The sequence below is a fragment of the Oncorhynchus mykiss genome, chromosome 16, assembly GCF_057628025.1.
Source record: "Oncorhynchus mykiss isolate SJ-2025 chromosome 16, ASM5762802v1, whole genome shotgun sequence".
In the NCBI taxonomy this organism is placed as follows: Eukaryota; Metazoa; Chordata; class Actinopteri; order Salmoniformes; family Salmonidae; genus Oncorhynchus; species Oncorhynchus mykiss.
Genome location: NC_143037.1, coordinates 44,321,308 through 44,569,724, shown reverse-complemented (window position 1 = coordinate 44,569,724; position 248,417 = coordinate 44,321,308). Strand labels below are relative to the sequence as shown.

General features: G+C 42.7%; 12 protein-coding genes across 52 annotated transcripts; 6 read left to right on the top strand and 6 right to left on the bottom strand.

Moving 5' to 3' along the window:
- Positions 1 to 4,277: 4,277 nt before the first annotated feature.
- On the top strand, positions 4,278 to 9,770 carry LOC110492013 (zinc finger and BTB domain-containing protein 39). 3 transcript variants are annotated; one of them, XM_021565962.3, is made up of 3 exons: positions 4,278 to 4,405; positions 5,306 to 7,004; positions 7,218 to 9,770. In XM_021565962.3, the coding sequence occupies exons 2-3, from the start codon at positions 5,343 to 5,345 to the stop codon at positions 8,163 to 8,165; spliced, it is 2,610 nt and encodes an 869-aa protein (XP_021421637.1). In that variant the 5' UTR covers positions 4,278 to 4,405; positions 5,306 to 5,342; the 3' UTR covers positions 8,166 to 9,770. The 3 variants fall into 3 exon arrangements, with proteins under 3 accessions (XP_021421637.1, XP_090058973.1, XP_090058974.1); XM_090202848.1 differs by having other exon boundaries at positions 4,312 to 4,405; positions 5,442 to 7,004; XM_090202847.1 differs by having other exon boundaries at positions 4,307 to 7,004.
- A 1,784-nt stretch (positions 9,771 to 11,554) lies between these two features.
- On the bottom strand, positions 11,555 to 16,102 carry ackr5 (atypical chemokine receptor 5). The gene is made up of 2 exons (XM_021565961.3): positions 15,570 to 16,102; positions 11,555 to 13,541 (listed from the first exon to the last, which is right to left on the bottom strand). Exon 2 carries the CDS (start codon positions 13,536 to 13,538, stop codon positions 12,453 to 12,455), a length of 1,086 nt encoding a protein of 361 aa, XP_021421636.1. The 5' UTR covers positions 13,539 to 13,541; positions 15,570 to 16,102; the 3' UTR covers positions 11,555 to 12,452.
- A 9,015-nt stretch (positions 16,103 to 25,117) lies between these two features.
- pip4k2ca (phosphatidylinositol-5-phosphate 4-kinase, type II, gamma a) lies at positions 25,118 to 37,764 on the bottom strand. Its single transcript, XM_021565960.3, has 10 exons — positions 37,313 to 37,764; positions 36,672 to 36,769; positions 36,329 to 36,425; positions 35,942 to 36,091; positions 31,108 to 31,254; positions 30,753 to 30,791; positions 27,771 to 27,884; positions 27,343 to 27,607; positions 27,051 to 27,154; positions 25,118 to 26,662 (listed from the first exon to the last, which is right to left on the bottom strand). The coding sequence occupies exons 1-10, from the start codon at positions 37,463 to 37,465 to the stop codon at positions 26,582 to 26,584; spliced, it is 1,248 nt and encodes a 415-aa protein (XP_021421635.1). The 5' UTR covers positions 37,466 to 37,764; the 3' UTR covers positions 25,118 to 26,581.
- A 1,580-nt stretch (positions 37,765 to 39,344) lies between these two features.
- On the bottom strand, positions 39,345 to 44,515 carry igfbp6b (insulin like growth factor binding protein 6b). The gene is made up of 4 exons (XM_021565959.3): positions 43,913 to 44,515; positions 42,793 to 42,827; positions 41,885 to 42,004; positions 39,345 to 41,394 (listed from the first exon to the last, which is right to left on the bottom strand). The coding sequence occupies exons 1-4, from the start codon at positions 44,250 to 44,252 to the stop codon at positions 41,281 to 41,283; spliced, it is 609 nt and encodes a 202-aa protein (XP_021421634.1). The 5' UTR covers positions 44,253 to 44,515; the 3' UTR covers positions 39,345 to 41,280.
- A 2,688-nt stretch (positions 44,516 to 47,203) lies between these two features.
- spryd3 (SPRY domain containing 3) lies at positions 47,204 to 134,856 on the top strand. Of its 6 annotated transcripts, none has more exons than XM_021565955.3 (11): positions 47,204 to 47,354; positions 50,785 to 51,004; positions 61,745 to 61,820; positions 77,562 to 77,686; positions 77,990 to 78,125; positions 80,841 to 81,029; positions 104,236 to 104,388; positions 123,207 to 123,264; positions 126,905 to 127,024; positions 130,428 to 130,573; positions 131,697 to 134,856. In XM_021565955.3, exons 2-11 carry the CDS (start codon positions 50,886 to 50,888, stop codon positions 131,829 to 131,831), a joined length of 1,257 nt encoding a protein of 418 aa, XP_021421630.1. In that variant the 5' UTR covers positions 47,204 to 47,354; positions 50,785 to 50,885; the 3' UTR covers positions 131,832 to 134,856. The 6 variants fall into 6 exon arrangements, with proteins under 6 accessions (XP_021421630.1, XP_021421631.1, XP_090058968.1 ...); XM_021565956.3 differs by having other exon boundaries at positions 47,234 to 47,354; positions 104,239 to 104,388; XM_090202842.1 differs by lacking the exon at positions 61,745 to 61,820 and having other exon boundaries at positions 47,234 to 47,354.
- Positions 134,857 to 136,244: 1,388 nt separating this feature from the next.
- On the bottom strand, positions 136,245 to 150,040 carry lima1a (LIM domain and actin binding 1a). 14 transcript variants are annotated; one of them, XM_090202830.1, is made up of 12 exons: positions 149,684 to 149,958; positions 148,445 to 148,535; positions 147,975 to 148,131; positions 146,950 to 146,995; positions 144,942 to 145,310; positions 139,980 to 140,049; positions 139,323 to 139,417; positions 138,749 to 138,817; positions 138,604 to 138,655; positions 138,363 to 138,433; positions 138,125 to 138,258; positions 136,245 to 137,923 (listed from the first exon to the last, which is right to left on the bottom strand). In XM_090202830.1, exons 3-12 carry the CDS (start codon positions 148,094 to 148,096, stop codon positions 136,807 to 136,809), a joined length of 2,145 nt encoding a protein of 714 aa, XP_090058956.1. In that variant the 5' UTR covers positions 148,097 to 148,131; positions 148,445 to 148,535; positions 149,684 to 149,958; the 3' UTR covers positions 136,245 to 136,806. The 14 variants fall into 14 exon arrangements, with proteins under 14 accessions (XP_090058956.1, XP_090058957.1, XP_021421628.1 ...); XM_090202831.1 differs by having other exon boundaries at positions 138,363 to 138,430; positions 149,684 to 149,948; XM_021565953.3 differs by lacking the exon at positions 148,445 to 148,535 and having other exon boundaries at positions 138,363 to 138,430; positions 149,684 to 150,040.
- Positions 150,022 to 165,164, top strand: zgc:174906 (CARD and Death domain-containing protein). 4 transcript variants are annotated; one of them, XM_021565949.3, is made up of 5 exons: positions 150,095 to 150,168; positions 160,581 to 160,666; positions 162,262 to 162,633; positions 162,759 to 162,839; positions 162,955 to 165,164. In XM_021565949.3, exons 3-5 carry the CDS (start codon positions 162,294 to 162,296, stop codon positions 163,245 to 163,247), a joined length of 714 nt encoding a protein of 237 aa, XP_021421624.3. In that variant the 5' UTR covers positions 150,095 to 150,168; positions 160,581 to 160,666; positions 162,262 to 162,293; the 3' UTR covers positions 163,248 to 165,164. The 4 variants fall into 4 exon arrangements, with proteins under 4 accessions (XP_090058971.1, XP_090058972.1, XP_021421624.3 ...); XM_036946917.2 differs by having other exon boundaries at positions 150,098 to 150,168; positions 162,262 to 162,627; XM_090202845.1 differs by lacking the exon at positions 160,581 to 160,666 and having other exon boundaries at positions 150,022 to 150,168.
- Positions 165,165 to 167,566: 2,402 nt separating this feature from the next.
- znf740b (zinc finger protein 740b) lies at positions 167,567 to 176,368 on the top strand. Of its 3 annotated transcripts, none has more exons than XM_021565947.3 (7): positions 167,567 to 167,653; positions 168,934 to 169,096; positions 169,465 to 169,686; positions 170,100 to 170,240; positions 170,388 to 170,511; positions 171,745 to 171,863; positions 173,104 to 176,368. In XM_021565947.3, the coding sequence occupies exons 2-7, from the start codon at positions 169,052 to 169,054 to the stop codon at positions 173,287 to 173,289; spliced, it is 837 nt and encodes a 278-aa protein (XP_021421622.1). In that variant the 5' UTR covers positions 167,567 to 167,653; positions 168,934 to 169,051; the 3' UTR covers positions 173,290 to 176,368. The 3 variants fall into 3 exon arrangements, with proteins under 3 accessions (XP_021421622.1, XP_021421620.1, XP_021421623.1); XM_021565945.3 differs by having other exon boundaries at positions 170,385 to 170,511; XM_021565948.3 differs by lacking the exon at positions 168,934 to 169,096 and having other exon boundaries at positions 170,385 to 170,511.
- An 11,307-nt stretch (positions 176,369 to 187,675) lies between these two features.
- LOC110492004 (coatomer subunit zeta-1) lies at positions 187,676 to 198,027 on the bottom strand. Of its 4 annotated transcripts, none has more exons than XM_036946916.2 (9): positions 197,882 to 198,027; positions 195,454 to 195,522; positions 193,774 to 193,855; positions 192,884 to 192,975; positions 192,711 to 192,766; positions 192,535 to 192,612; positions 191,231 to 191,282; positions 190,453 to 190,491; positions 187,676 to 188,244 (listed from the first exon to the last, which is right to left on the bottom strand). In XM_036946916.2, the coding sequence occupies exons 1-9, from the start codon at positions 197,897 to 197,899 to the stop codon at positions 188,197 to 188,199; spliced, it is 534 nt and encodes a 177-aa protein (XP_036802811.1). In that variant the 5' UTR covers positions 197,900 to 198,027; the 3' UTR covers positions 187,676 to 188,196. The 4 variants fall into 4 exon arrangements, with proteins under 4 accessions (XP_036802811.1, XP_090058955.1, XP_090058954.1 ...); XM_090202829.1 differs by having other exon boundaries at positions 195,435 to 195,522; positions 197,882 to 197,953; XM_090202828.1 differs by lacking the exon at positions 192,884 to 192,975 and having other exon boundaries at positions 197,882 to 197,984.
- Positions 198,028 to 206,924: 8,897 nt separating this feature from the next.
- Positions 206,925 to 213,196, top strand: nfe2 (nuclear factor, erythroid 2). Its single transcript, XM_021565933.3, has 4 exons — positions 206,925 to 207,483; positions 210,073 to 210,151; positions 210,478 to 210,621; positions 210,781 to 213,196. Exons 2-4 carry the CDS (start codon positions 210,104 to 210,106, stop codon positions 212,092 to 212,094), a joined length of 1,506 nt encoding a protein of 501 aa, XP_021421608.3. The 5' UTR covers positions 206,925 to 207,483; positions 210,073 to 210,103; the 3' UTR covers positions 212,095 to 213,196.
- A 1,104-nt stretch (positions 213,197 to 214,300) lies between these two features.
- On the bottom strand, positions 214,301 to 219,372 carry LOC110492002 (heterogeneous nuclear ribonucleoproteins A2/B1). 13 transcript variants are annotated; one of them, XR_016487278.1, is made up of 11 exons: positions 219,099 to 219,372; positions 218,486 to 218,602; positions 217,940 to 218,297; positions 217,747 to 217,842; positions 217,468 to 217,512; positions 217,258 to 217,347; positions 216,916 to 217,065; positions 216,344 to 216,541; positions 216,095 to 216,182; positions 214,499 to 214,571; positions 214,301 to 214,411 (listed from the first exon to the last, which is right to left on the bottom strand). XR_016487278.1 is itself a non-coding variant. In XM_021565937.3 (10 exons), the coding sequence occupies exons 1-9, from the start codon at positions 219,108 to 219,110 to the stop codon at positions 216,106 to 216,108; spliced, it is 1,185 nt and encodes a 394-aa protein (XP_021421612.3). In that variant the 5' UTR covers positions 219,111 to 219,274; the 3' UTR covers positions 215,540 to 215,838; positions 216,095 to 216,105. The 13 variants fall into 13 exon arrangements, 7 of the variants coding, with proteins under 7 accessions (XP_021421612.3, XP_021421615.3, XP_090058950.1 ...); XR_016487275.1 differs by having other exon boundaries at positions 216,874 to 217,065; positions 219,099 to 219,313; XR_016487274.1 differs by having other exon boundaries at positions 216,874 to 217,065; positions 217,258 to 217,323; positions 217,426 to 217,512; positions 219,099 to 219,238.
- On the top strand, positions 219,370 to 226,712 carry cbx5 (chromobox 5). Its single transcript, XM_090202825.1, has 5 exons — positions 219,370 to 219,695; positions 220,295 to 220,512; positions 222,273 to 222,495; positions 223,335 to 223,435; positions 223,738 to 226,712. Exons 2-5 carry the CDS (start codon positions 220,370 to 220,372, stop codon positions 223,877 to 223,879), a joined length of 609 nt encoding a protein of 202 aa, XP_090058951.1. The 5' UTR covers positions 219,370 to 219,695; positions 220,295 to 220,369; the 3' UTR covers positions 223,880 to 226,712.
- Positions 226,713 to 248,417: the final 21,705 nt, after the last annotated feature.

The following is a 248,417-nucleotide window of genomic DNA, read 5'->3' as shown; positions in this document are numbered from 1 at the left end:
TGATATATAGGCCTAAGGCCGAGATAATAAGAAGACAATGTGGCAGAATAAATTCAACCTCACCTTTGCTTCATCACAAAACCGGAGAGCAACCTCTGTCCGGTGGAGTCAACAAAGCATATTGCATGTAACAAACAGTTACATGACCTACAGCATGGTCAATCAAGTTAATGTTTCTGACATTTTTGGACTACTAAACATCTATTCATTTAGAACACTGGAGAGTTACCACAAGTCACAAAGAAAACAGGAGCTGCCTCCACTATTCCAGCACCTTCAACTTCAACATCATTAAATTACCCATGCTTAGTCTAATACAATGACAACTAAAAGATTCCAAATACAATTTAGTCTAATCAACGTCAGCTAAATATCATGTGGTGCTGATTCCTCTGTGTGTGTGTGTGTGTGTGTGTGTGTGTGTGTGTGTGTGAAAGTAGAAAAAACATGTTGACTCTTGTAGAGAAATTCATTTCATAGTTTTTATTTTTTGTTGTTCCAAGCTAGCCTGGCTAAAATTATTTCTTGCTGGCCTTACTTCCTTTCATGGGCAATGATTAGCCATCTAGTTAACATTATCCTACTACTACTCCTAGCTACACATTGATCTTCCATCCTTTCAGGCCAGATGCACAATGTTTGAAATTTTATTTATTTATTTTTTTTTTTCTCCCCAATTTCATGGTATCCAATTGTTGTAGTAGCTACTATCTTGTCTCATCGCTACAACTCCCGTACGGGCTCGGGAGAGAAGGTTGAATGTCATGCGTCCTCCGATACACAACCCAACCAGCCACACTGCTTCTTAACACAGCGCGCATCCAACCCGGAAGCCAGCCGCACCAATGTGTCGGCAACGCACTGCACCCGGCCCGCCACAGGAGTCGCTGGTGCGCGATGAGACAAGGACATCCCTACCGACCAAGCCCTCCCTAACCCAGACGACGCTAGGCCAATTGTGCATCGCCCCACGGACCTCCCGGTCACGGCCGGTTACAACAGAGCCTGGGCGTGAACCCAGGGACTCTGATGGCACAGCTGGCGCTGCAGTACAGCGCCCTTAACCACTGCGCCACCCGGGAGGCAATGTTTGAATTTATTGGATTGGATCAGAATTCCCATTAAATCATTGGCCAGTATGGAGAATTAAGTCCAAATCCCTATCTCGGTCCATGGCTAATTTAGAAAATTGACATTTTTAACTAACTAGCTAGCCACCAGAGGACAACAATGCAACAATTCCATTTTTTTCTGTCAATGATGTTTGGCTTGATTGGTGTGAAGCCAAATCCAAACTGGCTTCCCTTGACACTTTTTTGGTGTGAATACGTCTTATCTGTACACACCTCCACCACAACTTAATTTCTTAGAACTCCACCCAGAACCAGAACAGTGGGAAGTAGTTTGGGTTTGGGGGTGCTGTGATTTTTTATTTTTTGGGGTGGGCCAGGACCATTCACAGTTGAGCTCACTCAGTTTAGCGCAACGCTGATGGGCTATTATTGTATACATGTTATCAGATCCTCGCTGGCTTCCCTTGCAAATCCTAGCTGGTCCAAATCCTCGCTGGTTTCCCTTGCATTCATTGCTGCAGGCATTGAACAATATCATACCCTTTTTGACCAGACATCATCAGATAGATGGGCTACACATACAGAGACAGAGGGACGATGTTTCGCTCGCTCGGATGCTTTCTCCAGTGAGAAACACAAAGAGACAAAAGTTAAATAAAGTATGTTTTTTCCTTTTTTTTCTTAGTAAAGTTTTTGGGGAAGCCTTCCATTGGTATACATGCCACTGCTGCTGAAAACCCTCCCACTTGCTGGCCAATATAATTTTGTCAAATTATTTGCAGCCTGGTCTCATAGACTAGAGTAAATGTAAATGTAAATGCTAGATACTGAAATTAGTATGATATGTTATGTTGGTATGGTTACATAAGAGAGATGGTTACTCAAGGCAAAAACGAAAGTACTTTTAAGTTACTTTGCAACTACTTAGCCTGTTAGCTAACCTTTCCCCTAACCTTAACCCTTTTAGCTAACCCTTCCCCTGATTTTAACCTAACTCCTAAAGACTTAACACTAACCTTAACCCCTAGCCTAGTTAATGTTAGCCACCTAGCTAGAATTTGTAACATATCATACTTTTTGCATATTCATAACATATTTTGCAAATTTGTAACATATTGTAATGAAACAGCAGGGAGCAGGTCTCGAACCCTCGACCTTCGAGCCCGAGGTCCGGCAAGCTATCGACTGTGTCGCAAAAGCATGCTCGTGCGGCAGAGTCGATTTCCGCGCTTATAAACCCAGGGTCGTTACACTATTATACAAATTGTAATTCATAACATATCATATGAAATGGCTGATGGACTTCCACAAATTAATACATACCATACGAAGCGTAACATATCATATTAAATTAAGTGTCTCGGATTTATGCAGAGAATAATAGGAAATGCTAATAGACCAGGTTGATTTTCGGGTAAGGAAAATATGTATGAATAATAAAAACAGGTTTGGATAGCCTTTACTCTTGAAATATGTTGATGAATTAAGAATACAGTGTCACACCCTGATCTGTTTCACCTGTCCCTGTGATTGTCTCCACCCCCTCCAGGTGTCGCTTATTTTCCCCAGTATATTTACCCCTGTGTCGGTTCGTCTTGTATGTTTTCCAACAGTTTTCCCCTTTCTCCTGCTTTTTGCTTTTCTCCTTTTTGTGGCAGGGCATTTCAACCCTGCCACAAAAGGACCAGCTGACATCATGTCGGTGATTCTCTCGTTAACACAGGTGTGAATGTTGACGAGGACAAGGCTGGAGATCACTCTGTCATCATGATTGAGTTCAAATAACAGACTGGAAGCTTCAAAATGAGGGTGCTGCTTGGAATCATTGTTCTTCCTCTGTCATCCATGGTTACCGGCAAGGAAACACGTGCCGTCATCATTGCTTTGAACAAAAAGGGCTTCACAGGCAAGGATATTGCTGCCAGTAAGATTGCACCTAAATCAACCATTCATCGAATCATCAAGAACTTCAAGGAAAGCGGTTCAAACATTGTCTCCTAAAGTTGATTCAGCTGCGGGATCGGGGCACCACCAGAACAGAGCTTGCTCCGGAATGGCAGCAGGCAGGTGAGTGCATCAGTACGCACAGCGAAGCGAAGACTTTTGGAGGATGGCCTGGTGTCAAGAAGGGCAGCAAAGAAGTCACTTCTCTCCAGGAAAAACATCAGGGACAGACTGATATTCTGCAAAAGGTGCAGGGATTGGACTGCTGAGGACTGGGGTAAAGTCATTTTCTCTCTGGAAAAAAGCTTGTCCGGAGAAGACAAGGTGAGCGCTACCATCAGTCCTGTGTCATGCCAACAGTAAAGCATCCTTAGACCGTTCATGTGTGGGGTTGCTTCTCAGCCAAGGGAGTGGGCTCACTCACAATTTTGCCTAAGAACACAGCTATGAATAAAGAATGGTACCAACACATCCTTCGAGAGCAATTTCTCCCAACCATCCAGCAACAGTTTGGTGACGAACAATGTATTTTCCAGCATGATGGAGCACCTTGCCATAAGGCAAAAGTGATAACTAAGTGGCTCGGGAACAAAACATAGATATTTTGGGTCCATGGCCAGGAAACTCCCCAGACCTTAATCCCATTGAGAATTTGTGGTCAATCCCCAAGCGGCAGGTGGACAAACAAAACCCACAAATTCAGACAAACTCCAAGCATTGACTATGCAAGAATGAGCTGCCATCAGTCAGGATGTGGCCCAGAAGTTAATTGACAGCATGCCAGGGCGGCTTGCAGAGGTTTTGAAAAAAAAGGGTCAACGTTGCAAATATTGACTCTTTGCATCAACTTCATGTAATTGTCAATAAAAGCCTTCGACACTTAAGCAATGCTTGTAATTATACTTCAGTGTTCCATAGTAACATCTGACAAAAATATCTAAATACACTGAAGCAGCATACTTTGAAAATTAATATATGTAATTCTCAAAACTTTTGGCTACGACTGTACATGTACAAATTACCTTGACTAACCAATAGCACCGCACAACTCGGTACCGGTACCCCCTGTACATAGCCTTTCTACAATTTATCTTCTTAAAATGTGATTTTAAACCTAACCAAAACTTTAAACCTAATCTCAACCACACTGCTTAATTTATGCCTAAAGGCCAAAAATATCATTTTGGTTTTCATAAATTGTTAGGATATAATTTTGACTTTGTGGCTGTGCTATCTAGTGGAAACAGAGTAAAACCTCTCGTTTTATTTTTCTCGCTTGGCCTCTTCCTGTTTGGGGGCCTTCTTTTATTTACGTCATTGTTATGCGACTACTGGCTTTAAGCTAGCGAAAACGTTAGCTAAATGGTCGAAAATACTACCTTCTATTGGTAAATAATATATTATACACGTAACTTTATTTGCCATATGAGCGGCGTTATCCATCTTTGTAGAAAGGTTTTGATAGGTTTGCATTTGGTAGAAAACTGTGACGTGCAGCTAGCTACCTTGCTAGGCTATAGCTAACTTTAGCAAACTAGCATTCAGTGAAACTTAAAAGGTTAAACGTTTTCTTAGTTTTTACCAATTGGTGTTTCTGATGTATTCGATCTCTAATAATTGCATGTTAGTTAAATACGTATTAAATAGTTGGTTTACGAGCACGTGTGCGACAAAGCTGCACTCCACCTTTGCAAGTCTAACCAATCAATCACTCATTGGCTCTTATTATTGGACGTTGCAAAAAGAAAGTGTTTATTATTAGTCCTGTTACTGTTGCAGAATGAGTTAGGCAATGACCAGTGGTGGAAAAAGTATCCAATTGTCATACGTGAGTAATACGTTAACAGAAAATAACAAGTAAAAGTGAAAGTCACCCAGTAAAATACTACTAGAGTGAAAGTATCAAAAGTAAATGTAATTACTAAAATATACTTTAAGTATCAAAAGTATGAATAATTTAAAATTCCTTATATTAAGCAAACCAGGTGGCACAATTTTCTTGTTTTCAAAATTAAATTAAGTGTTTTGTGAGTCTGCCAGATCAGAGGCAGTAGGGATGACCAGGGTTGTTCTCTTGTGAATTTGACCATTTTATGTCTCGCTAAGCATTCAGAATGTAAGAAGTACTTTTGGGTGTCAGGGAAAATGTATGAAGGAAAAATTATTTTATTTTGGAATGTAGTGAAGTTAAAGTAAAAGTTGTCAAAAATGTAAATAGTGAAGTACATATTTCCCCCCCAAAACTACTTAAGGATTCCCCCCCCCCCCCCCCTTGTATCTTCTCATAGTTGGGCTCTAGGCTGTGAGTGACACTGCCAGGGAGGGATGAGGATACGGCTGCAGGGCTTAGGCCATGCCGCCGGCCTCCTCACCGAGCTCAATCACTGCCGTCTCTCCCGCCTCTTCTGTGATGTCATCCTCCAGGTGGGGAGCCGCTCCTTCACGGTGCACCGTGCGGTGCTCGCTTGCGCTGGGACACACTTCCGTAGCCTGTTCTCAGGTAGGGGGAAACAGATCGGAACCTCTGGAGCCGGAGCTACGACAACGTACTCTCTGGACTTTGTGTCCCCGGCCAACTTTGAGAAGGTGCTGACGTTCATCTACACCGGAGAGATCTTCACAGACCTGATAGATGTAGGGGTGCTGTATGAGCTGGCAGAGAGACTGGGGGTGAGAGAGCTGGTGAGAGCCTGTCACACTACCTTCCCTGACCTGCAGCAGCTGGGCTCAGGGTCTGCAGACTGTGTGGCGGATGGAGACCTGGACTCTGACATGGTTGCTGCTGCAGCTGGGTCATCAATGTGTTCGTCGTCTGCAGCATCTTGTTCCTCTCTGTCGTCATCTGCTGGTCCCTCGGCTGCTCCTACCCCGGCGTCAGCACCATCACCTCTCCCTCTCCCCCAGGGCAGCAGGGTGGCCAGGCTGGGCCGGAGTGTTGGACACACAGTCACTCTGTCCCTGCCTCTCAAAGCAGAAGATGAGCAGTCTCACCTGGGCTATGGACAGATGGCAGAAGACAAACAGATACAGCTGGCTGGAGATCAGCAGAGTTCAGTAGGTAGTCTCTCCACTGTAGCTGTTGGGGCCACCCCAGGACTTCTCCTTCCCTTGCAGCTGAAGACTGAGGAGGGCGTGGAGGTGATGATGGGAGACAGGGTTGGTAACAATGAGGAGGAACAGATGGTAGCTAGTGGGAGTAGAGCTGGTTCTCCAACTCCATGTGTGTCTGACGCCTGCTCCTTCCCTGACTCGTCAGCCCAGCTGGGAAGGGTGGTCTGTGGGGTGGAGGCTCCCTGCGCCCCCTCCTCCTTTAGAGACCTGCAGTCGGGGGTCGGGAGTCTGCAGTCGGGGGGGGTGGATGGGCTTAACTCTGGCCACACAGGGGTGACAGGGGTCATCTTCGAAGGGGAGGAGAATGAAGAAGATAATGAGGAAGAGAGAGAGCAGCTACTGGGAGATGAAGAAGGGACTGACGGAGGAGGGGACCTGTGGAGACCCCTGGCTGAAGATGTCATTGAGCTGAGCGATGATGAGAATTACATGGAGGAGGAAGAAGATGAGGAGGACGATGAAGATGAGGACTTTGTGTGTGTGGAGAATGGAGCAGTGGTTGGCAGAGAGGGAGTGGACCCTGGCCAGAAGTCGGGTATGGTGGTGTGTAAAGCCTGTGGGATGGAACTGTTAACAGAGTCTGCTGCCCTGGGGGCCCACGCGGAGACCCACCTTACTGAGACAGGGACCTGCAGGGTGTGTGGGGCATCTTTCCCTGGGGACCGCGGGGCCAGCATCACCCACGCCCTGTCCCATGTGGTTTTCTCCTGTGACATGTGTCATCTCCAGTTCTGCAGCCAGGCCAAGCTGGTACGCCACAGACGCCAGGCGGCTGCTCGGTACACCCTCCCCAGTCAGCTCCACACCGCCACCCAGGGGCACAATGGGGAGCTGCAGTGTGCCGTCTGTAACAAAACCCTCACCAAGGATTTCCAGGTCAGTGTGGTTTGATTTGCTTCATTTTTCCTGGGTGATTTGGCACGTGTTTTGGCTAATGGCAATGGTGAAATATAGAGACTGACATCGCTCAAACAAATTCACTGATCTCAAGAGTACACCTATTGCATTGTAGTGGCTAAGACACCTGAAGGTGTGTGTTATCCCTCCTTGTATTGTTGACATATCGTATTGTCTCTCTCCTGCAACCAGGTCATCAGGGATCACCTGCTGAGTCACGTGTCTATCCAGTCACTGAGCTGTGGTGTGTGCCTGTTACCCCAGCCCTCCCTGTGTGCCCTGCTGTGGCACGCCCTCACCCACCTCTCCCTGCCAGTCTACTCCTGCCCTCTCTGTGCCTGCGGCTTCCTGGATCGCCCTCTGCTGGACAGACACATGGCCCTGCATGCCGAGGAGGCAGAAACTGACAGAGAGGCCATGAGGGCTCATAAAGCAGCCGGGGCAGAGGGAGAGGAGGAGCTGCGTTGCTTCTTATGCCCACAGACCTTCCGCTCTGGCACAGCCTTCCAGTACCACCTGAGTTTTCACACCAATGAGACCCAGCCCCAGGGACAGGGCAGTCAGGGGTGGACAGGGAAACGTAAGGCTGACCAGCTGGAGTACTCCTGCTCCTCCTCCTCACCCCTGGAGGCTGGCAGCCTGGGGAAGCTTGGCAACATGGGCTTTGACCTGGGGATGGGCTCCTTCCGCCTCTCAGACAAGCTGCTTCAGGGGGCCTTGGCATCTGGCTTCTCCGCAGGCCTCCTGTCCAATGGGAACTCCTCTAGCATGGGTGGGTTGGGCATGGGCGCCGCTACTCCCCGGGGGAAATGGTACCGCTGTCGCTTCTGCGGCAAACGCTTCGCCCACTCTGGCGAGTTCACCTACCACCTGCGCATTCACACTGGGGAGAAGCCGTACCAGTGCAAGGTGTGCCTGAGGTTCTTCCGAGGCCGCTCCACCATGATCTGCCACCTGAAGACCCACGCCGGGGCGCTCATGTACCGCTGCACTGTCTGCGGCCTGTATTTCTCCACGCTCAAGCTGGTGTCCTCCCACATGGCGATCCACAAGGACCACCTGCCTCCAGACTTCAACATAGAGCAGACCTTCATGTACAATGACCACTCCAAAGAACCCCTCCCCGCCCTGGACACCTAATCAGCTACTCCTCTGGTGTCCTTCTGCCTTCATCTCGCTTTCACTTTTAGTTCCCACGTCTTTTTTTGTCTTTGAGCTGGTCTATCATGCTCCTCCTCTTCTCTCTCTCTCTTTCTCTCTCTCTCTGGTTGTGAGCCTTATATATAGACTTGTAGAATGCATTTAACTTGTTTTATGTCTGTGTTTGAGATGGTGTTTTGGATGGAAGAGACCTGTTTTGTAGCATAGCGTAAAGGACATCTTCCTTGGAAGTAGTTTAGCCACTTGATGGCAGTGTATGCACTGTTGTCTATGGAAGGACTTATTACCATTTACTGTTTGCAAGCTGTCTTCAAGTCAGTTGGCTTTTCCTAAATTGCAGTCAAACATTTTCCTAAGTGTACTCTGCTTTACAAAAAGTGTTGTTTTTCTGTCAGTTAAGCACCATGTATTAATTTATATATGAAACACATGATGGACCGTCTGTGTCTGTCTGAGTGAAACACCATATTTACCACTGTGCACCAAGCGTTAAAGGCCCAGTGCAGTCAAAAACGTGATTTCCTTGTGTTTTATATATATTTCCACATCATGTGGTTGGAATAATACTGTGAAATTGGGACAATTATGGTTGTGAAAAGACGACCTGAAATTCCAGCCTGTTTTAGTGGGATGGAGTTTTTGCCTGCCTGGTGACGTCACCAGACGGTAAATTACTTAATAGACCAATAAGAAAAAAGTTCCAAACCTCTCTGCCAATTACTGCTACTTTTCAGTGTTCCCCTCAGACAGTCCTAGCAAAGTTATTGCTTGCGAACTTGTTCTTTGCTAAGAAGCTATTTTAGTTTATTTTTTACCATTTTAATTGAAAAGAATCACAGTAAGTTACTTCATTGTTACCCAGAAATGATTTGATATTGAGATTAAAAAAAAAAACAGCTGCATTGGACCAGTAAGTGTACCTGACCAGTCATACTGTACTTTGCAACCAATGAATGTGGCCTTAATGTATCAGTTCCCTTGGAAACCATTTAGGTATGTTTTCCTCCAAGCATTTTACTTCTTTAGTGATAGACTATTTATAATGCAAACATGATACTGTGGTTCATGTAGACTGTATGTATTAGTGATCAGATGATATGAACAAAACAAACATGATACTGTGGTTCATGTAGACTGTATGTATTAGTGATCAGATGATATGAACAAAACAAACATGATACTGTGGTTCATGTAGACTGTATGTATTAGTGATCAGATGATATGAACAAAACAAACATGATACTGTGGTTCATGTAGACTGTATGTATTAGTGATCAGATGATATGAACTAAACAAACAGTGGCTTCCAGCATTTCAAAAGCACCACATTATGCTCTGTAGACTTGCATACTTTGGATTTGATGTTTAAACGTAACTCGTGTTTGTGTTCTATTTGGTGTCTTACCTCATTATGAAACGTTTTATTCGATTATTGCTGTTTTTTCATTGTAATTTGTATGTACTATTTTAGTGCAAACTATGAACGTTTTCCATTATCTATACTGAACAAAAATATAAATGCAACATGTAAAGTATTGGTCCCATGAAATAAAAGTTCCCAGAAATGTTCCATACTCTCAAAAAGCTTATTTCTCTCAGATTTTGTGCAAATTGTTGGTGAGCATTTCTCTTTTGCCAAGATCATCTGTCCAACTGACAGGTGTGGCATATCAAGAAGCTGATTAAACAGCATGATCATTACACAGCTGCACCTTGTTGCGGACAATAAAAGGCCACTCTAAAATGTGCATTTTTGTCACACAACACAATGCCACAGATGTATCAAGTTTTGAGGGAGAGTGCAATTGGCATGCTGACTGCAGGAATGTCCAGTAGAGCTGTTGCCATAGAATTTAATGTTCATTTCGCTACCATAAACTGCCTCCAACATCGTTTTAGAGAATTTGGCAGTACGTCCAATCGGCCACAGAACCGCAGACTACGTGTAACTACGCCAACCCAGAATCTCCACATCTGGCTTCTTCTCCTGCGGGATCGTCTGAGACCAGCCACCCGGACAGCTGATGGAACTGTGGGTTTGCACAACCGAAGAATTTCTGCACAAACTGTCAAACTGTCTCAGGGAAGCTCATCTGCGTGCTCGTCATCCTCACCAGGGTCTTGACCTGACTGCAGTTTGGCGTCGTAACCGACTTCAGTGGACAAATGCTCACTTTCGATGGCCACTCTGTTCACAGCGTGAACAGTTCACAGCGTGAACAGAGTGCCCCATGGTGGCGGTGGGGTTATGGTATGTGCAGGCAGGCATAAGCTACGGATAACGAACACAATTGCATTTGATCATTGGCATTTTGAATGCACAGAGATACCGTAATGAGATCCTGAGGCCCATTGTCGTGCCATTCATCCGCCTCATGTTTCAGCATGCTCATTTACATGTCACCCATTGAGCATGTTTGGGATGCTCTGGAATGATGTGTACAACAGCATGTTCCAGTTCCCACCAATATCCAGCAACTTCGCACAGCCATTGAAGAGTGGGACAACATTCCATAGGCCACAAATGACAGCCTGATCAACTCTTTTTTTTAAATTGATTTTTACAACTTTTTTTTAAAGGTATCTATGACCAACAGACGCATGTCTGTATTCCAAGTCATGTGAAATCCATAGATTAGGGCCTAATGAATTTATTTAATTTGACTGATTTCCTTATATGAACTGTAACTCGGTCAAATCTTTGACATTGTTGTATATTGCATTTATATTTGTGTTCAGTGTCGTTTCTTGTTCTGTAAAGAATAAAGTAAACAGAAAAATGTTTTGAGAATCCCGTTATCTTGTAACTTTTAGACCTAGGCTTGATTCTTCTTCATTGCATTTAATATGTTATGATGTCCACTGCCACAGAATACTACCTTCGTCATCACATTTTAATGATGCAACTGCAGTTATGCACAATTGAAAGCGTTTATCTAGTTCCTGCCTCAGGGATAGGTGACCTTTGAAACTGGAACCCTGTTCTGCTCTAGGTAGGCTGCTTCCTTCCATTGTGCCATATGCGGAGTGACACCTATGTCTTTCCTCCCTCCACTGATCTTCATGTCAACATCATTAAACCAAGGGACATTTCCCTCTGGACTTCCCAGTGAAAGCAAACACAGGCCAGTATTCAACTAAAATAATTAGGATTTTGTGTATTTATTACCACACAAAAAGTTATTACATTTGGGGGCAGTTTCCCAGACACAGATTAAGCCCAGTCCTGGACTAAAGAACAAGCTCAGTGGAGAATCTCCTTTGGGATAGTAGGATACCAACCTATGTAGTAATACTATGAGATGTTCATAGTGTTGTCCCTATTGAGAAGTCATCAAAAGGACACGCTTTTGACTTTAATAATACACAATCATTCTGTTTGAAATACTTTTATTGAATGTAACAGGTGACGTCATTCAGCATCCAACACATTTACAAATTCAGTAGCTTTAAAAATATATAGTCAAATACAATCAGAACATTTGTTAAATATGGATGTCACTGTGTGGAAATTAAGATGCGTATATATGTTTGTGTAATCAATTTTTTTTTACATTTATCCGTTACAGTTCAACATTTGTACAAAGTTTTTTTTATGCTCAGTAGTTATAAGGATCAATCTTATCTGTGTTGCACAGAAGAAAATGTTTGTTTGCGAGGAAGCATTCCTCTTCACCCTGTGACGTAATGACTGCAATTCTGTCCTCCAGAAGTTCCTAGACATTGGTGCCATAAGTTCCTGTGGGAGTTTAAAGATGGAAAGAAATCTGTAAATGTTTCCTTCCTTCCTCTGTTTACAACATTGATGGGCTGAAAAACTGGATGATGAGAAAAATGGGAGACAGATTATGAGAGGGACACTGAGTGTTTGTCAGCCTATAATTTACATGACTATTGCTTAGTGACCAAGGCTGCACATCCCTAATCTCCACACTTCTCCAAAAGTGCGCACTTGCACACTCCCTGTCTTGGATTTAACAATGATGGAAACTCCCTCCAGGCAATACTTACACTAATCAAATGCTTAAAAATCCATGACAGGGAGTGTGCAAGTGCAACCTTTGGAAGTGGGGTAGACAATCTGGACTCAAGTCATAAACAGCAAAGACTATTAGGAGGCTTCGTGTCTTGTGCCCTGTCTTTTAGACTGTGAAAGCAGCACACGCTTCAGTAACAGTTCTGAAGTGATTTTTTTCCTTTCCTACATTGTCCTTCAGTGATGATGGCTAGTTAAGTCTCAATGTGACACTGTGATGCTTCCTTTTTCTACGAGGCAGCAACGTCAGAATGGCTGGTACTCATGTTGCTAAGCTTGCGTTCCTTCTTCCCTGTGCCTGGTCCTCCTGCTTTGGGTGCAGTTTCTTGGGGATTCAACCCGCCTGGGTCCTCCCTGGGTGTATAGTGGACCACAGCATTGATCAGGTTGTTGCGGAAGCTCTTGCTGAGAAAGTTGTAGAGGACTGGGTTGGCGATGCAATGGAAGAGGGACAGGCACTGGACCACACTGAAGGAGAAGTAGAGCACCTCCACTGTGTTGCAGCTGAACACGTGAGGGTCCAGATCATCCACCATTATCAGGAACATGACCATGTGGTACGGTAGCCAGCAGAGGACAAACACAAGGGAGTACACGTGCACCAGCCACACATCCCGTCTTCCCTGCACGTCTGGAGCGGAGCGCACCGCCCGGGCGATCAGCACGTTACACGTGACGATGATGGAGACCGGGACCAGGAACTGGAAGATGAGGCAGAGGAAGGATATGGAGACGAACCACTCAATGTAGTCTGGCAGCATGTAGCAGCCGGGCTCGTCCCACTCCAGCAGGTCCACGTGGAAGTTCTCCAGCAGAGCCAGGAACAGGGAGAAGAACCACAGAGCACCACAGAGCAGCCAGCGGCGACGCCTGGCCACGGGGAAGCAGGCGGGAGACGAGGGCCTGGACAGGGACAGGTAGCGCTCCAGGGTCATGAAGGCCAGGAAGAAGGAGCTGCTGTAGAAGTTGACTGTGTAGATGAGGTGGGTGGCTTTACACAGGAAGCGGCCCCACAGCCACACCTTGTCCATGGTGACCTCCAGCATGAAGAAGGGCATCATCAGAACCACCATCAGGTCCGACAGGCTCACGTTGATGACACAGAACAAGACGCCGTTGGCCGAGTGGCGCCGGCGCCAGTTGACCCACACCACCAAGGTGTTCTCAGCCAGCCCCACCATGAACAGCAGCAGGTAGAGCAGGAACAGGGCGATCCGCCGATAGTCCTTATCCAGACTGATGGTGCACTCATAGACGAACCACGGTGTGCCATTGAAGAAATTAAACGAGGAGTTGTGGAAGTCGTGTTCGTTCATGGTCTGTTGAATGCAGAGGAAATTGTTAGCTGTGTTTGGGGTTTAGTATTGGGCTAATCAGTTAATAGTCTGACGTTACATAACGTAAGCAGTGGAGGACATGGATTGTTCAAACATGGATTTCTGGCTTGTTTATGAGTCTGCTAATGTAGCCTACAAAGATGAGATGTGAGGAGCAATTTCTCGCCATAGAATTGTCACGAATCATTTTTAAATCTACAGTGCCTTCAGAGAGTATTCATACCCCTTGACTTATTAGACATTTTGTCGTGTTACAGCCTTAATTATCACCCGTCTACAAACAATATCCCATCATGACAAAGTGAAAACATGTTTTTAGAAATGTTTGCAAATTCTTTGAAAATGAAATACAGAAATATCTCATTTACATAAGTATTTACACAGCTGTCTCAATACTTTGTAGAATGACCTTTGGCAGTGATTACAGCTGTGAGTCTTTCTGGGGATGTCTCTTTTCAAGAATCTTTTCAAAATTCCTTAAGCTCTGTCAAATTGGTTATTGATCACTGCTAGACAACCATTTCCCTGTCTTTCCATAGATTTTCAAGTAGATTCAAGTCAAATCAAATCAAATGTTATTGGTCGCACACAGATATTTAGCAGATGTAGAGAAATACTAAAACTTTAAACACTCAGGAGCACTCACTGACGTCTTGGTAAGAAACTCCAGTGTAGATTTGGACTTGTGTTTTAGGTTATTGTCCTGCTGAAAGGTGAATTCATCTCCCAGTGTCTGGTGGAAAGCAGACTGAACCAGGTTTTCCTCTAGGATTTTGTCTGCACTTAGCACCATTTTGTTTATTCTCTATCCCAGTTCTTAACAATCACAACTATTCTTGAAAATATGGAGTGTGGCACTCAGGAATACGTTGTATTGGATTTGCCCAAAACATAACACTTTGTATTCAGGACAAAAAGTTAATTGCTTTGCCACATGTTTAGCAGTATTACTTTAGTGCCTTGTTAAAAACAGGATGCATGTTTTGGAATATTTTAATTCTGTACAAGCTTCCTTCTTTTCACTCTACAGTATCAATCAGGTTAGTATTGTGGAGTAACTACAACGTTGTTGATCCATCCTCAGTTTTCTCCTACCACAGCTATGAAACTCTGCAACTGTTTTAAAGTCACCATTGGCCTCATGATGAAATCCCTGAGTGGTTTCCTTCCTCTCTGGAAACTGAGTTAGGAAGGTCGCCTGTGTCTTTGTAGTGAATTGGTGTATTGATACACCATCCAAAGTGTAATTAATAACTTCACCATGCTCAAAGGGATATTCAATGACTGCTTTTTTATTTGTTTATTTTATCTACCAATAGGTGCCCTTCTTGGAAAGGCATTGGAAAACCTCCCTGGTCTTTATGGTTAAATCTGTGTTTAAAATTCACTGCTCAACTGAGGTACCTTACAGATAATTGTATGTGTGGGGTACAGCGATGAGGTAGTCATTAAAAAAAATCATGTTAAACATTATTACTGCACACATGCACCTTGTCATGTCCATGCACCTTATTATGTGATTTGTTAAGCACGTGTATACTCCTGAATTTATTTCGGCTTGCCATCACAAAGGGGTTAAATACTTATTGACTCAAGATATATTTCAGCTTTTCATTTTAAATGTATTTGTCAAAAATTCCAAAAACATAATTCCACTTTGGCATTATGGAATCCTGTGTGTCTCAAATCTAAATATAATCCAACTAAATTTGGATAAAGTAAAGAGGTGAGAATACTTTTTGAAGGCACAGTACCTGAGAAAATATCAGACACTATGGTATGCATATACTATCTTCTGTTTTTCTCTTTAGTAATCATAATAATATAGCAACAAAATGCATGAATAAATCACTTTGTGTATAGTGTAATGAGAGAATGAAATAATAAATATGAATAAATATTAATATTCACAAATGAAATTTTTCATATATCACTCACGAGTCTCAACTCAAATCATTGCAAATTCTACTAGAGGTGAAGAACAGGAGGAAGCAATACAGTCATACATACAGTATCCTGATGTGCTGCGAAGCGGAGTGCCTGGCAATAGATGATGGGTGGTGAGGGAAGGTCCCTCAGGGCAGGCGGTTTTCTTGGTCTGCCTGCTTGGGAAGCTAGCTGTGGCTTGGAGGAGTGAGAAGACCGTACTGGCTCTGGGGTCCTGGAGAATCTGTGCTTAGTTTAGGCAGACTAGATTAAGCTTTTTCCTCCCCTCATTCATCCCCCTGTCCTGTCCCCTCAGAGCCAGAGTTGACAGGACATCCTAAGAAATGGGGTGGGGCTTGGTGGTGCAGAGCAGGGCAGGAAAGTGCTAGATGGTTGTGGGGCTGCCTATGTCCCAAATGGCACCCTTTTCCCCCATTTAGTGCAACATATTTTTTGCTCTGGTCAAAACTAGTGCACTAGATGGGGAGTAGGGTGCCACTGGGGTCAGTGTGACCGTGGCCCAGCGCTCCTACCTGCCAGGCTACCTGCCACCCCAACACGTAACATTAGCACATAACGTTCTGAGAACCATGTGTTTCTTAGAGCTTGGTGAGAGTGTGGTTGTCCTATTGCACAGGGTTTCCCGATGTCGGTCCTGGTCCACATTTTGTTTTTTGCCCTAGCACTAGACAGCTGATTCGAATAACCAACTCAAGCTTTGATTATTGTAATCGGCTGTGTGGCAAAAACCAAAATGTGCACCCAGGGTGGGTCCCAGGACCGACTCTGATTTTTGCATACAACCTTGGTGCAGGATACCCAGCGAGCACATACAGTATGTTTCTTAGGTGGGAACTTCAGTACTTCAGCATAAAGCTTCCTACAGGTTTCCTCATGGTTCGATTTACAGTCATGTTCTCAGAACATTTAGAAAACATTCCATTACCAAGTGGCGCAGCGGGCTAAGGCACTGCATCACAGTGCTTGAGCCGTCACTACAGCCCCGTGTTCTATCCCATGCTGTGTCACAGATGGCTGTGACCGGCAGACCCATAAGGTGGTGCACAAATGGCCCCGCGTCGTCCAGGTTACCGGAGGGTTTGGCCGGACAGGATTTCCTTGTCCCATCGCGTTCTATCGACTCCTTGTGGCGGGCCGGGAGCCTGCAAGCTGACTTCGGTAGCCAGTTGCACAGTGTTTCCTCCGACACATTGGTCCAGCTGGCTTCTGGGTTAAGCGAGCAGTGTGTCAAGAAGCAGAGCAGCTTGGCAGGGTTGTGTTCGGAGGACACATGGCTCTCGACCTTTGCCTCTCCCGAGTCCGTACGGAAGTTGCAGCGATGAGATAAGACTGTAACTACCAATTATATCACAAAGAACAGAGGAAGGCCCCAAAAATTGTTTAGACTCCAGTCACCCAAGTCATAGACTTTTCTCTCTGCTACCTCACAACAAACGGCACCAAAGCACCAAGTCTAGGTCACAGAGGCTCCTTAACAGCTTCTACCGCCAAGTGGGGTTTTACTATTCTTGGGTAGCGAAATTACTTTCTTTCAAGTAGGCTTAAATTGAAGATATGGCAAATAGGAAAGGCAATATTGTCCGCTATTATCCTGAGTAATTTTCCATCCAGATTGTCAGACCTCGGTTGCTGTTCAGGTGGCTGGTCTCACACGATCCCACAGGTGAAGAAGCCGGATGTGAAGGTCCTGCACTCACAGGGTTTACACATGGTCTGCGGTTGTGAGGCCGGTTGGACGTACTTCCAAACTCTGTAAAAATGACTTTGGGGACTGCTTATGGTAGAGAAAGGTAACAGCTGCGGTGGACATGCCTGCAGTCAGCATTCCATTTGCACGCTCCCTCAACACTTTAGACTGTGAAGGCTCAGGAGAAGACCCAGATGCAGACAGTTTCGAAGTAATAGAAGTTTATTACAAAAACAGGCAAAATGACAGGTCAAGGGCAGGCAGAGGTCAGTAGTCAAGAACAGAGTCCGAAAGGTACAGAACAGCAGGCAGACTCAGGGTCAGGGCAGGCAGAGGTCAGTAATCCAGGGTGGTATGGCAAGGTACAGAACGACAGGCAGGGTCAGGGCAGGCAGAATGGTCAAAACCGGAAAAGCTAATAAACAGGAACTAGAGACAGACAGGCGCATGGGAAAAAATGCTGGTAGGCGTGACGAAACAAAACAAACTGGCAACAGACAAACAGAGAACACAGGTATAAGTACACTGGGGATAATGAGGAAGATGGGTGACACCAGGAGGGGGGGTGGAGACAAGTACAAAGACAGGTGAAACAGATCATGGTGTGACAGAGACATCTGTGGCATTGTGTTGTGTGACAGTACTGCACATTTTAGAGTGCCATTTTATTGTCCCCAGCACAAGGTGCATCTGTGTAAGGATCATGCTGTTTAATCAGCTTTTTGATATACCACACCTGTCAGGTGGATGGATTATCTTGGCAAAGGAGAAATGCTCACTAACAGGGATGTTAACAAATTTGAGCACAAAATCTGAGAGAAATACGTTTTTTGTGCGTATGGAACATTTCTGGGACCTTTTATTTCAGCTCATGAAACATGGGACCAACACGTTACATGTTGCATTTATATTTTTGTTCAGTGTACACTACCGGTCAAATGTTTAAGAACACCTACTCATTCAAAGGTTTTTCTTTATTTTTTAATATTTTTTTCTACATTGTAGAATAAGACATCAAAACTATGAAATGACACATATGGAATCATGTAGTAACCGAAAAAAGTGTTAAACAAATTAAAATAGATTTGAGATTCTTCAAATAGCCACCCTTTCTTTGCCTTGATGACAGCTTTGCAGACGCTTGGCATTCTCTCAATCAGCTTCATGAGGTAGTCACCTGGAATGCATTTAATTAACAGGTGTACCTTGTTAAAAGTTAATTTGTGGAATTTCTTTCCTTCTTAATGCTTTTGAGCCAATCAGTTGTGTTGTGACAAGGTAGCCCTATATGGTAAAAGACCAAGTCGGTATTATGGCAAGAAAAGCTCAAATAATACTTTAAGACATGAAGGTCACAGTATGGAACATTTCGAGAACTTTGAAAGTTTCTTTAAGTGCAGTCACAAAAACCATCAAGCTCTTTGATGAAACTGGCTCTCATGAGGACCGCCACAGGAATGGAAGACCCAGAGTTACCTCTGATGCAGAGGGTAAGTTTATTAGAGTGACCAGCCTCAGAAATTGCAGCCCAAATAAATGCTTCACAGAGTTCAAGTAACATGTCAATATCAACTGTTCAGAGGAGACTGTGTGAATCAGGCCTTCGTGGTTGAATTGCTGCAAAGAAAACACTACTAAAAGACACCAATCAGAAGAATAGACTTGCTTTGGCCAAGAAACATGAGCAATAGACATTAGACTGGTGGAAATGTATTCTTTTGGTCTGGAGTCCAAATTGGAGATTTTTGGTTCCAACTGCCGTGTCTTTGTGAGACGTGGTGTGGGTGAACGGATGATCTCCGCATGTATATTTCCCACCGTAAAGCATGGAGAAGGAGGTGTTATGGTGTGGGGGTGACATTGTCTGTGATTTATTTAGAATTCATGGCTCACTTAACCAGCTTGGCTACTACAGCATTATGCAGCGAAACGCCATCCCATCTGGTTTGGGTTGTTGTTGTTGTTCAACAAATTGAAGCTGGTTGAGAAAATGCCAAGAGTGTGCAAAGCTGTCATCAAGTGAAAGTGATTTTTATTTTACCTGCCTCACGTCACTTCCTGTTGAACGCGGAACGAGGAAGAGCTCGGTTTTGTTTGTTTGGAAAGTTTGTTGTTTTCCAGTGTATTGCAAAGTTCTTAGTAGCTAGCTAGCTTCTTAGTTTGGATCCCGTGACGCAGTTAGCATCAGTTGCTGGGACTGCTTGTCTCTTTCCAGTGTCTAGATCCCTGCTGTTTGTTGTTTTCAATCTTCCCCGTGACCTGTCTTGTCTGGAACTGCGAGGAGTAACAGAGTAACCTACGTTGCTACCCACTATGACAAAGACCAAACCGGCATGAGTACTGTTGAGGACAGTGGTGTCTATCACATGTGAAGGATCTTTAAAAAAAACAAAGAGACCTACAAGCAGTTGTTACAACAACAAGAAAATAGCTTCAAGTGTTTTGTCAAAATACTCATGGATTATACTAATAAAATAATGGACAATCTGACCAGAGAGGTCCAGGAACTGAAGTTTGCAGTTCTCCCAGGGTCAGCTCAGTGAGTTGAAACAGGAGAACGGCAAGATGACAGCAGCCTGTAAGTCATTGAGAGAGGACATCAGTTCTGTGTGTGAATCCATGATGATCTTGAGGGACAATCAAGACAGAACAACATGGTTGTAGACGGAATTGCAGAATCTCCACGAGACCTGGATGGAGTCGGACGGCAAAGTGAGGGAAAAGATCTCTGAGAAACTAAAGATGGACCACAGGAAGATTGAGGTGGAGCACACCCACTGGACTGGAAAACCCACCACCCGCCCAGGTGATAGGCCCAGGCCAACAGTGGTCAAGTTTAGATAATTCATCTGATGATACAGCAGTAGCAATACAACGATATAACATCTATAGAAGAGACAGAAATGCTTATGGGGGAGGTGTTGCTGTATATATATATTCAGAGCCATATCCCTGTAATGCTTAGAGAAGATCTTATGTCAAGTGATATTGAAGTGCTGTGGCTGCAGGTTCACTTGGCACATCTAAAGCCTTTTCTTTTGGGGTGTTGATGTAGGACACCAAGTGCTAACAGTCAGTATCTAAATAATGTGTGAAATGCTTGATAGTGTATGTGATGTAAACAGAGAGGTCTACTTTCTTGGGGACCTGAATATTGACTGGTTTTCATCAAGCTGTCCGCTCAAGAGGAAGTTTCTCACTCTAACCAGTGCCTGTCATCTGGTTCAGGTTATTAATCAACCTACCAGGGTGTTTACAAACACTACAGGAACAAGATCATCCACATGTATCGATCACATTTTTATTAGTACTGTAGAACTTTGTTCTAAAGCTGTATCTGTCCCCATTGGATGCAGTGATCACAATATAGTGGCTATATCCAGGAAAGCCAAAGTTAAAACAGCTGGGCCTAAAATAGTATAGAAGAGATTATACAAAAGATTTTGCTGTGACTCTTATGTGACTGTCAGAACTGTTAAGGCCCCATAGATTGATGAGGAATTGAAAAACTGTATGGTTGAAAGAGATGGGGCAAAAGGAGTGGCTAATAAGTCTGGCTGCACATCTGACTGGCGGACTTACTGCAAATTGAGAAATTATGTGACTTAACTCAACAAAAATAAGAAGAAACTGTATAATGAAGCCAAGATCAATGATATAAAAACTTGAGTACTTTAAATTAAATTATAGGCAGAAAGACAAATTCAACTCCATCTTTCATCGAATCAGATGGCTTATTCATCACAAAACCATTTGATGTTGCCAATTATTTTAATGATTATTTCATTGGCAAATTTAGGCAGAAAATGCCAACAACAAACAGTAAGCAATTGTATTCATGCATAAAAAACAAATAATGAAAGAAAAGCATTGCAAGTTTGAATTGTGTAAAGTTAGTGTGGGAGAGGTGGAATAATGATTGTTGTCGATTAGTAATGACAAACCTCCTGGCATTGACAACTTAGATGGAAAGCTACTGAGGATGGTAGCTGACTCTATAGCCACTCCTATCTGTCATTGTCCTCAGGCCTGGAGGGTAGCCAAAGTAATTCCACTACCCACTACCCAAGAGTGGTAAATCGGCCTTTACTGGTTCTAACCGCAGACCTATAAGCTTGCTGCCAGCTGTTGGAAAAAAATGATGTTTGACCAAATATGGGTGGAATGGGTGGCCAGTAATAAACTGGTCCTGAACATAACTAAAAATAAGAGCATTGTATTTGGTACAAATCACTCCTTAAGTTCTTAACCTCAGCTGAATAAGGTAATGAATGGTGTGGCTGTTGAACAAGGTGAGGAGACTAAATTACTTGCCGTTACTTTAGATTGTAAACTGTCATGGTTAAAACATATAGATTCAATGGTTGTAAAGATGGGGAGAGGTCTGGCAAAAATTAAGAGATGCTCTGCTTTTTTGACACCACACTCCAAAAAGCAAGTTCTGCAGGCTCTAGTTTTGTCTAATCTTGATTTTTGTCTGCCGTGTGGTTCAGTGCTGCAAGGAAAGGCCAGGTTAAGCTGCAGCTGACCCAGAACAGAACAGAATTGTAATCAGAGGGCTGATATAAATACTATACATACCAGTCTCTCTTGGCTTAGAGTTGAGGAGAGACTGACTGCATCACTTCTTATTTTTATAAGAAACATTAGTGTGTTGAAAATTTCAAATTGCTTGCACAGTCAATTGACACAGAGCTCTGACACACACACTTATCAAACCAGACATGCCACTAAGGGTCTTTTCACAGTCCCCGAATCCAGAACAAATTCAAGAAAGCGTACAATATTATATAGAGCCCTAATTGCATGGAACTTCCTTCCATCTCATATTGCTTTAATAAACAGCAAACCTGGTGTAAAAAAACTGATAAAGCAACACCTCACGGCACAACACCTCTCCCCCTATTTGACCTAGATAGTTTGTGTGTATGCATTAATATGTAGGCTACATGTGCCTTTAAAAAGTTTTTATGTAGTTCCGTCTTTGAGATGTTCTTGTCTATTGATGTTCTGTATTATGTCATTCTGTGTTATGTTTCATGTGGACCCCAGGAAGAGCAGCTGCTGCTTTTGCAACAGCTAACGGGGATCCTAATAAAACACCAAATACCAAATGACCCAAAACACTTCCAGGCTGTGTAGGGGCTATTTTACCAAGAAGGACAGTGATGAAGTGCTGCATCAGATGACTTGGCCTCCACAATCCCCCGAACTCAGCCAAATTGAGACGTTTGGGATGAGTCGAACCGTAGAGTGAAGGAAAAGTAGCCATGTGCTCAGCATATGTGGGAACTCCTTCAAGACTGTTGGAAAAGCATTCCAGGTGAAGCTAGTTGAGAGTGTGCAAAGAATCTCAAATATAAAATACATTTAGATTTGTTTAACACTTTTTGGGGGTTACTAGTTGATTTCATATGTTATTTCATAGTTTTGATGTCTTCACTATTATTTTACAATGTAGAAAATAGTAAAAATAAAGAAAAACCCTTGAACGAGAAGGCGTTCTAAAACTTTTGACCAGTATTGTATATGCACCAAAATGAGCTGTTTCTCTGAGTTGCCTTGTGAAAGTCTAACACTAAGATTGTATTTTATAACTTAGCGAGTCATGTTGGCATAAAAACAAGCATTCAAATGATGCCCACCTAACTCCGATTGCAATTAGTAACGTACAGTTCTTGGATTGAGTAAACATCAGTAATTGTGTGATGGCGAGGATGCAGGGCTGTGTTCCAAACAAAACAACAGGTGTGCTTTCCCTAGTTCCTCAACGGCACAGTTCCTCAACGGCACCATCTAGGATGTTAAAAACATAAATATACACCTTGGTTGAAGACTCTTCATTGAGTCATAAATGTGCATTGAAATTACATAGGAACTGTGCACTTTGGAGAGGTGTGTGGCCACTTGAGCCATGTTTGAGGAGTTAGCGAGGAAACTTGGGTCAACTGAGTTCAAATCAGGAAAACCAGTAGCACGAAAATGGCTCATCTCAAATTTATATTGCAACAAATTCTTCAGAAGTAACCTGCTCCGTGCTAGGCTAACTCCGGGATAACTACATTTATCCTGAATTAAGTGTCTGAGCAGCGAGTTGAGGACCAATGAAGTCAGATTCCCTACTCTCGCAAAGATTGTCATCATTCCCTTCATTTGAGAAAGACTGATTAAATATTTGATTAACCAAATGTGTGTAATTTGTATTTATTTATGTTAACATACCTATCCAATTAAGTGATGACAGAATGCTTTTGAAACTTTACCCACGATAAAAATGTTGTATGACCTAATAATTATTATATAAAGAATAGGGGATTTTTTTTTGCATGTGCATTGATAAGCACAACAAAGCACACCAAAGACTAATGCTTTTCATATTTCTTCTGTAATAAAAACATTTAAAATGGAGCCCTATCCGTATAGGCCCATACACGAGTGTAAAGGTTACATTTCTGTACAAAAAAAACAACACAAAAACAGTTTAGTTCGTATGGAAGGGTGTGTGATACACAAAAAAAAGTCAATAGGGTAGGACAATGCCAGGAAGCCCCCTTAGCCGTAGAGGAGTGGTAAATGGAAGAGAGAGTAGGGGGACGTAGGAAGCCTGTGGTAAATCAAACCTCAGAGGAAGCAAGCCCTTTAACCCAAACCCCCTTCCAACCTATCCCCCTCTCTGATGGTTTGTCTCAACACCCACTTTGAAAGGACTGCTTCAACAGCAGCTTGGCAGCCAGCTGTAGGCAATGATTTTACTGAGATTTCAATGGGTGGTCTCATCTACCTAAGAGGGGTCATTTTCCTGAAAGCTTCCTGGCTCTAAAATCATCTTAAGGCCATTGATATGCAAATATACAATTATGATCTTGGTGCTATGAATTTGGAGGGAAATCAACCACCCCTGGTCAGTTTTCTGATTGAAACTGCTGAGTAAGATAAAGTTGTCAACACCTGTCAGGTTAGGTGAGAGGAAAATCTTGCAAAATACCTTTGACAACACATTGTCATCTTAGTTGGTATAACTTTAGTTCTCATCAGCAGCAGTTCTATTTCATTTCTAATGTCATATTTTTGTTTTTATTGATTTTATGGAACTCAGGACTCCCTGTAAAGCAATGGCTTTTGTAACCAAGTGGACTATCCTGGTTAAATATACACAAAACATGAATGAGCAGTCAGCACCATTGTTTTGTTCAAGAGCTCAGTGGCTACAGCCTTCCAGGGCTCGTTGTGACACTGAGAAGCACAGGAACAACATTTGTGTTGGCTGAGCTTCATGTTAATTGCAGATTAATGGGATGTGAATGGAACGTAGTGTTTCAACTGCCACCCCTCTCCTTTCCCTCTCTAGGTTGTCAGCATTTCTCAGCTTTTGGGTGATCTTTTCTATTGCTCTGTCCATCCTGCTTGCTTCCCTTTGTTAAGAGTAGTCAATTCCTCTCTTTTTCTAAAGCAACAGGAAGAGGTCTGTCAGCAGAATTATGGCTTCTGGAAAGAGGGGATAAACCTGTCCTTGACCTCCTCCAGTCTGTTGGGCCCTGCCTGTTATCTCTAGCCAGCATAAAAACTAAAATGACCCGAACCAAACGCACAGCCCTATCAACTGACATGCACTAGGAATGAATAACCCCGATGTACAGGTACCAACCAAACTAGCAGTTTCATCCTGACCGTAAACAGGAAGGTTGAACTTCTCCATTTCCCCGTCCCAAATGGTACCCTATTCCCACATCATACGTAATGCATGTATGGATAAATTCCCCAAGAGAGGAAATCTCTTTCCTCCATCTTGGTTAGCTGTTTTCATTGAGTCGACCTGGCCGCCTGAACTCTGATTTTATGTATCCTACACTACAGGAAAATGAGAGATTTGTCTACACAAGGTCTACATTTTCATGTAAAATATATAGAAAAATATTCCAACACATTTCAGAAAATCTTTTGTCAAATATATTTTGGTCCAAAAGCTGATTAGCAAAAATATAGGCTGTGCAATCACAATGGTCACAAGGCATCACATATTCCTACTGCACCTATTCAGCCCTAACAGTGTATTCAACTTCTATAGTTGGAATCTCGAGATCACACATTTAAGGCTATCGAATTGCATAAAGCAGCTGAAATGCAGTGCTATATTCTACGAGTAACACATAATACCAAGCTGGTTCTTCAATGGAGTATCTAATAGTAGTAGTAGTCAAATTTGACCAAGCACAGACCATCAATCTCTACTGATCTTTAATTCTAGTCTGGTCCCAGATCTGTTTGCGATCTTGCCAACTCCATTGCTGTCACTGTCAAGACAAAACATGTTTGCCATGACAATGTGTGAAAGGCAGTCGGTATGGTAGCACAGACAGACTGGCACTCAAGCTACTTTTATTCCCCATCATTCTTGAGAAGTGCTTCTTTTAAAAACGCTGTTTGATGAGCAAAAAAAAAAGTGCAGCAATCAATATTCAAAATAACACTTTCAGTCCAACAATTGGTTCTGGTCCCAAGTCCAATCATGATAGCGAAATGCTCAATGTTTCCACAATATTCATTCGGCAGCAGGGAACCACCGCTGCAACATTTATATCATTTCTGCAGAAGCACTTTTAAATAGATAAGTCATTGGCTCAATGACTAGAAGTCTATGGGAACAGCTAGAATGTCCCGTCACCCCAGCTACCCACTGCTGAAATTCTAGGGGAAACAGACTCAATATGATCCAAAGTGAGATGATGATGAGGGACGTTCATGTCAAATCCCACAAGGCTTTCCCTTTGAGACAAAGTGCTCTGATATTTACTGTAGGGTTCACTACATTGATATGTTCCCATGTCCAGTTATATTAGCATACTCACTCAGTAGATCAGACCAATCCAGGGTCGTGTTCAGTAGCACTAAAATAGCCATGATTCCTTACTGGACAAGTTCAGGTAGTTAGTATCTAGTCATTGGTAGTGTTGTACCTTCCTGTTTCAAACCTTTTCTCCTGTCTGGTGCTTAATATGGACATGACCCAGGATTTCAATTGACTGGGTTAAAGGGTCAATCAGGGATTCAAACAACAAAAAAGCAGTCAATGTATCAATCTCAGGTTGTCCCATTAAGTCTAATCAATCCTTTTCAGTGTAACATCTCTAGGACACAAGCAGCAGTATTAGCTTAAGTACCCTTGGCTCCAAAGTCAGTCCGAGTGTTTATCACATTCTTCTCATAAATATCAGTCAGCAATACATTACAATAATGGAAAGAGTCTGGTGTGAGATCAGACTAAAATAATCTGTGTGTGTACATTTTTTTGGGGCAATGTTTCATGATATAAATGTGTAGCAGAACAAAAGTTTTTAAAAAAAGATTCAAATCTAAATGGGAAGTAGCAGTGGTGGTTATAAACGTCCTGCTATGCAAAGATGTTGGAGATGAAATCCCGAAATCGCTTGGCATACTGTTCTGGGTGGACAGTGGAGATTTCAGCACCAGCCTGTAGAGAGGCATAGAGAAGGGATAACGTCAGACTGAACATCTCATATTAGGAATGAAAAGTATCAATGAAATGCTCATTTTACCGTTGAATTTGAACCACTAAGGTATCTAATACGAGATACTAATCTCAGATGTGATCAGCCCAACATTGGAAAACAAGGGTAAAGAAGACAATTGGGATTAGGTAACTTTCAATTATTTATGAACAGAGAATGATGTTAGAAAAGCAGTAATGGACACAGTATGCAATGAGAATTACATTGCATCTAATATCATAAGGTGGAATGAAAGCTAATTTCTCAATATATTCCTAGCATTCTGAATCTAAATGATATCTAATAGGACAGACCCTAACTAACCCCCCTTCCTTCTCCCTTTTCACTCACCCCATGCTTGACAGTTTTGGCTGCGTGAGCGGCTTTCTTCTTGGTGTCGTACTGTGTCAGAACGTCTATCAGACCCATGAAGTACACCTCCCTCTGAGGGGCTCCTGAGGGGGGAAACAGAGAGAGATGCAAATTAGTTACTGCTCAAAAACACAAATGACCCAAATTGCAGTGTAGCTGTAAATCAATGACAGGAGTAAAATAAGTGAATTCAATTCAGTAGGTAAATGGAGAATCCAATTGCATGAATTGACCCCAACCATGTAATTTCACAACTTTGCCTGGAACTCACCAGGGGCACTCCTCATGGCGTACACATCCACGTAGGGGTCAAATTCCCCGGGCTCCAGGGGCTTGCAGGAGGCCATGTAGCCAGCGATGCCCTCAGGAGACGTACCGTAGGAGCCCATGTTAGGGGCCTGCGCCAGGCCGTTCTCAGGCTCCCCCTCTTCCTCATTGGACGGCTCCTCTCCTTCTTCCTCCTCCCTCTCAGCCCGCCCCACGTCGTGAATACCCAACAGCAGGCTGTAGTCCATGATCTTTAGCTTGACCAGAAACTACAGGGGACACACCAAACAATTACTATGGATGGAGATGATGATATCATGGTAACAAACAATGTTTATACTACCACCTTGTGGTAGATTCTTAAAATAGAATAGGAAGGCAGGTTCTAGAACTGAAAACATCCCCTTCGAGTTCCTTGGGAGGTCACCTTACCTCCACATCTCTGTTGAGTTTCTCCATGACCTTCTCCTTCTGCTCCTCGTTCACGTACACCTTCTGCATGTTGTTTCTGAAGTCCATGTCCTTGTAAGTGGGGAGCTCTTTTACCTGAGGGACAGTTATGAAACATTGAAACAGACGCATGTGAATTTTCCAAAGAAAGTAATGACATGAATTTAGAAAATGTACTGTGGGTGCGTAATAAGACTAGTCCCTAAGAAAGGCAATTTCACATGTACACTACCGTTCAAAAGATTGGGGTCAGTGAGAAATGTCCTTGTTATTTAAAGAAAATCACATTTTCTGCCCATTAAAATAACATCAAGTTGATCAGAAATACAGTGTAGACTAGAGGTCGACCGATTAATCGGAATGGCCGATTAATTAGGGCCGATTTCAAGTTCTCATAACAATCGGAAATCTGTATATTTGGACACCGATTTGGCCGATTTTTTATTTTTTACTCCTTTAGTTAATCTTTATTTAACTAGTCAAGTCAGTTAAGAACACATTCTTATTTTCAATGACGGTCTAGGAACGGTGGGTTAACTGCCTTGTTCAGGGGCAGAACGACAGATTTTTACCTTGTCAGCTCGGGTGATTCAATCTTGCAACCTTACAGTTAAACTAGTCCAACACTAACCACCTACGTCTCGCTGCACTCCACAAGGAGACTGCCTGTTAAGCGAATGCAGTAAGCCAAGGTAAGTTGCTAGCTAGAATTAAACTTATCTTATAAAAAACAATCAATCATAATCACTAGATAAACTAGTAATATCATCAACCATGTGCAGTTATCTAGCGTGTCCTGCGTTGCATATAATCAATGTGGTGCGTATCGTTGCTCCAATGTGTACCTAACCATGATCATCAATGCCTTTCTTAAAATCAATACACAGAAGTATATATTTTTAAACCTGCATATTTAGCTAAAAGAAATCCAGGTTAGCAGGCAATATTAACCAGGTGAAATTGTGTCACTTCCTCTTGCGTTCATTGCACGCAGAGTCAGAGTATATGCAACAGTTTGGGCTGTCTAATTTGCCAGAATTGTACGTAATTATAACATAACATTGAAGGTTGTGCAATGTTACAGGAATCTTTAGACTAATGGATGCCACCCCTTAGATAAAATACAGAACTGTTCCGTATTTCACTGAAAGAATAAACGTCTTGTTTTCAAGATGATAGTTTCCAGATTCGACCATATTAATGACCTAAGGCTCGTATTTCTGTGTTATTATGTTATAAGTAAGTCTATGATTTGATAGAGCAGTCTGACTGAGCGATGGTAGGCACCAGCAGGCTTCGTAACATTCATTCAAACAGCACTTTAGTGCATTTTGCCAGCACCTCTTTGTTGTGCGTCAAGCATTGCGCTGTTTATGACTTCAAGCCTATCAACTCCCGAGATTAGGCTCGTGTAACTGATGTGAAATGGCTAGCTAGTTAGTGGGGTGCGCGCTAATAGCGTTTCAAACATCACTCGCTCTGAGACTTGGAGTGGTTGTTCCCCTTGCTCTGCATGGGTAACGCTGCTTCGAGGGTGGCTGTTGTCATTGTGTTCCTGGTTCGAGCCCAGGGAGGAGAGGGATGGATGCTATACTGTTACACTGGCAATATTAAAGTGCCTATAAGAACATCCAATAGTCAAAGGTTAATGAAATACAAATGGTATAGAGAGAAATATTCTTATAATACCTATAATAACTAACCTAAAACGTCTTACCTGGGAATATTGACGACTCATGTTAAAAGGAACCACCAGCTTTCATATGTTCTCATGTTCTGAGCAAGGAACTTAAACGTTAGCTTTCTTACATGGCACATATTGCACTTTTACTTTCTTCTCCAACACTTTGTTTTTGCATTATTTAAACCAAATTGAACATGTTTCATTATTTATTTGAGACTACATTGATTTTATTGATGTATTATATTAAGTGTTCATTCAGTATTGTTGTGATTGTCATTATTACAACCCCCCCAAAAAATTTAAAGAAAATAAAATTGTCCGATTAACCGGTATCGGCTTTTTTTGGTCCTCCAATAATCAGTATCGGTGTTGAAAGACCTCTCGTGTAGACATTGTTAATGTTGCAAATGACTATTGTAGCTGGAAATGGCTGATTTTTTATGGAATATAGGTGTACAGAGGCCCATTATCAGCAACCATCAATCCTGTGTTCCAATGGCACGTTGTGTTAGCTAATCCAAGTTTATCATTTAAAAAAAGGCTAACCAGAATAGAAAGAGTGAGAGGCCCCGGTGCACAACTGAGCAAGAAGACACGTACATTAGAGTGTCTAGTTTGAGAAACAGATGCCTCACAAGTCCCCAACTGGCAGCTTCATTAAATAGTACCCGCAAGGTTAGTGCCAGTTGCGCTGATCTGTGAAGGGAGTAGTACACAGCATTGTACCAGATCTTCAGTTTCTTGGCAATTTCTCTCATGGAATAGCCTTCATTTCTCAGAACAAGAATAGACTGACGAGTTTCAGAAGAAAGTTATTTGTTTCTGGCCATTTTGAGCCTGTAATCAAACCCACAAATGCTGATGTTCCAGGTACTCAACTAGTCTAAAAAGGCAATTTTTATTGCTTCTTTAAATCAGAACAGAACAGTTTTCAGCTGTGCTAACATAATTGCAAAAGGGTTTTCTAATGATCAATTAGCCTTTTAAAATGATAAACTTGGATTAGCTAACACAACGTGCCATTGGAACACAGGAGTGATGGTTGCTGATAAATGGGTCTATGTACACCTATGTAGATATTCCATTACAAATCAGCCGTTTCCAGCTACAACAGTCATCTACAACATTAATGTCTACACGGTATTTCTGATAAATTTGATGTTATTTTAATGCACATAAAAATGTGATTTTCTTTCAAAAACAAGGACATTTGTAAGTGACCCCAAACTTTTGAACGGTAGTGTATGTTTGGGTAAGATACACATTGTTAGTCTCCTTACCCGCTCTTTGTCACTTGCTTCACGAGACACCAGAGAGCCCTGAGTATCATAAAATAACAGGTTAATAGGCAAGATCAGGGATTATATGACCTCTGAGTGGAAATCATGAAGTGGCTAATGAAACAAGAATTTTACAACAGATGAGTCTAGGGTAACTTTACCTATATGCCCAGGTTTCCCAGAAATCCCGGTTGGAAGATTCCCGGAATAAGAAGGGAATAAGCAAAAATCATCCAATCAAGAATTCTGGAAAACCTGGAAGTTTGTGTATATCTAGGTGTGTGTGTGTGTGTCTCTCACCTTGACGTTGTACTGTGTGTGTGTGTGTTTTTTTGCGTGAGTCTCTCCCTCTCACCTTAAGGTCATACTTCCTGTGCACCACCAGTCTGTGACTAAACATGTTCCTCATGACGATCAGGTAGGTCTCCTCATTCTCCACACCCACGCGGTACATCCCCAGGAACTGGGGCAGCAGAGTGCTGCCGTGGCACTTCACTATGTGCTGCAGCCAGGGAGAAGACAGGAAAGAATGAACAGCAAATAGACTATGGTTGTGTCTGAAATGGCACCCATAGGGCCGTGGTCAAAAAACATGCACCAGTACTGTCCAAAGTACATTCACATGACTCCTTTCACCCCTGGTTGAAGATGAAATTGAAATGTTTTTCATACTGTTTTTCAACCAAACTGCTCTCTCCATCTCCCCATCTTACATCCTGTCACTCTTTCTCTGTCTCTCTATCCAGGTTACAAATGTGTCCCCACGCAGACTGATCTATTAAAAATGGGACACACTTTAAACTGACCTCATTCAGAGTTCTCCTGACTGAAACACAATGTAGCTAGCAGAATGCTAACAAAAGATATGATGCTTTGAAGAGACTACTGTACTATTTATATTCCCCGCTTCTATTCTTTGGGGTCTGCATGGAGCCAAAGTGAGCGGCAGTGGCAATGTGGATGGGATGCAAGATAAACAACGCCCCCAGGACACATAAGCCAAGTCCCAAATGGCACCCTACATAGTGCACTACTTTTGCTGACCTAACAACCTTGAAGAATGAGTATCAATTCATTGAGGCAGCAGCACCCCCCTGCTCTGCAGACCCCACAACAGCGAGCATGCCACACCCACACTGCTCAAATCATAGGCAAATGGCTTTTTTTTGGCCTAATAATGATGTTGGCAGGAGACTGGCTCAGTATAAATGGTAGGTTATAGACTTATGGGTACTTTGTAATTATTGGCGGCTCTTCAGTAGCTCACTAGAAATACATGTAAATGTACAATCAGGGCTATCCTTAGGATTTTCTGACAAGGTGGTGCAGATGTAGGCATACGGTTTGGTAAGGAGGAGGGCCTGAGGGTGTCAATCAACTTCCCCCTCAGGAAGTTGGAGCATTTAGCATTTTTGAAAAACCTGTGACTGCCATTTCATGAAACCTAGAGTCTTAAATTACACTGAACAAAAATATAAAATGCAACATGAAACAATTTCAAAGATTTTACTGAGTTACAGTTCATATGAGGAAATCAGTCACTTGAAATACATGCATTAGGCCCTAATCTATGGATTTCACATGACTGGGAATACAGATCTGCATCTGTTGGTCACAGATACTGTACCTTTAAACAAAAAAAGTAGGGGCGTGGATGAGAAAACCAGTCAGCATCTGGTGTGATCATTTGCCTCATGCAGCACGAAATCTCCTTCGCATAGAGTTGATCAGAATGTTGATTGCGGCCTGTGGAATGTTGTCCCACTCCACATCAAATGGCTGTGTGAAGTTGTTCAATATTGGCGAGAACATGCTGTCGTACACATAGATCCAGAGCATCCCAAACATGCTAAATGGGTGACTTGTCTGGTGGGTATGCAGGCCATGGAAAAACTGGGACATGTTCAGCTTCCAGGAAGTGTGTACAGATCCTTGTGACATGGGGTTGTGCATTACCATGCTAAAACATGAGGTCATGTTTAATGAATGGCGTGACAATGGGCCTCAGGATCTCGTCATGGTATCGCTGTGCATCCAAATTGCCATCAATAAAACGCTATTATGTTCGTTGACCGTAGCTCATGCCTGCGCATACCATAACCCCACCATGCACACGCTGTTCACAACGTTGACATCAGCAAACCGCTTGCCCACAAGACACCATACACATGGTCTGCAGTTGTGAGGCCAGTTGGATGTACTGCCAAATTCTCTAAAACAATGTTGGAAGGAGCTTATGGTAGAGAAATGAACATTCAATTCTCTGGCAACAGCTCTAGTGGACATTTCAGCAATCAGCATGCCAATTGCACTTTCTCAAAACTTGAGACATCTGTGGCATTGCGTTGTGTGACAAAACTACACATTTTAGAGTGGCCTTTTATTGTCCCCAGCACAAGGTGCACCTGTGCAATTTTAGTTTACCTTTATTTAACCAGGTAGGCCAGTTGAGAACAAGTTCTCATTTACAACTGCGACGTAATGATGCTGCTGTTTAATCAGCTTCTTGAAATGCCAACCTTGCCAGGTGGAAGGATTATCTTGGCAAAGGAGAAAAGGTCACTAACAAGGAATTGAGAGAAATAATATCTTTGTGCATATGGAACATTTCTGGGATCTTTTATTTCAGCTCATGAAACATTGGACCAACACTTTACATGTTGCGTTTATATATTTGTTCAGTGTATATTAAACAATGTAGCCAACACAGAAATCTTTTGTTTGATCCTAAATTAAATTGAAGCGGTCTCATTAACCACATTTCCATCCCAAGTTTTCATGCAAGTAGGGCCATACCGTATATAAAAATAAATCACGACAGCTGTGATGGAAACAAGTTGTTTTGGTACAATTTTATAGGCTGAAAGATAATTTGTTAGTTCGACACGGTGGGATCTTTTTGTGTCAGTAAGATGTGAGAAAAAGGGGTGGAAACACCTTTACGTACAAATATTGATATAACAACCATCATATCGAAGAAAACGCGATGGTATGGTGTGCGGTCCTCCCACTACGACTTGGAAAACCAAGCAGTTTATTAGGCTACAGATCAAATAAGTTACGATGAACTTCTCAGGGTGGTGAAAGTGCACAGTGATCTTGATGTTCCTTTTCTTATAAATATCGAGGGTTTTATTCTGGTGAAATGATGATCGATGCTTGACCGCCGTTTGACCCCAAAAAATATTCTCACTCTTATTCGTAATAATCTCATCAGGTAGACCACCCTACCTGCACTGTATCTGCAAGCTGTTGGCTAGAACCCACGTACCAAGACCAGAATAGGCACATTTTCTATTCAACGCAACAGTTGAAGATCCGATGGAAAACACACTGTACTTTAGATTTTAATTCGGCACATTAACATTTTCTTTATGCGGATTATAGAATATTTGCAGGAGGATCTGTTCCCAATTGAATGGAAACCTAGCTGTTGACACTCAAGATTTTCAAGGTTAAACCTTTTCCAGGTTAAATTTAGGGAATAATGATTATTCTAATTAATAGTTATCTTTATGTGGATACCAGTGAACATTTAAACTGGGTTAATTTAGTTTGGGGAGAACATTTTGAATAATTCAATTACTGGATGCAATGTAGAAGTACAGTTTACTGTAGGCTATTTAGAATATGAAACTGAACTAGGCCTATATGAGCTTGTTACAGACCTCCGTGCCTGAGCTAATCCAACAAGGCCAGAAAGTGTTCTTGCTTTGGGTGCGTTCGTAAATTCACTATGGCCATCTACTCTGATTTCAGAGCACTCTAATCTGACTGCCAGAGCGCAGAATAACTGATGAATTTATGAACGCTCAACACCCGTTGAATACGGACCGTGTCGGTAAACTTTTGCAAAAAAAGCGGCATGAAATTGTTGCCAGCAGCACAGTTGCAATCTCCAACGCTCTGGATAACATGAAAACAGCCTAACCAGCTCTGCAAGTGCGAGTAAAATGGCCAGAGTGAGGTGTGCTCTCATTTGTTTCTGGAAGTAGCCTGCAAGCTAGCCAACATTAGCCAGTTAACTTGGGTGCTTGACTGCTGTTGTGAGGTCAGAACGCTCGGATCAACCCTACTCCTTGGCCAGAGAGTCCAGTGTACGCTCCGAGAGCGAAAAGCTCTGAATTTACCAACTGACAATGCGGTAGAGATAATTTGTCCTCACCCAAATCCTCGGATTAGCTCAACTCCAACTTCAGACGGTTGAGTCAAAAAATACTAAATGTGCCAACTAAAAGACTATTTTTGCGTATTTTAGGGTTGTTTTTTGTACCAGCATACTTTGACCTTGAATTGCGTGCATGGTACGCAAAATGTGTTCAGGTTGGCAGGTCTGCTTTTGACCAGAGCCCGATGGGCCATTTGGGATCCAACAATAGAGACAAGAGCTCTGCTGCTCCGATGATAATAATTATAATAACCTGTTCATTCGGTCACAAATGACCCACGCAAGCAAATACACTCTAGCCTAACACAGCTGTTTAAATAACCAGGGCCTCAAGGTCAGAGTGCTGATGTAGGATCAGTTTTTTTTTAAAGTATAATGGATACGATTATGGACAAGGACGGCCTAATCCGAGACACAACTTTGATCACGAGCAAGGCAACTTGTTCTTCTGCTAACCAGAAATTCACATCTGGTGAATGGAATGGCGAGTCCAAGGCTTTCAAATGAAATGTGTGCCAAAATATTTTCCCTCTCTTTAGCCCGAATTGATTAATGCCAAGTTCAATTAGAATAGCTGCAAAACTGATGTGAAAAAGCATACTGACCAATGCATCTCCAAATATTGTCTCTCCTCACCTAGTCGTGCAAAACATGAGGCATGAAGAACAGTCATAATAACACCCTATTACAATAACATACTGCAGTATCACCAGAGTACAGATCATGAGACAAAGTATAAGATGCTAATTTGCAATTCTAGGAAGCCCACAATGTTGTAATGCTTTTGACGCATCCAACCAAAGTTTTTGTTTATCAAATGTACTGTTCATTTGAACAAGTAAAGCATTGCAAAACTTCACCAAGATAAAGCGCAACCTTTACCCTCACTTGGACTGTATCACAAATGTCACCCATAGGGCTCTGGTCAACAGTAGCGCACTATAACGGGAATATGATGCCATCCATAGGCTTCGAACAGAGGTTGAGTCAGCTGCCCACAGCCTGGATGTCATTACATTACCTGGTGGTATTCAGACAGGATGCCGTGCATGTCTGCCACGTCCTCACTAGAGATCTGCTTTATGACCAGCGTGCGGTCGTAGGAGGTCAGGAGGATCCCCTCCCCCTGGGTGTCCCCACCTCTTACAGGAGGGCTGCGGGTCAACGACACCTACAGGGACGAGAGAGAAAACAGGTGTGCTTGAAAATCAACTGCATGATGATAAACTTCATATTTATTGTTTTAATAGTCATTCGCCTTGTCCATCGGTGTGTCCCAATAACATCTCCTTTCTTCTGAAGTCTGCACTGGTCACTACTTCACACACACATCTAAAAGCATTGGATGGGTGAAGGTATGGGCTAGTGGGAGTTTCCAAAGTTGTGTCAAACATAGCAACACTCATACCTGGTAGTCGAGATCCTCAATTCCGAAGCGCTCCCGAAGATTGCGGAACACTTGGGGACAGTATTCTTTAAACTTAAAATGTCCAGGTAGATTCTCTCTGCAGGGGAATGTTGAACAAATTCTCAACGACTTGCAGTGTTTACTCTCCCTCTTGCCATTCCTTCCCGGTGTAACATACCAAAATAATTTCTTACTTTGCCATAGGTGAAAGATGAGAATATGTAACTCATTTAGTGACATAGGCTAATTATGTATGTATGTAATATATACACACACACACACACAGACACATACATACATACATATAAGGGAAACAGTATTGACAAGAGTGCGCAAACATTACTTGTTGAAGAGGTGATTGTTGACTTTGATCTTAGTGTTTGCTCTGAAGTCGTCAGGCAGCAGCATGACAGGAACAGGCACTTGGTTTAGGTCATTAATCTGCAGACAAACAGAAATAAGTACGGTACTCCCATTAGCTAACGTTACTAGACTTTCATAATGGGAAAATACATAATATGGGATCATCATGAGGGTTAAAGATGCAGTTAATAGATAGCAAACAAGATGGAAATTATTTTTATGACAGCCTGCCCTGTAGCCCGGTCATTAGGGACCACACTGGCTAACTTTTCTATCAGCAAAGCCCATACAACACACAGTCCATGACGCGACACACTTCAGTGTCAGCTGATAGTTAGCTAGTAGCCAGCAGCAAGTTGGTTAGTTAGCCTGCTGTTAGTGTTACTGACACAAACAACTCTAGCCAACGCGTTTAGCAATCAACCAGACATTAACCCAGTTAACGTAACGGTTTGTTTAGTTAATGTTACATTTCTAATGAATGCGCATAAATTAGTCAGTTAGCTACACTAACAGCTAGGTTTGATAACTAGCTAGCTACCTGAAGTATATAGCTACTGTAGATAGCTAGTTAGGTAAGCTAGAATAACTAACATTGAAAACATAACGTTTAATACTCACCGAATGATTTACACCCCACATAAAAACGCTCAAGACTGGGCCACTGGCACGAAAGACCTTCACCTTTTGCTGCACAAAATGTTTCTTTTTGGTTTTAGTTTTTGGAGCCAATATCACCATAGGACTGGAAACAGCGTTGCCGCTGGACGCCATCGTAGAGCTTGCCTGGCTTTGACTTGCGTGTGAACTTTATTTTTTCTTCTCCCGATTCTGATCTTTCACAAACTGACTTCCCGGTGTCACTGCGTAATGTTACCGGAGCAATCCCGTCTGAATTCAGATCAGTATTAGCCTACATTTGTGCTTGTTTTAACACTCATTTTGGATATCTTCTTCAGATATATTCCAGTCCAGCTAGTCTCAAAAAAAATATTGAGGAACTGAACTGCTGACCCCGGTTGTGTTGGTCCACCTGTGTGTTCAGGTGATGGACAGTTGTGAAAAGCCAAAGATATGTTACAATCATGTCATGTGATCTTATAGGCGGAAACTTGTCCATTTCTTTCATATAAAATGTTACTGACTAGTGACTAACCGTAATGGGATACTAGAGCTGTCCTCACAGTTCTGCTACACTGTTGCAATGCAGAGCTTTCCTATAAGGAGAATAAAGTTCGACTCTGAAAGTAAAGGAGCTAAATCCTGCATATGTGCAGTACTTGAGCTTTCCAAAGATAAATTCCATAGAAGACAAACATTACACATTTTGATGAATTGATCATAGAGGAATTTTCTCACTAGAAAAGTTGCAGCCCTCATCTACCTATCTCAGCACAGCAGTGCCTATGACTAAATTTGACTGAAACAAGCATGTTGTCCGAATGATTCACATGATACACTCTCATCTCTCTTTGCTTATTAACTGTGCAGACCTACTCAAACTGAAACATGACAAGGGATCCATATGATTAAGGTTAGTTTCCCAATGTTGCATAATTGTATTAGCGTTGTTACCCTTGCCTGGTGTTCTCCCCTTATTTTCACCATCCCTGGCCTTAGAGCAGCTCCAATGTCATGAGGTGTGTGCATCGCAGATGACACTATTCCCTATTTAGTGCACTACTTTTGAACAGGACCCCTATAGTGCACCAGGGCATGGCTTTTGACCAGGGCACCATATAGTGTACTACAGGGAATAGGGTGCCATTTGGGACACAGAACCTCCACTCTGTTATTACTTCTGACATGCCATCTCTCATATGCTTCGGGCCACTAATAACTACAGCATTGCAACAGAAATGGATTACACTCTGCATGTTTAAATGCATACATTTGGTGGAATCGACATTATTAACCCATACTGATCATCGTCACATTGGGCTTTAGTTGAATATAGCTTGTCTTTATGTCTGCATATAAACCATGCTCTTATATAGGATATACTACAAGCAATGTTATTTACATAGCATTTTGATGTCTTCCATCTGAGCACATTTAGATTGTTAATTCTGTGCACAGAGAGGGTAGCTATAGGATGTCTCGTATATTCACTTTCCTAAGAATAGCAAATGTAACCACCCTAGATACAGAAGTAGGACATGTGGTGTGATTTAACAAAGGACACTGCTTACTTTCCTGCATCATCCTCTGCGAGACCTGCATTTCAAATTCGTATGCATTGACAAATAGGATATTCTATGCTGTTTCCTTGGAAACAGGCATGTGTCCTTGTATACTGTAGATGCTGGAACAAATTGTCCTTTGCATCCCCTAGACATGGGAGAAAACCTAAGTCATACTAATGCCTATTCATTCCTACTACATACATGTTAATAACGTGTTGGTTCATCTTTAACTTGTTGGTTTATCTTAACGTGATATGGACAGAGACAGTTATTAAATCTTATTAACAGTCATTTTAAATCAGCTCAGCTGACATAAGAGAACAGTGGCTAGCAGAGTAGCTGTGCTACACCTGTGCAGTGCTTCAGATAGTGACTATGACTAAGCAGCTTTGTAAAATGAATGAGATCCGATACCACCACAGCTACTGCACTGGCGAAGCTCACAAATAAAACACACAGTAATGCTCTTTTTTTTATATTAATATATGTATTTATTGTTATTCATTTTGATATCATTTTTTACATTTTAGGCTTTGTAAATATAGGCCCCCTGTGCATGGCCCTACCATCACAGCACATACATTGGCACAACAAGATGGGTGAGAAATAGAAATGATCTAATCACACAGTTTATCACACAATTCAAAGACAAGTAAGTAACTGTAACATATTCAAACTTAATTTACCAAAATTAGCATTGTAGTAGGGTATGCCATAAGCAAGACATTATCATGATACATTCCAATATTAAATGGTCAAAGTATAAATAAAATTGAAAGAAAATGAAACAAAAATCATAACATGTACAGCAGTTGAATAGCTCAGATGTGTGTGGTGAGATTCTCCATGAGGGTGCTACCGCGTCCAAAGCACAATGCTCTCCCTAGCAAATAAATAAAATAACCTCTGTTTTTAAATTAAAAAAACTGCTGACAATATAAAAATACATGGCATTGTAGTTCATTACATAAACCAACAATTTATATATAAAATATTATATTGACGTGTATAAAAATATGCTTAACAACTTCTTGAAAAGGGTAACAGCCATAAGCTTTTTTTTGTCTGCCACTTCAGAACGCACACTGTCAACCACAAAAATCCAACATATGTACAAACAATCAACTATTAGAGCAGTCAGAACGTCATTTCAACAACAATGGACTGTTTCACGTAGCCTAACTATTTTTCTGACACGATTATAGGATAAGTGTAAAATTCAAGCAGTGCTGCATGGAAATTCATACTCCAAAATAAATTAAATAGAAAAGGAATTTTCATCACTTGAATTAAGTATCATAATGTCAGTGTATCTTTGGAGAAAGGGAGAGAGGATGGTGACGGAGACACGTTTTCAAACATTGTGTCACACCAACACCAGCATAACAGTATTTCAGCCCACTTAGATAAAGGCCCAGTGCAGTCAAAAATGGGATTTAATTGTGTTTAAAAATAAATGTTTCCACACTATGAGTTTGGAATTATACTGTAAAATTATGAAAATTATGATAATGCCCTTTTAGTGTAAGAGCTGGTTGACCAGACCGCCTGAAATTTCAGATTGTTTTGGTGGGATAGAGTTTTGGCCTGCCTGGTGGTAAATGACTTAATAGGCCAATAAGAGAGTTCCAAATAACTAATTTTCAGTTTTTCCCTCCACACTCAGACCACTCCCAGACAGTCCTAGCTAAAGTTTTGCTTGAGAAATTGCAATTGAAAACAATCACAGTAATTGTTACCCAGAAATGATTTGATATTGAGATAAAAACGGCTGCATTGGGCCTTTAATAACAAACACAGGCAGTGTGAGCTATCCTATAAAACAGAAAATCTACAACGAACATACAAACAGACGAAGCCAGGACAAGAGCCAGGGAATTCAATATTGAGAAATACAGCTTTGATATCAGTTAGTTGAGGCAGTGAGTAACAAAGCAGTAATGTGAGATAGATAAGCTACTGCACGTTGTCACACTGAATGATTCAGAGGACTGGTACTGCTGCTGCAAACTGTTGAACATTCAGCTGGATGTTGCCACTGTAGTACTGTACTGTAGGTATGTGTCTTTGTTAGGCTGTTTCTTGACTAGAGGACAGTAAACTAATTTGGGGTAATTTCCATAGGAAGTGGTTTAATCCCTGGTGTCTCCTGTCCAGGCAGTGTCTAGCACAAGCTAAAGCCACCCCCTCTCCTCCTCCTCCTCCTCCCCCCCTTACTCCTCCTCCTCCTCTTCCACCTCCTCCTCCCCTTACTCCCCTTCTTCCTCCTCTGCCTCCTCCTCCTCCCCTTCCTCCCCCTCCTCCTCATCCTCCTCCTCCTCCTCCTTCTCCTCTGCCTCCACCACCTCCTCCTCCCCTTACTCCCCCTCCTCTAGGCTCAAAATTTTAGGACAAGGACCTCTCTCACTCTCCATCGCATGGTAAAGTGCCGTCTTCGCTGGCACGTGAGGGCAAGGCAGTACCCAGCTCATCCACACACCAACAGTGGCCACGCTGCATACCCTTGGAGGAGCGACACTGTGTTGTGTGACAGGATAGAGAAAGATAATATGTCATCATACCACATAACTATTGTCTGCATGCCCACAGCCCAGAGGGCCTGGAAGCAATGTCCTTTATCCAAAGCCATTTTTGGGCTGAATTGAATAGAGAGAGAGCATGCAATTGAAAAGAGGAATAACAAAATATTGATTAACCTTTATTTAACTGGGCAAGTCAGTTAAGAACAAATTCTTATTTACAACGACGGCCTACCCCAGCCAAACCCTAACGACGCTGGGCCAATTGTGCGCCGCCCTATGGGACTCCCAATCACGGCTGGTTGTGATACAGCCTGGAATTGAACCAGGGACTGAGGTGACGCCTCTAGCGCTGAGATGCAGTGCCTTAGACCGCTGCGCCACTCGGGAGCCCAAATAGCATGCCACTCTCTTGATCTCAAAAAACACATGTACTATTCATACACAGGAAAATATTCACGTCAACAGCCGCGCTGCGCTATAACTACCTGCTTTTTCCTGTAGAAGCCCCGAGTGTCACAGTTGGGGATATAGATGTCACGATCAGACTGAAAGATAGTGAGCTCAATACCCCGCAGAACACTATTGAGCAGCTTGCGGCAGGGTGCCTAAAAAGAGGATACATTGATAAATACAGAAACTATACAGTCATAAATACAGCAACTATACATTGATAAATACAGTAACTACTGTATGCAAGGAGAGAGCCTCCATATTAAATGGCAGCAAGAGAAGCCCATGGTTGATGTTAGAAGACCCTTTCTAGCCTATTAGAGTAGCTACAACATGTGTGGATATCATAGAAGATTGAGGTCACTGATGCAGCATGAAGCCAGAAGCAAAACATATTATATGTCACATAATATCATGTCATTATATAATGATATTGTTAAACAAGGACTGTCTCTTTCCAAGTCACTTAGACAGTGGTTTGAAGCAACTGTGTGACTATGTATGCAGTATCTGTCAAATTGTAGAAATAAATTCTATGTTGGGTTTGTGTTTCATTGCAGATCCACCTCCTCTCCTCTCCTCGTAAAGTGAAAAACCCAAGGCCGCCACAGTCGAGTCTAAACTTTACTGATTCACATCATGGTCTATTAGTTCTGCCGCATAGCAGCATACACATCATGCGCCATAATGTATGGCTTTAGAGCACTATATGTGGTACTGCTGTCGCTGTATCACCCAGACAGCAGAGCAGCTTCAGTAATAACTCTCTCTACCCGACTCCTTCCATCATACAGTATCTATCTGTATGAATATGAATGCATTATGTAAGCAGCTCTACATATTTCTCAGATTTAAACAGGTGTGGGTAAATGTAAGTAGAAGTCATTATTAGCTTACTGCATCAAGTGGCTTAAAGCAGGTACCGTACTTGGATAACACTTACCTTTTCTATTTCACCACTTTGTGAAGGATGTGGACCTATGGGAGAGAGCAGCACATTACCATGAATACAGTCAACCAGGGCATTACCAAGAACCTTAAACCATCTCTGATATCAAAATATAAGTTAGAAGTGTTTTGCTTCAAGCTGTTGCAAGACACGAAGCATCAATCATATACAAGTGCAAGGCAGGAAATGTAACACCTGTATTGTATTTGAGGTTTAAAAAGGCGTCTGAAGATTGTAATTTCCCTTACAATTTTTTTTTTATTATCAAGCACTACAGAAAACGTCCATGAATTATAATCCACATATAAAATCACATTTCCTGCTGCTGCAGGAGTATTTTCCTGCTGTAGCAAACTGGCTCAAATCAAGACCCTGCATCTTTACTGGACACAGTGATTCGGCTCTGAATTGATATTTCCTGTAGTATGTCCTTCCTAAGGAATCGCAGTGGCTTAGTCTGAACAGTAGATGGAGACCCCTAGCAATGAAAAGCATCATTATCTGACTGTAGGTGACAGTATAACACTCATTCTATGCTGTCAATAAAATGCACAGATCACACCCTTGAAATGCATGCATGTACAGTACCATCACCGTACACATCCATATACATGCACACCATATACATACACATACTTGCACACACATACTTACACAAGCTCCAACGTACTGAAACACCTAAAGCGTTCCTCAAGTGTCTGTGCATCATAGTGTTGACTACATCTTTTTATTACATGACTGATGATAGGCTGTTCAATCCAACATTTGAGACTTCTAGTCCAACAGTCTCTCAAATTAGATTTTTGTCACAAGACACCATGCAGTGGCACTGCAGCATAGAAATCAAAACCATGCAGCCTTTTCAAATTCATCTTTGGTGCCTGTCATGTACCCAACACTAAATGTCATACTCTTATAATAAAACAATACTAGCATTTATTTTTGGTGCACACCAACATAGCATACAATCCTCACACTGATGATAAGAGAATGTGTTTCTTACTTATCAGTCTTACCTGATAAGCTAAGCTGTAGTATAATTGCCATAACACACACAACACAGAGCTGAATTTAATAATATTAGATGTGCCAGTGGTGTGTGTCTCAGTCTTACCTGTGGGGTGGGGCCTCTCCGTGGGACTGGTCCTGCTGTGCTTGGTGCAGAAGCCCCTGCCCTGCAGCAGCGCCTGGAGTGGGCTGTGTTCCTGAGGAGGGGGCACGCAGCGCAGCCCCTTGGCACAGCTCATGGTGTACACACCACAGGGCTCTCCCTGGGCCAACATGGATGTGCTGCCTGCTTGTCCAATATGGTCCCGGGGGGCCCGACCTGCCCCCAAAGATTCTCTACAAGAGGGACAACCCTTGTAGGGGCCCAAGCGGTTAGCCAGAATCCAAGATCCGCAGTGAGCAATCAGCAACAAGACAATAGTCGTTAAGTTAGAAAGGAGAGGCATTTTCTGTCCAGGTCTCAGGTTAAGCTCCACACACACACTCTCTCTCTCTTTCTCTCTCTGTCAGTCAACTGTGGCTGATGCTATTTCTGGATGTATATTTATCTCTTTCTCCTCTTTCTCTCTGTCCTCTCTCCGTCTCTTCAGCTTTGCTTGGTGCTTAGCCGGTTCAATCGTTAGGCAGCCAGGAGTCCCCTGCAGTGCCAGAGGAGACAAATTGAGATCGAGAGAGACACAGCAAAGCAGCAGCTTTTAAAGATCTGAAAGGCGGTGATAGAGAGGGAGAGAGAGAGCACAGTTATGACACCTTCAGGGGCTGGGACTCAGAGAGAGAGAGAGAGAGAGAGAGAGAGGGAAGGAGAGAGAGAGAGAGAGAGAGGGAGGAAGGCAGAGAGGGAGTAGAGAGAGGTGGGGGGTGGATTATTTTCCTTTTGGAAATTAGCTAAATCTCCCCCACCCCTTCTTTTTCTACTGTTTATCAGCACACCCCCATAGACTGACCCCTTTCCATAGTAATGTTAAACATTTTACATGTACAAACAGTATACATGACAAAATATACACTTTCTCCCCATTATGCATTGATGTCAGTCAGACCATTCTGATCATATTTGCCATGGTAACAATTACGGCAAAGTATAGAATTGCATTCAGCTATACTGACTGCAATGTCTAGCTTTATGGGAGTTGTTCTAATACTCTTGTCAACCCCGACCACAGAAGAATACAGAATACTGCTTGGATCTCACAAAAGAGGTACTACATGAAAAAGTAACTGATGAATCAATTAAAACTAATTAAAACTAACTAAACTAATTAAAAACCACTGATCCAATTGCAGATAATTAAATAGGTATTGAACTGTCCGTGTACAGAAGAATGGTGAAAGTTAAAATAACCAAACAAATACCTTATTTTACCTTCTAAGTACAATGTAATAATGATCTACACAGATGTGTGCCAAATGTTAATTAAGAAAGGGTTCCAGAAGTAGAAGTGTTTTAATGTAAACTGATTGCCATGAAAAACACAATGTTTCAGAAGCTGGCATATCATGTACCACTTTGTGTAATACATGTGCATAACTATAACCCATTGGAGTTTGCTGGATCTTTTCCAGATCAAACAATGTTGGATGAATTGGTATCGTTCCACTAGGGGGATTATCCCACCTCCTGCCAAACTATAGTGAACGTGAATTGAGACCAGGGATGACAGATCTTGATAATGGCAGGACTGAGTATTTAACACATTGTAACCGTTTCGTAGAACGTAGTTTAGTGAAGTTTCATAAGAGGTTGTCTTGATTTCTCAGCAGTCTTTTTACAAACTCGAGAATATGTGTGGACTAAATCATATTAAGAAGTTATTCAGTCTTGAGGGGACAGTAGATGGTAGATTCTGATTTTCTTGCCCATGCTGCCATTGTTTGTATTGGAAGAGGCATCCACTGGATAATTAAGGAGGACTTGCTTGAGCTGGAATGTACATACTGACTGTAAGAGGGAAAGGCTGTGTCAGACATGCAGCTACTAATAATGCAATCCATCTATGCGCTCAACCGTTTAAGATTTGCTTCACGGGCGCCGTCTTCAAGAGATCACTCACTCTCACCCATCCTGAGCCTCAAACCTCTTCATACCACTTACAGTTCCATTGTATGTAGTAAAAAAAGATGATCTATGTGTTTTTAGAGTTGTGATTATAGTAGGCATAGAATAACAATTGATATGAGGCTATCATGTAGATTACATTTAATTTGATAAGCCAGCCTTAGCTGGAGGATCATAGAGCAGAGATTTAGATTGACGCATTAGAATTATAATGACTCTAATGAACCAATATAATTACAATGGCTAATTCTATTTCTAAGTGTTAGAGCCCCATAGGTTAGAAATCCACTCTTATCCAGGCCACCTATCTCATAGTGTTGGGTGCTATAGTTTGTCTGAAGTCACTACCATGAAGGAGGTTCCTGTAAGGACAATAAACTGTTGTCATGAGGCAACATCAACAAAACGATATCAAAAGACAAATGAGCATTTCAGAGAGCATTAACCAGGAATTAAAAAGATGTTGCTCTAACAACATTGAAATTGTAATGCCAATGCACCACTAAAATAAGGGCACATATATACATGATTGGCTCTTGACCAACCTGCTGGACCACCTGCAGTATCTTAGGGCAAAATTCTATCTAGAACACAGCGGCAGGTCAATACTTCCCAAAGCTCCGGAACCCATAGACATTCTCAAACTAGACTACATCGCAATAGTTCCGGAACCCCACTTGGTGAAAACCTTCTTGGTCGTCAGCCGCCTGGTGTTATTATTAGGAATGATTAATCTTGGCACTAAGAACAGAAATCACCTGCCGTCTTGTGTTCCCATCAATGCTAGCTACAGGAGCTACAGCCCTAGCTAGTTTGTTTCCACATGTTCTGTCAGGAGAACGTTCCAAGAGACACACCAGACCAATGGGGGCTATTTTTTTCCACACTCCCTGGATTACTCATTTTTCCTCCCACCTTCTACCCCCACCCCTCTCAGGTGTCTGTTGAGTCAGATGTAGGCTACTCCTATTATTTCCTCCTCTCACAAAATATAGACTACAATGACTGCATGCCCTCCACACTTTTCAACCACCTAATGAATGCTGCAGTATCTGGGAAACTCCGTTTGTGTCCAAGGCCTATGGTAGCAAACAGTTTTCCCATAGGGTAAATCAAGGGCACAAGTCGTCACTAGCTCAGATAGTGACATACTGTGTCCAGGACAATTCATATTGTGGGAACAACTATTTACAATATCTCATTGGTTCCTTTTATCAGGGAGCACCACTGCCTCTTGAAACACGTCTCTGTACACAGACAAACCTATTCGATATCACAAAATATGATTTTATGATTCTGATGTGGAATTGGTTTCACAGCTTGTCAGTCTTTCTCATGGCTAGCTTTGATTGGCTCACTGAAGTTACCGGTGTCTGATGTCAGTAGGAAGCGCCATACATTTGCAACGTTTTTCTACTGTAAAGTTTTGGAGTCTTACCAAATGAACACAAGTGCCTTTGAATTAATTATTTAAACACATACTGGACAAATGGTAAGCAATGTACAAGAATAGTGGTATGCTGTGTAGCCACCGCTCTAGCAAGTGAGTTCACAAGCCAGTAACGTTAGTAGCTAGGGAATCTATTTGTCCGATGTGAGCTAGCTAGCTAGTATGCTACGTAGGTAACGTTAGCTACTGAAGCGTTGCTCAAATTGTTTTGCTAATACCGGTAACGTTAGGTGCCGCTAGCTAAATAGCTTAGGTTAATTGATATACACCTTTATGGGGTTAGTGTTCCTACACAGCCATATCTCCATGTTGCGCTTGTTTACGGAAAATATGAGGCGACCACCTCTGCTAATTAGCTATCTAGCAGGCTCCAAACACCCGTGTGCAAGTTTGACTTGGGAAGTTTAGTTTCGTTGGCTGGGGGCACCCATAGCTGTATGGACCTGTGAAAAACTACTAGAGTAAGTGCCTATTTTATTTAAAGGATTCTTTCTCGCTGATGAAAGATAAGGGCCATATGTTTCGAAAGCCATATCGCATGGGATGATTATTGACGTTCCTAAAAGTTGAACAAAGCGTCGAGATTGAAGTTCACATGAGCTTTGTCGTGGGCGACGCTAATGACTGAAAACTAGGGAGAAGGCAGAATGCTTGATAGAGTTTTCAAAAGCTAAGGGTTTCCCAAAATTCTCTATAGAGTGCACGCGCTTAGCATGAACACAAGTCATTATATTGTATTCTGATTGTCAAACAAACCATTTAAAGAAGTGCATGTTAGTCCACTCCAAAATAATTACAGCATCCAAACTGCATGTAGCCTATACTCGCGCCATTTGATGAATGGAAATAGACATCTGTTACAAAACAAAAAGTGTGCCTAATGTCATTCAGTGATTGACATTGATTAGGCCTACATTAAATGATGCGTATTGTATGACAAATGTACCTTTTTTGTAGCCTGAAAAGTCGGGACACCTGAAATGGGGCTGAAACTGTTCGAGGAAGACAGGATGGACACCCTAACACATGGTCAATTTACTAGGCTAGTAGTCTACAATATGTATTACCATGAACTTCTAACAGGCCTACCATTAGCCAGTGATGTAGTGGTAAAACAAGTGGTGGGTAAACTCTGATTGCTGGTCAAAGAAAAAAAACACTCCCAATAGTTCAATGCATTTATCAGACAAAGGTGTGTCATCATCATTTACTTGAGTTTACCCTCCACTAGGCTTAAAAAAGTATATATATTTCACCTTTAAAGAGGTAGGCTAGTTGAGAACAAGTTCTCATTTACAACTGCGACCTGGCCAAGATAAAGCAAAGCAGTGCGTCAAAAACAGCAGTTACACATGGGATAAACAAATGTACAGTCAATAACACAATAGAAAAATATGTATACAGTGTGTGCGCAAATGAAGTAAGGAGGTAAGGTAATAAATAGGCCAATAGGGGCGAAGTAATTACAATTTAGAATTTTACACTGGAGTGATATGTGCAGATGAGGATGTGCAAGTAGAAATAGTGCAAAAAATAAATAAATATGGGGATGAGGTAGGTAGTTGATTGGATGGGCTATTTACAGGTGGGCTGTGTACAGCTGCAGCGATCGGTAAGCTGCTCTGACAGCTGACGCTTAGTTAGTGAGGGAGATGTATACAGTGGGGCAAAAGTATTTAGTCAGCCACCAATTGTGCAAGTTCTCCCACTTAAAAAGATGAGAGGCCTGTAATTTTCAACATAGGTACACTTCAACTATGACAGACAAAATTAGAAGAAAAAATCCAGAAAATCACATTGTAGGATTTTTAATGAATTTATTTGCAAATTATGGTGGAAAATAAGTATTTGGTCTATAACAAAAGTTTATCTCAATACCTTGTTATATACCCTTTGTTGGCAATGACAGAGGTCAAATGTTTTCTGTAAGTCTTCACAAGGTTTTCACACACTGTTGCTGGTATTTTGGCCCATTCCCCCTTGCAGATCTCCCCTAGAGCAGTGATGTTTTGGGGCTGTTGCTGGGCAACACGGACTTTCAACTCCTTCCAAAGATTTTCTATGGGGTTGAGATCTGGAGACTGGCTAGGCCACTCCAGGCCCTTGAAATGCTTCTTACGAAGCCACTCCTTCGTTGCCTGGGTGGTGTGTTTGGGATCATTGTCATGCTGAAAGACCCAGCCACATTTCATCTTCAATGCCCTTGCTGATGGAAGGAGGTTTTCACTCAAAATCTCATGATACATGGCCCCATTCATTCTTTCCTTTACACAGATCAGTCGTCCTGGTCCCTTTGCAGAAAAACAGCCCCAAAACATGTATCTACCCCCATGCTTCACAGTAGGTATGGTGTTCTATGGATGCAACTCAGCATTCTTTGTCCTCCAAACACGACGAGTTGAGTTTTTACCCAAAATTTTGGTTTCATCTGACCATATGACATTCTCCCAATCTTCTTCTGGATCATCCAAATGCTCTCTAGCAAACTTCAGACGGGCCTGGACATGTAATGGCTTAAGCAGGGGGACACGTCTGGCACTGCAGGATTTGAGTCCCTGGCGGCGTAGTGTGTTACTGATGGTAGGCTTTGTTACTTTGGTCCCAGCTCTCTGCAGGTCATTCACTAGGTCCCCCCGTGTGGTTCTGGGATTTTTGCTCACCGTTTTTGTGATCATTTTGACCCCACGGGGTGAGATCTTGCGTGGAGCCCCAGATCGAGAGAGATTATCAGTGGTCTTGTATATCTTCCATTTCCTAATAATTGCTCCCACAGTTGATTTCTTCAAACCAAGCTGCTTACATATTGCAGATTCAGTCTTCCCAGCCTGGTGCAGGTCTACAATTTTGTTTCTGGTGTCCTTTGACAGCTCTTTGGTCTTGGCCATAGTGGAGTTTGGAGTGTGACTGTTTGAGGTTGTGGACAGGTGTCTTTATACTGATAACAAGTTCAAACAGGTGCCATTAATCCAGGTAATGAGTGGAGGACAGAGGAGCCTCTTAAAGAAGAAGTTACAGGTCTGTGAGAGCCAGAAATCTTGCTTGTTTGTAGGTGACCAAATACTTATTTTCCACCATAATTTGCAAATAAATTCATAAAAAATCCTACAATGTGATTTAATGGCATTTTTTCCCTCATTTTGTTTGTCATAGTTGAAGTGTACCTATGATGAAAATTACAGGTCTCATCGTTTTAAGTAGGAGAACTTGCACAATTGGTGGCTGACTAAATACTTTTTTGCCCCACTGTATTTACCACTACATTTTAAACAAATAGGAGAATGGTTAAATTAGCATTATTTAGAGACACCCCAAAGTTTGACTTTTGTTGCGTTTAAGGGAGCTAGAGTCTCATTCAGGGGCTCTGAGCCCCTCCTGGCTCCCCTGTAATTTGCACCTTGCTCACCTAGGTTTCTACCAATTAGCTTCCAAGTAGAGAATTTGACTCACCCTTTCACCCCTCCCTCAAATACAGGGGTAACCAACCCATCTTCTGGAAAGCTACTGAGTGTGCTGGTTTTCACACTAGCCCTACCTGAACTCACTGGATTTAGCCAATCCTGACCTCAAGTCAAGATGGATGACATCAACCTACACTACAGGTTCCTGAACTGGCGGAGGAGGATCAGAGACGTGCGTGCTGTACACTTTCAGGAGCGCTACAAAAGAATGCTGAAGAATGGAGACACACTCAGGTGAGCCTGTTATGAATGGCAAGAGGGTTCCCAGCGGATCCACAAGTTTGAAATGTCATCACAACGAGATTGCAATTAATTATGGTTGTAAACTGGTTGAAGATTACAACTCTCCCCATGCCCATGTATTAGGCTACACATTGACAGTGCCTTCAGAAAGTATTCACACACCTTGATTTCTTTGACATTTTGTTGTGTTACAGCCTGAATTTAAAATGGATTAAATTTAGATTTTTTTTCACTGGCCTACACACCAATACTCCATAATGTCAAAGTGGAATTATGTATTAATTCAAAATGAAATGTCGTAACTATTTCAACCCCTTTGTTATGGCAAGCCTAAATAAGTTTAAAATAGCTTAACAAGTCACATAAGTTGCATGGATTCATGCAACTTAGTAGTGTTTAACATGATTTTTGCATGGCTACCGCATCTCTGTACCCAACATATAAACTCAGCAAAAAAAGAAACGTCCTCTCACTGTCAACTGCGTTTATTTTCAGCAAACTTAACATGTGTAAATATTTGTATGAACATAACAAGATTCAACAACTGAGACATAAACTGAACAAGTTCCACAGACATGTGACTAACATAAATGTATTAATATGTCCCTGAACAAAGCGGGAGGGTGTCAAAATCAAAGTAGCAGTCAGTATCTGGTGTGGTCACCAGTTGCATTAAGTACTGCAGTGCATCTCCTCATGGACTGCACCAGATGTGCTAGTTCTTGCTGTGAGATGTTACCCCACTCTTCCACCAAGGCACCTGCAAGTTCCCTGACATTTCTGGGGGGAATGGCCCTAGCCCTCACCCTCCGATCCAACAGGTCCCAGACATGCTCAATGGGATTGAGATCCGGGCTCTTTGCTGGCCATGGCAGAACACTGACATTCCTGTCTTGCAGGAAATCACACACAGATCAAGCAGTATGGCTGGTGGCATTGTCATGCTGCAGGGTCATGTCAGGATGAGCCTGCAAGATAGTAAAATAGTCTGGGGAACCATTTGACTAGATGTTCAGGAGTCTTATGGTTGGGGGTAGAAGCTGTTTAGAAGCCTCTTGCACCTAGACTTGGCGCTCCGGTACCGCGTAGCAGAGAGAACAGTCTATGACTAGGGTGGCTGGAGTCTTTGTCAATTTTTTCGGGCCTCTGACACTGCCTGGTATAGAGGTCCTGGTTACTGGGCCATTCGCACTCCCCGCTGTAGTGCCTTGCGGTCGGAGGCCAAGCAGTTGCCATACCAGGCAGTGATGCAACCAGTCAGGATGCTCTCGATGGTGCAGCTGTAGAACCTTTTGAAGATCTGAGGACCCATGCCAAATCTTTTCAGTTTCCTGAGGGGAATAGGCTTTGTCGTGTCCTCTTCACGATTGTCTTAGTGTGTTTCAGGAGCGGGACAAGACACCCTCTTTTTGACTGATGACTGATATAAGGGCATATATGTGAGGCCTATCTGGCTTATATAATTATGATGATCATAGTGTATTTTCTTAGTCCAAGTGAAGTGACACAGAATGGTCATAATGCTTCATGACAGTGTCATAAAGTGTATTTAAGTTATTTAAAATATGATTAAGAAAAAAAACAAGCAAAGGGAAACTTCTTGGGAGGGAAAAAAAACTGAATTTTAATGAATGTGGTTGTTGACACTCTTATATAGGTGTCATAACCAGCCACATAAAATAATGCAATGTATGTCACAACAGGTGTAAATATTTGCAGGTGCAAGGTGCTTAACTTGAATTTGACACTCTGAAATTCAAGTACTGGAATACCTTGAAAATCTGATGTTTTGGCAAGATGGTATTTAAAAAGTACAGATAAATGATCAAATATGTTAATATGAAAAAGATTAGAAAAATGTATTGGTCTTGCAAATTCATTTCCAGGCAGACTACCGAATTTTATTTCTTCACGTGTTACGCGCTCTGGTTGCCAGGCAATCCTGCTCATTCCATCCATGCCACTCAGCCAGGCAGGTACATAACTGACTGATTAGGCGAACATCCCATCGATAGTTAAAATTCCGGGCAGATGTAAATTCCAGCCTGCCTGGTAGGATATTGATGTTTATGAATGGTTTTACCAGACCCGTCCAGGGATGTAGAGGGTAAACGCTGTTCAGGCACCTTTTTATTTGTGAAATAGCGTTTACTCACCTTTTTAAAAATTGAGTTATCGTTTACCCGCATATTATTGCGTTCCCAGCGTTGATCAATGCTCAAAGGCTTCTTGATATGAGTTCTAATTGCGCTTACATTTGCGAAAAAGTGGAATCCTGAATGATTCATGTATGCTCGTTATATCCTCCTGCTCCTCCACCTTTGCCTTGTTAGCGGCACATTCACTCTCCACTCTGCCCACGACATAGGCCGAGAGGTGAAACGAACTACCTCAGCCCAGACCTACAGTGGCAGAGAGACGCCGCTCACAGTGGGATTTTTTTTAACACCCCTTGACTCTTGCCACCAAAAAACTGTTTTTCGAAGACTTAGTGTACAACTGGTAAATAGGCGCTGATATTTCAGTCAGACAGATGTCTAGTTAACTAGCTAGGTAGCTCAAGGGCTCTGGCTGATAGCCAGGAGCTAGCTGGTTAGACGGATTAAGTTAGAATCTAACGTTGAACGGAGCCTGATCTCAACAGGAGCAGTCGACAGAAATGAAGCTAGCTATAATCAAAACATGGACTACTATAAGTTATCACAACAAAATACGTTTTCTTTACAGTGAGTAGCGAGACAGAGTGGTGAGTGAGGGCTAAATCAAATTAATCGCGAAAGAGCATTGCTTTGGGTAGGCAAAGAAGTTGACTTGCTTTCTAGTTTGAAGAACATGACGCTTTTGATGACGTTGACGCTCGCGGCACGTCTGTTTTCTGTAATTTACTACCGTGCATTCTAATTCCAGCGTGTACACGCTTGTTCGCGTTCCGTTTGGCCTTCTGGCTTCAATAAAGGAGATACACAGAAAGTTGAAACATTGAAGCAAGCAGGGAGAAAGGTTAATAGTACAGTTGTTCCCGAACTTGGGGTCTGGGACCCATGTGGGGTCCCCTAAAATGTAAATAGGGTTCCGTGAGTTAGAGAATCTTTCATTTTATCAAACACATTAATAGCTTGTTTCTCTTCAAATTGCTATAGAATACAGCAAATATTAGTGCTGGAAAAAGTACTTAAGTCCTTGAATTTGACTTGTCACTGTCGGTAAGATCCATGTATATGGGTCATAGTGTTATTACCATATTATGACAGGTTATGTCAGCTGTTATGACATGGTTATGACCGTACTGGGTGTCAAGTATAGTGTTTCCGTAGTTTCAGTGTCCCTTCTGTTCATATTCATTCATGTCATGAGGTCTGTCATGATACACAGTGATTGAAATCATTGAAAACATTTTAGGGGATACTCGGTACACCACTAACTAATTTCTAGCACATGATCTGAACATTTGACTCACCCGCCCCAAAAACAATGAACGTCCTACTGACCCAAGCATAGTAATATTGATGTAGTCATGCTCTGGTATTTGAACAAAACAAGATGACAGCAACAGAGTTAGCAAGAGCCCAAACTGAGCTGGGACCACCTGGCCCATAATGCAGTTCATCAAAGTGTTAGGCTAATGCATCATTATACTGTCTCGGCGAAAAACGGGTTCCTCCCCAAGCTGTGCGACACAAAACACTGAAAAGGGACAGTTCTGTAACTCAATATGCCAACTCAGTAAAAACAGGGTTGTCCTATGAAAAGATGGTACAGATAGGCTATACGGGGCAATTCCGACTCGAGTTCAGCGTGCGTAAATTAAATGTGATTCTCTTTCTATGCACTTTTTTCTTTTCTCGTATTCTGACCTTGAACTTAAGCATGAGAATAGCATGCTATTCACCTGCTATTCGTTTGGGGGTGAAGATAAATCAAGGTGTGGCGGTGGTGTTTCTACAGATACACCGTATTCTGACCGTGACTTAATTCCCTCATAATTCCACCCCCTTCATGCGAGAGGAAACCATAAGGTCCAAGCGGTTCCAAGTGGAAAAAGCAGCCCCTTCATTTCTTTCCAACTGTTCATCTGGGTAAGAGGGTGGGCTCTAGAACATCCTATCAGCCAATCAGGGCTGTGTATCTAAATCTCTTCAAATTAGTTTCCTACAGCCAATACGATCAGACTGAGCATTTCAAGGGCCAAAGGAGGCTCAGGGAAATAAATGATAAAACATATGTTTTGGAGTTATTTTCATTAGTCCTTTACGCTTGTAAACCGAATGTATACAGGTTGAAAATTGCAGATTTGGGCACTGATAATCAAGATGACAAATATGGGATTTCATGGCACCTTGGTAGTCTATACCTGCAAAATTATCCATAATTATTAGTTTTAAGAGTTTTTAAAAAAAAATGTAATGCACATTGTTATTATCAACATTTTAGTTTATTTGATAGCTTATCAAGTAAAGCACACTGGAATTGGTGTTTTTATCATCAATGTTATATTTGTTAACATATTTCGCTATTTCTCCAACCTTTTCAATCAACTAGCAAATAGTTTAGATTCAAATACCAGCCTAGGTAGATCTTTCTAGATCCTCATCTACTGGACCAAAATATTCAGAAATGGCAGCAGCCTTCATTCACTACACACACAAGGATTCCTCCTGAAGTTTTGCACAGATTAAAACATCACTGTGTAAGGTGTTTAAGAACAGCCTCTTTCAATACAGGCTCTTATGGGAAACATGCAGATGACTAGGGTGTAGGAGACTAATTAAGAAACAAAAGTATATTGTGCACATTCGTATTGAGAGCAATACAGCACCGGAGTTGGGTTCGTAATGGACAGCTATTTCTGCAGGCTGACCCTCAGGCAAATGACGTCACCCACTCCAAGTCTATACAGTCCATACAGAGCGCAGTTGATCAACAAACATGTAATGAAACGGTTTCCAGCGTTTTGCACTCTACTATGTCTAGTCCTTAACAAACAATTCTCTTTTGTATGAGTTCATCTTAGACAATGAATTTTACATTACCTGTTTCACTGAAGCAAGAGGAGGACTTTTACCAACTAAATGAGGCAGCTCTGCCTGGATATAAATACATTGAAAAGGCACACAAGGCCTCCATCGGACGTAATGGAGGCCATGCTGTTTTATACAGAGACTGCTTTATTTGAAACCAATTGACTGCTGCTGATTTTCAGTCTTTTGAGTGCCTTGCTTTTTAGACAAGCACCTAATTTATGTGTACGTTTTCTGAAATATTAACCTCTGCATGCCCCACCTTCTCCAGTGTGATTTTGGGTGACTTTAACATCCATATTGACTCACCAAAGTGATGTATTGCTGCTGATTTCCTCAACTTGCTGGACTGTCTAAACCTTGTGCAACATATTAATGTTACCAACCACAACCGTGGACACACATTAGACATCATTATTACTGGAGATGTCCCTGTATCTGACCACAAGGCTGTGACATTATCTCTGATGGCACCCACTCCGCTCCACCGCCCAAAGAGGACCATTAAATAAAAAAAACAACGAATCCCTCTTCCTGGAACACATTCAGCCCACCTTTGAGTCTGACTGCAGTGAGCTGGTACTCAGCGACATGGTCAACCTGTATAACAGCACTCTAAGAACTACCCTGAACATCCTTGCTCCTGAAAAAAACGCAAATTAACCGTCCAATGCTCTTCACCCTGGTTCACTGATGAACTGTGCGGAATAAAGAGTCATGGCCGTAAGCTTGAGAAGCGCTGGTGGAAGGATGGCCTCACTGTCCCATTGCTGGCCTACAAAGACCACCCAACAAGCTACTCTGCTGCCCTAAAAGCAGCAGGATCAGTCTTCTACTGCTGCCTTCTACCATGATTGACACAAACAAAACTAACCTCAGAACCCTGTTCTCAACCTGTTCTCAACCTTCTCAGAGTAAGGTTGACAACATTAGAACAAACATCATGGCTTCCAAAACAACCTGCACCCCACCTCCTGAGCCCCCAACGCAGTCTGCCCCTCCCCTCAGCAACATAAACCACTATGCAGTCAATCATCTTTAAAATGAAGGTCACCACTTGCTCCCTTGACCCTATCCCTACTCCAAACCTGCTCATCTAGCCTGCTTCAGTTTGATACCACCCTCCTCAACAAGTCCCTGCTGACCGGGGAGATACCATCACTCTTCAAAACCGCTGCAGTCACCCCCTTATTGAAGAAACTCAACCTTGACCATGACATCCTATCCAACTACAGGCCTATCGCCAACCTCCCCTGCTTATCGCCAACCTCCCCTTCCTATCAAAAGACTGGAAAAAGTAGTTGCAAACCAGCTTCAATCCCATCTGTCTGCCAATCCGCTGTACAAAGTTTTTCAGTCTCTCTTCTGGCCCTTGCACCGAAACAGCTCTGGTGAAAGTTACCAATTACCTGCTGATGGCTGCAGATTCTGGATCAGCTAGCCTTCTTCTCCTCTTAGAACTGCTCTGAATTGGTTATCTTCCTACCGCTCCAATGGGAATTAATACATTACGATTGGAGAGTCCAGATCTGAGAATTCTTCAGTCACGTGGTGTCCCACAGTGGTCTGTTTTGGGGCCTATTCTGTTCCTTATCTACATGCTCCCTCTCGGCCGAACATCAACTTCCACTGCTACGCTGATGATACCCAAGTATATATTAACACCAAACCGGACACCATCTCAGCCCTAGCAAAATGTAGCAGCTGCATAGATGACATCAGGGCATGGATATAGAGAACTTCCTTCAGCTGAACAGCAGAAATCCTGAAGCTATGCTTATTGGGACACCCAAGCAGGTCCCCAATGCTGCCCTACAGTTGATGGCCAAGACGCCCATCTGTCCTTTGTCATCTCTCCAACCTGGGAGTCAAGATTGATACTTCTGTCTTTGATGCCCATATAAAACATCTGCAAAACATAATTTTTCCATCTGAGAAACAATGCCCAGCTCAAACATTTTCCCTCCCAGCCAGATGCAGAGAAACTTGTCCACGTCTTCAACTTCTCCTGGCTTGATTACGGCAACACTCTGTTCGGGGACCCTTGTAGCCTCTGAAGCGATTTGGCTAGAACTCTGCCAGAGTACTGATCAGGACCAAGAAGTCAGCCCACATCTCCCCGTCCTTGCTGAACTCCACTGGCTACCGGTCAACAATAGGGTTGACTTTAATCTTCCTAATGTTTATAACCTCAAATGGATTGGGTCCTACCTACATCAGGGACCACATTTCTATCAATGTTAGAAGGGAGTTTCTCGAGCAACTCCCTACTTATTCAATTCCCCAAGACACATCTCCGTACTATGGGGGACCGAGCCTTCTGCTCCCTTGCGAGGGGCCTATGGAATGTTCTCCCTGATCATCTGAGAGCCGCTCCATCAATCAGAACTTTTAAGGGCCCTTAAAACACATTTCTACAGACTCTTTCCTATAGTCCTAATCTGGAAAGTCCCTTTAGGATGTATTGCTATTTCCTGCCTTGATTCTAAATGTATGATGTTTTATATTGTAATTGAATTGTTATTGTTTACTATGTTGAGAACACTACTGAATATATTATTATAAATGCCTAAATTGGAACGCAGTGCATGTACAGTAACATGCTATACATGATGTCAGAGCTCTGGCTCTGCGCTTCACAGTGCTGTATGGGCTTCGACTGAAAGCTGTTCTGAATTTGAGCACCTTGTGCGACAGACAGTAAGTCGCCCCCATCACTCCTGCTAATTGGGCAACTTTTGAAAATGTTTTGTTGTCTGAGGGAAATGCTGTACATTTAAGAGGACTATGTATTTTGAAAGATGAGACGTTGAGGATTATAGTAAATACCACTTTGATGTCGTACAAGCAAGCCTTACACCCGTGAGTCCAAATGGGAACTTCACATTTCCATATCATAGACAAGATGGCGCCGATAGACGTCGTCACCTGGTTCCTAGCTCCTAAGAAACTTTGGAGTATTTTTTAAATATTTTTTATTACTGCACAGTTGGAGCTAGGAAGACAAGCGTTTCGCTGCACCTGCAATAACATCTGCTAAATATGTGTATGCGACCAATACAATTTTAGTTGATTTCATAAAGCTCATGTCATATACAGTGTCAATGTTTATGATCACTTTGTTTGATGTACTGCATGAGGGCTTTAAAGACTTGTGATTGTTTAATTGAATGTGTTTGAGCTTTATGAAACTCTTTGCATGTAGGCCTATCTGATAGTCTTGAATTAAAATATGGTGCTTCTATTACAGGGCTGGGCAACTGGTGCCCCCCCCCCCCCCCCCCCAAATATATATTTTCACTTTTTTTGAAACTCCGTCGTGTTCTCAACTTACTGTTGAGTTAGAGTAGTAGAATACACAAGGTGACATTTTGAAATGTGTTTTTTTTCTGTTTTAGTGTCAGTCACTGAAAGTCATTCAATTAGCCCATGTCAGCAATTTCTTTTTAGATTGGGAAGTTGGTCTAGCCAGCTATCTAAACCAGGGGTATTCAACCTATTGCTCAGTGACCCCGCCCAGAGAATCCGGTGACCCAGGGACCCCCATGTTAGCAAAGTGTTAGTTTTTTTCCATATGTCCTATCCACTGAATTATAATGGCAAGGACAAGTAATCAACATTTTAAAATGAATTGATTTGGTAGATTGATTTTCATTATTTTGACCTCCCCACATAATTGGATGAAGTATAAACTCTAACAGCCAATTAGCTAGAAAGTTAACTCCAAACTAGGGCCCTGACAATAATAGAATTTGGGGTAACGATTAATTGGCATTCAAATGGGCACAGTTGTCATAATTGTCATTTTTTGTTAATGTTTTGTGCTTGTAATGCCACTTTGAAAGACATACAGTGCCTTTGGAATGTATTCAGACCCCTTGACCTTTTCCACATTTTGTTACCTTACAGCCTTATTCTAAAATGGATTAAATCATTTTTTCCCCTCATCCATCTACACACAATACCCAATAATGACAATGCAAAACAGGTTTTTAGAAATGTTTGCTAAGCTTGGCACACCTGTAATTTGGGGAGTTTCTTTCATTCTTATCTACAGATCCTCTCAAGCTCTATCAGGTTGGATGTGGAGTGGATGTGGAGTGTTGCTACACAGCTATTTTCAGGTCTCTCCAGAGATGTTCGATGGGGTTCAAGTCCGGGGTCAAGCTGGGCCACTCAAGGACATTCAGAGACTTGTCCTGAAGACACTTGTCATGGCTGTGTGCTTAGGTTTGTTGTCCTGTTGGAAGATGAACCTTCGACCCAGTCTGAGGTCCTGAGATCCTTTCATCAAAGATTTATCTGTACTTTGCTCCATTCATCTTTTGCTCGATCCTGACTAGTCTCCCAGTCCCTGCCGCTGAAAAACGTCCCCACTGCATGATGCTGTCACCACCATGCTTCACTTTAGGTATGGTGCCAGATTTCTTCCAAATGTAACGCTTGGCATTCAGGCCAAAGAGTTCAATCTTGGTTTCATCAGACCAGATGATATCATTTATCATGGTCTAAAGAGTCTTTAGGTGCCTTTTGGCAAACTCCAAGTGGCTGTCATGTATCTTTTACTGAGGAGTGACTGCCGTCTGGCCACTAACATGAAGGCTTGATTTGGTGCTGCGGAGATGGTTGTCCGTATGGAAGTTTCTCCCATCTCCACAGAGGAACTCTGGAGTTCTGTCAGAGTGACCACCGGGTTCTTGGTCACCTCCCTGTCCAAGGCCCTTCTCCCCCGATTGCTCAGTTTGCCCGGGCGGCCAGCACTAGGAAGAGTCTTGGTGGTTCCAATCTTCTTCCTTTTAAGGAGGATGGAGGCCACTGTGTTGTTGGGGACCTTCAATGCTGCAGAAATGTTTTGGTTCCCTTCCCTAGATCTGTGCCTCGACACAATCCCATCTCGGGGCTCTACGGACAATTCCTTCGACATCATGGCTTGGTTTTTGCTCTGACATGCACTGTCAATTGTGGGACCTTTATATAGACTGGGTGTGTTCCTTTCCAAATCATGTCCTTTCAATTGAATTTAGCACAGGTGGACTCCAATCAAGTTGTATAAACATCTTTACCACAGTATAAACAACATTTACCACAGGTGGACTGGAAACAGGATGCCCTTGAGCGGAATTTCGAGTCCCATAGCAAAGGGTCTGAATACTTATGTATTTTCAATACATTCGCAAACATTTCTAAGAACCTGTTTCCAGAAACAGGTTTTTAGATTTTTTTGCAATTAAAATAAATAAATAATATATATATTATTTAAAAAATATATATTTTTAGAGAAAGGCTGTAACATAACTGGAAAAGGGGAAAGGATCTGAATAGTTTCCGAAGGCACTTTACCTAATAAATACAACTACGACATACAGTACTTAATACAACACAGCTTTGGTGACACCTCTGTCTCAAAAAATAATGATTTAGATTGTTTAGAAATGTTGGAAATTAAGCTTCTCCCAACTGTGCCGTTCTGCTTGTAAAATAATGTGAAAATGGAAAAACTGCTTTTTGTTAAGTGTTTCTACTGGAATATAACATTGAATCCCCCTTCTCCTAAAACTGAATATATTAAAACTATTATGACTATTATTATACGACAACTAAATTCAGCTTATGCCCCCCCAAAAGTGCCCCTGGCTCTTATCTCAAACTAGGATCTTCACCTTCTAATTGGCAGATGTCTGAGTGGAAGTGTTTCCTTGTTATTTCTCTTCAGCTATCAAGGGAACTCTGATGAGGTTGGCTGCTATGTGGCTCCCCGTCCCTTATCAAAGGGAAACTGCTACTTTGAGGTAAGTGTTAACACCTGTTTTATTTTCACCAATGATTAGTATCCTTAGATGATGATAGCCTTATCTTTTGAAATGTGTGTGCCTTGCACGCTTCTAAGCAGTTATTATTTTCAATTATACAATGGGTGGGTCTAATGCTAATAGGGGCAGCAGGTAGCCTAGTGGTTAGAGCATTGGGCCAGGCCAGTAACCGAAAGGTTGCTAGATCGAATCCCTGAGCTGACAAGGTAAACTTGTCATTCTGCCCCTGAACAAGGCAGTTAACCCACTGTTCCTAGGCCATCATTGTAAATAAGATTTTTTTCTTAACTGTCTTGCCTAGTTAAATAAAATAAAAAAATCCTGAATGCTGATTGGTTAAAATCGGATTCCAGCCGCTGTCTATTCCACAAGTTATCAACGGCTAAAGCTATGACGTTAAAATGCCTATTTACTCTGTTCCATTTGACTGTGCAATCCACTGTTTCATCAGCCAGGCAATTTATAAACTTGATCTCCACTATAAAAAACATCTAGACATTATCCAAACCTAATTGAGATGGTTCGGGATGAGTTGGAGCACAGAGTGAAGGAAAAGTAGAGCATATGTGGGAACTCCTTCAGGTGAAGTTGGTTTAGAGAATGCCAAGCGTGTGCAAAGGTGTCATCAAGGCAAAGGGTGGCTACTTTGAAGAATATCAAATGTAAAATATATTTTGAGTTGTTTAACACCTTTTGGGTTACTACATGATTCCATATGTTATTTCATAGTTTTGGTGTCTTCACTATTATTCTACAATGTATAAATAAATAAAAACCCTGCAATGAGTAGGTGTGTCCAAACTTTTGACTGGTGCTGTATGTATGGCAATAGAACAAATGACTGTCCATAGATACAGAACAAAAAGACTCAATGACTGTCAACCGAACCGATAGAACGAACGACCAGCCGGCTTGGGTAGAAACCTTATATTTGTGTTGGGAGTATGTCTTGTGGAAGGATGAAATAGTATGAATAAATTCATCAAAATAAAATTTTTCCATGAAAATATGCATATTATTATTTGAATATGTTGGTAACCAGTTGTATAAACGTGATAATGCCCTCGAAGCCGGTGTTTGGAGGATACACTACCATTCAAAAGTTTTTTGTTTTTGAAAGAAAAACACTTTGTCAATTTAAAATAACATCAAATTGATCAGAAATACAGTGTAGACATTGTTAATGTTGTAAATTACTATTGCTGGAAACAGCTGATTAAAAAAAAAGTTAATGTTTTATGGAATATCCACATAGGCGTACAGGGGCCCATTATCAGCAACCATCACTGTGTTCCAATGGCACGTTGTGTTTGCTAATCCAAGTTTTTCATTTTAAAAGGCTAATTGATCATTAGAAAACCCTTTTGCAATTATGTTAGCACAGCTGAAAACTGTTGTTCTGATAAGAAGCAATAAAACTGACCTTCTTTAGACTAGTTGAGTATCTGGAGCATCAGCATTTGTGGGTTCGAATACAGGCTCAAAATGGCCAGAAACAAAGGACTTTCTTCTGAAACTCGTCAGTCTATTCTTGTTCTGAGAAATGAAGGCTATTCCATGTGAAAAATTGCCAAGAAACTGAAGATCGGGTACAACCTTGTGTACTACTCCCTTCACAGAACAGCAAAAACTGGCTCTAACTAGAATAGAAAGATGAGTGGGAGGGCCCGGTGCACAACTGAGCAAGAGGACAAGTATATTAGTGTCTAGTTTGAGAAAAAGACGACTCGCAAGTCCTCAACTGACAGCTTCATTAAAAAGTACCCGCAAAACATCTGAACATCAACAGTAAAGAGGCGACTTGCTTGCCTTCTAGACAGAGTTGCAAAGAAAAATCCATATCTCGGACTGGCCAATTAAAATAAATTATTAAGATGTGCAAAAGAACACAGACACTGGACAGAGGAACTCTGCCTAGAAGGCCAGCATCCAGGAGTCGCCTCTTTCACAGCTTGTCTCCACGACTCCACAGCAAGTTGATAGTGGCTCTAGTTATCCAAATTTCCCTGATTAAAAAATAATAATAAAAAATTCAAGCAAATAAGCGATCAAATCCATGAGCCTTGAGGTATAGATTAAGAATAAAGGGTTTATAAGTAGTTGATAATTGTTTAAATGCTAGGCCTACTTACTGTATAACCCCTTTACAAATCCTTTTAAGTATGTAACATGTTACCATACTAAACTTAGGTTGTAAACTTAGCCTAATATGACAATATTATAACAGTGCAGTGTAATTTTATGCAGAAAGCTTTTCTTAGTAGCGTCAGTGCTAACATGTTGTTGAAAGTGATGTTCCTCATGCTCCTGACCTACATGAGATGTGTATGTGCGCAAGCTAGAGGCCATTTTCCAAGCAAGATACCAGAGTTTCTCAGAACCGGATCCCTTTTTATCAAAGAAAAGGGTAACCAAAATCATTCTCAAATGCTAGTCACAGTTGGAGTCTGATGGCTATCTGCAAGTTAGATTAAATGAGTTTGACATTTACAGTTAGAAGTTGAGAAGTGATCTTTAAAGAACTCCACATCCATACTTTATGTGATCCGGTTCTCAATTCTCATTCGGCATGACGCACATCCTGTGAAATTCCCCCAGATATTGAAAATTTGGGGGCATTCTTTCCCATAAAGGTCATTTGCCTTTCAGAGTATGCGTCACTAGTATCCTCATGTTTCCTCATTATGCTTTCACAAGGAAATTATTTCACCTTCGTCAGACACTGCCCCTGTGCACTCAAATCTAGGCCTATCTGTCTTCTGTGAATCCAGCAGAAGAACATCTGGGATTTGTGGCATTCCACTTATTTCAACATTTTATTTGAATTCCATTTCAATCCATTCAAAGTCCATTCCAATTTCATCAGCCTATCTAAGCCCAGCTGCGTCTGTGAATCTTTCATTCAGACATTTATAAGCTTTTAAGTACCTTCTACTAATGTATTTGAACCTGTCAAGTGTCAAGTGCAGTACAGCCAGTAATGTAAAAGCCTAGAGATTGAACTGAACTGATCAAAAAGTTTCCTCGAATGAGTGCGGAGGAGAACAGGTGAGTGAGACCTGGACTTTCACTCAAAAACCCAAGGAGTTCAGTTTCAGACTGTGAATAATCATGTGGGATCCAGCCCAGAATCTGGGTTCAAATAGTGTTTTCTTTCAAAAACTTAATGTGATTGAGCTTGCTTTTAGGACTATCCCATTGGTTCCTCTGCCAAAGCAGCGGCTACTCTTCCTGGGTTCCAAGCACATTAAGGCACATCACACAAAAAATATACCAACCACAAAAAATATACATCATACAACATCATTACACCACAACATTTCTACAACACAAAGTGTATAATAACTAGAGGTCGACCGATTAATCGGAATGGCCGATTTCAAATTTTCATAACAATCGGAAATCTGTATTTTTGGGCGCCGATTTGTATTTTTTAAATTTTTTTTGTAAAATGTAATTTTCAAATTGTATATTTATTTTTTGTACTTTTTATTTAACTAGGCAAGTCAGTTAAGAACACATTCTTATTTTCAATGACGGCCTAGGAACGGTGGGTTAACTTCTTTGTTCAGGGGCAGAACGACAGATTTTCACCTTGTCAGCTCGGTGGATCCAATCTTGCAACCTTACAGTTAACTCGTCCAACGCAATAACGATCTGCCTCTCTCTCGTTGCACTCCACAAGGAGACTGCCTGTTACGCGAATGCAGTAAGCCAAGGTAAGTTGCTAGCTAGCATTAAACTTATCTTATAAAAAACAATCAATCATAATCACTAGTTAACTACACATGGTTGACAATATTACTAGATATTATCTAGCGTGTCCTGCATTGCATATAATCTGACTGAGCATACAAGTATCTAAGTATCTGACTGAGTGGTGGTAGGCAGAAGCAGGCACGTAAACATTAATTCAAACAGCACTTTCGTGCGTTTTGCCAGCAGCTCTTCGTTGTGCGTCAAGCATTGCGCTGTTTATGACTTCAAGCCTATCAACTCCCAAGATGAGGCTGGTGTAACCAAAGTGAAATGGCTAGCTAATTAGTGTGCGCTAATAGCATTTCAAACGTCACTCGCTCTGAGCCTTCTAGTAGTTGTTCCCCTTGCTCTGCATGGGTAATGCTGCTTCGATGGTGGCTGTTGTCGTTGTGTTGCTGGTTCGAGCCCAGGGAGGAGCGAGGAGAGGGACGGAAGCTATACTGTTACACTGGCAATACTAAAGTGCCTATAAGAACATCCAATAGTCAAAGGTTAATGAAATACAAATGGTATAGAGGGAAATAGTCCTATAATTCCTATAATAACTACAACCTAAAACTTCTTACCTGGGAATATTGAAGACTCATGTTAAATGGAACCACCAGCTTTCATATGTTCTCATGTTCTGAGCAAGGAACTGAAACGTTAGCTTTCTTACATAGCACATATTGCACTTTTACTTTCTTCTCCAACACTTTGTTTTTGCATTATTTAAACCAAATTTGAGGCTAAATTGATTTTATTGATGTATTATATTAAGTTAAAATAAGTGTTCATTCAGTATTGTTGTAATTGTCATTATTACAAATAAATAAATAAATAAAAATTGGCCGATTTTAATCGGTATCGTCTTTTTTTGGTCCTCCAATAATCTGTATCGGCGTTGAAAAATCATAATCGGTCGACCTCTAATAATAATGCCATAAAACAATATTAATGTGTGTGCCTGTGTCTCTTTACAGTCTGTGTTATTCCATAAGGTGTAGTTTTCTGTTCTTTAGATTTGATTTTACTGCTCGCAAGAGTTACTTGATGTGGAATATAGTTCCTTGAAGTCATGGCTCTGTGCAGTAGTGTGTGTTTCCCGGAGTCTCGTCTGGATATGGGGAGTGTCCTGGGGCAAGAGACCCCTGGTGACATGTCTTGTGGGGTATGCATGGGTCTCTGAGCTTTGTGCTAGGTCGTTTGAACAGACAGCTTGGTGCTTTCAACATGTTAAAACCCCTCACAAAGACAAGTATTGATGCAGTCAATCTCTCCTCTACTTTGAGCCAGGAGAGATTGACATGTATGTCATTGATGTTAGCTCTCTGGGTATATTTAAGAGTCAGCTGTGCTGCTCTGTTCTGGGCCAACTGTAATTTGCCTATGTCTCTCTTGGTGGCACTTGATCATTTGACTGGGGAGTAGTCCTGGTGTGAACAAAACTAGGGCCTGTAGGACTTGTTTTGCTGAGCAATGTCAAGAAAGCAGAGAAGCGCTTTATTACAAACAGACCTCTCCCCATCTTAGCTACTGTTGCATCAATATGTTTTGACCATGACGGTTTACAATCCAGGGTTACTCAAAGCAGTTTAGTCTCCTTAAATTGCTCAATTTTCACATTCATTTCAAGATTTAGTTGATGTTTTAGTGAATGGTTTGTCCCAAATAAAATGTATTTAGTTTTTGAAATATTTAGTACTGTCTTATTACTTTCCACCCATTCTAAAACGGACTGCAGTTCTTTAGGTATTGCAGTGATTTAACTTGCTGTGGTAGCTGATGTGTATACTGTTTAGTCATCAGCATACATAGACACACAGGCTTTACTCAGAAACAGTGGCAGGTCATTAGTAAAGATTGAAAAAAAGTAAGGGGCCTAGACAACTGCCCTGGGGAATGCCCGACTCTACCTGGATTATGTTGGAGAGGCTTCCATTAATGAACACCATCTGTGTTCTGTTAAATAGGGAACTCTCAATCGACAATAAAGCATTTTCCCAGCAGCCTATTATGATCAATAATGTCAAAAGCTGCACTGAAGTCTGAAAAAACAACTCCTACTAGCTTCTCATACATTTCTTTCAGCCAATCATCAGTCATTTGTGTAAGTGCTGTACATGTTGAGTGCCCCTCCCTGCTTTGCTATTCTTCTGTAGTGGAATGACTTTTGCTTCCTTCCAGGCCTGAGGGCACTTACTGTTCTGTAGGCTTAGATTAAAGAGATGGCAAATAGGAGTGGCAATATAGTCCGCTATCATCCTCGGTACATTTCCATCCAGCCCCAGGTGGCTTGTCATTGTTGATTGACAACGATCATTTTTTCAATGCTTACACACTCGCTTAATGGATTTTTTTTTTTTTTTTACAATGCTTGTCTTTCATAATTTGAGTTATGAATGGCTGTGTAGGTTCAGAGGTTGTTGTTGGCATTGCCTAAGTTTGCTAATCTTGCAAATGAAAGTAGATGGCAATATCAGTTGGTTTTGTGATGAATGAGTCATCTGATTCAATGAAGGATGGAGTGAGTTTGCTTTTTACTATCATTCTTTATTAGGGCTTGGCGATATGGCCAAAATATAATTTGACAGTATTTTATGTTTTAGATTAATGCTAATTCAATTTTGCTTTATAAGTAGTGAGTGACACTAGGGTGGCAACACATACATTCTAAGTGATTCCAATGGGTCTTTCTTCATTCTGATTTGCTTTATTCTGTTCAGTTAAACTTCAACCCAAAATTATTTTCTGCATTTTAATCAATTACTGCATTTCCTACACTCATTTGAGATTGTTTCCACACTGCCACATAGGGCTGCATGATATTGGCAAAAGATCTTTGCCTTATTTTTAACCAAATGTTGCAATTGCGATTTGACTTGCGATTTATATTTAAAAAAACTTGTCATGGAAATGGAATGATTTATAATTCTATAGTTGGAACATAATAGTAGGCACTTTGAATACAGAGTTTCACATGACAACAAATAAAAATGCCAGGGAGGAGTTATTGTAACAGGGTAGGAACCAAAGTGTTGGTCAGTGTTTTTCCTAGGGGACCCTATAATCTTTGACTACATGAAATGTTTTATTTTAGCTACTTCATGTAGCTAACATATTCATGCTTCACCAAATCCTCTTTCGTTTAGAAGATACTGTCGCACAAACAACATGCTTATTTAGGCCTACACCATCACTGGTATCAGGCTGTATAGCTATCTACATTTGCTCTGACTCAGTACATTTATTAGCTAATGATTTAGCGTTAGTGGTTAACACGATGTAGCCACAGCTTACTAAGAAAACTAGATGTTTACAGATGCAAGAGACACAAACTAATAGTGAAATTATGGAACGCTTGTGGATTTATATTAAGACGCAAAGTGGAAACGGCATCGTTGTCATCAACATTGTTGTGCTGTATTGACTGAACACAACTGTCTCATGGTGAGCAACAACAAATGCGCTCCTTGAGTGACTGGGCAGGGCTAGGATTGTGTGAAAAGAGCGAGATGACTCAAGTAGCGGAGTAAATTATAGGCACTTTAGTATTGCCAGTGTAACAGTATAGCTTCCGTCCCTCTCCTCGCCCCTACCTGGGCTCGAACCAGGAACACATCGACAACAGCCACCCTCGAAGCATCATTACCCATCGCTCCACAAGGGGAACAACTACTCCAAGTCTCAGAGCGAGTGACGTTTGAAATGCTATTAGCGTGCACCCCGCTAACTAGCTAGCCATTTCACATCGGTTACACCAGCCTAATCTCGGGAGTTGATAGGCTTGAAGTCATAAACGGCTCAATGCTTGAAGCATTGTGAAGAGCTGCTGCTGCCTACACCATCACTCAGTCAGACTGCTCTGTCAAATATCAAATCATACTTAATCATAACATAATAACACACAGAAATACGAGCCTTTGGTCATTAATATGGTCGAATCCGGAAACTATCATTTCAAAAACAAAACGTTTATTCTTTCTGTGAAATAAGGAACCGTTCCGTATTTTATCTAACGGGTGGCATCCCTAAGTCTAAATATTGCTGTTACATTGAAGGTTGTACAATGTTATGTCATAATTCCGTAAAATTCTGGCAAATTAGTTCACAACGAGCCAGGTGGCCCAAACTGTTGCATATACCCTGACTCTGCGTGCAATGAACGCAAGAGAAGTGACACAATTTAACCTGGTTAATATTGCCTGCTAACCTGGATTTATTTTGGCTAAATATGCAGGTTTAAAAATATATACTTCTGTGTATTGATTTTAAGAAAGGCATTGATGTTTATGGTTAGGTACAGTCGTGCAACGATTGTGCTTTTTTCACAAATGCGCTTTTGTTAAATTATCCCCCGTTTGGCGAAGTTGGCTGTTTTTGTTAGGAAGAAATAGTCTTCACTCAGTTCGCAACGAGCCAGGCTGCCCAAACTGCTGCATATACCCTGACTCTGTTGCAAGAGAAGTGACACAATTTCCCTATTTAAAATAAATTCATGTTAGCAGGCAATATTAACTAAATATGCAGGTTTAAAAATATATATTTGTGCATTAATTTTAAGAAAGGCATTGATGTTTATGGTTAGGTACACGTTGGAGCAACGACAGTCCTTTTTCGCGAATGCGCACCGCATTGATTATATGCAACGCATGACGCGCTAGATAAACTAGTAATATCATCAACCATGTGTAGTTAACTAATGATTATGATTGATTGTTTTTTTTATAAGATAAGTTTAATGCTAGCTAGCAATTTACCTTACTTCTTACTGCATTCGCATAACGCTCCTCGTGGAGTGCAATGTAAGGCAGGTGGTTAGAGCGTTGGACTAGTTAACCGTAAGGTTGCAAGATTGAATCCCCGAGCTGACAAGGTAAATCTTTCATTCTGCCCCTGAACAAGGCAGTTAACCCATCGTTCGTAGGCCGTCATTGAAAATAAGAATGTGTTCTTAACTGACTTGCCTAGTTAAATAAAGGTATAAAAAAAAAAAAAAGAATCTGCCAAATCGGTGTCCAAAAATACAGATTTCCGATTGTTATGAAAACCAGTTGCATAGGGAGGTGTTCAGACCCAGGGTCCCAAGCTTGGTGACGAGCCTGGAGGGGACTATTGTGTTTAACGCTGATCTGTAGTCGATTAAACAGAATTCTCACACAGGTATTCCTTTTGTTTCGTTGGGTGATGGCAGTGTGGAGGGCACTTGAGATTACTAAGTCTGGGTCTGTTGGGGCGGTATGCAAATTGGAGTGGGTCTAGCGCAGGTTTCCTCAACTGATAACAAAAAAATAGAAGACTTGTTGGTAATAAGACTGTAAAAACACAAGCAAATCAGTTCCAAGAGATTTTTTATTTTAGAAATCTTTCCCAAACTTCCCACATATAAGAGAGAAATGTAAATGTAAGCCAGGTTTGTAAATATTTGTGTAAGTCAAATATTTGTTTTTTTTGGGCACAGTGGTCACGTTAACACAGAATTCAGCATTTTCTTTATCCAGAAAAAAATAATTATAAAACGCATAAGGAATATCTTGCTGAGTTTTGTTAACATTTCTTGTAGTTTCTGCTCAGTGTCAGACTCATTTTGTGCTTAATTTGGACTTCTCAAAGGGCTTTTGATCACTGGACAGGGCTCTGACTGATGTGTAGCTGCAGTGCCTTCAGAATGTATTCATGGTCTAAGGCACTGCATCGCAGTGTGCCACCAGAGACTCTGGGTTCGAGCCCAGGCTCTGTCGCAGCCGGCCGCGACTGGGAGGTCCATGGGGCGACGCACAATAGGCCTAGCGTCGTCCGGGTTAGGGAGGGTTTGGCCGGTAGGGATATCCTTGTCTCATCGCGCACTAGCGACTCGTGTGGCGGGCCGGGCACAGTGCACGCTGACCAGGTCGCTAGGTGTACGGTGTTTCCTCCGACACATTGGTGCGGCTGGCTTCCGGGTTAAGAAGCAGTGCGGCTTGGTTGGGTTGTGTTTCGGAGGACGCATGACTCTCGACCTTCGTCTCTCCCGAGCCCGTACGGGAGTTGTAGCGATGAGACAAGATAGTAACTACTAACAATTGGATACCACGAAATTGGGGAGAAAAGGAGGTAAAATAAAAAAGAAAGTATTCATACCCCTTGACTTATTCCACATTTTGTTGTTGTGGCCTAAATTCTAAATGTATTAAAGTTTTCTCACCAATCGATAGTCAATAACTAGGCCACTTAGTTCATTCAACGTCGTCTTGGTAAGCAACTCAAGGATATATTTGGCTTCGTTTTAGGCAAATGTATCTCCCAGTGTCTGATGGAAAGCAGACAACCAGGTTTTCCTTTAGGATTTTGCCTGTACTTAGCTCTATTCTGTTTCTTTTTATCCCCCCCAAAACTCCCTAATCCTTTCCAATTACAAGCATACCCATAATATGATTCAGCCACCACAATGCTTGAAAATATGAAGTGGTACTCAGTGATGTGTTGGATTTGCCCAAAACATAATGCTTTGTATTCAGGACATAGTTAATTTCCTTGCCACATTTTTTGCAGTTTTACTTTCGTGCCTTGTTAAAAACAGGATGCATGTTTTGGAATATTTTTATTCTGTACAGGCTTCCCTCTTTTCACTAGTAGTTGATCCATCCGGTCTTCTCCTATCCATTAAACACTAACTGTTTTAAAGTTGCCATTGGCCTCATTGTGAAATCCCTGAGCAGTTTTGTTCCTCTCCGGTATCTGAGTTAAGAAGGATGCCTGTATCTTTTACATTTATTTAACCTTTATTTAACTTGGCAAGTCAAGAACAAATTCTTATTTACAACAACGGCCTACCCCGGCCAAACCCGGACAACGCTGGGCCTATTGTGTGCCGCCCTATGGGACTCCCAATCACGGCCGAATGTGATACAGCCTGTATTTGAGCCAGGGACTGTAGTGACGCCTCTTGGGCTGAGATGCGGTGCCTTAGACAGCTGCGCCACTCGGGAGCTTTGTCGTGACTGGGTGTATCGATATACCATCCAAAGTGTAATTAATAACTTCACCATGCTCAAAGGGATATTCAATGTCTGCTTTTTATTTTTTTACCCATTTACCAGTAGGTACCCTTCTATGCGAGGCATTGGAAAATCTCCCAGGTCTTTGTGGTTGAATCTGTGTTTGAAATGCACTGCTCGACTGAGGGACCTTACAGATAATTGTACATGTATGTGTGGGGTACAGAGATGAGGTAGTAATTCAGATCATTTTAAACACCATCATTGCACACAGAGTGAGTCTATGCAAATGTTTACTCCTGATGCTTGCCATATCAAAGGGGTTGAAATACTTTTTGACTTCAGCTTTTCATCTTTAAAATGTCTAAAAATAATAAGGGGTATTGTATGTAGGTCAGTAACATAACATTTCAGTTTAATCCATTTTAAATTCAGGCTCTAAGACAACAAAATGGGGTTTAAAAGGCGTGTGAATACTTTCTGTAGGCACTCTATTTTTCTCTCATACTTTTCTCGGTAATATGCCAGATTAATTTATTGCCTTCGGAAAGTATTCAGACCCCTTGACATTTTCCACATTTTGTGAAGTTACAGCCTTATTCTAAAATGGATTAAAACATTATTATTATTATTATTATATATATATATATTTTTTTAAATCTCAGCAATGCACACGATACCGTAATGAAAAAGACAAAACAGGTTTTTAGATATGTTTGCAAATGTATTAAATAAAAAATAACAGAGATACCTTGACATAAGTATTCAGACCCTTTGATATGAGACTCAAAATTGAGCTCTGCTGCATCTTGTTTCCATTGATCATCCTTGAGATGTTTATACAACTTGATTGTAGTCCACCTGTGCTAAATTCAATTGATTGGGAATGATTTGGAAAGACACACACCTGTCTATATAAGGTCCCACAGTTGACAGTGCATGTCAGAGCACAAACAAAGCCATGAGGTCGTAGTAATTGTCCGTAGAGCTCCGAGACAGGATTGTATCGAAGCACAAATCTAGGGAAGGGTAACCCAAAATATTCTGCAGCATTGAAGGTCCCCAAGAACAGATGCCTCCGTCATTCTTAAATGAAATAAGTTTGGAACCACCAAGATTCTTCCTTAGAGCTGGCTGCCTGGCCAAACTGAGCAATCAGGGGAGAAGGGCCTTGGTCAGGGAGGTGACCAAGAACCCGATGGTTACTCTGACAGAGCTCCATCTCCACAGAGGGACTCTGGGAGAAACTTCCAGAAGGACAGCCAACTATGCAGTACTCCACCAATTAGGCATTTATGGTAGTGTGGCCAGATGGGAGCCACTCCTCAGTAAAAGGCACATGACAGCCCGCTTGGAGTTTGCCAAAGGCACATAAAGGACTCTCAGACCATGAGAAACAAGATTCTCTGGTCAGATGAAACCAAGATTGAACTCTTTGGGCTGCATGCCAAATGTCACATTTGGAGGAGACCTGGCACCATCCCTACGGTGAAGCATGGTGGTGGCGGCATCATGCTGTGGGGATGTATTTTCAGCGGCAGGGAATGGGAAACTAGTCAGGATCTATGCAAAGATGAATCGAACAAAGTACAGCAAAATCCTTGATGAAAACCTGCTCCAGAGAGGTCAGGACCTCAGACTGGGGTGAAGGTTCACCTTCCAACAGGACAACAACCCTAAGCACACAGTCAAGACAATGCAGGAGTGGCTACAAGAGAAGTCCCTGAGTGGCCAGGCCAGAGCCCAGCCATGAACCCGAACATCTCTGGAGAGACCTGAAAATAACTGTGTAGCTATGCTCCCCATCCAAGTTGACATAGCTTTAGATGATCTACAGAGAAGAATGGGCCGCGCTTGTAGCGTCATACCCAAAAACACTTGAGGCTGTAATCACTGCCAAAGGTTCTTCAACAAAGTACTGAGTAAAAGGTCTGAATACTTACGTATGTGATATTTAGCAACAATAAAAAATAAAAAAGACTGTTTGTCTTTGTCATTATGGGGTATTGTGTGTAGAATAAGGCTGTAACCTAACAAAATGTGGAAAAAGTCAAAGGGTCTGATACATTCCGAAGGTACAGTATATGTACCAGTCAATGTTGCTCAGTCAATGTTGCTGGCTGCAATCCTTCTATGATAAACATTAGAAATATGATGGCAATAGATAATCTTTGCAAAAAAAGAACATGCTTTTTCACTTTTAGCTTATTTACTTGTGTGGCTGCTAGCTAAATAGCATTGCACTTCTGTTGTAATCTGATGTAATTTAAGCTATTTTCTGCTGAATGTGTTGCACTAATGCATTTTCTTTGAATGGAAACTATAGTTGCATGCCCCTGATCAGTCTGTTGAAGCAAAGAAAACTGTTCATTTTCAATATAAAACGTAGGTGAAATAGTTTAATGCGCACGTTTTTTGATGTTCTGCATGCAGATTTCTTGACTATTAACGCGGGGCTTCTTGCAGTGAATTTGAAGTCTACAAATGATTTGTAATTATGTTCCAGCTCCTTTGACGATCCGCTCAGTAACAAAATTGTCCCCTGGCTGAATCTAGTTGATGATCCCTGGTGTAGGGTGTCTGGGAGGATTTGAGTTGTGTGCTATAAACAGCCTTTCAAAGCACTTCATGATTACAGATAAGTGATACCGGGCGGTAGTCATTGTGGCAGGTAGCCTTAGAGTGCTCTGAGAACACAGCCCACGGGTGTTGACCTGATTTAAAAACCTTACTCACGCCGGCCTCGGAGAGTGAAATCCCCAGTCCCCTGGGTCGGCGGGGGCCCTCATGCATGGCCCACTGTTGTTTTTTGTCGAAGCGTAAAATGCGTTGGGGTCCTCTGGTACAGAGGCATCGTTGGGCAGATCATGGCTGGGTCTTCCTTTTTTAATCTGTAATTGACTGTAGCCCCTGCCACATATGGTGGGCGGCGGAGCCAGTGATTGAGGTGGCTAGCTCGTTGGCGCTATCGCCGTAGTCCCGGAACTTATTCTAGTCAGTGCTAGCACATCAGTCCTGTAGCATAGCCTCTGTGCATCATGGGTACTTCCTGTCTGAGCTTCTGCTAGGGGCTTCGGATACAAACGAGGGCCTTGTATGCTTGCTTGTGGGTAGAGTAACAGTTGTCTAGGTGAAGGGGACTTGTTGATGGAAGTTGGACAACACATGTCTTAATGACGCAGAATTAAAATCACCGGCAACAAGGAACGCAGCCTCCGGGTACAAGATTTCCTGCTTGTTTATAGCCTCATACAGTTTAAGTGCCAACTTGTTGTTTTTCTTGTTCTGAGGTGGATTATATACAGCAGTCACGATAACAGCTGAAATTCTCTCTCGGGAGGTAGAAGGGTCTGTATTTGAACCGGGTATCCCAAGACTGGTGAACAATGGGTCAAGACTTCCACTGAGCTAGAGAGACTTCCACTGTGTTTTCAGAGAGAGTGAGTGTTGGACAGGTTCGCAGCCAGAGGCGCAGGAGGACTACCCTCTCCTGTATGGGCTGAATCACCTTTCACCTACTTATGCTTGGCTCTACTGCCAGCCGCTGGCTGTGACTGTATCTCTCTCGCTCCCTGCCTGGCTCGCTGAGAAGGCAGAGAGGGGTGGTTGCCCAGGGCAGTGGGGAGCCTGGGGAGGCGGTGGGCCATCCAGCTGTAGACTGGAATGGAGTCGGCCAGTCAGGCCGGGTGTGTGCGTATGTGAGAGAGAGGAGAGGCTGGGGTTGAAAAGTCAATGATTTAATAGCAGCCCCTGACAGCAGTTTTCCATTTAAAGTTGTGACTCAGTGAAGTTCTCACAGTAACTGTTGACTGTTCGATTTTCTGTTAGGCCTAAATGTCTCACTCCTCCCCGATCTAATTGTGAAACACCAGCATTGTGGTACACACCTGGGTATGTGTCACATACAATGTTCCCTCTAAGCTGTGGGTGCGCAGCTCCCCGGGACTGGTGCGCAGAAGAAATATCAGCATCCGCAGAGAAGCACATTGAACTTCACTCAGCTTTCTAGTTTTCCCCTTTAGTTAACTCTATCAAAGTTTCCCTCTATTGTTCGAATTGTAATCGAATCAACACAATATTAGCCACTTTCAATGCAACATACCGAAACAAAAAGAAGTATGCAAGTGATTTTCTTGTAGGCAGAGTGCATTGGAGTAGGATTCTATTGCATTGATAGGCACGACTCTGGCCCAAACTCTACACAGATCTGTGAGCCATAACCAATCAGAGCTGCAGTATCCCAATATGCAAATAGACCATTGCCATATGGATCTGTGCCATTCAATTTGACCTGCACTGTGTTTACAGCATGAGTGGTCGTGAGTAGATGCGCTTGTTTTGAGATCAAAGCAAGAGCTGCATGTAGCCAGGTGTGTACATTTTATCATTCTTTGTTAGTGAGTTATTAGTCCAGATATAGATCATTTCTAGTCTGCAATGGGGGAGTGATTGCTTCCTAAAAAGCAGAAAATGTGTGCATTTCATGTCTGGTAAAGAGCTTTTTGTCTGTAAGGGGCAGTCTTGTATTTTGAGACGGGCTTGAATAAGCTATGAGGCCAATAGGCAGAGGGTAGCATAATTTGTCAGATTTTCTATAATAATGGTATGGAAACAAGGACTTTTATTTAGTCAAATGGTTTCTTGCATCAAACATCACAAAATGTTCAGTCAGAAATTTGCTCAATGCCAAAAATATTTTTGAGGGAACATTGGTCACACATGCATCAATATCTTTCCCATATGAAAATGTGTGTGTGCCACATCTTTGCTTTCTTGAATAGACTACTTATTATTTATCATGCTTGTGTCTTCTTACATAGGTGAATTGTTATGAATCATGTAGGCATTGTTTCTGACTGTTACAGTGGACTGTGTGTTATGTTCAAATAGCCTAAATCCACTTCAAGGAGAGATGAGAGTGCAAATATATTTTTCAATTGTTCCGTTTATCTTCCGTTAGTCAGCACATTACCTAAGGGCGCGCTTTCTTTATTTCTTGACCTAGGTGACCATAATGGACACAGGGGTGAGAGGGACAATAGCAGTAGGCCTGGTGCCACAGTTCTACAAGCTGGACCATCAGCCAGGCTGGCTGCCACAGTCTGTAGCCTACCACGCTGATGACGGCAAGTAAGTCTCACACCATGCAGATGACCGCAAGTAGGCCTCAGTCATACCAGCTCCTCAGTTTGACCTCTAAGATGTATTGTTTTGGATGTAGGCTAATTGCAGGGACTTTCAGAGATGCTATGGACCTTATTTTGATTGATTTATTTCACCTTTATTTTAGCAGGAAGTCCCATTTTTAAGACCAATGTCTATTTTTTTTACCACCACAAAAATATTTACACCACAGGCATGATAATGTCCTACGGCATTGTCCAGTGTGAATAAGGCTCAATGAGTCGCTGTTATCCTTTTTCTTATGTATAGGCTGTACGATGGGAACCCTGTGGGCCAGCAGTTTGGGCCCAAATGCAACCGTGGTGACAGGATTGGCTGTGGAATATACTGTGATACCATCGAGGCTGGGTTGACCACGGTCTTTTTCACCAAAAATGGCAAAGAGGTGAGTTGCTCCTTGCTTTTGCCCAAGTTCCACAATGAGAGACCATCAAATAATAGGGGCTTAACTTCAGTGCTCTTAAACGCTGCTTAAAGGGGAATGAAGGTGTTTTACAAGCTAGGTCAAATGTCGCTAAGCCTTGTTAATACCCAAGAAGGGCAGAGGCAATAATTTTGATACTTTGTATCCCTAATTTTCTTCATTATTTTGTCAGTTACCTGTACATAATGATTAACCGTTGATCAATTTTAGTGAAGCAGGTGGTCAATGCTGACACCACGTTTGAATTCTGAGTACACTCTTTAAACCGGCAGAGATTTGTTCTGTCTTGCAAACATGGGTGGTTAATTCACTGCAGTATTAGGCCTTATATTTAGCCTACGAATTATGCTTATGAATGAGCTTCTAAATAGGTTGATGATCTTTAGCCTATCTATCTTCACTGTCATCAAGTAAAATGTTATTTGTCACGTGCTGAATACAACAGACCTTACCATGAAATGCTTACTTACAAGCCCTTAACCAACAATGCATTTCAAGAATGAGTTAAGAAGATATTTACTAAATAAAGTAAATATAGTACAAACTAGCAGCAGTGTAAAAACAAAAGGTAGGGTGGGCCTTGTCAATGTAAATAGTCCAGGAACTTATTCTAGGTTATTTCGGATCAATTGGCAGAGAGAACAGTATTAGTCTTTTTTTCTCTCTTTTTTTTTGTTGAATTTTACCCCCTTTTCTCCCCAATTTCGTGGTATCCAATTGTTAGTAGTTACTATCTTGTCTCATCGCTACAAACTCCCGTACGGGCTCGGGAGAGACGAAGGTCGAAAGCCATGCGTCCTCCGAAACACAACCCAACCAAGCCACACTGCTTCTTAACTCAGCACACATCCAATGTGTCGGAGGAAACACCATGCACCTGGCGACCTGGTTAGCGTGTACTGCGCCCGGCCAGGAGTCGCTAGTGCGTGATAAGACAAGGATATCCCTACCGACCAAACCCTCCCTAACCCGGACGATGCTAGGCCAATTGTGCGTCGCCCCACGAACCTCCCGGTCACGGCCGGCTGCGACAGTATATAGGTCGTGTCAGAAAGCTTGGCCCCAGTGATGCACTGGGCCGTACGCCCTACCCTCTGTAGCGCCTTACGTCAGATGCCGGGCAGTTGCCATACCAGGCAGTGATGCAATCGGTCAGGATGGTCTCAATGATGCAGCTGTAGAACTTTTTGAGGATCTAAGGTCCCATGCCAAGTCTTTTCAGTCTCCTGAGGGGGAAAAGTTGTCGTGCCGTCTTCACAACTGTCTTGGTGTTTTTGGACCATGATAGTTTGTTGGCGATGTGGACATCAAGGAACTTGAAACTCTCTAACCGCTCTACTTCAGCCCCGTCAATGTTAATGGGGGCCTGTTCAGCCCTCCTTTTCCTATAGTCCACAATCAGCTCCTTTGTCTTGCTCACATTGAGGGAGAGGTTGTTTTCCTGGTACCACACTGCCAGGTCTCTGACCTCCTCCCTATACGCTGTCTCATCATTGTCGGTTATAAGGCCTACCACTGTTGTGTGTCAGCAAACTTTAATAATGGTTTCAGAGTCATGTTTGGCCACGCAGTTGTGGGTGAACAGGGATTACAGGAGGGGACTAAGCACGCATCCCTGAGGGGCCCCAGTGTTGAGGATCAGCGTAGCGTTGTGTTGTTACCTACCCTTACCACCTTAAAGTGGCCCGTCAGTATGTCCAGAGAGGTTGAAAATGTCAGTGAAGACACTTGCCAGTTGGTCCGTGCATACACGGAGTACTAGTGCTGGTAATCTGTCTGGCCCCATGTCTTTGTGAATGTTGACCTGTTTAAAGGTTTTGCTCACATCGGCTATGGAGAGCGTGATCACACTGTCGTCCGGAACAGCTGGTGCTCTCATGCATGCTTCAGTGTTGCTTGCCTCGAAGTGAGCATAAAAGGCATTTAGCTCTTCTGTTAGGCTCGCACCACTGGGCAGCTTGTGGCTGGGTTTTCTGTTGTAGTCCATAATAGCTTTCAAGCCCTGCCACATTCGACGAGTGTCAGAGCCGGTGTAGTAGGATAAATTCTTAGTCCTGTATTGAAGCTTTGCCTGTTTGATGGTTCGTCTGATGGCGTAGCAGGATTTCTTTTAAGCGTCCGGACTAGCCTTAAGCTCGGTGCGGATGTTGCCTGTCATCAATGGCTTCTGGTTGGATGATATGTACGTATGTTCACTGTATTTTGAAGATTGTTTTACTGTTAGCCTATTCGAGGACAGAACCAACCTTGCTCTTGCTTGCTTAATTTAAAATACAGCATTGGCCAAATTGACTGGTGGGGAAAAGTTTGAAAGGTGGGAGAGGTAAATGATGTGATCTCATTTGTAGGACGCGACGGACAGGCAGAGACCAGTATAAAAATAAGATCTAAGAGTTTACAACCATTAGTCAAATAGAATTGATCTGAAAACGTCTTGAGAAACAGGCATTGCAGGCCATCGTAAATCAACATTCTAAAATGTTTGACAACTCAGTGAGGTAATATGAAGAAAGGTCCTTTACAGTTAGCTAGTGTTCTAGAACCTAGTGCTTCTGTTCCAACCTTAAGCCTAACATCCTTGAGAATAAGAGCTAAGACATCCTGTGTGTGTCTACGTCTGTGTGCGCGCGCGTCTGTGTACGCTCATGCGCCCGACCTCCGTGTGTTTTGTTCCAGGTGGGCTCGTTGGTGTTCCCTGCAGCGGCGGAGGGCCTGTTCCCAGCAATCGGGATGCACTCTCTGGGAGAGGAAGTGAGGCTGGACCTCCAGGCAGAGTGGGACATGGAGGAGGCCGACAGCATCATGATGGTGGACAGCCACGAGGACGACTGGGGACGTCTCTATGACATCAGGGTCACTGGCACGGTAAGGAGTAATACAGAACAGCGTCCTCCCATTCTGCCACTTCCTTTTTATGCTGCTGGAATGACTGCGCTCTCTCACACGCACACGTACGCATGCGCGCACACACACCTGCATTACTGCCCTTGTCTTTCTGTAACCACTTCAACGTAACACAACCAACAGTCCACAAGGGCACAAGCTACTGAGTGGCCAGTTTTGGAGGAACATGCATGGCCAACAGATGACTGACATGTACAGTGCCTTGCGAAAGTATTCGGCCCCCTTGAACTTTGTGACCTTTTGCCACATTTCAGGCTTCAAACATAAAGATATAAAACTGTATTTTTTTGTGAAGAATCAACAAGTGGGACACAATCATGAAGTGGAACGACATTTATTGGATATTTCTAACTTTTTTAACAAATCAAAACCTGAAAAATTGGGCGTGCAAAATTATTCAGCCCCCTTAAGTTAATACTTTGTAGCGCCACCTTTTGCTGCGATTACAGCTGTAAGTTGCTTGGGGTATGTCTCTATCAGTTTTGCACATCGAGAGACTCACATTTTTTCCCATTCCTCCTTGCAAAACAGCTCAAGCTCAGTGAGGCTGGATGGAGAGCATTTGTGAACAGCAGTTTTCAGTTCTTTCCACAGATTCTCGATTGGATTCAGGTCTGGACTTTGACTTGGCCATTCTAACACCTGGATATGTTTATTTTTGAACCATTCCATTGTAGATTTTGCTTTATGTTTTGGATCATTGTCTTGTTGGAAGAAAAATCTCCGTCCCAGTCTCAGGTCTTTTGCAGACTCCATCAGGTTTTCTTCCAGAATGGTCCTGTATTTGGCTCCATCCATCTTCCCATCAATTTTAACCATCTTCCCTGTCCCTGCTGAAGAAAAGAAGGCCCAAACCATGATGCTGCCACCACCATGTTTGACAGTGGGGATGGTGTGTTCAGCTGTGTTGCTTTTACGCCAAACATAACGTTTTGCATTGTTGCCAAAAAGTTCAATTTTGGTTTCATCTGACCAGAGCACCTTCTTCCACGTTTGGTGTGTCTCCCAGGTGGCTTGCGGCAAACTTTAAACGACACTTTTTATGGATATCTTTAAGAAATGGCTTTCTTCTTGCCACTCTTCCATAAAGGCCAGATTTGTGCAATATACGACTGATTGTTGTCCTATGGACAGAGTCTCCCACCTCAGCTGTAGATCTCTGCAGTTCATCCAGAGTGATCATGGGCCTCTTGGCTGCATCTCTGATCAGTCTTCTCCTTGTATGAGCTGAAAGTTTAGAGGGACGGCCAGGTCTTGGTAGATTTGCAGTGGTCTGATACTCCTTCCATTTCAATATTATCGCTTGCACAGTGCTTCTTGGGATGTTTAAAGCTTGGGAAATATTTTTGTATCCAAATCCGGCTTTAAACTTCTTCACAACAGTATCTCGGACCTGCCTGGTGTGTTCCTTGTTCTTCATGATGCTCTCTGCGCTTTTAACGGACCTCTGAGACTATCACAGTGCAGGTGCATTTATACGGAGACTTGATTACACACAGGTGGATTGTATTTATCATCATTAGTCATTTAGGTCAACATTGGATCATTCAGAGATCCTCACTGAACTTCTGGAGAGAGTTTGCTGCACTGAAAGTAAAGGGGCTGAATAATTTTGCACGCCCAATTTTTCAGTTTTTGATTTGTTAAAAAAGTTTGAAATATCCATATTCCACTTCATGATTGTGTCCCACTTGTTGTTGATTCTTCACAAAAAAATACAGTTTTATATCTTTATGTTTGAAGCCTGAAATGTGGCAAAAGGTCGCAAAGTTCAAGGGGGCCGAATACTTTCGCAAGGCACTGTATGAAAAAGACAAACAGCACTCGCAAATGAAGTATTAGGTTTTATATAGTTTTATTATCAGCAGGCACAATGGACAGGTTTTGGCCATCAAGCCTTTTTTCCAGACGATTGACAATTGTTTTAGACATGTAGGTATCTGGTGGCTGTTACTGGAAGTGGTTGCAGGAATGGTGATTTGAAGAGGTTTTGCCCCAATTATGACTCCCCCTCCCTGAACTAGCTTCTTGACTCCACAAGACCTTGGCAAACAGTAAAACTGTGTCAATTAGTGATGTTGTTAGCTGGCACCTTCCCACTTGCATTTGTGTGCCAAGGTGCTGTTGATTGCGACAGCCAGTAGTGGGTGTCAGGATGGATTTGGCTGCTGTTTCTGTTAATTTCCCAGCAGTGTTTAGGAAAGTTAAGAAAAGCGGTAACATCCTGGATTATGTCTGTGTTGTGGGTACGTAGATCAGACCCCCCTCATCTCTAATACGGAGAGATTCAAAGAATCCAGGTTATATATGTTGATACTAGAGGCATGCGGGCGTGCGCGCGCACACGGGTTGACGTGACAGATTTGTTTATCCACAGGTCGTGACACCTCCAGTTGAGACAACTGAGAGAGACCATCATCTGTAAGTGGTAAGGGTAGACTGAGGTCATAAAAGAGGGTCTGCGGGTTAAGACAAACTATTTCTGAGCTCTGCTTTCCTGGACCAATGCTTGGCAGTGGCACGGAACGGGATGGTACGAGCCAAGGCCTGGCAGCTCACCAGGTTGTAAAAATTCAATAAGGGGAGTAGCGGGACTCCAAGGAATCTTTTACTCCGTCTCATGTGGTCGGAGGTTTTCACAGCTGGGGTGTTCAGCTGTGTTTGTGTGTGTCCTGCAGGCGACCATTTTGTTTAGTTCTTTTTTTTGTGTCTTACTTTAGGAGCAAGTGAGTAAAGTAACCCTCATCAACATGAGGAGAGGGTGTTGATGGTGGTTCTGTTGATGCTGGAAACCGATAAGGGCGAGTTTTGACAAGCTCAAGGTCTTTTCGGGTGTAGATCTGAGACTGGTCTCTTAGGTCTTTTAACATGACATTACAACCATCCTCTTCACACGAAGACTAGTACAACAGTTGTTTCTGAATCGGAACAGACCAGGGTTCAACTAATATTTGTTTAATTTCAAATACTTTGAGCTGCACTTGACAGAGCTTGCCTGGCTCTCTAAATAACCTACTTGGAATATCAGGGCGATAGTTGCACTTTAATAGCCCTGGGTGGATCTCTGTGGGTTTTTAGTTTCAACAATCAGCAAATGAAAACCAATACTTCAAATTTGTATCTCTTTTGGTGAGAAGCAAACCTCTCTCTCATGATGTGTTAACAATTGTTCCGTAAAAAACACCTGGCTAGTCTCATAGTTTTCTAAACAGCGTGTGTGCGTGCGTCAGACGTGTGTGTGTGTGTGTGTGTGGCTTTTTCCCTCCCCCACATGTCATGTTAGTCCCTCCGTTGATTGAGAGTATTAATCTGATGTATAGTAATTAGAAGCAATGCAAATATTATCCCTCTTTCGTATGTACTGTAGCTATGCAACGGAGCTTTCCAGTGAAAGTTTCCGATGACATAGCTATACAGTTTGTATCGCGGATGGGCGTCTTATCATTTTATACCACTGAGGCCTACGTTATTGTACCGTATTCTTTCCTGGCATTGTTTACTTTGTCATTATCACCATTTGTAAACTTTCCCACAGAATGGAATACTTCTATGTGTTATTCAAAACTATAAAAACTGTTCTGATTCTGAATGATAACCGTCCTAACAGATGGTAGAAAAGGGACAAGGAATTATGATGCCTTCAGAATGTATTCATACTCCTTGACTTATTCCATATTTTGTTGTTACAGCCTGAATTCAAAATGGATTAAAACATTTTTTTTCTCACCAATCTATACACAATACCCCATCATGAAAAAGTGAAAACATGTTTTTAGACATTTTTGCAAATGTTTTACAAATGAAGTACAGATGTGTAATTTACGTAAGTATTTACACCCCTGAGTCAATACTTTGTAGAAGCACCTTTGGTGGTGATTACAGCTTTGAGTTGTCTAGGGTATGTCTGTATCAGCTGTGAGTTGTCTAGGGTATGTCTGTATCAGCTTTGAGTTGTCTAGGGTATGTCTGTATCAGCTTTGAGTTGTCTAGGGTATGTCTGTATCAGCTTTGTGAGTTGTCTAGGGTATGTCTGTATCAGCTTTGTGAGTTGTCTAGGGTATGTCTGTATCAGCTTTGAGTTGTCTAGGGTATGTCTGTATCAGCTTTGAGTTGTCTAGGGTATGTCTGTATCAGCTTTGTGAGTTGTCTAGGGTATGTCTGTATCAGCTTTGAGTTGTCTAGGGTATGTCTGTATCAGCTTTGAGTTGTCTAGGGTATGTCTGTATCAGCTTTGCACTTCTGGATTTGGGAATTTTCTCAAGCTTTGCTAAGTTAGATGGGGAGCAGCAGTGAGCATCAATCTTCAAGTCATTCCACAGATTTTCAATGGGATTCAACTCTGGGCTTTGGCTGGGCCGCTCAACGACTTTAACATTCTTGTTCTGAAGCCATTTCCAGCATTGCTTTGGCTGTATGCTTGGGGTCATTGTCCTGTTGGAACGTAAATCTTCACCCTAGTCTAAGGTTGTTTGCACTCTGAAGCAGGTTCTCATCAAGGACATGCCTGTATGTGGCACAATTCATTGTTCCCTCTATCCTTACCAGTCTCTCATTCCCTGCTGCTGAAAAGTTGTTGCCACAACCATGCTTCATGGTAGGGACAGTGTTAATTGATGATGAGCTATGCCTGGTTTTCTCCAGACATTGCTCTTTGCATTTAGGCCGAAGAGTTACGTTTTTGTCTGATCAGACCACAATCTTTTGCCTTATACTCAGTCTTTCACATGCCTTTTTGCAAACTCCAGGCGTGGTGTCGTGCCTCTTTCTCAGGAGAGGCCTCTGTCTGGCCACTCTCCCATAAAGCCCAGATTTGTGAAGTTCTGTAGAGACCTTTGTCCTTCTGGCAGGTTCTCCCATCTCAGCCAAGAAACTCTGTAGTTCTGTCAGAGTGGTCAGTGGGTTCTCAATCACCTCCCTAACCACGGTCTTTCTTGCCCGATTGCTCAGTTTGGTCGGATGACCACCTCTAGGCAGAGTCTGGGTTGTTCCATATTTTTTCAATTTCCCAATGATGTGATTTTTATGGGGCTTGAATTGAGAAGTGCAAAGCCACAGAATGCAGAGTAGTACAATGGTGATGGCACTGACTTGCCTTCCATGGAGTCCTTGTCTTTGAACACTGTTTACATTGCAGTTGGCGGGACGGGCGCTCCTGTTTAGATAAGTGGGTATCAGATCCCAGCTGTTTACCAACTGTCAGCATCAGGCCTGTCGAGCAAAACCCTAATCCCATCCACCACAAGTTTTCATCTCTATAATAACATAGGCTATGTCCTCCATTTTCAAATGTACATTGCTGTTACAGTTTATGTTCTTGAGATAAACTGAGTCAAACTCATAGAATCAATGTAATAGAAAAGTTATCATACATATATTATATTATAGGGTGGTCCCATTCTCCCCAACTTATTTTCCGATGCTGTGTGTGTGTGTGTGTGTGTGTGTGTGTGTACAGTTGAAGTCGGAAGATTACATACACCTTAGCAAAATACATTTAAACTCAGTTTTCACAATTCCTGACATTTAATCCTAGTAAAAATCCCCTGTCTTAGGTCAGTTAGGATCACCACTTTATTTTAAGAATGTGAAATGTCAGAATAATAGTAGAGAGGATGATTTATTTCAGCTTTTATTTCTTTCATCACATTCCCAGTGGGTCAGAAGTTTACATACACTCAATTAGTATTTGGTATCATTGCTTTTAAATTGGGTAGCCTTCCACAAACTTCCCACAATAAGTTGGGTGAATTTTGGCCCACGTGCTTTTTCAGTTCTGCTCACAAATTTTCTATAGAATTGAGGTCAGGGCTCTGTGATGGCCACTCCAATACCTTGACTTTGTTGTCCTTAAGCCATTTTGCCACAACTTTGGAAGTATGCTTGGGGTCATTTTCTATTTGGAAGACCCTTTTGCGACTAAGCTTTAACTTCCTGACTGATGTCTTGAGATGTTGCTTCAATATATCCACATGATTTTCCTACCTCATGATGCCATCTATTTTGTGAAGTGCAGCAAAGCACCCCCACAACATGATGCTGCCACCCCCGTGCTTCACGGTTGGGGTTGTGTTCTTCGGCTTGCAAGCCTCCCCCTTTATCCTCCATACATAACGATGGACATTATGGCCAAACAGCTATTTTTGTTTCATCAGACCAGAGGACATTTCTACAAAAAGTAGGATCTTTGTCCCCATGTGCAGTTGCAAAATTTAGTTTTGCCTTTTTATGGCGGTTTTGGAGCAGTGGCGTCTTCCTTGCTGAGCGGCCTTTCAGGTTATGTCGATATAGGACTCGTTTTACTGTGGATATAGATACTTTTGTACCTGTTTCCTCCAGCATCTTCACAAGGCCCTTTGCTGTTGTTCTGGGATTGATTTGCAATTTTCGCACCAAAGTACGTTCGTCTCTAGGAGACAGAACGTGTCTCCTTCCTGCGTTGTATGACGGCTGCGTGCTCCCATGGTGTTTATAGTTGCGTACTATTGTTTGTACAGATGCACGTGGTACCTTCAGGCGTTTGGAAATTGATCCAAAGGATGAACCAGATTTGGATGTCTACATTTTTTCCCCAGAAGTTTTGACTGATTTCTTTTGCTTTTCCCATGATGTCATGGGAAACTGAGGCACTGAGTTTGAAGGTAGGCCTTGAAATGCATTCACAGGTACACCTCCAATTGACTCAAATTATGTCAATTAGCCTATCAGAGACTTCTAAATCCATGACATAAATTTCTGGAATTTTCCAAGCTGTTTAAAGGCGCAATCAACTTAGTGTATGTAAATGTATGACCCACTGGAATTGTGATAGTGAATTATAAGTGAAATAATCTGTGTAAACAATTGTTGGAAGAATTACTTGTGTCATGCACAAAGTAGATGTCCTAACCAACTTGCCAAAAATATAGTTTGTTTATCAAGAAATTTGTCGAGTGGTTGAATAATGAGTTTTAATGACTCCAACCTAAGTGTATGTAAACTTCCGACTTCAACTGTGTGTGTGTACATACCTACCTACGTATGTATTAGAGGTCGACCGATTTATGATTTTTCAACGCCGATACCGATTAAGGTAAGATGTTTTAGGTTGTAGTTATTATAGGAATTAGAGGACTATTTCTCTCTATACGATTTGTATTTCATATACCTTTGACTATTGGATGTTCTTATAGGTACTTTAGTATTGCCAGTGTAACAGTATAGCTTCCGTCCCTCTCCTCGCTCCTCCCTGAGCTCGAACCAGGAACACATCGACAACAGCCACCCTAGAAGCAGCGTTACCCATGCAGAGCAAGAGGAACAACTACTCCAAGTCTCAGAGCGAGTGATGTTTGAAACGTTATTAGCGCGAACCTCGCTAACTAGCTAGCCATTTCACATCGGTTACACCAGCCTCATCTCGGGAGTTGATAGTCTTGAAGTCATAAACAGCGCAATGCTTGATGCATTGTGAAGTGCTGCTGGCAAAATGCACGAAAATGCTGTTTGAATGAATGTTTACGAGCCTGCTGGTGCCTACCATCGCTCAGTCAGACTGCTTTATCAAATCATAGACTTAATTATAACATAATAACACACATAAATTCGAGCCTTAGGTCATTAATATGGTCGAATCCGGAAACAATAATTTCGAAAACAAAATGTTTATTCTTTCAGTGAAATACGTAACCGTTCCGTATTTTATATAACGGATGGCATACCTAAGTCAAAATATTACTGTTACATTGCACAACCTTCAATGTTATGTCATAGTTACGTAAAATTCTGACATAAGTTTGCAATGAGCTAGGCAGCCCAAACTTTTGCATATACCCTGACTCTGCGTGTAATGAACACAAGAGAAGTGACACAATTTCACCTGGTTAATATTGCTTGCTAACCTTTCTTTTAGCTAAATATGCAGGTTTTAAAATATTTAGTTCTGTGTATTGATTTTAAGAAAGGCATTGATGTTTATGGTTAGGTCCACGTTGGAGCAACGACAGTCCTTTTTCGCAAATGCGCACCGCATCGATTATATGCCGTTGCATATAGGACACGCTAGATAAACTAGTAACATCATTAACCATAACACATCAACCATGTGTAGTTAACTAGTGGTTATGATTGATTGTTTTTTTATAAGATAAGTTTAATGCTAGCTAGCTAGCAACTTACCGTGGCTTCTTACTGCATTCGCGTAACAGGCAGGCTCCTCATGTGGCAGGTGGTTAGAGCGTTGGACTAATTAACCGTAAGGTTGCAAGATTGAATCCCTGATCTGACAAGGTAAAAATCTGTCATTCTGCCCCTGAACAAGGTAGTTAACCCACCGTTCCTAGGCCATCATTGAAAATAAGAATGTGTTCTTAACTGACTTGCCTCGTTAAATAAAGTTGTAAAAAAATAAATATAGAATCGGCAAAATCGGGGTACAAAAAATACAGATTTCCAACTGTTATGAAAACTTGAAATCGGCCCTAATTAATCGGTCGACCTCTAGTGTGTGTGTGTGTGTTTGTTTGTTTGTTTGTACCAGTCAAAAGTTTGGACACCTACTCATTCAAGGGTTTTTAAAATAATTTTTACTATTTTCTACTTTGAGGTCGAAGGAATTGTCCGTAGAGCTCCGAGACAGGATTGTGTCGAGACACAGATCTTGGATAGGGTACCAAAAATGTTTTGCTGGATTGTCGGTCCCCAAGAGCAGAGGCCTCCGTCATTCTTAAATGGAAGAAGTTTGGAACCACCAAGACTCTTCCTGGCCAGGAAGACAGCTCTAATCTGAACAATCAGGTTATTTCATAGTTTTGATGTCTTCACTATTATTCTACAATGTAGAAAATGGTAAAAATAAAGAAAAACCCTTGAATGAGTAGGTGTGTCTACATTTTTGACTGGTCTGTCTCTGTCTGTTATTCTTGCGGGAATAGGGGATTGCTCAATTCCCTTAATGTCATAATATTACATCATTACTGATTTATTGAACACCTTTTGTCATGGTTTTTAATGGAAGGTACACAAAACAGACAGAACACGTATTGTGTAATCCATATAAATCAGTTTTGACTAATAGACTAAAACTCCCAATTGAAATAAGACTTAGGTAATGTTATAAGTTGCATTGTCTGTCCCCATGCTCTTGGTCCTGTATGTTTGGTCTTGTGAGGAGGCATTTGGCTGGCTGTGCTGTGTACGTGCTGCTTGATACAAATGCAAGCAGCCAAATCCCTCTCTCCCTGTTGCCACAGCAGCGGCTGTCCCCACCAAGCTAATCTCCCCCCCCAGCATAGTGCTGCAGAGGGCTGGGCAGCACCTCAGTCTGCTGCTGGAATGACTGAGCTCTCCCACACACACACACACACACACACACACACACCTCGCTTACATGCACGCATGCACATACACCTGCATGGCTGCCACTGTCTTGCATAACACCATTTTCTATGCTCCCTGACTCTAGCTTTCATTTTGGTGATTATCAGCGAGCTGGACACAGTCAAGTAACTATATGAATGTAGGTTCATTTCTACATAGTTTTCGATTTGGTTTTTATTCATTTCAAAATATATTGAGTTTGTACCCCCCCATTCCCCATAATGTTCTGGCTAGACACTTTTACACTTATCGTCCGTGGGCTGCATTGGGGAAAAAGGGGATACCTAGTCAATTGCACAACTGAATGCATTCAACTGAAATGTGTCTTCCGCATTTAACCAAAACCCTCTGAATCAGAGCGGTGCCGGGGGCTGCCTTAATCGGACGTCATCGGCACCCAGGGAGCAGTTGTTGTTGTCGTGGGTTAGCTGCCTTGCTCTAGGGCAGAATGGCAGATTTTCTTCCCACCTTGCCAGCTCTGGGATTTGAACCATCTTAACTGTTAGGCTATCTGCCACCCGCATTTGTTTTGCTATCCTTGTGGGGACCAAACAATTGATTCCCATTCAAAATCCTATTTTCTCTAACCTTAACCCTAATTGTAACCATAACCCTAAACCTAACCCCTAAGCCTAAAATATAACCCTAAACCTAACCCCTAAGCCTAAAATATAACCCTAACCCCTAAGCCTAACCCCTAAGCCTAAAATATATATATATATAAACACCCACCCACACACATACTCCTGAAGTTTAAATGGGCTGACTAGCATTACATCCCAAGTTATTCTTCTTAGTGTGTCAATTAATCTAAGAAAGATACAATCATCATGTCTTCTTGCCCCTTCCGGGTTCCCCCACCTAAACTTGAGCAGCACATAGAATATATTCTATCATCTGTGCTGGTCTCCAGCCAACACATGCACCTCTCCATAGAGTTCTATCTGAACCACCAGTCATGTTATTTCCATTTGCTAGAGGAGCTAACACCCTTCTAAGGTTGCCTGGTTCCTTCCTTGGAGGAACAGTTGTCATGCATCCCATCATGATACTGTTTGATCTGCTGAAGTTCATCAGTTTCCCATAAACTGTGTAATTCCCCTGTTGAGAACCACTAGGCAGGCAGACACTGCAGGCAGTGGCACCGACCGGAGTGTCCTCTGACTGTCTCCACGATGGGAACAGAACAGCGTGAGAAAGTGTGTGTTTGTGAGATTGAAAGGAAGCTCTGATGAATACTGTATGTGGGGGGTTTAGGCGAGGCCGGGCCAACCTGCTTCTTTAACTAGACGTCTCACTGAAAATTGCCGCTTAAGTCTGCATCATTTCTGAAAAATATCCTAGATGGCGAGAGATATCTCACACGAACGACAGTGAGACAGATGAAGAATTTTGTTGATTTAAATAGCCAGCTACAGTTGAAAGTAAAACTGTGAGACTTGATGATATTCAAAATATTGGTTCTGGTTCATCATAGTTTAGCCGAGTTATTAGTTAGTTGAGCTGTTCTACACACTTTTTCCTATATAGTGCATTACTTTTGATGGTCATCGGGGTTCTGATCAAAAGTAATGCACTATATAGGGAATAGAGTGCCATTTGAGGTGCAACCACAGACCATAGAGATGTTTCTTCTCTCGTATGTTCCATTTATTCTCTTTTAGCCCTTTTGGAAAAAAACAGCATAGACCACCATGAATTTTAAGATGGTCTGTGCGGCATCAGTAGTTTTTCTCATGACAGTGACTCAATTAGCCCATGTCATTGTTAAGTTAGTCTAGCGTCCAAATTAGAGGTCGATCGATTAATCGGAATGGCCAATTTAATTAGGGCCAATTTCAAGTTTTCATAACAATCAGAAATCGGTATTTTTGAGTGCCGATTTAAAAAAAAATAAAAAATAATAAAATAAAAAAAATATATATATATATATATATATAATATTTTTTATTTTTTATATATACCTTTAACTAGGCAAATCAGTTAAAAACACATACTTATTTTCAATGATGGCCTAGGAACGGTGGGTTAACTGCCTCGTTCAGGGGCAGAACGACAGATTTTCACCTTGTCAGTTCGGGTGATTCAATCGTGCAACCTTAGTTAACTAGTCCAACGCTATAACCACCTGCCTCTCATTGCACTCCACGAGGAGACTGCCTGTTACGCGAATGCAGTAAGCCAAGGTAAGTTGCTAGCTAGCATTAAACTTATCTTATAAAAAACAATCATTCAATCATAATCAATAGTTATAACTACACATGGTTGATGATATTACTAGTTTATCTAGCGTGTCCTGCGTTGCATATAATCGATGCAACGCTGGGGGATGATTTAACAAAAGCGCATTTGCGAAAAAAGCACAATCGTTGGACGACCAATGCCTTTCTTAAAATCAATACACAGAAGTAAATATTTGAAAACCTGCATATTTAGCTAAAATAAAGTTTTTATTTTAATTTGACCTTTGTCAGTTAAGAACAAGTTTTTATTTTCAATGACAGCCTAGGAACAGTGTCATTCTGCCTGTTCAGGGGCAGAATGACAGATTTGTACCTTGTCAGCTCGGGATATGAACTTGCAACCTTTCGGTTAGTAGTCCAACGCTCTAACCACTAGGCTACCCTGCCGCCCCAGGCAATATTAACCAGGTGAAATTGTGTCACTTCTCTTGCACGCAGAGTCAGGTATATGCAACAGTTTGGGCAGCCTGGCTCATTGCGAACTAATTTGCCAGAATTTTACGTAAATAACATTGAAGGTTGTGCACTGTAACAAGAATATTTAGACTTAGGGATGCCACCCGTTAGATAAAACACGAACGGTTCCGTATTTCACTGAAAGAATAAACGTCTTGTTTTCAAGATGATAGTTTCCGGATTCGACCATATTAATGACCATGTTATGTTATAGTTAAGTCTATGATTTGATAGAGCAGTCCGACTGAGCGGTGGTAGGCAGCAGCAGGCTCGTAAGCATTCATTCAAATAGCACTTTCGTGCGTTATGCCAGCAGCTCTTCGCAAGCACAGCGCTGTTTATGACTTCAAGCCTATCAGCCTAATGGCTGGTGTAACAGTTGTGAAATGGCTAGCTAGTTAGCGGGGTGCGCACTAATAGCGTTTCAAACGTCACTCGCTCTGAGACTTGGAGTAGTTGTTCCCCTTGCTCTGCATGGGTAACGCTGCTTCGAGTGTGGCTGTTGTTGATGTGTACCTGGTTCCAGCCCAGGTAGCGGCGAGGAGAGGGATGGAAGCTATACTGTTACACTGGCAATACTGTAGTGCTTATAAGAACATCCAATAGTCAAAGGTATATGAAATACAAATCGTATAGAGAGAAATAGTCCTATAATTCCTATAATAACTACAACCTAAAACATCTTACCTTGGAATATTGAAGTGTCATGTTAAAAGGAACCACCAGCTTTCATATGTTCTGAGCAAGGAACTTTTTTTTACATGGCACATATTGCACTTTTACTTCTCCAACATTTTGTTTTTGCATTATTTAAACCAAATTGAACATGTTTCATTATTTATTTGAGGCTAAATTGATTTTTATTGATGTATTGATTTTATTAAGTTAAAATAAGTGTTCATTCAGTTTTGTTGTAATTGTCATTATTACAAATAAATAAATAAAAATTGGCCGATTTTAATCGGTATCATCTTTTTTTGGTCCTCCAATCTGTATCGGCGTTGAAAAATCATAATCGGTCATCCTTTTGTCCAGATATCTAAACTTGTAGGAATTATGGTTGAATAACTGACCGGGGTGCTAACCAAGTCACTCACTCAGATATTACATTACAAACCGCAAACATTTATCTCCACCCTATGGAAAAATGTTTAGATTTGAAGCGAACTTGCTTTAAAACTACAAAATGTTCACTACGTCCTATGGCAAAATGTGTAGAATTGCAGGAAATTAACTCTAAAATGTCGTCTTTTTCTCCGCTGTCAAGAGTGGGGCCGCTAAAATGTTTTGCTTGCAAGGTGGGGGGGCCCGAACCAAATTTAACTTAGGACCCTCAGAAGGCTAACGCCGGCTATGACTGCATGTGTGGGCATGGATGTACTTACGCAGACCCTCGAGCGACTGTGTCCCCGACCCCATAAAAGTTGCCCATCCCTGACCTAAACCATTTAAACTGGAACAACCATTTCAGTAACGGGTGCAATAATTCCAACTAACGGATAGGATTCGTTTTTTATCTTTGTGTAGCATAAGATACATTTATTGACTTAATCAATCAATGTAAATGCAGAAACAGATTTTGTAATAAACAATTTTAAAAAATGTAACTGCAATACATTTACTTGACTTAAAGGGAAATTTCACCAATGCTCTTTTTCAAAATATATTCTACCTTTCAAGATTTTGGGATCATTTAGAAAGTCATTGTTTTTGAAAGAAAAGCAATTTTTTTTGTCCACTTTTAAAATGCCATCAAGTTGATCAGAAATACAGTTTAGACATTGTTAATGTTGTAAATAACTATTGCTGGAAATGGCTGATTTTAATTAAATGTTTATGGAATATATACATAGGTGTACAGAGAGAGGCCCATTATCAGCAACCATCACTCCTGTGTTCCAATGACACATTGTGTTAGCTAATCCAAGTTTATCATTTTAAAAGGCGAATTGATCATTAGAAAACCCCTTTGCAATTATGTTAGCACAGCTGAAAACTGTTGTTCTGATTTAAAGAAGCAATAAAACTGGCCGTTAGACTAGTTGAGTATCTGGAGCATCAGCATTTGTGGGTTTGATTACAGGCTCAAAATGGCCAGAAACAAAGGACATTCTTCTGAGACTCGTTAGTCTATTCTTGTTCTGAAAAATGAAGGCTATTCCATGAGAGAAATTGCCAAGAAACTGAAGATCTGGTACAACGCTGTATACTACTCCCTTCGCAGATCAGCTTAAACTGGCACTAACAAGAATATAAAGAGGAGTGGGAGGCCCCGGTGCACAACTGAGCAAGAGGACAAGTACATTAGAGTATCTAGTTTGAGAAGCAGACGCCTCACAAATCCTCAACTGGCAGCTTCATTAAATAGTACCCGCAAAACACCATTCTCAACGTCAACAGTGAAGAGCCGACTCCGGGATGCTGGCCTTCTAGGCAGAGTTACAAAGAAAAATCCATATCACAGACTGGCCAATTAAAAGAAATGATTAAGATGAGCAAAAGAACACAGATACTGGACAGAGGAGCTCTGACTAGGAGACCAGCATGGTCTTTGTCTTGTTGTATTTGGTGTGTTACTAGTAGGCCAAAAATTCACACAGGTACATTTCCTCCACCTACATTTCAAAGCGCAGTGATGATTGTACCTTATTTCCAAAACATTGGGTAGAAATATGTACCATCGGAGCTCTAAAGTACGACAGAGTATTTTGCTGTGCGCCTTGGAGTTTTAATTTGGTAGCAAAATCTCCCAGAAAATAATTTTTGTAATGTTAAGGCTTTGCTCTACCCTTGTTTCCTGCTACCCTAGAGAAACAAACGAGTACTACAGCAAAAAACGTCTTACTTCCAGGTCAAAAGATCTGACCCATATTACCGGCGCAACATTTATATCTTATATCTTATGATCCCTGTGGATCACAGTGACTGCATTTTACATTCATAAAACTGGCGACGTCGTTAACCATTTGTTTACACTTTGTTCAGTAATGTTACCTCATTGGCTAGCTATCTAACAACCTGGTAACTTTACCAGTATATGCAAACATTTGGGGGCACAGAAATAAAGGAAAAGGAATACCTTCTTCAGGAGATCAATGATCATAGCAATGAATGAATGGTAGATCTCTTGTAGGTCGTCATCACAAACCTGACGTTTTTAAAGAAACAGTGTACCATTTTCAGTGTATTGTATCCCAATAGGAAAATAGTGCTTTTACACAATGTAAAACACAATTATTTCTTAATTACAATGACCGGTATTTGTATCAAAATGTTTCACTTGTATAATAAACCAATGTATTTACAGTGTTACATATTAGTTTCTAGGGCACAACGTGTGGTTCAAAAGTAGCTAGAATTCGTATTGCCCCCCCCTCATTAATCTACACACAATACCCCATAATGACAACACAAAAAGTTGTTTTTATACATTTTTGTTCATTTATAAAAAATAAAACTTAAATATCATATTTACATAAGTATTCAGACCCTTTACTCAGTACTTTGTTGAAGCACTTTTGCCAGTGATTACAGCATTGCATGTTCTTGGGTATGACGCCTCACACTTGGCACACCTGTATTTGGAGAGTTTCTCCCGTTCTTCCTCTGTCAGGTTGTATGGGCAGCTTCGCCGCATTCAGAGACTTGTTCCAAAGCCGCCACTCCTGCGTTGTCTTGGCTGTGTGCTTAGGGTCGTTATCCTGTTGGAAGTTTAACCTTTGCCCCAGTCTGAGGTCCTGAGCGCTCTGGAACAGGTTTTCATCAAGGATCTCACTGTACTTTGCTCCATTCATCTTGCCTCGATCCTGACTAGTTTCACAGTGCCTGCCTCTGGAAAACATCCCCAAGGCGTGATGCTGCCACCATAATGCTTCACTGTAGGGATTGTGCCAGGTTTCCTCCAGACGTGACGCTTGGCATTCGGGCCAAAGAGTTCAATCATGGTTTCATCAGACCAGAGAATGTTGTTTCTCATGGTCTGAGAGTCTTTAGGTGCCTTTTGGCAAAGTCCAAGCGGGCTGGCAATTGCCTTTTACTAAGGAGTGGCTTCCGTCTGTCCACTCTACCATAAAGGCCTGATTTGGTGGAGTGCTGCAGAGATTGGAGAAACTTCCAGAAAGACAACCTTCTCCACAGAGGAACTCTGGAGCTCTGTCAGAGTGACCATCGGGTTCTTGGTCAAGTCTCTGACCAAGTCCCTTCTCCCCTGATTGCTCAGTTTGGCCGGGTGGCCAGCTCTAGGGAGAGTCTTGGTGGTTCCAAACTTTATCCATTTAAGAATGATGGAGGCATCTGTTCTTGGGGACCTTCAATGTTACACAACATTTTTGGTACCCTATCCCAGATCTGTGTCTCGACACAATCCTGTCTCTGAGCTCTACGGACGATTCCTTCAAACTCATGGCTTGGTTTGTGCTCTGACAAGTGTGGGACCTTAAATAGACAGGTGTGTGCCTGAGCTCAATTTCGAGTCACATAGCAAAGGATCTGAATACTATTGCAAATAAGGTATTTTAATTTTTTATTTGTAATTTATTTTTGCAAATGTATAACTTTTCACTGTCATTCTGGTATATTTTATGTAGATTGCTGAGTATTTATTATTTATTTAATCAATTTTAGAATAAGGTTGTAACGTAAGAAAATGTTGAAAAAGTGTAGGTGTCTGAGTACTTTCCAAAGACACTGAATCCCCACTTGGTGCTGGATTCCAATAGGAATTAGACATCACTTTGCAAGCCAGTATAATGTGACTTGATGCTGGTACGCTGGTGACCAGATAAACAACAGCAGGGACGTCTCATTGCTCTGTTTTTCTGCAGAGGAAATAAAACGGTCTGCGTTCATTTGTTTCCCAGCTATCACCACAAAACTATTAGAAGCTCCTCTCTTTCATTGGAGGTAGCTAACATTCTCTCGCCCCCCACCCCCTCCCTGGAGCTAACTAACCAGAGATTATCAGTGGGGGGGGGGGTGGCAGCAAGAAGCTTCTGCTGCAGGCAATTATGGTCTTAATATCACATCGTGTGTGTGTGTGTGTGTGTGCGCGCGGTTGAATAATTATATCAAGGTCATTCCTGGCCCCAACTCTGAGATTTTTGCTAAGGGAGAATTTATTTTTTATTTTTACACTGACTCACTTATGTGAGACTTATGTCACAACGTGTAATAATGACTTTCTAAACACCTTTTAGGTAACAGCTGCTTCTTTTCTTTTGAAAGAAAGTTACTCGGCTCAACTTCCACTCAGAAGTAGAAGGAAGAGATTAGGGTGGAAAGTGGAAACCATGCAGGAGTCTGCATGAAAGGGATGGGAGTCGATGACACAGAAAGGGATGGGAGTCAATGACACAGCCCCCCCCCCCCCCCCCCCCCCCCCCAAAAAAAGTTGTATCATATACAGTGGGGCAAAAAAGTATTTAGTCAGCCACCAATTGTGCAAGTTCTCCCACTTAAAAAGATGAGAGGCCTGTAATTTTCATCATAGGTACACTTCAACTACACTTCAACTATGACAAAATTAGAAGAAAAAATCCAGAAAATCACATTGTAGGATTTTTTATGAATTTATTTGCAAATTATGGTGGAAAATAAGTATTTGGTCAATAACAAATGTTTATCTCAATACTTTGTTATATACCCTTTGTTGGCAATGACAGAGGTCAAACGTTTTCTGTAAGTCTTCACAAGGTTTTCACACACACTTGCTGGTATTTTGGCCCATTCCTCCATGCAGATCTCCTCTAGAGCAGTGATGTTTTGGGGCTGTTGCTGGGCAACACGGACTTTCAACTCCCTCCAAAGATTTTCTATGGGGTTGAGATCTGGAGACTGGCTAGGCCACTCCAGGACCTTGAAATGCTTCTTACGAAGCCACTCCCTCGTTGCCCGGGCGGTGTGTTTGGGATCATTGTCATGCTGAAAGACCCAGCCACGTTTCATCTTCAATGCCTTTGCTGATGGAAGGAGATTTTCACTCAAAATCTCACGATACATGGCCCCATTCATTCTTTCCTTTACACGGATCAGTCGTCCTGGTCCCTTTGCAGAAAAACAGCCCCAAAGCATGATGTTTCCACCCCCATGCTTCACAGTAGGTATGGTGTTCTATGGATGCAACTCAGCATTCTTTGTCCTCCAAACACGACGAGTTGAGTTTTTACCAAAAAGTTATATTTTGGTTTCATCTGACCATATGACATTCTCCCAATCTTCTTCTGGATCATCCAAATGCTCTCTAGCAAACTTCAGACGGGCCTGGACATGTACTGGCTTAAGCAGGGGGACACGTCTGGCACTGCAGGATTTGAGTCCCTGGCGGCGTAGTGTGTTACTGATGGTAGGCTTTGTTACTTTGGTCCCAGCTCTCTGCAGGTCATTCACTAGGTCCCCCAGTGTGGTTCTGGGATTTTTGCTCACCGTTCTTGTGATCATTTTGACCCCACGGGGTGAGATCTTGTGTGGGGAGCCCCAGATCGAGGGAGATTATCAGTGGTCTTGTATGTCTTCCATTTCCTAATATTTGCTCCCACAGTTGATTTCTTCAAACCAAGCTGCTTACCTATTGCAGATTCAGTCTTCCCAGCCTGGTGCAGGTCTACAATTTTGTTTCTGGTGTCCTTTGACAGCTCTTTGGTCTTGGCCATAGTGGAGTTTGGAGTGTGACTGTTTGAGGTTGTGGACAGGTGTCTTTTATACTGATAACAAGTTCAAACAGGTGCCATTAATACAGGTAACGAGTGGAGGACAGAGGAGCCTCTTAAAGAAGTTGTTACAGGTCTGCGAGAGCCAGAAATCTTGCTTGTTTGTAGGTGACCAAATACTTATTTTCCACCATAATTTGCAAATAAATTCATTAAAAATCCTACAATGTGATTTTCTGGATTTTTAGTTGAAGTGTACCTATGATGAAAATTACAGGCCTCTCTCATCTTTTTAAGTGGGAGAACTTTCACAATTCGTGGCTGACTAAATACTTTTTTGCCCCACTGTAAGTACAAGTGAACTAACACTCGCATCTTTTTTTTCTTCCCCTTGCTGACTTCGCTGAGCTATTTTATTGAGGAGAAATGTACTTACTATGACTGTGAAATTTGGTTGTCCCACCTAGCTATCTTAAGATGAATGCTCTAACTCTTAAGTTGTTCTGGGTAAGTGTCTGCTAAAATGTACATGTACAGCCAAAGCCAAATGAAAGGTTTCTCTTCATCTGCAGTGGGGCCATGACTGTCTGGTGTTGTTGTGTTGAGTACATCCGGAAGACGGCTTACAAGAAAATGTTTTAAAACTCTTTAAAAGTCACTACTTCAACTTTTCAAATAAGAAGTATCCCTCTGTGGGCCTTTCTTTGGCTCGTCAAACACAGGAAGGTGATGGATGTAAGAGACCACACCATAGGCTACGAAGCTAGTGTTGCTTTCTATACTGTGGCAAGCAAAGGCTGTGTTTTGATCCCTGTCTTCTTGCAGGTTCTCCTTTTATCTAGGCCTACTCCACTGTCCACATCACTTCAATATCTTCACACGCCATAGACATAGGACCAGAATGGTAATTTCCTTTCAAGTCAACGCTCTGTGATGGGAGGACCAGCGGTCGTTCTATGCTCTACTTCATTATATTTCTATGTCCCACACCACCTGCCATGTAGACCTACAGTTCACCTGACACACAGTCAATGTAAACAGAGTTTGGAGTCGTTGTCCTGAGTGAGTGATTGATTTAATTGGGTGCAGTAGAAAAAATAATCTCCCTCTCTCTCTTTCTCTGTCTCCCGCTCTCTCAGACCTTCACAGCCTCACCCCAGTGTGTGTTCAAAACATTCCTCTGAATTTGGCATCTGTGGTGAGTTTATTTACCAAGTGATAGTGAGGGAATGAGTGATTGATTGATTATTTCTATTTTTGGAGTGTTTTGATTTTGCGGTTGACTCAGTTTCAATTACACACTTTCAGGTGCTGCTGTATTGCTTCAGCACAGACGGCGCTGCCTGCGTGCCAGCTTTTTGGCCATACCCAACACTACTGATATAAGGCTATCAATGGTCTGTGTCAACATGATGGTTGTGTTTTGGTCAGTCAAATCCATTTTTATTTGTCACTTGCTCTGAATAAAACGGGTGTAAACCTTACCGTGAAATGCCCTTAACTAACAATGCAGTTAAAGAAAGAGGTTAGAAGATATTTACTAAATCAAGTAGAAATAGTACAAAACTAGCAGCAGTGTAAAAACAAAAGGGAGGGTGGGCCTTGTCAATGTAAATAGTCCATGATCCTCTTCTAGTTTATTTGGGATAAATTGGCTGTATGATTGATGGATAGGTAATTTGGTAGGCAACTGGTGAGTAATCGTCTGATTCATGAATTGCCTATTCCCTATTTAGTGTAGTTACTACTTTTGACCAGAGCCCTGGACCGTTGTCAAAGTAGTGCATTAAATAGGGAATATGGTGCCATTTCGGGGTGCAGTAGAACATTTTACACAGGCAGCACACAGTGGCAGCCAAACAGGTACCAAGCCCAAGCGGGCTGGTTGGGAGGGAGAGGCCCTCTAATCTCCGATGTTTCTTCCAAATGCCTCCAGGAGTGACAGGAAATACCCCCCCAACCACACACACACACACACACACACAACCTACCCCTACCACCAGCACTGACACCACCACCCCGGATGGTGCCATGATCAGAGAGAGAGAAGGAGAAAGGCAAGAGATGGAGAGTGAGAGAGAGGGAGAGCAGAGAGAATGACTGCAGGCATCTGTCAGCACTCTCACTGAAGCATGTTCCAAGCTGCTGGGAGGGAGAGCTGATTAAAAACCTCTCTCTCGCTCTCTACCTCTCTTTCTCTCTCTCTCCATTACTCAGCATCACAGAGGCGGGAAGGTGTGACAACACACTCGCTGCAACTCCCTCTCCCCCTCAAAATAACAGCTACTGTCCAGGCATGAAAGTTGAAGAGGTTGAGGAGAAGAATAAGATGGCAGCGAGAGAACAAGAAAGGACAGTCTAAAAAACAAGATTGTAAAGAAGTGGGTACCCATTAATGTAGGGCAGGCCTGTGAGTTGAGGACAAGACAAGACAGGGCACTCCTTTTTTTTTTTTTTGCAACTGGCCAGACAGAGACAGTAATGGAATGAATTGTGTTCTTTTAAAGGGAAGATTTGTTTTGTTTTTGTCAGATGCCTGACTATATGTCTTTCATGTCTGAGTTTTAGGACGTGCAATAACCAGATTGTGACTTGGAAGATTAAAGGTATTTGCCAATAAATTCACATTTTTCAGATGGTCAACTTTCCCGATCCCTGTCCACTTTAAATATAGCTTTAATGTGCAGATTCCCTTCCAGACTGTAGCATCTGGGTCCTCAGCAGTATTATACAGGTAACTGCCAAATTAAAGGTAACACCGACAGTGTCGTAAGGCGTTGGGCCACCACGAGTCAGAACAGCTTCAATGTACCTTGGCAGAGATTCTACAAGTGTCTGGAACTTTATTGGAGGGATGCGACACCATTCTTCTACAAGAAATTCCATCATTTGGTGTTTTTGTTGATGGTGATGGAAAACGCTGTCTCAAGGGGCCACTCCAGAATATATTGTTGACAGCTTTCACTTTGAGAGTGGAGTTTGACAAAGTTGGTCCTGGCCTGTGTTTGTCCTTTCTCACTTGATATTGCTGGTGTAAGGAGTATGTATTTTGGGTGTGAGGTAGTATGCCCAGGTACTGTAAGGAACACTGTACCTCGATTGGTCCTTCATTCAATCTGTCACAGAATAATTGAAAGAGAAGTATATTTTCTTGACTGAGACCTAGTTAGGAAGTTATTTATTTCCACTGGATGGATAACCAGGCAACGTTCATCATCATTTAATTGAGGGAAACCTTTCCTTTTGATGTATAACTCTAAACCGCTGTAGGCCCATTACCGTAACGCACCCAGGTGTTGTCACAGGCTTATTAGAGGAGTCCACCCCCACTTTGTCTGTCATCTTTTCTCTTCCACTTCAAACTGAAGGCGTTCCTTCGGTCTCTCTATTCTCTATGACACACTGGATGGAAAAATAGGAGCAGCACTTGGTTGCCTAGCTGCCCACCTACTTGCCCTTCCCATAGAAACCTGTTCTTCTGAGGCTTAGTAATGTGTTTTTCCTATAGGATCTGTTAAGCCTTCCATGGAGAAGTTATTATAATGTTCAATCAGTGGAATATTTGGCGAGACTATTTACGCATGATCAACCTGGGCGTGCCTGTTACAGTGGGAGTATGACTGCATGGCTGTGTCCCAAAATGGAACCCAATTCCCTATTTAGTACATTTGCTAGTCTGTACTTGGTGAGTTCCTCCTTATGTCGGGCGTACACTACACGACTTCCAAAATCCTAACACTTGGTCGTGAGGGTTCTCGATATCACGCTGTCTCGCGAAAACAAGGTGATGTGATTAGATTGTTAACGTAACTAGAACGAGCTGTAGCTCAAACCAGCCTCAAACATTCATGCTTGCCATGCAGAGGTTGAAATATCTAGCCAATACATTTTTAATTGAACAGCATTGCTTGTGAACTACAAAGCTGTGACAATTTGACACTGGTTGCAAGTACAAATGCATAGGCTACCAGTAGTAGTCATGGCTCCTGCTTCGAGAGTCTACACATTCTGGGCGATGCGATGCAACATCATCATCTCACTGGCATCTTCTCTGGCAAACTCTCATTGGCTATTGCTGATCACCTTTCTCAAAACTTGTCGTTGCACATCTCACACTACAAGAGCATAGCAGATTTTTGTGCCGATTTTAAAATCAAACATGTTTGAAAATATCGGGACCTCTGGGACGGCTCAAAGATGTGATCGGTAGACCTTAGACTGCGTCTCTGACACACTCACGTTAAATTAACGTCGGTGACGGCCGCGGACCCGAGTAGGCAACAACGTGGATTTTGTCTACCGTTTGGGACAACTAAATCGGGGCCAAAATCGTGTAGAGTACGCCCGGCTTTAGGTGTATCTGTCTTTTGAGTACTCCAACATGTTCGCGAAAGGACAACTTAGTCAAAACTACAGTATGTTGTATTTGAATACTGACCCTATTTCCCCTCCCCCACACACACACTTTAGCAGCTCCTGGAGTACGTTGGGAAGGGGAAGAGCATCCTGGACGTGGGTCTGGCCCAGGCCAGGCAGCCCCTCAGCACACGCTGCCACTACTTTGAGGTGGAGATAGTGGACGCTGGAGAGAAGTGCTACATCGCCCTGGGCCTGGCCAGAAGGGTAAGCACTGTACAATTGCACATCAGTAAACTTACGGCCGGCCACACAGAGACAGATGAAATCACATGCGTTCATCAATTGTCAATGTTTGTCAAAAGTTAGCCAACTATTTCCGGAAGAGTTGCGTGTGTGTTTGGCAATGATCTCCGTTGTTCATCTGTCAACAAATGACTCCCATTGAAAAACCATTTGCTTCTGGCCTCCCGAGTGGCACAGCAGTCTAAGGCAGTGTTGCAGCATCACTACAGGCTGGGGCTTTACTTGGCTCCTCACACTCTAGCGACTCCTTGTGGCGGTGCCGGGCGCCTGCAGGCTGACAATGGTCGTCAGTTGAACAGTGTTTCCTCAGACACATTGGTGCAGCTGGCTTCCGGGTTAATCAAGCGGGTGTTAGAAGCACGGCTTGGCTGGTCATGTTTCGGAGGACGCATGACTCGACCTTAGCCTCTCCTGAGCCCATTGGGGAGTTGCAGCAATGATACAAGATCATAATCGAGAAAGTGGGTAAAAATTACAACAACAAAAAATAACATTGGCTCAATCTGTAATTTTCTGAGACAAAATCTGTCTGGCCATAGCCTAAGGGTAAGCATTCATAACTCTGTATGCAGTTTTCAACCATCAGCACTACAGAGAAGTATAGGTGGCATTTATTTAATCAGATTCTGCTTGTTTTGAAGTTGAGGAAGTACAATTGTATAACACATTTAGGTACAGTACAGGGTTCGCACAGACAGTGGCAAGTCAAATTCAAGGACTTTCAATTACTTTTTCAAGCCCTAATATTTATTTTCAAGGACCATCAATTTTAAGTAGTTCCTATTATGCAATTGATTCTAGTCGCCATCAGATGGCAGTATTTTGCCACAGCCTCATGAAAAAAAAGAACTTAGTATTCATGACTACCTTACAAGTTCTACTCAATAATACGTCTTCTACTTATTTGCAAAATACATGAGTGGTAAGTCAGTACTGAAAAGGGAAGAGGTCTGAATACTTTCGAATGCACCGTAAATACATACATCCCTCATTATTCAACACCTTTGTTGTAGGAATAGAACACAGTGTGCGTGATGAAGAGGAAAAAAAACAATTCAAGACATTTTAGCACGACTAATTCAAACCCCTCATCTCATTTTCCAAAGAATGCACATGCGGTTTCCATCTAATGTTAGCACAGAACAGGAGCTGCTGGACTTTCCATAATAACCTGTTCGCCTTGAAGTCTAACACAACAAACAGTTGTACGGGAACTGATCAAAACAACGAGCAACACCTGGTCTTACACCATTGTAGACTGGAACAGAGCAAAAATAATACAATTTGCCCCTATGGCCAAAAGTAGTGCATAGTATAGGGAATAGTATACCATTTTGGACGTGTCCATAATATACATAGGTATCAATGGAAGGCCAAGACTGAGAGATGCTCAATGACTGAGTTATATCACCCATTTGCATTGCTCATACTGTCGGTAGAGGATGAAAAGGGCTGGGACTGACTGTGTAGGTCTGACCTAGGAACATCAGTCATGAGGTGTAAATAACGCCAGCCACAACCCAAGGCCTGGTCTACGTGGAGTTGCCCTGTCCTGTCATGCTCGCTCTGATCTCTCTGTGGCCATGGGCATGGCTCACTGTAGACAGAGACTAATTACTCTCAGGTCTCGAACCGACCGGCAAAGACAGACTGAAACTAGTCTTGTCTTGTGAAAGGGAAGATTGATTTAAGGCCAAGGTCACTGGGTCCAACCAACCAGACTTGGGTTCAATACATTTAAAAAAAAAAAAAAAAATGTTTTTGATGATTTGAGTGTTTGCTTTAGCCTGCTTGGAATGCCAAGTGAGCCGTGTTTGTTCTATTGGTACTTGTCTATCGGTTCCAATTCAACAGGCAAGCTCAGTCAATCATAGCTACTGTATTTGAAATTATTTCAAATAGTATTGAATCCAGGTCTGCCAACCAGACCGACCTGCTCCTCTTCCCTTCCACTGAAAAAAGGAAGACATTTTGTTAGTGATAACTAACTCCATAACATTTCCTCCCCTTAAGACTTTGTCCCCCTCAGTCTCTCTGCATCTGTGTTTGTTTACAGAGACATTATGGCCTCTCTTCTCCAAAGGACAACTGAGGTGATAAAGCAGATAATTGAAGGGCTGGTTAATCTCTGTTTACTCACCAGGATGTTACATGTTGTTGGGTTCAGTTACTTCACTCAGACAGCATATTGCTAGATGTCTCAGAGTGGATGCCCAACACACACACCCTCGCACGTGTGTGTGTACGCACGCACACACACACACACACACACACACACACACACTCTGTCTGACTGACTGCCTGGCCCGGTTGGTTGACTGACTGCCTGGCCCGGTTGGTTGACTGACTGCCTGGCCCGGTTGGTTGACTGACTGCCTGGCCCGGTTGACTGACTGGTGGCACTGTACAGTTACTCTAACCCAGTAGAGCAAGGATGTCAAACTCATTCCATGGACGGCCTAGTGTCTGCTGGTTTTTGTTTTTTTCCTTTAAATTAAGACTTCGACAACCATCTGTCTTCGTTGAATCTTTGCGATGCGCCATTCAGTCATAATGCGATGTTTGAATGAACATTTCTAAAGGCTTTCCCCAAAAACCTTCTGAATTAAATGTTCACTGCAACGTAGGCTTAGCTGGCAGAATGATATCATGATGATTTCTATCAATCGTGGGGCATTTGTTTAGTAAACTCTGCCATCACATGTAGCCTAAACTGCCACTTTGTTTACATACTCATCTCATATGTATATACTGTACTCAATACCATCTACTGTATCTTGCCTATGCCGCTCTGTACCATCACTCATTCATATATCTTTATGTACATACTCTTTATCCCCTTTACACTTGTGTCTATAAGGTAGTAGTTTTGGAATTGTTAGCTAGATTACTTGTTGGTTATTACTGCATTGTCGGAACTAGAAGCACAAGCATTTCGCTACACTCGCATTAACATCTGCTAACCATGTGTATGTGACAAATAAAATTTGATTTGATTTGAAGATGGCGCCGGAGAGGATGGCACTGTTTTACCAACAGTGCCATTTTGTTCGGTTTTTCAATTTTGTTGTACCTTTATTCTGTACATAATGTTGCTGATACCGTCTCTTATGACCGAAAAGAGCTTCTGGACATAAGAACAGCGATTACTCACCTCGAATTGGATGAGTCGGACGGGAAGGATATACTCCAAACACCCAAACAGGCCCTCGTCCCCGTCATTCGCTGGAGAAAGAAACAGAGATTTTGCGGAAAGAGATTGGGGTGCCTTGTGGGGATCAGGTGACGAGTGACTAAACTGCCTTTGCAATCCGTACTGTTAGCCAACATTCCATTGCTGGAAAATAAATGGGACGAAGTGAAAGCATGTATATCCTACCAACGGGACATTAAAACTGTAATATCTTATGTTTTACCGAGTCGTGGCTGAAAGATGACATTAACATACAGCTGACGAGTTATACACTCTATCGGCAGGATAGTGTATGTATATTTGTAAACTGCCTATGTATATTTGTAAACAAAAGCTGGCGCACAATATCTAAGGAAGTCTCAAGGTTTTGCTCGCCTGAGATGGTGTGGTCTACAGCTTATCATGAGATACTCTATCTACCAAGAGAGTTTTCGTAGCTGTCTACATACCACCACAGACCGATGCTGGCACTATAACCATGCTCAATGAGCTGTATACTGCCATAAGCAAACAGGAGAACGCTCATCCAGAGGCAGTGCTCCTAGTGGCCAGGGACTTTAATGCAGGGAAACTTAAATCAGTTTTACCTCAGATCAGCATGTTAAATGTGCAACTGGAGGGAAAAAAAATTCTAGACCACCTTTACTCCACACACAAAGACTCATACAAAGCTCTCCCTCGCTCTCCATTTGGCAAATCCGACCATAATTCTATCCTCCTGATTCCTGCTCACAAGCAAAAATTAAAGCAAGAAGCAGCACAAAAAAGTGATCAGATAAAGCAGATGCTAAAATACAGGACTGTTTTGTTAGCACAGACTGGAATATGTTCCGGGATTCTTCCGATGGCATTGAGGAGTACACCACATCAGTCACTGGCTTCATCAATAAGTGCATCGATGATGTCGTCCCTACAGTGATTGTACGTACATACCCCAACCAGAAGCCATGGATTACAGGCAACATTCGCACTAAGCTAGAGGGTAGAGGTGCCACTTTCAAGGAGCAGGACTCTAACCTGGAAGCTTGTAAGAAATCCTGCTATGCCCTCAGACAAATCATCAAATAGGCAAGGCATCAATACAGGACTAAGATCAAATAGTACTACACTGCTCCAACGCTCATCGGATGTGGCAGGGCTTGCAAACTATTACAGACCACAAAGAGAAGCACAGCCGAGAGCTGCCCATTGACATGCGCGTACCAGACAAGTTAAATAACTTCTATGCTCGCTTCGTGGCAAGTAACACTGAAACTGTAATCACGCTCGCCGCAGCCGATGTGAGTAAAACCTTTTAAACAGATCAACATTCACAAAGCCGCAGGGCCAAGCGGATTACCAGGACATGTACTCCGAGCATATGCTGGCCAACTGGCAAGTGTCTTCACCGACATTTTCAACCTCTCCATGTCTGAGTCTATAATACCAACATGTTTCAAGCAGACCACCATAGGCCCTGTGCCCAAGAACACTAAGGTAACCTGCTTAAATGACTACCGGCCTGTAGCGCTCACATCTGTAGCCATGAAATGCTTTGAAAGGCTGGTCATGGCTCACATCAAAACCATTATCCCAGAAACCCTAGACCCACTCCAATTTGCATACCGCCCCAACAGATCCACAGGTGATGCAATCTCTATTGCACTCCACACTGCCCTTTCACACCTGGACAAAAGGAACACCTATGTGAGAATGCTATTAATTGACTACAGCTCAGCATTCAACACCATAGTGCCCTCAAAGCTCATCACAAAGCTAAGGACCCTGGGACTAAACACCTCCCTCTGCAACTGGATGCTGGACTTCCTGATGGGCCACCCCCAGGTGGTAAGAGTAGGTAACAACACATCCGCCACACTTATCCTCAACACTGGGGCCCCTCAGGGGTACGTGCTCAGTCCCCTTCTGTACTCCCTGTTCACTCATGACTGCACGGCCAGGCACGACTCCAACACCATCATTAAGTTTGGCGATGACACAGCAGTGGTAGGCCTGAACCCCGACAACGACGAGACAGCCTATAGGGAGGAGGTCAGAGACCTGACCGTGTGGTGCAAGGACAACCTCTCCCTCAATGTGTTCAAGACAAAAGAGATGATTGTGGACTACAGGAAAAGGAGGACTGAGCACACCCCCATTCTCATCTACAGGGCTGTAGTGGAGCAGGTTGAGAGCTTCAAGTACCTTGGTGTCCACATCACCAACAAACTAACATGGTCCAATCACACCAAGACAGTCGTGAAGAGGGCACAGCAAAACATATTCCCCCTCAGGAATCTGAATTTTTTTTGGCATGGGTCCTCAGATCCTCAAAAGGTTTTACAGCTGAACCATTCTGACAGGTTGCATCATTGCCTGGTATGGCAACTGCTCAGCCTCCAACCGCAAGGCACTACAGAGGGTAGTGCGTACAGCCCAGTACATCACCGGGGCCAAGCTTCCTGCCATCCAGGACCTCAAAACCAGGCGTTGTCAGAGGAAGGCCCTAAAAATTGTCAGACTCCAGCCACCCTAGTCATCGACTGTTTTCTCTGCTACTGTATCGTAAGCAGTGCCGGAACGCCAAGTCTAGACCTAAGAGGCTTCTTAACAGCTTCTACCCCCAAGCCATAAGACTCCTGAATCAAATGGCTACCCAGCCTATTTGCATTGCCCCCCCCCCCCATTCTACACTGCTGCTACTCTCTTTTATTATCAGTTTAATATCTCTACCTACATGTACATATTACCTCGACACCGCTGCCCCTCACATTGACTCTGTACCGGAACCCCCTGTATATAGCCCCGCTATTGTTATTTACTGCTGCCCTTTAATTATTGGATTTTATTTTTCTCTTACCTTTTTTTTTGTATTTTCTTAACTGCATTGTTGTTTAAGGGCTTGTAAGTAAGCATTTCACTGTTGTATTTGGCACATGTGACACAATTTGTTTACATTTTTGAGTTGATATAAACCATCTGTGTGCCTCTACTTGGTTAGCTTGTGGAGCTAATGCAAGTCTTCGGGTTTCAGGCAAGTTTACTCAACATATTAATTTGACACCAATTGCCCTGGTGCCAACCAGATCTGCCATCCAGATTTGAAATCATTCAAATACCCTGAGGATTTACTCGAGCCTGCATGGAGTGGTAGATTGAAGGGTTTTGCACATGTCCATCAAAGTAGAGGATAAAATAAAGGAAATTAAACATAGGCATTGATTGTGGTATGCTGCTGCTGACCTGATAACATAACAACAACCGCATAACACAATAATAAGCTTGATTAATAATAAAGTGTGTGTGTGCATTTCAATGAGTGTCTATGTATGACTTTTCCTGTAGGATGTGCATGAGTTTGTCTCTGTTGTGATTGGCAGTAGGTGGTGGTATGCGCATCGAATTGAGTGAAGTAGTACATACTATTTTTTTTAAACTTTGTTATTGCATGATTGGTTTAATTGTTTGCATTGTTTATGTAAAGGTTGTTACTCACCAGCGGTTAATGTAGTAAGTTCCGTTTACTGTTCAACATTTTATTGCGTTTACCGGGAAGTTATTGCATTTACTGGGTTTATTACATGAAAAGTTATTACATTTACCATTGTTACACACCCTTTGAGATTGCGCAACCACTTAATCTTTCCCTCCATACAATCAATGTAAATCTGATACTGTCAAGTTCAAATGTAACTTTGTGCGTGGAGGGTACTGTAGGTCATCCGCTTTCGCGGGCCAGTATTCCTTTCATTCGGGCCAGTAGCTTTCAGTTGGCACTGGCCCAGTGTGCCCCTGGCAAATTAACTTGAATGTCAAACACTGCAAAGTCGTGCTAATTTAAAAGATGGATAGATGTTATTAGCCTGGTTTGTATGGAATGCAGGTACATTATGGGTCAGAGGTCAGGTCATTGCCACCAGTGGAAAAAGTTGGTTCTAGAACCCTGCCAGAAGGCGGATGACCGGTTTGGGAAGTATCGAATCACTGAAGCTTTAGCTCCGCAGCAATATGATTTTAGATACCAGGTAAAGGCACACATTGTTAATATGTTTGTTTATGTATGTATGTGTGTTGGGGGGAGATGTAATCTATGATCTCCCCTTCCTAGACGTGGCGCTACCTCTACTCTCGCTCTCCTTCCTCTCTCTGCAGATAAGAGTTTAGATGTATGTGTGCTGCTTGGAAGCACTTCAGCTTTCATCCGGAGATACACACTGGTTGGTTGCTAAGGTGCAGGACAAGGAGAGAGATCTTGCCCTGAGTGGGGTGGCGAGGTGCAATCAGTGGTGCCTGCCTGAGCAGCCATGGCGTGCGTGTGCGTGCCGTTATCTTGCTGGCTGGCCTTCCGTTCCCATCCGTTCCCCGTCGGCCCTTTCCTCTGCCCTTTTCCTTCCGTCCCCGCGGGCTGTTTCAGCCCCCCTCCATAACCCCCCCACTGTGTGTGTATTTATTAGGATCCCCATTAGCTACTGCTAAAGCAACAGCTACTCTACATATACAGTACATAACATTAATAGACAAGGACAGAACTACATATATTTCAAATAAGAATTTATCGTTTCATACATTTATGCCTTGGCATTCCATGCATCATGTACTCATTATAACGGCAACACTGCAGCCATTCATTTTCCCATATATTGCGATCCCTTGCTCTACTGTTACAGTTGCTTTGTCTAAGCAGGTCCTGATATCCTAATCTCACAGCACCAGTTGTTCTGTAAATACCTCACAACAACTTTGTCATTATGGGGTATTGTGTGTAGATGTGTTAGAGAAAGAAATGTGATTTATTTGTATTTTTTATTATTCAGGCTGTAACAACACAATGTGGAATAAGTCAAGGAGTATGAATACTTTCCGAAGGCACTTTACAGAGTCATTGAACATTGGTAACTTTAATAATGTTTACATACTGCTTTAACTACTTTATATCTATTTACCACAGGAGGTTGGTGGCACCATAATTGGGGAGGATGGGCTTGTGATAATAGCTGGAGCAGAATAATTAGAATCGTATCAAATACACTGAACAAAAATACGAACTCAGCATGAAACAATTTCAAAGATTTTACTGAGTTACAGTTTATACAAGGAAATCAGTCCATTGAAATAAATTAATTAGGCCCTAATCTATGGATTTCACATGACTGGGAATACATATACGCGCATCTGTTGGTCACAAACCTGTAGGGGTGTGGATCAGAAAACCAGTCCGAATCTAGTGTGACCACCATTTGCCTCATGCAGTGTGACACATCTCCTTCACATAGATTTGATCAGGCTGTTGATTTTGGCCTGTGGAATGTTGTCTCACTCCTCTTTGTGGGCTGTGAGAAGTTGCTGGATATTGGTGGGAACTGGAACACGCTGTTGTATGATGCAAAGCACCCCAAAACTGCTCAATGGGTGACATGTCTGGTGATTATGCAGGCCATGGAAGAACTGGGACATTTTCAGCTTCCAGGAATTGTGTACAAATCCTTGCGACATGGGGCTGGGTATTATCATGCTGAAACATGAGGTGATGGCGGCGGATGAATGGCACAACAATGGGCCTCAGGATCTCGCCACGGTATCTCTGCATTTAAATTGCCATCGATAAAATGCAATTGTGTTTGTTGTCCATAGCTTATGCCTGCCCATACCTTAACCCCACCGCCCCCATGTGGCACTCTGTTCTCAACGTTGACATCAGCAAAACACTCGCCCACGGTTGAAACCTGCCCAGTACAGTTGGAACTAGGATTTATCCGTAAAGAGCACACTTCTCCAGTGTGCCAGTAGCCAAAGGTGAGCATTTTCCCACTGAAGTCAGGTGAAGACCTTGGTGAGGACGACGTTCACCCAGATGAGCTTCCCTGAGACGGTTTCTGACAGTTTGTGCAGAAATTCTTTGATTGTGCAAACCCACAGTTTCCTCAGCTGTTCGGGGGGCTGGATTATCTTGGTAAAATGCTCACGAACAGGGATGTAAACAAACTTGTGCATAGAATTTGAGAGAAATAAGATTTTTGTACATATGGAAAATTCCTGGGATCTTTTATTGCAGCTGATGAAACATGTTTTTACATCTTGTGTTCATAGATTTGTTCAGTGTACATCAAACACACAGTTTCCATGTGTTTGATGCCATTCCATTTGCTCCATTTTGGCAATTATTATGAGCCATCCTCCTCTCAGCAGCCTCCTGTGTTATGTACTGTATTCGAGTCAGGGCTTATCCTGTATACCTACTGCTGTACACACATTTTCTATTACCATACTGTCTATACACACCATTTACATACAGTGCATTCGGAAATTATTCAGACCTTGACTTTTTCCTAATTTTGTTATGTTACAGCTTTATTCTAAAATGGATTAAATTATATTTTTTTCCTCGTCAATCTACACATAATACCCCATAATGAGAAAGTGAAAATAGGTTTTTGGAAATATTTAGCTAATTTATAAAAAAAAGCTAAAAACCAAAATACCTTAGTATTCAGACCATGTGCTATGAGACTTGAAATTGAGCTCAGGTGTATCCTTTTTCCATTGATCATCCTTGAAGTGTTTCTACAACTTGATTGGAGTCCATCTGTGGTCAAATCAATTGATTGGACATGATTTGGAAAGGCACACACCTGTCTATATAAGGTCCCACAGTTGACAGTGCATGTCAGAGCAAAAACCAAGCCATGAGTTCGAAGGAATTGTCCGGCGAGCTCCGAGACTGTGTTGAGGCACAGATCTGTGGAAAGGTACCAAAAAATGTCTGCAGCATTGAAGGTCCCCAAGAACACAGTGGCCTCCATCATTCTTAAATTAAAGATGTTGGAATCACCAAGACTCTTCCTAGAGCTGGCCGCCCGGCCAAACTGAGCAATCGGGGGAGAAGGGCCTTGGACAGGAAGGTGACCAAGAACCCGATGGTCACTCTGACAGAGCTCCAGAATTCCTCTGTGGAGATGGTTGTACTTATGAAAGGTTCTCCCATCTCTGCAGCACTCCACCAATTAGGCCTTTACAGACGGAAGCCACTCCTCAGTAAAAAGCACACTACAGCACACTTGGAGTTTGCCAAAAGGCACCTAAAGGACTCTCAGACCATGAGAAACAAGATTCACATCTGGAGGAAACCTGGCACCATCCCTACGGTGAAGCATGGTGGTGGCAGCATCATGCTGTGGGGATGTTTTTCAGCGCCAGGGACTGGGAGACTAGTCAGGATCAAGGGGAAAGCTGAACAGAGAAAAGTACAGAAAAATCCTTGATGAAAACCTGCTCCAGATCGCTCAGGACCTCAGACTGGGGTGAAGGTTCACTGGACTTGATCCCAATTGAGTTCAGCAATGCTCCCCATCCAACCAGACATAACTTGAATGGATATGCAGAGAAGAATGGGAGAAATGTCCCAAATACAAGTGTGCCAAGATTGTAGCGTCATAATCGAGGCTGTAATTGCTGCCAAAGGTGCTTCAACAAAGTACTGAGTAAAGGGTCTGAATACTTATGTAAATATAATATATTTCAGTTTTTTAAAAGTACCTGGTTTTACTTTGTTTAGATTGATGAGAAAAAAAACTATATTCAATCCATTTTTAGAATAAGGCTGTAATGTAAAATGTGGAAAAAGTCAAGGAGTCTGATTTACTTTCCGAATGGACTGTATATATTTATTTTATATACAATTTTGCCGTGGGGTTTTGTATTGTGTATTTCAATAATGTATTCTTCGACACGGCTCATTTTAATATTTCTAGCATTGTACATTGCATTTTAGTTACTGTTTATTCACACAACATTATTTATTTAGATACTGGATTCTTGATATAGCTCACAAATATATCTACTGCTGTACATATCATTCTTAGTATATCTTGTGTAAATTCATCTTGTGAGTGTATATATACTGAGTGTACAAAACATTCGGAACACCTGCTCTTTCCATGACAGACTGCCCAGGTGAATCCATGGTGAAAGCTATGATCCCTTATTAATGTCACTGGTTAAATCTACTTCAATCAGTATAGATTATTTTATTTAGTATTTTATTAGGATCCCCATTAGCTGTAGCGAAAGCAGTAGCAACTCTTCCTGGGGTCCACATAAAACATGAAACAACACAGAATGACATAATACAGAACATCAATAGACAAGAACAGCTCAAGGACAGAACTACATACATGTCAATGCATACACACAAACTATCTAGGTCAAATAGGGGAGAGGCGTTGTGCTGGGATGTGTTGTAGACAGTTTATGAAGGATTTTTAATCATTGAGGCAATTGAGACATGGATTGGGCATGTGTGTCATTTAAGAGGATGAATTGGCAAGACAAAAGGTTGAAGTGCCTTTTGAACAGGGTATGGTAGTAGGTTCACCGGTTTGAGTGTGTCAAGAACAGCAACGCTGCTGGGGTTTTCACACTCAACAGTTTCCCGTGTCTATCAAGAATGGTCCACCACCCGAAGGATATCCAGCCAACTTGACACAACTGTAGGAAGCATTGGAGACAACATGGGCCAGCATCGCTGTGGAACGCTTTCGACATCTTGTCGAGTCCATGCCCTGACGAATTGAGCCTGTTCTGGTGGCAAAAGGCGGGGTGCAACTCAATATTAGGAAGATGTTCCAAATGTTTTGTACCCTCTGGGTACAGCACCAGTCAAACGTTTGGACACACCTAGTCATTCCAGAGTTTGTCTTTATTTTTACTATTTTCTACATTGTAGAATAATAGTTAAGACAAACTATGAAATAACACATATGGAATCATGTAGTAACCAAACAAGTGTTAAACAAATCAAAATATATATATATTATGTTTGAGAATCTTCCGCCTTGATGACAGCTTTGCATATCCCATTACAAAGCAAAAACAGGCTTTTAGAAATGTTTGCAAATTTATTTAAAAAAAATCTAACACTGAAATATCACATTTACATACGTATTCAGACCCTTTACTAAGTACTTTGTTGAAGCATCTTTGACAGCGATTACAGCCTTATTACAGTCTTCTTGGGTATGACGCTACAAGCTTGGCACACCTGTATTTGTGGAATTTCTCCCATTCTCTGCAGATCCTCTCAATCTCTGTCAGGTTGGATGGGGAGCGTCACTGCACAGCTATTTTCAGGTCTCTCCAGAGATGTTCGATCGGGTCCGGGCTCTGGCTGGGCCACTCAAGGACATTCAGAGACTTGTCCCTCCTGCATTGTCTTGACTGTGTGCTTTGTGTCGTTGTCCTGTTGGAAGGTGAACCTTCGCCCAGGTCTGAGGTCCTGAGCGCTCTGGAGCAGGTTTTCATCAAGGATCTTTCTGTACTTTGCTTTGTTCATCTTTCCCTTGATCCTGACTCGTCTCGCAGTCCCTGCCCCTGAAAATCATCCCCACAGCATGATGCTGCCACCACCATGCTTCACCATATGGATGGTGCCAGGTTTCCTCCAGATGTGATGCTTGGCATTCATGCCAAAGAGTTCAGTCTTGGTTTCATCAGACCATCAGCACAGAGCCCTGACCTCAACCCCATCAAACACCTTTGGGATGAATTGGAGCGCCGACTGCGAGCCAACGTTTATTTTTTTCCCATATGTGAAACTTTTGAAGCTCTTCTGCAGTTGTAACAGCTCCTTGTAGCATTATTTTTGTTGCTTTAAAAGATCTTTCACCTGCGCAAGCTAGACACTGTCCTCTTCTTTGTTTGGCATGGTTATCGTTGGTGTACCACATACTGTAGGTCCAGCCAGGTCAGGTTAATGTGTGTGTATTTACTATGGCCTGACCTATCCCTGTGGCTGTGTGTCTGTGTCATCACTGCCTTTGCAATGCTCCCTGATGCAGAACCAGAGCCTTTTAACATGTTGACTCTATCTGGCTGAACAAAGGAGCTGATCGACAGAGGCCTTGGCTTTCGCTATCTGGTTTACTGTAGCAGCAATATAATAGACAGGGCACACACACACACACACACACACACACAGGCTGTTGTTCTATTCATTCCCATCAAGTGCTGATCTCTGATCTCCATCTTTTTGCCCTGGTATTTCACGATGGTGGTTTTTACACGATGACAAGGGGTTACACAAACAAACCTGCATCACCACCACTCCTTACCCTTACCCCCCCCCCCTCTCTCTCTCTCTCTGTCTCTCTCTGAGGGGTTGTGGGCACACACACAAACACACACTCACCTGGCTTCTCCTGCAGTAATCCCTGTGGTGATATTTATAGCCGGGGACTCAGAAGAGAGATGAGTATCTGCCTCCATGAATCCAACAGGGGCCCGGCCAGGGAAGGCCAGCATCTCTGCAGCTCCAGCTTGTTGACTCTGTCACAGTGTGGAAATGCAGGCTAGCTCCAATGCCACTGATAAAGCCTCTGAGGATCAGATAGAGGTCTGCTATGGACAGACAGAACGCTACTCTTTGTTGTTCTTGGAAGCAGCTTAGTTTTAGACTAATGGCTTCTGCAGAACATTGCGATCCAAAGTTCATGGTGAAGTAGTAGACCGAGGTTCCGGGGGTTAACAGATTTATACCGTCCACAATATGTTGTGTGTGAACAAACGATACGCTTCAAATTAAGTTACTGCTGCTTTAATGGGGGCGGCAGGTAGCCTAGTGGTTAGAGCGTTGGGTCAGTAACCGAAAGGTGGCTGGATTGAATCCCAGAGCTGAAAAAGTACAAATCTGTCAACTGCCTTGTTCAGGGGCAGAATAACCCACTGTTCCCCCGGTAGGCAGTCATTGTAAACAAGAAGTTGTTCTTAACTGACTTGCCTAGTTACATTTTTTAAAATGTTTTAAATTAAATCAATAAAAAAGATTGCTCATCTGAGTACCATAATATGTCAGAAAACATACCAGTCAGAAAACAACATGATCAAGTAGCTGGCAGAGATCCACTGGTTTGGGAATTAAACTGTGCTAAGACACAGGTCTGTGGTTTCACTGTGACTTGACTGTAAATCCATCACTTGAGTGAGCCCAGCGCTTCTTTTGGCTTTCACCCTCAGAGCCTCCGTCCTACATGGCATCCTTTTCCCTAATATTGTGTACTACTTTTGACCAGGGTCCATAGCCTCTACTGGAACAAAACCCCAAACAATCCGAGCTTAGCGTTGTAGTCCTGGAGACGGGGCCAACCAGAGAGATTCCAGGGCTTGTGGTTGAAAACGGGAAAAGAAAGAGAGTAGATATGGCTTGGAGCAGGAGCTGCATTCCTGCTGGTCCTCCATGTCTTTCCTCTGCTCTCTCGCTCGCTTCCTTCTCCCGCTCTTCCACCTCTCCTCCATCCTCAGTGAGGCTGTCGGATAGACTGACCCCGCCATGGCTTCCTCTCGCTGTCTCATTTGACCCGATGAAGCAGCTGTCTGTGGCCTCTCCATTAGGACCCAACTGAAGGCCCGTCATGGCATCTTTCCCACCTGTGTAGAGGTCACTAGACAGTAGCTTTGTCCGAATACCCGTACTTGCATTCTAAATACAGTATTACGCATTTTGGGTGTACGAAAAAATTGTTTTTTAAATATTATGTGACACATTTTGTATGCTTTAAATGCCAGGATGTCAAACTCTTTGCAGCTTTTCATCTAGTAGAATTCGCTGCACATTATTGAGGAAGAGAATCGTCTCCTGGGACTTGTGTGTTTGACAACAGCTGATAGTCATCTGAGGGGACGCGCTGTACCAAAATGAACGAACGGCGGGAATCAACGCAATTGCTCGTTCTACGACACATTCTCAGTAGGATGAGCTTAGTATGCTGATACTTGTTGCTTACTGCATTAGTTTTTACTAAACAGTACGTTCAAAATAGTGTGTAGCGCGATTAGTATGCAGTTTCAGGAAGTAGTAGGCAAGCCAGATTTCAGGCACGGCCTGTTTCTGTAGGTACACTCATCTCCACTGAAGTGTGGTCCATTTAAGTAAAGGGTTGTATTCGTTTTAACTGCTTCAACAATCAATAATGACCTGTTGTCACAATCGTCGTATTGAGGAGACCAAAGCGCAGCGTGATGTGAATACATCCCTTTAATGATCGATAAAAACAAACACGAAGTACACTAAACAAACAAACAAAATATCAAAATGAACATGACCGCTATAAACACTGCATGCAAACATGCAACATCACATAGACAATAAGCCACGAAATACCCGAAGATGGCTGGTTCCCAATCAGAGACAACAATAAACAGCTGCCTCTAATTGAGAACCAATCTAGGCAACCATAGACCTACATAAACACCTAGATGGTAAACAACCCCATAAACCTACATAACCCCTAGACGGCACAAAAATACATACATCACCCATGTCACACCCTGACCTAACCAAAATATATAAAGAAAACGAAGAATACTCAGATCAGGGCGTGACACCTGTTACATGTTTCGGGGGTTTATTTATTAGCAATTCTGCTACATGGATGATGATCAGCAGAAATGTTGTTTTTTTTAATGCAGAATGAAAAGGAGTTGTGTTCCTCTTTGGGCTGTGGACGGTTGGCTCTCTACTTATGGAGATTGAGTAAACCCGTAGAGAGCAAAAAACATCTCTGGTGATTAACTCGCTGAGTCGTGAGTCACACTGACTCTGATCTAATCCAAACCTTACTTGGCCCTCTTTTATTGTTTCTGTTGGCATGGAGAACCTGTATAGAAAATATGTATCCTCTATGTCACATATGTCAGAGTCAAGGCCCGCGGGCCACATCCGGCCCGCAAGAAGGTTTTTTACGGCCCCTGGGATGATCTTGATTTATTATTAGAACCGGCCCGCAGCAAGCCGGCAGCCCGCAGATCTTTTACACGCACCAATACTACATTTCCCACAATGCAAAGGTGACGCACCGAGCAGTAGGCTGCTTCATTTCAATATTTATTGGCACAGCAGTCGTCAGCATCACAGTAAAATTAACTTTCAGATACCCATCAAAAATGGCAAAACGGAAGGTGGATACTGAGAACCGGGGGTTTCAAACAAGGTGGGAGTCGGAGTATATGTTCACGAAGGTAGCTGGAAAACCTGTGTGTCTTCTGTGTGGAGAAAGTGTGGCGGTACTGAAAGAGTATAATCTGAGACGACATTATGAAACGAAACACGCGAACAAAAACAAGAATATGGACATGGAACAAAGGCTACAAAAGGCCAGTTTTATTTTGGCAGAAGAGATCGCTAAATCAGCCCGGCCATTTACGGAGGGGGATTTCATCAAAAACTGCATGATTAAAGTTTGTGACGAAGTTTGCCCAGAAAAAAGGCAACTCTTTTTAAATGTGAGTCTGAGCAGAAACACCATTGCCGAGAGAGTAGACCAGTTGTCCATCAATCTAAAAGAGCAGCTTGTGAAAAAGGGAAAAGATTTTATTGCATATTCCTTGGCTGTGGATGAGAGCACCGACATTTCTGACATTGCCCAGTTGTCAATTTTCATCCGCGGAGTGGACTCCAACCTAAGCGTGACAGAGGAGTTTTTGGCTTTACGTCCTATGCATGGCACAACTACGGGGCATGATTTGTATGAAGAGGTGTCAAGATGTGTAAATGAGATGGAGCTGCCTTGGGAAAAACTCGTGGGTTTGACAACCGACGGAGCACCTGCGATGTGTGGACACAGGAGCGGACTGGTGGCGAAGATACGGGAAAAGATGCAAGAGGAAAACGCGACAGGTGAGCTGACAGCTTATCATTGTATCATACACCAGGAAGCGTTGTGCGGTAAAGCCTTGAAAATGGAGCATGTAATGAGCATCATCACGCGCACAGTTAACTTTATCAGAGCCAAAGGTTTGAATCACCGCCAGTTCAAGGCATTTCTGACGGAGTTAGAAACGGAGCATGGTGATTTGCCTTATCACACAGAGGTGCGATGGCTAAGCCAGGGAAAGGTGCTTCAAATATGTTTCGAGCTTCGTGAGGAGATTTGTCTGTTCTTGGACAGCAAAGGGAAAGACACAACACAACTCCGAGACGAAATGTTTCTGTGTGAAATGGCTTTTCTGTGTGACATTACGAGTCATCTGAATGCAATAAACTTGCAGCTGCAGGGTCGGGATCGTGTCATCTCTGATATGTACAGTACAGTGAAGGCATTTAAAACCAAACTGACTCTGTGGGAGACGCAGATGCGGAAAGAAAATTTGAGCCACTTTCCCAGCTGCCAGACCATGAAAGAGAAGCTCTCTACCAGTGCGTTCCCGAGCACACAGTTGGCTGATAAAATAGGTATGCTTGCCGCTGACTTTCGACGCCGATTTGCTGACTTTGAAGCACAAAAAAGCAGGTTGGAACTGCTCGGTAACCCATTTGCTGTTGACGTGGAAAGCTCACCACCAAACCTCCAAATGGAGTTGATTGACCTCCAATGCAATGATGCACTGAGGGCAAAATATGCGGCAGTGGGTGCTGCGGAGTTCGCCCGTTTCCTCCCCGGCACAATGCCCCAGCTGCGCATCCAGGCTGCTCAAACGTTGTCTATGTTTGGCAGCACATACCTGTGTGAACAACTGTTTTCTTTGATGAACCTGAACAAAACATCACACAGAAGTCGACTTACTGCTGAACACCTCCACTCAATTCTGAGGATTTCTTCAGCTCAGAGCCTTACCCCGAACATTGATGAACTTGTGGAAAAGATGGGACACCACCAAGTATCACCCTCAACCTCAAACAAGTGAACATTACTGTGCAATCACATATTTAGAGTTTTTACTCAGTTCAAGTTTAAAAGTTAAAATTTAATATTTGTTTTCACTGCATGTTACTTCTCCTTAAACAAAGTGTTGTTTTTGATTAATAGATTTTTGCACTTTATTTTTTTGTATTTCAATCCAATTATATTTTAAAAATATTTCAGTTGAGTGGATGATAGAAAATTGCTATTATTGTTTTTTCTTTGAAGTAAATTTAGCCCACTTTTGCTAAAATAGAAAATATAGTCTACTGATGGTGCCTTGAATACCGGTTTCTTTCATTTAATGTTCATGTTATGGGGATATTTATATAAAGGAAATTTGTCTTTTGTGTCTGTTGAAAATTAAAGATTACTGACAGAGCCATAAGAAAATATTGCTTTATTTATCTGATCATATTGTAATATATTTGTTAGGTTTTCAGTAGGTTCAATTAGGTTCACTAGACTATATGCGTCATTTAAAAATTTTTCAATGAACATTCGAACAGTCCGGCCCTCGTCTTGTAGCTGATTTTTTTATTTGGCCCTCCGTCCATTTGACTTTGACACCCCTGCTCTATGTGTACTTTTAGTGTGCACCACTGTGGCAAAAAAACACTGGTTTGATTTGAGGGAGAAAATGTTTAATGAGTGTAGGTATCAGACGCCATCACTTTACATAATAAATCAGCCAGATTTATAACAAAGCAATAAAATTATATATTACAATCAGCAAGAATATAAAAAGTACTCTTAACAAACACTAACCGGCTGACAGACTAACCAGGGGAGTACACTGGACAAAAAAAATATGTGGGAACACACAAAAGCCAGTACAAGTGTTTATTTTGCAGGCCTGTGGGGAAAAGTTATGTCTTTTAGAGAGGACTTGAATGTGTGTAGTGAGCTGCGATTGTAACTTGTGTGTCTGTCTTTAGGACTACCCCAAGAACAGACACCCGGGCTGGAGCCAAGGCTCAGTGGCTTATCACGCAGGTGAGACTTGGTGCTCTTCATCACATTTTCTCTGTGCTCTTCGTCAACATTACCCTGTGCTCTTCGTCAACATATCTCTGTGCTCTTCTTCAACATTTCTCTGTGCTCTTCCTAACTTGTTTTCTGTCTTGCCTTTCTCTCCTCTCCTGGCCTGTCTTGCTTACCGGTTAGCTCATTCCCTGAGTATGTGGGTTCTGATGGATCACAACTGTTTCCTTTGCATCTCTCTGACACACACAGTTCCAAACCCAGCATCTCTGGGCACCATCTCAGCTGGAGGGGGCCAGGGCAGATAGAGTAGGATCACGCAGGGCGATAAAGAAGAGAACGGCAAAACGTCTGAGGTTAGAAAGGGGGGGTGATATCTCATTCCTCGGGGAGAGATCTCTCCTTCTCCAATCAAGGAATCAGTTGCAGTTATCTTGCTACGGTTGTATAACTGCTCAGTGTGGCCCTTTGTGAAGACAGGCCCTGTTGCCGACTGCTGCTGTCGCTCGGTCTCCAGGCATCTGCCGTCCCAAAGCCTCCGGCATCCCGCCGCTATCTATCACTGAAGACTTATCACTGTTGATTAGCTACCACGTGCTGCTAGGTCTGCTGCTGTATCAGTGCTAGAGGGAATGTATCATGGGGGCACTGAGGGTTGTCTACAGAGAGGCCAGTCGCAAGGACCCCGTTGTTAAATCCATCATCGTCGATGGGCTAGAAGGCATCAGCCAGATGGTGTGTCTGAAATGGTTCAAAGGTAGCCTGCATCCTATTCCCAAATGACTATACAGTGTAGTGCATGACGTTTGACCAGAGTAATCTGCTAGCTGTCCTAGTCTGCCACCCAAATGCACCCTATTTCCTAGTGCACTACTTTTGACCGGAACCCTCTTGGGCCCTACAAAGGGAATGGGGTGCTATTTGGGATGCAACCCTAGGAGGGCTGGAGATGATACAGCCAGTGCTGACTGAGGGATGGGATTGGGGCACCACAGTCAGTCCCGTTGGGTTCTGTATGTGGGCTCCCGCTCTGGTTTGGCTGGCGTGTGGAAGACTCCACAAGAATTTGCATGCCCAAGCACAGTTCCCCATTAATCTTATTTGTTAGAGACAAAAATGATATATGTGGTTTTCCACACTGTTTCTGAGGTTTGCCTTCCCATGCTTGGGTTCACGTACAGGCTCCGTCCAGCTCCTTCAGTCTACATCAACATGACTCCTAGTACCTCATAGGCTGTGTCCCAAACGTGACCCTATTCCTTACATCTGGTCAAAAGTAGTGCACTACGTAGGGAACAAGAGGCCTCTTAGAACCTCTTAGTTATATCCTCGCCAGCCAGCCAGCCATCCATCCATCCAAGCAAGCCTTCAGCACAGTCAGCAGCGCAATAACTCAGGACTTCACAATATGCACACACAAGACAAACTAGTATCTATGTACGCAATAATAATAGGGAAGGATGATTGTTCAATGTGTGTCTTTTGCCTTACTGAGTTTTGAGAGAGGGCACTTCTTGCTGTTTAGCTTTTTTTTACAGACACAAAAACAGTGGCGGGCCAAGATGGAACACTGTGAAAAGGTACATCTGTTTGGTTTATCAACTCAGTCGTCTGTTTAGCTCACGATCATGGGTGCGTCCCGAATCGCACCCTATTCCCTATATAGTGCACTACCTTTGACCAGAGGCCCATATAAAGGGAATAGTCAGCCATTTGGGAATCAGCCATATCTGTTTTTAGGTTCTCCTCACGTTCCAGAGGGCAAGTGACTGCCAGCGTATCATTTCACTCACATCAATCAAAAGTGTGACTGTTGCGATATTGGCACAGACAGTGAGAACCTCCATTCCGTGTGTTGCCACAGTGTGATGTTGCTGACTGTGTCGATGGGCCGTGGTCCATTTTCTCTGCTCTGAGCGGACCAAGGCGTAGCACCCTGTTGTGTGTGTGTGTGTGGCGTGTTGTGGTGCCCTGTTAGTAGCAGCCTGTGAGGCAGCAGCTCACCAAGCCTCATTAACCCTGTCACCTTGGCAGGCGCTACGCTTTCAGAGCACGACCCTATCGCCACTCCTCATCAGTGACTCACGCTCTGACTCAACACCAGCACGATGCCCTGCCCTACAACAACCAGCACTACCTAACCTGGCTGGCACTGGCCCACCACAGAGCCAGACCTGGCATACGCCCTACCTTACCACCACAGCCTTGCTTCTTTGTCACTGGCACAGGACCCACCTTACCCTACCACCACGGCCTTGCCGAACTAGCCCAGGCCACACCCTACAACACCCTACAACCACCATAGCCACATTTTAACAATGAAGACCTACTGCATGTTTCATCTAGGTCAGTGGCTGTGGTGTTAAAATCCATGCACATATTCTAGATGTTGTTGTTGAGTCAAAGTTCCCTGGGCCAGGCCAGGGAGGGATTCAGGGAAGCCCCTGTGTTTTCCAGACATACATACCCTCCTATTATGAACGCCAAGGGGCCCTGTTCTCTCGTTCACACCTCTTTTCCTCCGTCCCTCCGGTCTTCAGCTGTCTTCCAGCCAGGTGTCAGCCAGATTTCCTGGCCTGGCGAGCTGGTGTCTCAGGTGCCAGAAGCCTTGCCTTCTCTAGCCAGAGCCATTTCTTTATCCACGCTCCACACTGCTATTTTTAGCCGCCCTCCTCTCCTCCTGCTCCTCTCTTCCCCCTCCTCCTCTCTTTCCCCGTCGTGGAACCAGTGTTTGCTGTGTGTGTTGTGACAGGGGCCCACATGGGAGCCCTAATGATAGAGACACTATCTCCCTCCCCGTCCAACACACACACACACACACACACACAATCTCAGATAAAGATTGTTTAAACAGTATCCTGAGCCGAGGACGGCTCCCATGACAACTCCACAAATATTTACCAGAAACCAGCCGCAGCGCACCGTGGAGGATCATGTCTGCAGGCTACCTTTTTAGTGTTTTTCATTCTTTTTTTATTGTTCTCTTTCTCTCGTGTGTGCACACGTGTGTGTGTGTGTGTGTGTGTGTGTGTTTGTGCGTGCTTTACTTCTTTCTTGTTTTGTTGTTTTTCCAACAGAGATTGGATTTGTTTTACTGAAACAATACTGAAGTAGTGTTATGTAGGTGTAGAGGCCTGTTTGTTCCAGTGATCATGTCCCTGGAACATTCGGACGGAGGAACATTTACCCTTGGTAATCACTGTACACGGTGTGCAACGTAGACCATGTCATTTTGAATAGATGGCACGGCACGAAATCCAGAATGAGATTGGAAATATTAGAGCATCGTGTGCAACACATGTACCTAGCTGTTTACCTAGCTGTTTACCTAGCTGTTTACCTAGATGATCCTTGCTTTCTTATGGACATCCTAAAAATAGTTTTATGTGAAATCCCACTGGAGGTGTTTCCAGTAACACGTTGTTTTTTGCGAATGTTGCCCTCTTCTTGAAAGTTCAAAAATATTGTAGCATAATACAGTAGGATTATCTAGCTATCAATAAACAAATAAATCCCATTTGGCCCTTTTTTTTACATCAACAGTCCTCACACAGTGACGAGATGTCTCCCCCTCTCTCTCTTTCTCTTTCTGTGCCTCTCTCTCTCTCATTCTCAATCTCTCCCTCTGTCTTTCTCTCCCGCTCTTTCTCAGATGACGGGAAGATCTTCCATGGTAGTGGGGTTGGGGAGCCGTTTGGTCCTCGCTGTATCGAGGGTGACATCATGGGCTGTGGCATCATGTTCCCACGGGACTACATATTGGATGGTGAAGGTAAGGACAATAAGATGGGGCCACATTTTCAGTTCAATGTATCTTTATTGTTCCCGAATGGCAATTTGTTTATAGTAGCGGACGTTAAAGACATGCTCCGGAACTTTGGTGACTGACTAGTATTTTTATTTCAACCTCCCGCTTTGGGCTGGACGTGTCAGTGTGTAGTTCATACATGCATAATCTATGAGGAGAATTACTGTCTGATGAAATTCCTAGTTTGAAAGCAACTGTTTTTCTGGAAGCTTTGCCATTGCCCCTTCATTTTTCCCCAAGTGGGCCAGCCCCCTTGCAATTCGAGTTCAACCAATGAGCTTCGGCCCCTCGCCGGATGACTGACAGCTAGCAAGATGCACACACAGCGGAGTGAGAGAGAAAGCGAAACAAATGGCAGTTGTGCACATACAGTTTTCTGCACATATGTGATGTAAACACTTTTTGCTCGTGAGGGCTACTTTCAGAACTACTGGCTAAAAAGTCTACAAAAGTACTGGAGAATCCCTTTAGATGAGTTTTCAATGTCACCTGTTCCCATTAATGACATGACCGTTCCTCCCTGCAACCTACAGATGTGTTGTAGAATAATGAGGAAGTAGTGACACTTGCCTGAGTTGAGAGTGAATGTTGGATGATTCAGCTGTCGGGGGGGCAAATCTTCACTTCCGCCCAATTTTCACTTAGTCATTGATGGAAATTTCAATGGATATCAGGGGCACAACTTTAGAAGTGGAGGGTACATAACTTGACGGGGGGGGTTTCTCCCATTTTTTTGGGGCATCTAAAGCTCATTTCCTGCAATTCTACACAATCTAATATGACCCATGGCCCTTCTAGCCGTCTCTGTTTAGAACAACAAAAAGTAAGCAAAAATGCCCCCAGTCAAGCTAAGAGATCATTATTAAATATTGTTTTAAGTGATTGGTAAGACTGAACTAGATCCATGATCATTCAATAATCAATATTGTGTTTCACCTTTAACCAATAACCTAACAAATGAACAACTCTTACAAATAAAGTATCAATTCTTTCGATTGTCTTTATTGAGACGTCCTCTATCAAATTTCAGCCAGCCCGATCCGCCTGCCCGACCCCCACCAGTCGAGTCAATACCTCAACTCTCCCCAGCACAACTGCCTTCCCATCTTTTTTTTCCTTTTCTTTTTTTGTCTCAAGGGAAAGGTTTGAAAAACAAAAGCTTTAATAAAAACACACCTACACCTGTCACCCAGTCCTGCCCCGAGGGGTCCACGGCCTTGTAGCGCCCCAACCCAACACACCCCACTCAGCTTTAGGATCTTAGTGAAACATTCATTATTGGTTTCCGGTGTGTTAGGCCAAGACCAGAGTGACGAACAACAGTCCAACAGAACCCCAGGGTCAAGACTGAGCAGCCCAGCAGCTAGGGATGGCCTAAATAGGTATCTCTACTGACGTGGGCATGTTTTCAATACAGACTCCTTTTGTCGTACAGTATTCCATATAAGGCATCCAGACCTTATGAAAGTTGCACACTATGCCCTTAATCTGGGAATAAATCAAATCTACTGATACATAACTTGACATTTCTTCCATCCATTGTGGGAGGATAACCAACCTTCCAATGAATGGCAATGCAGTTCTTAGCCACTATAAATGCTAGGTTACACAGTTTCTTCTAATAACAGTCTCCAGTATCATCATTTCCAATCAAACAAAAACAGGGTGAGCTGAGAATCTGTAGACATGCTGAGATAAAAGAACATACTACTTTACCAGAATTCAGCCAGACTTCACAAGACCATAACATTTGCACATATGTCCCCTGTTGTGTTTTACGCCTCCAGCGGACGAATGACATTTCTGAGTGCATGATATTCAGTTTCACTGGCATATAGAATGTTCTATGGATGGTCTTAAACTGCAGTCATTTATGTCTGAGATGATATGAACATGACTGGGCATTCTAACATGTGTCCATTCATCATCAATAGCGTCTCCCGGGTCTTCCTCACATTTTTGTTTGACATGTTTTGTGTCATCGAGAGAACCTCGTTCAACCCTTGATACAGTTTGGAAATCAACTTTAGAGGTTTGTCCGACGGCGTTAAAATAGTCTACATCTTTGAAGCTTCTTGCTTGTCCAGTGTTTGCACAGAGAAAATAAAGTGTATCTGCAAAAGATGACAGACTGGTCTTCCCTGGCTGTCTGACCCTGATGAGACCCCTGTCACCATCTGATCCTGATCTTGATGAGACCCCCTGTCACCATCTGACCCTGATGAGACCCCCTGTCACCATCTGACCCTGATGAGACCCCCTGTCACCGTCTGACCCTGATGAGACCCCCTGTCACCGTCTGACCCTGATGAGACCCCCTATCACCATCAACTCAAGATGAAACTTTGTATCCATTCACTGATTGTTGTAACTTACTGTAAAATTCACCTGGCCTGTCACCATCTGATCCTGCTAAGACATGATGACAATAGTGTTGTGTACTGACTGTGCATCATGACAGTGAAGCCTGTAGAGCTGTTCATACTGTGTCAGTGTGATAAGTAGGGAGTTTGCTATGTAAACTGACAGATAACGTTAAATTGCTACACTGACTAATAACTCAAATTGCGCTGAAGAAATGTCAGAATATCGGTCTTCAATCGTTTGGCTGCTGGTTTCATCATTTGATTTAGATCTAGTGTGATTGAGGCAAAAATTATAGCTAATGTTAGCCAAATTTTGGCTAGCTCTAGCGAATGGTAAATCATCAAATTTACTTCTGTTGAAATGGGACAAAACAGAGGCTACAAAACATTTCCATACACACAACAGCTGTTAGATACCGCTACCTGACAGATAGCTAGAGACTAGCTAGAGCTGAACTGTCTGTATTAGCTAGCTAACTACCTGCTAGTAGTTCATTAACTTAAGTCCAGAGGGGATGAAACATTAGCTAACGTAACATGTCAGTTACACTTCTAGCTCAGCATTGGGAATATTTGTTTTTTCTTCTGTCAAACAGCAGTGGCCGTTGCCAGCTAGATTAGTCAACTAAAGAGTAGCCAGTTTTGGCTCTGCTTGCTTTTCAAACTCAGAAAAAAAGTGCAACACAGACAGCAGCTGGCTCTGTCCATCTCTCGCATAATGGTCCTACACTGCAGCGGTTCAGAAGCTTTGCCTTCACACAGCCGGTCTGCACACTCTGTTCTGTGGTGTCTGTCAGGTCCTAAATCTAGCCGACTGAAACCAGAAAACAGCCTACTTGACAGCTCCGAGGCGAATGCATGGTCCTAAAGCACACCAGCGCCGTGTTTTTGTATCACAGTGCAATGATAAAAAATCAGAATGTGGGGTGTCCCTAGTGAAAGTTGTCCCTGATGGAAATAATGAAAGTTAAGATTTGCCCCTTTTTGTTTTTTGTCCTCAGATGACATAGATGAGTGGGACCCGTTGGAGGTGCTGCCAAGGCAGGGCGAGGGGCGCATCCAGAACATTCTGTACCTGAATGATGAGGAGGAGGAGGAGGAAGAGGGGGGCGAACTGGACCAGGAGCATGACGGCAGGAAGGTCATGGTGAGCACATGTCATTGGGCACAAACACACAACACAATACTCTAGACTCAGTCACTTGTGTCACTTACCTTCTCACATGCAAATCCTTTGACGTAAATTCATGAACTGAATCTGCGTTGTGGTTTGATCGGGTTTGTTTGTTGTTATTTTGATTGACTGTAGCTGCTGGAATGGTGAAGCAGCATTCTTTACAGAGATCATATGTCTCATATGGCTGCCAGGCCTTGACCGTAGTCTCACTGCTGCATTGTGCAACGAGGGGTCAGCAAGACTGTAGGCTGTGTCCCAGATGGCACCCTATTCCACACATAGTGCACTACTTTTGACCAGGGATCTGGTTTTAAAAAAAAAGTTGTGCACTATGTAGGAAATAGGGTGCCATCTGTGCTGCTGTTGCAACCTTAGAGAGTGAGAATAGAATTGGCCAAGCTGTAATCCAGGGATTTGTTCATATTTATTCAGTGGGGACACATTACCAACAAAGCCTGCTTTGACATTACAGAACACTCTGGAACCACACTGCACGTACTGCACCTCTCTCTCTCTCTCACACACACATACACACACACACACACACTGGAGTCACTAAGGCTGTAGTAATTTCACAGCTACATGAGAAAAGCGATATTGACAAAATGGCAGCTCTGCCATTTCTTAAACACCATTCATCAAAGACAAGAAACTCTACAGGCCTTCATATAAAGAGCTGCTTTTAGAATGATGGGGTAAATATTTGATGTGTGATTTGAGTGAGTGAGTGTCAGTAACTGTAGGGAATGTATTCGGGCGTCCCGTTGTGGCTATGCAGGTGTTCTTCATTTATGATGTGGTGGTTTTGCCTACCTCAGTTGAAGGCCGGGATTCAATCAAAGGCTCGTTTTAGCCAATCACATTGAACTTGACTTTTAAAGGCAATTTACGCTTGAGCCGACATCCGCAGCAATCTCCGCGAGTACCGTGAAATTGCCTTAAAAAGGTGCATTGCCTGTAGTCCACAATGCTCCTCTGATTGAATCCTGACCTAAGTCTTTGTGGAAAAGAGGGTCTGCTGAATTACTCAAATGTGAATGTAAACAGTGGTGAATCTGTGTCTTTTTGGCGCCCCCCTGTGGCTGTGTGGCAGGTGTTCTTCACACGGAACGGGAAGCTGATGGGTCGCCGTGAGGTGGTGGTGCCCCCAGGGGGGTTCTACCCCACCGTGGGGATGCTGAGCAGCGGAGAAAAGGTCAAGGTAGACCTGCACCCCCTCAGTGGATGAACCTGACCAGCCTGCATCCTCTTAGTGGATGAGTCCAGAAACCGAACACTGCACCCTGTCATCGCCTGACCAATGACCACATCAAGCCTTACTGGGGATCAGCGTAGTGAAACTAGGGCAGGGATTCATTCCATGGCGTTCTATAACTGACTTTTAAAGGTATTTTATGCTTGAGCGTTTACCATTTATTTGATCTCTGCAAATGTCTGGGAAAATGCTGTTAAAAGGCATATTGTGGGCTGTATAGGGTGCTACCCTGTAACACAACTTGAATAGAATCCCAGCCTTAGTCACAACCATCAGGACTCACTGTGGCAAAAATATATATATATACACTGATGCAGTGAAATGTGTTGTTTTACAGCGTCAGCAATAGTAGTTTGGCAAATTAGGGTGAAGTGCCTTGCTCAAGGGAACATAGATTTTTTTTTTTTCACATTGTTGTCTCGGGTATTCGAGCCAGCGACTCCTAAAACTACCATCAGGACTGACTGTGGCAACAATACCATCAGGATTCACTGTGGCAACACTACCATCAGGATTCACTGTGGCTAAACTACCATCAGGACTCACTGTGGCTAAACTAAAGGCTTAGCCTGAGACCGAGTTGTTGAATAATTCTGTGCAATTTGTTGTTTTATCATTTTGCATCAAGCCACATTTTTTTCCCCCTGTCAAAGCAAATAGTCAGCCCTGCCTGGTCCTGGGCTCTGAAACAGTGGAGCCCCTAAAATGTCTCTCATGAGGTCTACTGGCACACTTTGTTGATTTCATTTGTCATGGCCCCAAACATAGCAATGCATGTCCAACAGAGTCCGAGAGCCTGCTGGCAGTTCATGTTATAGGCACTAGTGAGTGAGTAGTGCTCTCCTGTGAGCACTGAAAGTTGCTTCCCAAATGGCACTCTATCCCTAATATAGTGCACTACTTTTGACTAGTGCCCTATTTGCCATGGACAAAAAATTATGCACTACATAGGGAATAGGGTGACATTTGGGACGCCGGTAGATTCTGTGTGTGATTGAGTGAGTAGTACCCTCCTGTGAGTGCTCACTAACCTGCCTCCTGGAGCTGAGCTGAGCTTGATAGGCCCCAGATCTGTTAGTGCTTTATAGCCAACTCTTATGGTCATTGTCATGCCAAACACAGATTTGGGACCAGGCTTGAGCTGTGCTAGTTGGGAGTAAAAACGATATTCTCCATATCACATGGATGGCATCCTGGTATCAAGTAACCCCTTATCAAAGACTGGAAATTATGTTAATGTGTGAATATACACAACATGGTATGTGGACAAAAGTATATGGACAGCCGTTGAAATGAGTGGATTTGACTATTTCAGCCAGAACCGTTGCTGACAGGTGTATACAATCGAGCACACAATTGAGCCTGCTTCCAACTTTGTGGCAACAGTTTGGGGAAGGCCCTTTCCTGTTTCAGCATGACAATACCCCCATGCACAAAGCAAGGTCCATACAGAAATGGTTTGTTGAGATCTGTGTGGAAGAACTTGACTGGCCTGCACAGAGCCCTGACCTCAATCCCATCGAACGCCTTTGGGATGAATTGGAACGCATACTGCGAGCCAGGCCTAATTGCACAACATCAGTACCCGACCTCACTAATGCTCTTGTGGCTGAATGGAAGCAAGTCCCCTCAGCAAAGTTTCCAGAAGAGTGGAGGCCGTTGTAGCAACAAAGGGGGGACCAACTCCATATTAATGCCAATGATTTTAGAATGAGGTGTTTGACGAGCAGGTGTCCATATACTTTTGACCATGCAGTGTATGTATATATTCTATGTCATATATGTTTGACTGTATAGATTCATAATCTCCTATATATTTTCCTAGATTTCTCTCTACATGGAATTCTATAACTGAAGACGTGGTAGAGAGACTGTTGGTGTTTTGTAATAGGGGGGATGGGTGGTGAGGGTTTAGTTAAAAATCCCAAGCACTTTTTAAGTGTACTCTATCCACTCCCAGTGTAATTTACAAGCGGTTACTTTTTGCCTAATTATATGTTCCGATTCATTTTTCATGAAAATATTTTGGTTGAGGATAATAGATCAACTGCACACGAGATCATCAATATGTCGACAATGTCTTCTGCAACAGTATACTTTTGTCACAAGCACGTTAGAAATGGTTGAGTCGGGTGGTGTCTGTAGTACACAGTAGAACCAGCAGAGTGCGATCAGCATCCTGTTCAGTCCAATCTGAGAGGAATGTTTTGTTTGTGGTCCCAAATGGCACCCTATTCCCTACATAGTGCACAATGTATTTATTTTTTACCAGGGCCCACTGGTCAAAAGTAGTGCGCTATGTAGGGAATAGGGTGCCATTTGGGACTGAGTCTGTCTAAATGTATACAGAGGAAGAGACGGAGCGCTTGTCATTTGTTCATAAGGTTTAAGAGACTTGTTCCGATCTATGCCAAATGTTTAAGGATTCGGATCAATCCGCCAAATATTGCATTTCTATTTGTATGATTTAACTCGCCATGAGATGTTTCTGTGTGCATCCCAAATGGCACCGTATTCCCTTTTATAGCGCACTATTTTCGACCAGAGCACTATAGTCCCTGGTCAAAAGTAGTGCACTATAAAGGGAATAAATAGGGTGCCATTTTGGACATTGTCTGTCACCTGGACGTGCCTCATTCCCTTGATATTGACACAATCCCACACAGCAGCACCTCTGTAGTTACGGTTCAGGCATCATGAAGACCATAGACATGCTTATTCATAGATGACATACAAGCACGAGAAAGAAGGCTGTACTTGTATCTCAATTAGGGTTGCAAAATTGTAACTTTTCCAGAAATCGTGGTTGGAGGATTCTGGATTTCCTGCGTATTCCCTCCTGAACCTTCCAGACAGGATTGATGGGAAACCTGGGAATTTTGGGGAAATTATCAGAATTTGGCAACCATGATCTCAATGTAAATGTTAGCACCTTGCCTACTTCCAGGAAGGCTGTCTTACTAATTAATATATGCATTAAAAGGTAGTTATTTCCATACTACAATTGTTTGACTTTCATTGTTTGATATACAGTACCAGTCAAAAGTTGACACCTACTCATTCCAGGGTTTTTCTTTATTTCCACTATTTTCTACATTGAAGAATAAAGACTTAAACTATGAAATAACACATATATGCAAAAATCATGTAATAACCAAAAAAATGTTAAACAAATCAAAATATATTTTATATTTGAGGTTCTTCAAAGTAGCCACTCTTTGCCTTGATGGCAGCTTTGAACACTATTGGCATTCTCTCAACCAGCTTCATGAGGCAGTCATCTGGAATGCATTTCAATTAACAGGTGTGCCTTGATAAAAGTTAATTTGTGGAAGAAGATAGCCCTATTTGGTAAAAAAAAAACAAGTCCATATTATGGCAAGAACAGAACAAATAAGCAAAGAGAAATGACAGTTCAAGTGCAGTTGCAAAAACCATCAAGCGCTATGATGAAACTGGCTCTCATGAGGACCGCCACAGGAATGGAAGACCCAGAGTTACCTCTGCTGCAGAGGATAAGTTCATCAGTTACCATCCTCAAATTGCAGCCCAAGTAAATGAGTTCAAGTAACAGACGCATCTCAACATCAACTGTTCAGAGGAGACTGCGTGAATCAGGCCTTCAAGGTCGAATTTCTGCAAAGAAACCACTATTAAAGGACACCAATCAGAAGAAGAGACTTGCTTGGGCCAAGAAACACGAGCAATGGACATTAGACTGGTAGAAATCTGTCCTTGAGACGCAGAGTAGGTCAACGGATGATCTCCGCACGTGTGGTTCCCACGTGAAGCATGGAGGAGGTGCTTTGCTGGTGACACTGATTTATTTAGAATTCAATGCACACTTAAGCAGCATGGCTACCACAGCATTCTGCAGCAATACACCATCCCATCTGGTCTGTGCTTAGTGGGACTCTCATTTGTTTTTCCACAGAACAATGACCCAACACACCTCCAGGCTGTGTAAGGGCTATTTGACCAAAAAGGAGAGGGATGCATCATGACCTGGCCTCCGCTATCACTCGACCTCAACCCAATTGAGATGGTTTGGGATGAGTTGGACCGCAGAGTAAAGGAAAAGCAGCCTGCAAGTGCTCAGCATGTGGGAACTCCTTCAAGACTGTTGGAAAAGCATTCCAAGTGAAGCTGTTTGAGAGAAGGCCAAGAGTGTGCAAAGCTGTCCTAAAGTTAATGGGTGGCTACTTTGAAGACTCTGAAATATAAAATATATTTTGATTTGTTGAAATTTTTTGGGGTTATTACATAATTCCATACGTGTGATTTCATAGTTTGTCTCCTAATCTACAATGTAGTGAAGTCAAAATAAAGAAAAACCCTTGAATGAGTCGGTGTCCAAACTAGAATGAGACTAGAGGTCACAGAATATTTTGTGTGCATCCTTTTTTTAATTCATACAAACAATGACAACAAGCAGAATGAATATGGTGAAAACCGATCCTGTCCTTTCAGCTGAGCTCTCCTGCGGTTCTGATCAAACAATCCACCTTAAAAACATTCATCGGACTCTCCTAAATACAGACTCGTATGTCTCATTCACTGTGTTCAGTTGGTATCATCAGCATTCGTTTGTTTTTTACTGTGCCATCAATCCAGACTTAAGGTAGAATGGACAGAAATAAATGACCACAATAGGTAGTTTCAGATCATGGAATATCTTAAAATTAGCGTTGAATGATACACAAACATAAGACTGATCTGTGCTTCAATAAATCTATATTATGGAAAACTAACAATGTAGATATTCTGAGGACTTGATCACTCCAATTGAGGTGATCGTTCAGAGGCACAAATAGAGCTCAGAGAGAGTAAAACACCTGACATGGCACCAAACGCAGCCAGACACTGTTCCTTAGTAACAGGGAAATGATGAGAGGGGAGGAAGTTAACAGTCAGTGTGGTGATAATGGCTGATCCAGTCCAGTCTCTTTCAGTCCTCCTCGTCCTCATCTTCCTCATAGTAGCGGTTCCTCTTAATCATCTCCTCTACAGATACGGCCTCCTCGCCGTTCCAGAAGCCCACATCCTGAGACGTGCGGTTGGTCTTGGACCTCGGCTCAGTCTCCAGAGACGAGGGGGGCGCGGCAATCTCTGACGAGGCAGTCTGGCAGTTTTGAGAAGGTAACCCTTCCCCCTCTTTTCCTGCTCCCTCTTCTTCTCCCTCCAGCTTTTCCTCTTCCTCCCCGTCATTCTTTGCTCCCTGTTCATGGTTTGCTTCTAGTAATTCGTGGTGGTCTTTCAGACGTGCGACTCTCCCTTCCATCCCCTCGTCCTCAGAGCTGGTGTGGATGTCCACGTAGCTGTCGTCAGAAGGCGTGTGGTAGTCGGGTGACAAGCTGTTTGGTTGTTCCTTGTCCTCCATGCCTTGTTCCTCAGGGCTACAGGCCAGTTCAGGCTCCCTGTCCTCGAATGAGCTTCTCCTCTCCAGTGGCTCAGGATTGGCTGTCTGACTGGCAGCGGGAGCATGGGAGGCCATGGCCAATGAGAAGGGTCGGCTACGCTCCTTGAGGGAGGCGCTCCTGCAGAGGGTTGAGCGTACGGTGGGCTCTGGGCTCTGGTCGGTGGAGGCTGAGTCATCCTCTGGGGGCCACTTAGCACGGGATTGTTTCCCAGCGGAGCTCCCGTCTGAGGTGGGACTGTCCCCAATGTTACTCCCCTCTCCGTCTCCTTCAGTGCGGGGGGGCCAGGAGATCTTCAGCCGACGTGTTTCCACTGGCTTGTCCTTCTCTGCTGAGCTCTGGGCGCGGGTCTCCAGGGAGGCCGTCACCACGTTGACCTTGGCCAGTGGAGACTCCTCTACTGCTGGGCTGATCAACAGCGTGCCAGTAGAGGCGCACTTCTTCAGCTTGTCTTTGGAAAAGGAGGTGGCCTTGGTAGTCAGCTCTGTCCTGGGTTCCTCCCCAGCCCCACTCTCTCCTTTGGTCTCCCACAGCTCCTTGTGAGGGCGCAGGCCGAAGCCCTCGTCGTAGTTGCCCTTGGCCTTGAACAGCTGGCAGAAGTGAGGCTTGCAGTAGACGTGGCTGTGCAGAGAGGCGTAGGTCCCCAGGCTGGCCAGCAGAGGGAGACAAAGACAACATATTGAAATATTTTTTCCTAATCTTGCCGCATAAACCCTGATCCTTAACTCAAGAGAAACGACACTGTGGACCTAAAGACAATATCAATTCCACTAATAGTGAGATTAACAGATGTTTTAACAAATAAACAATTCCTTGCTCCATGGTGTCTGTCCCATCCTATCCCGTCACCTGAGTTTGGTGTTGCAGTGGGAGCATCTGAAACAGGTGTTGTGGTAGACCTTTTGGTTAGCTACCAGACGCTCTAAAGGGTAGACCGTCTTCTGACATGACACACAACTCTCCCGTGCAGGCAAGCAGAAGCTCTGTACATGCACAAAATAGAGGCATTCAAGGCACGTTGGGACAGTGAATGGTTGGTTTGGCAATTGCTCTGAGACAAATACAGAAAAGGGACTGTTGAATTCACCCTGGAGGTCTTGGGCTGAGCTTGGTCCTTCTGAGTCGGGGATGCAGAGAAGGTGCCGGTACTGGAGCCTGCTGTGATGAGACTAAAATCAGTAATGGCACACATTGGACACCAGGGGGAGCTGTTGTGAAAATACTAACCTAAGGTTCACGAGCTGAAACCTATAGAGGAGACATAAATAATGACAGACAAGAATATACTGTAGATCTGGTGAAATGCAGTGGAGCACCAAATCAGTTACCATTGCTCTCTGTGGAAGATGCTTTCCTACTGTTGGGCTCTGAGTCCGGACCCTGAGAGGAGAGGGAGAGGTGGTGATTTAGAGGTGTTTCTCACTCACTCTCACACACACACACACACACACACACGAGAACACAATCCCTCACCGTGTCCACACTGCCTGGGGGTACATTTTCCTTCTGTTTGCTGCAGAGGTCAGAGTCCAGCTGATCACTCTGTCAGAGAGAGAAAAACAGGGACATGTTTTAGAGTTGGGATAAGTGGCGCTGCGGTCTAAGGCACTGCATCTCAGTGCTAGAGGCGTCACTACACACCCTGGTTTGATTCCAGGTTGTATCAATCACGTGATTGGGAGTCCCATAGGGCGGCGCACAATTGGCCCAGCGTCTTTAGAGTTAGGCCGGGGTAGGCCGTCATTGTAAATAAGAATTTGTTAACTGATTTGCCTGGTTAAATTAATAAATAAAATAAAAGTAACCCGTAACTGACAGCTTCTGGCCGGGATGGGCCTGAAGTTCTCACTTTGGGGTCAAGTTCCAGCCTGATCCAAGACCACCGCTGCACTCTCGTTTCTCGGAACAGAATGTAAGCTCGCACGACTTCAGGATCGTTATACCTTACGGGGCTAGTCAAGTTCCGTCAGGTTTAAGAACCATGGACTTCTTACATGATCTTCCATGGCAGGCAGGCAGTGAAGCAGAGTAAAGGACAGGTACTCACGCTGACTGAGGAGGATAACACCTCTGTTTTAGACACAGCAGCCTGGTACATGGCCATCCTGTCCCTCAGGGGCATGGACTCTATGCTCCCTGAATCTAGGAGACCCGACAGAGAGCACAGGTTACACACACACCTCTCATAAGCTATGGAGAAGACAGTACAGGCAATCCATTCAGCACAATGCAGACTGTCTGGGTCATGGGATGCGTCCCAAGTGGCACCCTATTCCCTATATAATGTACTCTTTTATTTTTTTTATTTTTTTACCAGAACCTATGGGCTTTGGTCAACAGCAGTGCACTATATAGTGAATAGGATGCTATTTGGGACATACCCATGGTGTTTGTCAGGCTGCGACGGGAACACTGGGTCACAGGGGGAATAGAAGGGGAAAGCCCTCTTCCCGTAACTATCATTCTTCCTGTAATCAGACATTCTGCTGATCACGGCACTTTAGGATGGCGCCATCTACAGTCACTGACCCAGTACATTTACAGGAAAGAGGTAGTCTGGACAACTTATGTATGCTTAGTCTGTCTGTACGCCTCTCTAGCCTAGTGAAACAATATGTGCATCCTCGTGGAGAACAGTACATTTGCTTTTAACTCTGGTGTCTGAGTGAGTGAGCGAGAGAGTGCTCTGTCAGCGTTATAGTACCTCCAAGTAGCTGATCCATGTTGTCAGTGATGCCTCCGGTCCCTCCAATCCTCACAGGCTCTCTGGACACCTGGAAACACAGAACCAAGCCACGCTATCAGGACGGTATATTCCATTAGGGTAGCCTTTACATTGTAGATTGAGCAGGCTCTGAACATACGGAATAAGGCCAGCAGCACTTGCCTCGTGCTTTGCATACAGAACCATATGATGCTCACGTCGCTGAAACAAAATTTAAGGCAGGGGAGAACCAGGGCCATCCATCAGACAGCTCTGAGCCCAGTGCTCTGACAGTGAGAAGAGTGGTGCGGAGAGATGAGAAGGAAATAGGTGAGAGAGGCGAGGAGGTGGTGTGGCAGCCTGTCAGGGAGTCAGCTGCAGTATCAGCCTGGCTTGTTGTCCAGCCTCCGTCCCAGCTGTCTGCCTCTCGTGCTCAGCCCAGCCCTCTACTCTAATCCCCTTGTGAGCTAGAACCTTAGGGAGAAAAGGCGAGACGGACACCCCAGTCTGTCTTCCTGTCCACAGTCCCACATCCCCAGTCAACACCAGCACCCGCCAGGAGACTCACCAGTCACCCTCCTGCCTGACACACAGCACGGCGCATTCTGAACACAGCTGAAGACGAGACCGAGTGGCTGCTTACTTTTCAACTCTCGTTTCAGTGATCAGGCCATCGGTGAGAGAGGGATTTCGTAGAGCCAAAAGGTCAGTGGTAAAATCCGAGAGGAGAAGACATGCTGTTCTTGGCACACCTGTAATAGCAGAGACTCAAGTTAAGCCTGGCTTCACCTGGCCTCTACCCGCTCAATGCCAGAACAGCCTATGGTTGAGCCCCAAATGTTGACGTATTGCCTATAATATAGGGCACTACTTTTGACCAGGGCAAAGAGGGCTCTGGTCAAAAGTAGTGCTCTGTGTAGGGAATAGGGTGCCATTTGGAACGCGCCCGGTCTCCTGCCTCCTATCCGTCTGTACCGCGTGTGTCTGTAAGCCACGGGTGTGATCGGTATCAGAGATTAGAGGAGCAGCAGGGTGCCACAAAGCCCTGGTCGGCTGGGACTGCGCCGGGCACAACCTTATAATACACAGACAGACCGAGAGAGATGGGGAGGCAAAGGGTGGATCAAATCCTAAAATACGGACGAGACAGAGCAGTGCTGTTCCGGGGGGAAAGTCTATAGAGTTGTGCATTCGTGGCAGTCTGGATTTTAGATTTGCATTCGCAGAAGGGGGTGATGTGTGCTGTTCCATCCTCCAGAGTGGATTAATCTAGGCTCTAGACTCCAGACAGAGCCAGGCAGAGGAAGCCAGACCCCAGCTGGCCCAGACGGACCCCAGGCCGAGAGACCTCTCTCTAACGCAGCCGGAGGCCCCTTCCCAAGCGTGACCACTCTTCAGCCTGATCCCTCTCCTCTCAACCCCTCTCCAGACGGTGGTCACGGGTGGTGCCTCAACAATATGGGGGAGCAGGCGGAGGATGTAAACAAACAAACAGCCAGAAGGCAGCTGAGCTTCGATAGGGAGGAACTGATCAGCGGCCCAGACAAAGAGCTCTGACACTAATCCCACTGACAATTAAAACCCCCGGAGACAGACTGAGGCTCCTCCCTACAGCCTACCGCCTGCCGGCTGGCTGCCTGGGCCCCAGAACAATAACAAGAAAAAAGGCCAATTCAAATCAGTGAGTTGTAGGCTAGGCTACATATAGCACAAAACCACCATTGACAAAAACAAAGTCCTTAAAAAGCCCTATTCACTGACAGATCAGTACTTTCATCAACCATAGTGTAGTCGGTGTATATGCTAGCCCTCCCATCAAAAGATTCAATTCACAGCACAATGCGCCATAACCTAATACAAACATACTAATCCAACAACAAGCAATGAAAGCAAACCCCAGATAGTCTCCGCTTTATGTTTCAGAGCCGCAATGATAAAAAGTGAGCTCAAGGAGGTCCGAGGTCGAGGGGTTTGAGACCAAACAAAGAAAATTAAAAAAAGACATATTTACCTCTCGCAAAGCAACGCAAGGAGCTACAGGGAGAAGCAGACCAAAGCACGAGTTGAGGAGAGGAGGAGACTGTTACGCTGGAGCACTCATACCTGTCCTGGAGGAGTTTGGAACATCAACAGCAGCTAACTCAATTGTGTTCATTAGACTGTGGCTCCACTGGACTGGGCTGCCTGACAGAGCAGAGCAGGGACCACGACTGGACTGGTGCCTCCTTCCTTTCTGTCTCGTCACAGTCACACAGAGAGAGAGGAGCAGAGGGGAGGGGAGGCCTTCATGGGGGCATATGGAGGGGAGTGGGGGGGGCTAAAGAGGGAGGGGGGGGTGAAGTTGGTCATGAGGGAGAGGCACTTAATTGACCCGTCTCCTCCAGGGAGAGGAGGGGGAGAGAAGGCCTTTTCTTTGATAAATCAGAGAAGACCCGGGGAGGAAGAGCTATCTGAGGAGGCTCAGTTTGCTCATTTCTACTGCAGTCACGTGCCTGCCCCATGACATCACCGCCCCTGGAAGAGAAGCGGGGAGCGGGGCTAGGCCTACAGGCCAAGGAGCAGGGAGCCAGGCTGGACGTGGAGGTGTGGGTCGAGGCCAGGGTGTGGGGGTGTGTGGGGAGAGCCCAGGTCACTTCCTGGCTTTCAGCTGGGAGAGAGAAAGCTGCTAATGTGCTTAAGGAAGGAAGGAAGGTTCAACCAGCTGGGGTGTGGCGAGGCAACTCATTAAGCCGCTACAAAACAATCCTCTGATCTGGTGTCCAGGCCATGTTCAAAAACCGACTAGTAAACTAGCTTTAGTAAAAAAAATATGAAGGTCTGAATCTTGATCAACAATCAACCAAAGACTCTACCTCGTAAGGAAGTTCCATTGAAAGTCTGGCCTTTCATTTCCAACGCCTAATATTTCATACAAGCCAGGGAAAATAAACAAGATATAGACTATTAGCCTAGAATAAAAAGGATCCTTTGCTTCTAAAACGAGTTTACCCACTTTTCTATTATCAAAATGGCTGTTAACCTCCAAAGTGAGTGTGAGGAGGAGGACAGTTTGTTTTGAAACCCCCATCCTACCCTCCTATCTGCCTAAGGGCATGTTTATATCTAGCCCATCTGTAGGAATGTACTGTGAGATGAGAACACTCAGAGCGATGCATGTGACTGGCAGCATGACTAACCCCAGGAGGGCTCTGACCCCTGGAGAACACACAGCACAACATTCTTTACTTCTGGAACAGGAACATTGACGACACACAGACCTGTTGTCTGCTACATCTTCAGAAAAAAAAATATTTAAAAACTCTACAATTCACAGGGCCTTTCCTTAGCAAACACATCACGGTCACTGCCGGGTGATTTGACAAGTCCTAGTCAATCGATCAATAATATAATACTTTTAGCAAAGGTGTTTATCGTTGGTTTGCAATCTGTAGAGACGATGAGAATAGAAATGTTCGGAGCTTTTGTGAATCACAGCACAGTTGAAAAATATATGGCAAACAGAAATCCAAACTGGATGATGTTCAAAGAGAGATGGGAGGGTTTTAGTGGAGCTGAAGGGTGAGACAAAAAAAAAACCAAACAAGATAACTAAGGTAAAATATACTGTGTCCATAAAATGTATATAGGTTCAGAACTTTTGAAATGGTAGTTAGAAATCCAAAACTGGATCGTGTTCAGAGACAGATGGGAGGGGTTGAGGGGAGCTGAAGGATGGGATTAAAAACAAACAAAAGATAACTTTTGTAAAATACATTGTTTATTCAACTAGGTATGTTCGTAAAATCTATATAGTACGTAGAAGCTGGAAGCAGAAGCCTAAGTGTTGTTTTCCCTTAGTTTACTCCAATTAGTGGAGGGGTGTAAATATAATTTACATAAGTATTCAGACCCTTTACTCAGTACTTTGTTGAAGCACCTTTGGCAGCGATTACCGCCTCAATTCTTCTTGGGTATGACGCTACATGCTTGGCACACCTGTATTTGGGGAGTTTCTTCCATTCCTCTCTGCAGATCCTCTCAAGCTCTGTCAGATTGGATGGGGAGCGTTGACGCAAGGCTATTTTCAGGTCTCTCCAGAAATGTTTATCGGGTTCAAGTCCGGGCTCTGGCTCAAGGACATTCAGAGACTTGTCCCGAAGCCACACCTGCGTTGTCTTGGCTGTGTTCTTAGGGTCGTTATCCTGTTGGAAAGTGAACCTTCACCCCCAGTCTGAGGTCCTGAGCGCTCTGGAGCAGTTTTTTTTTTATCAAGGATCTCTCTGTACTTTGCTCCATTCATCTTTCCCTCAATCCTGACTAGTCTCCCAGTCTCTGCTGCTGAAAAAAAAAATTCCACAGCATGATGCTGCCACCACCATGCTTCAACGTAGGGATGGTGCCAGGTTTACTCAAGATGTAACGCTTGGCACTCAGGCCAAAGAGTTTGATGCTGCAGAAATGTGTTGGTACCCTTCCCCAGATCTTGTAGAAACATCAGGAGGATCATTGGAAACAGGATGCACCTGAGCTCAATATCGAGTCTTGTTGCAAAGGGTCTGAATACTTATGTAAATAAGGGTTTTCAGTTTTATATAAAAACGTGCATGCATTTCTAAAAACCTGTTTTCACTTTGTTATTATGGGGTATTGTGTGTAGATTGTCACTGTCACAGAGTAGAAGGCCTCACAACACATAATCAACATGACCACACTGGACTTCTAATACTTGACCAATATACAAGTGTTTCTCCAAAATACATGTGGAAACCACAGATTTGAAGAAACAAACGACTTTGATAAAAATAATTAACACCCATTGTTAATTGTCAAGCAATGCATTTTGCAGTAGTTCATCAGCTTTGTTCCTGTTTAGCCATTCTCATTTCTTATAATTTATGTGGTGGAAAATGACAGAAAAATTACATATATCCTATTAAAATATTTAGGGGCGTGTAGCTTGTAAATCAGTAAGTTTGGACTTACTTTGTTCTGAAGGTTCTCTCCTTTCTCGAACATCATCTTGAGGTTGTTGAGGGGTATGTCGGGTTTCTCACTGGGGATGCAAGGCACTTCTGCTGCTCCTCCCTCCTGCCTCTCTCGGTCTCTCTGCTGCCGTCTCCTCTCCATACCTGGTCCTGCCTGGTCCTCTGCGGCTGTGGGACTGGTGTTGGGGTCTGGTGAGAGAGGTGGCTGGGCCTGGGTCTGGTGCTTGGCGTTAGGATCTGAGGGGAGTAAGCGGCGAGTGTGGGGTAGCGTGGCACAAGGTGTGGCTGACTGGACAGGCTGCTCCCAAAGCTTCTTCAACACACTCAGGCTGCAACTGCGGAAAGTCTGTGGCGACGGCTCCGCAGCCTGGAGGAGGGGGTAAAGACCGACAGTCCATCTGACTAACGGATCATAATCACTGACACATTCCAGAAGCATCCCAACTCGCTGAATCCATAACTTAGATACTTAAGAGACCAGGATTAGTTTTTTTGTTATGTGTTGTGTAAAAGAGAAATGCTGAGGAATGATATGCGGTAGTAATTACAGGATGAGAGGGGGGGATACAGATCAGATACCAGTGTTACACCCACATCAATTGTTTCAGGAGACGAGTTGGTCTCCGATTTCTTCCATAGCTACTAATACAGCTACCGTTAGCTTTCAACCTGAGTAGCATCTTCCTACCAGACCTCTCCCTGGTTAACCCAACCTGGTTATGACGACACAGTTTCTCATGCTCATCAAATGACTAGGACCATATGACGAGAACACTCTAAGGGGTTTTTAAGACAAGCTTCAATGCTTACTTTCAAGTAAACAACGGACGCATTGTCCTCTGTTTAGACAACCATAACAGTAAGATAAGTGGAGCTAAAAGTTTCACAGCCATTTAAATGAATGAGAAATAAGGACCTTAACAATTAATAGTTTTCCCTTCACTACCGTCTGTCTCCTTTTGTCAAAGAAAAATAGTAAAAACCTTGGAAAGCCCGGTAACCTGGAGATCTAGTTGGCTCTGTGTCTGTTGGGTGGAAATGATAAAAGCTCTCCCAGATGTGAGCTTTGAGAAAAGATCTGCATGAAGGAGCTAGCTTGCCCACCCCTCTATGCCAGGAGAGAGTGTGAGAGAAACACAGAGAGGGAAGGAGGGAGAGAAATAGAGTAACAGTGGAAGTGAGAGGGGGGAACATAGAAAGAGATAAAGAGAAAGAAAAGAAAGGGGATGAGTAAGAGAGAGAAAAAAAACAGAAAAGGTCAATTGAAAGAAGGGGAAAATCCCAAAAACGAGAGAGCAGGAAATTGTCATTTTTGGAGAAATGAACCATTTGAGGATAGAGACCAGCAGCATGCCACCCACACACACACACACACACACACAAACTGTGAAGACTAACAGATTTTCTTATGTTAAGTTCTCCTGCTAACAGTGACGATGTACATAATTGTAGCAACAACAACAAAAAATCCCACTAAATGCCTTTGAAAGCCTTGCTCACAATACAACAGCTGACAGTCGACTTATTCCAGACTCAGACACATACCTGGGATTGAAAAAGCTTAATGAAAATAACTAAATTCCCTGCTGTCTGTTTATATCCCCTCAGGTGACATTCCCGGGCCCAGCCAACAGACCTCCAGGAAGTGTGTCTGTATTGCCCAGGTGGGATCTGGCATTACATTGTAGTCCTTCATGCCTGTCAAGTGCGTGACCACCCAGTGTTAATTGATCAGGTCTGTAACAGAAGCGAGGAAGTGATGCGAGGTACTGGGAGCAACAGAGGTTATCTACCTTCAGATTAAAAGTCTCTGAAGACGGATTAAAGCTTTACTAGTGTAAAGTGCAATATGTGGACAGGCATGACTGTGCGTGTTTAGGCCTGAGAGAGAAATAGGTTCACCCCAAATCATCAAATCAAATCAAAATTTGATTTGATTTGAGGTTCATCCCAATGTCTCTAGCTTTGTTAGATATTAGTCTCTTTAACCTTGACTGGGTACTTACAGCTTTCTTCCTCTCCAAGTTGGCTTCCTCTGCAGCCAGTTGGTACCTTGGAAGAAGATGGAGGGGGTTGTGAGGATAGGGTTACATAACAGATCAATTGGATCTCAGAAATTTCTGGCTGTATCATGGCTTAGCCAGTGCTGTTTCCACATTTGGCTAGACAAACTAGTAAAACTCTAGCCTGGTCCCAGATCTGTTTGTGCTCTTGCCTACTCCATGACAATGAGTTGGCATGATAGCACAAGCAGACTGGCACTATTAAATCCAGTTTCAAAATATTGCTCAGCAGACACGGAGAGGACAGAGAGTGGGAGGGAGTGTGTGATCTAATGCTATGGTTCCAAGCAGCAGAACGGACTGGGATGGGAAAAGCTATCAGTGGTCAGTAGGAGAGGGAAAGATATACTTAACACTGAAGTGAGTATTTGCGTTTCTACCTTGGAACAAGTATGAGGGTATAGGAAGAGAGTGAGAGCAATAGATACAACTGGGTGTCTGTACATAAGAAGTAAGAAGAGAAAGTGAGTAACAGTTAAGGTGAAAGAGAGCGATATGACCACAGACCGAACGGGTAACCCAGACACCGGACTGGGGCTACAAAGCTGAAGCATAATGGTAGTGAGAGGAAGTCCGGTAGTGGGAGAGAATGGAACTAGGTGAAACTGGGCCGACATTATGCTCTTTTTTTTTTAGCTTTCTTTTCCCAAAACTAGAATCTGTTACGAACACGGTGCCCTACGTTTTATAGACTTGACGCTTTGCCAACGTTTTTGGGGGTTAAATTGCGTTTTTTAGAAGGAGTGCAAGGTTCAATTGAGTTTGTACATTTCAGAAAGGAGGCGTACCCTAACAGAAATATGCAAATACATTCTACAACGCGCAGATAGGATCTAGCTCGCGCATGGCTTGGTCCGACTTCTTGTTTATTCTGCCCACTATCCGTAATTTGCTCCCACTGTAAACGACACATATGAACTATCTTGAGTTATTTATAAATAGATGTAATACTATTGTACCCCACTTACTTCGAGAAGCGCTCAGCGATGGCATTGTTCTTTCCTCTGGTGCCGACTATGGACAATTCCGCAGCTGTGACTCTGAGGGACTGGGAGGCCCACTGTCTGCGACTGAACGGAGCAACGGTCATCTCGGTTGTTCTCAGGAAAAGACTGATCTAGCTGGCTGAATAGGAAGAAAAATATATAATATATTACATTTACCTCACAAATAACGGAACAAAAATAAGAATCTACCCTAGACAATCATACTCCTCGTATCTCAGCGTATGGTGTGTCTAAGCCATAGGTCTATGGTATGAGTAGTCTGCAGTGAGCGACAGTATGCCACTATTGTGTAAAATGACACATGGTTCCTGTGGATGAATAAATAAGCAAGGAGTAAGGCACTAGCCAGCACACAGCAGCTACTCATCCAACTCAGGCCTCTCATTGAGTCACTGAACTCATGAACTTGAAGACCCCAAGCTACTACTCACTGCATACACAGGCCTTGCCTGGTCATCTTTCTCAGTGTCATACAGAGACAGTGAAGTGTCCACTTGTTTCCTGGGACGTCACACAGACTTTCTGTCAGGAAACCAGGGCAAGCAGATTACATGCATTCACTCTCAGCCTTACTGTTCTACAGTATTTCAACTGTCATTTCAGAATTACACATGGTTCACTGTACAAAAAACAATTAGCCAATGTGGAGGATGTTGAGGATTCTAGTTAGGAAATAGCCTCTGGGGTTCTGAGCTAACGTACTGTACTGTCAAACTAGCCTATTGGTTTAGATGTCCTTTTTTAACAGATATGGTAAGACAGGACAGGTAGACCTAGACTATACTTTTCCTTGGTAATGAGACACCTTGCACACATCCACCAACAGCAGATACACCACTGTTATTATGAATAACAATAATAGTGAAGTCCCCATTTAGCAGGTTGGCATTAATCCAAATATACTGCTCTGGAATATAGGCAAGCCTTAAAGGCCCAGTGCAGTCAAAAAAACATGGTTTCCTGTGTTTTAGATACAGTATATTTCCAAACTCTGAAGTTGGAATAATATGGTGAAAATTATCATTAATGCCCTTTTAGTGTACGAGCTGTTTGAAAAGAGACCCTGAAATTTCAGCCTGTTTTGGTGGGATGGAGTTTTGGCCTACCTGGTGACATCACCAGGCAGTAAATTAGTTAATAGACCAATAAGAAAGAACGTTTCAAACCTCTCTGCCAATAACAGCTAGTTTTCAGTTTTCCCCTCCCACTCAAACCACTTCCAGACAGTCCTAGACAAATTATTTGCTAATACGTTATTTGTTTCTTTTAGACCATTTCAATTGAAAATAATCACAGTAAGGTACTTAATTATTACCCATAAATTATTTGATATTTAGATAAAAATGGCTGCATTGGACCTTTAACACTTCTCTATTTCTTTGTCCACTGATCAAACACCACACACATCAAATCAAAATATCACCTCAGACAACACATTTTGGAAATTGCCAGCAGTATATGACTGACTACAATCAAATATTTAACTAATAGGAAATGACTTGAACACAGAGAGCAAAATACCAAGTTGGATGCCAAATTAGGCATCCAACTTAACTTTCAAATCAGTATTTCCAGAAAGATGTCTAAGTACTAGGATAAGCCTTTCTACACAAAACATTTTTTTTAATCATCACCTCTACCCCCATAGAAAGCTCAGGCATGTTACATACCTTCAAGTTTTTCTTATCACTCCTCTCTTATTTCTTGATGCTTGTTTCAACCTCCCTCTTTTCCTTCTCCTCAGTAACACTTTGCTGTCTGGCACTGCTGTGTGCTGTGCTCATGGAAGTATGTGTGCTTAGGAAAATGGGAGTGGGCAAATCAACACCATGAGACTCTTTCCAACCAATAACATAGCAGCATTTACTTCCACCTGGCAGGTACAGTACAAGCTGCCCTTCCCATCCAAACCACTGTGTTCCCCAGAGTGAATCTGAAAGCAAAAAAAAAGGTGGGTACATACAGTATAGACTACACCTCCTTACAGCATGACATATGAGGAAGCATCCCACTCAATTCCTGGAAGTGAAGCAAACTCTACCTCCCTTCTCATGAGGTCAAAGGCTGAGAGGATGTGAGTCATTCACAATCCAGAACAACTCCACTTATCACTATATCAAACCCATGGTATCATCCCTCTTCAACTCCTTAAAAGGTCTGTATGTTTATCTGTATTCCGGGCCATTCTGTCTATCAATTAACCCATACCAAAACAATCCTCTATACCTTGTTGTACCTAGTCTAAGATGTTTAAGACACTGTTATTGTGCCATCTAATTTACCATGTGGTTAAACAGGACTGCTAAGCTTCAGATTGGTGTGGCACCAGGGTCTAGTCTACATCAGTGACACATCACTACAGTCTAATCCAAACCACATGATTTCTCTGCATGTGTAGGGAGGGGCTCTGTGTCCATATAATTGAACGTAAACTGACACATAACTATGTCTATGGCATACCGTATTTTGAGAATACAAAGTTGTGTAACAGCTAAAAACCCAGTGTGGATCAGATTCAGGATTAATCACTCTGTCTTTACTTTGGGTGGTCTGTATGTCTTTGGAGCAAAGTTAATACCATTTTTGGATTTTCTATTCGTTTTTATTTCTATTCGTTTTTACATTTTGATTTGGAATTCAATTTAGTTTAATTTATTTCAGACTTGATTTACTCGTTTTTATTCAGTTTCGGTTTGATAAAAACATTTCTATTGAGTTTTTATATGATTTAGTTTTAGTCTTAGTGTTAGGGAATAAAAGTAGGGTTATGCATGGGAGGCTAGGAGCCATTTATGTGGTGTAGGCCTATAGCAGGGGTACTCCAGTACTATTTGAGATGGTCTGTCACACAACTGTCCTAAGTGGCAAATGTCTTGATGGATGTTGGCATTTATCGGCATAGTAACAAACCCACGCGACACCAAACTGTTCACACTTCTTGTTGGCACAGAGAAAAATGTGCAGTTTAAAATCTCATGTTCTGCAATTCTACGTTATTCCATGAGCTAGCAGAAAATGTAGCCGTTTTAAATCTCATTTCCTGCAATTCTACTATTTGTAGATCAGTGATTCTACACCTCACTTTGCTCAAACTGATCCTCTCCAACAGACTCAATCCCTGATCATCTGAGGCTATAAAAATTGGGCAATTGTGACAGTTAAAGGGGAGAGACTATGAATTCAACCAGAGAAAAAAATCTCTTGAACAAAAGAGCACGTCAAAACCCCGCTGGGACACTCTTTGCAGACAACAATATATTCTGAAAGACCTGCAATTTAGCATCAGATTATAAACGGAAAGGCTTGATAGACAGTCATCGGAAGAAAAAAACAAACATAATGCTGTCTCAGAAGAATGCTTCTGCCTTAGAAGGTTGTGGAGGATATGACGAAAGTCTCATCCTTACATACCAAGACAATATCAATCAACAAAAATATTTTACAACGCATTCTTTTTTTCTGTTCTTATTAACATATGGGTACGATTTATTTATTAAACCTTTATTTCAAAACGACGGCCTAACAAATTGCAAATGGCCTTCTGCGGGGACACAGGCTGGGATTAAAAATAAACCTAAAAATATAGGACAAAACACACATTAGAGACCTAAAGACAACAACATAGTATGGCAGCAACACATGACAATACAGCAGGGTAGCAACACAACATAACAAAACATGGTAGCAACACAACATGCATGATGATAAGCCTTTTTATATAAGAAAATGTAGAGGGGGAAATGTAGACTATTCTCAGAACATAAATTGCTAGCCTATTTTCATTCGCTATAGAAATAACAACCCAGCAATTTCTCCCACTCTGTTAGACTACATTATTTGGAGAGATGTGCTTCTCTGCCTCCACAAAGCGTGCGTAAAAGCGCAGGTACTCAGAATGATGTTCTGCTACTGTTGAACAGTTCACTGCCTGTAAATACACTGTATCAGCCAGAACAACTTTAACGTCTTCACCCAGCTCTCCTACAAAATATATAGAACATTTTGGTATTTTGTGTCAGTGGATTCGTCTGTTATTATGGAGATGCTTTCTGGGGGGTTTTGACCAGACTGCGCCTCCGTTCTTCACATGTGTATTAATGAATGCACTTCATTTACGTTTTTCCATGGATAGTGAATGAAAATTGTAACTTTGTACGGAAAGAGGCTACATTTTCTTAGACAAAATGGTTATTATTCCCATATAATGTTGATAACAGACAATAAGTTAATGTTTGTTGATAATGTCCTTAAGATAAGCATTTCATTTGAAGTCAATCCACATGGTTGAACATTTATTTTGAACTAATTGGATAATTATGTTAGATGATCATGGTATGCACAAGCGGCAATTAATTCACACGTGATGTGAGAAGACGCTATATTGGTCTCGAGGTCACATGATTAAAATACGGGGTAGAAAAAAAAATCAAACGCACTTTCATTACCCTTTCATTACATTTGAAAAAAAGGCTTGAAAACCACATTGTTTTTTTGTTTTTTTTGCCCAAAGTTTAGAAAAAAAAAAAAAACAGTTGATGATTATTTTATTTAGTTTTGCAGTCAAAGATGGTGCTTTCAGAAAGTATTCATATACCCTTATTCCACATTTAGTTGTGTTACAGCCTGAATTAAAAGTTGATTAAATATGTTTTTCTCGCCCATCTACACACAATACCACATAATGACAAAGTGCAAACATGTTAAGACATTGCAAATGTATTGAAAATTAAATACAGAAATATCTCCTTTACCCCTTACACCTCTGAGTCAATACTTTGTAGAAGCACCTTTTGCAGCGATAACAGCTTTGAGTCGTCTTGGGTATGTCTATATCACCTATGCACATCTGGATTTGGGGATTTTCTCCCATTCTTCCTTGAAGATTTTCTCAAGCTCTGCTAAGCTAGATGGGGAGCAGCGGTGAACAGCAATCTTCAAGTCCTTCCACAGATTTTCAATGAGATTTAAGTCTGGACCACTCAAGGACTTTGACATTCTTGTTCTGAAGTCACTCCAGCGTTGCTTTGGCTGCATGCTTGAGGTCATTGTCCTGTTGGAACATAAATCTCCACCCAGTCTAAGGTCGTTCGCACTCTGAAGCAGGTTCTCATCAAGGATCTGCCTGTATTTGGCACCATTCATTTCTCCCTCTATCCATTCTGCCAGTCACATTCTGCTAAATGTCCCCAAAACACACATATCCCTGGGTCGCTCCTCTGGACAGTTTTATCTCCATCTCTTCATTCAAAGACTCAATCTGAAGCCTGATGTATTGTTGTCTCTACCTTCTTGCTTTTGTGCTGTTGTCTGTGCCCAATAATGTTTGTGCCCAATAATGTTTGTAGCATGTTTTGTGCTGCTACCATGTTGTGGTGCTGTCATGTTGTGTTGCTACCATGCTGTGCTGTCATATGTTGCTGCCATGCTATGTTGCTGTCTTAGGTCTCTCTTGATGTAGTGTTGTGGTGTCTCTCTTGTCGTGATGTGTGTTTTGTCCTATTTTTTAAATGTTTTAAAATCCCAGCCCCCGTCCCCGCAGGAGGCCTTTTGGTAGACCGTCATTGAAAAATAAGAATTTGTTCTTAACTGACTTGCCTAGTTAAATAAAGATTTTCCCAGACCGTGCTGCTGAAAACCTGCTGCCACCACCATGCTTCACGGTAGGGATGATGTTAGATGGGTGATGAGCTGTGCCTGGTTTTCTCCAGACATAGCACTTTGCATTCAGGCCAAATAGTACATTTTTTGTTTCATCAGACCACAGAATATTTTGCCTTTGTCTTCTACATCCCCTTTTTTTAAACTCCAGGCGTGCTGTCATGTGCCTTTTTCTCAGGAGTGGCTTTCATCTGGCCACTCTCCCATAAAGCCCAGATTAATGAAGTGCTGTAGAGACTATTGTCCTTCTGGCAGGTTCTCCTATCTCAGCCAAGGAACTCTGTAGTTCTGTCAGAGTGATCAGTGGGTTCTTGATCACCTCCCTAACCAAGGTATTTCTTGCCCAATTGCTCAGTTTGGTCGGACGACCAGTTCTAGGCAGAGTCTGGGTTGTTCCATATTTTTTCAATTTCCCAATGATGGAGACCATTGTGCTCTTGGAAACTTTCATGTGTGTTTCTTTCTAAATTATGTCCAAACTATGTAATTGGCCAAAGGAGAACACTAATCAAGTTGTAGCGACATCTCAAGGATGATCAAAGGAAATTGGATGCACCTTAGCTCAGTTTGGAGTGTCATAGCATTGGGGTGTGCATACTTACACTATATGGCCAAAAGTATGGATTTCCTGAATGCATAGTGCCAACTGTAAAGTTTGGTGGGGGAGGAATAATGGTCTGGGGCTGTTTTTCATGGTTCGGGCTAGGCCCCTTCGTTCCAGTGAAGGGAAATCTTAATGCTACAGCATACAATTACATTCTAGGCCATTTTTGGCAACAGTTTGGGGAAGGCCCATTCCTGTTTCAGCATGACAATGCACCTGTGCACAAAGCGAAGTCCATACAGAAGTGGTTTGTCGAAATCAGTGTTGAAGAACTTGACTGAAAATCTCAAGTGTTATTACATACAGCTGGGAAGAACTATTGGTTTTAAAAGCAATGTCAACTTACCAACATTACGACCAGGAATACGACTTTACCGAAGTGGATTCTTTGTTCGGACCTTTACCCTGGACATGGAAGGGCGGGGGTGTATGCCTTATGATTAACGACTCATGTTGTGATCATAACAACATACAGGAAGAAGTCCTTCTGTTCACCTGACCTAGAATTCCTTACAATCAAATGCCGACCACATTATCTACCAAGATAATTCTCTTCGATTATAGTCACAGCCGTGTATACTCCCCCCAAGCAGATACCTTGATGGCCCTGAAAGAACTTCACTGGACTCTATGTAAACTGGAAACCATACATCCTGAGGCTGCATTTATTGTAGCTGGGGATTTTAACAAGCTAATCTGAGAACAAGGCTTCCTAAATTCTATCAGCATATCGAATGCGCGACACGGGCTGGTAGCATTCTCAACCATTGCTACTCTAACTCCCTCGATACATACAAAGTCCTCCCCTACCCTCCCTTCGGCAAATCTGACCAGGACTTCATTTTGTTGCTCCCAGCCTATTAAAAGCATTTTGCTACACTCACATTAGCATCTGCTAACCATGTGTATGTGACCAATACAAATTTGATTTGACCTCAACCCCATCGAACACCTTTGGGATGAATCGGAACGCCAACTGCGAGCCAGGCCTAATCGCCAAACATCAGTGCCCGACCTCACTAATGCTCCTGTGGCTTAATGGAAGCAAGTCCCCCCAGCAATGTTCCAACATCTAGCGGGAAGCCTTCCCAGAAGAGAGGAGGGTGTTATAGCAGCAAAGGAGGGACCAGCTCTATATTAATGCCCATGATTTTGGGATGAAATGTTCGATGAGCATGTGTCCGCATACTTTTGTTCATGTAGGGTATTCTCTACTGGAACTGCCAGTCAATTCTCATCAACAACAACTCAGACTGGTGACCAACTGGGTGACAGCCTAGGTCATGAACGATCATCATCCTCCATAGCCAACCAGTAAATAACAACAGTAATAGAACTCATCACTGAATTTGCTCAAATACATGTTCAAGTTGCTCTTCAAAATATGACTTATCTTCTACTCTTTTGCAATTGGATGCAATTTTGTTAACTTACAAAAAGTATACAGGAGTAACCTAATAATTTCCGAGTTAGCTAGCTGGCTTCATGAATGTCAACCAAGCAGCACTCACTTGACACTTGCTGGCTCTCAACAGTCCAGTGTGTGCAGCAACCACCCACCACCCTGCAGGCAGCGCTACGTATCTAGCCATGCATGTCAGCACCGGCGAAGAAGTGTCATGAGAATTTTCAATCCCAATGATAATAACTATCAATCAATCAAGCTTTGACCAATCCCCGAGGTTTGTAAGACCATGGGTTTAATAATAATTAGTCAAAGACTCAGCTTATGCAAAATGATAGCACAGTTTATTCAGAGAAGGTTCTAAAGTCAAGAATACAAAAACATCCATTTTATAGCTGCGCACATATGCACATACATACACACAAACAGTAGGTGAGATTGATCCTTCTCCATAGTTCTCACCACTGTGTATCACTACCCAGACGACAGTTCCATTCCCCCGAGATTAGGGAAACCTTGAGAAGTACTCCCTGTCCTCTCCCAAGTCTCTCAGAGGCCTAGCCAGGTTGGATCCAACACAGTTTTAATTGTTCTTCAGTATTTTACGAGGCACACACAAGTTCAAATCCTAAGCTACGCCTTGCTCAGACAGTCTGTGTTTTTCCACTATACAGATACCTTGTTTAAACCTAATTCCGACTAAAACGACACACGTCATCAGATTATAATTTTATGATTCTAATCAATTTCATACAGTTATAAGGTTTCAGAGTGGAATAATTGTATCATTATCTTTCAGCATATACATTATTTTATCAAGAAGATACTAGGCTGTGTAGTATAAGATCTGGAAAGACAGAACGTGTGAATTTATGTTTAGAAATGAGGATGCTGTTGTTCGGTTTACAAAGAAATGGTATTGAAATTCAGTTCTATTGGATTCCGGTTCATACTGGAGTTACTGGAAATAATATGGTAGTTATAATAGCAACAACAAAAAAAAGCAGTGGAAAATAATATTGTGGATATAGAGCCTGAATATATTGATAACAGTCACCTTGTCTTAGAGAGATTTACGTGGTAATCAAAACGTCAAGCCAGGGTAAGCCTACATGAAACACAGCCCTTATTTGAAGTGTTTCTAAAAATCCCCCATTGGAAAAAATGTATTGTAGAAAAACGATTGGAATTTTTTTGACAGCTAAGTTTTATGGGTATTATGACTCACACTGTGGCACTCTATACAGGTGCAGTTGGGTAGAGGGGAATTGAAAACTGATTCTGAAAAATGGGTTAGATTGTTGGCAGAGACAATGGGATAAAGGTAGTAAGGGCAGACATTTTGATGGTACAAGGAAATCTGAATCGGATAGAGTCATGAAATGGAAACAGAAGGGAGGAAGTTATGTTGTGTAGGATGGGATTAGGGCATACGGGAATGGGATTGAATTCCTCTTTGAAATTGATAGGGTACCATGGTACTGGAATGTGTAATGGCTGTATGGTAGAGGAAACGGTTGAACATGTATTATTATTTTGTGAAATGTATGATGCAGAAATGGAGAGGCTGTTTGACAGGGTCAGAGAGGTCAGAGGGGAATGGGGATTGGGTGGTATTTTGGGAATAGTGAGGTTTGTAGGGAATTTTTGCATTTTGTTCGAAATCACAGGAAGCTACTGAGGGGAGGACGGCTCATAATAATAGCTGGAATAGAGGGAATGGAATGGCATCAAATTGATGTATTTGTCATCAACCTCCTGTGTTCGAAATTCAGGGTTAATTAAGATAATATTGTGGTATAGACAGTTGGTGACCGGCCTCACACTCCAGTACAGTAGGCGGCGGTGTATGCACCTGTCAGTTGGTTGTGATCCGCCAATAAAAACTCAAAGAAGACGAACATAGTACATTTGGAAGAGGGGAAGGAATGTCTCTTGTGTGATCAAATCTATTCAACAAGCTATAATGGATGCTGAAAGATGGTCGATTGACTGGGGGTTTTAAATTGTCGGTGGTGAAGTCTTGTTGTATGTTCTTCTCGAAGAAGAAAGTTGCTGATTGTGATAATATACAGTCGTTTCTGTATGGACAGCCTATGAGGAGGGTTTCTAAGTATAAATGTTTGGGTCTATTATTCAATGAGAGATATACATGGAAAGATCATGTTATAAATGTTGAAACCAAGTGTAAGAAGGTGGTGAATCTTATGCGCTCGGTCTCTGGTTATGAAGGCGGTGCTGACAGACAATCGTTGATGGATATTTATAGAGCTCTGATCAGGACGACAATTGATTACGGGTGTATGGTTTATGGAACAGCGGTGAAAACTTGGCTTCAGAGGCTGGACAGAATCCAGTATACAGCTTTAAGGATGTGTATTGGTGCATTTAAATTAACATCTGTATATGCCTTACTAGTGAAGGCAGGTGAGATGCTTTTGGATATACGGCGTAACAAATTGTCATTTGCTTATTGGGTTAGGTTGAAAGGCTGTGAGGTTGAGAATCCCACTGCTACTGCTCTAGACGACTGTTGGGAATATACTAGTAGGCAAGGCCGTGGTTTTGGTTGGACAGTTGGAAGCTTGTTGATGAGAGGGGTTTGAGGGAGTTGGAGATTGTCCCTTCTGTGTTGATAGGGGATGTTCCTCCATGGTTACTCCCAGATCCTGTTGTTAATCTAACCTTGGCAGATATAAGGAAAGATTGGTCAGACGTTAGTGATGTAGGGAAACTGGTTGAAGTTTTATGCTTTTTTCCCCACTTTTCACAGATGGATCCAATAACCCAGATAGTGGACACACAGGAGCAGGCGTTTACATTCCTGAATTTGATGTGCAGATATGTAGAAGACTAACAGATGGACTGTCCGTATACTCAGTTGAAGTGTTTCGCGACACTAGTTGCCCTCCAGTGGGTACAACCTGTTAGAATTATAATATGCTCAGATTCTCTGTCTGTATTGAGTTGTTTATCATCTTGTAAATCTAATCGGAGTGACCTACTATTGGAGGTATGAATGTTATGGAAAATTGATAGACTGGGTGTAGTAGTGAGAATTTTTTGAGTCCCAGCACATTTGGGTGTGGGAGGGAATGAAATTGTAGACCAGTTAGCCAAAAGAGCTTTGAAACAAGATATAATTGATATTAATGTTCCACTGGGTTGAGGTGAGGCCAAATGTAAGATCAGAGACATTTTGATAGATGTGTGTCAGAAGAGATGGGACTCTGAGTCCAAGGGCCAGCATTTATATGCCCTCCAAAGAAAGGTTGGTGGACCAAGATTCAAAGGTAAGATTAGGAAGAAAGAGGTGGTGTTTGCTCGATTGTGCTTAGGACATTGTACATTGAACTCGTCATTACATCTGGTTGGCAGCATGTGAATGGTTTGTGTCTGGAGTGTACGCTCGATGAAACGGTGGAGAATGTGTCGCTATATTGTTGTAAGTATGTTGAAGAGAGGGAAAGATTGAAGTTTAGGGTCATTGAGGTTGGACGGGGTGGACGGGGGGGTGGAAGGGATTTAAGGGATGGGGGAGGGTCAATTAGAGGTTAGTAGGGCTCTTTTTTTTTTTTACTTTTTCAGAAGTACTGAGTTAGGTAGGAGGATTTAGAAATGTTATAAACTGTGATTTGACCACGCACTCCAGCACAGTAGGTGGCGGCATGCTTCTTTAACATTTGTTTGCAGACCGCCATTATATCATAGAATAAGAAGATAATAGTAGTCACTACAGGGGTCTTCTGGTGGTCCAAACACTTAAAAGACACACCCTCGTCTTATGCCCTTGGGTGAATCCCTGTCGCCATCTTGGAGGGTGGTCCAAATGATTAGCCAAGCAAGGGAAGTTTGCAACGTAAGCCCCTCAGCCCTCGTTTTTAGTCGGCTGGGTAGAGTGAAGTCTGTTAGGATCACGAGAGGCGGGCTGGCTTAGATTTTTTTGTGCTCCTGAGGATCAAAAGAAATGTGTGTTGGTTCTCACCTGATTTGATAAGTTTGAAGTGTTGCGTGTATCTCTTAGGAACAACAGAGCACCCCTCAAGGAGGTTATATCTGGCGTCTCGTGGGAAGTAGATGTTGAAGAGATTAAAAATATTATTGGAGTGATTGATTCACGTCGGATTAATTGTGTGGTGAATGAAGAAAAAGTGATGTCTATCTGTTCTTTTGTTTTTTGATATGTAGTCTCTCCCTAATCAAGTGCAGTTAGGGTATATTAACTACAGAGTCAGAGCATTTATCCCAAGACCAATGCAGTGTGATCATTGTAAAGCTTTTGGTCACGTGTCAAGTGTTTGCAAAGGGAGAAGCCGAGATATCCAAGTTGTGGAAAATATCATGTGTTATTAAAATGATTAAAATGTAACATGTTGCAATTGTGGTGGGAACCATGAAGCCACATCTTTCAAATGCCCTCAAGGATGAAAGAGAATGAGGTGGCCAAAGTCAGGGCATATCGTATGCAGCTGCTGTTAAAAGGGTTGAATGGGGCACTTGAAGAGTCCATGGTGGTAGATAGGCATTCACTGCAGGGAAAGGCTGCAGGGGTTGCCTTTCATCAGCAGGATCCTGACATTTTAAAAGTTAAGGTGGATTTTGTGGCCTTTATAGCTATGGTGATAAATGGTACTGCAAAGGTGGCGAGAAGGACCAGGAAGATAGAAATCATTGTGGAAGCAGTGGAGCGGTTGCTGGGGCGGAAAGATTTCTCTGCAAGGGAGTTACATGGAATATTGTCACAAGGCCCTAGAGCCTGAGAAGGGAGATATGGAGAATTGAAGGAAGAAGTAGGAGTTTTGTTTTGCAAATGTACTATTTTTTATTTGGGTGGATTAAGTTAGTTTCCCTATCACGTATGGGTTTTCCTTTTACCTTGTTTTCGTTTCAACCCGTCCAGTTGGTGGCGACAATAGACCCTTTTGGGTTGTAGCCCGCCATCAAACCCACAGAAGAAGAGGCTTCTGGTGTGTTCAAACGTTTCTGGTAAGAAGTTGCATACGATTTTATCATGATAAAATAAAACATTCAGCTAATTATGTTTTGGTTCTGTGCGTTAAAAATGCATTTAGCTCGAGTTAAAGATAGTGGGGCGACTTCCTGCTTACAGACATCAACAAAACTCTGCATTATTTAGTTATGGGCATTTCGAGTCTTTTCGATGAGTAACGTTAGCCGACTAGGCGCATTCAAATGTTACTCAGAACATGGACATTTTAGACTTGCCAGCTGGTTGTAGTTATACAAGTGCCCTGTTCAAGCAGTTAGCAAGTTGGATATTTCCGAGTTTCCTAGTTCTGACTAGCACCTGCACCCAAATAATAGCCCACAATTACACAGACAATGTGTGTAATTGCAGTTTGGTGCCGAAGTAATTTGGGAGCTGAAATCAGTAAATGCTTGAAAATCTACCTCGATCCATGAAAAAATGTAATCTCAATTTAAAGCCAAAAAAGTAGCCTACCATTATCAGATCGTCACGTTCAAACGTTTACCTGGCCAAATTAGCAGTATGCAAATCAGGCAGCCAATCGCTTCAAGGGAGGGCACAGTTGACAGCTTCAAATAACATTGTAATTGTCACATGCTTCGTAAACAACAGGTGTAGACAAACAGTGAAACGCTTACTTACCTTCCCAACAATGCAGAGGAAAAAGTGAAAGTAGAAAAATGATAAAACCCAGGAATAAATATACTGAACAGAAATATAAACGCAACAATTAAAACGATTTTACTGAGTTCATATAAAGAAATCAGTCAATTGAAATAAATATGTTCGACCCTAATCTATGGATTTCACATGACTGGGCATGGATGTGGGCCTGGGAGGGCATAGGCCCACCCACTTGGGAGCCAGGGCCTCCCAGTGGGGAACCAGGCCCAGCCAATTAGAATGTGTTTTTCACAACACAAGGTTTTTATTACAGACAGAAATACTCCTCAGTTTTGTCAGCTGTCCGTGTGGCTGGTCTAAGACGATCCCGCAGGTCAAGAAGCTGGATGTGGAGGTCCTGGGCTGGCGTGATTACATGTGGTCTGCGGTTGCGAGGCCGGTTGGACGTACTGCCTAATTCTCTAAAACAACACAGGCGGTTTATGGTAGAGAATTGAACATTCAATTCAGCAGTTCTGGTGGACATTCCTGTAGTCAGTATGCCAATTGCACGCGACCTCAACTTCAGACATTGTGTTGTGACACAACTGCACATTTTAGTGGCCTTTTATTGTCCCCAGCACTTGTGTAATGATCATGCTGTTTAATCAGCTTCTTGATATGCCACACCTGTTATGTGGATGAATTATTTTGGTAATGGAGAAATGCTCCCTCACAGGGATGTAAACACGTGTCATTTCTGTCCGCTTCTATTTCAATTCATGAAACATTTTGCGTTTATATTTTTGTTCAGTATAATAACACAAGTAATGAAGACACAATCTCTAAGTATTTAACTTTGACGATAAGTTTCCAATTTAATTAAATCAAACTATAGGCCTACATTCGATGGGAATGAATGCCAGTTTGCATAACAGCTTTCATTTGCAGATTTAATGATAGCTACTGTAATGCATCATTTTCTCAGGTCCAGCGATAGAAGGGGATAGCTAGCTGATCATGGCTGAAGAAGAACCCCTAGGTGGCGCCCAGCAGGTACTGCGTCGTCTGAAGCCCAAGTTGATCGATACTCTAAGTGCAGACCCTGCCTTTGTGCTGCAGCATGCAGACTCCCTCAGCCTACTGGCCCGGCATGAGTACAAGCAGGTCAAAGCCCTCACTGACCCATCAAAACAGGCCCAGGACCTTCTGGACCATGTGATCAACAAAGGACCCACTGCTGCAGAGCAGCTTCTGCAGCTCCTGACGGGCAAAGAAATGCAGGATACGTTTCCCAACCTTCTGTTCCTCAAGGAACTGCCAGTGAATGATCAAAGAGCTGCAGGTGAAAAAGGTACAGGTACTGTACACATCTCTTTAGACTCACCCGGGGGGTGGTGTCGCCCCTCTATATTACCATATTTACTGTACTGAAAAATGATGCCGTTTTTAAATAATGTATTTTTTTTATATATATTTTTTTAGGGGGAAATGAAGTTACCAGAAAGAGAGGACAAACATTTGAGTCCGAAGAGAACCTTCCTGCTAAACAGACCTGCAAGGATGGTGAGTTGACCCTCTTGAAACAAGGGAATATAGGGTATAATTGAACGTTATAATGTTGACTGTCTAGTGACAGTCTGTCTGGTGTTTCGTTTTGGACCCTTCTGTTGCTGAGCAGGCTCTAAGATGGTGGTGGAGAAGGATCTGATGCGTGTGGCTCGAAATATCGGTCGCTCCTGGAGGGCAATTGGTACAGGGGCCCTAGACATCCCCTCTGTCAAGCTGGATCAGATCCAGGAGGACTATCCACACAGCCATGTGGACCGTGTGTTTGCCATGCTGCGCTACTGGAGCACACTGAAACGGCAGGAGGCCACGGCGGCCAATCTCCACTCCCTGCTCAGCCAGGGCGACTGGGCCCTGCCGCCAGACAGCATAGACTTTCTCCTGGGCCCCATCTTAGACCCGTAGCAGTCTGACCTTACTACTAACCCTTAGCTACTATTGCATAATTTCCACTGCAGGGATTTACCACAGTGCTTGGCCTCAGACTTTAGTGTTTCCATGGTTGAGGTTTAGTGGGAAGAGGTTGTAACCGGTGGGATGTAAAACCCAGGTCTTCTGCATGGTAACTCAACGTCTTTACCATTATGCCAGGAGGAAATCCTCATGGTCAGACTGGGTGACAATTTGTCTTACTTTTATTTTTTTATATTTTTTTACCAGATCAGCTTTAAAAATATAGATCTTTTATACATTTGTTTTCCATCATCTTTTGTTTTGTTGCTTATTTCTTTGTAAAAAATATATATACACTACCGTTCAAAAGTTTGTGGTTACTCAGAAATGTCCTTGTTTTTGAAAGAAAAGCATTTTTTTTCTTTCATTTGTCCAGAAATACAGTGTAGACATTGTTAATGTTGTAAATTACTATTGTAGCTGGAAACGGCAGATTTCTTTATGGAATATCTACATGGGCGTACAGACGCCCATTATCAGCAACCATCACTCCTGTGGTCCAATGGCACGTTGTGTTAGCTAATCCAAGTTTATAATTTTAAAAGGCTAATTGATCATTAGAAAACCCTTTTGCAATTATGTTAGCACTGCTGTAAACTGTTGTTCTGATTAAAGAAGCAATAAAACTGTCTTTTATACTAGTTGAGTATCTGGAGCATCAGTTTAATACTTTTTTGCTGATTCCATGTGTTATTTCATAGTTTTGGTGTCTTCACTATTACTCTACAATGTTAAAATAAAGAAAAAACCTTGAATGAGTAGGTGTGGCCAAACTTTTGACTGGTTCAGTGTGTGTGTGTGTATATATATATATATAAATATATAAACATTTTTATAGTTGTCTCAGGCAGGGCTACTCTGTTACCGGTACATTAGCTAATGAGTCATATCCAATGCTAATGGTCTAAGGCCTGAGACCTTTGTGTTTCCATGGATGAGGTCGCCCCCCCCCCGTGCTGGTACCATTCACTCTACTTGCCTGTCTCACTCTTTCCTGACTCTTTAATGTGGATTTTAATCTAATTTTCATTTTATGGGGGGGGGGTCCATGTTCAAAATAGATTACATGATATATTCCACTATGTGTACTGATGACCTTTGTGATTTCATGTAGTTATTGTTTCACTCTGGTCAGGTAATTTTACTCACCCTTGAACCATAAACCTAGTAATGACATGGTCAAGCTCAACACTGCATTTTCATGCATGGTAAGAATATGGACTTTGTACTGTAGACTTCATTCTTAAGGGTCTGGTGCTATCTATGTGGTGTTCATTGTGAACAAGATTTCAGTTTCTGAGATTTGCACGGATGACCATTTATGACATAGACCTACTGTGTTGTATATCCAGTTCCAAGGTATGTTTGAAATGTTTTGTACAACTTAATCTTATGGTTTGTTCTGTAACCATTTTAACAGCCACAGTCTAAGATGTTTATTGCCATAGGAGATTTATTCAGATGAATCCTGTTGCTCTCTGGAAATCGTTTTCTTTGAGTACGTTACTACAGAGTACAGAGATATAAATCAAGTGCTATTTGCATATTAAATTGTCATGGGATGCATTTGCTCAATTGTTTACCAATATTTTATGGTATGCACATCACATTTACAGACTGAGGCTTTTTAAGCCATGCGTCAACTAGTGAGATTCTGGAACCTAGTATGGCGTTCCTCTCGCAATAGCTGGAGGAATCTGAGTGTTGTTTCGGGGCGAGGTGATATGGAATGTTTGTGTTTGATGGGGGCGAGGGTGTACATCTGTATTGTGCAGGGTTTTCAACCTGTGACTCAATATCTACGATACATTGATGTTTCCTTCTGAACATTTTGATGTAAAATAAAAACATTGACCAGTAGTGCAAAAACCTTTTTGATTTCAATTATTGAGTGTTTGGTTTCAATTTGTGTGTGTATTTTAGCGTCATACTGTCATCTGATCGCCACGTCACTATTCAACTCTCATCATCTTCCTTCATTAGACTATGGGATAACTACATAACCTTCCCCCAATGATCTGCTGTGCCTGAATGAACCACTTCTGGACCACAGAGAGGGCCAGCACTTCCTAACCCGGGCTTTAAAAGTCCTCATGGAAGAGGTGCTGTGTAAGGGCACAGACATCAACGAGAAGGTCTCACATCCTATCTTCACCTTATATAGTTATCTGTCTAACAATGACCATCTGCACTGATAGTTCATGGCAACGCAGTCACTTTAGAATGACTCCGTCTGTTGAAAGATGATTCTGTCTAAACTGTAACCTCCCTGCATTGTGTCCATTTGAAATCAATCCCTTTTTGACAGCATCCCTTCTGATTTAAAAATAACTTTCCATACATGTTTGCCCTTGGGTGAAGTGGTCAGAAAGTGCCTTTTTGGACCTGAATGCCAAAACATAAAGATGATCAAAGTTGACCGAATTTGCATACCCCACCATACCATGAGACATCCATGTCTTCATCACTGGAAAAGAGAAATGGTTGAGTTTGAGATCATTTAAAAGCTTACAGTGTTGTCAAACAATTGTATTATTTATTCAAATGTTTTGTTTTTAAATAAAAAATATGTTCATTTCAATGGTGTACCAGCTAAATTACAGTGGTCTGAATTACAGGTCCATTCTATGAACTATATTTATATTATTTCAATTACACCCACCTTGTATTCAAGAGCATGTTGTGTCTCAACCGCTGGCGGGACACAACACAAAAACCTTAGATTATGTCAAATAGGGTCTTGAGTTTACAAGTTTTTAGATAATTGACATTAAAGGTTAAAGTTTCTATTAAAAAACTTTTTTTCCCAGAAATTATAAAATAGTTTAGCAAAAACAATTAGGAACCACTGGTCATTGGGCTAGTACCGGTAAGTTAATTGATATCTTCCCACCTGATTGTTTGCATTACAATCAAACCTCGGGAGGTACACACTACCCAGTGCTGTATTTTCAGGGGTTTCTTGTGCTTGTTATACCCGGGCTACAGGTGTGTGAGTGGCGGGAGCCGGGGGAGTTGGCTGCTCTGCTGGATCTGGAGCTCTGAGAGAGAACAGGGAAGTCCCAGCACCAGCTGCTGCAGAGAGTACGGGACGTAGCCAAGTACAGCGTCAAGACCAGTAAGTCCCCCCCCTCAGCCCAAGCTCTGGTCCAGGGTGTTACGGCAGTTTGCTATCGCTGAGCTTTCCTTCACTAATAAGCAAGCCGCACTAACGCCCTAGACCAGAGCTACCCCAACCCCACAGGGAAACATAGACAGAGGGAGATGAATGTTGATTTTTGGTAGGCAAAGAACTGTCCTGAATGCACGCACTAAATAAAGTAAAGAGCATATCACTCTCCAGATCATCCGCATTTCTTCAATCAGCTCTTTGCAGGGGTGGATTACCATGCCTTAACAGGACGATTCCTTACGGAGGCTCTCTACACTAGCCAGTAGGAGAGAGCAATATATGCATATATACCATACATACCATGTACACTTCCCTATGTATTTATTTGGACAGTGAAGCTAAAACTATACTGCAGCATTTTAGATTTGAGGGCATTTTCATTCATGTCTGTTTTACCGTTTAGAAAGGAAAGCACTTTTTCCATTTGGTCCCCCCATTTGAAGATGTCATAAGTATTTGGACAAATTCACTTATAGTGTTATAAATTCATTAAAACGTTTTTAGTATTTGGTTCCATATTCCTACCACGCAATGACTACATCAAGCTTGTCAAATACAATTTCATTTGATTCGTCACATGCTTCGTAGACTAACAGTGAAATGCTTCCTTAACATGACTATATATGGCGAGTAGAAAATAACATGACTATATATAGCGAGTAGAAAATAACATGACTATATATAGTGAGTAGAAAATATGCAGTCGTGGGTGAACAGGGAGTACAGGAGGGACCTAAGCACGCACCCCTGAGGGGCCCCAGTGTTGAGTGTCAGCGTGGGGGGGCAGATACATAAAGTGCTTTAATTTTTAAATGGTAAACAGATACGTAAGAAAATACCCTCAAATAAAAGGTGACGTTCTGTAAAACATTTGATCTCAAATCCAAAATGCTGGAGTTTAGAGACAAATTAAATTATCGCTTCACTAAATAAGTATTTAGTTGGACAGTGAAGATAACTTTTAATTTGTCTCTACATTCCAGCAATATGGTCTTCCAACAATCCGCCGCAATAGCAAGCCCCCTATATTTCCCTTACCAACATGGCCGATATCATGCGTCATTAAACTCATAATGTGGACGGTCTCCCCGGGGAACACTTCCGGTGTAGTTTCCTGTGTTTGTAAACTGAGAAAATTGGAACTCCGACAAGAAATATTAATCTGCAAAACTCAAACAAACCTAAGGTAAACCCATTATAAAATGTAATTCCCAACAAAGCCACTATAGAGTTGCAATGCATAAATTATTTCCCAGAATTGTAAGGCAATGAGAGTTATGACAGTTTGTAGTCGGCGCTCAACCCGCACGCCCTGCATGGCTGTTGTTGTGTTGTCTGAGGGGGGTACCCAACCAGTGAGTCATCTTGCGCTAGCTTCACCTAAGCAGACCCTTGCTTTACCCCATAAGTTACCGCATTGATCGCTAATTCTTAAAATATTTAACCAAACAATATTTTCACTCATGGTCTTAGCTAACGTTACCCCGTAGCTATGTGTTGGTGTTTGGCCTCGAACACTCAGTGAAGATGTCTAGCTAGCTACGGTTAAATAGCTAACGTTAGCCAGCTAACTTAGCTTGCTAATTAGGTAGCTAGCTCCTTCTGTAACGTTGAGCTCGCTCAGTATTCAGACATTATTGTAGTTAACTAGAGCAGTGCAGTCTAAGGGCACTGAATAATAATGCATTTGACGTGAGCTCTAACAAGCTAGGTAGATAGCCCTTCAACTTCCAGGCAGCTTTAGCCCCTCACTTCTAGGCAACTTTAGCGGGCGCTTTGCATGGAGACTAGAGTACATGTTTGTAGAGTAGAGGGAACACACGATGATCGATCAACTGTGTGTATAGGGTAAACTATGCTTTCCTGTTTGTTTTTGTACTTGACTCTTAACATGTGATTGCATATCATTAGCCTATACTTGGGTCAATATTGAACGGTATCTTGAGTAACTTGCACATGCATGAATCATAACCCCTTTTCCAGATCATATTCATGAACAGAATGTGTTTATCGTCCTCCTCCAGCTTTATTTCTGTCATCATTGCAACAATATTTGACAATAATCTTTTGTTTTCCATGGGAAGAAGAGGCATACACTAAACCATTGGGGCTGCTGTCTCCAAGCCTGATATCGACTTTCTTTGTTGACCATGCCAAATGTATAAAATCACATTTTATTGGTCACACACATGGTTGGCAGATGTTAATGCGAGTGTAGCGAAATGCATGTGCTTCTAGTTCTGACTGCAGCAATATCTAACCTAACAATTCCACAACTACCTAATACACACAAATCTAAGTAAAGGGATGGAATAAGAATATGTACATATAAATATATGGATGAGAAATGACCGAGCACCCCTAATAATTAAACAAATGACACTCTATTAGGTATATTAGGACTGAATTTGAATACCAGTAGTCATGGTCAAATAATTTGGCCTCACAATAACCCTCTATTTCCAGGCTTTGCCACCTGATGATTTGGGTGGGTGTAGTCTTCTCACACCCCTCATCCTGAGTGAACCCCCTTGATGCGCCCCTGTACACCCAAACACACACGCATTCAATCCACGTACCGGCGATGACACACCATCCCAACAACTCAGTTCGAGACCACATGAAATGGGTCAGTTGAATTCTCCTTTCTTCTTTCCATTTTTGTTTTTATTTATTTTGTCTCTTGTTTTCGTCTTTGTGCCACAATTCCATTACATTCATGGCTTGAAGCCTTTCTCTCATCCTCACTTTTTCTCTGAGTCTTTCCATTAGAGGCCTGACAGACCAGGCCAAAAATAGTCTGAAAACAGTCAGTGGATGACCATCTGCAATCCCTGCGTGTCAGCCTTTATGCGTGAGACTGTGGCCCTGACATTGACCCTGATGCTGACTCTGAGCTGCTGCTTGTCCTGTGTAGTTCCTGCAGTCTGAGTTGATGACAATCCTAGGCCACCATACTACTCTCAAACTGAACTGCTGTTTGTGTTGTTCCTCCAGGCTGGGTTGCTGGGCTGTGAGGCGGTGCTGTCCAGCATGGCCCTGATGCAGGCCAACAACATGTCTGGGGGACAAAAGAAGATGTCACAGCACGACCAGGGCCAGAGGGACATCAACAACCCTGAGAGCCACCAGCAGCAGTCTCACCAATCACACCACAACAATCACCAGTCCCACCACAGCCACATGGTTCTGCCCTTGGGAGTCAGCTGCCCACCCCTGGTGAGAAATAGACACATGCAGCCCGGTACATTTTTCATGTGTTCAACCGCAAACTGTCATAAACAAATCTCACAAATACTGTATCAGACACTGCAAGCTCCCAGATACTATCCAATCACAGCCACATTTTCATTATCCCACCCTTGGTTAGCCACAATTGGCTTAAAAATCCAAATATAACACAATATCTGGCGATTAATTTCCAGCAACGTTGCCTGTCTGTGTATGCGTGCGTTTGCCTATCACTTTGTATAGCCAGTTAGCAATGCTTATGATAACCGTCTTGTGGGTAGTGTGTAATTATAGTAAATCTATCAACAACAACAAAAAAAGAATACACGTCTAAGCAGTAGCTCTATTTTGGCTGGTACGTTAGAAACATATGAATTATCAACCGTCTCTCCTCTCAATAGTTTATTAGAAAGGATGGACACTCGTGTCACGCACCCAGGCTGCTGGATGAGAAAGATATGCAGGCCAGCCAGAATACACAACCGACAAAAAAGAAGCACAGAAAATCAGCCACACCCAACAAGCTGAGAGAGAAAGTGGAGGTAAGTTGTGTTTATGTGAGAGTGGAGGAAATGGAATTTACAACGCAGGACAGAAGTGTGTGCGTGTGCTGTATCGTTACACTAATTGTGTGTGTATATAATATGACAAGTTGTAATATTTTGAAAACTCATTGTGTTTCTCAGCAGGTGGAGATGGATATTAACGGTGATGATCACAATTCACAAGTACAGAAGAACTTTATCTGTGAGCACTGCTATGGAGCATTCCGAAGTAGCTACCACCTGAAGCGGCACATTCTCACTCATACAGGTTTGTATTGCATTACGTTTCCCCTTCCTTGCTCAGGAATACTCATAAAATGTGTTAAATTATAACACTAGTCATAGAAAAGTAGAGAAACATGCACGACTCACAAATAAAAGCAGATGTTTTATTTTTCCTTGAAGGATCCAGCTATGGTGGTAATTCCTGTCATGTCTGACTACTACAGTACTGCTTGTTCATGTACTAGCTAACAGCAACAAGCCCAGACGAGCTAGCTAAACGTTGTCAGCATCCAGCAGTGATCCGCTTGGTGGTTGCATAGTAACGGTGTCACCGGCCCGACCAGTCGTGAAACTAAACTGCTCTGGCCCGGGTTTCCCTCGACCCAGCTCTGAATTTGAGAATAACATTTGAGCCTGCTCGAATTTGGCTGTAATTTTAAGTGCTAGTGGAAACAGTAAAATGATTTCTCTTTAATTTTGCAATCTGTGGATACTATGTGATTAGAAAGGTTCAGAACTTATGTGAATCATCACAGCGCAGTTGAAACAAATATATGGCACATGGAAATCACAAGAGGGTGCTTTAGGGAGATGGGTGGGCTGAGAACCGCTAAGGGGTGTTTTTTAAAAGCCCACGATCTGTAATAGTTATGACTGAAAAAACGATATACACTCAGTGACCAGTTTATTAGGTACACCCATCTAGTACCGGGTCGGACCACCCTTTGCCTCCAGGAAAGCCTGAATTCTTCGGGGCATGGAAACTTTGCTTAATTGGGACCGAACGTGTGCCAGGAAAACATTCCCCACACAATTACACCACCAGCCTGTACTGTAGACACTAGAGGTCAAACAATTGATTTTTTTAACGCCGATACTGATTAATCGGCCGATTTTTAAAATGTGTATATATATATATATATATATATATATATATATATATATATATATATATATATATATATATATATATATATATATATATATATATATATATATATATATATATATACATATTTTACACATTTTTGTAATAATGACAATTGCAACAATACTGAATGAACAATGAACACTTTTATTTTAACTTAATATAATACATATGGGCTTTTGGATGGGTGTTCTTAAGGTGATTCCACAGGTTGGTGGTATTTTTGGATTTAGCCGTTGCTGACCCCATGCTTACATCTTACAGCCCCCCCCCCCCAACCCCAAAAGGTACAAATCCATCAAATGCAATCTATAGCATTGTTTTGAACAGTGTTTTTGTGTTGTTTAGGGGAGAAGCCGTTTGCGTGTGACGTGTGTGACATGCGGTTTATTCAGCGATACCACCTGGACAGACACAAGAGAGTTCACAGTGGAGAGAAGCCCTACCAGTGTGATCGCTGCAATCAGGTAAGTGAGATCTACACTGAACAAAAATATAAATGCAACCATTTCAAAGATTTGACTGATTTACAGTTCATATAAGAACATCAATTTTAAATAATTTAATTAGGCCCTAATCTATTGATTTCACATGACTGGGAATACAGAGATGTATTGGTTGGTCACAGATGCCTTAAAAAAAAAAGGTAGGGCTGTGGACCAGAACCAGTCCGTATCTGGTGTGACCACCATTTGCCTCATGCAGCACGACACATCTCCTTCGCATAGAGTTGATCAGGTGGATGAATGGCAGGACTATGGGCCTCAGGATCTCGTCAAGGTATCTCAGTGCATTCAAATTGCCATCGATAAAATGCAATTGTGTTCATTGTCTGTAGCTTATGCCTGCCCATACCATAACCCCATCGCCACGGTACTCTGTTCACAACGTTGACATCAAATTTTAAATGATCAAAATTTCATCAGCAAACCACTCGCCCACAAGAAGCCATACACGTTGTCTGCCATCTGCCCGGTACAGTTGAAACTGGGACTAATCCGTGAAGAGCACACTTCTCCAACGTGCAGGTGGCCATTGAGTCAGGTCTGCGTTGTGAGGCCGTTTGGACATACTGCCAAATTCTCTAAAATAACATTGGAGGCAGCTTATGGTAGAGAAATTAACTTTCAACAGCTCTGGTGGACATTCCTGCAGCCAGCATGCCAATTGCACGCTCCCTCAACTTGAGACATCTGTGGCATTATGTTGTGTACATTTTAGTTACCTTTTGTTCCCAGCACAAAGTGCACCTGTGTAATGATCATGCTATTTCATCAGCTTCTTGATATGCCACCTTGTCAGGTGAATGGTTTATCTTGGCAACGGAGAAATGCTCACTAACAGGGATATAATCAAATTTGTGCACGTCATTTGAGAGAAATACCATTTTTGTTGGTATCGAACAAATCTTATGGGAACTTTAATTTCAGCCCATGAAACAACGGACAAACACAACCTGTTGCGTTTATATTTCTGTTCAGTATACATACACACACCTGGGGCACTCTCAGCAAGGCACAACTTTGTGGAACGTTCAGATAGAAATATGTTCTGTAGAATATGGAATCATGTCGGCTCTATTCATGACATTTCTATCTGCAACATTTGCCTACTGAACATGGTCCAGGGTTTGGGGTCAATACGTACATTACACTGACTCCCATCATTTGTGGTTACTTGTATGCTTTCCCTCTGCCCCGGTTCCAGAGTTTCTCGCGGACGGACCGTCTGCTACGTCATCGCCGTCTGTGTGGGGCGGGAAGGAGCATTCCCAAGGAGGAGAACCAGTCATTCTCCTGCGAGGGCAGAGGAGGAGCCTACTCCCAGGATGCACCTGGGCACACGGCTGCCTGGAGCCCCCTACAGCAGCAGAGCAGCCGTCTGGCTGTCTGATCTTTAAACGCTGACCCTCTCACAGACAGCAGTGCTGCATCTTCCCTCAGCCCAGATAAACTTGGCTAAGACAAAGACACCAAACCTTAAGTTGTTCTCACCAACTAGCTCATATCCTGTTGATGGGATAGTGGATTATTTTCTACTTTTGTAATAACTTTTTAAATAAATGTTGTATTGTTACGTACATGGTACTTAACAGAAGGGGAAGACGAGACCTCGGGTGGGGTGGGAGGAGTTTGGGCAAGCTGTCATATTACTACGGCAATAATGAATTCATTAACTGACATGTTTTAGCCTCAATTGGACAAGTGTTTTTTTTTTTTTGACTGGAGACTTAAGCTCTTTCCAGACAGTAAGAGAAAATTCAGAGTGGAGTTCGGCGAAATCGAGCAGATTCCTATTATCTCCGTAAGGCAGCTTTCACGTGCACTGCTGACCGCTCCGCCTGGATAGAATCCCCCACCCCCACCCCCTAGCTCCATTGAATGGGAAACTCCACCGCTACTTCCTGCCTGGAAAGCCCTTTATTGTGAGGTTGGTCTGGTCATACCAATATGAACAACTGGCTTTGCTTCTTCTTCTTTTTTTTTTAACCATTTGATTGTATGTGTACGCTTACCATTGGACAATACGGATCAGTAACCTAGGACACTCTTCCTGATCCACTAGCAGCCTCAGTGGCCAAGCACATCATACTATGGACATTATTAAGTATTTGAAGGAAAATGTTGAACACACAAATCCTTGTGGCCTTGAACCACTCAGATTCATTCAAGTTGATTCTGTTACTACTACTAGCTTAACAGTTCCTGGTTTGACTTGTTAGTGAATGGCCGTAGCCTAATAGACCTGTGTAACTAGCTGACCCTACCTTGATATTGAGATCATTGGGTAGTTGACACATTTCTTGTTCTCCATTGTTAGTGTCATTTACATACATCCAGTTCTTGTTATGTTTGACTCAATTCTGTCTAAAGATATCTAACTTTCTAATTTGCTACACTGGTCAGATGTTTAACTCTAGAACCTCACATAGCTACCATTTTGGGGATAGTGACCATGGAAATGAAATTACTCATGTCCATTCTAGTATTCTAAGTGATCTCGTGTTTCTTTGTTGTGAATAATCAGGTGTCTTATCTCAAAGGACGTCTGTGCATGTAAGTCTATTCTATATTCATTCAGACTCTATGAAGAGTATCAATAGGTATTTTTTTTGTCTTTCTTTGTTATCAAATGTCCTGAGTATGTCGATCCATCTTGTTATATTTCTGGTGTTATTTTAAAGAAGAGGTAATCTCATGAAGCAGGACAGTTGACCTGCTCTGACCCAGTTTGTGAACAAATGCTTCCTCTATAATATCATACCATGTTGATGTTTCTACAGTGAGCTCAGTGTTGTGACAGTTGTTGTTGTTTTCGCTCTGTACTCCAGCACGTTGGATTGGAATGATACGAGGTTAAAGTGCAGACTGTCAGCTTTAGTTTCATCCAAATCGGGTGAGCCGTTGAATAATTACAGCATTTTCTGGTCAAATTCACTTATACAGTATGTGTATTAAAGTTATCAAAAGTTAAGTATTTGGTCCAATATTCATAGCATGTAATGACTGCATCAAGCTTGTGACTCTACACATTTCTTGGATGCATTTGCTGTTGGTTTTGATTGTTTCAGATTATTTTGTAATCGAAATCAATGGTAAATAACGCATTGTCACCTACACCTACATTGATGTGGATGCTACCAGGATTGCGGATAATCCTGAATGAATCGTGAATAATGATGAGTGAGAAAGTTAGAGGCACAATCTAAAATGACACTACATTATTTACCATTCATTTCTATTGTGCACAAAATAATCTGAAACACAAGTTTGTAGAGTGACAAGTTTAACGTAGTCATTGCGTGCTAGGAATATGGGAGCAAACACTAAACTTTTTACTATTTGTCCCAATACTTTTGGCCCCCTAAAATGGGGAGACTATTTACAAAAAGTGTTTGTAATTTCAAAATGGTTCACCCGATATTGATGAAAAACCCCTCAAATAAAGCTGATAGCCTAGTCTGCACTTTAACCTTATAGTCATTGTATAATTTCAAATCCAATGTGCTGGAGTAAAGATGTGAAAACAACAAATGTCACTCCCAATAATTTGAGCTCACTTTATTCACCTCTAGCATCTAAAGTGAAGATTACCATTTCTGAAATCCAAATCGACCCCTACAACCTAGGCACTCCTGTAGATCTGAGAGAAATTCTAATATGGTATTATGGTAATACCATCTAGTCTAATCCTCTCAGACCTACAGGAATGGCTAAACAGTAGGTGCTAGGGGTCAGTTTAGAATTCAGTATATTTCTACTCAGTGGACATCCATGGTAACAGAAGTTCCACTGGGTTTTTTTTTTCTCTCACATTTTTATTGGAGCATCTCCGGTTCCATTATGGTAGCCTGGTCCCACATTAGTTTGTACTGGCTTGCCAACTCCTGTGGTCATTGCCATACCAATGACCATAGGAGTTGGCAATACAGCACAAACAGATCTGGGACCAAGCTATCATTGACATTCTATATCTGTAAACACTGGATTGAGGAAGCCCAAAATATAGGAGATACAACAGTTATCTGTTTAGACCGAGAATCTTTTCTATAGAGGACAAGTAGTTACTATCGCATCACAGTCAGATTGTAAGTCGTGTCAAAGGGGTTGGTGGCCCTTTACAAAGACTAAAGCCAGTTAGTTTTCTACTGCTGAATTTAAGTTAATATATATTTTAAAATTAGGAGTAGAGGCAGAACTGCCACTAGTGCCTGTCTACTGTAGCAGTCATAATTAACTTTTTTATTACTAGTAGTTTTGCATGCATCTGTGATTGTCAAAATGAAGGGATATTGTATAAATGTTTTTAGTACAAATGGTTTAAAAATAAAATTAGTTTTTTTAAAGTAAAATAACTTTGTCATTATCACAATCCTAGTAAAGTTGTGATAAAATAAAGTTGACTCGGTAACATTGTAGTGAATGGAAAAACTAGGGCCTCAAGCTTTAATAAACGTGTTTCTCTTTTTAAACATTTGGTGCTGTCAATGCTTTCTCAAATGATTTAGAGAATTGTAGTTTCACCCATCTTGCCATACTGGTTCATCTGAAATGGACTCCAAATCATATCTGGACAACGATATTGCATAGCTGTGACCGTGAGACGCCACTAGAGGAGGCTCTATCCACAGCCATTATATCTGATTGCAACCCAACAGCAGTCAGGTTTTGATCCTATTTGCAACATGATCTAGTTGAGAAAGGGGGGGATACCTAGTCAGTTGTACAACTGAATGCATCTTCTGCATTTAACCCAACCCCTCTGAATGAGGGAGGTGCAGGGGGCTGCCATAATCGACTTCCACGTCTTCTGCGCCCGGGGAACAGTGGGTTAACTGCCTTGCTCGGGCAGAACGACAGATGTTTTTTACCTTGTCTGCTCGGGGATTCGATCCTGCAACCTTCCGGTTACTGACCCAATGCTCTAACCACTAGGCTACATAGTGGGGCTGTCCCTTCTATACCTCTCCCCCTCTCTTGTTTTGGGCCATCCCTTCCTCTCCCAACCTCTCTCCCCTTTGTATTGGAGCTATCCTCCCTCTAATTGACCAGGCGTTGTAATTAAACCTCCAGGAAGATGAGCTGGATTAGATCAGCCTACACTGGAGACTGCAGGCCAGGGAGCGTGTGCTCTGCCCCTGGGGAGACATCGGCTCCCTCTCCACCCCTGATTTACAGTCCCCACAGGCCAGAGCACTTAACACTGTACTGCCTTAAGTGAGGTGAGAGAGGGGGTGATACCACTCCATAATCTCAGAAAGTGTTGAAATCATATAGGTTTGAAATCATTCTACAGACAGCACTATGGGGTCTGGTCAAAAGTAGTGCACTATGTTGGAAATAGGGCGCCGTTTGGGACGCATAGACTGAGGCCTGCTTTGTTATCCGTTATCACCCAGTCAGCAAGACGAGTGAGGCGTGGCTGACCTGACAGAGGCCCCTCTTCTACTGCTACTCTGTTAGGGCCCTACACACTAAGGATAGTCCGAAGACAAATTAACAATTATAACCAAATATAAATCTGTCAATATCTCTATTTTAAGAGGTTTTCAGGTTACAAAAATATCTGTGGTTATTTTGTATTTTTCCAGGGTTCGGTCTCTTTACTTACCCCTGTTTGGTTCCTGTCTATGGTCAAATACCTCTCTCACACACACACACACACACACAGCCAATATGATTGAAACCCTCTGTCCCAACAATATCTCCCTCTCCCCATGGTGCACGACCCAAGAGCCTTTCCTCCTCTCTCCTCATTTCATGTTTGATTAATAAATGGTACAGCCGCTCTGTGTGAATGCCGTGGAAGAGTGTGTGTGTGCGCGCACGCCCTCCCTGCTATTCATCATAACAGCCCACCTCTGTGTTAATTAGCTCTGGTATTTAAGCCAGCATACAGACAGAGCGAGGTGTACCTTTTAAACGTGTGTGCACACTTCATTAAATATTCACGTGTGCTCGTTACTCCAAACCCCACCGCCCATTGTACACCACCTCTACACACACAGGTACTACTACCTAGTACATACCGGCGGTGTAGCCACCCAGTGACAAAATATGGATACAGAAATGGCCTTGTCCCTTGAAACCTAGAGTTCAGGCTTAGGCACTTAAAAGTGTGTTAGATCAATTGGTTTATAAATGAGGACCAAGTTGTAAAGCATGGTTTATATCATGATGTGCTTCTGAAGGTAAACCACAACCTTCCAAAGCTTCTCAAATGACAGCCTATTAGTAAACAGGTACAGAAACACTTCCATTACCAGGAGGCATTTTCCATAAATTCTGAAATCCCAACAGCTCTGCATAAAGAAATTGTGAAAACAATATTTTTTTTTCATGAACACCAAAATAATATTATATTCTGAAATACTGAATGCAATTATTCTGAAATTAATTATATATGAGAGTCTGAATCCTTATACAGAGTATAACACAGAGGCATAATAGACCCATAAAAGAGCTGTTCAGAGGACCCAAGACATCAGTGAGCATGAAGTACTCTCTTGGGACAGGAAAGCAAGAATGGACCCTTAAAATGGCAGCCATCTTATGACTTACTGCATAAGGGTGATAGACAAAATGGCTTCCAAATAGTTGTTTTCATTTGGTTTAATGGGTAAATGCAGAGATGGGCAATAATCCTGTAAAATATGTATTTCAATTAGTTTGGAATATTTTGTCATTTGTATTTCACCGCTGGCCTGAATCCAATGTTTTTTTGTAACAAGACACATTTGTGTGCCATTTTTGTAAAGTTTTTTTTATTTTTTTACAGCAGTTCACAATTTGTTGCCCCCATGGTGTGATGAGAGCGTCAGCAAAATTACCAAAATGTAAGACTTCGATCACAGGAGGTTGGTGGCACCTTAATTGGGGAGAACAGGCTCGTGGTAATGGCTGGAGCGGAATTAGTGGAATGGTATCAAATACATCCGACACGTGGGTTCCATGTGTCTGACGCCATTGCATTCGCTCCTTTCCAGACATTATTATGAGCCGTCCTCCCCTCAGCAGCCTCCACTGTTTTAGATGCATCTTTTGCCTACTAAAAACAGATAGAAAGCAGCTCTATTTTGCACAGGCAATCACTTGATTAAAAAAAAAAAAAAAAAAAAAAAAACATACTAAAAAGTCCCCTGGCTGTGATACTATAGAATTTATTTTATATGGGACGATAAGCAAAAGCTGAAAAAAAAAAGTTCAAATTTACAGTTCGTTTACCACCAGATAAGCTGCTTTTTGACATTTTTGTAACACTCAAGATTAATTAGCTGAAGCATATTATTCCCATTCCTCAACACTCCTGTCCCATCTGATCAAGTCTGGAAGAGAAGTTGTCACCATCAGAGCATATGATGAGTGACTAGGGATTTGAACGAATGAAACAAGTCACACGATTGGCCTACTTACATGTTTATCACACCAAATCATGCATATTCATGTGTTAACCCATGAGACTCACAGACTAGAACAAAGTTTCATGTTTTCCCCTTCTGTCCACCCCCATGCTGAGAGAGTAGAGATCTGGTGTTGTATTGGTTCAATAGTCATTCACATTCCCTGCATAGGATTGACACCACTTCCAGGCCGGCGCCCAGTCCAGCCCTCCTTTCTTTCCAAACCAAGACAACATGGGTGGGTGCCTCAGTGAGTGGTTTGCCACCCCAGCCCCCTGCAGACAGGAGGAGGCTGGAGAGAGTCATAGGCGTTTAGCTGGGACAGACAGCTACATTAACCCACTGTGGCCCCACGCCACCACCACCCCATTAATCTGCAGCTCGTTGGGACCCGTCAAGGCCGGCGAGGCGGGGCTGGTCCCTCTTCAGGGAATAATCGAGCCAAGACATCATGGGTGGGCGTCACTGCCACCCAGTCAGCATGCTGTAGTCTGCACTACTAGTCTCTATTTACGTAAGTCACTCTGAGATCTCCAAAAAGTCTCTCAAGGGCCCAACTCAGAGTTGAGATAAGCAGGCAATACTCAGACTTGTGTGTAAATCATTCATTTGGAGACGTGGGCAAAAATGTAATCACCGGCTCTCAATTCAGGATACAGCCCTAAACCTGTTAGCTACAGTGCAGTATGTCACAAGTCAGGAAGACTAGTTAAATACATATTGTTCTGGTCTAAAAAGTCATTTCACATATTTTGCTTGTCTAAAGAGGCCCTTCACATATTTAGTCACTGAGTTCACCAAGGGCCTCTCTAAATCTGTTACAGCAACAGTATGTCAGGAGTTAGGACCAAGAAGTAGGTTAGATAAAGTTTAAAAAATTATATATATATATAGTACAGGTCATAGATATGCTGCACATGAAATGCGAGTCTCCATAATCTGTGCTCACCATAGAGGAGAATTTTAACAAGGCTTCTTCCAGGCTCAACTTCTAGGCTCAGCTGTAGCAGTGTGACTTCTGGGTCGAATCCCAAAATACATCCTATTCCCTATTTAGTGCACTACCTTTGACCAGGCTCTATACATGGAATAGAGGGCCATTTGAGACACAAGCCCTGGTATGAGAGACTGTCTGATCACTTGACTGCTCTGCTCTGACACGCTGAAGTCATGCAGAGGATTTATTAAAGCAATATTCCAGCCCTGTTTGTAATCAACCTGTATGACATACTTAGTCATTTCTGAAATCGATGCGCATGGAGATATGATACAATCATGGCATATTAACCCAACGAGGCGGATGGGAGCGATCAAAAACAGAACATTAAAAAGGTTTAGCGCTTTACCTTACACATTGTGGCAACATATCTTTTTTTTAATGCTCACTTGATAACTATTATACGCTTTTGATATGATTAGGCTGTCTTGTCATAATCAGAGATGGGCAGTATTTCTGTTACATGTATTTGAAATACGTATTTCAATTACTTTTGAGTCATTTTTATTTCACCGGCCTGAAATACAATCCAATTTCATTTGTATCAAGATACTTTTTCGAGACCTGTATTTAAAATAAAAATGTGTAGCAGCTCACCCTGCATTGAAATCAGAAGTCTGATGGCACTATGGTGGGATGAGTGTCAAAAATGTAAATGTAAAATAATGTCAAAATGAACACTTGCAAGCATGCTGGGTATTATTCTAACGAACTCTGCCTGCGAAACAAGGCCAATAATAATACCCAGTGTGCTTTGCAATTGTTCATTTTTACATTTTGGTCGTTTAGAAGACACTCTTAACCAGGATGGATGAATAGCTCAGTGCATTCAACTAAGGTCGATCAAAAAAACAAACATCACAGTCATAGCAATAATAATAAATAAAAAATTGTTACCATTACTGAGAATGTTGTTGTAGTTAAGGCGTCTACTTTTATATATTTTGAATGAAAATAGCAACAATATATTTTATGTAGATAAAATACAAGGGGCTTTTGCAAGCAAAGTATACAATACTTGCCAAGTGTCTCTTATTTTGTTTTGAGACATTGATCGGTCGGATATTTTGTATTTGTAATAAGATACTTAGACGTATCATTTGCCCATCTGTGGTCAAAATGTCAGTCATGAGTACACAGAAGCGAGGAGCTATGCTGTTTAGGTGCAGAACCGGTTCTCTCTTTTAAACACAGCACAGCAACAGTGAGTCTGCGTCTGCCATGTACTAACCTCGAGCTAAGCAAGTTCATATCCCGGTCTCTCTCTCAAGGAATTATGCAATTACATTGCAGTTGTCCAGGTCTTCTTTCTCTCTCACGCTCTCTCTTTCTATTTTCCAGCAATTTTCCACTTGAGCAGACCAACCTAACCTGTAAGTGTCAGGTGAAGGAGTGAGGAGGGATCTGATATCAGGTGAATGATGCATGAATCCCTGGGGTTTGATAGACAGGGGCAGCCTTACCATTTACCCTTAGAGATATTCACGGGTCACTGCCGGTACAAAAGTGCACTCTGGGCTCATATTCATAAATTAGAATAACTTTATTTATTATTAATATTATAAAGTGTCTCAGACTAGTGAGTGCTGATCCAGGATCAGTTTTGTCTTTTGGATCATAATGAATTAGATGAAGCCACTGGTTCTGGACCCCGTTTTGGCTTGGTGGGAGATCTGGCGACGTGCCCTTGGGCGGGGCACTTGACCCTGGTTGGTCCTGTGGGTCGCTCTGGACGGGAGACGATTAGAGAACTGAATGTAATGTAAATGTTGAGTGGTTTCACTGCAGGTAGATTGTATGTTTTAACATTTTTTTTAAAGATACAAAAAAAAAGAAGATTATTTAGAGTCGGAGAGATGGGTGGGACCTGATCCTAGATCAGCACTCCTACTGTGAGGCGCTTTATGAATACAGGCCATGGGTTCCTTTGGACCTCCACGGGATAGAATGAAGGCATAGGAACTGCAAAAGGCATAGAGGAATGGTAGGACAAAGGCGAAGAGAAGACAAGCCAAGTTGGAGTCTTTTTTCCATTTACTACACCCTGGATAATGCATGTCATTAACCTATCAAGGTGCTGGAATATTTATATGACCAAGTTAGAGAAGCAAATGAAACATGATGAAGGATGGATGAATAGCTTAGTGTAAAAGCAAAGTTATTCAATGATGGAATAAAAAGCGTTATCCTAACAAACCTCTAACTTTCCCACCGAAAGGATCAACAGCAGCTAATAAACCAGCTACGGTCCTTGTGACATAAAAAAAAAATAAAAAATCATTCATCAACACGGAATTAAACAGTTGCATTAGTGATTTATCGTCATCTTATGTCTGGCTGATGGAAACATAGCTAGGCAGTAGATAGATAATGTGTAGCGAGCAAACTGTATTTATCGCTGATTGGAGGAGATACGGTACCCGTGGGCAGATAGACAGGGATTCAAAATGACTGGCAGTTTGCGTCTGTTGATCAGTGGTGGTATAGTGATTTAGTTTGCCACTTTAAGTCTTATTATAGGTGTTGATAAATAATAAAGTGATATAATTCTGCCTCGTTGATTACAGGATGTATGGGCCGGGGATAGACGGGGTAAGATGGGTGGATGGTTGAGGAGGCAGTTACTGATCCTTATGATACCGGTCTACTGCTGGATAAATAAATATCTGATGAAGTCGCTACAGACAGACAGGACACACACACACACACACACACACTTCAATGATGATGGTGGAGCAGTTGTGTGTGTGTGTGTGTGTGTGACTCGGGCTGCCTCTCATATTGACCTCTTTCTCCGTGTGACTCTTTCTAGTAGGAGTGGGTCTCTCCTATTATCCGTCTTTCTCTCTGCGACTCTCTACTAGTAGGCTTGTGCTTGGGTCTCTCCTCCCCTATGGTGACGTCAGTCCAGCAGCGTTAACCAGCAGGCAGCACCACCTCCCTTCAGGGATAAGATTTTATGACTGAAACCTGACACCGTTTCTGTGTCCTATAAGCGACAGAGCTGTAACTCACTTCAAAGGCAGCTGGCATCGAATCACAGCACGGCCATAAATTGCCCTGTCACGCCTGGGCCAATCAGGACAAGGCACTAAATCACACGTCGCGCTGGCGGCCAATGGAAAGACGGTGGCGGTAAATCTGTCAAGCGTATGTCTGTTAACGGTGTTGTGGTGTGGTTGGGGAATCCATGGGGAGGGAGGAAGCGAGGGGAGAAAGTGAGAGAGAGAAAGAATAGATGACAGAGGGCGGAGGGGAGGGAGAAGGGGTGGGTGAACTGAAGGCTACAGCAGTATGCCACAGAATAAAACGCTTGTTTTCTCCCTCCCATTCTTTAGCCACGCCATGTTCAAAGTCACATCCAAAACATACTGTTTAAAAAACTTAAAAAGAGCATAGAGAGGGCAGACAGAGGAATGTGACAAAAACAAGACTAAACACGGCCACAAAGGAGGAGAAACATATGTCGTCCCCCCACCCCCGAGGGATGGTACTGGAGTTGGATAACACCAGGAAAAACACCCATAAACCTTTACTGCCACCACAGACGGCTGTATGTCTGATGTCTGCAGTGAAAATGAGTTATGGGAATTATTTTTTCACCCTCTCTTTGCATCACTAGCCAACTCCTCCAGTCCAAACTGTAGGTTGACTGTGTCATAATAACACTCACCTCTGGCTCTGATAGCCATGAAACAGCAATATCAGTGGGCAGACAAGCTGGGACAAGCTGGAGGCATGAGGGCAGACAGTGGGACTGAATGGCTGGAGGCAGACTGCCCCGGGTCTAGGGGTCAGGGGCTGTGAGCTGCACGCTCTGCTCAGAGTGGCCTCTGGCTGACCAGATGTGGCCCCCCCTCCAGCTCTCTGCAGCAGGCTACAGTCAGCGGGTCCAAAGCAAGAGTGGTTGTCGTCTAGTTACTACAACACAGCAAGACAGAGGCCTGGATCTGAAGGGATTTCATTATGCTTCTAAATCACAAAGAGAGAGAGCGACAGACAGACAGAGAAACTAGCAGGTCCTCTTCCCACATCAACAGCCTTGTGCGGAATGACATCTGAGGGTTCACGTTTCACGTATGACACGTTTCACATGTGTTCGGACATAACATACTATTAAAAAAAAATTGAGAACAGACTTTCAGTGAGGAACAAGGAAAAACATTTTACCAAAAGTAAAACTGCAAAAGGCATAGAGGAATGGTAGGACAAAGGCAGAGAGAAGACAAGCCAAGTTTAAGTCTTTTTTTCCCCCCCATTTACTACACCCTGGATAATGCATGTCATTAACCTATCAAGGTGCTGGAATATTTATATGACCAAGTTAGAGAAGCAAATGAAACATGATGAAGGATAGATAAATAGCTTAGTGTAAAAGCAAAAGTTAGTCAATGATGGGGGGAGAAATAAAAAGCGTTATCCTAACAAACCTCTAACTTTCCCACCGAAAGGATCAACAGCAGCTAACAAACCAGCTACGGTCCTTGTGACATTTTTAAAAAAAATCATACATCAACACGGAATTAAACAGTTGCACCAGTGATTTATCGTCATCTTATGGCATTGATTTGAATACAATAATTGTTTTCTCTCGCAAAAACAGACCGTGTGCTGAGTTATGGCTGAGGGGGCCGGGGCAGAGAGAAAGTGCTGTGGTCTGTGCTCTGATGGTGGTGTTGTTGTTTTTGGCTGGCTACTCCACAGAGCAAAGCAGCAATGATTTTCTATTCTATGGGAATCCATAAACAGCCCCTGTGAGGGCCACCATGGCGACCAGAGCCATAAAGCATGTCATACTGTAGTGATGCTGTTGAGAAGAGACCAGCCCAAGACCCCTTTACTACCCCTCCTCCATCCATGCTTTCAGTCCCAGCTCCCCTCCATACACACACACACACACACACACCTTTATAGCTCTCGTTCACACAGTCTCTGTGCCTATAAATTATTTTCTGATTGGTTTAAATTGAGGAAATGTTGCTCATGACTATTTTCTACATTATTCTGTTGAAGGCAGACAAATAGGGGTGCAAATGTTTGGTTTGTGTGACGCGTCAGTCTATCCTATGATAAAAAAAACAACAACGTCTTCTGAATGATCACATTGTGGACGCTGCAGTAGCAGCGGAGTGGATGTTTGAGCGTTGGTGTATACCAGTGATCGAGGAAGTGTGGGTAATGAAACAATTATGGGCTTTGACCTACGGACCCACTGCCGGGCCTCTAGTCAGATCCTCTATTGTCTTGCTAGCAAGTCCACCACTCTTTACTGTGTTGAAGTGGATACAGAGATGCCATGACTGACAGGTGTGTCCCCATCACCGGTACCATGCCATTTCGCCACTCCCAATATCAAAACAGTTTGCTGATACTGAAGCTCAACCTATAGCACATGTCCCAGTCAGTGTGTGGTTTCACAGGAGGGAAATCAGGAGGTGTGAAGGTTAAAAGAGGACAAGGTTATAGACAGCAGCAGATCTAGACAGCAGCACTGCCGTAGGTGCGTCGATTCATCTCGCCGTGTCCTCACCCAGCAGAGGAGGGAGGGAAACAGCTCAAATGGATCCCGCACGCACAAAAACACACATTGGTACTTCCTGCATTGCCATTCACGCACGTAGTTGTCATCTAGATGTTCTATATGTCCCAGTCACTGTGTGTGTGTGTCCTGCCGTCCCTTCAATTCCAAGCAGATATTCCACCGGCGGGAGGGCTGGCAGAACCTTGGGGCAGTCAACGGCTATCTTTCATCAGATAATTATCTTTCATCGTAAAACGCCGTAGAGGTAATTTATATTAATTATACAGGAATGAGTATAATAGTCTGAAACGCCACGGTTGACACGCTGTACATAACACGCTGTAAAACAGCCAGGAGTGTGTGGTGGGCTCGAGCCTTGTAATTGATGGGACAAAAACAGCGGCATTGTGTCTGAGCAGGTCGAATAAGCAAACATCTTAAGAAAAAGGACAATCATGTCTGGGTCAAGGCTTATAAGGCCTCACTAGCAGGTTTCAGGCCTGTTGTTCTATGAAACACAAACTTGCTAAGAAAGGGTGCTTCGGTTTGGATTTTCATGCCCATTCCCCATTTTTACTTCTACTTTAATAAGACCGAGGGTCAGTGTTATCAAACTCCTCTGATCTGACTGGACATTAATTGAACACTCCCTTCATCTCTTTCCGCCTTCGATATCCGAGCCAAATTAACATTAAGGAGAGAGAGAATAGAAAAGAGAAGGGAGCCCGAGGTGAACAGCAACCTTATCCATCCATTGTCCATGAGCAGTACATGCTCTCTGTCCTAGAGATGGGTCTGTACACGCTGGGGTTGTAAACTTACAACAGGCAGTGTGAGTGAGTACATTAAAGACACCTAGGGAAAATCTATAACGTTAAAAAAAATATAGATATAAAATACTAAAGTCATACTGATGCTATACTGATCCAATACGGTTCACATTAATAAATGGTAGACCAGTTATGAAACATGGTACACATCTCAGTTTGCATCAAACACCTTATAGAAGTCAGATTGAGAATGTGTGTAACTACACTAGGGGCAATAGGCACCAAACAGACAAACAGGGAGGGACCATCTGAACTTCTTAATATCGATTTCCATTCCGAAAAGTTAAACATTTTCATTTGCGTGCCCTTATAAATACAACCCAGCAGTGCTGGAGGAATGCAGACACTAAAAGAACGTGATATAGTGCCTGATTCCGCACCCATTTCTCTGGAGGGCATCTTTCAATTGATTTAAAATTAATGTGGTGGTGGTGAGAGCTCTAAAAAAAAGAAAAAGAAAAGATGAATTGCATGCTTCAATTCATCTCTGTACTGCTCAATTTGGATTGAATGTGTAGTGAGATTACCAAGGGAAATCAAGGTAACTCAAGGTAAAAACATGTAAGACATGATTCATCAGCATCTAAACACATAACGTTAACTGAAAGTGTCTCAATAAAGACGCACTTAGTTACATCAAAATAATTTACCTCAGGAATGGGTTTTGATGCGTCAACCAGGAGATGGAGCCCTTGCTTTAGCTGGGAGTCTCTCCCTGTTTGGCCAGCCAAGTTCTCTGGAAATACATTGTCTGACATGGGAATGTTGCCACTGAGGAGACAGTACATGATTCAAGTGGACTGAAATTCCACGTAATCTACAGGGCATTAACTGGGGGGTTCGAGCCCTGAATGCTGATTGGCTGACAGCCATGGTGTGTGTGATATATATATATGAGAGAGAGTAATGGAGCATAGTCTACCAGAGTTTTCATTTATAAAAACCTTACATTAACATATTTCAATGTGTGACAAGATCAATAGGGCGACCAAGAACATAACCAACCACAAAATATCATAATAGTCGAAGCGTCAGTGTTTAGAAATGTTTTTTTTATTCAAAAGATTTAAATGACCGAGTTCATAAAGTATTTCCGAAGAGCACATAGTGACTAACAACGATGTTGCCTGATCGGACCATATGTCTGGACCATAGAATTTGAAAGGAGTCATTTCTATGTAATGTAATGTTATCAGAGATGAGGGGCATGAAGCGGTCAACGGAAGTGGTAAGGGACTGTGGAAGAAAAGGCGAATCAAACCACTGGAATGTATGGACACGCTAGCATCCAATCTCTCTCATAGCTAGCGCTAGAACTAGATAACAGAAGAATACACCTTTACAGTAAAGACACACACATGATAGAAATGATTGATTCAGACAGACAAAAACTCAGATATCCCTTGCCCTGGCAGTGTCTGATTGGAGGAATGGTGAGTAACGAGCACAGGGGAAGAGATGGCATCACAGAGAGAGGGAGCCATGGGTAATGGCGATACAGTGTTAGATGAGGGGGGGGGGGGGGGGGGGGGGGGGGGGGGGTCGACAGGTTCTATCGTAGCAGAGACCATTTGATCTGTTCCTTGGCAGACTGCAGCACCTGTGGATGGAAAAACTGGCCTTATAAAACAGATCATACCAACACAAGTAAACAAACCTGTCTGTGTAATCAGCCATCCAGCTTTCGTTAACGACATCCATTTTATGAGGGCATGCATCTCTCCTTACAAGCACGATATGCATCTAGATACATGGGCTCCGATACAGGAACAATATGTTTACTCAAAACGATTCAGTGCGATTTGATTGTGTGTGTGTGTGTGTGTGTGTGTGTGTGTGTGTGTGTGTGTGTGTGTGTGTGTGTGTGTGTGTGTGTGTGTGAGAGATGTAGTGTTTGAGCTGAGCCATACCATAGGGGGGTTGTCCCCCCACTTTTAATCTGAAATCCTTATCACCCACTTATTAAGTTGTCATATAGCAGATTCAAATGTTGAGATATAAATAGACATGTTACTCTGTAGAAATGAATAGAGCACAGCTTTGGAATTCACCCTCATCTCAAAAGTAAAATGGTTTTGACAGTTGGAACCTTACGGAGGAAAGCTGCTCTCGTCTCGAGTTCAGACCAGTGAGGGCCAACAAAACTGATCGCTGGTCTTGTTACGACATCACACCATTACCCTGTCCATGTAAATGCACTGACTGTTGAAAGCACAACTACCAAAATGATTTTGTACGGTGAACCTGGCAATCGAAAAGCCCCAATCAGCAGTTAGGATGTGCAATCAGCAAGATATGAGTGTTCAATCCGTAGCATACACAGCTCCACCAGTAAAACACCATTTTCTACAGCGCATTTGGTAACAATGACCCAGCAAATGACATTTTTTTTGTCCCTCAATGAATAAAGCCTATGATTTAATATTGCGAAAGCCATTTTACAAACATCTGAATGCTTAAGGTATCACGCAGATGTAGCCAACGAATATTAGAACAGGGATAGGGTAGACCTACCCCTCGTTGGTGACTTGTTGATCAATTTCAATCGCAATTACATACAACAAAAAGTTTAAATAGGCTGAAGGAGAGGACGCAGCAATTCAGTCACAATAGATTATAGGTATTTTCCCAATAAGGCAGAAATAAATGAATATAGTGAACTGGCTATTCGTAATGTTTCATTCGGTTTTCTTAACCGATGCATGCTTCATTTGGATCAGTTTGGGCTCCTGCGGACCGATGCACTCGTATCTTAAACTTTTAAACTGGGGACCGACGCGTATCGGGAAATCATTACATCCCCACAATTTTTGACTTCCATATCTTTTTAATATATTTTTTTTAAATTGCACTTCAAAACGAAAGACTTTCCTTATCGAAACAAATGAATGTAATCCACCGAAAGAATCTAATCCACCTTGGTTTAGAAGACCAATGGACCATTTTAAGGAAATGGAGGGAGACCATATGATTCACATAAAAATGCAATTATTAAATTGACCTCAACAAAAAGTTTAACAAAAAGGCTAGATGGAGGAAGATGAGTAATGCCAGTAAAGGAAAATATGCAGGAATTAATTAATCATCTTAATTTGTTGAAGGAAAGGAGAACAAGAACCATAAAGCATGAGGAAGACAGCCAGCCATTAATCAGTACAGAGAGAAAGAGAGAAGGGATGGAGAGAGAGGGAAGGGATGGCAGGATGGCAGCCTGTCACAGGCCTCTTAAATGAGGACATTAATCAGGAGAGGAGCTAAGCGCAGACGCACACAGGCATGTGCACACACAATGGAAACCACCACTGGCTACCATACCATCAGCCAATCATTTCAAAGTGTGTGATTCACAGCCAAAAGGATTAAGGAAGTGTGAAAGCAACACGGTAGGATCGGAGATGGTGAAGTATGCGGATCACCACCATGTAGAGGAGAGAGGGACATTGGTAGCCTGGAAATCTAGACTCAATTCAGCTCCGTTTCAGTTCTTATTTCACTCCACTGTCATTAAATTAGTGAAGCAAAACAAGAGAGGTGAAGTGTAGCGTGAATCAGTCTGGATTCCCAAGCTAGGACATTTGGCACAGCTCTAAGGTTTTGTCCAAAATGGCACTCTATTCCCAATATAGTGCACTAACTTCGACCAGAATCCTATGGGCCCTGGTCAAAAGTAGTGGACTACATAGGGAGCCATTTGGGACACACACTAAGTCTCAGGAGAGTGGAAAGTCAATAATGCAATGGAGCATATTCCACACTGAGCAGTGTAGTATGTTGAGATGAACGAGGTAATTAGGGCTGTTTTTCTCACCTGGGTGACAGTCTGCTCTGAGTAAGGCACATCTTCCCCCTGTAGGAGAGAACACATAGTGGCCTTCAGGGCATAACAATAACATTTTGGTCCACCAGGCAAAACGTCAGTCTTTTACCCAAAATATCACAGATGAGACAAAAATGTCACCTGCCCCTTTAAGGGCGGGAGGTTGCCGTGGTTGCGCGACTGGAGTAATGTTTGTGCCCGTGAGATTTTATCTGACTAGTAGCCGTGTCATCTTCTCTTCAGTTGAACACTCAAAACAGAAAAACAACCTAGCTTGTGAACAAAACAATGTAAACAGCCAAGAAACACAAGCATAAAGTCTCACTTCAGTAAACTTTTGTTTCACCTGCGCACAACCCCCAGCCAGGCAGTGTTTCAGCGCAAGGTGTAATAGGCTATATAGGATTTGTAGTTCTTTGATATTGTACGATAAATTTACCAGCTATGATACAAAAATGGCAGAAATGCTTTGAAAACAGCTACTGCAGCATTTATTTGACTATAAATGTGATCATTCTTGACTTTTTATTCACTAATGCTAGTGAAATGCTCACACTGTAGAGCTGTGACCACCCACCAACAGTGGCTGGTGAAATAGACACATTTTCCACCAATGACAAAATCAACCTGTATTTGGCAGGTTTTAGCTCCAGGTCACACAACAGCACCAATACTCAGAACACTTTCCATTAAGGTCCACTAGGTTGAGTGAAGAGTACTTTCTGGGGAGAGGATGGGAGGGGAGGGGAGGAGAGAGACCTTTACTTACCCTTAAAGCTACGCGGTGGACCACTTGCTGAGGATCACTCTCCAGAATCACTCTGTAGGAGACAGCAGGGAAAAGCTTGTTATCACTCACACACTGCAAGGACAGAGGGCCACACTCAGTAGCAGTGGGTGGGTAAAATGTATTATTATTATTTTTTTTTTAAATCACTGGGGAAGCCAGAAATAAAAGGCACATTACAACCTGTGTTGTGATAATTGCGTAACCTGTTAGTTCATATGTCTTGCCACTGTGTTGTAAAGGCAGAGACAATAAGAAGACACAGCGGCAGAATAATTTCAACCACACCTTTGTTTCATCACAAAACCGGACAGCAACCTCTGTCCGGTGGAGTCCACGAAGCATATTGCATGTAACAAACAGTTACATGACCTACAGCATGGTCAATCAAGTTAATGCTTCCGGCATACCTCGCACCACTAAACAACTACTCCACGGAGAGTTACCGCAAGTCGCAAAGAAAACAGGAGCTGCCTCCACTATTCCAGCACCATTTCAACATCATCAAATCACCTATGCTTAGTCTAATACAGTGACAGCTAAAAGGCTAGGGGTACAATGTATGAATGAATGGTTGGGTCAGAATCACCATTACAATCATTGGCCAGTACAGAGAATAAAGTAAAACCACAAGTCCAAATGTCTATCTCCATCTATGGCTAATTTAGGAAAGGGCCAATTTTACCTAGCTAGCTAGCTACTGGAGGACAACGCAACGAGATGCAACAATTCAGGTTTCTCTGTCAATGACGTTTTGCTCTCGACGCGATTTGATAGGAGTGACGCCAAATCCAAACTGGCTTCCATTGACGCTTTTTTTGGAGAGCCAGGACCATTCACAGTTGATCTCACTGATTGGCTATTATTTACAACTTTTTTTACATTTATTTTTTTAAATGAAGGGACGCCAAATGTTCGCTGGCATCCCTTGCATTCAATGCTATGGGCAGCAACAACGTCATACTCTTTTGGAACAGACAGCGTCAGATAGATGCCCCTAACAGAGACAGAAGGGCGCCGTTTCGTTTGCTCGGATGCTTTTTTTTTTTTCTCCTCTCAATTTTTGGGGGAAGCCTGGCTACCCTTGGCATCCATCAATACATAACACTGCCCACACTGGTCTTACTACCACTGATTTTACTGACAGCTGCTTTACTGAGGAAAAAGTTGTATTTACTATGACATGTTGTCATCTTACCTAGCTACCTTAAGATGAAAGCACTAACTGGAAGTCATTCTGGACAAGAGGATGGTTCAACTATCAATGTATAAGACATAGAACTCACCCTCCATCCACAATTTCATCCACAGCTAGAAAGAGACCTTCCATGTTCTCAAGTAGAGCTCTCCTCTCAACATTCTTCCTACAGAGGACAGACAAAAGAGAAATCATTTTCCAAGGCTTGCCTTTTGATGATCGATGACTAAATATGTGCTGTAATTAATAAGCTTTAGATCTCACCTCAACATTTGGCTAAGTGAGTCAAACAGACAGTTCAGAACAGCCATTAGCATCAACTGTTGGAGGGAAACAAAAACACACACGCACCAAAAAGGTTATTTAGAGAATGGCTGAAATGAAACATACAATTAATGCATTAATTGTTTCCAATCACGTCCTTCCAATATGATGACCTCATTTTCATGTGAGCTTCCAATGACATAGAAGAAGAGATCAATGTTGCTCTTGTAGACGACTGTGAGGCCCTCTAGCAGAGCGATCTCACCTGAGTAGGCACAGAAACATGACAATGAGACAAAGAGGTAAAACACGATTCAATGACCTGTGCATGTGTTAGTGAAGTGCGAGTTGACTCATAACCCACAGTTATATCCGTGGGGCTGGTGTGTTTAGGGTCATGAAATATTGTGTGGATGAAGGGCATGTGGGTGGAGTGTGGGTTGAAAAAAAAAGAGAAACTTTGCATTAAAAATCCATAAATGTATAATTATTGTGCAATTCATATCTAAAGGCTACATTGAGGTTTTTCTGTAATATTTTTTTGATCTGGTGTTAGGCCGTAAAGCCTAGGCTTACGCACTAACTGTTCACGCGCCAAATGATTTGGGGAATTTGGGCAGAAAAAGTTAACGGCGATCAACTGAGGCAAAAAGGACAATGTCCGAGTTTAATTCAATAAGAGAGTTATTGCACTTTCTCCCTGGTCCCTAAACTTCTTAAAACGTTCCCGGTCCCTAAAAATGTACCGAATCGTAGTCAACTAGATAGAATGAATGCTTCAATCGTTGTATGACATTTTCTGGTGACCAAGGAGTCATTTAGTCTTCTAGGGAAACAAGTAATGACGGAAGAGATGCATTTTTATGCTTATAATTTACTACATTTTGGTAGGCAAACATAAAAAAAAAAAAAAAAAAATTATCCTACACCCACTGTCAATTGTCTATATTTTTGTGGTTTAGGGGTTGCAGATGGGTTATTAGCAATTGCATGGGCAGGTGAACAAAGCTGACCTGCACATAACTAGTCTGTGCGCGTGTGTGTATTCAAATGCATTTCTTACTGTCAGTCCTGTGTGTCTTGCTGAAGATGTTCTTCTCGAAAGCTTTCTGTTCCTTCACTGAAGGGTAGGTGCCATCATAATACTGTCAATAAAGCATTAAAATGCATTAAGAGAATGAGGGGATCGATACCACAAATATTGTTGGTTGTTGGGTAAATCCACTTGAATTCAATCACTGTTTGACAGCACCTCTTTTGGTTTGAATGAAACCTTCCATACATTATTTGCCCATTGTAGAAAATGCGGAGAACGTGACTTTTTGGACCCGAATACCAAAACAGTCAAGAGATAAAAGGTGCATACCCTACCATACCATGAGACATCCATGTCTTGAAAAGATAGACGGTTGAGATTGATATTATTTAAAAGCTTACAGAACAGGGTTGTCAAACTGTTTTAGAATTTTGTTATCTTTTTTCTTTGTAAATGATCTAAAAACGTGTAACCTCATTTCTTTTTTTTTTATAAATCACATTCACAAATGTTGTAGCTTAGACCCTACTTTACGTCATCAGAGGTTTTTGTGCCCGCCATCGGTTGAGGCACAACATGCTTGAATACAGGGTGGGTGTCCTAAAATAATAAAAATAGAAATTTAGACTTTCAAAATGGTACCAGAGGTACATCAGAGAATGTTGACTTGAATGGGAATACCTATTTTAAATTATACTGGAAGCTATAAAAAAAATGTTTTTTAAAGTCCCATACATATATAAAAAATCTCCCAGTAATTTATTGGGCATCACTGTGCCACACTGAAGAAGGCACAGTGATGCCAAAATGTTTTTTTTTTTACCCAATGAATTACTGGGAGGTTATATATGGAGTGTGAGATTCTTCTGTTTTTTATAGCTTACAGTTTATTCACCATTAGTCAGCACCTCTACACTAAATACTTTTCGCTGGGTGTGTGCCATCTCATGCTTTTTATTAGTTTAAAATTATTCTGTCAATCCTCCATAGGAAACCTACTGAAGTCATAAAAATATAAATAATAGACATGACCATTTAAGTTGACATTGATCTGAAAAGATAGAAATAGAATTCATAGAATGGACCTATGATTGAAATGACACCCACCTTGTACCCAAGAGCATGTTGTGTCTCAACCGATGGCTGGCACATCACAAAAACCTCTGATGCGAATAAGATTATTATTATTAAATAACATTTTACACATTATTAGATCATTTACATTAAAAAAAGGTTAAAAATGTTTGATTTTTATTCAACAACAAAAAATATATTAAATTTAAAAAAATGTAAGACCCTGTTTTGTAAGGTTATAAATTATATCAGACTTAAATATTTATATTCTCCAGTGATGGACATGGATGTCTCATGGTAGGGTGGGGTATGCAAAATGGGTCAACTTTGAACACCTCTATCTCCTGAATGTTTTGGCATTCATGTCCAACAAGTCATTTTCTGACCACTACATCCATGGGCAAAGATGTATGGAAAGTTTTGTTGAAATCAAAAGGGATGCTGTCAAAAAGTGATTGAACTCATATGGATCGACCATGTTCGTACATTTCCAATGGTAGGCTAATGCAGCTGGGTATTGCATAACGACAAAATTAGTTACATAGCAGAGCTTGCCAACTTAAGTCCTGAATTACTGAGTGTGCAGGCTTTTGTTCAAGCCCAGTATAACACACCTGATCATCAAAGTCTTACTTTTGCATAGAGCCTCTCTCCATCATTATCCAGAATGAGGACTGCTTTCACAGTGTACAAAGATGGTTCCTGTTAAACAGATGTACACAGACATGAGTAGTAGTGAGGGGGAATATGGGCGTACACTTCCTCTGTGGCGAAATAAGTTACACACAGCGATAGATATAAAGAGGAGTCCTCCATCTGTGCCATTATAACATCTGTGACAGCATGGGCAGTGCCAATGAGGCTACAACCCATAGGAATTAGTGATGTCTAGTTTGAAAACTATGATTTATTTTTGAACTTTTTTTTTTTTTTTTACCCCTTTTTCTCGGTATCCAATTGTTGTAGTAGCTACTATCTTGTCTCATTGCTACAACTCCCGTACGGGCTCGGGAGAGACGAAGGTTGAATGTCATGAGTCCTCCGATACACAACCCAACCAGCCGTACTGCTTCTTAACACAGCGCGCATCCAACCCGGAAGCCAGCCGCACCAATGTGTCGGAGGCTACACCGTGCACCTGGCAACCTTGGCTAGCGCGCACTGCGCCCGACCCGCCACAGGAGTCGCTGGTGCGCGATGAGACAAGGAGATCCCTACCGACCAAATCCCTCCCTAACCCGGACGACGCTAGGCCAATTGTGCGTCGCCCCACGGACCTCCCGGTCGCGGCCGGTTACGACAGAGCCTGGGCGCGAACCCAGGGACTCTGATGGCACAGCTGGCGCTGCAGCCACTGAGCAACTATTTTTACTGACTCGAGTCATATTTCGTTTTTCTGAGTGACGTGTTCATTTTAGTCGTTTGTTTGACCTGCTAGTGCTGGCTGCAATGAGTACTACAGCAGGATTAATACACGCTCCTCCGGCTCAGCGGTTTCAGAGACGTGCTCAATTCACCAACAGTCTGTCATATGCGCGCAGGAAAATAGACATGTTTAGAACTGATATTTCATGCATGGTGCAAGAATGACTGCAATTAATTGATTATTGAATGTTAGGATGGAAACAGCTTTGTAGGACCAAAACATACACAGCCTCTACTCAACAAATTCAAACACGTATCGTTGGGGGGGGGGGGGGTCTTTCACAATTTAGTTTGATTGCGGCCACAACTAGACCTTGCTTCAACTGTATCAAGAAATACTGTTATTTGTACGCCAAGCAATCAACAAATGTACATTGTTTAAAGCACACTTTTACAAGTCTCCGTCACAAATGACAGCTTCAATAAGCCCACTATGGTGAACGAGAGGCTTGTATGATCATGACTTTTTCAAGTTTTCAAATTAATGTTCGCTGGTAGAGGGTCCTGCATGCTCTGGGCATTACAGACTCAAATGAACAAAAATGTGTCTTCAAAAATGGTGGAAGCACTCAATGGCGCTGCCCATGCTAAAACATCCTTTTGGCCACTAGAGGCCTCTATCATTCTCTATGGGGTCCTATGGGCCTGATTTGTGTCAGTCACACTTTCGCTAACACACGTCACTCCAATTATCATGAGCGCCAGTTTAGAATGCAATTAGTTTAAATCAGCTGTGTTTGCTGGGAAGGGGAGTGCGCACCACGCCGGCATCTGAGGACTGGAGTTTCCCATCCCTGCTTTAAGGCAAAGAGTATGGATATACTGACAATATCGTTGTCTCTCCTTCCAAACAATGGAGTAGTTGTCCACAAAACAGCACAGCGGGCTGTCAAACTCCCGTTTATGCCTCTTAGGATTGGTGGAAACATCTAATTGTTTTAATATAGGGTTGTTGACGTCAATGGATAGAGATGCTATGCTAACAGCCTCATGTCAGAATAGCCACCTCCGATGTTTTTCACAAAGTTGTGGGATGTCACGTCCTACAGTACACTCGTAACAACCTAACCATTACAAAACGTATGTTCGAACAAATAAACCATTACATTTTTTGTTGACCAAAGTGGACACTGACCTCCAGACAAAAACTCATCGCTTTGAATGTAAGCGGAAAAAACGAACCATGTCCCCCTGCTGGGGAAGACACATTTTTGGCCGAGTTGGGCTCTCGCTTCGCCTCTTTCGCTCCGTCTGTTACACATCATCAATCGTTAGCTAGCTAAATTAGCTAACATTAGCAACTAGTTAGCTAACTAGCTATGATAGCAGGTAAGGACGCAAGAAATAAGGACATTCACTAACGGAAACATTTTACATTACTAAGCATTGTGACCAGATAGAGGATTTAGCCACAGTTTATAAACTCACATACTGTACCGTCTATGATTTAGCTAGCTAGCTACACACGTTACACTGTTGTAAATGCTACATCAGCTAGTTTGCTAAAACATCCAGCGAGTTAGCTAGCTAATATCTTCCAATTTATCGACAGGCAGCAAACACATTATCTCTCGTGACGTCGGCAAAGTTACTAGACTTTAATTAGTCACATCAGGAATTAAAGAAAAAACATCACCAGCGTTACAGTATCCATCTTCTTCCAATAGGTCCTAGCTAGCAACCTTCTTAGCTTGTTAGCAACCTAGCTAAATATTTATGCGATCTCCCATTGGATGATTACCCGCGTCAGTCATAACACTCCGATATGACACCGCCCAGTCTGTACTGAGTACCGAGTACAAAGGTATAAGGCATTTGCCAACCAGTCCAGACCATTAAGGTGCAAATACTTGAGTGAATAAACTTTGAATATCACCTTTCTGTTACTATAAATTATATAATTGGGTTAGGTGCTCATATCATTAATTATGCAGGATTTAATTGTGAGGGCCAGGGGCCAACATTTGTGGTTGGAGGAGCTGACAGTACTAATTAAGACAAAGATAGGGAGGGACTGTGCAGTTGGGCAGTAACATTTCCAGCAAGCAGTGGTGGTGGTATACCACTAGCTTGCTCTGTGGGTATTATAAAAGTTTAAAGTCAGTTAGATTTCTTTGACCAAAGGACATGAGCTTCAACTCCACCACTGCAAACCTTAGGTATTTACATTACAGCATAATACAGTATAACCTACATGGTAGGCCTACAGTAATGAAGGTAGGCCAACTGTATTCCTCCCTGACTTCAGCACATCTGTTCCCCCCTTTGATTCCTATTGTGTGTCTGAGTATAGTCAGTCATGTTATAATGGAAAAGTTTTTTTTAAAGAATCATCCCACATTAAACCATCCTAATTACCCTGGTTGTTTCTTCTGGGAAGTATCAATCTGGAAACCCATACTAGTGATGGGGTTTCCCCTCTATTCAGAATGGCATCTGTTTACGTGTCAACCTCCATTTTGGTTTTGAACATCAATTTCTGTCTGTTATCGCAAGGAGTATTGCGAGTGTAATATTGTTTTGACGGGAAAGACACATTGCCATTGAAGTTCTTTGCTTTTGTCATAGAATGTTTTTTTTCCAAATCTAAATGTGTATTATATATTATATAGCCTGCATTAAATTATCATATTATCTAAAAATTCACTTGCAACTGTTTTGTGGCTAACCAACACATTTTGCAATGCAGCAATGGGTTTTCACAATTTTACCACTAAAGATTTCGAAATTACCCTTTATGTCTGAGAGGAAACACAATATCCAGCCTTGACTGTACAGTCAAAAGCCTGAATGCTTCTCAGAAGAATGTTGGCATGCCACATGTTGGCATTGCTTGTACTTAGTATAGCAGTATGAGAACATTTGTTACTAACAGATTCCTCTGTTCTCATCCTTGATGCCTGTGTTGTTACAGTATAGCCTATACTTAATATAACCATGACAATAACCATACTAATATTGTTAGTACTTAACATGTTTCATTCCAAAATGTATTCATCATTTACTTCAATAGAGAGGAAAGAGGACCTCCCTCCATAACCAAATCAAAAGTTAATGGTCACATACATGTGTTTAGCAGATATTATTGCAGGTGTAGCAAAATACTAGAGTTATAAAGTATATTGTCATGGCTCTCGTCGTAATGAGGATCGGACCAAAACGCAGCGTGGTATATGTTCATGATTCTTTATTAACCAAAACACTTGAACAAAATAACAAAGTGAAGAAAAAACCAACAGTTCTGTAAGGTGAATAAACTATACAGAAAACAACTACCCACAGAGCACAGGTGGGAAAAAAGGCTGCCTAAGTATGATTCCCAATCAGAGAAAACGATAGACAGCTGTCTCTGATTGAGAACCATACCTGGGCCAAAACATAGAAATTAAGAAACTAGAATGCCCACCCTAGTCACACCCTGGCCAACCAAAATAGAGAATAAAAGCCTCTCGATGGCCAGGGCATGACATATACAGTGCCTTGCGAAAGTATTCGGCCCCCTTGAACTTTGCGACCTTTTGCCACATTTCAGGCTTCAAACATAAAGATATAAAACTGTATTTTTTTTGTGAAGAATCAACAACAAGTGGGACACAATCATGAAGTGGAACGACATTTATTGGATATTTCAAACTTTTGTAACAAATCAAAAACAGAAAAATTGGGCGTGCAAAATTATTCAGCCCCTTTACTTTCAGTGCAGCAAACTCTCTCCAGAAGTTCAGTGAGGATCTCTGAATGATCCAATGTTGACCTAAATGACTAATGATGATAAATACAATCCACCTGTGTGTAATCAAGTCTCCGTATAAATGCACCTGCACTGTGATAGTCTCAGAGGTCCGTTAAAAGCGCAGAGAGCATCAAGAAGAAGAAGGAACACACCAGGCAGGTCCGAGATACTGCTGTGAAGAAGTTTAAAGCCGGATTTGGATACAAAAAGATTTCCCAAGCTTTAAACATCCCAAGGAGCACTGTGCAAGCGATAATATTGAAATGGAAGGAGTATCAGACCACTGCAAATCTACCAAGACCTGGCCGTCCCTCTAAACTTTCAGCTCATACAAGGAGAAGACTGATCAGAGATGCAGCCAAGAGGCCCATGATCACTCTGGATGAACTGCAGAGATCTACAGCTGAGGTGGGAGACTCTGTCCATAGGACAACAATCAGTCATATGTTGCACAAATCTGGCCTTTATGGAAGAGTGGCAAGAAGAAAACCATTTCTTAAAGATATCCATAAAAAGTGTCGTTTAAAGTTTGCCACAAGCCACCTGGGAGACACACCAAACATGTGGAAGAAGGTGCTCTGGTCAGATGAAACCAAAATTGAACTTTTTGGCAACAATGCAAAACGTTATGTTTGGCGTAAAAGCAACACAGATGAACACACCATCCCCACTATCAAACATGGTGGTGGCAGCATCATGGTTTGGGCCTGCTTTTCTTCAGCAGGGACAGGGAAGATGGTTAAAATTGATGGGAAGATGGATGGAGCCAAATACAGGACCATTCTGGAAGAAAACCTGATGGAGTCTGCAAAAGACCTGAGACTGGGACGGAGATTTGTCTTCCAACAAAACAATGATCCAAAACATAAAGCAAAATCTACAATGGAATGGTTCAAAAATAAACATATCCAGGTGTTAGAATGGCCAAGTCAAAGTCCAGACCTGAATCCAATCAAGAATCTGTGGAAAGAACTGAAAACTGCTGTTCACAAATGCTCTCCATCTAACCTCACTGAGCTCGAGCTGTTTTGCAAGGAGGAATGGGAAAAAATTTCAGTCTCTCGATGTGCAAAACTGATAGAGATATACCCCAAGCGACTTACAGCTGTAATCGCAGCAAAAGGTGGCGCTACAAAGTATTAACTTAAGGGGGCTGAATAATTTTGCACGCCCAATTTTTCTGTTTTTGATTTGTTGAAAAAGTTAGAAATATCCAATAAATGTCGTTCCACTTCATGATTGTGTCCCACTTGTTGTTGATTCTTCACAAAAAAATACAGTTTTATATCTTTATGTTTGAAGCCTGACATGTGGCAAAAGGTCGCAAAGTTCAAGGGGGCCGAATACTTCCGCAAGGCACTGTATAATGAACATCCCTTACCTACCAATAGAGGAGCACAATGGAAACAAGTCTTTTGACTTTTTGTATATATAATACTCAGCAATTTTGGTGTATGTATCTATTGCCTGATGGAACATATTTATGTGTTTTAAATAGTAAAATAAAACACCTTTTGTATTGGGAGCTAAAGCAGGATTTCCCAAACTCTGTCCTGGGGCCATGGGGGCACGTTTTGGTTTTTACCCTAGCACTACAGTACCCACCTGATTAAACGAATCAAAGCTTGTTGATGAGTTGGTTATTTGAATCAGTTGTGTAATGCATGGGCAAGAAACAAAACGTACACCCATTGGGTGCCCCAAGACCAAGTTTAGGAAACCCTGAGCTAGAGGATAACATTTTTCATGTAACTGATGTAAAATCACAAGACGTGGACACTGTAAAGTCTAAAGGCAACACTTTGGCATTATGCCCCTTTCTGAAGTATGCTTAAGACACTTCTAACGGCTTAATCAATATGACTAAATTGAACAACAGCATTTACCGGTGTAACAAATAACCTCTTTATCTGGTAGTTCTATCCTGTTCATCATTACAGCAAACCTGATGCTCATGGAGATTCTGCAGAATAGTCCGAAGACGGTCTGTTGAGGTTGAGTAAAATGTTCACCATTGACCAATTGTTACATCGGAATAACAGCAAATGAGGAACATTAACCTGCACTATCATTGCATATGTCTCAATATGACCAATGATAAGATGTTCAGATTAACCTACTTGTGATCTTTCACAATACAGAGTATTTCACCTTTTTAAACCTCACATTTTGAAAAGTTGTTATTCTATGACTATGGCCTATTACTACTATCTTATAACAATAATAAGATTACATTTATCACCTGGACTTTTTCAATGAAGTGCAACAGGAATGTGTATTGTTGTTGCAGTGTGGTGTGTGTGTGTGTGTGTAATGCATAGAGAGAAAGAGAGAGAGAGAGAGCGGGAAGACAAGAGGGAAGGGAGGATGTTGGGTAGAGGAAACTCTGCTGGGTGCTGATAAAAGCAGCATTGGGTGCTTACGAAGGGAGCTGCTAACTGCTGTGGTTTTTGCCATGAGATGGGGAGAAGGGAGCAGCCCATGCTATCGCATTGTCCCTCCATCCTCCCTGCCTTGCACCGTCCGTTACACAATGCTGGACTAACACACTGGGCGTTGTCCACTGTCTACCGTCACCACAAAGTTACATTTGTCATGCAATGTGAAAACACATCGATATTAATTTAGGAATGGGAATGGGTTATATTTTGAACAACATCATCATATAGAGATAGGGGATGCTTGATGCAAACACGTTTTCCTTTCCATGTCTGTTTGTTATTGTCTCTGAGCATTATCTATTGGCAATGCTTGTGGTGATAAAAGTGTTGATCCCATGTTTCATGAGCTGAAATAAAAGATCCCAGAAATGTTCCATATGCACAAAAAGCTTATTTTTCTCAAATGTTGTGCACAAATTTGTATTTCATCCCTGTTAGTGAGCATTTCTCCTTTGCCAAGATAATCCATCCACCTGACAGGTGTGTCATATCAAGAACCTGATTAATAAACAGCATGATCATTACACAAGTGTACCTTGTGCTGGGGACAATAAAAGGCCACTCTAAAATGTGCAGTTTTGTCTCACAACACAATGCCAGAGATGTCTCAAGTTTTGAGGGATCGTGCAATTGGCATGCTGACTGCAGCAATGTCCGACAGAGCTGTTACCAGAGAATTGAATGTTGATTTCTCTACCATAAGCCACCTCCAACGTCGTTTTAGAGAATTTGGCAGTATGTCCAACCGGCCTCACAACCGCAGACCACATGTGCGGTGTGGGCGAGCGGTTTGCTGATGTCAACGTTGTGAACAGAGCACCCCATGGTGCCACCATCACCTCATGTTTCAGCATGATAAAGCACGGCCCCATGTCGCAAAGATCTACAATTCCTGGAAGCTGAAAATGTCATAGTTATTCCTTGACCTGCCTACTCACCAGACATGTCAACCATTGAGCATGTTTGGTATGCTCTGGATTACCGTGTATGACAGTGTGTTCCAGTTCCTGCCAATATCCAGCAACTTCACACAGCCATTGAAGAGGAGTGGGACAACATTCCACAGGCCACAGTCAACAGCACGATCAACTCTATGCGAATGAGATGTGTCGCGCTGCATGAGGCAAATGGCGGTCACACCAGATACTGACCGGTTTTCTCATCCACGCCCATATCTTTTTTTAAAGGTATCTTTGACCAACAGATGCATATCTGTATTCCCAGTCAGTTGAAATCCATAGATTAGGGTCTAATGTATTTATTTCAATCGACTGATTTCCTTATATGAACTGTAACTCGTTAAAATCTTAGAAATTGTTGCATGATGCGTTTAATCTTTCTTCAGTATATGTTTGTTCAGTATACATTTCCCTCCATGGTATCAATGGGGCGGCAGGTAGCCTAGTGGTTAGAGCGTTGGGCCAGGAACCGAAAGGTTGCTAGATTGAATCCCCAAGCTGACAAGGTAAAAATCTGTCGTTCTGCCCCTGAACAAGGCAGTTAACCCACTGTTCCTAGGCTGTCATTGTAAGTAAGAGTTTGATCTTAACTGACTTGCGTAGTTAAATCAATAAAGAACTATTTCTACTTTACCCTCTGTCCATGCAGTCTCTCTTCCTCTCTTCCCAACAGTTGTGGGCCTACTGGCTCAGAGAATTTCCCTTCTCCAGACCGCAACCAGGGGAAACAAATTTGTGGTGAGGTATTTTTTCCGCTCAAATCATAGAAATCATGTTTTCAGGTTGTTAGGGCATGACTTCCTCTTCATAGACAAAATGGTGACAATAATAACAAATATTTGTTGAGAAAGAAGCAATGTATTATTCATGGAGTAGAACTAGTAGAACATGCACCTAGTTCAAATTCTAGAATTATCTGTGGAAAAAAATGGTGATTCTGACATAGCCGTATCCATATACACTGGATGTACAAAACATTTGGAAACATCTGTTCTTTCCATGACATAGACTGACCAGGTGAATCCAGGCGAAAGCTATGATCCCTTATTGATGTCACCTGAAAATCCACTTCAATCAGTGTAGATGAAGGGGGGGAGACGGGTTCGAGAAGGATTTTTAAGCCTTGAGACATGGATGTGTGCCATTCAGAGGGTGAATGGGCAAGACAAAATATTTAAGTGCCTTTGAACAGGGTATGGTAGAAGGTGCAAGGTGCACCTGTTTGAGTGTGTCAAGAACTGGAACGCCACTGGGTTTTTCACGCTCAACAGTTTACCGTGTACATCAAGACTGGTCCACCACCTAAACTACATCCAGCATTGGAGTCAAAATTGGAGTCAACATGGGCCAGCATCCCTGTGGACCGCTTTCGACACCTTGTGGAGTCCATGCCCCGACGAATTGAGGCTGTTCTGATGCTAAAAGTGTGTGCAACTCAATATTAGGATGGTGTTCCTAATGTTTTGTACACTCAATGTATATGGATATGGCTGTGCTAGAAACACCATTATTTGTGTGTATCCATATATGTATATAAATGGCTATGGTTTCTAGCCCATATTCTGTTGGTCAAGAGAATTCAGGGTTAGGTGTGGGCAGGGTGCCATGCAAAAAGGCAGAGGGCGCACATCGAGTCATTACACCTACACTTACATTGAACTACGTAGGTAGGTCTTTGGGGGACAGGGACAAAGGAAGGACTATAATAGTGACTTTGGGGGATTATTCTCAGAGATGGGGTAAAAATCAGGAAGATGGATGAGATACTTTAAGGGAACAAATTGAAAAGTACTTGCCCAAGATGTCAAAGACCAATTGCAGCAAACAAACATAACCATAGACAGGGGGCGTAGAGCTGGTAACTGCAGCCAGAGTGAAAACCACTGTGGTCATGGTAATAACAGCCTGCTCTCTAGCATCCTGAGGAGGTGGGTGAGTAGGGCGCTGGGTGCTAGGAAGTTGGGAAGTCCCTTCTCTCTCTTATTCCTGGTAAACACCCACCTCTGTTGACTGTCAGCCACCTACTCTTCCCATGTTTTGAGAACAATGACCCGAAAACATCATAAACTGTGGCTTGGAGATGGGGTCTGTCTTTGTCATAGGACTTTTTCAAACTTCTGGCTTGTTCTTTTATGTGTAAGGGTGAATGGGGTACGTTGAGCAATTTTTACATTCAGCACCACTGTCAAGCGAAATGTAGTATTCTTTCTAACAAAGATACAGTATCTACGTCAAGATGTTGTGTATCCCTGGAAATAATCAGAAATCGTTGTAAACATTACAAAACATAGCTTGTATCTGGTAAATTTCATTGCGGGATATGGTAAGTTTGGCCGCCTACACACTTCTGTACTGAATGAAATATTACCACTACCCATTAGAAACCTTCAATTACTTGTCTGTCTTTAAACAATTGTAAGCATCTTTTAACACAGGCTTAACACCTAACAAACACCAGGCCCTGTTGTTATCTCATATCCCAGCGATAATGCCTCGCATTGACACCTGGGAGGAAAACACTTAAATTTGCTCAACTTACCATTGGCTTAACCAAACTTACTGTATTAGCCCACACAGTTACAATGATGCACTTTCATGCTAGGTTTAGGACCTCATATTGAAGCTTATAGAAGCCCCAACTGACGTCTAGAACATCAATCTTAAAATGATCTATTTTGGTTTAGATACAAGCGTTATTGAAACATCTAACACAATACTTTTATTTGACTTGGTGAATTTTTATTTTTTAATTTTTTTACCTAACTTGCTTACTTATCATTTCCCATATGGTTTCTTCCTTCACAGACTCTTCCTAAATAGTTGGGGAAATTATTAATTTTGTATATGGTCTCTTGGAAACAATGGTGGCTCATCTTACCCCACTCTCCCCTACGATTAAAACTCATTTGATGTATTTTGTTGTTTAATCAACGTTTCTGAAATGTGAACCCAACCCCACCTCTAAAAATCCATCATAGAATTCCCCTTTCGTGTTGTTTTTGTGATAAAACATAAATGTTGCATGTCGTTGCTATGAATATAGATTTGAAACATGAGAATATCACACCAGCCCTTTTGACTGTTACGTCCATTGTTGCACCAAGTTCATCAAATTATTTCTAATAGTTAAATTGGCTTATTACCAACTCCTGGTTGTGTATTAATAAGTGCTAACGTTAGTTTTAGGCTTGTTCGGCTTGTCTTTATGCATACAGCATGTGTTGGATTGGGGCAGTGGTGTGGGGAGTTTTGGGGGAGTAGGACTCTACTGGTCACCTGCTATGTAAGACACGCTTCCCTCCATTCTCCCCCTGCTCCTCTCCCCCCTTAGTGGTTGCGCTGCCAGATAAAGGAACAATGTGTCCTTTCTTACCTGGTGGAGGTGTACATTCCATCCCTACTAAACTAAGTTGCAATCCAGCCTGTCTCCAACCCACCACTGCCCCCGCCTGCACAGGGCCCTCTCTAACAACAATACCAGGTTGGTTTAACTCCAGGTGCTCCAGATCACACTCCATAAGCCTCTCCTTTCAGGGGACTTCTTTTGAGACATTTTATTGTAAGGGGTTTGGTTAGTTATAGGAAGATGAGTCCTGATCTGCTAGATTTGTGTAAGGATTTGTGCATCGTGTTGTATCATTGAATGGTTAATTTGTCACAGAACGTAGTTAACATTTAAACACCTATTCATCATAGCTAAGCTATTTGCCTTGGTTTAAAAGGTGATTCAACGGGATGCTTGTTGGTCTGTCGGGCCCTTGGTTTGTGGTTTTCTGCTCTTACAGGAAGGTTGCTTACATCGCAGGCAGAGACATCCCATTTATGCTGGGGGTTGTCTGTGAAGCAGAGCAGAGAGCTAGAGAGAGAGAGCGACAGAGAGACAGAGTGAGAGAGAGTGAAATCACATGCACTCCCTATAATGGTTGGTTAAAAGCAGACATATTAACAGAGGTCCTCACTAAACTGAATAGAAACACTTTTTTGTTCTGTTTCTACTTTACATTTTTTTTAACATTTTTTTTACCAGGATTATGTTTCTTACGTGTCAGTCTGAAGATTTTTTTCTCCTGAACACCTGTTGAAGACACAGAGACATGTTGCTCAGGTACAGTATGTCCTTTCACAACCGCCTTCTCTACAGCTTTTTAGCAGTATACCTTTTTTTCATTGCTAGATAAGGTTGATTCGCTGCCTCTTTCAGGTCTCTTTCCAGTGTAAAAAAAAATCTGTTTTTAATGAACGCATTGCTACTTTGTCACATTAATGTGCAGCACAGGTTCTAATAACTTAAGAAGCGGCTATTCAAAGAACAAATGTAACTTCATTGAAAACATGTAAAAGGCCAAAAAACGCTCAAATGTATCTCATTCAAAATGAGTCATAAACAAACATTACCATCATATGCTCAAGCTGAAGGACAGGCATATTATAGAATTCGAATCAAACTGTCATCTTCAAGAGTAGAAAGCATTTAGGCCAGAGCACTTATTGTAGCCATTTACTTGGTGAAGTATTGACTCACAAGCCTTTTCTCCCTCTTCAGTAATTCATGTCAAATGTACCACTCTGACCATTGCTAAGAAGGATTATCCACACAAATAGCATATAATATCCTTTAATCTTATCCACATTACTGTCTATGGGTTTTGCATACAAATATATTACATGTATTTTGCTCTTAGTTATGTGAGTAAGTTTTCCCTGCCAAATTGAACTGTATCTCTTCAGATAATGACACGTGACACAGTTTTAAAGACAATTTAAAATATGAAAATGTTGTCTACTGGATCTCTGTTCCCCTACCAGTGTGCTCACAACTGATATTCTTGTTTATGCAACACCTGATGTAAGACAAGTAAGAAGAGTTCTGGTTAGACAGGCCAAGCAACCTTGTCCCCTCAGTACTAGAGGAAACAGCCTTAGGAAGCATCACCACAAACATAACAGTGGCTGTGGCAAGATATGGTGAGAGTTACAAGCCCATCCATGTTGGTTACTCTATGCATGGGGAACCTGTAGCTACAGATCACATAGTAGAGATACAACGACGGATGAACCTATAGTTGGTTTGATGAATTAGGCGAGTGGGTATTTTGTGGGATAAGGTCGCATCTTTGCAACAGTGTTCAGGTGAGAGCCATCACCTGCCAGTTGCGAGAGATATGTGTAGAGCGGAGTGCAAGTGTGAGAGACAAAGTGATTCCTCATCAAATGTTCTTCTCTGAAGCAGCATATCCAGATTGCGTGAAAATACTTTGTGTTGCCGAGGAGATGGAAAGTAAACAAAAAAGAAAGATCCCCTCAAGTAAATAAACAATTGGGGCCATGGAAGATGGAATGGTCATAGTTGTGCTGTTGCAGAGAATTCCAGCTCTTCTCCTGAGTATTTGTTGAGATCCAAACAAAGCCAGCGGGGAATGAGAGCAAATGCTGGACGATGCATAACTTAGTTTTTGCATTGTTCAAAAGTTAGACCATGAACTCTCTTCATCCAAAGTATCTTAGTCAATACCTTGCGTTCTATAGTATAAGTACAATGCGCGGAACTAAATATATAATTAATGCACGGTACAATCTTTGCAACAGTGTTCAGGTGAGCGCCATCACCTGTTAGTTGTGTGAGATACACATGTAGACTGGAGTTCAAGGAAGTGTGAGAGCCAAAGTGATACATCAAGTGTTCTACTCTGACGCAGGAATGTATCCTATGTTGTAAATGACATGCTCTATCACCGAGATTTTTAATCATGGGAAACTTGGCATATCCAGATTGTGTGAAAATATTTTGTGTTGCCGAGGAGATGGAAAGTAAATAAAAAATAAAGATCACCTCAAGTAAATAAACAATTGTGGTCATGGAAGATGGAATGGTCATAGTTGTGCTGTTGCAGAGAATTCCTGCTCTTCTCCTGAGTATTTGTTGAGATCCAAACAAAGCCAGTGAGGAATGAGAGCAAATGCTGGATGATACATAACTTAATTTGTGTATTGTTCAAAAGTTAGGCCATGAACTCTCTTCATCCAAAGTATCTTAGTCAATACCTTGCATTCTATAGTGCCAACTACAATACACATAACTAAATATGGAATTCATGCATGGTACAATGACTATAAAACCACGACAATGGTTCTGCTCTTCTCAATTGAGGACTTATTTATGTGCTGTCCCAGACGTAAGGTTAAAACCCTTTATAAAGGTTATAAAGCCCTCTCTGACTTTCACTTTACTATATGGAACATGACTGCGGTTAGGCCCCAGCTCCAGCCTCTGTTTGCTGCTGCTGTGGAGGGAACGCTGTGCTGTGCTGTCTCCCAGGAGATTGCCTTATCGGTGTCTGCCATAGCAGCACCACAGCTCAGCTCAGCTGATAGGATGGATTCAGCCCAACGGAACTCTGCTTTCGCATGTCCCAAAGAGTTCAACACCGAATAGCACCCGAACACTCATATAGTAGGTTACATATCACAGTGGATACAGTTTTGGTATATACATCTTTCTGCAGGGCAAATAGTATAAGAATAGTATAACATGACTTTCTATATTTTAAGATGTCGTGTTGTTGCTTTGAGGAGACTTCGTCTAGATGAGTGTTTTCCTTGTTTGTTCGCAGCTACGTATTGAATCCGTAGATTTCAGCATATTCTAATGGCTGAATATCTGATAGTAATATTTGTCAATGTATGTTTCTTCCAGGAGGGGGCGCTGCAACCACAGCCTGTCCTGAATGTGTGCAGCAGCCAACTATGTGCTCCCATTGAGGAGGCACAGTGAGGTGAGTCGGATACTCTTTCCAAAATATCATGCTGAACTCAACTGTGCTGGCTTGGATATTTCCTCTTTTGGAGGGTTGTGGCATCATGTAGTGTAATAGACCATAGACATACACTTTATTCATTAAAACAAGCAAAACTACATATGATTTGATGACAGGTTGTTACTGATTGTGTTTAATTATTTGAAGCAAGTACCAGGAAGTACCTGTGAATGCCACGTAAATTGGACAAAACAGGGCTACAAAATAAAGCATTACCAACAAATTGCTATGAGTTACTATCAAAATCTAAGGTGATTTGCTATAAGTTTATTTTTATTCTCCAGGGCTTGGCGAATCCTGGCAGGCTGTGTGGGGGGGTATCGATGCCCACCCATGCCCCTGGAGCCCGGTCACATGGAGCCCCCCACCCACACGACGAAGAGATGGACTTGGCCTGGCAGGAACTGATGGCCATCACTGAGCTTCAGGTAGGAGGAAGAGTATTCAATAATTACATCACCATATAGCCTAGATCACACATATCCTGTGATATGTACTTTTGCGTGTTCACAAATACACACAGCTGTTTAAAACTCAATGACAAACGTGTAGAATTGTTTTATTTCACATCATGTTTTTCATTTCAGGAGTTTGAGGTCCCACATGACAGCCCAGATGAAAATATTCAGTACCATCCCATGGAGCTGCCCATCTCTCTGGGAGGTTATGGCATGGCTCAGTCTCACTCTCATACAGAGCCCCTCCCCTGTGGTGGTGAGACAAATCCTGATGCTGCTTATGAGGGATCCTACTCTAAAGTAATGCCAGCTTGCCAACATCAGGCCACCGGGGAAGCAGCAGCAGAGGCACTGTACGGACATTCTGGAAACCATTCTGGAGCCCAGCTGAACCCCAGAGTTCTGAACCCTATACAGCCACCGCTGATGAGCCTTCTAGAGCATATGAGTCTCCCGAGCGTTGGTGGTGAGGGGCTTGTTGGAAACGACAATGCTGGCCCCTCTCTGGGCCCGGGGCGGTACGTGCTAGGGACAAGTCATGGGCAGAGCAAACACCCACCATGCACTATGGATGATCTGGAATCTGACTCTGGCCTATCTCTGGGTTCCAGCCCACCACTAGCCTCACCAGATGATGCCATGACTGGTGTCCCTGCTTATTCAAGCACAGAGGTTGGTCTGAACTATAGTCACGGGGAGATGGAGAATATGGGTGAGCAAGGTGGGAGAGCTAGCCTCTTTTACTCTGTGGACTATCAGCAGCATCCCAATCACCCCTACCACTACTCAGGGATGCACTCCTCTTACTTCCCTGTAACACAACCATCCCAAATGCAACCACAGCCTCACTTCCTGCCTCCCATGTCAATGAAACATCAACATGGTTTACCCAGTGCCTTGAACGACCGGCATCTTAACAGCTCTGCTACCAGAGAGAGCTCTCCCCAGGCGTTCTATGAAAAACCCAGAGGTAACCCTCTTCCTGTCCCTCTGAGCCGGGACGAACGCCGAGCCCTCGCCCTCAAGATCCCTTTCCCTCTAGAGAAGATCATCAACCTACCTGTGGACGACTTCAACGAGCTCCTGACACAGTACACCCTCACGGACTCCCAGCTCGCCCTCGTCAGGGACATCCGCCGGCGGGGGAAGAACAAGGTGGCAGCCCAGAACTGCAGGAAGAGGAAGCTGGAGAACATTGTTTACCTGGAGGGGGAGTTGGGTCAGCTGCAGGCCCAGAGGGAACATCTGGCCAGGGAGAGGTTGGAGTTCCAACGCAACCTGACTATTGTTAAACACCGCCTCACAGACTTGTATGCTGAAGTCTTTTCTCAGCTCCGGGATGAGGATGGACACCCCTACTCTATAGAGGACTACTCTCTACAGCAGACCCCTGATGGGAACGTATACCTGGTGCCTCGTAGTGAAGTGTTGGATGGAGAATAATGTATGAAATCTATTGGACAGTTATTGTATACTGCCTCAGTTTATATACCAATATGAAATTGTTGCTAAATCTACAGTACAATAAGTGCCATTAAGGATATTTACATACACTGTTCCATGGTTTTGTATGTAGAGATCAGATAAAATGGCAGCTAAAAGGCCTCCATGTTAAACAAATCAATATTTAGGGCCTTTAGACAGTACTCATACCCCTTGACTTATTCCACATTTTGTTGTTATAGCCTGAATTCAAAATGGATCAAATATACTGAACAAAAATATAAACGCTAGTTCAATATAAGGAAGTCAGTCAATTGAATTAAATGCATTAGGCCCAAATCTATGGATTTCACATGACTGGGAATAGATATGCATCTATTGGTAACAGCTACCTTCAATACAAATAGGCCTCAGGATCTCGTCACGGTATTTCTGTGCATTCAAATTGCCATCGATAAAATGCAATTGTGTTCGTTGTCCGTAGCTTATGCTTGCCCATACCATAACCCCACCACGGGCATCAGTAAACCATACATGAGGTCGGTGGTTGTGAGGCCGGTTGCCAAATTCTCTAAACCGTTGGGGAAGCGGCTTATGGTATAGAAATGAACATTTAAATTCTCTAGCAACAGCTATGGTAGACATTCCTGCAGTCAGCATGCCAATTGCACGCTCCCTCAAAACTTGAGACATCTGTGGCATTGTGTTGTGTGACAAAACTGCACATTTTAGAGGCCTTTTATTGTCACCAGCACAAGGTGCATCTGTGTACACTTCTGCAGTGTATTGATCATGCCGTTTAATCAGTTTCTTGATATGCCACACCTGTCAGGTGGATGAATTATCTTGGCAGAGGGAAAATTCTCACTAACAGGGACAGAAACAAATTTGTGCACAACAATTGAGAGAAACAAGCTGTTTGTGTGTATGGGACATTTCTGGGATATTTTATTTCAGCTCAGGAAACATGGGACCAACACTTTGCATGTTGCGTTTATATTTTTGTTCAGCTACACGAAATACCCTAATAATGACAGTGAAAACATGTTTCAAGAAATGTTTGCAAATGCATTGAAAATTAAATAAAGAAATATCACTTGCATTAGTGTGATATCCCCTTTGGCAGCAATTACAGCGGAGTCTTTCTGGGTAAGTCTAAGAGCTTTGCACACCTGGATTGTACAATATTTGCACATTATTATTATTAAGCATTGCATGACAGCTATTTTCCCATCTTGCCATAGATTTAAACCAGATTTAATTCAAAACTATGCCACACTGCAACATTCAATGACGTCTTGGTATATCTGGCCTTGTGTTTTAAGTTGTCCTGCTGAAAGGTGAATGTGTTGCCTGGAAAGCAGACCACCAGGTTTTCGCTGGTGCGTAGCTCTATTCAGTTTGTTTTTATCCTGAATAATTACCTAGTCCGATGACAAGCATACCCATAACATGCAGGCACCACCACGCTTGAAAATATGGTATTGGATTTGCCTCTAACATAACGCTTTGTATTCAGGGCAGTTAATTTCTTTGCCACATTACTTTTGTGCCTTACTGCAAATAGGATGCATGTTTTGGAAAACATCTATACAGGCTTCCTTTTCACTGTAATTTAGGTTAGTATTGTGGCGTAACTTAACTGTTGACCCCTCAGCTCTATCACAGCCATTAAACTGTTAAAATCAGCATTGGCCTCATGGTGAAATCTGAGTGTTTTCCTTCCGCTCCGGCAACAGTTAGGAAGGCCGCATGCATCTTTGTAGTGACTTGGTGTATTGATACATCAAGAGTTAATATATACCAATAGGTGCCCTTGGCGAGGCATTTGAAAATCTCCCTGGTCCTTGAGGTCAAATCGGTTGAAATTCTATTTGACTTACGGAATTATAAATAAAATCAGCAGTTTTGCTGAACTACAACAATAATCCACCTTGATATGGGGTATTGTATGTAGGCCAGTGACAGGCTCAATTTAAATTCAGGCTAGGAAAATGTGGAGAAAGTCAGGGGGGAGAATACTTAAGGCACTGTAGTTACGTGAGCTAACCAGTCATATGCCTATGCTCGTTCTGGATACAATGATAAATCTAAAATGTACATTTGGGAATTCTATTATAAGAATGTCTATGATTTTTACAGTCCATGTATATCAGAATATGAAGTGTGTACCATGTGGTAGTTGAACAGTATTTATGAGGAAAAGTAGGTTTAAAAAATATTTTATTGATAAACAGGAAGTGGGTAAAAACAAGTTAAAATCCTGCACAGCAGTCTTCACAGTATACAAATAGCCAATTGCATCTTTCCAGGCACCCTAAAAGAGAACAGACCATTGTTTAAAATCAGGACAGCCTCACATAAACTCTTAATATTTCCAAGTTATCAAAAGGTCGTCGCTTACTATATGCAATGCAACAATGTTCCGCTTAAAAATCATGCTTTTGGATAGCTGTCCTTTCGATTCAGTCATTTTCCTAGAAAGCACCAGAGGAAAAGGAGACAAATGAATATCAGAAGATAAACCAATGAAAAAGGCGTTAGTGATATATTCCATGATTTGACTGCAAACGTCAGCATGCATTATGAGATTGGCACGCTGGTAAAGACAAATGTTACGCAAAAGGTCCAGACCGTTCTATTAGATGGGGGGCATTGGTTTCTAATAAAACACTGCACATCCAAATAAAAATGTACACGGTCATTAATGCTATACTATGAATTTCTACAACAAAACTAGTGTATGCTCATACCAACTACAGAACATGTTATTCAAACTGACAGTAGTTGGAAAAGTCTTCTTACCTACAGGCGGCATCTAAGTGCTTTGGTAGCTGCTGTCTGCTAGTCTCACATGCCTTCTTGCTACTCACTCTCCTGCTTCACACTGCTCCTTCCTGCCAGGCGATGGGTTTGTTTGCTACGTCTCTCCCTCAGCTCAGCTGGCTTCCATGGCTGGCTAGCCTCAAGACTGCATCATGTAAGCTAGCCTTCTGCTGGCAGCTGTACTGTCTGACAGGAGAGTCTGATCTAGCCATCCAACTCACGTCTCTGGAGCAGTTCTCAAAGAGATGGGCTCTCTGTGTGGACCAAGTATTTGAACTACCATAGCTTCACCCATTGGCGTTCATCAAGGACTTCAACGCTATTGTGACACTACGTTGTCACAAACCTTCCATTGATGTGCTGGGATATGAGTGTCTACATTCTGTAGTATGTGCATTGGAACAGACTAAGAATGTCTCGTGTAAGAAAGGAATAAAGCATATTGGACTAGGCAAAAAGTCTCCATTGACAGGTGGTGCTTATCTTCTAAAGAATGGCCATTGACAGCATCCATCATTAAAGTGTGGATTTGTATACAGGCAAATGCATTAAAATAAAACCAGAAGAGAACCTCCCCCTCCCACCCAATCCCCTAAAAGAGAGGCTAACAAGACTGAACGACAGTTTAAAAAAACTGAAAGGTGGTTTATTTCAACTTGATTGTTGCAGTTACACAAATAAAAACCATAGATGCAAAATCTACATAAAACCTCATCGGAATGCTTGCTTTCCAGAAACATAAGAAACCTGTTTGACAGTACAGAAAAATGTATGAAGCCCCTCCATGATTTCTCTATTGTACACATCTCTTCTTGTAGCAGCTGTAACCTGCCACAACTGTTTGGCTGAGCAGATCTAGGGTGTAAACCTGCAGCTGCCCTGTCATTTGTCTCGCTCTCCTCTCCTAAGTACTGAGTCCTGTTGAACAATACGGAACAACGTTAAGTTAAACTGTGCACTGACTGTTGGATTAACCAGAACCTACTACATGAAATCCAGCATTAGTAACACTTGGATCAAACAACTACTAGGATTGTATGTATCAAAGGGTACAAGAATGGAGCTAGTTTCTGAACACTACATTTTAAAGACAAATCCTGAAAATATGCTTGTCTCATCTACACACTTCGGTTATGGTTTCAAACTGTCACAAAAAAAAAAAAAAAAAGCATACCTTGTGAACATTTAGAATCGTCGTCCACCGGAGCCCCCGCCATATCCACCGCCGCCACCACCACCTCCAGAGTTACCTCCATATCCACCTGAAATCAGAAACAAAAAAAAGTCAACGGTTGAACAAAACCAGGAAGCACACTGTGGTTCAAGTCAGCCAAAGAATTCTAAGTCACCTGAAGGCATGCCAAACCAACTTGAGTTAACAGCCCAACCGGTGCCTGGTCTAAAGCTAGTCCGTGCCACCTACCTCCATATGGGCCGCTACTCCTGCCGCCGCCGCCACTTCCACCACTGCTGCCACCACCACCGCTACCCCCACCACCTCCGCCGCTGCCTCCAAAGTTGTTACCCTTCATTGGGCCGTAGTTGGAAGCCTGGTTGTTGTAGTTGCCAAAGTCATTGTAGTTGTTGCCGCCACCGCCACCACCACCGCCGCCAAAGTTCCCTGCAACACAATTTGAACAGCCACATTACTTGACGAAATTGGTTCTGTACATTTTACACCGGCCCAAGGATATTTAGAATGTTTAAAACAGCTGTGATGAGTATTTTGTACGTCATTTTCACATAGTCAGCCATGACATAGTTCTCATACTACTTCCCCTTTAGTAGGCCATTTGAGTTTACAATATGATTTTGTAGCACGTGAAGTCTCAGGTGTAGTATGGTAACATTTGTTGCTTAATTTTTGTGAACAGTATATAGTAGATGAATACTTTTCACCAAACAGAATGTAGTGTGAGAATTACGTCACAGCCTATGATGCCATCCACTTACCACCAACTGGGGCTGCTTCTTGTGGGGAAGCCATGGACTTACCGCCGCCAAAGTTTCCACCATTGCCATTGTTGTAGTCGTTATAGCCATTTCCACCACCGTAGCCGCCACCCTGTCCGCCACCATAACCTTGCCCTCCGCCGTAGCCGCGGTTACCGCCGCCATAACCACCAGGGCCTCCACCATAACCACCTATAGAAAGGAAAGTTAGAATCTAAATACACGGCCATCCATTTTTTTAAAGGTAATATCCGTGTGGCTTCTCAAATAATGCATGTTGTGTTAAGTTCTTCCTACTGTAATGACATATTTACTTGTATAGCAGCTAAAATTGCCACTGATGAGAAAATCTATTGAATGGCTATTCTAGAATCCAAATCTTACCGTCACCTCCCCCATAACCATTGTTGTAACCGCCATCTCCTCCTCCGTATCCACCCCCTCTGCCTCCTGAAACAGACGAGTCAGCGTCACCTAAAGTATATTGAAACAATCACAAGGGGTTAAGCATACAGGTTCAAGCGGAGAGAGTGGTGCAGGACCACAACATACCACGGCCATCGAAGTATCCACCATCACGGCCAAAATCATTACCTCCATATCCTCCACCTCTGCCATAGTTGCCGCCACCTCCGCGGCCTGGAAAAGAAAACGCAAACTATTAGTACCAACGCAACATAAAAGCAGCAACTCGATTTAACTATGAATCAATCTTGGCAATTAGATTATGCAGTGACTGATCAGCACTCAAATAAAATGTATGATAATGTGTTACACAGGGATACTGCTTAGAGCAAGGATGTGGACTCCTTCCCAGGCCATAACATGTCCTGAAGCAGGAAATACTCCTGTCCCGTGTGCAAATGTACTTACCACCCCTCATACCCACTCCTGTTGTCTGCATCTCCTGTCTGGACAATGCTTTCCTCACTTCGCAATTGTGACCGTTCAAAGTGTGGTATTTCTGGACTGAAAATACAATGGTGGTGTTAAAATACAGCAGATAACTCATTAAAGTTAACCCTTTTCATCAATACAAAGAGAGTGTGTTCAGACAACTACTTACTGACAATCCTGTCCACTGCATCATGGTCATCAAACGTGACAAAGGCGAAGCCCCTCTTCTTCCCACTGGTGCGGTCGGTCATAATGTCTATAACTTCAATCTTGCCAAATTGCTCAAAGTAGTCTCGTAGATGGGAGTCTTCAGTGTCTTCCTTGATACCTCCAACAAATATCTTTTTCACTGTGACATGAGCACCTGGACGGCTAGAGTCCTCTCTGGAAACAGCCCTCTTGGGCTCTACCAGCCTACCATCAACCTTATGGGGGCGTGCTTCCATGGCAGCATCGACCTCATTCACACCAGAGTAGGTGACAAACCCAAAACCTCTAGAGCGTTTGTTGGCCGGATCTCTCATGACCTGTTGAGATTTAGTTTAAGGAAAAAAAAAAAATTTAAAAAATTAATTGAAAAAGACAGATTCACTGATATTTAGGATTACTAATCAAACATTAACAATTAAATTAAATGTGCCGCTGTAGTCAATTCGGGTACAGTTCTCCCTGCAGCTGATTATAGCAAGCAATATTTTTATTACATTATACTCACCACACAATCTGTAAGAGATCCCCATTGTTCGAAGTGTTCTCGCAAACTCTCATCCGTGGTTTCGAAGCTCAGACCTCCGATGAACAGTTTGCGGAGCTGCTCGGGTTCACGTGGGGCCTGGACAAAAAAATGACAATGTATTTTGAACAAAAGACGCAGATCAGCAAGCGAGCGCTACACTCTAGCGAACTCGAAATGTTCATTACCAACAGTTCGTCAATATTCCTGCAGTTGAGTTTCTCAAAAAACAAACACCTGGGGGGGGGGGGGGGTGTCAAACAATTATATCAGATGGCGTCAACATGGCGAGGCATTTGGCAAATGTGAACCGAAACTATGAAAATGTGCGATGGGTGAAACATGGATTAAATGATCGGACTAATATTAAAACGCAATGGGAAAAACGGTACGTCCTTTCTTGCAAAATGGCTGAGCAAAACGCACGAACAATAAGGCCATGAGGCCTTTAAGATGGCGGCGTCCCCACATGAGCTATGGCTGTATTAATAGATACGCGCGAGTGGAAAACCCTTTTGGTTAAAATGGTTAACGTACACGTTAAATTAGACGCACATAACAAAATGGTATGTAGATATTCGTTAGAGAAACTTACCTCCTTCGACATTGTGGATGGTAGCTTACGATTCCTTTGCCTTATTCGAAGAAAGACGATCTGCGACAGAATGCAACGATCCTGCAAATGAAACAAAGAGTACACTAAATAGGGAGGATACGCCTCTTGGATTCAGCGATTGGTTATCTATTGCCGCTGCATTCGATCTCTCACTTCCGCTGCAACTCCGATTGGGTATTTTGCAGTCAATTATCAGCAATGTCCAATAACAAAACGATACCAGCCGGTGGTGGGTGTGGGCTTACGTTTTATCAAAACGTTATGTAGACGTCACTTCAATTCCATTCCATTCCCAGGCTAGTCTGTGTAAATTTAAACAAATAGGCTATTTGATAGAAGTAATTCCAAAAAATACGTCCGCATATTTCCTAAGTGAACATAGCTACAACATTTACTGATTAACTCCTAGTTATCTGGCTTGACGGTTTCGTGATCGTGCACGGTCTGCCATTGTGCATTTTGGCGCTCGCTTTCTCGCACGGCGAGGCAAACAAGCAAGTCGTTTGGGGAGGGGAAACGAAAAGCCCAGCAACAGCGTCAAGAAAACGAACCAGTAAACCGCTAAAGCTAGCACGGGTGAGTAAATACATATAGCAATGTCTTAGCTACTTAACTAATATTCGCTAGTTTTACAACCCCCCCCTTCACCCATTTCAATCAATCCGTCTCAAGCAAAAAGTATTGAGGATAACGTTTGATAAATTGATAACGTTAGCCGGTGGCGAACAGCTAGCTAGCTCATTCTCATGCTAGCCAGGCGGGGGTTGGGACAAACACAAGTCTACACGCGCTTAGGGCTATTTAGCTAGATTGCAATGCTAGATTATGTACTGTAAATGTTACATTATCGTTGGCAAACTGGAACGGATTAAAACGGCAATTGGTTAACTAGGTAATTTATTATTATTTATTTTAGGGAACAGGCCATGTGTTGTATCAAGGAAGCAAAGCATCTGCTTGCCAGCTAGCCGTGTTGGCTAATGTAGCAAACGTTAACTTACTAACGTTAGCGTGGTTTTTAATTCGATTGATTCCCTTTAAACGGACAAATCAGCTGTATCATGGTTTTATACTAGTTAGGTTTAGTTATCTGCTGTAGCTAGCTAGTAGCAATGAACAGCTGACCAATGTATTATATTGCACGCATTTCTTAACTTTGTTTCTACGTTTTCTAGGTTTTATTTCAAACTTTCCATTTCCAAGTTGGGACGTGCCCCTTGTTCACTCATTTGAGGTACCGCTACCAAATCATGGGAAAGAAGACTCGTGAAAATGATGATGATGCCTCGGGCTCATCTTCAGAAGAGGAAGAATTTATTGTGGAGAAGGTTCTGGACAGAAGGACGGTGAAGGGCCGAGTTGAATTCTTCCTTAAGTGGAAAGGTTATTCAGAGTAAGTCCATCTGGGTGGTTCCTCACGAAACTAGAACAAAACAAGATTTTCACGAAGTGTAAATCCATGGCAGGGACCTTTAGAGAAAGTATTGTTGACATATATTTGAGAAATAATTAATTGAGAACGGCTTTGCTTTATCTTGGCCAGGTCGCAGTTGTAAAGTAGGTGCTACAAAGCAAAAGTTGTTGTCATATAATGCTTTACTGATTGCTCTGTAATGTGTGTAGTATTTTGATTTGGCTCGCTTTTCAATGTTGTTGAACATAAAATAACTTGGTGTGTGTACGATTTCACACATGTACAAGCAGGACTGTACACAAGGAGCACGTGTGCGCCAAACTAGAAACGTGCACAAAGAAAAACATTTGAAGCAATAAAGCCAGAATCAATAATTTCAGGTCACAAAGCAAAATATTTAGGTGCATATGTGAGTAGAATGGTCACGCTGCAGAGCCCTGAAAAGTGTTTAACTACGCATGTGTGGGTGGGAATTGTGTTTTTTTGCATATCCAACTCCCCCTGAGACACCCTCAGAAGTTATGGGCCGTAACTTTAAAACTATCAGAGATCCCACCCTGGAACTTGTATATTATGTTAAACAATAGCTGCATTCCAAACACGTAAAGGACAGACCCTTAAATTAAGTGTACACTTGATTACTTTTAATTGGACCGCCCTTGTCTGGAAATCGCCACTCGTTCACCCTATGGTTGTTTTCAGTCACCATGGTGTGCTTTATATGAGCTACAGTCAACTATGATTGCGATTATTGTCTTGGCTAGGAGACCACTCATCTGTAGACATCAGATACTAGGCATCTTATGGTATCAGGTAAATCAAAAATGATGGGTAAGTGTGATGTCAGGGAAAGTTGTATGCGTTAGCTAAGGTTTCCTAAGCCAACTAAACCCTTTTCCGAGATGTTTGTGCTGTCTTCATTAAATTTTGCTTACACTTGTATGCTGACTTCTCCATATGGATGTTGGTTTTTACATTTTGGTAGGCCTTTCTTAGCAGATGTACAATCATCCCAAATTTAATTATGGGACGTTTCAGGCCCCGGCGTGAACAGAATTGCACACTCTTATCACAAACAGGGGCTGACGTGCTTACGTTGCCAACTTCCCTTGCTTGGCTAATTGTTTGGACCAACGGCAAAGATGGCCATGGATATTCCCCAGGGGCATAAGTGGAGGAGGTTGGGTCTTTTACATGTTAGGAATGCAGCTGTATTGATATTTTAAAAAATAGTATATTTTCAATATTCATGTTTACAAGCCATAAAGCTTCAACTGACACTAACTTTTGCTTTGTGGCACCTGCAGACAAAACATTATGGCGTCTTAAAGGAGGCCTGGGTACGGCAAAGATTATGCTTTAAAAAACAAATGTCAACAGAACTTCAAAAGACCCTTCCAATGATAACATTTAGATGAAAATCCCCAGAAGAAAAATCTTCTGGTGTTCTAGTTTCATGTTACTGAGAATTATTATTTTACGATGTTTCCAGTAGCTAGCTAATTTCTACCCCTAACAATTCATATTGGTATTGATTTTTTTCATGGCTTCCAGTGCTAAAATGTTTTGGTTACCTCCATGCTCTGCACAATGCTTTAACTTGTGCACACTGAGGGTTGGGTATAACGAAATGAATTGGAGACCATGTGACCGAGTCTAAATGGGGCTTAGGTGATGGGAATGGTTTCACCAATCGAATATATTTGTTCTTGCTATGACCATGCATTTATTGTTTGCAGAAAACACAACACATGGGAGCCAGAGAAGAATCTTGGCTGCCCCGAGCTCATTGCTGAGTTTATGAAGACTTACAAGAAGCCTAGCGGCGGTGCCACCCCCAGCAGCGGAGGAGCCAAGTCCAGTGCGGGATCATCAGGTCGTAGCAAGGAAGGCAGCAGCAAGAGGAGAAACTCTGACGATGATGAGGAGGGGAGCAGCAACAAGCCCAAACGGAAAAAAGAGGTGCGTCACCTACCTCGTGAATTGGTGTGGACAAAGTCTCCCACCCGCCCAAAAAAACCCTGCAAGAATGAGTTGTTTGTAATCCAATAGAAATGTATTTGTCACGTGTGCCGACTACAACGGGTGTCGACTTTACTGTGAAATGCATACTTACAAGACTTTTCCCAACAATGTGGAGTTAGAAATTAAGACATTTGAGAATGGGAAATGGTAACACACTATAACAATAATGAGATTATATACGAGGAGTACCGGTACGAGGTAGTTGCGGCAATATGTAGGTGGGGTAAAAGAGGCAAACAGGATAATAAACAGTAGAAGCAGCGTGTGTGAGTGCAAAAATAAGGGGGGGTTACAGACAAATCAAGCGGGGGGGGGACATAGACCAGGCTTGGTTCTTAACACTAGATAAGAGCTATTGTGAATTGCCTGCCACATGCAAATCTACAAAACAGATCATGACTTTATGAAAGCGGGTGACTTCATTGAGATTCATTACCTCCAGCTTTTGCAGCTCACTGATAGGCCATTCAACACTTTTTTTTTATGACCTTAAGTGTCCAACCAAGTGCTGCAGCATTGTTATTGTTGGCTAGAACAAAAGCTTGATCTTCCTGGAGAACCTCCATTTGCATATTTCTAACCAACTGAAGACGCCTAATTTCAAACTGAAATAGTTGAGCTTTTGGGTGTTGCTTACCGTCACTAGAATGACAAAGGCTTTGTGAAATACAACTGTTGTCTGTGCTTGTTTCCTGCGGTGGTGCCTAAATTTCACTTCTAATGTACAACATAGAGATATGTTGGTCATATAATTGGTCATTTCTCCTGTCTTCCAGGATGACGTCCTGATTGCGAGAGGCTTTGAGAGAGGTCTGGAACCAGAGAAGATTATTGGAGCCACAGACTCCTGTGGAGACCTCATGTTCCTCATGAAGTGGTGAGCGTTGAGTATTTAGACATATGTCGTCCACTAGATTACACCACTAAGAATGTCTTCAGACGTGTGACCGGAAACTGATTAACTGAAGTGGCTGCTCACTTAAAGTTGATTTTTGTTAACTATTCCTCTTCAAGACAGTGAGTCTAAGAGCTTTCTAGTTTTCCTGATCTAGTCTTGTGACATCGTGAATTGTCGTTATTTCCTAGGCAGCCTATTGGGGAGTCTTACCTTTACATCAGCATGGTAATAGGCCTGGAAATAAATCATGTTTATTTCTTGTTTATTTCCTCTCACTACAGGAAGGACTCTGATGAGGCAGATCTGGTGCTGGCCAAGGAGGCCAATCACAAGTGCCCGCAGATCGTCATAGCTTTCTACGAAGAGCGCCTCACCTGGCATGAAGACGGGGATAAGAAGGAGAAGGGCACTGTGAGCATGTAAGCAGGAAGTGTCGTCACAGGAATGGTCACTGACCCCCCCCCCCCCCCCTGCAGGGATGACCTGGAGACACTCATATAGCCAGTACCTAATCGCACCCTATTCCTCTCCTTGGCCTTAACACTTTTTTTTTTATGATAACCTTTTTCTTTTCTCTTTTATGGCTTGGGTAGGTAGGTGTAAGTAGTGTAGTGGTATATTTTCCACCACATTGCTTCTACCTTTACAGCTCTGACAACAGTGAAGAGTTAAGGCAACATGGAGGATTTGAGTGCGATTTGGGACTGAAAGACCCCCCCCCCCCCCTTGCTAATGACCATAACAAAAACCACACAAACCAACGATGGACGACACTGCCCACTTCTTCATGATACCTCCCTCTGTGCCCCAGTGTACAGGTTAATGTCCCTGAATAACAAAGAGCCCAATCTAGCCATTTTACACACAAACTGAGAAGGATGAGGGAAGACTGTGGGTTTTGGAGGTGGTGAAACAGGTTGGCTGCGCTCGCTACTGGGGACGGCTTGTCTTTCCTCTTGCTTTATTCCCTTTCTGTATTTTTGTGTAAGTACGATTCTTGATTCTGTGGTACCCTGTCTAGGTACTGGCAGCCATCTTAAGGTGACTTGAAGGTAGTCGTCTTAACTAATAGGTAACGTTAAAATGGCCACGTCTATCAAAGCATGGTCCAGTGCCCAGTATGAAATTCCCGCCTACTTCCTGAATCATGTACTTGCAGTTTTTGAATGCGATTCAAGAGTAAATCATGAAAAAGTGTTGTGCAAGTCAGTTACGAACAAATTCTTATTTACAATGACGGCCTACCCCGGCCAAACCCTAACACGGACGACGTTGGGCCAATTGTGCGCCGCCATCCTACGCATATATTTGTTTACGTGGATTAATTTACTTCTACCTTCATGAAGGCCATCAGTTCGGAGTAAATGAATCTACTAATATGATTTTACATGCATCTTTAAGCCCTTTTTCATGAATTTGATATACTCTGGGATTCCATTCAAAAACGGCCTGGGACATGATCCATAGCGGAAGTAGGGGGGACTTTCATAAAGCATTCACAAATCGAGCGTCTCGGAGTAGGAGTGCTCATCCACCTGTCCATATATTCTTATTCATTGTTATCTTAAAAGGTCAAAAAAATAAATAAACTGATCCTAGATCGGGCACTCTGGTGGAAACTTTGAATGCGAGCCCTTGACGTGTTTGCCCTGGGAAGATGACCGTCTTCCAAGTCTTATCAAACCTCGACAATAACAGTAGTTATGCCGTAGATAAAATAGTTTTATCGTACTCCGATCACCTTGGTAGAAAATCTCCCCTGCTTATTTTTTTTGTTCAGTAGTTTTAGTCCACCTTTTGATGTTTTAAGGTCAATATGGTCCCCTCTAAGTACTCCATGTCTTGTTTTATTTCTCCAATTTTTCACTAGTACTGTGGCTGGACTAAGTTTTGAATGACCTACATTTTAATATTTGAACTCTTTTGTCCATCGTCTTCTGTTATGTAGCTGTTCTGCAGGTCAAGTAATCATGTAGCTCTGATTCCATTGCTAAGATCATGAACATATTTAGTCAGAGTAACTGCTTTTTCCTAACTTGGAATTGGATTCTTCCGATTACCTTTTTTTTTTTTTTTTTAAGAATTTTTTTAAAAATCAGACAATTTTATCACCACAACAAGCACAATGAAGCAAATATTACAGATGCACAGACGGGCCACTTCAAAAGTTGTACCCAATGTTTCAAGCCATCTTTATTTGCAAATGTGAATGATATTATCACAGCAGTGCTGAATTGGAACCCGGCCCTTAGATCAGAAGTCAGTTGACAATCAGCATGCCACATGCTCTGCAGTAGAAAGTGACACCATACGAGCATACGGATTGATTTGATCAAGGTATGCCACCCTGGGGCTAAATGGCTCGGGCCGACGTGTCCTGCCCAGTCCCCTGAGTGAGAGAATGGGATAAGGCAGATCGGGGCTTACCTCCAGACAGTGTTCCTTCTTGGGAATGCTTATCAATCTATTTGAACATTTTTAAGATCCCTGTCAATGATTTGACTTATTTTGAGTATTAAGTGGTTAAATCCACACCACCTACAGAGTATTTGTTCCACTTGTAGAAACATAATTTGTCCTGACCTGAATTTCTAGTTTTATCATCCCTATTAATGCTAAATACTGAATGTTTTGGGACGATGTTATCCACATCATTGACTTCATATTACAGGTTTGTTTTAACTGCCTATTCTGTCCATTTTGGCTTTCCACCCCTTGTGTTGAATGTAGTAATGAGAGCATTGAGTTTGTGTTCAATGATATATCCAAATGTGTGGTAAAAGAGCAAGGTTGTTTAGTCACAGAATAGAGGCAAAGTATTCCAGTATATTTGTAGCCTATACCATTGAGTTGATGATGGGCAGAGTGCTATTGCTATGTATTGTGATCAAATATTCTCGTATTCAATTTGTGATGTTTTCCCACTCAAAAAAAATAACAATTTAAGGAGCAACTGAGTCCTGAGTTGTCTTGTCACTGTAGTAATAGAAACAAGTGAAAGATTACTTGGATATCCTTCTCTCTTCAGAACCATCTCTATTTAGGACAAATGTAAATGGTTGTCTGTTTTTCATTTTTATTTATATTTACTCAAAAGATTTTCATTTGTAGTCCATTTTTGACCATTTGTCTTTTTTTCAAAGTGTTCCACGTTTGGTGTATCTCACCAACATTTTTTTTTTTTTTTTTTTTTTTTTTTTTATGCTCTGAAATTTGGGTTTTATATGTATTGTAGTAAACTGTTTTCAACATTCAACGGACTGGTGATGTTTCTGCTAGACTGCTGTGCACTAGTCATATTTAACCACCAGATGGAGCCATTTGCCATGTCAAAGGAAATCCTGAATTGGACCTAATTGAGTATTTATTGCTCATAAACTAATCTCATTTCCCCATATTACAGAGAATATGCATTTATATCTATCGAGAGTCAATGATTGATATACTAATAGTTGATTTATACATCGCCTAGACTATTTTAGATTTTCAAAAAACTGTTGAATTCAAGAGTACCATAGATGACAGATGGAATATTGCCTCCATTAGTCCAACTCTGAATATTGAGCTAATTCAATGGAATATTCTCTTCCACCTGGTCTGTATGAAGAGGCTACAACCAGGCCCTAGAGTAATTCCTGCTTTGATCACATGGTGGTCAGGAAAACACCCTCACACACACGTATACATAGGCAACTATAGTACAGCGTTTATCACTCACTACCTGTGAAATTTAGTCCTTTTAACCAGCTCGTGTTTAAGATGAAATGTAAACGCACCACTGGAGATACAACTATAGATTGATTGCTGTTACATATAGTGCCAACATTAAGGAACAGGCAGTACATCTGTGTCTTTCTGTGCTGGGTCCAGCAACATCCAAGTTGTGAATAAATAGTCACTTTTTAGATAATGACTACTGAATAAATGCCTAATAGATGACCATTGGCTCATACCTTTAAAAGCCTAACTGCTTATTGCAACTATAAGTGCCTGGCTGTCATATGTCCCCCGCCATCCTAAGCGTTAATTACTATTACAGGTATAGGTACTAGGATGTTGCTGGGCCCAGCACAGGCAGTGTGGTCTTCTGGTCCCAGTGATGCCTAGCAGCACAAGCAGTGTGGTCTTCTGGTCCCAGTGATGCCGAGCAGCACAGGCAGTGTAGTCTTCTGGTCCCAGTGATGCCGAGCAGCACAGGCAGTGTGGTCTTCTGGTCCCAGTGATGCCTAGCAGCACAAGCAGTGTGGTCTTCTGGTCCCAGTGATGCCGAGCAGCACAGGCAGTGTGGTCTTCTGGTTCCAGTGATGCCGAGCAGCACAGGCAGTGTGGTCTTCTGGTCCCAGTGATGCCTAGCAGCACAGGCAGTGTGGTCTTCTGGTCCCAGTGATGCCGAGCAGCACAGGCAGTGTGGTCTTCTGGTCCCAGTGATGCTTAGCAGCACAGGCAGTGTGGTCTTCTGGTCCCAGTGATGCTTAGCAGCACAGGCAGTGTGGTCTTCTGGTCCCAGTGATGCCGAGCAGCACAGGCAGTGTGGTCTTCTGGTCCCAGTGATGCCTAGCAGCACAGGCAGTGTGGTCTTCTGGTCCCAGTGATGCCTAGCAGCACAGGCAGTGTGGTCTTCTGGTCCCAGTGATGCCTAGCAGCACAGGCAGTGTGGTCTTCTGGTCCCAGTGATGCCTAGCAGCACAGGCAGTGTGGTCTGGTCCCAGTGATGCCTAGCAGCACAGGCAGTGTGGTCTTCTGGTCCCAGTGATGCCTAGCAGCACAGGCAGTGTGGTCTTCTGGTCCCAGTGATGCCTAGCAGCACAGGCAGTGTGGTCTTCTGGTCCCAGTGATGCCTAGCAGCACAGGCAGTGTGGTCTGGTCCCAGTGATGCCTAGCAGCACAGGCAGTGTGGTCTGGTCCCAGTGATGCCTAGCAGCACAGGCGTCTCTGCTGCTGCAGTCGGAATGGATGTGGGGAGAGACACTGACATGTACTGCCAGTTTGATATTTGCAAACCATTTGTTCACCATTGAATAATAATTACTCCCACATTTGTAAATGTTAGTAAGCTAGTTATTCACACGTCAATATAGTGCTTTTAACATCCTGTGTTGTGTGCCCGTTCTTTTACCAGGTACTGCAGGAATGTATCAAGGGGCGTGTCCATCTTTTTGTGAGAAATTACACTGGTCGCTCAAAGTATTTATATAGTGTAAATAGCACTCCCTTTAGGTTAGGGGACTGCAAAAATCCTTTACTCATGATTAGCAAATGTTTAAATGTGGGCGTAATTATAAATAAATGGTGAATACACAATTTATGCCTTTTCTAAATGGTTTATTAAGGACCTTTATTCATTCACTACCAGAATGGGTAACACTTTATTTTAAGCACATACTGTATATTCGACAAAGAAAATCACTGAACACCTACTAGATAACCACTGGCTCATGTACTACCATATAACAGCGTAACTACATATTTCAAGTCCACTTTAGAAGTGTTTAAATCTTAGGCAACATATAATTCAATAGGAGAGAGGGTGACTGCCAGGTCCTTAATGTTTTGGCTGTAGCCAATGGATACATTAGGGAACGGTTGGTCTCTCCCTTTCTCTGTTTTTTAAAATTCAACATAAAACCTGTGTTTGTAGAAGAATGATGCCGGGACTAGTTTATGTGAATGCAGATGGATTTCTGAGTGAGTGTGTCGTTCTGTTTTCTTCCCACCTCGACTGCACCCACAGCATGTGATCTGTCATGACCTCACAGACACAGCACTCGGTCCAGCAGACCCAGAACTTTTAGAAAATAAGTTGGTTAATTTCACACGTTTGGCAGTGTCAACCAAAAAAGGGTTAGAGACTGAACTTTTTCCTGGACCGTCCTTCCGTTTTTCTGTTTTTACTGAGAGTCAGAGCGCGTCTCACTCTCTTTGGTGCGTTTGATGGTCAGCCAAATGCTCAATATGGAATCATTATGACAACAGAGAAATAGCGCAAAGGTCAGAAAAAAACAGGCTCATGGGCCCCGCCGTGTCCATTTTTGGCCCATCCCACCCTAATAAAAGATTATCGTTCTAAGTAATTGCCAGACGGCCAATCCTCCCATGCCCGTTGATGCAATGGTCTCTCTCTCTCTCTCTCTCTCTCTCTCTCTCTCTCTCTCTCTCTCTCTCTCTCTCTCTATATATACTGTGTGTGTGTGTATATATATATATATATATATATATATAATCGCTAGCTAGCTACATTTATGGCGGTAGAATTTTTCACAAAAATGAAAAAGTTCTTCCACTCCAAATGGAATGCAAAGGTCACCAGTAAATGATCCAGCCTGTGGGACCATTAAGTCCAGAAGGGGGTTTTATGGAACCTGGAGTTGTCTGCTCACTCTGCTGAAGAACTTGGAGTGGTGCAGTGGGAGAGGAGAGCTGTAGTACTCCCCATGTTCAGATTGACTATTCTCCCAAAGTGTGCACTTGTACACCTGCCTTTATGGATTTAAAAGGACTGGACTGTCTGGTGTAAGGAATAAAGTGGAAACTCACTCCAACCGTGCTTGCGCCAATCCAATGCATGAGGGGGAGTGAAGGAAGTACACACTTCTGGAGAAGGGTACAGAATCATAACGCATCCTTAGTCAGGACCAGGGACTCTTTCTCTGTCCATGATGTGTGTGGTGAATAAGGCTGAGGCATCTCTGGAAAGATATGAGCAGTCTTACAGAGAAGGTTGAATCAAACCAGCCAGGGACTACGGACGAGAATCTGCTGTCTAGCTAGATCAGGCACTAATATTACACCCCGGTATTGTGTGTATCTGTTGTGTACTGTTAAAATACAGTACATGGATTTCAGGTGAGGATTGTTGCAGTGATGTCATGGAGTGTAAGCAGACATGACAAATTGACTGAGCACATGTACCATTAAGCATGTGTGGGTTGCTTTCTGTCATTAAAAGCGTGCACGCCAGCCTCCCCAAGCACAGCCCGTGCCGTATATCGTGTGTTTGTGTAACTTTCAGTGTAAATGAGTTCCAGAGGGCATTGCCTGTGGAAGCGGTTGGTTGTCTTGCTGCACATCATCACAAATGAGTGTTGAGGGGGCTACTGTGCAGCTGGGGTTGTTTGTCGGGAAGGGAAGGATGGCTGCAGTGGGCTTGATCAATATTACATGGCCTGTTCAACAACAACACACACACACGGCAACTGAATTTATACAGCATCTATTCTTGTATTTTGCTGTTAAATGTTGAGTTGTAACGATACTGTATTTCAATAGGGGCTGTGTGTCGGAATATCTCTGAGACCAATGCCATGTCATGTGGTCCTTCTGGTATTCTGATCAGGTCTGCATAGCTGTCCTCCAGCTGTTGTTCTGTGGGTGAGTGACGGCTTCTGCTTCAGCCTCTCACAGCACAGGACCAGACCTGGGTTCAATTACTATTTGAAATCATTTCAAATACCTTATCTGTGTTTCATTGATCTTTCCGGGCTTAAATGGACCAAATGAATAGTTCCAAAATGGCAAACCCCGCCCATCTGGCACTCCAGGCAGGCTAGAGCAAGCACTTAGTATTTGAAAGACTTTGAATAGTATTTGAACCTATTCTCTGGCATCAGCTTCTCATAGCACAGTGCAGTATCACTGATCCGGTTGGTGATTGCAGAGTGATGCGCTAATTTACTCACCATCATTGGTTAATGTGCAGAGAGAAGGCCACGGAGAGAGCTTCTCCATTCTCAGTGTGTAGCGTTTTGCACTGTATAGAGAATAGTGTTCCAATTAGGACACTCCCGTTGTGTCCCCCTCCCCTGGCGGGATTGGGACCAACCCGGTCCGCCGACTCCCTTCCCTCCTCCATCCTTCTTTTCCTCCCTCCTCCCCTTCATCTCTTCCGCTGACCAGGGCAGAGAGTTATAGCTGCCATAAAAGGCAGGTAATGCATTGTTAACTAATTCTGTCTGCTCAGAGCTGATATACCCCTCGCTCTAAATCTCAGTGCTTCCAATAAAATGTAAATGCTAATTCTTGGCCCCTACGAGCAGATATAATTTAAACAGGCGAGCTAGAGTTACATGCCGGAGGCAAGAGTGTGAACCGACTGACTAGCCCTGAGAGAAGAGGGGGAATCCAGTAAAGGAGAGATGAGGAGGAAAGGGGAGAGGGGTAGATTAAATTGATAGCAGCGCCAGATTCTTATGGGCATGTCTTTGTTATGCTGCTGTTGAGGAACCCACATGTGGTGGGACAGGGGTCATTCGAGTTCTCCTCACCAAATGAAACCAGCAAAGAAGGAAAGCCGAGTTACTGGAGATACTGCATGATATTTCCATGTTAATACAGCCGGTGTCATACTCAGTGTTACCATGGGCTTCTGAATATTGATCCCCTTCTAGATTTCAACGATCCAGCTCTGTTTCTCTGCGAACTGTTGAGGATGGTGATCTGGCTTGTCCTGTAATGACAAAATCAATTCATTTGCACCTAAGAAAGGGAGGGAAAGAAGATTGAAAGCATTAAGTATGCCGTTCATGATTTGGGGGGTGGGGGGTGGGGGGGGTTAATTAATATGCAATGCAGGCACACACACACAACGGTTCCAATGTTTTAGTAATTGTATAATAGAATATTTTGCTGAATATATTCCAATACAACAGAAGTTTATATTCCTGCAAGTTTGAGATGATACATTTGCAATTTGGTGAGTAGCTAAATAAGAGGCAGAAATAGCTGGAATTAGCTCATTGTTCTAACAATTGTTATTACGTTGTTATAAACTAAAAGTGTTTCTCCGTAGCAATACATTATAAGAACGTAATACGTCGCTAGAAGCAAAAGTATGGGGTCCATCAAATGAAATGGTGTGACTCTTTGGACTGTAACAACTACTATGGATTGACCAATTAGTTTTTCAGCGCACTCTTCTTTCTTCTTGACCACCGTGCAGCGACTGAACAATGGATAGTATTCATCAGGCTCCAAATGGAAGAAAATGGACTAAAACAGGGAGGGACAGACAACTAGATTTACCTGACCTTGTCCAATGAGACGCTTTCGTATTCCATCGTGCCCTAATGAATACGATCCAGGTCCTCCTTATTTACAGTGCAGCAGCTAAGAGGAGAGCTCTAAAACCCAAATGAATCCTGATTCATTTTATCGTCCATGTTGCTAAATTACACATGGAGATAGGGACTGTCGCAATGCATTTCCTCAACATTTTAACAACAGTTCAAATACGTTTTTTTTTTTATGGGATGGAGCTCTCTTTGCCATGTGTAAAATCCTATTAGACAAGCCTAAGTTACCAGGCAGCTGCACAATGTGATTCAGAGGCTCATTAGTCAGTTGGAAAATGCATTCTCAGCAGGGATTGACTTTGAAGTACCACAAACAGGCTATGTAGATCAGCCATTTAAACGGGATCCTTTTGGAGGTTGTCATTGTCTAATATCCACCCTAGAACAGCAGTTAGAATACATGGCCAATTACATAGCTTCGTCCTAAGTTGTGTGCTAGGATGGACGTTGGAACAGAGCCTCAGCCAGAGTGAAGATACAGATATGCTTACAGGGAGGATAATGATATGCAGCCAGTCACCATTAGATCTCAGTGGAAAACTCAACAGATACCTGCATCCCATGATGTCCTCACCGGGGAGGACACACACACACAGCTGCCCAGTGTAGATATTCTGAGGCTTAAAAGATAAGCGGAAGGACAGTCAAGAGTACCCACCTGCTCCTCGGCCCTATCCTATTCTTCATCACCACCTAGCCCCTTTGCGCCCCCTGTCCTCCCTTGGCCCGAAATAATCACGGCTGACAATCCTCCATCACCCAGCCTCAGGCCCCCTGCCTCTCCCCTCAGCAATGTGCCCCCTGTCCTCCCTTGGCCCAAAGGAATCACGGCTGCCTGACTATTGGGCTGTTTCAGACATCATGTGACCCTGCATTTTACTACAGAGACTTAATGGCGCCCTTTTACGTTGAAAAGTCGGCTTGTATTTCCTAAAGAGGTCGAATGTGTGGTGAGCACTAATCCGCTCACATTTAGCCTAGACACGTTCTGGGTCTCTGGCTCTTAGCCCTGCCCAAACCCCTGACTGGGTGCTGCATGTCCACCGCCCACCACTGATCAAGGCATGCTAGAGCCAAGCCGGAGAACCGTTTCTGCTTGCCCTCTATCCGAGCATAATGCTTCGCCATGAAGTATCTAACGTTACACCCTCTCAATGAATGGTATTATACACTTGAGGTTTCAATATGGGGGATCAAGTTTTTTTTTATTTTTTAAAACAGATGTGACTGTAGAACTGAGAAGCCACATTTGGCGATGGAGAGAAAAAACAAATGGCCACTGTCTAATCTGTCTAATGTTAACCTATGCACCAGACCTGGGTTCAAACAGGATTTGATTTTACTTTCAAATAATTGAACTGTGCTTGACTCAGCTGGAAAAGTGGAGAAGTTCCAAAAGTGTAAACAATGCTCATCTTGCACCCCAGGCAGGCTCAATTGAATGTGTAAAGATTTCAAATACAATTTGAACCCTGGCCATTAGAAGGAAACACACTCTTTTCATGGGGGCTTAGTGTTCTAAGAGCCTGTGGAATCCACTGGATTTCCAACTGTGATATTTCTTTCATCACAAAATGTGGTTCTCATATTCATTGATTCAGCAAGGAGTCGGATCTGGCAAAAATGTTTAAGTGCTTTTGACTCAGAAAATAATCCTTTCCACAAGAGGAAACAGGTTTACGAAGCACAGTGGACTTTTGATGCTCATAGGATTTGTTTTACGTAGTTTAAGTGTGGTGTAGATGATCAATCCTTCTTACTCTGGATATTTGCATGCATCGGATTGTGTGCCTGGGTAATTCTACGAAAATGGTGGCTTTCCTGTCCCGGCCTTATTCGCCAGGAAAAACACTTAAAAATGTGAGATAATGACCTCAAAACTATTTTTTTTGTTTTAACAAAACATATGTAAGAGTTATATTGCAAACTATTTTTTGTATACATTGTAGAGCACGGTCAGTACCATGAAATTGGCTTGTCCCTCGGGTCAGGAGTCATGGTTTAGTGACATATTTAGAGTTAAAAAAAAATATATATATATATATATATATATATTTGTTTTAAATGCCACAATCCAAAGGAAAGTATTACAGTTATTTAGTGGACTACTTAAAAAACATCAAATAAATATTACAAATCATTTACGAGTAATAGATAGTCCCTCAATTTCATGTCACTAGCGTTAAAATGTATCAAAAATAAAATGGAACATCCTTGCCAAATTCTTCCTGGGTCAAAGGTTCATTGGAGACGGGACTATTTTGAAAAGCACACGGTGAGTGTGCACTCCCTCTTCATATGTTAACAATTTGAATTTCCACACTGGTGTCCTCTATGTGGCAGAGGAGCCCCCTATCTCCTTCTCCACAATCTCACCCAGCAGAAGGCAGCAGCCATATGGGCTCACCTGGACACCACCCTGGACATGATAAAACACCAGCACCCTGCCGTGCAACACCTTCATTTCTTTATTGTTGTCTCTGCCACACAATATAAATAGAAGGGCAACTTCTACATGGTTTGCACAGAACCTTACAAGAAGGGCTTCCAGGGGACTACGTGGAACCTTTTAAAGGCCAGTCAAGGAAAAGGTGCTCCGGATGGAGTGGGGGGGGGGGGGGGGGGGGTTCATTAAAGAGGTCGGCCGACCTCTTGGTCCGCCACGGGAGAGACACAAATGCAATGTCTTTCTACCAAGAGTTGAGGGACTCTGTTAGTCAAATACAGTTGCATTATGTCAGCGAGTAAGAGGTGGAAAGAAAGGCACAGAAGATGTCTGAGGTATCTCTGGTTACCATAAAAGGAACCATGCGAATGCACCAGGTTGTAAGTATCACACCTGGCATCCTAAAATATAGAGAGAAGTTGTCTCTGCCAAGCAGCGGAAGGCATGTGGGATTGCCCATGTTATGGACTCCCAAGAAGTCACCCTCCCGACAATGCCGGCTAATGGCCATGATCTCTCACCTTCACAACAACCAGATGTCATCGACCTGGATACCTCAGCTCCACTTCGTCCAGATGTCATCGACCTGGATACCTCAGCTCCGCTTCGTCCAGATGTCATCGACCTGGATACCTCAGCTCCACTTCGTCCAGATGTCATCGACCTGGATACCTCAGCTCCGCTTCGGCCAGATGTCATCGACCTGGATACCTCAGCTCCACTTCGGCCAGGTGTCATCGACCTGGATACCTCAGCTCCGCTTCGGCCAGATGTCATCGACCTGGATACCTCAGCTCCACTTCGGCCAGGTGTCATCGACCTGGATACCTCAGCTCCGCTTCGGCCAGATGTCATCGACCTGGATACCTCAGCTCCACTTCGGCCAGGTGTCATCGACCTGGATACATCAGCACCACTTCGGCCAGATGTCATCGACCTGGATACCTCAGCTCCACTTCGTCCAGATGTCATCGACCTGGATACCTCAGCCCCACTTCGTCCAGATGTCATCGACCTGGATACCTCAGCTCCGCTTCGTCCAGATATCATCGAGTTTCACCACAGTGGACAGTGGTGTATCTTGAACTACGACCAACAACCCTGGCATTATACTGGAGGTTGAAGAACATAATGTCAAAGTTAAGTGCAAGCACAGGAATGGTGTTGACAAGTTCTACTGGCCAAGCCCAAGAGATGATATCTGGTATGGGGATGACCAGATTGTTTGTCTGATGCCAGAGCCACTGCCAGTGAACAAAATATCAGATCAAATTTGCCACAGTATCTGGAAGTACTTGGAGGAGCACCTGACTGCATGACAGGTGGCAGACGTGAACTGGCTACTGGTGAAGACACCGTCAGTAGCTAGAAAGCAATGGAGATTGGCTCAGAGATGATAAGAGATCTGACGCGACACAATAACATGGCAAAGACAGACATATCTGAAGTAAAAGTGAAGAACAATACAGGAAGAATTCCATGAACATGTTGTCCTGCATACTAAATGTTGGTGTCAGGGTGGTTAGGAAACCAGTTTTAGTTTATGTTCAATGTTAGTGCGTCTTATGTTCTAGTGGTCAATGTTGTGTTATGAAAGACACATTTTAGTCAATAGGCTTCATCTTTCGGTCTTAATCTTTGACCAATAACCCTCCTTTTATTGTTCATATTAAATCAACCCATCTCATGAAATCTGAAATGATTTGTAATTAAAAATATTACTAATAAATTGACAAAGTGTGTTTGAAATGATCTTATGTTTGTCATTGGTTTCACATTGTGCCACTGGTAATACTGTATGGGATATTGGTGTTCTGGCATCAGATTTGCCCAATTTAATTGAATACGTTTTTTTGTATCTACCTAACTGTTGCTACATTCATTAGTAAACGTTTTAAGGATATGATCATTCAATTTTAACGACTCGACCTCAATTATTTCTAAAGTAACAAAAAATAAAAACTATAGTACAAATGGAAAAATGTCAGACAATCGAACGTTACATGTTTAAAGTCAATTATTACTAATCCAACCAACTAATCCAAGCCAAGATCCCATAATTCCCGGCTGGCGACCTCCATTTTCTTTAAACACCTCGCTTGAGCCTCAAATGGCACCCTATTCCCTATTTGGTGCCAATTTCTTAGTATTACCATGAACCTTTTCTGTCTTTGATTATATATGCAAATTAAAGACTGAAATGACATTCTATAAAGCCTGAATTGTCATCTAAAATATAGGTAACACCGGTGACAAAAAGGCAGAACCAGCATTTTCTTTTTCATGTCATGCAGTAAAAATATGTTAAGCTGTCATTTAAGTTGGTTCATAATGTTAAGGGGTTAACTATTATCTGACTATACGTTTTGATTAAAAATATAGATTTCAAATTTGTAAAAGTTGGCTGTTCAAAAAGCCACCATTTTCATAGAATGACCCGCATGCGTAATGCATTCACAACAGCCCCAAGCCCTTTATATCAGAAGAGGATAGAAGTAGGAAGTTTCTTTGATTACGTTGAGAATGTATTTGATAATAGACAGTGTGTCATCATCAGAATCTTCATTTCTAGTGGTTGAGAAGAGCCACATGACCATAATACATAAAAAAAAATGTTTAAGGTATTTTCTTGTACTTTTTTTTTTTATTTATTGAAGAGATTGTGTTCGGGAAAAAAACAGGGAAGTGTGAGTCAAAGGGCTGTGGGATGGATTTGAAACATGCCGACTCATACATGTATGCCAGAGTCAGTTGGCTCTCACCACTGGACCACACAGGCCACCATACTAACATTTCACATCGAGTCCATCTCGTCTCCTCTCTGTTGGCCAGAAATAAAGCCAATCTCCCAAAGTAGCCCAGATTCGCTTGGCAGGAATCCAAGAAATGTCAGTGAATTTGGGGAGCAGACAGAACAGATGGGCTCTCCACCACCAGACACCTCCTCCCTCTCCAGTACCCTCCCCTCATCTTTCCTCACCAACTTTACCTCCTCTCTCTCAAATTCAAATATACTTTATTGGCATGACAGGAATGATCAAATGTTGCCAAAGCAATACAATACACAAAATAATTAGGATATAATACAAAATGAAATCTCTCACTCCCTCTCCCCTTCTCTATCTCTCAACTCTCTCCTTTCTCTCACCACTCACCCTGCCTCTCTCCCCTTCTCTCTCACTACCCTCTGTATCTAGTCCTTTGAACCATCGTGGCACCCTGCCCTGGTTTCCTGGCTCAGCCTGACATACATGTTACAATATTGATACGGCAAGGTTTAATGGTCCGTTTTACCACGTAGCATTTGACCATCTACTAGACACGATGAGAGCAAAGAGAGGAGAGACAGCATCACGTGTTTCATGTGTTTCCACTACTGGCCTCTCCCCGATGGCATGCCTCCACCTGGTTTGCTTCAGTGAGTTGTTGTAAAAAGAAAAGGCTGACGCCGTGTCGGAACGGTACAGTATATCATGCAATTTTGGAAGGGATCAGTTTAAACTAGAGTAGAAAGGGAAATTGAATTGATCTGTAACACTTGAAGCTTGCCGGTAAGGTGCATTATATGATGCAGTTATAATGTAACGCTTGTCATAAGCATGCAGGCCTATTACCCTCTTATAACGCGTTATTGTCATCTCATAAGGATCCTGACTACATTTCCTCCATGATGGCGCTAGACTAGGGTGTCATCTTTTGTCTGGTCAGGGATACAACATGGAGGGTATAGTCTTTATTTCCCTGAGGTGAAGTATTGATCCGGGTAAGAAGGTGGGAAATAAACACCTCTTTCACATCTCAGAGCTACTGGACAGTATATCTAGGTTCAAGAACGTTATCCTAATCCCAACTGTATTAAATAAACGTGTTACTTTCAACTTGAAAAGACTTCCTCTCCTGAGTGTGTTGTTACTTTCAAACGATCGGCTCGGGGAAAAAAAGGAGACTTTACTCCAAACTATGTGAAAATGTATGTCAGATGTGTTGCCTTGACAACAGGAAGGGCAAAGGAGGGCCGCCTCGGACTAAGTGTCTCATCTGTTTCCTATTGGCTGGGGGGGGGGGGGGGGGGGGGGGGGGGGGGAGAGAGAAAGGTAGCAAGAGAAAGAGGGAGAGATTGAGAGAGAGGAGAAAGGGAGACTAGGAGAGAGAGAGAGATATTGAGAGAGGGGGAGAGAGCGAGAAAGAGGGGGAGAGAGAGAGGGAGAAGTGGAGGAGACAGAGGGAGAGAGAGAGAGAGAAGTGAAAGGTGAAAGAGAGAGGGAGAGAGATGTGAAAGACTGAAAGGGGGCTGAGGTGTATTTCTGTCTGTAATAAAGTCTGACCACTGGGTACACTTACAGCCCTCCTGAAGCTGCTCCATTCTACTGACTGCCGACCCACTGGGCCTTGAGTTTACAACACCTGCTGTGTCTGGTTCCCCTACATAAATCCAGGTGCTACTGAGCAGGCGTCTCTTTCTGCAGCCACCACAGGGAGGCTGAAGGATGTAAGAGGGAGGGAAGGAGGCAGGAGGAGAGGGACTGGATGGGCTGGAAGGCAAGGGCTAAGAAAGGAAAGGGGGAAACCTAGTCAGTTGTACAACTGAATGCATTCAACTGAAATGTGTCTTCCGCATTTAACCCAACCCCCTTAATCAACATGTTATGAGTTCTTAAAATGCCCCAGTTAGTGTTCTGCAGGGAAAAAAAGCCTGTGTTTTGAAAGCTGGGGATCCCTATTCCCACCACTGAGAGTAGGCCTATAGCTTTACCACTCAATCCCTTTATTTGCTTGTTTAACTGTAAATTGTGAGATTAGAGTGTACACTGAAAATGGGTGTATCAACCCATTTGTTTCATAGCGTTAAAAATATAACAGTGGCAGCGGGGCTGATCACATCCTGCCTGCTGAGGTTCGTGTGTGGTGAGGAGGGCACATCCCTATCCTCTTGGCCCCACACTGCCCCCTGGCCCTTAGTATGGGATTTGCAACTACTGAGCTGCTAAACCCTAGAAATGATTTCCCTCTCAGCAGCTCCTCCAGCTCAACACAGTACACCCGGGCGCTCTTTGCTGATTGATTAATGTACTATGTTTGGCGTTTTATGGCTGTTTTATTACCCTCCTGCAATTTACTAGGCTTTCTGTGCCTTTACTGCCGAGTGGGTGGAGCGGAGCACAGCACGAGCACATTGGAGCTATAGGTGTGCCCACAGCACAAGTGCACTGTAACCAGTGTTGGTGTGTAGTGAACTACATGCTGTTCAACTAGTAATTTCACCACATTTTCCAGTGGTAGTTGAAATCAATTGGAATCTAGGTAGTGTTGTCAGTAGTTTGTGTTGTTGTTATTGCCATATAGCTGCGCAGCCAACTGCTGGATCTACACCCTACTTTTTTTTTTGCTAAAATAAAATATGCGAGAAGTAGGCAATCATTTCCTTTCTTTTTTTTTTAGCACCAGACCTGCCTTAATTCTCACTGAAATATCATGTTTTGTGTTTTATAGGCTAATTTACACACTCTTCAAATGGGACCCCAAAGTGATCTGTACTTGCGATTTGTAGTCCGCCATTTTGGATTTACATATCATTTTTCGATGGATGTAGGATGCAGCAAACTACTTTCAAAGTAACGTTAAGTAAACTATATCTTTTTTAAAGGGACAATAAGTCGTTGAAACAATAACAAAAGAGGACTCCCCACCGGTAAAAAGCTGAGGGAACGGGCTGCGATAAAAGTAACCACTCTCAAAATCATAAACAGGACTATGGATTGAATCATGGTACCGTCCATGATACCAAAAGTATAGTTTTAGCCATGTTTTGAGGCTGTATGGCATTTGTTTACATTTACTTTGTTTACAAACATTGAAGTCAAACAAGCAAATATTTTGTGTTTTGATGGGGTACAACAGTTGAACTAAGCTCATGAGGTATTTATCATTTATATTCTTCAACAATCAATGGGCATATATAATTCATTTATAAGTGGATGTAGCAACTATAGATTGCCTCTTAAATGTAACTAAATGTAATCGTAAATGTAATCTATGTAATCCCCAAAAGTAATTATTTATCATGAGGGCCATGAACAACAACTAGTAATGCTGTATACTCCAAGAAAGGTTCAAATCTCACCTTTTGGTAAAAAAAATGTTTTATAAATTGCTGAGTTGTAGTAATCCGGGCACATGCGCTGTTAGTGGCTGTGACATAGGAGTTGATGGACAGCCAGAAGAGAGAAATAAATGGTAGGAGGGACGTTCCAGCTTCAAGTGGTGTCAGAGGAACAAAAGCTTCTAAACAGGTTCTACCCCCAAGCCATAAGGCTCCTGAACATCTTTGCACTGCCCCCCCCCCCCCCCCCCCCCCCCTCATTTACACCACTGCTACTCTCTGTTGTTATGCATTGTCACTTTAATAACTCTACCTACATGTACATGTACATATTACCCGGCACCCCCTTGTATATAATCTCGCTATTGTTATTTTACTGCTGCTCTTTAATTACTTGTTACTTTAATGTCTTATTCTTATTTATACTTTTTTCCCCAACTGCATTGTTGGTTAGGGGCTCGTAAGTAAGCGTTTCACTGTAACACTGGTTGTAATTCAGCGCATATGACTAATACCATTTGATTTGATTTGATTTTACATCTGCGTCACACAGGCAGAAGAGACATTGTCATGTGTCCGTGAGAATCAGGGCTACCACTCAACAACAAGGCATTTCGATCTATGGGGTCCACATATCCGGTAACAAAAAACACGTAGGTCCCCAAAACAGGGGACTTTATATCTAAAAGGTTTTCACTGGTAGCTTTAGTTTAGCTTAATTTCTTCCAGTTTGAACTAATTGGTAGTTTGGTAAACTATATTTTCAGATAAGCATCCCCAACACTGACTGAAACCATGCATGTATGGTCTAAAGTTGCATGCACTCATACCTGCGCACACACACGCACATTTATAATTTATTCAAACTGGGTCAGGTTGAAGTGGGTATTAACACAATGCGAATGTGTCACTTTTCAAATAATTCAAAGGATTGGCTCACCCTGCAAGGCTGCTGAACGAGGGCTCTGGCCATTGTCATATCACAATATCACCACTAGAGGGCGTCACCCCTCAGTGGACTGTTTTGGAGGTTGGCGCACCAATGTTTGGGCTAGATTCCTCGAGATTCCTCAGCCTTGATTGGTGAAATTAGTGCCAGAACGCAACGCACTGACGTTACCTTTTGAGTGTCACGCTACAAGCAAAGCCACCCATCTCCCTCAGCTGCACCGCCCCATTACAACACACAGGCACTCCTAGTCACATGTGTTGTAGCCCACTCAGGTAGCTGTTGTAACATGTGCAAAGGAACTCTAACATCTTCCACCAGACTTTGTTCTCCTCCCATTCATTTCAAACAGACCAGAGCCAGTTAACTGCAGTACTTCACTCTTCTTAGCATTTAAAACGAGTATTCAATAAACGAATTGTCAGACATAATGTTGAATGATGTGTTTGTGTTCACAGCTGTGTCTTCAAAATATGTTTTTTTTGTGTGTTTTTTTTCATTCAGTGCAACTGTAGGCTGGATAGACTTGTTAGAAGAGCTAATAAATCATATTTAGAAATATTCTAAAAATGCCCACCAGAGGGAGCAAGATGCCATCAAATCTTGTTAGATTGAGATATATCTCCTGCATTCGGCATCATGTTTACTTACAGTTGGAAACACGAAGCCAAGGTTATGTAAATTCGTTTTTATATGCAGCAACAAGCTATGCAAACTTTACAAATAGTCCAAACCAAATCTTTGCAATTATTCATTTTTTTCATTTTTTTGCTTGAACGTGAATAAATCTGCCTTCTGCCCCTGAACAAGGCAGTTAACCCACTGTTCCCCGGTAGGCTGTCGTTCTGCCCCTGAACAAGGCAGTTAACCCACTGTTCCCCGGTAGGCTGTCGTTCTGCCCCTGAACAAGGCAGTTAACCCACTGTTCCCCGGTAGGCTGTCGTTCTGCCCCTGAACAAGGCAGTTAACCCACTGTTCCCCGGTAGGCTGTCGTTCTGCCCCTGAACAAGGCAGTTAACCCACTGTTCCCCGGTAGGCTGTCGTTCTGCCCCTGAACAAGGCAGTTAACCCACTGTTCCCCGGTAGGCTGTCGTTCTGCCCCTGAACAAGGCAGTTAACCCACTGTTCCCCGGTAGGCTGTCGTTCTGCCCCTGAACAAGGCAGTTAACCCACTGTTCCCCGGTAGGCTGTCGTTCTGCCCCTGAACAAGGCAGTTAACCCACTGTTCCCCGGTAGGCTGTCGTTCTGCCCCTGAACAAGGCAGTTAACCCACTGTTCCCCGGTAGGCTGTCGTTCTGCCCCTGAACAAGGCAGTTAACCCACTGTTCCCCGGTAGGCTGTCGTTCTGCCCCTGAACAAGGCAGTTAACCCACTGTTCCCCGGTAGGCTGTCGTTCTGCCCCTGAACAAGGCAGTTAACCCACTGTTCCCCGGTAGGCTGTCGTTCTGCCCCTGAACAAGGCAGTTAACCCACTGTTCCCCGGTAGGCTGTCGTTCTGCCCCTGAACAAGGCAGTTAACCCACTGTTCCCCGGTAGGCTGTCGTTCTGCCCCTGAACAAGGCAGTTAACCCACTGTTCCCCGGTAGGCTGTCATTGTAAATAAGAATTAGTTCGTAACTGACTAACCTAGTTAAATAAAGGTTAAATAAAAAATGTAAAAGGTCAAGTGTAGGCCATTTTCCCTCCTGCTCTCTGTGAAGGCAGTGCTTGAAGTGGACAGAAATAGATGCCTGGGCTCTGTAGGATTTTGGAGGCAACATTTTTGGAGGCTATTTAACTCTTGCTTTCCATAGAAAGGATATCTAACTGAACGACCAGTAACCCCAGAGGCTCTTACAGCACTGAGAGCCTGAGATCCATCATTCTTAATGGAAGAGGATAAGTTTTCACTCAGTGAAAGAGATAAGAGACAAAGAAGCACGATTTATGATGGAGGGGAGAAGTGGGGGAGAAGAGCTTGAGGCTGGGTTCCTCCCTTGATTTTTTCCAGCTGCTTAGTTTACTGCTGCCTGGTTCTGTGGCCAGGTTTGTGTCTGTACATGACTGTGGCCAAAGGCTAGGGACGCTCCCAGCCCCAGGCCAGGACCACACCACTGGCTCCCACAGTCCCGAAGAGAACAACCCAGGCCTGCCCCGCCCCTCTGTGGGCCCCGCCTGTGACGAGCCAACTCCCCCGCGGGCCCCAAAACCACTCCCAAGACCCTCAACCCTCTCTTTGGGCCTTGGAACTTTGAAGTCCCCGCTCCAACCCCCATCCCCTCTCCCCCATCTGGCTCCTTCATCTTCCCTCCTCTCTCCTGAGTGATGAAACATAGAGTGGAGACATGTAACATGTTAGTTTAAGAGATAGTGCAGGTGTAGATAACCCATGCAGCAGACTCGGGCTAAGCTTTATTTATGAGTAGCCTGTCAGTTGTTTAGGTGTTGGAGTGACACGAGCAACTAAAGCCCTTTACTCTGCAGTAAATCAGAAGTACGCAGAGCCACTCTGAGAAAGGCGGCGGGCAGAGTGTGTGTTTACATGTGCGTGCGACTGTTGTGTAATGTGTGCGAGCTTGTTTGGCTAAGTGGTGTGGCATGTGGTGCGTGCGTCAAGTCAAATCGACGTTTAGTAGTCACGTTCACAGGATACAACCTGTGTGGACCCCAGGAAGAGGAGTGAAATGCTTACTTACAAGATCAACGTCAACAATGCTCAGTGTTCAATATCAAGAAGGTCCAGTATAGATATTTTACAAAAAGCACAGAATCAATAGTAGGTCTGATCAAAATAAAACACACAAAAGTGTATGCAATATATAAGTGTGTGTGTGTGAGTGTGTGTGTGTGTGTGTGTGTGTGTGTGTGTGTGTGTGTGTGTGTGTGTGTGTGTGTGTGTGTGTGTGTGTGTGTGTGTGTGTGTGTGTGTGTGTGTGCGCGTGTGTGTGTGTCTGTGTGTGTGTGTGTGTGTGTGTGTGTGTGTGTGTGTGTGTGTGTGCAGGCTAACAGTGAGGGTCCGGGGTGAGGCCACCAACACAGATCTAGAGACAGCATGGTTGAGTCTAGTCCATTGCTACAGACATAACAATAGAATCATAAACAGGTTTCAATACGCCCCACTAAAAGCTATATTTACAGCTGCCTCTCTAGGTCTGCGCTTACACAGGAAGCCCAGTTGTGATGTTTTTTCACTATTTGGCCTTTTGACCAATCAAATTAGCTCTGGTAAAGATCTGATGCGAAAAGATCTGATGTAATTGGTCAAAAGACCAATTAGTGGAAAAAAGATCAGAATTGGTCTGCCTGTGTAAACAGAGCCTAGGAAGTCGACAGGAAATCGACTTGCAACACCGTACCCAAATACTTCATCTGGACTTGATTGAGCTTGCCTGGTACAATGGAACCAATACAACTGTCACATAAGTGCAAACCCACCTATCTGACACTTCAGGCAAGCTTTGCAATTGAGTTATACAGAGACTTGTACTGCATCGAGGCCACTTCAGGACAGGTCTTCAGGTATGAGTTGGCAGGCTTTCAGACCTGTCATGGTGTGATTGATTGCAAAAAGGTTACATACTCCCTGTATTGTTACTACTGTTTTCCCTGTCTGTAGTGTGTGTTGTCTTCTTTTTCTCTATCTATCCTTTTGTCTGTTCTTTCTCCCCCTAGCTGTCTCTGTCCTGCTCAACAATGAGTGTGTCTCTGGTGTATCGTTTTGTTCCCTTAAGTGGGTGAGTTGCAGGGCCTTGGTGAGAGAGAGGAGAGCAGGAGGGAAGATAGAGAGAGCAGAAGTGAAGTCAAAAAAAGGAGGGAGAGGGAGAGGGGAAGAGAAGAGAGGCAGAGTGAGAGGTAAAAGGGACAAGGAAAAAAGGAGAGAGAAGGAAAGAGCGAGAGGAGGAATCTTGGCCCTTATCTGTTGTGCTGGAGGCAGGTAGTGGTACATCTGCTCTGTCTCCAAACACAGCAGAGCTCTGGGCTGTCTGTCTGGGGTCTGATGTGTTTCTGTCCCAGCAGCTACCTACCACTGGCAGAAATACTATGACTTTGTGTATGTGAAGAGAAAGACAGGGGGGGGGGGGGGGGCAGAGAGAAGGGGGGAGAGAGAAAGAGAGAGATGGGAGAGGGGGGCAGAGAGAAGGGGAGAGAGAAAGAGAGAGATGGGAGAGGGGGGCAGAGACAGGGGGGAGCAAGAGAGAGATGAGAGGGGGGCAGAGAGAAGGGGGGGAGAGAAAGAGAGAGATGGGAGAGGGGGGCATAGACAGGGGGGAGGAAGAGAGAGATGAGAGAGAGGGGGCAGAGAGAACGGGGGAGAAAAGGAGAGATGGGAGAGGGGCGCAGAGACAAGGGGGAGAACGATGCAACCATATCATATCATGTCAAATCAAATCAACGTTAATTAGTTGCGTATACAGATTTGCAGATATTATCGCAGGTGTAGTGAAATGCTTGTGTTTCTAGCTCCAAAAGAGCAGTAATGCATAGCAATACAAACAATACACACATAATCCAAAAAGTAAAAAAGAAAGAATTTAAGAAATATCAGAAGGAGCGATGTCAGATTTCGGAATATAAATATACACCACATTACCAAAATCATGGCATTAACATGAAGCTGGTCCCCATTATGCTGCTTTAACAGCCTCCACTTATCTGGGAAGGCTTTCCACTAGATGCTGAAACATTTCTGCGGGGACTTGCTTCCATTCAACCACAAGCATTTGTGAGGTCAGCACTGACGTTAGGCGATTAGGACTGGCTCGCAGTCGGCGTTCCAATTCATCCTAAAGGTGTTCGATGGGATTGAGGTCAAGGCTATGTGCAGGCCAGTCAAGTTCTTCCACACCGATCTCAACAAACCGTTTCTGTATGGACCTCGCCTTGTGCACGGGGGCATTGTCATGCTGAAACAGAAAAGGGCTTCCCCAAAACTGTTGCCACGAAGTTGGAAGCACATAATCGTCTAGAATTTTATTGTATGCTGTAGCATTAAGATGTCCCTTCACTGGAACTAAGGGGCCTAGCCCGAACCATGAAAAACAGCCCTAGACCATTATTCCTCCTCCACCAAACTTTACAGTTGCCACTAGGTCCACAAGAACACAGTGGCCTCCATCATTCTTTAAATGGAAGACATTTGGAACCACCAAGACTCTTCCTAGAGCTGGCCACCCAGCCAAACTGAGCAATTGGGGGAGAAGGGCCTTGGTCAGGGAGGTGACCAAGAACCCGATGGTCACTCTGACAGAGCTTTAGAGTTCCTCTGTGGAGATGGGAGAACCTTCCAGAAGGACAACCAATCTGCAGCCCTCATGAGAAACAAGATTCTCTGGTCTGATGAAACCAAGATTGAACTCTTTGGCCTGAATGCCAAACGTCACGTCTGGCACCATCCCTACGGTGAAGCATGGTGGTGGCAGCATCATGCTGTGGGGATGATTTTCAGTGGCAGGGACTGGGAGTCTAGTCAGTATCGAGGGAAAGATGAACAGAGAAAAGTACAGAGAGATCCTTGATGAAAACCTGCTCCAGATCGCTCAGGACCTCAGACTGGGGAGAAGGTTCACCTTCAAACAGGACAACGATGCACAGAGCCAAGACAACATAGGTTTGGCTTCAGGACAAGTCTCTGAATGTCCTTGAGTGGCTCAGCGAGAGCCTGGACTTGAACCCGATCAAACATCTCTGGAGAGACCCAGAAATACTTGTGCAGCAACGCTCCCCATCCAAGCTGACAGGATCTGCTTGAGAGGATCTGCAGTGAAGAATGTGAGAAAATCCCCAAATACATGTGTTCCAAGCTTGCAGCGTTATACCCAAGAAGACTCAATGCTGTAATCGCTGCCAAAGGGGCTTCAGCGTACTACTGAGTAAAGGGTCTGAATACTTATGTAAATGTAATATCTCCGTTTTTAAAATGTTGAATAAATGTGCAAAAATGTAAAAAAACATTTTATGCTTTGTCATTATGTAGACTGACGAGGGGAAAAAGCGATGTACTCCATTTTGGAATAAGGCTGTAACGTAACAAAATGTGGAAAAATGATACTTTCCCGAAGGCACCGAATATACACTCAGTGGCCAGTTTATTAAGTACGCTAATCTAGTACGGGGTCAGACACCCCTTTGCCTCCAGAACAGCTTGAATTCTCCGGGGCATGCATTCTGCAAGGTGTGGCGTTCAAACATTGCTCAATTGGTATCAAGAGGCCAGAAAAACATTCCCCACACCCTTACACCACCGCCACCAGCCCGTAGTGTTGACACTAGGCAGGATAGGGCCATAGATTCTTGCTGCTAAGCCAAATCCTGACACGGACTTCAGCATGATGCAACAGGAAGCGGGATTCGTCGGTCCAGGCAATGATTTTCCCACTCCTCAGTTGTCCAGTGTTGGTGATCACGTGCCCATTGGAGAC

Bases quoted from the DNA above. Each gene is read 5' to 3' on its own strand.
- LOC110492004 (XM_036946916.2), bottom strand. The intron at 192,976-193,773 runs GTAAGAAATGCA...GTGCCTACTCAG, and splicing joins CAAGACACACAGGACTGACA to GTGAGATCGCTCTGCTAGAG. The intron at 188,245-190,452 runs GTGAGAAAAACA...TTCCATCCACAG, and splicing joins CAGAGCAGACTGTCACCCAG to GTGCTGCAGTCTGCCAAGGA.
- LOC110492013 (XM_021565962.3), top strand. From the start codon at position 5,343: ATGAGGATACGGCTGCAGGGCTTAGGCCATGCCGCCGGCCTCCTCACC. The intron at 7,005-7,217 runs GTCAGTGTGGTT...TCCTGCAACCAG, and splicing joins CCCTCACCAAGGATTTCCAG to GTCATCAGGGATCACCTGCT.
- pip4k2ca (XM_021565960.3), bottom strand. From the start codon at position 37,465: ATGGCGTCCAGCGGCAACGCTGTTTCCAGTCCTATGGTGATATTGGCT. The intron at 36,092-36,328 runs GTATGAGTGTTG...TCGTCCCTGTAG, and splicing joins TTGAGGATCTCGACTACCAG to GTGTCGTTGACCCGCAGCCC. The intron at 26,663-27,050 runs GTGAGTGAAAAG...GCCTCTCTACAG, and splicing joins CCAAAACTGTCAAGCATGGG to GCTGGTGCTGAAATCTCCAC.
- spryd3 (XM_021565955.3), top strand. From the start codon at position 50,886: ATGGATGACATCAACCTACACTACAGGTTCCTGAACTGGCGGAGGAGG. The intron at 51,005-61,744 runs GTGAGCCTGTTA...ATTTCTCTTCAG, and splicing joins AAGAATGGAGACACACTCAG to CTATCAAGGGAACTCTGATG. The intron at 77,687-77,989 runs GTAAGTCTCACA...TCTTATGTATAG, and splicing joins TACCACGCTGATGACGGCAA to GCTGTACGATGGGAACCCTG.
- cbx5 (XM_090202825.1), top strand. From the start codon at position 220,370: ATGGGAAAGAAGACTCGTGAAAATGATGATGATGCCTCGGGCTCATCT. The intron at 222,496-223,334 runs GTGCGTCACCTA...CCTGTCTTCCAG, and splicing joins AGCCCAAACGGAAAAAAGAG to GATGACGTCCTGATTGCGAG. The intron at 223,436-223,737 runs GTGAGCGTTGAG...CTCTCACTACAG, and splicing joins CTCATGTTCCTCATGAAGTG to GAAGGACTCTGATGAGGCAG.
- nfe2 (XM_021565933.3), top strand. From the start codon at position 210,104: ATGTGTGCAGCAGCCAACTATGTGCTCCCATTGAGGAGGCACAGTGAG. The intron at 210,152-210,477 runs GTGAGTCGGATA...TTTATTCTCCAG, and splicing joins CATTGAGGAGGCACAGTGAG to GGCTTGGCGAATCCTGGCAG. The intron at 210,622-210,780 runs GTAGGAGGAAGA...TTTTCATTTCAG, and splicing joins TGGCCATCACTGAGCTTCAG to GAGTTTGAGGTCCCACATGA.
- lima1a (XM_021565951.3), bottom strand. From the start codon at position 148,096: ATGACCGTTGCTCCGTTCAGTCGCAGACAGTGGGCCTCCCAGTCCCTC. The intron at 138,818-139,322 runs GTGAGTACCTGT...TCTCTCTGACAG, and splicing joins TGTTATCCTCCTCAGTCAGC to AGTGATCAGCTGGACTCTGA. The intron at 137,924-138,124 runs GTGACGGGATAG...TCTGCTGGCCAG, and splicing joins CACTGCAACACCAAACTCAG to CCTGGGGACCTACGCCTCTC.
- znf740b (XM_021565945.3), top strand. From the start codon at position 169,052: ATGACACACCATCCCAACAACTCAGTTCGAGACCACATGAAATGG. The intron at 170,512-171,744 runs GTTTGTATTGCA...TGTGTTGTTTAG, and splicing joins GCACATTCTCACTCATACAG to GGGAGAAGCCGTTTGCGTGT. The intron at 171,864-173,103 runs GTAAGTGAGATC...CCCCGGTTCCAG, and splicing joins AGTGTGATCGCTGCAATCAG to AGTTTCTCGCGGACGGACCG.
- LOC110492002 (XM_090202824.1), bottom strand. The intron at 217,843-217,939 runs GTAAGTAGTTGT...TTGTATTTTCAG, and splicing joins TGCAGTGGACAGGATTGTCA to TCCAGAAATACCACACTTTG. The intron at 216,183-216,343 runs GTAGGTGGCACG...TTCTGATTTCAG, and splicing joins GAGTAGCGGCCCATATGGAG to GTGGATATGGAGGTAACTCT.
- ackr5 (XM_021565961.3), bottom strand. From the start codon at position 13,538: ATGAACGAACACGACTTCCACAACTCCTCGTTTAATTTCTTCAATGGC.
- zgc:174906 (XM_090202845.1), top strand. From the start codon at position 162,294: ATGGCTGAAGAAGAACCCCTAGGTGGCGCCCAGCAGGTACTGCGTCGT. The intron at 162,634-162,758 runs GTACTGTACACA...ATATTTTTTTAG, and splicing joins TGCAGGTGAAAAAGGTACAG to GGGGAAATGAAGTTACCAGA. The intron at 162,840-162,954 runs GTGAGTTGACCC...GTTGCTGAGCAG, and splicing joins TAAACAGACCTGCAAGGATG to GCTCTAAGATGGTGGTGGAG.
- igfbp6b (XM_021565959.3), bottom strand. From the start codon at position 44,252: ATGCCTCTCCTTTCTAACTTAACGACTATTGTCTTGTTGCTGATTGCT. The intron at 42,828-43,912 runs GTAAGACTGAGA...TCTCTCCCATAG, and splicing joins GGAGAGGCCCCACCCCACAG to GTCCACATCCTTCACAAAGT. The intron at 41,395-41,884 runs GTAGTTATAGCG...CACACAACACAG, and splicing joins GCTTCTACAGGAAAAAGCAG to TGTCGCTCCTCCAAGGGTAT.